The 206,102-nt window shown below is 43.6% G+C and overlaps 2 protein-coding genes across 7 annotated transcripts; one reads left to right on the forward strand and one right to left on the reverse strand.

Annotated features, from left to right (window-relative positions):
• The first annotated feature begins 17,061 nt into the window (after positions 1–17,061).
• LOC105029863 (zinc finger MIZ domain-containing protein 1) lies at positions 17,062–184,103 on the forward strand. 6 transcript variants are annotated; one of them, XM_020046824.3, is made up of 24 exons: positions 17,062–17,230; positions 61,241–61,368; positions 114,660–114,773; positions 129,761–129,874; positions 135,592–135,697; positions 153,599–153,634; positions 170,131–170,269; positions 171,749–171,863; positions 172,293–172,492; positions 172,757–172,961; positions 173,234–173,509; positions 173,981–174,181; positions 174,367–174,441; positions 175,225–175,393; positions 176,025–176,166; positions 176,445–176,523; positions 177,143–177,274; positions 177,780–177,885; positions 178,048–178,276; positions 178,567–178,635; positions 179,322–179,557; positions 179,931–180,097; positions 180,420–180,686; positions 180,868–184,103. In XM_020046824.3, exons 3-24 carry the CDS (start codon positions 114,705–114,707, stop codon positions 180,973–180,975), a joined length of 3,240 nt encoding a protein of 1,079 aa, XP_019902383.2. In that variant the 5' UTR covers positions 17,062–17,230; positions 61,241–61,368; positions 114,660–114,704; the 3' UTR covers positions 180,976–184,103. The 6 variants fall into 6 exon arrangements, with proteins under 6 accessions (XP_019902383.2, XP_019902387.2, XP_010901721.2 ...); XM_020046828.3 differs by having other exon boundaries at positions 174,370–174,441; XM_020046825.3 differs by lacking the exon at positions 17,062–17,230 and adding an exon at positions 30,744–30,762.
• Positions 184,104–196,963: 12,860 nt separating this feature from the next.
• LOC105029865 (oocyte zinc finger protein XlCOF6-like) lies at positions 196,964–203,474 on the reverse strand. The gene is made up of 2 exons (XM_010903424.3): positions 203,118–203,474; positions 196,964–198,461 (listed from the first exon to the last, which is right to left on the reverse strand). Exons 1-2 carry the CDS (start codon positions 203,281–203,283, stop codon positions 197,041–197,043), a joined length of 1,587 nt encoding a protein of 528 aa, XP_010901726.2. The 5' UTR covers positions 203,284–203,474; the 3' UTR covers positions 196,964–197,040.
• Between the last annotated feature and the right edge of the window lie 2,628 nt (positions 203,475–206,102).

Here is a 206,102-nt window from a genome sequence, read left to right on the forward strand (position 1 = left end):
TATGGATTCATTATATTATACATAACGATATCATGTGGATTTATTATATTATACATCATGATAGCATGTGGATTAATTATACTATACAGCATGATCATATGGATTATTACACTAAACGTCATAATATCACACTGACAGAGGTGTTAACCGATTATATCACCTGGACACACAAACAGGAACGTGAAATAACGCACACACACACATCAAGGCACTCCTTAAGTGACTGAGTCACCACCAAAGGATGTGTAAATAGTCCTTAACTCATGTTCGCTAAATCAGCTGTTAGTCTTACATCAGTGTGACCGTTTATATTACTAACGGCCTTTAATACATGGCATTGCTATATTCCTGCCCCGTCAACGGTTTAATGCACGTAAAAGCCATGTGCAAACACAAGACCAACCTAATGGATTATCGGCTTTAAGGGAATCCTTTTGTTTCATTCCCTCGGAAAAGAATTACTCAGGAGTCTGTTTACACTGACACGGATAATGACAAGCACATATTTGAGTTCTGGGAGGGGGAGATGGGTTTTGGTGGAAGCGACATAACGTTGTGGGCTGTTTGAAGAAGCTTTCACTACAAAATGCGCGCATAATATTTAAGCCGTGGATATCGTCACCTAACGATTGATATCACACCGGTATTATTGTTATAGACTGAATTGCATTTGATATTACACAGGTAAGACTGTTGTGGGAAGTGTGGATTTGTTAATATTGAAGAGCAATAAATCATGTTGAGCGTTAACGTGAGACTAGCATGGTGTATTCAAAACATCACTCCACCTGAAAACAAAATCCATAACTGTCAGTGATGTGTAGCAGTCGTATCCTTTAGATCAGGGTCTACCGCATCCATCCCCTGGGACGCCCGTTCAACCAAAATGTGTAGCCGTGACAACAGTAGAGGCTAAATGCCAACGGAGTATTTTTGTTCGCACCGTTTATAGCGCTCAACAGAAAAAAGTCATTTTTGTGGGAGCTTTACTTTTTCTCACAGAGGCGACCAGCGATCAGACCCAGCAATTTCCCACTTCTGCAGCTCTTAGAGGGACTTTGGTGAACCACGGCTTCAGAGCACTTCAATTGAACTCTGGACCTCGAAGTCGTTTCTGCTGCTTTGTCTCTCTGTAAGCCTGTAATCAGAGGTGATTTATAGAGCTAGTAGACTACAACGGGGTTTGTAATAAATGATCAGGTGAAACACGAGGCCAACGGGCGGCAGACCTAATTGTAGGGTAGGCGTTGAAGAACTCTGCAGTAAAGGTTGTGTTTTTTATATATCTGTTACACTCATATGACATGGAATTTCTAGGCTGCCTGCCACCACTTTATAACCCAGGAAACTAAAGGCTTCACACCGAACACTGCAGTGGTCTGTACTAATAAAGTAATTATATATCACATTATAACCGGTACACCTTTAAATAGATATTAACCCTACGTTATTAGAGTGCCGGGATCATACTATGTTAGAGAGAGGATCTGGGGGAGAGAACAGAGGGTTAGCAGATCATGTTAGACTTTGTAATTCCCTCTGAAGCTGGTTATGGGCATTCAGTGAAGTAGGTGCTTTAGCGGCCTGGGCCCGGTGTAGAATAAGGGAAACTTCAAAATACTTATTGTTATTACACATTATTATTCATATTTAATAAATTATACACACCTAAATTAATTAATGGAATACACTGTAACGCTTTGAACTTTGTTTATTTCACTGTAATACATTTGATAATATCATAATTTGATTTCCAAAGCAATACACATCCATTCTGAGTAGCCGCTTGGTAACCCTCCTGTCCTGAGCCCCTAAGACACCCCCTCCCTTGTGCCTTGCTTTTCATCTGAATCTGGTCTGGTCAATCTCTGGTCAAAAGTAGTGCACTGGCTAGATTAAAGGCACCATTAAGGACGCAAAAGGGATTTTCATGGATTTCCATGTGACGGCATTGAAGTATGTTAATGTCTTCAGTGTACTTACCCACAATGCAGTGAGGTAATTGAACTGAGCCGGCTTCACATTAAATGTACAATCATATATGCTGTACCATTAGGTTAGCGCTTCTATCCAAAGCACGGCCTTTCATGCCTGGGTGTATTTGACTCCAGCGTTGCCCCTGGTATCAAGCCTCCAACCTGGCACCCCACGTGCCCTAGACAGCTCCAGCGGTCAGGACGCTGCAGGGGGAGATGGAGAGCGTGTCGAAAGCCTATGGGTGGGTGGTGCTTTAGGGTGAAGTACCTTCCTGAAACATTGTGTTACATACACACTGTCCCCCCCTCCCTTTCCATCCCTCCCCCCACGAGTCTCCCACCCCCTGTTATCTGCCTTTTGTGTTATTGTGGTCAGTTCACCAGCTGATTCCCTACACCATTGATCTGCCTCCCCCACAATGGACAGAGGCTGACAACCCAAATCAAACCCTATTCCCTCCATGCCAACCTAGGGTGCCTGGGCCATATTAGCATCCTACACAGGGAATAGGGCGTCATCCAGGACACAGATAGAGTTTAACAAGATAGATTTTATATGTATTATCTGATGGGACTCCTCCTCCTTAAGAGGATATGGATTTTCTGCCATTGGGTTGAGAGGAGTAAGGAGGATTTATAGACTTGGTTTTGAATGCTATGCTGAGGCGGGGCAGAGGAGCTCTCATTGTGTTGCAGGAGCCACCTTGTGTAGCCTGCTAACAAGGACAACAGACAATTTGTTGCGGTGTTCCTCCGACCTCCGACCCATTGCGTCCTGTTGACTTAGAACACCCATGGAGGTGATGTTGAGAAAATATAAATGACATTCAAAATTAGTTAAAATCTGTAAAATAGAGTGAACTGATTCAGGAAGATGTGGACATTCATTCCAAGTGCTAAAATAATTGGATTTTCAAAAGGTCTGCAATGTCTGGAATCATGTGTAACACAGACACATCTCTGTGACAGGAGTCATGTGTAACAGACACATCTCTGTGACAGGAGTCATGTGTAACAGACACATCTCTGTGACAGGAGTCATGTGTAACAGACACATCTCTGTGACAGGAGTCATGTGTAACAGACACATCTCTGTGACAGGAGTCATGTGTAACAGACACATCTCTGTGACAGGAGTCATGTGTAAGAGACACATCTCTTTGACAGGAGTCATGTGTAAGAGACACATCTCTTTGACAGGAGTCATGTGTAAGAGACACATCTCTGTGAAAGGAGTCATTTGTAACAGACACATCTCTGTGACAGGAGTCATGTGTAACAGACACATCTCTGTGACAGGAGTCATGTGTAACAGACACATCTCTGTGACAGGAGTCATGTGTAACAGACACATCTCTGTGAAAGGAGTCATGTGTAAGAGACACATCTCTGTGAAAGGAGTCATGTGTAACAGATACATCTCTGTGACAGGAGTCATGTGTAAGAGACACATCTCTGTGAAAGGAGTCATGTGTAACAGATACATCTCTGTGACAGGAGTCATGTGTAACAGACACATCTCTGTATTAATGTCGGAGTGTAAAAACATTCATTGTGACCTCCCGTTTCTTTTTGTTTGTAGGTCAATGCCAATACATTCATCTCAGTTGGGCTCCTTTGTTGTATTCACCTTCCCTTATTTATGATGAGGATTGTGTGCTTGTTGGTAGAAAGTCGTATAGCCTAAGGACAAGACAGATCTTTGTATGGACAATAATGTGAGCCTTGTTTCCTGTTATTTAAGCACAGAAGAGCCAGTTTTATAATTTACATATCTATCTATTGTTATTATTATTAAAATGAATTGAAAAAGTATAATGTACCTTATGTGAGGGTGTTGTTACATTTATAAAGCATAAAGCATTGGGTGGCTTTGTTTAACCAGGTGTGTTCACAGTCTGTGAGTGTGTCACTCTGTGTGTGTTTGTGTGTCAGTGTGTGTGTGTCAGTTTGTGTGTTTGTTGGTAACTGTTAGTTTCCTTTTCAATATGTCTGTCAGACGCAGGCGGGTGGCTGGTGTTTGTGCTGCTTGTTGCCCAGCAACACGTACTAAACATGGCGGAGAGATTTCTTAGTGTAAGTCTGTCTGCCTGCCTGCCTGCCTGCCTGCCTGCCTGTCTGCCTGTCTGTCTGCCTGTCTGTCTGCTTGCTAATGGTTAACTAAGGTCTACTGCTCTGCTGCCCTCCATGGGGCTACAAAAGCTGTTGCACTTTCCACTGAAATAGAGTGGAATGGCATGTCAGTCCATTCTGTGTTCTATTCCTAGGCAGTCTACATTCCATGCATTCTAATGTATCAATTATGTTACATTGTATTCTGGTACAGGTCTGTGGTTTCACCAAACAAGGTAAATCTATGTTCCATTTTGGTCACTCAGATTTCAAATGTATGAACACTTTCTCCTTTTGTATATGATTAATTATATATGTTCTCTAATTAATTGTACATGTAATCTAAATAAATTATCCATAATTATTTCATGCAAAACCTTTGTAGATTATTTACACGCTACACAATAAGTAGAGTGCTGCATTTCAATGTGGTGATCACTTATACCACACACAAATGTGTCTTGATCGATCCATCGAGGGAAACCACTCAAGCGTCCTTTGACGATGAAACAGCTAACCGTAAACATCAGACACCTATCCGTGACAGAGAGATAAGCCCACTTCTCTGAGATAAGGAGTAAGTAGCTCCTTCACATGCCTCTGTACTGCCATTCCCCAGGAAGAGCTTCCTTTGACCAGAACCCACTTGGGTTTGGGAGACCAGGATCACATTGGCAGAGGCTTTGAACTGTTAAGAGCTTAATAGTTAAGAACTATACCAAGGCGCCCGTGTCCTGTTACGCGTTCCAGAAAACCCTGAACCGCATCCACTGTTCTTACTGAAAGGGTGGTTCCATGGATGTCGTGATGAGGGCATTTCTTGCTATTCCGTGCCAAACTACAAGGCAATTTGCTGTAGTATTTTAATTAGCCGGAGCCTTGAAAGGTCTTAATAATTAAACTCATTGCAGTTCATTTTCATTGCCGAAAATCATTACAGTGCTGTCGAGTAGCCATCCCGAGCCTCAGATCAGGCAAAACACTTCCAAATCACACTACTAGGAATATAATTGACTTCTCCCTCGGCCTCTAGAGTAACATGGGAATAATAGGGCTGGGAAAAGCTAGTTAACTTCCTGTCAGGTAATTAATGAAAGGAAAACACAAAACAACTCAGTGTAAACCCTCTCTGCAAGTGAAAAGGAGCGAGGTGTCTATGCTGGAGTTGTTACTTTAAGTCATTTTCGTAAATAGAACACCTACTACAGGTTGCCTGTCAGGCATTGTGCTGACTCAGTCCGGACCTTCTGGAGCATGAAAGAACATTCTGGAACTAGAATCCGAGAGCATGACGCAGCACTCTAAAACTGGAACCAAGGGGAGCGTTTAGCCAGACAGATTGTTTGCTACGTTCCAGAATGCTGTGCTTTATGATACGTTTCTCCACATTGGCCAATATGTGACCCATGTCATCAAAAACCACTTGCGATCAGACTTGGAATTCCAGAGGTTTGTTACATATCTATTAGGCATATATAAACAACATAGTACAAATCCAGGCAAAAATGGAAGGGTCACAAAATCTTTGTTATTAAGAAAACTTACCTCTTTAAATTAGGGTTTCGCAATATTACATATAATCTGAGCGACAATTTAACACAGCATATGAGTGTTGGGTGAAGGTGGTGTTGCTAAGAGTGGGGAGGCGGTCTGGCCATGGGGTTAATGAGTGTTTTGTGGTGTTTTTCTCATGCTTGTGTAAAAAATGTAAGTAGTTCTGCAGTACTTTGGAAACCTATGTGTGCAGTACATTGCTGTGTCAAGTTATCATCTGCTGCTTTAGGCCAACATGGTTAGATGGCTGTATATATTATAACGCAGAGAGACTGACACAGAAAGTATTTAGGGCCCTTCAGGGCATTTTATGATGGGATGTAGTGCAGGAGGGGGAAATCAAACCACAAACTGCACTCCTGGAGTGGCTGCGTCTTCTGTCCAGGGGCAAGACTGGTCCTTCTGGATGCCTATGGAAAGCTCCAGAAACTTCCAGCTTTCAGCTGACAATTAAATCAATAGTAAATTACTGGTCATAACTATTAATTTGTGTAATGCAAATTATTTGTGTCTCTCTTTCCTTTAAAAATAATATATGTATTTTCGAATAAAATTTACTGAATCAATTAAACGTGTTTTATCCTGTTGATAGTGATTTTATTTTTTATGGGTGTAACCTTGAGATATTACTTGTTATTTACTGTCTTGTTATTTGATGTGGCCACCATCCTAACAAGTAAATTTTATGGAATGAGGAAGAGTATTTTATTTGGTTACTATTTGCTAACCCTATTTTCAGATTGTTTCCACTAAAGCAAGAACACTAGTGAGTTTTCAAAGCACAGTCATTGTTCTTTTACATAAAAGACGTCAAATGTATACATCCTCCACAGTGGACATCAAGACTTTTTTGTGTTGCTCACCGGTTTTATGCAAAACTGTAGGAGACTGGTCCCAGACTGAGGCAGAGAGAATTTTGCTCAGAATAGTTGAGGGACATTCAGACAGACGTGTCAGGGATGAGGAGCCAGACGTGTCAGGGATGAGGAGCCAGACGTGTCAGGGATGAGAAGCCAGACGTGTCAGGGATGAGGAGCCAGACGTGTCAGGGATGAGGAGCCAGATGTGTCAGCGATGAGGAGCCAGACGTGTCAGGGATGAGGAGCCAGACGTGTCAGGGATGAGGAGCCAGACGTGTCAGGGATGAGGAGCCAGACGTGTCAGCGATGAGGAGCCAGACGTGTCAGGGATGAGGAGCCAGACGTGTCAGGGATGAGGAGCCAGACATGTCAGGGATGAGGAGCCAGACGTGTCAGGGATGAGGAGCCAGACGTGTCAGGGATGAGGAGCCAGGGGCCGTGAATGTGGCATAGTAGGATAAAAGCTTGGATGATGGGCATCAGATGAGGAAGAGCCAGATGAAGTACAAGATAAAGTGACTCATTTAGTATGGGCCAGAAGTGTCACATGGCATTCAGATTTTTTGAATTTCATACAATAATGATATATGAATAGAGTGATAAACTTTTAATAACATAAAATGCTTCACTGTACTGTATTTTAAGGTTCACATTTGTGTTTGAGGAATACAAAATTAATTTAACAACTAAAATTAGTTGTTGTCAAAACACGGCGTCTGGCATGGCTGTCTGCAACTTCTCCTTTTGGTCTTGACCCCGGTGTTGTCAGCCATACTCAAGGTTCTGAAAGACTTCTATTAGAATCTTTTGGTCAGCTCCCGGGTTGGATTTTGTGGGACAACTTGTCTTTTGTAATATATTTGTTATGCACTAAATAGTAAAGTAATTTAAAAGAAAATGTATATTTCAAAAGACATTTCTTACTGGGTCTTGGTGCATATGAATAATGTCCTGTGTCCTTCTTAAAATATATTTATCATCTGTATCTACCATGTATTCAACAAAATGACATATTTACTTAAGTAATTTATAAGGTTTTTGGATTTTGAGATATAGCTCCTATGACTGAGAAGCAAACATGTTACCTCCTGCACACTTTTCTCTCTCTCCCTTTCTCGGTTCCTTCCTCTCTCTTTCTCCCTCTCTGTCTTTAATTCTATACTCTACCCCCCCCCCCCATTGCCTGAGGGAACAGTTGGCTTTCTGAATGCGCTTCCTCCTTTATGAGCACATATTGATTGCTTTGCCTCTATCCAAAGTAAACCAGCATGGGGGCAAGGCAGCCTGATTTAGCTGCTATTGCTGTCTCTCTCTCTCTCTCTCTCTCTCACACACACACACACACACACACGCATGCTCCCTTGTTGAGCAGATTAAAAAAAGAGAGGGAAAAGCAGAGGAAGCAAGAAATCCTACAGGGGTCCTTTCACCTTCTAGAAGATGTCCCATGGTAGCCCCCCGACACCCCCTCCCAAATACACACACGTCTGCTTCTTCCCTCCACCTTCATTCATCCATACCTCTCTATTTCTTTCCCTGTCCTCTTCCTCTCTACACCTCCCACTCCATCTCTCTTTGCTTTCATTTCCCTCTCCATCGTCTCCTTCCCTCTATCAACCTTTCTCCTCTCTGTCTCCTTTCCTCCCGCTATGTCTTATTTGGTTCTCTCCCAGCGTCTCTCCTCTAATGAGAATGAATGGTGCTGTAATAGATGTCTCTCAGGTCAGATCATAGATACATCACACTGTTAGTCCACTGACCGACCTCCCTCCAAAGGGTCCTAACCACTGTTCTTCCGGTTATCTTAACAAGGTGACACTTCAGTGACACTCCTCCTATACATTTCCTGGATTGGTTGAATCTTAACTCCTCCTATACATTTCCTGTATTGGTTGAATCTTAACTCCTCCTACACATTTTCTGGATCGGTTGAATCTTAACTCCTCCTACACATTCACTAGACTGGTTGAATCTTAACTCCTCCTACAAATTTTTTGGATTGGTTGAATCTTAACTCCTCCTACACATTTACTGGACTGGTTGAATCTTAACTCCTCCTACACATTTTCTGGATTGGTTGAATCTGAACTCCTCCTTCACAATTCCTGGATTGGTGGAATCTTAACTTCCCCTACACATTTTCTGGATTGGTTAAATCTTAACTCGTCCTATACATTTCCTGGATTGGTTGAATCTTAACTCCTGCTACACATTTCCAGGATTGGTTGAATCTTAACTCCTGCTACAAATTTTCTGGACTGGTTGAATCTTAACTCCTCCTACACATTTCCAGGATTGGTTGAATCTTAACTCCTGCTACAAATGTTCTGGATTGGTTGAATCTTAACTCCTCCTACACATTTCCAGGATTGGTTGAATCTTAACTCCTGCTACAAATGTTCTGGATTGGTTGAATCTTAACTCCTCCTACACATTTCCAGGATTGGTTGAATCTTAACTCCTGCTACAAATGTTCTGGATTGGTTGAATTTTAACTCATCCTACACATTTTCTGGATTGGTTGAATCTTAACTCCTCCTACACATTTTATACTACCATAGCTTTATCTACAACCCCAGTTCTAAAACAGTTGGGATACTCAGTAAAATGTAAATAAAAACATAATGCGATGTGCAGATAATTTAAACCCTATATTCAATAGAAAATAGTATAAAAATAGTATTGACTACTATCAAATGTTAAAACTGTGACATATATTGAAAAATATATGCCCACTTTGAATTTGATGCCAGCAACACCTTTCAAAAAAGTTGGGACAGAGATAGCCTAGAATGGCACTAGGCCCGGGAAATACCTATATGATTTTTCATGCATTAATTTCTCAAAACACGTTAACCCAATCAAATTCATGGCAATGGGCTAACGCCTCAAAACATGTTAACCCAATTAAATGAATGGTTCACCACTCCGTGAAAGACTGCATAAAAAAATGGTGCAACAATTTACATATTACTTCTTTTGGGATCTCATCATACATAACATAATTACAAGATTTCGAGAATTTGGAGAAATCTCTGTATGCAAGGGACAAGGCCGAAAACAATATTGGATGGCTGTGATCTTCAGGCCCTCAGACGGCACTGCATTAAAAACAGGCATGATTCTGTAGTGGACATCACTGCATGGGCTCAGGAACACTTCCAAATTCCATTGTCTGTGAACACAGTACGTCACTGCATCCACAAATGTAAGTTAAAACTACCATGCAAAGAAGAAACCAGATATACAGTAAACAAGATCCAGAAATGCTGCCGTCTTCTCTGGGCATCAGTTCATTTAAGGACTGAGGCAAAGTGGAAAATGGTCCTGTAGACTGAAGAAACCAACATTTAAAATCATTTTTGGGAATCATGGACACTGAGTCCTCCAGACTACAGAGGAGAGGGACCATGCAGCTTGTTATCAACGCACAGTTCTAAAGTCAGCATCCATGATGGTATGCGGGCGCATTAGTACACATGGCATAGGTGACTTGGGCATATGTGAAGGCACGTTTAATGCTGAACAATATAGATTTGGAGCAAGATACACCGATCAGCCATAACATAATGACCACTGACACGTGAAGTGAATAACACTGATAATCTCATTACCATGGCACCTGTCAGTGGGTGGGACATATTAGGCTGAACATTCAGTCCTCAAAGTTGATGTGTTAGAAGGAAGAAAAATGGGCAAGCGTAAGGATCTGAGGGACTTTGACAAGGGCCAAATGTCTGATGGCAAGATGACTGGGTCAGAGCATCTACAAAACTGCCGCACTTGTGGGATGTACCCGTCTGTCTGCAGTGGCCAGTACCTATCAAAAGTGGTCCAAGGAAGAAAAAGTAGTGAACCGGCGACAGGGTCATGGGCGGCCAAAGCTCACTGATGCATGTGGGGGGGCGAATGCTGTCCCTTGTTGTCTGATCCAACAGACAATCTACTGTAGCTTAAATTGCTGAAGAAGTTAATGCTGGTACTGATAGAAAGGTGTCAGACACACAATGCATCTCAGTTTGTTGCATATGGGGCTGCGTAGCCACAGACCAGTCAGGGTGCCCATGCTGACCCCTGTCCACTGCCGAAAGCACTTACAATGGGCACGTGACCATCAGAACTTGACCATGGAGCAATGGAAGAAGGTGGCTGGTCTGATGAATCACATTTCCTTTTACATCATGTGGATGGCTGGGCGCATGTGCATTGCTTACCTGGAGAACACATGGCACCAGGATGCACTATGGGAAGGAGGCAAGCCGGTGGAGGCAGTGTGATGCTTTGGGCAATGTTCTGCTGGGAAACCTTGGGTCCAGCCATTAATGTGGATATTACTTTGACACGTACCACCTACCTAAGCATTGTTGCTGACCATGTGCACCCTTTCATGGCAATGGTATTCCCTGATGGCCTTGGCCTCATTCAGCAGGATAATGTGCCCTGCAACAAAGAAAAACTGGTTCAGGAATGGTTTGAGGAACACAACAACAAGTTCAAGGTGTTGACTTGGCCTCCAAATTCCCCAGATCTCAATCCAATCGAGCATCTGTAGGATGTGCTGGACAAACAAGTGCTATCCATGGAGTCCCCACCTCACAACTTACAGGACTTAAAGGATCTGCTGCTAACGTCTTGGTGCCAGATACCACAGCACACCTTCAGAGGTCTAGTGGAGTCCATGCCTCGACGGGTCAGGGCTGTTTTGGCGGCAAAAGTCCATCCGGGTGCATAACTGGCCATTGCATTTGGTTTTTATTTGCATTTTAGGGAGCGTCACAACTTTTTTGGAAACAGAGTTATAGATTAATTAAATGTTTGGACAGATATGCATTGGAGATGGTATGGGATTAATTGGTGAACATTTTAATTGTCATATGTTACTTTCCCGAGGTTATGCGGTACAATGTCCTGACTGGTGGAGTATGCCTACTGAGGCCACTGAGACAATGTCTATCTAAGTGTGTATTGGTGTGGAATGACCAGTTACATATGAAGTCTGGTCCAGCTCTACGAATAAACAATATCTGAAAAGCAACTTAAAACATTCACACTGGTACTAAAACACTTTTACTATCACCAGCAAAAGCATTTGTTCAACGAGGAGCGCCATGTTAGTTACCAGGTAAACAACGTTGTCAGTGAGATCATACTCCTTCCGGGTCAGCGGCCTGGCCAAAACAATGCATCCGCTTGTGTTTTGCCTTAAGGTGAAGCAACAGTTTCCTGTTAATAGCCTAAATCAGATATTGTATTTACATTTCATGTCAAACTATCTCAGTATAAAGACGGCCTTGATCGTTGTTGAAAGACCACATCTTGCCCTCCTCCTCCCTCTTGTCTTCGTTGCCTCGCTCCCTCCACATCTCTCTCTTTGTCACTCCTTCTTTCACGCTCTCTGGACCTTTGGACTCACCACACAGGAGCAGCTGGTACCAACCACAGCCCAAGCATGTGTCAGGTGTATGGCTTTGTGTGTGTGTGTGTGTGTGTGTGTGTACTTAACGTGTGGTTCTTCATTAACCCAGATGGGAACTGTAAAGAAAACATAAAACTCTCCTTCTCCCTCTCCTCTCTCTCCTCCCCCTCACCCCTTCTTTCCCCTCCTACCCCTCCCTATCCTCCTATCCACTCCTCTCTGCACACCTCTCCTACTCTTTGTCTCTCCTTCTCTATGTCCTCCTTAACTTTATAATACTTAATCAGAGAGCTTATATTTGAATTTGGGGTTGGTTAGCTGGAAGAGTTGATGAAAAATTAAAATAATATTTAATTTACTTTAACATTTTGTGAAGTCAAAAGTCAACTTAATTGGGGCAAATTATATTTTGAATCATATATTATTTACGCTATTTGGTTGACTGCAAAGGGTTATCGGATGTGGAGAACACGTCAATGCCAGAGGCCATTTGAATCTTCTAAAAAAGCTGTAGTGTGTTATTAATTCACTCACAGGAATGAAATGCCAAACTGATGGTAGAATGCATAAACAGATGGATAAGTACACTTTCCAAGAAGACAAAGCCTTCTACAGAATAGCCTACATGAGTATCAGTGTAACTTCTACAGTGTCTAGCTCATAGCACCTGTTTTAGTCATCCAGACATTATACACAATCTGAGACCAGCGGATGTTTCCCCATCCATCATAAAGACAACCATCTGGAGCTTTGTGATGACGAGGAGTGAATATGTGTTAGGGGATAGGCAAACACAAATAAAAATCAAAGTTTTACCAAAATGTTACTTAAAGTCAAGGAGGTCACAAAGAGGTCCCAAGATTGCTTCTTCCTGATCATGAAGTACACCCACCATACGTTCCATAAATAATTGAGATGGGTAGATCTTTGAGGGACTATGGTAAAGGATGTTGTGATGGGGTGCAGAGATGGGTAGATGTTTGAGGGACTATGGTAAAGGATGTCTTGATGGGGTGCAGAGATGGGTAGATGTTTGAGGGACTATGGTAAAGGATGTCATGATGGGGTGCAGAGATGGGTAGATGGGTTGCATTTTCAGTTTTGTTGTTTCTATTTAGTTGCAGCATGTCAAGTCCACCATGCCAGTCAGGATGGTCCATTATCACATGACTGACAAAGATAAGATTTAAGAGCTGTGGGCCCACTGTCTTAGGGAGTTTTTTCTTAGCCACTGAAATTCAACACTGCTGTTGTTTGCTCCTTGGGGTTTAAGGCCGGGTGTTTCTGTAAAGCACTTTGTGACAACTGCTGTTGTAAAAAGGGCTTTATAAATACATTTGACTGGTTGATTGATTGTTCAGGTTGATAAAGGCCCACTGTCCAGGTTGATAAAGGCCCACTGTTCAGGTTGATGAAGGCCCACTCTTCAGATTAATAAGGGCCCACTGTTCAGGTTGATAAAGGCCCACTGTTCAGATTGATAAAGGCCCACTCTTCAGATTAATAAGGGCCCACTGTCCAGGTTGATAAAGGCCCACTGTTCAGATTGATAAAGGCCCACTCTTCAGATTAATAAGGGCCCACTGTCCAGATTGATAAAGGCCCACTGTCCAGATTGATAAAGGCCCACTGTTCAGATTGATAAAGGCTCACTGTTCAAGTTGATAAAGGCTCACTGTTCAGGTTGATAAAGGCCCAGTGTTCTGGTTGATAAAGGCCCACTGTTCAGATTGATAAAGGCTCACTGTTCAGGTTGATAAAGGCTCACTGTTCAGATTGATAAAGGCCCACTCTTCAGATTAATAAGGGCCCACTGTCCAGATTGATAAAGGCCCACTGTCCAGATTGATAAAGGCCCACTGTTCAGATTGATAAAGGCTCACTGTTCAAGTTGATAAAGGCTCACTGTTCAGGTTGATAAAGGCCCAGTGTTCTGGTTGATAAAGGCCCACTGTTCAGATTGATAAAGGCTCACTGTTCAGGTTGATAAAGGCTCACTGTTCAGGTTGATAAAGGCCCAGTGTTCTGGTTGATAAAGGCCCACTGTTCAGGTTGATAAAGGCTCACTGTTCAGGTTGATAAAGGCCCACTATTCAGGTTGATAAAGGCCCACTGTTCAGGTTGATAAAGGCTCACTGTTCAGGTTGATAAAGGCTCACTGTTCAGGTTGATAAAGACCCAGTGTTCAGGTTGATAAAGGCCCACTATTCAGGTTGATAAAGGCTCACTGTTCAGGTTGTTATTGGCCCCTATTCAGGTTGATAAAGGCCCACTGTTCAGGTTGATAAATGCCCACTGTTCAGGTTGATAAAGGCCCACTGTTCAGGTTGATAAAGGCCCAGTGTTCTGGTTGATAAAGGCCCACTGTTCAGGTTGATAAATGCCCACTGTTCAGGTTGTTATTGGCCCCTATTCAGGTTGATAAAGGCCCACTATTCAGGTTGATAAAGGCCCACTATTCAGGTGTGTAAAGGCCCACTGTTCAGGTTGATAAAGGCTCACTGTATAGGTTGATAAAGGCCCACTGTATAGGTTGATAAAGGCCCACTGTTCAGGTTGATAAAGGCTCACTGTATAGGTTGATAAAGGCCCACTGTATAGGTTGATAAAGGCCCACTGTTCAGGTTGATAAAAGCCCAGTGTTCAGGTTGATAAAGTCTTAGATGGACTCATAGACTGTAAAAAAAATGGACGACGCCCCTTCGCTCTTTTCCATTGGTGAAAACTGAAGCCGCCAGTGTCCCGATATGGCGCTGACATCTTGGACTTGCGTCTGCGCAGATAGCGATCTTGGGACCAGTTCTGCGCAGTAGTTATGCGCAGTAGCGAGCAGGAAGTAAAGCCGTAAAGCTGCGAAATCAACGGCCCCACCCCTGTGCCCCGCCCTCACTCTCCCTCGCAGAATGCGCATACCGTAATCAATCGCAAGCACACGCTGCACTGATTTGGAAGTGGAGTCCTGCTCCTGTGAACTCTGTCTGCTCCGTTCCACTCCAACCTCATTAAAATAAGGTAAATACAAGTAGCCTACCAACCACACATTTAAACAGAGTTCAATCAAGTCCAAGTACAGTACAACCTTTGCTTGTTAAACCTAGACGATGTGTTATAGCCTTACTTACATCATGTTTAACCTTAATTTAGAATAGGCCTAATAAAAAAATAATTGGTAACTTCTAGCTAATGATCACCTGCTAGCTATTAACATGGCTATTAACGAGGCTTGTTGTCTTTTAGCTAACGTTAGCTAGCCCATTACATTTATTTACTAATTAAATAGATTATAAATGTAACTTACCGAAAAAAATTCAAAGATCGATTGGAAATGCCAGATCGGTTAGCACAATCTACTGCAGAACAACCCATTATGTCCGTGTGAAATTATATCAATTATAGAAATTTAGAGATTAAATTTAAAGCTCCAATCTCCTTAGTCCTACGAAGATCGCGAAAAAAGCCTGTTGCCGCTTCAGTGGCTCCTCGGCTCAGATAGCTGTCAATCACAGCTGTGAATCACGACGTCACACCACCGTTTTTAGAGCATTAAATAACTAACTAAAAACAAACTTATTTTAAAAACAAACTCTTGAATTTACATTAGCGTGATACAAACTACAGTAAATGACAACTTCGGAAAAAAGATATTTGAAGGGTAATTTAATTGTTTAGTTGGTCTCGTGTCCCATTGAATAACATGGGGAGGCGGGGTTTATGACCTATACTGGGACCACTCACCAGGGGGCGATCGAGACGTTTTGGCTTCACTTTTCAGGGCTTGTGTGGCACGCTTGGATGGACTAGACACCAGGTTATGCCCCTCCCCCAAACAGACCATTATTAGTGACTAGACACCCAGGTTATGCCCCTCCCCAAACAGACCATTATTAGTGACTAGACACCCAGGTTATGCCCCTCCCCCTAACAAACCATTATAAGTGACTAGACACCCAGGTTATGCCCCTCCCCCTAACAGACCATTATAATGGACTAGACATCCAGGTTATACCCCTCCCCCTAACAGATCATTTTAACGGACTGGACATCAGGTTATGCCCCTCCCCCAAACAGACCATTATAAGTGACTAGACACCCAGGTTATGCCCCTCCCCCTAAAAAACTATTATAATGGACTAGAAACCCAGGTTATGCAACATTGTAAAACATTTTAAAATCAAAGCTATTTAGAGGGCATACCTTTTTGAAAATATTACGAAAGCTAAATATAAAACAAAACAATAAAATGGTACAATTATTTACCATGATGTACTTTTCTTGCCCCATTTATTAAAAATAATGTGCTTCTCCAATATTGGAATAGATGTTACGGTATAATTGAATCAAATCGCTTCTGACAAGCTGTGCTTCTACCCAGGAAGCAACTGAAGCAGGTTAAATGCTATAGTGAAGACTTGAAGGTTGGCAGTGTTGTGCACTGTGTAGGCTAAACTTGATCCTGCCTTCCAAATGTCACACTATACCCTACAATAGTGCACTGCTTTTGGCTTTTTACCAGAGCCCGATTAGCCCTATGGCCTAGGGCACTATAGGGTGCCATTTGGGACGACAAATAAAATCTGGATGCCGCCTGCTGCCTGGCACACACAGGCATAGTTCCTTGACGTCATCACTCAACCCAACCTGCCGCTGCTCCGCTCCGCTCCGCTCCGCTCCGGCTCCGCTCCAGCTCTCAAACATGTCTTTGTTATTCAGAGCTTTCCATCGGAGACTGGGTAACCGCAAAACACGGCACATGGAGTCAATCCAAAATCCACCAAACGGATACTGGATTATAATGACAGTAATAATATTAACAATAAGCAGTTTGACTTAAACTACCGGCAAGCAAAATAATAGTTTATAGAACTGATTCTTCACAAACACAATTAGTTATCATCCTAATAATTTATAATTTGGCTTTAAGAACGAAATATATGTAGTGTAATTATGCCATAATTTAGACGAATTAAATTACACGGTACGATAGCCCATAGCATAGCCGTAAATGTTCCTGGCGACATTCAGGTTGAGTCCATTCCAGTATGTTCTCTAATGGCTCTTCGCTGTAAATCCGCGACACATTTTGTTCCTAACCACCAAGCATGGCCCTTTGGTAATAGAATAGCCAATGTAATTTGACACTTCAACTTACTGTGCTCTCTCTCACAGTTGATTCAGTTACTCACCCACTGACGTTGAGCCCGTTCTCAGTGGCAAGACTGACGAGAGAGAGGGGATGATATTTAAAAAACAAGACTCAGAAAATCATTAAAGAGGACTTTCTCCGATCCGTTTCGCCACTCGGTTTAAACCTGGTAAGTTAAGTTACGTGATTGTTCCGTTTGCCCGTATCTGTCGCGTTGGGCACCTTTCGCTCCGGAGGGTTTTGTGTTTCTACTGGGTTCGTTGGGCTTGTGTGCCCACAACGGATTGACCACTTCAAACAACATTAGGGAGCTTGTCGCGTAATCAACGCTACGGTTGATTCTGCATGTCCCTTTTAGGAGATATAGACGGATTGTCGGGTCGTTGACAGGTTGTGCATTTGTCAGTAATGCGAAAGCGGCTTGCTGCGCTTGTCCTCACCGCGGCTGGTCTGTTGCATTGTGTTGTAGCTTTTGGTGGTGTAGAGCGAATCAAGAACCCTGCGATCGGTCCAAAGTGTGTGTTTGTTTGTGTGTGTGTGTGTATGTTTGTATGTTTGTGTGTGTGTGTGTGTGTGTGTGTGTGTGTGTGTGTGTGTGTGTCAGAGAGAGGGAGAGACATGCATGCAAAGGTTTAGAGAGGTGGATGGTGTCTTGTTGTTAACTTTTAGGAGATCGTGTCGGTGTAGTGAAAGACACATGGTGTTGTCTCAGTATTGCAACCGTTTCTTCTTTGTCATTCATAAAATCTGCTTTACACTTAAACGTGCATCATTAACAACAACTGGAAGAGCGTTCTGTGTGATTTACTACAACCTGCTGTTTTGTGCCATAACAATGAATAGGCCCATGCTTCATTTTTCGCGTTTAGTACATATATACACTGTAATACTTTGTAATTGGCTACGTTTATTACTACTTTAGAAGTATTTTATCAAACCGATAGGGATTGTTTTTCTTGGTGCTATTCCATTGTTGATAGTTTTGGGTTTAACAAGTTGACTCCCTGAATTCCTGCCTGGATCAGAACCCCAGTGAGGATTGACTGTGGGCCACACACACCCACTCACACAGACAGACACACACACACACACACACACACACAGACAGACACACACACACACACACACACACAGACGAGAAAGAGAGCGAGAACTAGGTTTCCTTTCATAGCTGCCTGTACATCTGTCCAGGAAGCAAAAGAACAGCCATGTGGAAAAGAAATAAGCCAGACACAGCACCCTAGCAGCTCTGCTTTCTAACCATTGTCAGAGAGAAAGAGTTTTGAAAAGAAGGTCTAGCTTGAGAGACATTTAGAAAGTACTCTATTGTTATTAAAAAGTAAATACTATTCAGATGAATGTAATTGTTTCTAGCTGCCTCTATAGTTTTCTGCTTTGGCTCTGAACTATGTTTTGGGAGTGTCTTGATTTTGTTTGTGATTTATAGATGGAATCACCAGGGTTTCATGTTTTGCAACCCTCCACTCGGTTAAAGGTTTGTAATTGCTCACTCTAGTGCAGCTTCAAATTGTACTTGGCTACTCACTTGTCTGTCAGAGGGCTAAGCATGATGTGGTCAGCTAGGATCACAGTACACAGGATTCCTGTAACCGAAGAGTCTGTCCGCCCCCGTCCATGTTTTTCTGGACTGAGGGAAACATGAGGTGGCCGTGGTGATTCCCATAGGCCATTGTAGGAAACGGGGACTCCTGCGTGCATTCTGGGAAGGTTTGCACGCACTTCCAGATTTCGAGTAGTAAGTGATGGTGCAGAGAGGTGAGCAGGGGAGTCCCATGTAGCTCTGTTGTTAGAGCATGCTGCTAGCAACGCCAGAGGTTCTGGGTTTGATTCCCACGGGGAACCAGGTAGGAAATGCACTCAGTACTGTAAGTCCCCAGGGCGTGAGGGGTAAGCCATGATCTGGCCCCGGGGTAGAACCGTGAAGAACCGTTCTGCAGGTGATACGGTGAGGTGTTGCCAGGAGATCCAGACTCAGGCGTCAGGGAGCTGGAGATGAGAAGGGACTCCAGGATTGACGTATAATGGTCATTAGCGGCTGCTTCATCCAACTTCTACACCTCTGAAATGTTCCTGTTTGATTAACTTAAGATCAGTCCTGTAGAACACCCACCCCCGAAAAGCATGCTTTAAACTAAAACAAGGGTGTGGTTGTGGACTACTAAAGCACTGGGAATGACTGTATACGATGACTGCTCATGTTTTCTACTGTGTGATGCCAAAGAAAATAATAAAAATGCTGCCAAATCATGTACTGGTGCCACAGACCTACTGTCAGTGACACCAGGGAAACATTTGTCTCTGAAGTCCTGAGCATTGGGAGAAAACACACATTCAGCTGGTTCTTAGGTCTGGTCTGAGGGGTTTCCATGTCCCTGTGTCGCCCTCTCTCCTGTGGCCCATTCGTGGTCCCTGTCTGCTACCAAACATGTCCGTCACCTCTTTGGCTTTAGTCAATACCTTTTGCCCGCCAGTGTTTCCTCACAAGACAGTCAGAAGCAGATAGACTTATTACCTCACAAACCAGTCACATGTCAGATAGACTGCTGTTGTTTTTGTTGTTGCCGTTATTGTTCATGCAGTTTAATGTGGCAAAGCCTAGATACTTTATAGAACCTGTGGAAAAAGCATTGATTGAATGTCTATGACCTGATGTCTGATCAGAATCTGGTTCTAAATTTCTTCTCAGTTCTCCTCCACTCTCTCCCCCTCCCCCCTCAAACCCCTCCTCCTTCAGCACCTCTTGAGGGCCCCCAGGTTGAGCCAGTGAATTACCATGGGCCAGACACACAGAGAGAGAGAGAGAGAGAGAGAGAGAGACAGACCCTAGCATGCTGACCTCTCCCTATTCAAGCTGAGGATGTAGAAACACCAGCCGTCAAACAAAAGACACATTGAAACTGAGATCTGCAACACGTGCTACTGGACCACTTATTAACCATGTCTCTCTGCCTCTCTGTAGCTACTCCTACTATCACAGGGAAAGTGTTCTCCTCTTTACCCAGGGAAAGTGTTCTCCTCTTTACCCAGGGAAAGTGTTCTCCTCTTTACCCAGGGAAAGTGTTCTCCTCTTTAACCAGGGAAAGTGTTCTCCTCTTTACCCAGGGATATGATTCTCCTACCTAATTTGTATTTTAGCCCCAGTGTTAGATAATGCAGCTTGACTGTCCACTATCTTGTATATTGAGTTATTACATTGTATCATTATTACAATTATGACATTTTTTCTTTTGATTCCTTTCCAAATATCATTACATTCATATTGATACCCCAAACATTTCCATTATGCATTATATCACCCTAAATTTAAGAAATACAAGTCTTCATGCATCACCCTAACTTTAAGAAATTCACATCTCTCTTTTCTCCTTTCTTCTGTCTCTCTCCCCATCTCACTCTCACCTGTGGTGGGCTGTTGGAAGCTGGTGGTGTCAGAGCCACATGGGAAATAAATCTGCTCTAAGGTCAGAGAGGGTGTAGAAGAGGCCTCCATTCTCGGCCTGGCAGCCTGGGTCAGTGTCCGCCAGGCAAACAGCACCTCTTGTCAGGCTAGCACATAATTGATACCTCTGGAGTACCTGTGGGAGTGTGCCAGTATATGCTGTCCTCTGTTATAGCTGCTAGGGTGTTGAGTGCTTTGGAACAGCTAAGTATAATCAATAGGCTGGCAGTAATTGACATGAAGCTCCCTTTGCCTCTGTGGTTCGACTGTAATCATTGAAGTGACAACATTGTTGCCTCATTGCTTCTTAAAGAGGTTTTCCTCTAAGATGTTTTAGTTTGGACTGAGAGAGTAAATCTTCCCAGTCGAAGGACGCAGGAGCTGTTTTCGCCCTCGTATTTCCTCAGTTGAATTATTACTTTCCCTTCTCTGCGCTCTACTGATGTAGCAGGACTCTCCATATCCCCTTTCTTCTCTCGCTTGCAGTGCAATTTGCATGTTAGATGTTCATTTATTCGCAGTGTGCCGTTAAGTGGCTGCTGAACAGGTCATAAAGCACTGGAGTTCTTCACAGATTCCCCTGATAACAGCGCAAGGTCTGCATCCCAAATTATACCCCATTCACTTATGTTGTGCACTCTGTCTGACAAGGTCCCAATGGGCTCTGCTCAAAAGTAGTGCACCATATAAGGGATATGGTGCCATTTGGGACGTGGTTTCCAATCGAGGGCAGAAGAATGGTTTTAGTTTACTTTAATGGAGCTGAATTTGAAGCCAATATACGATGTGTTGGGCGAAGTTGTGGTGTAGTTGAGTTTTAGAGCTCTGAAATGTGAAAGGTTTTCATTTAGTTGAGTTCTAGAGCTCTGGTGCGTGATGAGTTTCACTGTAGTCCTATTTTAGAGCTCAGATATGTGCCCAGTTTTAATTTAGTCAGGTTTTAGAGCTCTGATATTTGCTGAGCTTTAGTGTAGTTGGGTATCAGAGCTCTGATATTTGCTGAGCTTTAGTGTAGTTAGGCATCAGAGCTCTGATATTTGCGGAGCTTTAGTGTAGTTAGGTATCAGAGCTCTGATATGTGCTTTATTTTTTTTATTTGTATTTTTTAAAACATCATAAATGACAGCATGAATCTTTGTTTGTTTTGTCAATGAAAAGTTCACTGCAAATGAAATGTTCTTTTAATATTTCTACTCCAAGACGCTGTCTGGAGGAAGGTTATTGGGAGGTTTGGTGTAGGTTGCTTTCTAGTGATCCTGTCTTGACTCTGTAGGTCTGTTATGGGCCGGGGTGAATCAGTGCTCTGGGATGGTCTGCTATTTTCACTGAGCAAGAAGAATGTGGGAGCGGGCCGGCCCTGCTTTTAGTTTGGAGGAAGTACAAGACAATCTGTCTGCAGAAGTATAACAATCTGTGCCACACAATAATATTTTTGTTATGCTTGGCAGATATCAGATATCAATCATGTATTGTAGGCTGTCGATTCAGAGTTTCGTAACCATGAATTAGTGTTGTGTTATCACCATTGTGTTATAAGATCCATATCCCGGTATTTAGTTAGTGCACTTAAATAATTTAAATACACTTAAGGAAATAATTAAAAGCAAAACAACAACTGTTTACCAGCTGCATTAGGTTATTGATGTGTTTATGTCAGGAATGTTGTCCCCAGGCTTCTGCTAATACAGAGGTTTTCAGAATGTACATGCTCGCTCTCGAGCAGGAAATCACAAGCGACACATTTTAAAAACACAAAGACATTGAAATGAAGTGTTTTGCTCTGGCATTTTCAGCCAACATTCATCTTGTACACGAACCAAACCCGTCCTCAGTCCAGTCGGGGGATCCACTGGACCGGTGGCTCGGTTCTCAGAACTGGCTTCACAACACGGAGGAGCAAGTGCCTCACAGATTGGGTTCACAAGGCCGTAGTGCTCGCCTATAGCCTGTCACAACCCCTCTATCCCAATTGGAGTCTACTAACGCCATTTGTAATGCTTCCCCATACCACACCAAGACCTGTAGCTGGATACAGATACCGCTATCAGAACAACCTGGCATCACAGCCAGCCGGCATGGCCATAACTGTCAGGGCCACTGTTGACTGGTAATACTGAGGTTCTGTTTCCAGAACAGGGAGGGAGAGTGAGAACTGGACTGAGAGAGGGAGAGGAGAGGGAGAGAGTGTGTTTTTGTGTGAGTTAAACGAGTAGCATGTGTGTGTTGGAGAGAGAGCCGAGGGAGAGAGTTGAGAGGTGGTTGGGGGGGCGCCAGACCACCGAACATTTAATCACATTATAGTGTTTAACAGCCACTCAGGGCTTTCTGGGTTACAGACGGGTACTGGAGGGACACGATACATAGTGACAGACAGGCAGATGGACAGGAGCTAGGTTAGGCAATAAGGACGTTGACAACTGGGCCCGAGAGCAGACAGGGAGGGAATATCTTCCAGGGTTTGTTGATTTAAAATCTTCCTGGATTTCCTAGAACTGGATATGTTTCTGTCAGCATAAGGATCGGCGGTTGCTGTTCATATTGACATAATGTAGTCCACATACCGTTTAGAGATATCGGCAGAATGTAGCTTACTGTAAAATGTAGAAGGCAGAACACGGCTTACTCAGGACTTTTCCAAATGTGTTGTGAGTGTTGAAAATATTATCACCCATCCAAAAATACACGAAAGCACTTTGTGTGTCGGAGAGAGCCGAGAGCGAGGTCCATTGGATCTAAACCCATACCGGTTGACTACTCTGCTGAGGATCTTTAAGATCTTTTTGGGAGCACTTTTTGGCTCTAATCTGCTTTAATCTAATCTATCCCTTTCTGATAGACTGTGAATGATGGGACGTCATAGAAAGCAGGAGTTACAGTCTCCACACTGGAGATATCTCCTGTCAAAGCCTCTTGGGAGAATGTGAGTGACCTCTGTGACCTCGGTCCTCAGTTAGGCTGAATAAGGCTAGGCTGACCTCTGACCTGCTCTCTCTTGTCTCACCTATTTCTCCCTCTCTGTATCTTTCTTTGTGTCTCTTTTTCTGAGAGGTGGGAGGGCAATGTTTCCTGCTTATTGTAATAACAGTGGCAGCCCGCAATTGTGATGCGCCGCCACAAAAAAAAAGTAATATTTTTATGAAATAAAATGTTTTTCCCCCAAGCTGAGTGCAGTTTACCATCGTGCAGAATTTACTATCGCACCATCATCAGAGCAACAATGTCCTGCACCTGACGTTCAGAGTATCAAACTAGTGACTGATGTCAGAGAAGCATAACTGCCTGTGTCTGTGCACGTGCACGTTTGTGTTGAACTGTCAGTAAGTGGCTGTGACATTGATATAAAGAAGATAGCCTTCGTCTGAGCGACAACTAAAGGTAAGAAACACGCTCGCTAACCAACTGTCAAAACTCGATAGCTGGCTACAGTGTGTTAGCGTCCTGCTGGAAACATTAGAGATTCGGCAGCAACAATACAATAAGACTTTCTGTATTTTATCCCAAAATGAAACTCTGCGTGAAACGTTATTGACATTTGTCAGCAACAATACAACTTCTGATTTTTTTTATTTTGGCTTCAAAATAAAAGTCTGTGGTGTGTCTACACAGTATGTATTGTTTACATCTTGAAAGGAAAAACTTTATATAAAGGAGAAATGGTTAGAGCTTTAGTAAGTTATTTAGACAACATTTCTAATATATGAAAAACTATTTCAATTGTTAATTTACTTGTCCTCATTATATTTTGAGAGGGATTGTGTTATAAATCCAACCTGCACCCACCCCCCCTTCCCCCACACTGTTGGGGAAAAAAGTAGGGGAAACACTGGAGGGGTTTAACTCAATCTAGTCAGTGAGGACACCCGGCATTGTGGCTGAAATAACCCAAATCTCTAAATAATGTTTACCTTGGTGGGCATGTCTTAGTTGGGCAGGCTTACATACACCCAGTGTGATTTGTACGCATTGATCTGTATTTATGAAGCTTGGCAATATTATGAACAGTCAGTTGCTACTTTATATAAAAAAGTTAATGTTGTTAACCATTGCAGCAAAAATGGGAGTATCTATGGCAAAAGCTAGATAGCTACTGTTGCTAAGTAATTAGCTGCCAGCTAACACTGTTATGAGTTTTCACCAAGCCCACCTGCTTCCTGCCTCCGGCTGCTGTATTGATTTGCGTTGTGAAACAACATTCTGATCTTTGCTTAAGATGTCATAATGCTAACTTTCATTGGGTTAACAGATGGACTGAGTCGTTGGTCTGGGACAGTGCTACTGCTTGCTCTGAGTGTCATCTGTCCCACAGAGAGGGTTTTTTAATGCCAGTCACAGACTCATGAATGTTTGATCTGACACCCTGTAAGAAAAACCACATTATGTCACAATGCAGTGTTCCCCATCTCTTGGGCCTAAGTGAAGGCCTTTGAATTATAAATTAAATCCAACTTTTCCGAAGTCGTCTTCTATGGTGATTATGAATTAAACAGCAGTCCGTTGGATGCCAGAAAGCTTGACTACAGAAGTGTAGTTTTAGACCACATCCTTGTGTGTATAACTAGGACATCTGGGATGTGTTCAGATGGACGACCACATCCATGTGTGTAAAACTAGGACGTCTGCGATGTTTTCATATGGACGACCATATCCATGTGTGTAAAACTAGGACATCTGGGATGTGTTCAGATGGACGACCACATCATCTAGTTGTATATAATAATAAGATGAATTGTCACCAAGAATGGCCCAATGGCGATAGGGTGAACCATTACCAGAGATGCCAGATCCAATTGGAACAGGGCGTTTATGTATCTCCCCTCACTCAGAGGGAATGTGTAGCGTGGGAGATACCAACACACATCTCCCTCTTCGGCGCTGGTTCGAGGGAGGGTTTTAGGAGAGGGAGAGATATTAACACTCAGGCACACCTCAGGTGAGTAATGAAGGGGTTTCTGTTCAAGTGAAGGTATTAAATCCGGCAGGGCCCCGCGGGGGCCTGTAGCTCATTGTTCTCTGACAGGCCAAATTAACTGGGATTTACTAATACACATTACACAGCCACGGAATGAGTCCAGCCGCACCGAGCTCTCACCCCTGTAGGCTACCTTCTCCAACTATCATCCCATTACCTCCTGCAACTCTCTCTCCAGAATATTTAGAAGAAGAAAGGGCCTCTGGGTGATCTGTTACTTCAGCAATGTACTGTATAGCCTCTCATCTAGCACATCGCTCTGAATTAAGTGATAGAGAATCACACAGTTAGGGCTCTAAATGACAACAGGAAGCATCTGGTAGAGAGGGCTCTAAATGAAAACAGCATCTAGTACAGGAGGGCTCTAAATGAAAACAGCATCTAGTACAGGAGGGCTCTAAATGAAAACAGCATCTAGTACAGGAGGGCTCTAAATGAAAACAGCATCTAGTACAGGAGGGCTCTAAATGAAAACAGCATCTAGTACAGGAGGGCTCTAAATGAAAACAGCATCTAGTACAGGAGGGCTCTAAATGAAAACAGCATCTAGTACAGGAGGGCTCTAAATGAAAACAGCATCTAGTACAGGAGGGCTCTAAATGAAAACAGCATCTAGTACAGGAGGGCTCTAAATGAAAACAGCATCTAGTACAGGAGGGCTCTAAATGAAAACAGCATCTAGTACAGGAGGGCTCTAAATGAAAACAGCATCTAGTACAGGAGGGCTCTAAATGAAAACAGCATCTAGTACAGGAGGGCTCTAAATGAAAACAGCATCTAGTACAGGAGGGCTCTAAATGAAAACAGAGCGTCTGGTAGAGGAGGGTTCTAAATGAAAACAGAGCGTCTGGTAGAGGAGGGCTCTAAATGAAAACAGCATCTAGTACAGGAGGGCTCTAAATGAAAACAGCATCTAGTACAGGAGGGCTCTAAATGAAAACAGAGCGTCTGGTAGAGGAGGGTTCTAAATGAAAACAGAGCGTCTGGTAGAGGAGGGCTCTAAATGAAAACTACGGGCCTTCCCCAAGAACACGTTATTTAATAGTTTGACTTCAGTTTTATTTTTATGTATTTGAATATCACCTGTTTCCCTTTGGCATGTAGTCATTATGCTGAAGTTTGAATGTGTCCCTCATTTCAGACACAGTGTTCATTTGAGTGTAGGCTGTGGTTAGGTGATATTTGCAATATGTTTGCAGGTAAAGTTTAGGAGAAATGTTAATCTAGATTTTAACCATTTGCTATCGATTCATGGTGAAGCTGTTTGATGAAGGATGTTTGAATTCAGGAAACCAGAACTTTTAAGAAGATCCAACAAAAAAGATGGGAGCAATTCTTGCATATTAGCAGGTACAGAAGAGCAGAAATCACAGACCACTAGCAGGTCACCGAGGAAAGGACAGTGGAGGAGAGGAGGTTAGAGGAGGAGGAGAGGAGTGGACAGTAGAGGAGGGGAGGAGGTTGGAGGTGGGGAGGAGAGGACAATGGAGGAGAGGAGGATAGAGGAGGGGAGGACAGTGGAGGAGGAGAGGAGTGGACAGGAGAGGAGAGGAGGTTGGAGGAGGGGAGTTTGGAGGAGAGGAGGGGATGATCGAGGAGAGGATTATTGCCTCAGCTCTCATGGTTTCTTTATTGTCTTGTCATTTAACAGATGCTCCTATCCAGAGCAACTCACAGGAGCAGTTGGGGTTAACAGTCTTGTTCAAGGACAAAATGGAGATTTGACCTTGGGACCTTTTGGTTGGGGGTCACATTCTGGCACTGCTAGGGATAGAAATCAACAGAAAATAATATAACCACATACACAGGTGGGGAGGAGTGGCGAGGAGGGGAGGAAAAGACGGGTGGAGGAAATAGAGAGGGGAGGCTGGAAGAACAAGGGGGGTGGGGTGCTGGAGGATAAGTGGGGGGGGGCTGGGGGAAAGGGGGGGGCTGAGGATGGGGCTGGGGGAAGTGGGGGGACTGGAAGAAAAGTGTCATGCAGTCACATGCAGCACCACCCTGTAGTCTGAAGCTTTTCACCAGTGCAGAGATTTAAAATAACTGCTCTGTAAACACAGTCTTTCCACTTCCTTATGGACCCCCCTGTCCGGAGGCCAGCCTGTCTCAGCTCAACTTCTGCTTATCAAAACATGAACTGATTTCACTGGCGTTTTCAAGCTGGGGTCACACAACTAGTACTGCCACTGAGGACTAGCCATTGATTAATGTGGTGTACTGTATAGAACTCATTTTATTACTAATAATGCTGCTACTATTACCAGCAGCAACAACATTATAGTAACAATAATGTCACCAGAAGGTTATGCTGGTATAGTGGAGCAAAAAAGAAAACATAACGTTGGCATAATGGTGTCAAAATGTTACGTTGGCATAATAGTGTCTCAATATTACGTTGGCATGATGGTTTCACAACATAACATTGGCATAATGGTGTCTGAATGTTACATTGGCATAATGATGTCACAATGTTAATGTCACTGTACTTTGACAATTAATCAGACACACAGACACACACACACACACACACATCTTGGCAAATGGTGTATGTTCAAACAGTGCCCAAAGCTTCAGAATATGTTGATGGCAGAGTGGATGCTATTTTTGACCATCTGCTCTAAAAGGAGGACGTATGAGTCAGAGTGCGTGAGTGCGTGCGTGCGTGCGTACATGTTTTTATCCTCCCAGGGTCTAGCACCACATCTACTGTTTGAACATCCTCTAAACACACAAGTGGACCCCAGAGGTGGAGATACTTAAATAGTACATGCCATCTCGCATTCTCTCACATCTTTTGATGGCAGGCAAAAAAGAAACACTGACCAGGAACAGAAAGTTGAGAGAAAAATAAAACAAACATACTTTTTTCTCGGCCTTGTTCTTCACTCAGTGATATCCTAGTTCTGACCTCGATTGACTGATCTCCTATTCCGGTTTACTTAGTGATCTCCTGATCTCCTGATCTTCTTCTTTGTTTACCCATCTTCTGGCATGATGCTGGGTCCATAACCATGTGAGACTGGACCAGATGTGAATTTGTATGTACCAGTTGGATGCATTCTTGTGCTTTGAACTTGTTGTGAAATCCAGATTGGCTAATGGTCATTCCTTATTCCTGGCGGCCTAGTCTGGTGTCAACATGTTATCCATGTCTCTGTCCATCACCACTGCCCTCTACTGGGAAGACATTTCCCCAAACTGGAGATTAAACCGATAATGGAGAATTCTCCAATTGCACTTAATCAGTCCCATCTGGTGACGTCGCAGAGGCCTAGTCAGTCCGAGGCTGCATATACGTCTGCGCTACGCAGAAAGGCATTTTGATATTGCTGAATTTAGATGCAAATTTAGATGTGTGGACTCTAGTTGTTTACATGTAAAATACCGTTTTTTGTTTTGTTTTGTTTGTCCTTGCCTGCTGGTGGTTTTATTCCGTAAACATTTGGAACCAAGATTAGTACCTAAACCGAATGGGTCAAATTGGCCAATAAAGATTCATGTGGGTGTGGTCTTGCACTTAATTGAGTTAAGAATATTCATGTTGTAACACAATTTGATACTGTGTTGCAACCACTGTCAAACCTTTGCTTAAGAGAAGCTTTAGTCATGGTTCAGAAGAGAAAATAAACCTGATTACTAGGGCTGGGCGATATGGCAAAAAAAAGTCTGACAGCATTGCCATGTGTTATTGAATTGCATCACACAAGTAAACAAATAAAAGTACACAGATCGGAGATCATCTCTACAAACAAATCTGACACTTTCACACAGTAACAGTAAACACCTCAGCACTTTAATTACTGTCGGTATGTCCAGGACAAGGTGACCTTTAGCAATATCTTTGCTTCTATTTTGGCAACCAAGTTTTTTGTACAGTGAATGGATGCAAATATGTTGACAAACCTCATCGTGACAAGGTTTACACAGGTATCAGAATGTTGAGATGGGGTAAGGCTTAACAAAGGCAGACAAAACAAAGACCTTATTTTAAGTGGATCTAGAAAACCCCTGTGGAGGAAATGAATGGCGGAATCACGCGAAGGTTCTCACTGCCAGGTTTTATCGGGATTATGACTCTTACTATTTCAGTGAATTTGATGTTGATGTGTCGAAGGCAAAGTTTGTTCAGTTGAGCCGACCACAAACTGTCACTATCACAGGAATACCTCACATTAGGGGATCACCTGTTGCTGTGACTCGTCACTTATGCCAGGTTATTCCTGGGGTCTTAACTGCCTGAATCTATTAGTGATTGTATGAAATATTGAAAAACACTGAACAATATTTACCCTTTTATGTTTCAGGCTTCCTCTCTATTACAATGTTAATTTAGCCTATTTAAACACTAATGCATTTTTTGGTTTTTAACTGTTAAAGCTGTCCCATAATAATTTGGATCAGACTTTCCTAACCTATATAGAACAGTTTGTAAAGAACCGAACACAGCACTCTCATTGTTTTCACAATAGTCGAACAATGCCATTCCCTGGCAAAACCAAGTTACTTCTTTATGCTAGCGACAGTAAGCCAGGCTAGCTGCAGCTGGTGCCTTGAGAATGAACCAGCCCATTGGCTTTCAGTCACGGTTCATCAGCTGTCAAATAGTGTGTGCTGGCTAGATTTTAGCACACCACAACTAGCATTAACTGCTAATGCTAACCATGCAACCCCACATCAGATAAAGTAGCTCGCTAATAAGGGCTTGCCACTTTAAAGCAACACCGCTAACCGCTACCTAACACATCCTTAACGGTTTATCTAGCCCTGCTTTGTTGACTTGGCGCTGGGTTTAATCTTGATGAGTAAATTGAACAGGCAGCATATTACTGGAGGCTGCGGAGCATGGCGTCTCCCCTTTGTGTTTGGACTGGCAGGCAGGGGAGGACTGTGGAGGAGGGGGGAGGTAGGAGGGAGGAGCAGGGGAGATAAAGAGGGGAGGGAGGAGGATGTGGTGGTGGGGGGGTTGGGTCACGTGAGGGACTTGTAATTATGTTTAGGTTAGGATCCTTTCAATCTGTCACAGTAAATTTATTTGACTCGTCCCGTTGTCGAACATTAGAGGATTAAAGCCCTTGTTATGAGCTCAAAAGACCAAGGAAGGAGGGAGAGATAGAGAGCGCAGACGATAAAGGGGTAATGGGGAAAGGGAGGAGAGGTAGGGGGGAGGAGAGGGCGGGGGGAGGAGAGGACTACTTTGTTTGTCTTCATGGTTATTGTGTTTGTTTTGGACAAGCTGGCTGTGAAGAGCCTCTGCATCATACAGTATGTCTTGGTAGGTGGTTTTCACTTATACATATTAATGTGTAGCGGGAATGAGACTCTGAGTTAGTGATGTCACAGTACAGCGTTTCCTTGAGCAGTTCTCCCACTCTCCCTTCTTCAAAGGAACGGGCAACCTTCCAAGAGTCGGCAGGAAGAAGGCTTCAGAAAAATGTTTCACTGTTGAATCTCAGGAACTTTTAGGTTTTTTTGTGACCATTTCTTGGATCAAAGTATGTGTTGTGAGAATAGCTGTGCTCCTGTGACAGCAAAGCGAGTTCACACCACAGTTTTAAACCTCAATTTTTTTTTTTTATTCACTTTAGTCTGAATATATATATATTTGAAACTTTCTTACAGTACATCTTAATTTACTGGATGTCTATTTGACAAGACAGCTATTTGTTAGCACTAATAAAAAATGACATGAACACTTCATTTGATCCAGGTGGAAATTATTATTTTCGCTTTACCTTGTGCTGGGTGTGTCCTTTTTACCCACTCTAAACAGGTACTCAGTTTATGTCAGTAGAGACTTTCGTTAGATACACTTTTGTTAGAAAGTCCTGACTCCTGGTGTTTAAAATGACCTTTTTATGTTACACACATGGGGAATGGCTTCAGGGAAACCACAATCTCAACCAAGTGTTTAACTTCTCCTTTTGTGTTGTATTTGTACTGCAGAGAAACCACCACTGGCTTTGTTTTCCACCAAGGAATGCCGCGTTGCTCCTAAATGGCGCCCTGTTCCCGGTGTAGTGCACTACATCTGACCAGAGCTGATTGGGAAGGGCCCCAAGTAGGGAATAGGGTGCCATTTGGGACTCAACCGCTGATCGCTGCTCTGTTTTTAATAACCCATCTGCATTATGGATTCGGCATACCATGTTTTTTAATGAGTGGCAAAATATTAATTATTTGTGCGATTCCTTTGTCCGCTGATGGTGAATGTTTTGCAGTGTTCATATTAAGGGCCCACAGAGTAAACAGGGTTTGGGCGGAAAACGCTAATAAGTGAGATTTATTTCTTGTTGGTAGGTAAGACAGGTGACGTGTGGTAATGAATGCAGATGGGATCCTCGTGGGTATGTCTGGCTGTATGGAGTTCAATTATTTATGAGTCTTAATCGTGATTCAGTATTGCCAGGTGAACCTTTTAGTTTACAAAGTCATGAAACGAACAGTATCCTGTATGTTCTTGGAAGGATGTAAGCCGTTTCCTATAGATGGATGGTGATTGTTGGCTGCGGTCAGAAGTAGTGGTTAATAAATCGCCTGAAAAGCTTTTACAAACCGTTTGGTCAACATTGGTCAACAACTCCTTACATTTCTAAATGTTACTAAGATTGTTGTTTACACATTTATATTCCCTTAAGTGTCCTCTGCTGTGTGCCAATTTTCCTGTTTTTCTGGTAATAATGCAGGTCAGTAAACATTTATGCCACAATTTATATAATGGACTGCAAAATGACTTGACTGGTGATTGGGGAGTGGTTGATAAATGCGGGAGCGATGTGAAATGGAAACGGAACTTAAGAAACAGTTCAAACGTGTTGGGAGACCTGGACCCGGTCACTTGGCCTGGTCCAAATATGAATCCAATGTGTGGATCATGTCAGAACCAACTGAAGGGCCCCGACACGTTCCTGACATGTCTGACTGTTTCTGCAAGGTAAGCAGCATGTAGAACAGCTTCCCTAAGAAGTATTGGGCCGCATCCAAAATGGCACCATATTGCCCTCCCAGTACAATTCTTTTGATCACGGCCCATAGGGTAGTGAGCAAAAGAAGTGCACTATACAAGGAATAGGGAATCATTTGGGATGTGCTGTACAGTAACAGCTCGCTGGCTGCTAAATTAAAAATGTTTCATTCTGACACTTCTTCAATGCACTCAGCAAAATGGATTTGATACACTTAGTCTGTTTGGCAAATTGACCAGATTGTGCAGTGGCAACATCTATTCAATAAGCATCAATTTTAACTAATGGAGTGTCGGGCCAAAATGAGGTGGAATCGTATCGTGTTAGCTGATGTAATGTTGTGGCAAAATGAGGTGGAATTGTATCCTGTTAGCTGATGTAATGTTTGGGCCAAAATGACGTGGAATCGTCTCGTGTTCGCTAATGTAAGGTTTGCCCATAACATTTCCCTTGATAAGCCCTAGATCCGCGTTTCCCAAACTAGGGGTTGCAACCCTGAACTGGGTTACCTGAATTAGGCTCATAAGGGAAAAACTGAAATAATCAATAATGTCTGTAGCTGAAAAATTTGGTAGCTGATGCATTGGAAATAAACTGATAATTTTGTTTTCTACCTACAAATGTGGCACTATGCTTCAAACAGTCTTACGCTGATATATGACAAAACCAACACTTAACGATAAAACTTGCACAAGGTTTACCATCATCAATCTTCTTTTCTACACAAAATATTTTTAATGATAGCCTGATGATCTCCTCAACTCCCTGATAACATTCTGGTGCTCTTCAGTCTCTTTCATTTGTCCTTCCTAATTAAAGTAGTCCTTAGTACTGTCAGACATTTTGGTAAAACACAGTCAGTAAAAAGACTGATCGTTATTCACTATTGGCCCAGAAGATTCCCTGAAATAGATGATACTGTCTTGTTGAACGGTCAGCTGGTGTTGATCAGTACCATGTAACGATATAAGGTCAGTTCCCCAGCAGCATAATCCCGTATCTAGGCTCCCTTTGTTTCCACATCAGCAGGCAGCCAGACTAAACAGTGAACTGACATTTAGATTTAGCTTCTGTAGAGTATACAGATTAAGTTGTGCAGAGCTACGTTCCAGGGATGGTCATTTGTCATCCTAATATTGAATCAAGCTAAACAGACACACAACATTCAATCACTTAAAATAACTTGACTATCATGTTGAATATTGCTCTAAGTGAAAGGTCAGCTAGCAATGGATGTAGTCCCAGAAGCAGAGTGCACCCAGATAATTCACTGTCTATGTAAATGAACCCATACTCTTGGAATGATTTGGACTGGACCCATGGGCCCGCTCAAACCTAGGGAGCTGTGTAAGGAATAGGGTGCCATTTGGAACGATCACCTAGTGCAATAAGTATAGCAATATTGTTTTTAACGAGTGGAATACAATTGTCATTAGCGAATGTAATAATATGGTAATCAAGTGTAATAATATTTTGTTTAGTGAGTGTAATGATATTGTGTTTAGTGAGTGTAATGATATTGTCATTAGTGAGTGTAATGATATTGTCATTAGTGAGTGTAATGATATTGTCATTAGTGAGTGTAATGATATTGTCATTAGTGAGTGTAATGATATTGTCATTAGTGAGTGTAATGATATTGTCATCAGTGAGTGTTATGATATTGTCATCAGTGAGTGTTATGATATTGTCATCAGTGAGTGTTATGATATTGTCATCAGTGAGTGTTATGATATTGTCATCAGTGAGTGTGATGATATTGTCATCAGTGAGTGTGATGATATTGTCATCAGTGAGTGTGATGATATTGTCATCAGTGAGTGTGATGATATTGTCATCTGTGAGTGTGATGATATTGTCATTATCACAGTACTAATATTGTCTGACTGCAGCAGATGAATGACTGACAGCTCCAGTGGTGATTGGTTGCCCTAAAGGGAAGTACAACTGTGTTCCAAACAGCTGCCTATTCCCTACAATAGTGGTTTACTTTTGTCCATTTGGGAGAGAGCCAAGGGCTGTCTTTAGCTGGGCCTGGCTGGTCCAAAGGGCACTGGTCCACTCTGCTGGGGAAAAATTGAGGGGTCTGTGCAAACATGGGGTGTGTCCAAAATCACACCCTCTTCTCAACAGGCCCAGATCAACAGTAGGACACTAGAAAGGGAACGAAGTGTTGTTTGTACCGCAGGCGGAGCCCTCAGCAGGGAACTGGCATGCCTGGCAGACCAACCAGCTTCTCGTGAGGCGGGGGTGTGGCTCTGTGATTGGTAACGGTGGCACACAATACAACCCCTCATTTAATTCTGCAGCCAGTCGGCCAGTCAGCCAGTCGGCCAGTCGGTCAGTCGGCCAGTCGGCCACCCAACCAGGCAGTCCGTTGTCGACAGGGAGTAGGGTCGCACTAGAAGGTGTGTGTGTGCGTGTACAACATGTTCCCCTGGGACAGAGACACAGCTGAGGAGAGACCAGACACAGTGTTCCCCTGGGACAGAGACACAGCTGAGGAGAGACCAGACACAGTGTTCCCCTGGGACAGAGACATAGCTGAGGAGAGACCAGACACAGTGTTCCCCTGGGAAAGAGACACAGCTGGGGAGAGACCAGACATTGTTCCCCTGGGACAGAGACACAGCTGGGGAGAGACCTGACACAGTGTTCCCCTGGGACAGAGACACAGCTGGGGAGAGACCTGACACAGTGTTCCCCTGGGACAGAGACATAGCTGGGGAGAAACCAGACACAGTGTTCCCCTGGGACAGAGACATAGCTGAGGAGAGACCAGACACAGTGTTCCCCTGGGACAGAGACATAGCTGGGGTGAGACCAGACACAGTGTTCCCCTGGGACAGAGACATAGCTGGAGAGAGACCAGACATTGTTCCCCCTGGGACAGAGACACAGCTGGGGAGAGACCAGACACAGTGTTCCCCTGGGACAGAGACACAGCTGGGGAGAGACCAGACATTGTTCCCCTGGGACAGAGACACAGCTGAGGAGAGACCAGACACAGTGTTCTCCTGGGACAGAGACACAGCTGGGGAGAGACCAGACAGTGTTCCCCTGGTACAGAGACACAGCTGGGGAGAGACCAGACACAGTGTTCCCCTGGGACAGAGACACAGCTGGGGAGAGACCAGACATTGTTCCCCTGGGACAGAGACATAGCTGGGGAGAGACCAGACACATTGTTCCCCTGGGACAGAGACACAGCTGGGGAGAGACCAGACACAGTGTTCCCCTGGGACAGAGACACAGCTGAGGAGAGACCAGACACAGACTCAGTGTTCTCTATGTCTCTCTCTTTCTGTTCCCTTTATTTAAATTCTCTCTTTCTTCAATCTCTATTCTCTGTTATTTATCTCTCGGTCTGTTTTTCTTTCTTTCTCTGCCTCTTTCTCTCACACTCCCTGTCTCTCTGTCTCATGTCCCCTCCCTTTGTTTTCTCAATCTATTGACATAGCGTGTTGGTGTGTGTGTTGGTGTGTGTGTTGGTGTGTGTGTTGGTGTGTGTTGGTGTGTGTGTGTGTGTTACAGGACAACATGCATTAGTGAGTACTCTTTAACGTCACAGGGCAGATGTTTAAGGTCAATATTGATCCTGTTCTCTCATTTTTGTGTATGTACGTGGTGTGTGTGTGTGTGTGTGTGTGTGTGTGTGTGTGTGTGTGTGTGTGTGTGTGTATACTGTGTATCGAAATACACATACATATAGTATATTTAAGCAATATGACCAAAATACCACTGTTAACAGCCTATGAGACATCTGTAAAACCTTGGCAAACAATATCTCTGAATGCTTCACAGTAAATATGACCAATACGAGTTTAGTCTGTTTCGATTCTGTCTTCCTATTTGCATGGCTGGATGTTTTTGTCTCTGTGTGGCACCCAGGGAGTCCTCTTCATGTGGGGTCATCTCCGTGGGATCCCCTGTGACACTACACTTAGAACACACACTGTGTGCATCCAGAAACAGCACCTCATGGCCCCCGTTACCTAATGGTTCCTGGTTGAGTAGTGCGCTTTGAAAGGAGCCGAATGCAGTTCTGTCAAGGTGTCTGGATCTGGGATGTGTCCTAAATGACAACCTTTCTTTGGATAGTGCACCCTTCTCCTAATCCATTATGCTTGGAGGCAGTATGCACTACAGGGACTAGGGCGATTTGGGGGGCACACTACGTTCTGTGGAGGTAAATGTTTAGAGAGCAAACGGTAGCTCAATTAAGGGAACACGAGAAAATAAATGTTTTTTTTCCTTCTGGGAATGGAGCCTAAACGTCAGATCTTTGTACTGCATTATGGGTACTGTTTCCCTTTGGTTCAGATCGGGAGAGGCTCAACAAAGGATTGTTTCCACCTAGGAGACAGCTGACATTAGTTGCTCGGTCGCCCTGTCCACGTAGTCGGAGCTGTGGTGCCAAAGGTGCGTGTTGAACACGGCTACTGCTGTCCGCCTCATTTAGCCGTCCGACTACTGAATATTCATGATCTTCCTCGCCGGTGTCATCCAGCCATCATCCAGTAATGGATACTATCTAATAGCCACCAGCACACAGGCACACACACACACACACACACACACACACACACACATATACACCTAAAGGATTATTAGGAACACCTGTTCAATTTCTCATTAATGCAATTATCTAATCAACCAATCACATGGCAGTTGCTTCAATGCATTTAGGGGTGTGGTCCTGGTCAAGACAATCTCCTGAACTCCAAACTGAATGTCAGAATGGGAAAGAAAGGTGATTTAAGCAATTTTGAGCGTGGCATGGTTGTTGGTGCCAGACGGGCCGGTCTGAGTATTTCACAATCTGGTCAGTTACTGGGATTTTCACGCACAACCATTTCTAGGGTATACAAAGAATGGTGTGAAAAGGGAAAAACATCCAGTATGCGGCAGTCCTGTGGGCGAAAATGCCTTGTTGATGCTAGAGGTCAGAGGAGAATGGGCCGACTGATTCAAGCTGATAGAAGAGCAACTTTGACTGAAATAACCACTCGTTACAACCGAGGTATGCAGCAAAGCATTTGTGAAGCCACAACACGCACAACCTTGAGGCGGATGGGCTACAACAGCAGAAGACCCCACCGGGTACCACTCATCTCCACTACAAATAGGAAAAAGAGGCTACAATTTGCACAAGCTCACCAAAATTGGACAGTTGAAGACTGAAAGAATGTTGCCTGGTCTGATGAGTCTCGATTTCTGTTGAGACATTCAGATGGTAGAGTCAGAATTTGGCGTAAACAGAATGAGAACATGGATCCATCATGCCTTGTTACCACTGTGCAGGCTGCTGGTGGTGGTGTAATGGTGTGGGGGATGTTTTCTTGGCACACTTTAGGCCCCTTAGTGCCAATTGGGCATGGTTTAAATGCCACGGCCTAACTGAGCATTGTTTCTGACCATGTCCATCCCTTTATGACCACCATGTACCCATCCTCTGATGGCTTCTTCCAGCAGGATAATGCACCATGTCACAAAGCTCGAATCATTTCAAATTGGTTTCTTGAACATGACAATGAGTTCACTGTACTGAAATGGCCCCCACAGTCACCAGATCTCAACCCAATAGAGCATCTTTGGGATGTGGTGGAACGGGAGCTTCGTGCCCTGGATGTGCATCCCACAAATCTCCATCAACTGCAAGATGCTATCCTATCTTTATGGGCCAACATTTCTAAAGAATGCTTTCAGCACCTTGTTGAATCAATGCCACGTAGAATTAAGGCAGTTCGGAAGGCGAAAGGGGGTCAAACACAGTATTAGTATGGGGTTCCTAATAATCCTTTAGGTGAGTGTATATACATACATACATACACACACATACCCAGACACATACAGTTGTGCTCAAAAGTTTGCATACCCTTGTAAAATTGGTAATATATGTATCATTTGTAAAGAAAACATGAGTGAGCCGGCAACACGTCTTTCAACTGTAGGTCATAACAGAATGGCACAATCATAAAACAAAACATGGCAACAAAGAAGAAAATTAATTGACCCCTGTTCAAAATTCTGCATACCCGTAGTTCTTTATACTGTGTATTGCCCCCTTAAGCATCAATGACAGTATGCAGTCTTTTATAATAGTTGTCTATGAGGCCCTGAATTCTTGCAAATTGTCTGCCAGTATTTTCTGATAACATGCTGCATTCATCTTGCCATACATTTTCACAAGATTCCCCGTGCCGTTAAGGTTCACACCCCCCCCAAAACATCAGTGAGCCAACACCATGCTTCACAGTGGGGATGGTATTCTGTTTGCTATAGGCCTTGTTGACCAATCTCTAAACATAGTGCTTATGGTTGTGGCCATAAAGCTCTATTTTGGTCTCGTCACTCCAAATGACAGTGTGCCAGAAGCTGTGAGGCGTGTCAAGGTAACCGAGCTTTTTTGTGGCATTGGCGCATTAAAGTCTTCTTCCGGCAGCTTGATCATGCAGCAAATTTTTATTCAAGTATCGTCGTATTGTGCTCCTTGAAACAACCACACTGTCTTTTTCCAGAGCAGTCTGTATTTCTCCTGAGGTTATCTGTGGGTTTTTCATTGTATCCTGAGCACCTTTTCTGGAAGTTTTGGGTGAAATATTTCTTGGTCTACCTGACCTTGTCTTGTATGGAGAGATCCCTGAATTTTCCACTTCTTAATAAGTGATTGAACAGTACTGACTGGCATTTGCAAGGAGGATATCTAAAAAAATACCTTGTTACGCAGGTCTTTTGACAGTTCTTCTCTGCTCCCCATGGCTCAGTATCTAGCCTGCTCAGTGCATCCACATGAGAGCTAACAAACTCATTGACTATTTATACACAGACACTAATTGCAATTTAAAAAGCCACAGTTGTGGGAAATTCACCTTTAATTGCCATATTACTTGTGTGTGTCACCTTGTGTGTCTGTAAGAAGGCCAAACATTCAAGGGTATGTACACTTTTGATCAGGGCCATTTGGGGGATTTCTGTTATCATTATGATTTAAAAAGGAGCCAAAAAACCTAGTAATAATAAATGGCTTTATATGATCACTATCCTTAAATAAAAGATGCTCACATTCTATGTCAAGAATTCGTAGGTCAGCTATATCTTTTTGAGGAGAAATAGTCTAGTCTAACCCCACGTTCAGCAGTCCTCCTCCGGACACCACCTCCGGACACCTCCTCTGGGAGGTCGCTCTCCCTTTTCTCTCCCCTCGGCATCCAGAACATTCCCTTGGCAGCGGACTACTCTTGACCAGAGCCTGTAGGGGCACAGGGTCTTGTCAGAAGTAGTGTACTGATCAGTCTGCAGGGGACCATTTGGGATCTGGACATGCTCACTCCTCGCCCTCCTGAGAGGAAAACCATCCCAAATTCCTGGTACGTTACACAGAGCTTTCTGAGAGGCCCACATGGTTGTTTGGCTTGGCCTGCACGGGTGGGACTGGAGTTTGGCAACGCAAAGCTTTGGAAGACCTGGGGGCGGGGGGTGGGCCTGTGTCATATGATGTGTGTGTGTGTGTGTGTGTGTGTGACTGTGAATTACGTTGCGCTAAACTCCCTCTCTTAGCAGGGCAGCAGTGTTGCAGGGGTACCACGCTGTCATAGCGTTCTTATGAAATTTAATGTGAAACCCTCAGGTCCAGTCTCACCGCGTTCCAGATTGGATCTATACAGCTGGGGCCCATCCCTGGTTTTGGGGACCCAGAAACTCAGTTTTTTGTCAAATCAGATTCCAAAATGACTAAAAACATGACGACAGCTTCAAGAAAGTTTATTCCATGTAAAAAAATCATATTTATAAAAATAATGCTACATATAATCCAAATTATCAGGGATGCTATAAACACTTAGCATCCATGACGTTTCCTGACGGCTGTGACAATGGCTTTGAATAACCAGGCTGAGGGTTTCCTCCCTGGATCTACCCGGTCATTGGCCATGTCTTGTTTTGAAGTGTTGAAAAATTGTCGGAATAGAAATTTAGGAACCCCCTCTTTTTCCAGTTTTTTAAAACTGCTTTTGACCCGCAATTAAACTGATATACATGCTGTACCAGAGGAGCATTTGTCTCCTCGGCACCCCAGGTTGGGTAAACACAGTGCAGTTTTCCTTTGAGGTGGACTGGCTTCAAGTTAAACATGGCCAGTTCAGGCATCTTCAAAGTGGACCTCGGCCAAATCTTTCTTCGCCATATTTTTTGCAGAGCAGGGCAAGGATTTTGGAGCGATGCTGCGTCACGGCTTAAATGAATCTGTCGGAATCACTGCTGTGCTGGCCGCCTGGTTCAGTGTGCTGGCCGCCTGGTTCAGTGTGCTGGCCGCCTGGTTCAGTGTGCTGGCTGGCTGATACTGTCAACACGTCTGTCTTGATTAATAATGTTGCAATGAATAAGAGAGGACAGGGGCTGACAGCAGAGTGCCTCGGGGCTCACTCCAGGTTAAACCCATATACATGAGGCTTTTGCTGACGCGTGCATGTACACACACACACACACACACACACACACACACACACACACCCCCAGCGGAGGAATTGAAAGGCCTGTGTAGACTGCTGTCAGAAGATGTGGCATCCCTGGTTGATTACTATTGATTGGCGGATGAATTGGCCTCTTGAATAGAGGTTGGTTCAAATAATCCCCTCATTCTCGTCTTCCTAATTGTGTGTGTGTGTGTGTGTGTGTGTGTGTGTGTGTGTGTGTGATATTGTCCTCCGTTATCTCTTCTCCTGGATATTGGAGAAAATGGTTTAAAAGTCTGCCTCCCAAATGGAACCGTTTACCCTATTTGGTTCACCCTATTGGACCTGGGTGAAGTAGTGAACTACGTAGGGGATAGCTTGGCATTTGGGATGCAAAAGGCTTTGTGGATGACTACTGCAGAACAACCTAACATCACGCTGCCGAACGTTCCCACTGGGAAAATGGAGTTCGGGTCGCCTTACTGCAAACAGAGGTCGTTGAGTTTCCTACGGGGTTAGCAATGGCCAACAGGTGTCTCAGTTTTAACTTAAGATGTCCCAAATGGCATCATATTCCCTGTAATAAGTGCACTACTTTTAGCCAAAGTCATATGGGCCCTGTGCTAACGTGCACTAAATAGGGAATAAGGTGTCATTTGAGAAGTAGTAGCGAAGGATGTCCCTCCTTACCCCCTGACTACGGCTGTTCGTCTTTACCCCCTGACTACGGCTGTTCGTCTTTACCCCCTGACCACGGCTGTTCCTGATTATAGCTTTACCCCCTGACTACGGCTGTTCGTCTTTACCCCCTGACTACGGCTGTTCATCTTTATCCTGACTACGGCTGTTCGTCTTTATCCTGACCACGGCTGTTCGTCTTTACCCCCTGACTACGGCTGTTCGTCTTTACCCCCTGACTACGGCTGTTCGTCTTTACCCCCTGACTACGGCTGTTCGTCTTTACCCCCTGACTACGGCTGTTCGTCTTTACCCCCTGACCACGGCTGTTCATCTTTATCCTGACCACGGCTGTTCGTCTTTATCCTGACCACGGCTGTTCGTCTTTACCCCCTGACTACGGCTGTTCGTCTTTACCCCCTGACTACGGCTGTTCGTCTTTACCCCCTGACTACGGCTGTTCGTCTTTACCCCCTGACCACGGCTGTTCGTCTTTACCCCCTGACCACGGCTGTTCCTGATTATAGCTTTACCCCCTGACCACGGCTGTTCGTCTTTACCCCCTGACCACGGCTGTTCGTCTTTACCCCCTGACCACGGCTGTTCCTGATTATAGCTCTACCCCCTGAATACGGCTGTTTGTCTTAATCCCCTGACCACGGCTGTTCCTTATTATAGCTTTACCCCCTGACTAAAGCTGTTTGTCTTTATCCCCTGACTACGGCTGTTCCTTATTATAGCTTTACCTCCTGACTAAAGCTGTTTGTCTTTATCCCCTGACTACGGCTGTTCCTTATTATAGCTTTACCCCCTGACTAAAGCTGTTCGTCACTACTCCCTGACTATGGCTGTTCCTCAATACCTCAATGACTGTGTCTGTTTCTCTTACTATATGGTCAGGCTCATTTTTAGGCACTAGGTGAGTGCTCAGATGACGGAGCATTTAGGAGTCCTTTCAGATGAGTCCCAACTAGCAATCATAGCGTTCATGTTCTCAACAGTAAACACAATGTAGAAGTGGAGTGAAATCACCCTTCCTTGTTGATTTTTATCTTTTTATCTATCTTTATCTTATTGACTCATAGGTTGCGATTAGCGTCAAGCAATTTATTTGTTCTGTACTTGATGAAACAAATGGAAAGAAGAGTATAAAGTCCCTGGCTGTAAAGGGTCCCTGGCTGTAAAGGGTATCTTCCTGTAATAGTCTCTGGCAATACAGAGTCACTGTCTGTAACAGGTCTTTGACTTTAAGAGGTTTTGGCTGTCAAGGGTCTCTGGCTGTAATGAGTCTCTGGCTATAAACAGATCTTTTACTTCAAAGTGTTTTGGCTGTAAATGGTACTCTGGCTATAAAGAGTCCATGTCTGTAAAGAGTCTTTGGCTGTTAAGGGTTTCTGGCTGTAAAGCGTTTTTAACTGTAAAGAATCTTTGGCTGTAAAGGGTCCCTGGCTGTAAAGCCCCTCCTCCACCCCACTGACTGCCTGTCTGCTGCCCAACCATGCCTGACACTCTGACGGCTGGCCTGGCTATCTGTCCACCTGCCTCTTTCCAGGAGAGGGTAATGATGAAATGGAAAAGTTCCAGTGCAGTGAACAGTCACACGCAGCAAGGTAATTGGAGACTGCCACCGAAGGACTTGCTGCACAGCTTTCAATTCCACTCCAGGGAGAGAAAGGGACAGAGAGGGAGAGTGAGGTGGAGAATAGAGTACAAAGAGAAAGAAGGAAGAAAGAAAGAGGAGAGAGAAAGAGCAGTGTTTGGGAGAATAGAAAGAGGAGGGGAGAGATAAGAAAAAGAGGGGGGGTATGGGGGAGAGGGGGGTAGAAGAGAGGGAGAGAAAAAGAAAGAAAAGAGGAGAAAGACCACAGTGTTTAATTATGTTCGCTGTCAGCTGAAGGCACACAGCAGTGGGAGGCAAATGGAAGTGTATTTCTGAAAACAAGCTTAAGGAGAAAGCACTGGTTCGTGTTAAGTACACACATAATTATTCGTTTTTTCTCATATGAGATGTGTGGTTATTATAGTAGTGTTTTTAGAGGAGGGCATTTAAACTCTGCCTTTCATCACTAGTGTTTTCAAAACACTGAGGGAGAAGAAGTGTTAGCAAGAATCAACTAGTAGTGAAACCTAGGACCTGCCATACCCACACTTCATTTATGAGACTAGAATGGGAATGGGACCTATCGGATGGTTGCCTATTTGCATGAATACCCATGTTAATCATGTTGAAAGTGGGAATTTAGAGGGTCGTATTAACTCATCAAATTAAGAGTGTGGGTGGGGTGTAATCTTTATATCTTTGTTCACTCTCTCCTCCCACTTCAGATTTGATTTGAGACTTGAGGATTGGAGTGTTTTCAATGGAAATCACATGAATGTTTGATAAGAGAAGCTTCTGAAGGCGTAAATTATACAGCAGAGCACTTCCTGTGTCGGTTTTCCAAATAGTACCCGATTCACTAGATAGTGCCCTGTTCTTGACCGGGGCACTGAGTACAATTAGTGCACTATTTGGGCAATAGGGCAGAATTTGGGATGCAAAGGTACTTCCAGTGCGGCATATGAAGGGACCAGAGATTTCAGTATCCCGTGAACTTCCCTCACATCGGTCCTGTCAGAGGAACTCGCCCTGTGGTTTAACTAGTTCATCTAAGTGGATTCATATTTAACAAATAAGCCACCAGACATACGTTCTTCCTTCATTATATAATTTTTGTGTTCCCTGTCTCTCTGTCTTTCTCTCTCTCTCTCTCTCTCTCTCTCTCTCTCTCTCTCTCTCTCTCTGTCTTACTACCTCTTTCTCTTCTTGTCTCTCTTCTTCACCTCCCCTCCCTTCCAGATTGATCACTTCTGCCCTTCCTACAAACAGTTCTCCAATTCATCATGTCTTTGAGGCTTAAAGGGCAAGAGGTTCTGAAACATACAAGATGGGAGGAAGAGGGAAAAAAGAGTAATGTGACTGGAGGATTGTTTTTCTGTTGAAACGGTTCTTCTGGTGCTTCTCCTGTTACTGGCCTGTCAAGACCCATGTCATCCTGACATTGTTCACTACTGTGTGTGTGTGTGTGTGTGTGTGTGTGTGTGTGTGTGTGTGTGTGGAACAGACATCAACCCAAACTGTTGATTTCTATGCACACGGAACAGTTGCTCTATAGTCCAAGGAACACCACAGAAACACTGCTCTTTAGCCCCAGAACCACCTTGTCAAGTTAGCAAAAACGTTTTGTGAAAACATCACCCCATGTCATCAGTTTCCCGGTGACTGTTCTGATAAGAGGAGAGGATTGTGGGAAAGTTGTGTCTATTTGTCTCTCTCACTCTCGTTTTCCAGAGAAGTCTGACATTTGTTTGTTTTTTCCCCCTCCAAATATTTGTTTTCCTGTTCCTTCTGTTGTAGCATAGTGATGAGAGGCAGGCAGGCAGGCATCAATCAGGATCTGGCAGAAATACTCCAATCAGTTACAGAACACATTTTCATCTATGGCTGAGAGATATGGGTAACCCTTACCAACCCATAAAATAGGACAAACAACTTTGAGATTCTGCCTGCCACATTTATGCAAAGGAGTCCCCAGACTATAATGCAAACCTAGAAAAAAATTACTAGTGACATATAATAATGATAATAACTAAACTAATTCTATACCTACTAATGATGAGAACTGTTACATTTAACGATCCCCAAAAAGAAAGCATTTTTTTAACCTTCAATTACAAGTTCAATGTTCTTCAGAGAGATGAATCTTCTCAGCCAGCTGGTCTTTGGGCTTCTGTTCACAAACATAAACAGACCCACAGAGCCCCAGGAGAACAATACAGACAGACTCAACCAAATCATTAAAAAACACAGAGGAACTATTTGACACTGTTCTTCGGCAGTGATGTCATCGAGGTGAATGGATGCTTTAATCTAAGCTATGTGAAGATAGATTTTTAGTTTCCACTGCTAGTTTCCACTTAGGTACATTATTGGTTGTTATTTATGCTTTCTATATTTCTCAGTTGTTACTATGTAGATGTGTGCCAAGAATTTCATTGTGCAGGATGAAGCTCTGTTTTTCGGTGCGCTTGATAAATAAAATTCAAACTTTCAATATCGACTTCTGCCTGCTCGTTTGCCTGCTTGTGGATCTTGAGTTAATTAAATTCTACCTGGTCTGCAATTGGGACAATACCTCTGCCTCTCCCGAGTTGTATTGTGGGAGAATACGACTGCATCAATGGATCAACATTGCCAACGAGACATATCCATTTTTTTGCAAGAAACATTTTAATACAGAGGATCGTGAACCCCCCTTCACTTATAGGAATAAAGGCAAATGTAATTCCATCAAGTTACCCAGTTCAACCTGAGGAGACAAGACAGATTGTAAGTAATACTTCTGATTGCTATGTTATAATACACAAAGTAACATTGCCTGCGGATATTCTGGGCAAGGGTTGGGGATTAATGAGTTCACCATCGTTGAGGTGACTGTGTCAGAAGTGAATATCAAAGACAATATAGGTAACTTGCTTTCTAGCTAGCAAAAACTAACTTTTGTTTACTGTGTATACACTAACTCTTGAACAAATGCGTGGATTGATACAATTGTGAACAAAACTGACCGGTAAACACTTGAAATGAGACTTATATCACAAAAATTTAAACTTTATTTTGAGGAATACAACATTGTCATGTTGTTTGTGGTAAAGAACACCACTTGTCTTAGTTTGGAGTGATTTAGAGCTGTTTTCCGCTTGCGATGCAGCTTTGTGATACGGTTTCCATTCATGTATTTGTGCAATGCTAATAATGCAAACTGAGACAGAGCTGAGTCATGGATTGTTTTAAAAAAGGAATATCTCTGGACAGATGAGAGAAAGGTGGAGTTGTTTGACCGTGATGCCTTACTCACATATCTGGCATAAAAGAAACACTGCCTTTGATCAGAAGATCCTTCATACCAACCGTAAAGCGTGGAGGCAGTGGCGTTTTGGTCTGGGGCTGCTTTGCTGCTTCAGGGCCTCATTATGAATTACACGTTACAGAAGACTGTGAGGAGAATTTGAAACCAGCTATCAAAAACCTAAAGCTGAGCCAAACATTGATCTTGGCTTCAGGACAATGATATAAAACACAGAATGTCTTAAAAAGAAGAAATTGAGGGTTATGGAATGTCAAAGCCCAGATCTCAAACATATTAAAATGTTGAGGAAGGATTTGAAGTGGGCCATGAATGCAAGAAAGCCCTCAAACATGACACAGTTGAAGCAGTTCTCTAAAGAAGAGGGGGCAAATCATTGTCAAGAAATGACTCTGAAGTATTTCAGCCAAAGGGGGAACACCAGTAATTGAAGCTAGGGGTGTACTTACTTTTTAGTTACAACTTAGAACAAACACAACTATCCTTTCCTCCAATTCTTCCAATTACACTGCATCTCTCCCTTTCTGTCTCTCTCTAAGCAAGCAATGTGCCCCATGTAACTGTAATCATTAAATGCTCTCACTTTAGGCATGATTACTACTGAATCATTAATTCAATAGGTTTCTACACAGGAGCTTATTAGAACCACACAGAAATTCTATCTCTCTCTCATTTATTCACTAACTAATTTACACACACACACACAAACATTCTGACTCTTTACGTGACACTACAACTACCATTATTACAACTATCATTAGCTGTCTCCTTACACCTACCATTATTACAACTATTATTAGCTGTCTCTTTACACTACACCTACCATTATTACAACTATCGTTAGCTGTCTCTTTACACCTACCATTATTACAACTATTGTTCGCTGTCTCTTTACACTTACCATTGTTACAACTAACGTTCGCTGTCTCTTTACACCTACCATTGTTACAACTATCGTTCGCTGTCTCTTTACACCTACCATTGTTACAACTATCGTTAGCTGTCTCTTTACACCTACCATTGTTACAACTATTGTTAGATGTCTCTTTACACTACACCTACCATTATTACAACTATCGTTCGCTGTCTCTTTACACCTACCATTGTTACAACTAACGTTCGCTGTCTCTTTACACCTACCATTGTTACAACTATCGTTCGCTGTCTCTTTACACCTACCATTGTTACAACTATTGTTAGCTGTCTCTTTACACTACACCTACCATTATTACAACTATCGTTAGCTGTCTCTTTACACCTACCATTGTTACAACTATTGTTAGCTGTCTCTTTACACTACACCTACCATTATTACAACTATCGTTAACTATCTGTTTACATGACATTACAACCACCATTATTATAACAATCGTTAGCTATCTCTTTTGCTGTCCCACCACTGACACTACAACTACCATTATCTCTTTCAAGAGGGGACCAGGCACACCCCCCATTATTCAAGCCTAGTAGTCGGGGCGCAGTTTAATTATAATCATCTACAATTAATGTAATCCTTAATTTGTCCTTGATTGATGCCGGTTGGATAAGAACATATGGCTCCGGTGCTCTTTAACGACATGCTGTGCCGGTTCACAGGGAGTTCTGCTTCGCTACGCTGCCAGACACACATCTCTCTGCCACACAATGTTCTTTCGGCTCCTCCGACACCTCCTAAACAGCTCCCTATTCTGTATACAGTGAAATATGGGCCTGTGGTCAAAGGTAGTGCACTATGTAGGATGTAGTCTTCCATTTGGGACCCACCCATGAAAAAGCTGCTGATGAGAATCACCTGAGAATCACGTACACACACACACACACACACACACACCACCTCTCAAGGCGAATTGAGGTAGATTGTCACTGCTGCTATTAAGACTAATGTTGTTGGGCGTTGATGGGCAAAGTTAGCTGAATTCATGACCCAAGTGAGCGGCTGGGCCTGAGCTAGCGGGAAGATTGGGCCTGAGCTAGCGGGAAGATTGTTTCCACTTGTGTGTTTTTCTGCTGATGCCTTTTATTTTATTCTTCCAGCTGGGTGACACTGACATAGAAAGGGGGAGGCGGGAAGAGAGAGAGCAGCAGGGGGGATAAGGGAGAACAAGGGGGAAGAGAGAGAGGGCGAGAGAGAGAGGGGGCCATAGAGAGTGTCTGAAATATTGATTTGTATTATCCCCAGTGAAAGGATATAGAGGCGTCATAAATGTTGCTAGAGCCACTGCAGTACCAGACAAGGCGCTATCTTTAAGATGGGAACTAAGCAGAATAAGCGTCATGGAATTCTGTACATTGCATAAAGTTTTCCCCTACAAATAGTTTTTTAAATAAACAATCGATGATGAGTAGATTTGAGTCCATCCAACATCATTTTTGCTCGTTTTTGATTCTCCCTCCTCCACACCCCTCCCCCCTCTGTTTATACTATGCTTAATCAATGGCTCCAGGAGCTTAAAGAGTCTGGAGCCGTCCTCTGACCACATGGGCAGCATAAGGCGATTTCCTGGAGATCACAGAAAGATGCTTTCACGTTTCCCCTTTCTCTACTCTGCCGCTGAAGAGTGGGGCCTGTCTTAATGCATTGTAATGGTTGACCATTATTTACGCGGAGGATAAACACAGGGCTGGTGTGGAATTGATGCAGCGATCCACTCTGACCCATCAGGGCATTAAGACAGAGAGAGAGGACGATCGGGCAGGAGGTCGCTGGCGCTTGGTTGGCGGGATTTTGGTTTGTGTCCCCAAACGGTGTAGCCCTTCTCCGCAGAGACCTTTTGACCAAGGAGGAGTTTGAACTCACAGACAGTTGTTTACCTAGTAACTAACACAGCGCTCTCTGTCCAACAAGTGCTTTTACTGGTAGATAGAATTGTTTTGGGGAGTTGTTTTTTTGCTTACCAAAGCCAATAGTTTTTTTTCCTGATTCTGTTCATGGAACTGGAAGGACTTACAGAACCAGACTCCCTATATTACTGTTCATTCCAGTCCAGTACACGTTGAGTAAGACATCGTCATTAGAATTTAGTAGTGGGAGAGAATCTCTGTCGGAGTAGTGTCCCGTATAATCCCGAAAGGTGATGTGCAACAATTGACATTTTCACCCGTTTACAATGTAAATATTTACAAATCTTGAAGCAAATCAGGTAACAAGTCTTGTTGATCTAAATAATCGTAGTGTAAAAATGCTTTTGCGTTCATAGAGGGGCCTCCTCATAACCACCTCTTCAAAAGAGGAGAACAGGAGAAGGAGAGGAAAAAGGGGAGGAGAAAAGGGAAGAGGCTGAGGCGGAGAAGGAGAAAGAGAAGAATGAGGAATAAAAGGAGGTGCAGAGGGAGGAGGGGGGATGTGGTGGAGGTTAATGAAACTGTTAATGTGTGTTCATTACATCTATCACTCATTCCCTCCTCCACACCAGAGCAGGAGCTTAATTGAAAGTCGTTAACACTCAGATGACATACACTGCCTAGCGCGCGCACATTGTTTTCTCTCTCTGGCAGTTTGCTTGGGGCAGATTGGTGTTAAAATGTGTCTGAGTATTGTGTTGAGGTAGGTTGAAATATGGGTTTTTGTGTTGATGGAAAGCACTATGTTGCTGCATAAATGTTTGCTCACTCACTGCAAGCATGCATGGTTTCTGTCAGCAGAGATGAGTGGAGGAATGCTAGTGTATGCAGAGCGGGACCGCTCCCCAACGACATGGAGAAGGATCAGAAAGACCGGGGCTTCTCTAATCATTCGGACATTGGTCTGATTCAGAAAGTCAGGTCGTGACAAGTGTTAATGGGGGCATGCTTTTCTGTCACATCAAGATGAAATGGGCACTAGGATCAGGAAAGTTCTAGAATGCTTTCAGACTCCAGGGGGTCACGATAGGGTCATCATCGACCAGTAGTGTCTGTGTCAAACGAAAAGCCACAAGACAGACATCATAGCACAAAAAAGCTGTCCCTACAAAAACAATTTTGGAAAAGAAAAGGCATTATTTGAGAATAATACTGTCAGTTGGGTTGTTCCATGTACCATTTTCTTGGATTCATGTTGGAAAATCTTTTAATGCAATATATTTTTGTAAGCTTGTGTATGAAGATCTTTATCAGTTAATTTCTTCTGAAGTTTATTGTTCTTGTGCCTAATACCGGCATAGTAAGGGAACAGCTCATTGCAATTAAAGGAACACATATACTGTGATATATACCATTAAACTTTTTAAATATACCATGATACACCAATCAGCCATAACATTATGACCACTGACAGGTGAAGTGAATAACACTGATACACCCATCAGCCATAACATTATGACCACTGACAGGTGAAGTGAATAACACTGATACACCCATCAGCCATAACATTATGACCACTGACAGGTGAAGTGAATAACACTGATACACCCATCAGCCATAACATTATGACCACTGACAGGTGAAGTGAATAACACTGATACACCCATCAGCCATAACATTATGACCACTGACAGGTGAAGTGAATAACACTGATACACCCATCAGCCATAACATTATGACCACTGACAGGTGAAGTGAAAAATGGGCACGAGTAAGGATCTGTGTGTCTTTGACAAGGGCCAAATTGTGACAGCTAGATGACTGGATCAGAGCACCCCCAAAACTGCAGCCCTTGTGGGGTGTTCCCGGTCTGTAGTGGTCAGTACCTATCAAAAGTGGTCCAAGGAAAAGTGGTGAACCGGCGACAGGGTCATGAGCAGCCAAGGCTCATTGATGCACGTGGGGAGTGAAGGCTGGCCCGTGTGGTCCGATCAAACTGTAGCTCAAATTGCTGAAAAAGTGAATGCTGGTACTGATTGAAAGGTGTCAGAACACACAGTGCATCACAGTTTGTTGCGTATGGGGCTGCGTAGCCGCAGACCAGTCAGGGTGCCCATGCTGACCCCTGTCCACTACCGAAAGCACCTACAATGGGTTTGTGAGCATGAGAACTGGACCATGGAGCAATGGAAGAAGGTGGTCTGGTCGTTTCCTTTTACATCATGTGGATGGCCAGGTCTGTGTGCGTCGTTTACCTGGAGAACACATGGCACCAGGATGCACTATGGGAAGAAGGCAAGCCGGCGAAGGCAGTGTGATGCTTTGGGCAATGTTCAGCTGGGAAACCTTGGGTCCTGCTATTCATGTGAATGTTACTTTGACATGTACCACCTACCTAAGCATTGTTGCAGACCATGTGCACCCTTTCATGGCAACGGTATTCCCTGATGGCATTGGCCTCTCAGCAGGATAATGTGTCCTGCCACAAAGCAAAAGTGGTTCAGAAATGGTTTGAGGAACACAACAAGGTGTTGACTTGGCCTCCAAATTCCCCAGATCTCAATCCAAACAAGTCCGATCCATGGAGGCCCCACCTCACAACTTACAGGACTTAAAGGATCTGCTGCTAATCCAAAAAAGTGTGAGGAACAGAAGTGTTCAATTTGCAGTGGTCTCTTAATTTTAACCCTTTTGTTCCTCACTCAAAATCTTACTTTTCCACTTTTTTGGAAAGGAAAGAAAAAGGTGCAGTGGTCTCTCTATTTTTTCCTGTATCATCCATCATTCTAAATATACTGTGATATGTATCGTTGATTATTCTAAATATACTGTGATGTGTACAGTTACCATCCATAATTTCTAATATACCGTGATATATATCGTCGATCATTCTAAATATACTGTGATGTGTACAGTTACAAACCATAATTCTAAATATACCGTGATACAGTGGTGTCGTTAGACCTGGGCGTCCGTGGCTATAGCCCCGGAACCTTTATGAATAGCCCCAGATCTCAAATTGACCAAAATAATGTAATAATACAAAAATATCCCATGATCTATTCATCTATAAATCCGATCTCGCATTATGTCAATGTAGACGTGTAGGCCCCTAGCGTGCACATCTTCCGCATGTACATTAAAAACGCTGTACTTTATGTCCAGGGCGGGGTGGTTGTTTGGGCTAAGCCCTGAATGTATTGTGATCCTAGCGACGCCTCTGCTGCGATATATATATAATCGATCATTCTAAATATACCGTGATGTGTACAGTTACCATCCATAATTCTAAATATACCATGATGTTATTTAGGGCGTATTGTCTGGCTCCACATGGCGCTAATACCTTCGTACAGACCGACTAGGCACTAGTCAAATGACATCACAGAGCAGCCTGTGTCTCTGTGTGTGTGTGTGTGTGTGTGTGTGTGTGTGTGTGTGTGTGTGTGTGTGTGTGTGTGTGTGTGTGTGTGTGTGTGTGTGTGTGTGTGTGTGTGTGTGTGTGTGTGTGTGTGTGTGTGTGTGTGTGTGTGTGTGTGTGTGTGTGTGTGTGTGTGTGTGTGTGTGTGTGTGTGTGTGTGTGCGCGCGCGCGTGCTTGTCCTCACCTTTTCTTTATTCAGTTAACTGCACTTTTCTGGCATCGCAATTGTCAGAATAAAACATCTGCACTTCAGGGTTTGAACCTGCAGTTCTTCCCCCCCCCCCCCCACATTTCCTTGTTTGTCAGCGTGCTTTGCAGGTATACATAACTTTTATGACTAGTGGGAGGGGCAGCTCTCCCTCCCATAATGCATTGCTTCTAGATGGTTGAAATCCTATTTTCAGTCTCCCTTGCCTCAATCACCAGAATTTTTTTTATCTCTTTTCCTGTAGTAATGTTCTCTTCCCTCCCTCCATCCCTCCCATATTTTCATCTGTTCATGGGAGGAGATTGGGTGGAAAGGAAAAGAGACGAGGCTGGAAAGTTGAAACTGAAAATGTAGGTCTTTAGCTGTTAACTGAGCCTGTGACAGATCATGGCTCATTACATTCACCTCTTTATTGTAATTGACTCAGGATGAGCTTTCTCATCATCTCATACACTGTCTCTCGCTCTGTCTTTCTTCACCCCCTCTCAATCTGTTCTTATACTTCTCTCCATCCGTTTCCCTTTTTTATTCTATCTCTTCGTTACCTGTCAACGACAATAAAAAAATATTCCTGATTCTGTTTATGGAGTGGGAAGTTCTTCAGAAGCAGAATACCTATCGCCACTCATTCCACTCCTATCAACATGGAGAGAGAGATCCTCTTTAGACCTCAGCGGCCGCGGGTTGTATCTGTTCCGAAAAAGTGTCCCAAGTTACCGCGGAACATCTGGTTGAATCTGGTTGAACCTGCTGGACTTGAGTGTAGGTACATCCGATGTTGTGATTAGAATTTAAAGCTGTTGCACCAAGTGTGTCAGAATTTATTGTAATATGTCTATAATGCACCAAACACTAGAGTAATATATAACAATCTAAACCCCCCCCCCCCCCCCCCCCCCCCCAAAAAAAAATGTGCTGGGTCTCAGGAGGGTTGACTAATCGATCCATTTTATTTTTGTCCGACCAGCTATTGGATTGTTGAATTCTAAACAAACTGCACATTAGTCATTTTCTGCGCGAACAAACAGCGATTTTTTTTTCCTATAATATAATGTTACTGTTGTTTTGTTCAACTAAGATCAGAGAAACGTTGGCTAAATTGACAACAAAATGAAGGCAAAACATCTCCACATAATCAAGCAAATCGCAGCAATGGAGAATAGTGTACGTTCAGAAAAATATGTAGTTACCTGATCATAGCTCAAACATGTCTACAGTACGCTTGAGCAGCTAAAACTGATCTGATGTTTTAATCCTTAATATAATTGATGCAACTGTTCTTTACTCCTCTTTACTCTATTGCCATTACATTCATGTTCACAGTAGCGGAGGACTTTTTTAATAGAAATGCATACAATGCATTTCAATGCATACATGATGTCATCTGACACTCTCATTGGGGAGGACCCCCAGACCCTCTTCATTTGTGTCCCCCAGGTTTGGGGCCGCTGGCAAGGGGTCCCTTATTTTTCCACATTGAAGGTGGCAACCCTAATCTAACCCTAATCTAACCCCACAGCATGATATGTTGTTGACTTGCACAGCTGCATTTGGTTCATTCAGTATGAGTCTCACACAACTAGCTAGTGTTAGTGGTTATGCAATTGTGCTCATAAGTTTGCATACCCTGGCAGAAATTGTGCAATTTTGGCATTAATTGTGAAAATCTGATCATGCATTTATTTATTTATTTAAGGATAGTGATAATATGAAGCCATTTATTATCACATAGTTGTTTGGCTCCCTTTTAAATCGTAATGATACCAGAAATCACCCAAATGACCCTGATCAGAAGACATACCCTTGAATGTTTGGCCTTGTTACAAACACAAAATGTGACACAAATAGGTTAAAATGGCAATTCAAGGGTTATTACCTAAACCTGTGGCTTTTTAAATTGCAATTAGTGTCGAAAAAGGTGAAGGTTCTGGAGTGGCCATCACAGTCTCCTGACCTTAATATCATCGAGCCACTCTGGGGAGATCTCAAACGTGCGGTTCATGCAAGACGACCAAAGACTTTGCATGACCTGGAAGCATTTTACCAAGACGAATGCGCAGCTATACCGCCTGCAAGAATTCGGGGCCTCATAGACAACTATTACAAAAGACTGCACACTATCATTGATGCTAAAAGGGGCAATACACAGTATTAAGAACTAAGGGTATGCAGACTTTTGAACAGGGGTCAGCTCAGATTTTTCTTTATTAACATGTTTTGTTTTATGATTGTGCTATTCTGTCATAACCTACAGTTGAATGTGAATCCCATAAGAAATAAAATAATTGTGTTTTGCCTGCTCACCCATATTTTCTTTAAAAATATTGCATATATTACCAATTCTCCAAGGGTATGCAAACTTTTGAACTGTAATTGCTTATTGACAGTAGTAAATGGAGGTTGACATCAGGCATTCTCAAAGCAAAGTTTATATTTTTGAATACAAGGATACTGCTTCATGTAATTACTCATTTGAATTCATGGGTATTTAATAAATACAAAGTATTTTGTACAATCATACGTTATGTCACACAAAGACATGGTTCATGACCAAAATATATAATTATAATAATAAAAGCAATATTAATAACTATACAGTATATTTTTTGTTACAGTCTCCTCTCTGAGAAATAGTCCTTAGTTCCTGATGACTTGGAGACAAATTATTTTAGGAATTCAATGACGGGCCATAATTTGGTATTAGTGGCAAAGAGGATGGTCGTTAAAACACGTTGCTGATAAAAGAAGGACAGAGAAGCAAGGTAATGTCACATGATTGATGGATCTTTTTTTGTGCAATTAAGTAACAGTATCAAATCAATGGTAAGAAAACTGAGATTCAGTTAGTGTAGAAGTCAGCAAAGATCACTACAGTATAGTTCATGCCTTTAGTCAATTTAACACTGAATATTAGGCAATGTCATTCTAAAAATACTGCAAAGGAACTGAAGTGTTCACCTATTTCCTTGAGGTTTAGTGTGAGGGACATTGAAGGACATTGTGACACAAGTTACAGTAGGAGGGAAACAAAGAGAAATACAAACACATTATATTAAGGGTTAATCCTGATAAAAAGATTTCCAATATTCCAGTTTGTTTAAAACTTAGGGCATCTTGGGAACCCTTCTCAAATAACCTGTGAAAGCCAGAAGCGCACTAAATGTTGTGCAGTAGATTCCAGAGATAGTAGAATTCTATCTCTGGATGTGTGATCGAAGGTTGGCGTAGCGACCAATACTTGCCAAATAAAAAGTACATACACTTCTGACAAACTAAAGATGTTGGTGAACCATGATGTTGGTGTACTATTACTCTGTACTTATAAACATTCTGAGGACTAACACATGCATACAGTTTTCCTTTTGTAACAACTAAAGTTTGCACGATGTGCAAGACTTATACTAAATGAAAAGAATGCACCTCTGCAAGTCAACAACATACCATTATCTAGTCTGTCGCGCGGTGGGGTTAGATACCTGGCTTCATTACTTCAGTTAAGCTACAGTAGCCTACTAGCTGGCTAGCTAGCCAACCAGATGTAGGCTGACATAACTAACTGTGCTTAAGTTAATTGCTTGAAGTCGATAACACACTCGGCGTTGTATTACCCATTGGTGATGCAGCCATTTGCGGAAAATATTGTTATACAAATAAACGTTATACTCACATTTCAGGAAAAACGTGTCCTAGCTACCTATAGACTTCAATCTACCAGGATCCAGTCCGGATCTTCCATAAGTCCAACCAAGCCAGCCCTCTGAAACCACACACACTTCTACCGAAGGAAAATATCTCAGAAATGTGTGAATATAAAATTCAGATTTGTAAATGTTAAGCAACAGTTGGAAATATTTTACAGATTTGTGTTTTATTTGCCAAATATATTTTTATATTTTCACATTTTATTTATTTGTGAAACATGTTTACATATTTACAGATAATGGTTTTATTTACAAAATATTTTTTCACATTTACAAATCCTATTTTTATTTGTGATTTGTGATCAATATACCCGCAGATTTTCTATATATATTTACGAATAGAGACACATCTAACTCCATGAACTTAAGTAATTTTGTTATGTGAACTTGCAGTTATCAATGAGGTAGCGTGCACCGCATATCCAATACTGCCCGTCTGTCGGAAATGTATCAAGTTTCTGTAAGTGCACAAGCATATCGCTAGATTTTCTTGCAATTGACGGCCACAATCCTTTGTGGTACTTTTCGAACATGCAGGTGTAAATTCAAACACTATGGAAATGATTATGCAAACCAAGATAAGTCTATCTGGCATATTATTCTCTTACAAAAGAAAGTAAACAAGCCCTTGTTGTTCTCAAATGCAGTTATAGCCAGGGAGTGCTGGCAGGCTGGTTGAGTGGCTGGTTGGGTGGCTGGTTAGAGGGTTGTTTGGGGGACAAGGCTGCCGGCTGTCTCTAGAGAATAGCTGCCATAGCGTCCTAGCAGAGTGCCATCATATTCAGGTGTCCCTGTCTCTCCTGTTGTAAATGGTATGCTCATGTGGTAGTCCCATCATGTCCTGATGTCCCTGTCTCTCCTGTTGTAAATGGTATGCTCATGCAGTAGTCCCATCATGTCCTGATGTCCCTGTCTCTCCTGTTGTAAATGGTATGCTCATGCAGTAGTCCCATCATGTCCTGATGTCCCTGTCTCTCCTGGTGTGAATGGTATGCTCATGTGGTAGACCCATCATGTCCTGATGTCCCTGTCTCTCCTGGTGTGAATGGTATGCTCATGCAGTAGTCCCATCATGTCCTGATGTCCCTGTCTCTCCTGGTGTGAATGGTATGCTCATGTGGTAGACCCATCATGTCCTGATGTCCCTGTCTCTCCTGTTGTGAATGGTATGCTCATGCAGTAGTCCCATCATGTCCTGATGTCCCTGTCTCTCCTGTTGTAAATGGTATGCTCATGCAGTAGTCCCATCATGTCCTGATGTCTCTGTCTGTCCTGTTGTAAATGGTATGCTCATGCAGTAGTCCCATCATGTCCTGATGTCTCTGTCTGTCCTGTTGTAAATGGTATGATCATGCAGTAGTCCCATCATGTCCTGATGTCTCTGTCTGTCCTGGTGTGAATGGTATGGTCATGCAGTAGTCCCATCAGACATTCATTCCTTTAATTAAGTACCAACACACAGTGTTATTATGTCAGAAATATTAGCAGTTTGCAGGCAGTTGATCAATTACTGCTTGTGGTTTCATTCTCTTACTCCGTCTGTGGCAGGGCATCTGAGCTCAATATCTACCCCCCCCCCCCCACTCTGTCCACCTCTTCCTTTCCCCCTTTCCCGGTCCCTCTCTCTTTGTGCTGTAGAACTGTGTTATTGTACTTAAACAAATCAATTATGTTGCAGTTGAGCTTTTTCTCTCCTCTTTGCTTCCTTCGCCGTGTCATTACAGTTTGCAGTGCAGAGACCATTGATTCTTCACAGCCCTGCCGAAGCGGTTGATGAATAGCGGAGAGAGCAGCAGCTATCTTAAAGGAGAGCAGCACTCCCCCCCCACCCCACCCTCTAGGGCTGGGTGATGTCTGGAATGACCTGTCCAAACATCGTTCAAAGAAGCTTCTCTTTAATTATTTTTGGAAAGGGGGCGCTGTCATGAAAAAAAAAAGTTGTCTGGCTCAGTGGCAAAGAAAAGCAGGGCTTTGAAAAGGAGCGTTTGTGTATTTTTATGCCTTTTATAGAATGGTGTGAATAATGTTTATTGTAATAATTTTTTGTTTTGTGTTATTGTTTGTGTATTTTCTATAAATGCATTACTTGCAAATTGAACTCATTTTGTAAGGCGACTCCGGCATCTACTCTTCTTTCGTGTTTTGTTCCCCATTAATTGTAAGCAGGCTACTTCTTGCAGAAAATATTAGACTTGTTTTAGCATTTCAATTCATTATTAAAGTTACATTTATTGCAACTGTTATTGGTATTCAGTATAGTTATTTTGGTTAGCAGGAAAGATTTTTCAAAATGGAAAATGTTACCCTTATTCACTGGTAGGTCAAGACGGGGGAGTCCAGTCCTGCAGGTCAAAAAGGCAAATTCAAATCAAATGGAGATTGAAGAGACAAAGCGAAGTTAAATGGGAGAGTAGTCTCAATGACAACAGCTGAGCTTTAATCCTCATGGGGAAAATATATAAATCTTACAATTTGTGCTGGTTTTGTTTTTTATAAGTGTAACTACCACATATTTGTCAAACATGTAGGCCGGTCAAACTACTGAGGAGGCACTTTGATGTAGGCTGCGGCATATTCTGAGGAGGCCATTTGATGGAGTCAGAGGCAAATACTGAGGAAGCCATTTGATGGAGTCCGAGGCAAATACTGAGGAGGCCATTTGATGGAGTCCGAGGCAAATACTGAGGAAGCCATTTGATGGAGTCCGAGGCAAATACAGAGGAGGCCATTTGATGTAGGCTGCGGCAAATACTGAGGAGACCATTTTTGATGTAGCCAGAGGCAAATACTAAGGAGGCAATTTGATGTAGGCTGAGGCAAATACTGAGGAGGCCATTTGATGGAGCCAGAAGCAAATACAGAGGAGGCCATTTGATGTAGGCTGAGGCAAATACTGAGGAGACCATTTTTGATGTAGGCTGAGGCAAATACTGAGGAGGCCATTTGATGTAGGCTGAGGCAAATACTGAGGAGGCCATTTGATGGAGCCAGAAGCAAATACAGAGGAGGCCATTTGATGTAGGCTGAGGCAAATACTGAGGAGACCATTTTTGATGTAGGCTGAGGCAAATACTGAGGAGGCCATTTGATGTAGGCTGAGGCAAATACTGAGGAGGCCATTTGATGTAGGCTGAGGCAAATACTGAGGAGGCCATTTGATGGAGTCAGAGGCAAATACTGAGGAAGCCATTTGATGGAGTCCGAGGCAAATACTGAGGAGGCCATTTGATGGAGCCAGAAGCAAATACAGAGGAGGCCATTTGATGTAGGCTGAGGCAAATACTGAGGAGGCCATTTGATGGAGTCAGAGGCAAATACAGAGGAGGCCATTTGATGTAGGCTGTGGCAAATACCGAGGAGACCATTTTTGATGTAGGCTGAGGCAAATACTGAGGAGGCCATTTGATGTAGGCAGAGGCAAATACTGAGGAGGCCATTTGATGTAGGCTGAGGCAAATACTGAGGAGGCCATTTGATGGAGTCAGAGGCAAATACTGAGGAAGCCATTTGATGGAGTCCGAGGCAAATACTGAGGAGGCCATTTGATGGAGTCCGAGGCAAATACAGAGGAGGCCATTTGATGTAGGCTGTGGCAAATACCGAGGAGACCATTTTTGATGTAGCCAGAGGCAAATACTGAGGAGGCCATTTGATGTAGGCGGAACCAAATACTGAGGAGGCCATTTGGCATGTTGCCCTTCTGGTTGCTGCCGGATTCCAAAATGCATCGCAGTCAAATATGATGTCATGATGTCATCACCATCGATCATGGCTGTCAATCATCGCTTGCACACACACACACACACACACACACACGCTTGCTTGCACACACACACACGCTTGCACACACCCAACCATTTGCCCCCATCTTTAATCCCCATTGAGCCTCCTCCACTTTTCCTCTTTTCAGAACACTGCAGCGCTCCTAACGGGGTATCGACATGCTTCCTGAAATTTCCCAACAACAAGGGAGGGATGCTAAAGAAAAAGATAATGTAGTGGAGGGAGGGACTGGCGTCGACCACTGACTGAGAAATGATACCGGCCTCTATGTCCTGAATTAGCCTTGCGCTGTTAACTAAAGCTACGTTGAGAGGGATGACAGAGTGTGTGTCTGGAATGGCTACACCCCATGCTGTGTTTGTCGGTAGAAGGCTGACTGCCTGATGAATATGATATTTCCAAAGAGGATACTGTTTGGCGATAACTGCCTGCTGACAACACACATCAACCCACCGGTCAGAGTCGGTCTAGCAGGGGAACTGGGAAGGAGTCTCTCCGTGCAGTGAAGACATCCATAATTAAACCACCCCATGACCACACAAAGAGTCAAACCTTTGTGCTGTGGTCAGGAAGGGTTAGCAGTGCCAGTTTTGTCTATAGAGGGGAGTTTGTTTTATGGATAGATGAATGTTTGGGCGAGTTGACAAATGGATGAATGATTTGATGAATAAATGGATGGAAGGATGAATGGGTCAGTGATTAGATGAAAAGGTGGATGAACTAATTCAGTGACACGGTGGTCCAAATGTAATAATATGTTGTAATAACATCAAGTCATAATTGTAAAGGTGAAGAGCTGAGTGTTTCTAATGTTGGACTCCTAAACCCAGCGCCTCCTCTCCTGTGTTCCTGCAGGGGCAGCAGAGCTGAGCTACGGAGCCTGCCTGGAGGATCCCAACCTGACATGTGACAGGGAGGGGGGGGGTCAGAGGTGGAGGCTGGCAGATCCAACGAGAACAAACCAGGATTTACAGTCAACACCAGTGAGTCCCATTCCCCATAGACTGACTACAGGTCTGGGCTGGTTTCAAATCCACCCTGCCTGAAACTGATCAAGGACATTGTTTTGCTTGGCGTCAGTACTGTGTGAGTAGAGCAGCACAGTTGGCGTCAGTACTGTGTGAGTAGAGCAGCACAGTTGGCGTCAGTACTGTGTGAGTAGAGCAGCACAGTTGGTGTCAGTACTGTGTGAGTAGAGCAGCACAGTTGGTGTCAGTACTGTGTGAGTGGACCAATACAGTTGGCGTCAGTACTGTGTGAGTAGACCAGTACAGTTGGTGTCAGTACTGTGTGAGTGGACCACTACAGTTGGCGTCAGTACTGTGTGAGTGGACCACTACAGCTGGCGTCAGTACTGTGTGACTGGACCAGTACAGTTGGCGTCAGTACTGTGTGACTGGACCAGTACAGTTGGCGTCAGTACTGTGTGAGTAGAGCAGTACAGTTGGCGTCAGTACTGTGTGAGTGGACCAGTACAGTTGGCGTCAGTACTGTGTGAGTGGACCAGTACAGTTGGCGCCAGTACTGTGTGAGTGGACCAGTACAGTTGGCATCAGTACTGTGTGAGTGGACCAGTACAGTTGGCGTCAGTACTGTGTGACTGGACCAGTACAGTTGGCGTCAGTACTGTGTGACTGGACCAGTACAGTTGGTGTCAGTACTGTGTGAGTGGACCAGTACAGTTTCTAACCAGAAAACTACCACTCAATCGCATTCATTTTCTGGAATAATTCCTGGTTCTTAATTCGGTTTCTTAAAGACCTCATTCTAAAGGACTTTTCTAGAAGATGTCATGATTCTTGAGGAAACGTTCCAGCTGGTGGCAGGAAGACAACCGTGTAGTCTGTAGAGGTAGGGAGGAATTGAATTCAGTTTATACATTTCTGTTATTCAGTGTTTACTTCATGTTTTAGGAATCACGCCATGCAGTCACACAAATGTGCATACAAACGTACACAAAACACACACACAGATTGGAGTGGTTAATGCTGACGAGGGCAGTATGAATGCTTCATATATATGGTGGTCTACCCTGAACACAAGCAAGTGAATCAGCCCCTGTGCTTAGAGAGGGGCCATGTCCTGGCCGACAGACAGACAGTACAGAGAGACAGACCGAAAGCTCAGTAGTGGCGTCACTTCTGTTTGTCTGTCTGTTTCTCCGTTTATATTTAGTGTCCAACCAGAGACTGAATGTAACGACAGACCCTGTGGACAGTATCCCAGATGCTAGCTAATGATGTGGATATAAAGAAAACATATTTGGAGGTTTTCATTTACATTTGAGATGGTAATGATAAAGATTTGGAAAATGCTAAATGCACAGTGACTGTTTCTTCCTCCTGAGGGGAACTCATGATTGTATTGTGCATGTTATGTCGCTCTTTGAATCTGTCCAAAATTACACCCTATTCTGTTTGTAGTGCACTAATTTCAACCAGGCCAATAGGGTGCAAGGGAACAGCCTGTTATTTGGGATTTGCATTGTTTTGCTACTAGGAGGCCTAAGCCTAATGAATTATTGGTTTCTTCTGTCGTGACGTGACGGAAACCAAATCCTGGGCAGACATTCTCCTAAATGAAAAACAGAAAAAGAAAATAAACATGTCCTTCCTATCACTGGTCCTCCCCTCTCTCCCTGTCTCCCTGTCTCTTGTCCCCCTCCCTCTGTCTCCCTGTCTCTGGTCCCCCTCCCTCTGTCTCCCTGTCTCTGGTCCCCCTCCCTCTCTCCCTGTCTCCCTGTCTCTGGTCCCCCTCCCTCTCTCCCTGTCTCTGGTCCCCCTCCCTCTGTCTCCCTGTCTCTGGTCCCCCTCCCTCTCTCTCCCTCTGTCTCCCTGTCTCCCTGTCTCTGGTCCCCCTCCCTCTCTCTCTCCCTGTCTCTGGTCCCCCTCCATCTGTCTCCCTCTCTCTCCCTGTCTCCCTTTCTTTTTCTGGAACTGTCAGTTCATAGTACTACTCCTAGTTAGAAAACTAGGATTGAGATATATCAATTTAGTGTTTGTTGCAATTTAACCACTCTAGTTTTTACTCAGAAATAAGACTCTAAACAGTTCAATATACTTCTGCTCAACATCATTTTCATTTATTATGTTGGATTCATTCTGACTGTTTTCATGAAGTGCTACAGGCGATGTTGTTGCACTTGACTCGCAAGGGGACAAAAAGTATCAGTGTCATTTTGTCCCTGTTCTTCAAGCAATGGCGTTCACATGGCAACAGTTGGGTCTACCAAGCAAGAAAGTTATTCTGGAGAGTTAAATCCCAGAAAAAAAACATTTGGGAAACATTTGCTGATATTTGTTTTCATATTATTCAGATATTTATTTTCTTGTTATTTGGTTGCAAAGTGTAGTCTACTTTGGCCTGTTTAACTTAGTAAATCATGGGCTGCTGCCATCTTTCCACAAGCTGCCTTAGGCTGAAGCTATAATATCCTATTCCCTTTTCAGTTAAATATACCTTTTATTTGTCTGTACATTTGGCCCATAACGTAATCTTAGTGAATCACTGACACATCTTCACATGCAGGGTTCCCCGTTTACCCTTTGAGATGTGGTAGTAAGGTGGTATGTACTTCCCAAATGGCACACTATTCCACATACGACCTGGTTGAAAGTAGTGTACTAGATAGAGAATAGGTTGGCTTTTGGGATGCAGTTGTAGTCTTTATTTCCTGTGAGAATAGCAGATAACGTGCCAGAGAGAGAGAGAGAGAGACAGAGAAGAGGAGGGTGAGCCAGACAGAGGGAAGGGGATGGTGAGACACATGGAGACAGAGAATGAGAGTCAGGGAAAGAGGGTGATGTTGGGGTGGATGTGAAGGTCGCAGGTCAGTTTCTCAGTGTTTTTGGGATGGAGGCAGAGGTCAGACATCAGTCTCTCACGGTGGTGTTGGGATGGAAGTGAAGGTCAGTGTCTCATGGTGATGTTGGGATGATTCTTGAGGTCAGAGGTCACTGTCTCAGAGTGATGTTGGGATGAAACCAGAGGTCAGCCAGAGACCAACTGCAGCGTCTGGGTTTCTCTGAACCAGTGGTTCTCAAAACTGCTGTAGAAAAAGTCAATGTGACCTGTGAAATAAGGTTTTAATACAATGTGACATCATGAAGTTCTTCATCCTGTGCAACATGGAGCTGAGAGGACCTCAGAGGTGATTCATTGTACATCTGTTCAACTCAGTACTGCATTTCCCCCATTGGTATGTTAACCTAAATTCACTGTTTAATCTTTCACCTCCTTCATTCCTGTCTATATACCATTGTCTCTGTATATTTATCTGTTTTGATTTTATAACCAAGAAAGAAGTGTAACAAAGACAATTAAGATAAAAGTAATACTGATTAAATTAATAAATACTCCCTTTTGTGACACTGTGATACTAAAACCTGATGTCTAACTCATGCTAGCCCCCTTTCACTTTTGATCACGTTCCTTTTGCATTTAGTAGAGGGTCTTGCGTGCTTCATGAGCCAGCAGGTCAACTGGAACATGTAACATGTGTTTAGAACACTCTGGATTGAGAGAGATGCTGCTGACTTACAGTGTGAATAAGGTGTAGAACTCAGGCTGGGTTTCTGCTGCACGGCAGGCTAATCCATTGGAAAGTTAGTTACGTATAGGTACCTTTCTCAGCTTACAGCCTCATTACTGGGACCATGTTATAGCAGATCCTAGATTTAATCGTGCAAATGAAGAGCCCTGTTAGGGTCTTATCTCTATTTGAGGAGCACCTATCTAGATATTGATACAAGCCAGCAAAGCAGTATTGTTATTTTGGGGCTGATAATGATGACTAGTTCCTCTGTCGATCCCATTTACAGCAGCTGTTTGGTATGTTGCTCGGCTGTGCTGCACCTCACTGGAATGGAATGGCAATGATAGTCACTGAGTTCATGGTACTGAGAACCCAGCTCATACATACTCAGAGGAGCTTAACAGGCAGGTGGTAGCCGAGGAGTCGGGCAGAGGAGAGGGAGAGAAGAGGAAAGCGGTGCTTTAGGACAAAAACTGATCTGCTTTGATTCTTCCAACCCTGCACTCCCTCCTGTCCTCCTCCAACCTTGCACTCCCTCCTCTCCTCCTCCAACCCTGTACCCCCTCCTCTCCTCCTCCAACCCTGCACTCCCTCCTCTCCTCCTCCAACCCTGCACTCCCTCCTGTCCTCCTCCAACCCTGCACTCCCTCCTGTCCTCCTCCAACCCTGTACCCCCTCATGTCCTCCTCCAACCCTGCACTCCCTCCTCTCCTCCTCCAACCCTGTACCCCCTCCTCTCCTCCTCCAAGCCTGCACTCCTGCCTGTCCTCCTCCAACCCTGTACCCCCTCCTGTCCTCCTCCAACCCTGCACTCCCTCCTGTCCTCCTCCAACCCTGCACTCCCTCCTGTCCTCCTCCAACCCTGCACTCCCTCCTGTCCTCCTCCAACCCTGTACCCCCTCCTCTCCTCCTCCAACCCTGCACTCCCTCCTCTCCTCCTCCAACCCTGTACTCCCTCTTATGCACCTCCACACCCGCACCACCTCCTCTAACCCTGTACCTCCTCTAATCTTGCCCTCATGCCACCTCTCTCTCCTTACTGCCCTCCCTGTTCCCTTCTCCCCCCACCCAGGCATGGACACCAGAATGTGAGTTATTTCCAGCCCTCAGCTATCTGCCTGGGTCTGTTGACAGAACAGTGTACCAAACGCGAAGGGACAGCCTCATTGCTCCGGTGAACAGTTGCTCTCTTTTTTTTATTTTATTTTTAAAGAGAGAGTGAGAGATTTGCCCTCCCTCTCTCACTGGAAGACAAAAAGAAAATGTTTTCCTCACGGAGGGAGGGAGAACAAGTTTGAGGAGAAAAGGAAAGAGAGTGAAGCAATATTTTGACTGCTTCACATGTATTGTCATCCATCCAGGTCTGTTGGTTGGGGGTTGGTGCAAGGCATCTTAAATCGAACGCCTTGGATTTTATATTAACTATCTTATTGGATTTGAGAAGCAGCAAAACAATACAAATGTGCTTTATAATCCATGCAGTTTCATTTCAAAACCTTTTTCCAAAACTTGGCTAACATGACAGCCCTGTTCTAGAATAACTGGTCACATGACTACAGCCCTGTTCTAGAATGTCTGGTCACTTGACTGCAGTCCTGTTCTAGACTGACTGGTCACATGACTACAGCCCTGTTCTAGAATGTCTTTGTCACATGACTACAGACCTGTTCTAGAATGTCTGGTCACATGACTACAGCCCTGTTCTAGAATGTCTGGTCACATGACTACAGCCCTGTTCTAGACTGCAGTCCTGTTCTAGACTGACTGGTCACATGACTACAGCCCTGTTATAGACTACAGTCCTCTTCATCCCCACAATGTGCACTATAATCATCCATAGGGCTCTGGGTAGAAGTAGTGCAGTAAACAGGGAAAAGGGTGCCATTTGGGGCAAAGCTGTGGTCTGTGACAGCTGGCTCCTCCCTCTTAAACACTGGGACGGGAAGTGAAGGGAGAGACTGTGACCTTGTATATTATCCTAGCACTCCACAAAGGCTTGACTCACTACAAGTCAACGTGAAGCTGTTAAGCCTTAGTCATTTCTGTCTTTGTCCTTGACAGAGAGGATGTCTGTAGTGCCTTTTCTCTGGCTCCTATTCTGCCTTAGCTAACTTAGCTTCACGATGGACTCAGAAATCTCACCCGTCAAGTAGATTTTTTCATCTAACACACTTCTGGTTATGTATAATAGATATGTGTAACTAGAAATTGTAGTTAGCTGATATTCATTAGCGCTAATTGTTTTGTTACTTTGTTATTGCATTTTTTTTTACAATGGTTATAGACCATTGTCAAATGTAGTGCAGAGATGAACCCTGGAAATCAGATGGATTTTAGATATTCAGGAGTTGACATTTAAACAAAAACCTCCTTTTATTGTAAAATTTTTCCACACAAAATGTTGTCTGGTCTAGCTTTGGTTTGACCATGTGGCCTTTTGTTGCCCCTTTTCTCAGACAAACGGACAGATAGACATACAGACAGACAAAACCTTGTTTTATAACAGCAAAAAGGCCAATAACCAAACACAGACACACACAATAACCTCTCAGTCTCTTTCTCTCTGTCTGTGCTTGGTTCTACTAATTGCTGTTGGATATTAGAACAAGGTCTTCTCTGACACGGACCTTCCTTTAGCCAATCAAACCAGATGTGTGTAATAGGCAGAGATAGACGCTCAGAGGGAACAGAACCGCTCTTGATTAAGGATTCAGCTCTTTCTCTCTCTCTGGCCGCGCCACGGCATCCCGTTTAACAGCCGCTGTAATGACTGGTAGGGCAACCAGATTAATCCTCATCCACAGATGACTCTGTGTGCTTCTGTTGCCTAATCAGTACCCTATTACATTTGCCGCGCACTACTTACCAACCCGATAGTGAACAGGGTCCCTGCCATTTGGGAGTGCCCCTATTCCTCTCCTCTCCTGCTGTCTTTTCGCCTCCTTTCCTCTCTCGAGGATGGCTGCAGTTTACAGGGTCCCTGCCATTTGGGAGTGCCCCTATTCCTCTCCTCTCCTGCTGTCTTTTCGCCTCCTTTCCTCTCTCGAGGATGGCTGCAGTTTACAGGGTCCCTGCCATTTGGGAGTGCCCCTATTCCTCTCCTCTCCTGCTGTCTTTTCGCCTCCTTTCCTCTCTCTCGAGGATGGCTGCAGTTTACAGGGTCCCTGCCATTTGGGAGGTAGCAGGGAAGGGTTGAATGCATCTCCACTTTTCTCTCCTGTCCCTCATTCCCTCTGTCTCCCTCTACATACTCCTGTTCCTCTCATCTTCCTCTCTTTTTCTCTCTCAGGGATGGTCGCAGTATTCGTTTTTGCTTTTGAAATCAATGCGTGTTTGTGTCAGCTGACACACAGAGTATTGTAGAATCAGTGTTTGTCTTTTGGGACCCCGTGTCGATCTTCCTCCCACAGACGTCATCAATGAAATGCCTTGTGTATTTGGTTGTGTGTGTCTGGCTGTGTGTATACGGTTTTGTGTGTGTTATGTTTGTTAATGTGAGTGAGGCACATTGGGGGTTCTCTCAAGTTTGTTATTGCTGAACATGAGGAACTAGCAGTATACAGTCTTACACAAACTACCAGGAGACAGTATAAGACAAACTAGCAGTATACAGTCTTACACAAACTACCAGGAGACAGTATAAGACAAACTAGCATTATACAGTATTACACAAACTACCAGTAGACAGTTTTAGATGAACTAGCTTTATACAGTATTAGATGAAGAAGCAGTTTACGGAATTCAACTATCAGTATACAGTATAAGAAGATTAAATATTTATGTAGGATGGAAAAAGTGAGGAGGAATACCTCAGAGATTTTGCTTTTAAACTTAGGCATACTTTCCTGCAATGTTTACCATATGTTAATAGAGGATAGGATGTTAGGATATTATGACATTTTACAGGATATTATGAACGTGTGCTGGGTGTTAGGAACGTGTGCTGGGTGTTAGGAACGTGTGCTGGGTGTTAGGAACGTGTGCTGGGTGTTAGGAACGTGTGCTGGGTGTTAGGAACGTGTGCTGGGTGTTAGGAACGTGTGCTGGGTGTTATGAACACGTGCTGGGTGTTATGAACACGTGCTGGGTGTTATGAACACGTGCTGGGTGTTATGAACACGTGCAGGGTGTTATGAACACGTGCTGGGTGTTATGAACACGTACAGGGTGTTATGAACACGTGCAGGGTGTTTTGAACACGTGCAGGGTGTTTTGAACACGTGCAGGGTGTTTTGAACACGTGCAGGGTGTTTTGAACACGTGCAGGGTGTTTTGAACACGTGCAGGGTGTTTTGAACACGTACAGGGTGTTTTGAACACGTACAGGGTGTTTTGAACACGTACAGGGTGTTTTGAACACGTACAGGGTGTTTTGAACACGTACAGGGTGTTTTGAACACGTACAGGGTGTTATGAACACGTACAGGGTGTTATGAACACGTACAGGGTGTTATGAACATGTATAGGATGGCAGCTTAAGGAAACATCTAGATTGCCTCCCTCCTGACAATTTTTTTTCTAGTGCCCTAATTTCATCAAAGGTTAATACTGCTCTGAGTGACAGGGAATAGGGTCCCATTTGTAACACAAATTAAGGCCTAATCACATTAATGTGAGTTATCCTGCTGACATTAACTCATATACATGATATGTTGTTATAGTCTATAGAACTCCTATACATGATATGTTGTTATAGTCTATAGAACTCCTATACATGATATGTTGTTATAGTCTACAGAACTCCTATACATGATATGTTGTTATAGTCTACAGAACTCCTAGACATGATATGTTGTTATAGTCTACAGAACTCCTAGACATGATATGTTGTTATAGTCTACAGAACTCCTAGACATGATATGATGTTATAGTCTACAGAACTCCTAGACATGATATGATGTTATAGTCTACAGAACTCCTATACATGATATGTTGTTATAGTCTATAGAACTCCTATACATAATATGTTGTTATAGTCTACAGAACTCCTATACATGAAATGTTGTTATAGTCTACAGAACTCCTATACATGATATGTTGTTATAGTCTATAGAACTCCTATACATGATATGTTGTTATAGTCTACAGAACTCCTATACATGATATGTTGTTATAGTCTACAGATCTCCTATACATGATATGTTGTTATAGTCTATAGAACTCCTATACATGATATGTTGTTATAGTCTATAGAACTCCTATACATGATATCATGTTATTGTCTACAGAACTCCAATAATCCCGATTTCACCTGTACCAGGCAGTAACTCTTTGAAATTGTAGAACTTATTTTTTCAGTATAATAGAATGTTTTAGCCTACAAGGGAAATGTGGCTCAACGTACAGAAAGGACAGAAAATGTTAGCATTAGTAGTCTACGCATGAATGTCAAAAGTAAATATGGCCGTAGCTTATCACACACAGATCCGGGTACACACCTTGAGGAAAGCTGCAGTTTTTATTTGGTGTTAGATTATCCAAAGCCCGCTTGCTGTTTTCAAATACGCAGAGGCAGCTACAGCCAAGTTCCAAGCGTAATAAATCTTCCAGTGACATTTTATTAACAGTCAAATGCGGACAAGCCTCAAATTGAATGTGTTAGCACCACAGCAATGGGGAATTGTGGCCTTTTATGTTCATAACTCTATCAGACCACACTCAGGTTATTTACGTAGCCATCATCCTGGGTCCCATGTCTAGTTTTTCTGGAAGCAAATCTAGGAAGTTAAATGGCCGATCCACATTCAATTACACTGAACAAAATTATAAACGCAACACTTTTGTTTTTGCCCCCATTTATCACAAAAGGCCTATTTCTCTCAAATATTGTTCACAAATCTGTCTAAATCTGTGTTAGTGAGCACCTCTTCTTTGCCGAGATAATCCATCCACCTCACAGGTGTGGCATATCGTGATTAGACAGCATGATTATTGCACAGGTGTGCCTTAGGCTGGCCACAATAAAAGGCCACTCTAAAATGTGGAGTTCCATCACACAGCACAATGCCACAGATGTGGCAAGTTTTGAGGGACTGTGCAATTGGCATGCAGATTGCAGGAATGTCCACCAGAGCTGTTGCCCGTGAATTTAGTGTTCATCTACCATAAGCCATCTCAAAAGGCGTTTCAGAGAATTTGGCAGTACATCCAACCGGCCTCACAGCCGCAGGCCAGTGCACTGTAAAAGGGTTGCAGTGTCAATTAGGACATGGAATATCTGACTGTCCTGGTACTTCCTGTAGGTTTACCACACACACACACACACACACACACACACACTCTCTAGAGACTTTAATTCAACACTAGGTAGGATGCAGCAACTCAAATTGACCGACGATGGCTGTAGTGAGAGTGCCTAGGGCTTTCCCTGACCAAGATCTTTTTTGATATTTTTTTTTGTTGGTATTTTACTTACAGAAATTTAATTACAGAAAATGTTTCTGTTTCCATTGACACGGGCCAGCGCCAGTCGGTCAGTAGGTCATGGCCGAGGGGCCCGGCTCTCACTTGGTGCCAAGCCCCGGACTTCAGGACTTAGGGCGGGGTTTGCGGGTTGGCGCATTACGTGCTGTGAACACGCGGCATGTTGTGCTATTCGAATAGCGATTTGTTGCTTATAATTTGTTTGTAGTCTTTAGGCTTCTCATAATGGTTTAAATCCCATCTAACAGCAAATCCCTGATAAAATAAAGCAACAATACAGGGAAGCAAAACTCACAATGGAAAGAGTTGGAACGACTGAATGTGGTAAAATGCCATTGACTCAATAGAAAAACAGAGCGCTGAGACCGAGACGTTGCCTGTAGAACCTATACAACACAAAATTACCTCAGAATTCTCCCTAATCCTTCTATTAAAGGTAGATAGTATTGAGAAAATAAATAATGAATACACTGGCTTAGAGTTGCAGTGTCACGAGTGTAGGTGGCTAACATCCTAGCTAACATCCTGCAGCTAGCTAACATCCTAAAACAGAATTAATACTTCACTCCTGCAGCTAGCTAACACCCTTAAACTGAATTAATGCGTCACTCCTGGCAGCTAGCTAACACCCTACAACTGAATTTGTCCATCTGTCCCGCATATGGCCTCAGGTTTGGGTGTTCTGAATTACTATAACGAGAAGGAAGAGTGAATATCTTCTGTTTCTGTCACTCTAATTCTTCTCTCATTCCCCTGGGCAGAGACAGTGTGGATGTGCATTTTAACTCAGGACAGCATAGGAACACAGCTGGGTCTGTAAACGATTAGGCAAGGTGTTAGTTAATCCTTCACCTCCGGTGTGAAGAGTACTAACAAGCATTTCTCTAATGTCCAGTGCAGGGCTGGCTAACCACACTCGCACAAACACACCCACGGGCACACCACACATTAACAAACTACCGGGTGCCATTAGCTCTTGTGTAAAGGTTCATCTGTTGGCCTGGCTACTTGGCATTGTGTCTGTGCGTTCAATCCATATCCCATTAAACCCTTTAAAATGTTTTTTAAAACAGGTTCATCTAATTGGTACAGAGTGGCATTGCAGAGAGACATATTTAATGAATACATTGTTACCGGGGGCGTTCCAAACTGCATCATTTTCTGTATATAGGGCACTGGTTTTGACCTGGGCCCTATGGGGCTGTTCATATAGGATACTATTTGGGACACAACACTTTTGCTTTGACACACTTGCACACTTAACAGCAGGTGATTGCTGTTAATAAAACACCCAATTGTTTATGTACTATTACACACATTTTGAATAATAAACGTGTGGTAGCTAGGTAGGGAATAGCACGGCAACACTGAATATCGGCCTTTTTGACAGACTCATGAACAGTCGTGCTGTTGTCTCCTTGGTCCTGTTCGATTGCCATCTCAGCCAGTTCTATGGTGTTGATTCAATAGTGGGCCATGCACTGTTTGCTGGCTTGGATTATCACATTGCATGCATCCCAAATGACCACTCGTAGCCTATGTAGTACACTACTTTAGACTGGGGCTCATGGGGTTCTCGTCAGAGTTGTGCCCTGTCTACTGAGTAGGGTTCTGGTTGGAGTGCTGGGCGATGTAGGTCATACTAAGGGAAGAGTCAATTTCCTGTAATATCGTAATCCCCTTTTGTTCAGCTTCACACGCATGCAAACACACAGATACAAATGCGCACACACAGATCTCTGGTCTTAGTCCGGCTACGTTGGTCTAAGGTTTATTGGAGGTCAAATGTTTTTGTTTCATAGGTTGATTGATACATTTGCATGCCTTTATCTCCTCCCTGTTATATTCCTTTAGTCTGTCACAAGCTCATTGTTTTATGACAAGTATTGCTAACGTGTGTTTTCAAATTGATGAGTAGAATTGTTTTGGACATGGTTGCCATGGATATCGTTGTCATGCCAATCAGCGGCTCACCTGTATAGATCCCGATTCAAACCCAGATTTGGTAAAGGCTCAGAGAAGGAGTCCAGATCTAGGATCAGGATAGATTATTGGATCAGTTGTTCCCAACTTTTTTCCACCAGGACCCCTATTTGATACATTTCACACAAGAAATAACACTGCTATCAACCTATTCATTTCATGAGTTGTCTTTTCTTTTTGAGGGGGCAACATCGTGGCTGGTCCTAACAACGGTGAAATGTATTCACCAGAAATTGAGTGCGTACACAAGCGCATCCTAATGAAGAATTTCTGTCTAATGGAAAAGCTTTTCCCTCCTCCACTTATGTCATTAAGTCATGTGATCGTCTTTACTCAAACGATAGCAGACACAGGCTGGCCTAATCCCACCATCATTTCCTGTTTGCTAACAGTTTTCAAAATTTCTGTTCAAGCGAGAAAGCAAACACGGAATAGTTTTAGAGAATCATTGTGCAATCTAAATAGCTGTAATAGTGAGTATAGTGAGTGAGCTTTGAGGGGAGAGTTGGTTTTAAAGGGAACAGTTTTTTCTGTAATTCATCTAATTTCCACGAGGTGGGAACAATTAAGGGATATCTCCTTGAAGTTTGCATTGTGAATGAGGTTTTCATAACAAGGCCTATTATTATAATATGATTAAAATAATACATATGATTACTCATGACATCCACTTTGAAATAAATGAAACAGGGCAATTCAAGAGGGTACTACAAAAACATGACATTGTACTATAACATTATAAATCACACAATTAATTATTAGGTTTTCTCAAAAATATTATGAGATTAATTTGTTTTCAATTAACTGTTTTGAATTAATAAAGAAGTTAATTTGTTTTGTCAGTATATAGTATAGACTTTAGACTAGTCTTGGTTGCATCTCTTCAAAATCTGGCCCTGGGGGGTGGACCGATTTGGAGGAATTTCCTCACTTTTGGGCCAATTTAAATAGATTTGATGGCCTTGCCATTTTCATCTCCTGTGTATGTAACTGCTATCTTTCAATGGGGCAGTTTCTTTTTCAAATAATATGGAAAGACACTGGAATAGATTCACTTTGCGGAAGTTGGATAACAGCAAGTCTGTTAGCTTTGCACATCCGTATATATTTTGTCCCAATTTGTATTCAGCAGATTTCATTCACAAGAAATTTCATGTTTTCACTCACCAAGCCATTCTTCTGTGAACCAGTGCTACTGAATTCTATCACTTTCTGATTGTGGCTGGGATTAGTATTCACTTCCCTTGTAAATGATCATAATAAAAGGTGAAGCTTTGGAACCATACACGTTAGAGTAGTTGGGACAATGTTTTGTTTATTAAATTGGCATATCATTATTAATATAACTTAATGTATAGGCACGGCCGTAGCTACATATGAGGTACCCAAGGTTCGAACCTCTGTAAAAAAGCAACAAACAAATGAAAAAACACAATTATTTAAATATTTTCCTTCAAGTTTTTAAATGTCCCAGAGCTATGATTTACATTGATATCAACTGTAGCTATATAGTTCTGTGGTGATGCTCATTTTGAAAGTTTAGTTTTTGCATAGCAGCCACAGTTCCTGACAGATTCCTCTTGCTTTTTTGTAGTCACATAATGTACTGTATCTAGCAAGCTAACATTAATGTTAGCCAAAGACCCGGTCTGCAATTTGATCATGATTCAAGGCAGCCTTGAAAAAATTATTTGATAGTATTTGATACACTGCCAATGTTGCAGGTTTTCCCACTTACAAAGCATGTAGTTGTCTGTAATTTTTATCATAGGTACTGTTCAACTGTGAGTGATGGAATCTAAAACAAAAATACAGAATCACATTGTATGATTTTTTAAGTAATTAATTTGCATTTTATTGCATGACATAAGTATTTGATACATCAGAAAAACTTAATATTTGGTACAGAAACCTTTGTTTGCAATTACAGAGATCATATGTTTCCTGTAGTTCTTGACCTGGTTTGCACACACTGGATTTTGGCCCACTCCTCCACACAGACCTTCTCCAGATCCTTCAGGTTTCGGGGCTGTCGCTGGGCAATACAGACATTCAGCTCCCTCCAAAAATGTTCTATTGGGTTCAGGTCTGGAGACTAGCTAGGCCACTCCAGGACCTTGAGATGCTTCTTACGGAGCCACTCCTTAGTTGCCCTGGCTGTGTGTTTCGGGTCGTTGTCATGCTGGAAGACCCAGCCACGACCCATCTTCAATGCTCTTATTGAGGGAAGGAGGTTTTTGGCCAAGATCTCGCCATACATGGCCCCATCCATCCTCCCCTCAATACGGTGCAGTCGTCCTGTCCCCTTTGCAGAAAAGCATCCCCAAAGAATGATGTTTCCACCTCGATGCTTCACAGTTGGGATGGTGTTCTTGGGGTTGTACTCATCTTTCTTCTTCCACAAAACACGGTGAGTGGAGTTTTGGCCAACAAGCTCTATTTTTGTCTCATCAGACCACATGACCTTCTCCCATTCCTCCTCTGGATCATCCAGATGGTCATTGGCAAACTTCAGATGGGCCGGGACATGCTTGAGCAGGGGGACCTTGCGTGTGCTGCAGGATTTTAATCCATGACGGTGTAGTGTGTTACTAATAGTTTTCTACGAGACTGTGGTCCCAGCTCTCTTCAGGTCATTGACCAGGTCCAGCCATGTAGTTCTGGGTTGATCCCTCATCTTCCTCATGATCATTGATCCCCCACAAGGTGAGATCTTGCATGGAGCCCCAGACCGAGGGAGATTGACCGTCATCTTGGACTTCTTCCATTTTCTAATAATTGTGCCAACAGTTGTTGCCTACTCACCAAGCTGCTTGCCTATTGTCCTATAGCCCATCCCAGCCTTGTGCAGGTCTACACTTTTATCCCTGATGTCCTTACACAGCTCTCTGGTCTTGGCCATTGTGGAGAGGCTGGAGTCTGTTTGATTGAATGTGTGGACAGGTGTTTTTTATACAGGTAATGAGTTCAAACAGTTGCAGTTAATACAGGTAATGAGTGGAGAACAGGAGGGCTTCTTAAAGAAAAACTAACAGGTCTGTGAGAGCCGGAATTCTTACTGGTTGGTAGGTTATCAAATACACATAGTCAAGCAATAAAATACAAATTTATTATAAAAAAATCGTACAATGTGATCTTGAGGATTTTTGTTTTATATTCCGTCTCTCACATTTGAAGTGTAAGGAGGAAAATCTGCAAAATCGGCAGTGTATCAAATACTTGTTCTCCCCACTGTAACTGTCTTCTGTTTTTTCTGCCATTAGTGGAAACCTTTTTTTTCAGTTTGTTACCAAAGTTCACCAAAATGTATATTTTATTGGTGAACCTAGTGATTTTGTAATGTGACGCTAAAATAAGATCTACTGTAATCTAAAGCCAAAAACACACCCAAGGTGAGGGTCAACTGCATTATTATCAAAAAACTGTTATATAGATCTGTGCTGTTGGTAAAGAACAACATTTATTTTTTTCTAGTTATAACATAGCCAATAGTTTTCCAAAATAGAAGCAGGTAAGTAAATTTTCTTCAAGATTCAACTGAAAATAATAGCCTATATGTTATATGACGTTCACATGGCATATAGAAGAGCATGTTGTGTTGGGAAGTGCTTCAAATTATTTTTCCACAAAGACCTACTAAAGTCTCCTGCTCATACGTGATTTCCAACACGCTCAGTAGCCATGCACAATTAGTGTTGGCAGTGTCAAACTATCCACACCAAGTGCCTTTTTTACAGAGTTATATTTCATCATTTTAGAGGTAAATGTGGAAACTGACTTTTTTCTGTCAGTGGATCTGCTCATTTGAACATAGCTGCATGCTACAATGTTAAAAGAAGTTCAGTAATGAGAGAGAATAGCAGGACAGATGTAAGAGACAGGTATAACGCAGACGGTCACAGAGGCTGGACGAGAGAAACAGACCGTGAGAACACAGACTGTTGCATAGAGGCTGAAGCAGGAGGAACAGACAGGGAGAACAGACTGTTGCATAGAGGCTGAAGCAGGAGGAACAGACAGGGAGCACAGACTGTTGCATAGAGGCTGAAGCAGGAGGAACAGACAGGGAGAACAGACTGTTGCAGGGAGGCTGAAGCAGGAGGAACAGACAGGGAGAACAGACTGTTGCAGAGAGGCTGAAGCAGGGGGAACAGACAGGGAGAACAGACTGTTGCGGGGAGGCTGAAGCAGGAGGAACAGACAGGGAGAACAGACTGTTGCAGAGAGACCTGGGGTAGGGGGAACAGACAAGGAGAACACAGACTGTGTGTGTAGCAGCAGCTAAGTTAAGGTATATTACAGGTTTCTATATTTAACTGATAATAGCTTAGGTAATTTAAGCTTCATGTTCTTCATATCACAATGTATAGTTCTTGAAGTGTACAGTAAATTTCTTAAATTTAAAAAAAGTTTGGATCTCACTAAAACTTGGGTATAGGTTTATAGGTCAAAACCCTGGATGGGCCTGGGTATAGGTTTATAGGTCAAAACCCTGGATGGGCCTGGGTATAGGTTTATAGGTCAACACCCTGGATGGGCCTGGGTGTAGGTTTATAGGTCAACACCCTGGATGGGCCTGGGTATAGGTTTATAGGTCAACACCCTGGATGGGCCTGGGTGTAGGTTTATAGGTCAACACCCTGGATGGGCCTAGGTATAGGTTTATAGGTCAACACCCTGGATGGGCCTGGGTATAGGTTTATAGGTCAACACCCTGGATGGGCCTGGGTATAGGTTTATAGGTCAACACCCTGGATGGGCCTGGGTATAGGTTTATAGGTTTTCACGAAAATGTTCCTCAGACACAAAAAAGTGTAGATTCACTGGCATAAAATTAGCTCCTAAAAAAGGAATGAACAATAGAGATTTGTGGAGGTGATGTATTAGTAATCATGGATAACAAGACCAATTTAACAACGAATGGCGCTGTTCTCACCCTGTCAGTTTAGTAAGGCAAAGTGAATGATGTCCCAGTCTGTGGCTGCCCACTCACACCTTTCCATCTAGGATAAACTGCAGGCATATTTCCAGCTGGCTTCTTTGCTCCTGCTTACCAGTAATACACATGACCTGATAGTAGATCAGCGTTCTGTGTATGAGAGGATAAAAAAATAATAAACTGTTCCTAGATCAGCGCTCCTCCTCAGACACTATAAGAATAGCCCTGTATAGACCCTCTGAGGAGGATGTGGACCGATTTAGGATGAAGACCTGATCATTCATGTCCAGCATGTTCATGTCCAGCATGTTCATGTTCATGTCCAGCATGTTCATGTCCAGCATGTTCATGTCCAGCATGTTCATGTTCATGTCCAGCATGTTCATGTTCATGTCCAGCATGTTCATGTCCAGCATGTTCATGTCCAGCATGTTCATATTCATGTCCAGCATGTTCATGTTCATGTCCAGCATGTTCATGTTCATGTCCAGCATGTTCATGTTCATGTCCAGCATGTTCATGTTCATGTCCTGCATGTTCATGTTCATGTCCTGCATGTTCATATTCATGTCCTGCATGTTCATGTTCATGTCCTGCATGTTCATGTTCATGTCCAGCATGTTCATGTTCATGTCCAGCATGTTCATGTTCATGTCCTGCATGTTCATATTCATGTCCTGCATGTTCATATTCATGTCCTGCATGTTCATATTCATGTCCTGCATGTTCATATTCATGTCCAGCATGTTCATATTCATGTCCAGCATGTTCATATTCAAGTCCAGCATGTTCATGTTCATGTCCAGCATGTTCATGTTCATGTCCTGCATGTTCATATTCATGTCCTGCATGTTCATATTCATGTCCTGCATGTTCATATTCATGTCCTGCATGAATATGTTTGTATTCAGGTCCTGTGTTCATATACCCGCTATGTTTATATTCAGGTCCAGTGTATTCAAATACCCGATATATTTGTATTCAGGTCCTGTGTATTCAAATACCCGATATGTTTTTATTCAGGTCCAGTGTGTTCATATACCCGATATGTTTGTATTCAGGTCCAGTGTGTTCATATACCCGATTATGTTTGTATTCAGGTCCAGTGTGTTCATATACCCAATTATGTTTGTATTCAGGTCCAGTGTGTTCATATACCCAATTATGTTTGTATTCAGGTCCAGTGTGTTCATATACCCGATATGTTTGTATTCAGGCCCAGTGTGTTCATATACCCGATTATGTTTATATTCAGGTCCAGTGTATTCATATACCCGATTATGTTTGTATTCAGGTCCAGTGTGTTCATATACCCGATATGTTTGTATTCAGGCCCTGTCGCTGTATGTCTCTAACCTGGCAACACGTTTAAGACAGGCTGTCAGTTTTAGAAAAAGAGGAAGTGGGGGAGGGGAAGAGAGAGAGAGAGACCTTTTTACAAAAGTCATTACGCTGGCTCAGTGTTCCCTGGAGGACTGGTGCTCTCAGCTCAAGAGCTGGCCACACAGACACACGCACATTCACACACAAAAACACACAAGGATCGTGTCAGAAATGTGGAAGCCTTAAGCCGGGCAGCTGAGTGTGAGCTGGGCCTGACACGCATGCCAACATAGGGAATGTACACTCCCCTCGTGTCCACCCTTCATTAAATCATCCCCCCCTCCTGTCCATGGACCCATCTGCCTGCTGCCCATCACCATTTACCCTGGCCAGTCCGCCCTACAGAACCAACACGCATACGTTTACTTGTGCGCTTACATACATTTACACGTCAACTAACATGCATGTACTTGAGCTAACATGTACACTTGAGTTTATATACATTTACACGTGAGCTTATATACATTTGTGTGTTAGCATACATTCATGTACATGTCAGCTTACGTATGTGTCCTGTGAGCTGACGCGCGCGCGCGTCCTGTGAGCTGACAGGGAAATATTCCTCTATTTGTGTAACCTAGGATGTGATCCCAGGTTGAAATGCTGCTTCAGTGTATTCACTCACATATCACATAACACTGCCCCCAGTGGCTTTCTAAGGAATGACAAAGCACGTTCCTATTTCCAGGCTGAACAGGCGTATGCAGATGGACTTTCCATTGAGCAGGAGCCGGTCTTGCCATAGAACAACAGAGGGAGGGGCCCTGGTTAGGAGGTGAAGCTGTTCTTTTTAAGAGAGTTGCCCTGTTCTGAAAACAGACACAGAGTCCCTCTCCATCTGTCTGTGTGATAGCATGGTAGACACACACACACGTGCACACACACATGCACACACATCCTGCCGTGTGGTGGTTCTGTTGCCTGGAGGGGGAGAGTGAGGGGGGAGTGAGGGGAATGGCTGGCGTAGCTGTAAATAGCCACACTGTATTAAGAGCAGGAATGCAGCAGACAGGACAGAAGTCTGTGTCTTTCTCTCCCTCCCCCCTTAATCTCTTTCTCTCCTTCTACCTCCCTCTCTCACATCTTTCTCTCCATTCTCTCTTTGTTTCCCCGTCCCTCCCCCCTCTTGCTCTTTTTTCTCTGTTTCTCCCTGCGTCTCTCTTCTCTTTCTCTCCATCTGTCTCATGCCCTTTCTCTCTCTCCCTCTTTTTCTCCCTCACTTTATTGCTCTCCCTCTTTCTTTGTTTTCCCATCCCTCTTTCTCTCTCTCTCTCCCACTCGGTCTTCCTCACCTCCTCTTCCACTGAACACAGCAGCTAGCCTTGTGAGATTGGCGTTTGCTGGCACTATCCGTTCCTTGGAAAGAGAGGATGAACCGGGCAGACATGAGAGAGGAGAGGGAAGGAGAGAATGAACCGGGCAGACATGAGAGAGGAGAGGGAAAGAGAGGAGTTAGGCTGGGAGACAGCCAGCCAGAGAGAGAGAGGGAGAGACAAAGGTCTGAGGAAGTCAGTCAGTCAGTCAGTCAGTCGGTCTGCTGTGCCTGTGTCCAGGTGATCCACTCCGAGGACCTCTACACAAACCCCTCCTTAAGTCACCAGGGATTAAAGCTCCTGCTAAACAGAATATATTATATATAATGTTATTTGTAGATTTTAAATGTCTCCTTCCCGTTTGTGTGTGTGTGTGTGTGTGTGTGTGTGTGTGTGTGTGTGTGTGTGTGTGTGTGTGTGTGTGCATGCTCAGAAGTAGGTCATTGATTTGGAACTTGGACAGTGATTATGTGCCCTAGAAATGGGCTATAATATGTGTCCCTCTCCCCCTTTTATCTCTCTTTCTCGCTGTCTTTCTCTCTATCTTTTTTATCCTTTTCTTTCCCTTTCTCTCTTTTTCAGCATTTCACTAATGACATACTGACAGCGTCATACCTTCTCTCCAAACAAATCCTCCAATCAGAATGATACTTTGTTATTATGCTGATGAGAGTGTATTTGGAGTAATGCAATTATTATTGCTGATGAGAATGTGGAACCATTGTGGAGTAATGTAATGTCTGAGTTTAGATGATGATTTGATAATCTGGTTGGACAGTGGTTATTGAAATGATTATCTTCCAGGAACAGAATTGTCCCTGTCATGTCACATCCCTAACCAACATCACAGTTGTGTCTATATTTACCTAGTAGTCATTTACAATGAGTACATTCTTTTTTGAAACGGGTGGATCAGACAAGGATTTTAATTGATTTTCGACGTTCCTGCATCTCTTAGCAACCCTAGTCCTTTTGTTTAAATTCCTAGACTCTGGCCTTGGTGTTTTATCTGAGAAGCATTTCCACCAATATTGTAAATATTCATAGTATTCATATCCTTTGAGCAAGCCAAGACAGATAATCCCTTTCTGACTTCTAACTAGATGTATGCCTTATATTGTCGCACATAAATGATACCCTATACCCTTTCCAGTGTGCTACCCTTTCCAGTGTGCTACCCTTTCCAGTGTGCTACCCTTTCCAGTGTGCTACAGGAGCTTAGGAGTGACCGCTGAAGTAGTGTAGGGAGTAGAGCATATTTGGGATTCAGAAACATGCCAGTTAGTTTCATCGCTTCATCCAAGAGTTTAAATCTTCTGTTTCATAGCTGGAATTAAGCCCCCCCCCCAACCCCCGTCCTCAGTGAAGGTTTATTAGATCTCTGGTGGCGATACGCTAACATCTTCTCTCGCTTTTTACTCACCATTCAGGCTGTGTCACTGGTATTCTGCTGTATGATTGGTGCATACTGTGTGTCATCAGTATTCTGCTGTATGATTGGTGCCGGCTGTGTGTCACCATTATTCTGCATTATGATTGGTGCAGGCTGTGCATTGAAACTTCTGTGAGAACATGGACAAACATGGATATTTTTATTTTAAAATGGCATCCTTGTTTTGACCTGGTCACCAGAACGAATAAGGCAGTTAAATTGAAAGGCCCACCAAGTTGACTACATTGAAATGGCCTATGTCCATGCTAGAATTACCATATGGCAGCTTCAGGTGTCTAACCCACTCTATGGTGTTCCAACAGTTGTTGACTTTCTGACTGGTCTAGTGGAAGGGTCAAGAGGTCATATGTTGTACTTCCTGTCCTGGTGTTGTTATGTCTGGCAGAGCTTTCTGAGTAAACATCGGAAACATGATCATGTTAGAGGACCACACACACATTTTCAAGTCAAGTCGTATCCACTACAAACACGAAAGCAATTTGTTTGTGAAAATGGGCTATACCCACCATATTCCCAGACAGTATTCCTTATATTATCTCACATTCCCAGACAGTATTCCTTATATTATCTCACATTCCCAGACAGTATTCCTTATATTATCTCACATTCCCAGATAGTATTCCTTATTTTATCTCACATTCCCAGACAGTATTCCTTATATTATCTCACATTCCCAGACAGTATTCCTTATATTATCTCATATTCCCAGACAGTATTCCTTATATTATCTCACATTCCCAGACAGTATTCCTTATATTATCTCACATTCCCAGACAGTATTCCTAATATTATCTCACATTCCCAGACAGTATTCCTTATATTATCTCACATTCCCAGACAGTATTCCTTATATTATCTCACATTCCCAGACAGTATTCCTTATATTATCTCACATTCCCAGATAGTATTCCTTATTTTATCTCACATTCCCAGACAGTATTCCTTATATAATCTCACATTCCCAGACAGTATTCCTTATATTATCTCACATTCCCAGACAGTATTCCTTATATTATCTCACATTCCCAGACAGTATTCCTTATATTATCTCATATTCCCAGATATTATTCTAATATCTCATATTCCCAGACAGTATTCCTTTATGTTATCTCATATTCCCAGACAGTTGTGCCCTTTATTATCTCATATTTTAGACAGGATTCCGTTAGTTCATATTCTCTGACAGTATTCACTTATATTATTTCTTATTCCCAGAGAGTATTCCCTCAGCTCATATTCCCAGACAGTATTCACCTTATGTACATGTTTAACCTATGCAATAACAATATTTAACCAATGCAGTAACAATATATATTTAACCAATGCAGCAACAATATATATTTAACCAATGCAGCAACAATATATATTTAACCAATGCAGCAACAATATATAATTTACCAATGCAGCAACAATATATATTTAACCAAAGCAGCAACAATATATATTTAACCAATGCAGCAACAATATATATTTAACCAAAGCAGCAACAATATATATTTAACCAATGCATTAACAATATATGTATTACCAATGCAGTAACAATATATATTAAAACAATGCAGTAACAATATATATTAAAACAATGCAGTACAGATATATGTTTAACCAATGCTCTACTGATATGTTTGCACAAATACTGCGATGTGCTCTGAAACTGATACCAGGCAAATATGCTGAAGGCATCTGAGTAGACTGTTTGCATATCATCCCAGGTTTGCATGGAGCGATACCAAAATGAAAAGCCAGCATGTTGCCAAAATCTCAATCCCTCTGTTCACATCATGTAATGTGACCGCCGGGGCATTTTCCATTGGTTAATGCCCAAAACCGTACCACCAACCAGAACACAGTAAAACCTTGTATCACATGTGACATCAGGCTCAGCAGCTGCAGGCAGGGCAAGCATGGGGGAGGAACTGGGTAGGGGGGAGGGAGAGGAGTGTGTGTGTGTGTCTGTGTGTGTGTGAGAGAGAGAACAATTGACCAGAAGCGACACAGGAAAGCGAGGTGACCTGATTGCTCAGCTGGCCAGGAGCAGGGCGGGAAGCAGCTGGAGAGGCCTGTGTCTGGTACCCCCAGTCTGCCACGGGGCTGGTACCCCCAGTCTGCCACGGGGCTGGTACCCCCAGTCTGCCACGGGGCTGGTACCCCCAGTCTGCCACGGGGCTGGTACCCCCAGTCTGCCACGGGGCTGGTACCCCCAGTCTGCCACGGGGCTGGTACCCCCAGTCTGCCACGGGGCTGGTACCCCCAGTCTGCCACGGGGCTGGTACCCCCAGTCTGCCACGGGGCTGGTACCCCCAGTCTGCCACGGGGCTGGTACCCCCAGTGTTTCTGCTGTGTGTTCCTGTCCCCAGGGCCAACCCCCCGCCCTCCGTCCTCCGCTGTGTAGATGTAGACATTGGCGGGCTGGATTGAGTAGCTCCGGCCACCGAGCCATGCTACGCTCCATACGGTCACCGTTCGCTACTTTGGAAACAGAACAATCAGCCGTCACATGACCACAAGTCAGCTGGTTCTGGTCCGCAGCCTAGAATGGCCGCCATGCAGCCTGGAATGGCCGCCATGCAGCCTGGAATGGCCGCCATGCAGCCTGGAATGGCCGCCATGCAGCCTGGAATGGCCGCCATGCAGCGTGGATTGGCCGCCATGCAGCGTGGATTGGCCGCCATGCAGCGTGGATTGGCCGCCATGCAGCGTGGATTGGCCGCCATGCAGCATGGATTGGCTGCCATGCAGCCTAGAATGGCCGCCATGCAGCCTAGAATGGCCGCCATGCAGCGCAGAGTTTTCATTGTGTCTTAGCTATACGATACAGGGGATTGGTGCTGTGTATTAGATGGGGAACATTTGTAGTTTAGTTTTCTATTCTGTATGGGGGAACAGGGATTATTATTATTATTATTGCTGCTGTGTATTAGATGGAGAACAAGGATTATTTGAAGTGGTGCCATGGTGAGGTTTGATGTCGCCGGTTTTGTTTTCTTTGTTGTTTCCGAACTGAAGCCAGACAAGCTATGTTAGGGAACCTGTGAACAATCCATCAGCCCAGTATTTCCTACACAACAACCTGTCGTGGAGCACCTCTCACAGCTCCAGTGGTGCGTAATGTAATTAATTCTAATAGCAATCATCTTAACAGCTTTTCAGATCAAATACCCAGGAGCCCTCCTAACAAAATAATCCATTCCCCTGAAAAACAAACATTCTATAATACCCCCCTCTCTCTCTTCACCCTCTTTCACATCTTTTTTTTTTATCTCATCCCTCTTTAGTTTTTCCATTTCTTCTATCTCTCTTAAATATCCCCCATGCTTTTATTTATTTTCTTAATTTTAAAGTGTATTATTATTGAAAAGATTTTTAGGCAGGTTTGGTTTAATGGTTTCATATACACAGTGCTTTGCCAAAGTTTATTTTGAATTACAAATGCTACATTGTCTTTCTTTCTTTGTGATACTTTATTGTAAAAATTGTAAAAAAAAAAATGTAAGGTGACAATAGTTTTATGTTGGGAAATATTTGTAAGAAAAATGTGAAACCAACTGTTATATTTGTCCTATTTTACTTGAGAAAGGCGTTATACTTGGGAACTGGGAACTTGTTCTTCAAGAGGACTTCAGGAATATGAAGAACGTGATCACAGACAGAGGGTCAGGCCCGCGCTGCCAGAGGGTCAGGCCCGCGCTGCCAGAGGGTCAGGCCCGCGCTGCCAGAGGGTCAGGCCCGCGCTGCCAGAGGGTCAGGCCCGCGCTGCCAGAGGGTCAGGCCCGCGCTGCCAGAGGGTCAGGCCAGCACAGTGATCCTGGTAGAATTAGGATTAACTGCCTTGCTCAGTTTGTCGGCATGGGGAATTTGTCCGGTAACCTTTAGGTTAACCTTTTTTACCCAGCAAACACACTTGGGAAATTATTGAATCATATTATATAGCTATGCTCTCAGGTGAGTGGTCTAATTAGTCTGGCTTTTAGATTACATTATGTTAATTTACATACATGAAACACATGGCAACAAATCTTAATGTGGTAATTTTTACATATAAAACACATAGCAACAAATCACTGTAGGGCTGTCAGTCTGCCTATATAATACTATTCAAATTGCATTCCTTATAATTTTTTATATTGGAGTCGAATATTAATCCTCAAATTTAGCTCATCAACTTATTGTCATTTAGACATCAATAGCAACCACAGCGAGCTAGCCAACGTGGAGGGCACTGACTGGTGGCAAGCTAACTCAGCGAGCTAGCCAACATGGAGGGCACTGACTGGTGGCAAGCTAACTCAGCGAGCTAGCCAATGTGGAGGGCACTGACTGGTGGCATGCTAACTCAGCAAGCTAGCCAACGTGGAGGGCACTGACTGGTGGCAAGCTAACTTAGCGAGCTAGCCAATGTGGAGGGCCCTGACTGGTGGCATGCTAACTTAGCGAGCTAGCCAACGTGGAGGGCACTGACTGGTGGCAAGCTAACTCAGCGAGCTAGCCAACGTGGAGGGCACTGACTGGTGGCAAGCTAACTTTGAGAATACTATACAAACATACATGAACACCAAGCTAGCTAGTTTACTATCATATATATCATAATTATTATAATATTTCATGTAATGTCATCTATCCAGCTTGATTGTAATTTCTTTCTTTAAAATTAGAAAGCCCGCTTATCACAGTAACACTAACATAGCTAGACAACATCATGTACCCCTTGGCTCCATTCTCTCCATTCTCTAACACAGATGAGCTGACATCTTTATATTATTTATTTAAATAGTTTTGGTTTATATATAGTTTTTTTTATTATTCCTGATAAGGGAGAATAGTAATTCATATCTATAAAATAAAATGGTCTCAAATAAAGTAAATTGCAGGCGGGCGGAGTTGCTCACACACACGAAGTGTAACATGAACGTGGTGTTCAGTATGCTAACAGGGGTGTGGTTTAGGCCTGACTGGCTAAACGTTGTGTTGGACACAAACTCAACGCTACAGAGGAACAGCCCTCAGCCTCATTCTCTGAAAGCACCACCTTCTACCTTCACTAAGCGGAGGCGTGTGAGGGTTTAAATGGGGGCGTGTCAGGGTTTAAATTGGGTGGGGTTAGGTCTCATGTGGAAGAAATATCACAGATGTTGGCCGGCATGAGCTGCTCTTCTCTATCACAAATGTCAGGCTGTTCTCTCTGTAGTGCACTTTGTCGTCACTTATAGGTAGTTCACTACTTTTGACCAGACCCTTATGGGTAGTGCACTAATTTAGGCCAGACACATTTGGGTAGTACACTACTTTAGGTCTCTGTGTGTATTTTGCCACAGTTATATGTGTGTGTGGCCAATGTCACTGTTGCATGAGAGATGAAAAGGCTTGGTGAAAACCTTCTCAATGAAACGTTAGTTACTATAGTAGACTATTTGCCTTCCTGTCGGAGTGATGTCATCATGATTGTTTTGCATCAATCCAGTGGCCATTTGTTTAGCAAATTCTGGAATCACTTGAGTGCCAAGGGACTGTGGACTAAACACCTCTTCCTAGTGAGTGTTTGAATAAAAGGACATGTACAACCCAAAAAGTTATTACATCTTAAGGTCAATTTTTCTGTAATATTGAGAACTTATTTTTACTTTTTTTTCATCCGTTTTTGTTAAAATGACATTCTCAGCCAGAAAACATGCCCAAACCAGGAAGAATCATCAATGTAATAAGGCAGAAATATATAGGATATACAATTCTATTTTATAAAACTCTGTTTTCTTTTTTCTCTCTAACTCTGTTTCTTTTTTCTCAACAACTTTGTTCCTCTTTCTTTTTTCTCCCTTCTTCTTCCACAAATCGGTCCAGATTTTGGTTTCAAACAACCAAAGAATACTGCCTTAACCTTATCAGAGTGGGAACTGCAGGCTTATAGAGATGCTCTCTGGTGATAGAGGGGCAAGAAGTGGCAGTGTCTTTTATTATTTGGACTTTTCTATTTCCCAGGGGTCATTTGCCTGCTTGCTGCCTGCTTGCTGCCTGCTTGCTGCCTGCTTGCTGCCTGCTTGCTGCCTGCTTGCTGCCTGCTTGATTGGTTTAGTTAGTGTCTATGACGCTATAAGAAGATAATGTTTGTTTCCTGTTGCATCTTAGTGTCTAGTGTGTTTTTCTGTGTGTCTATGTGTCTGTGTTTGTCAGTCAGTGTGTCTGTTTCCCAGGGTTATGCAGCAACCAAGCCCAGAGGATGTTTAATGACCTTCTTGTGTTATTTAAACAGAATTCACTTGAAGACATTCTCTTGTGTTAGGAAGCTGAGATGACTAGTACCGTTTAGTCACTTTTAGATCAACTTCTGAGTTAAGGATCATGTTAAAGGTCACCAGTGAGTGTTTCTGCCCTTATCCTGATGTAATTCCAACTCTACAGAGTTAAATCAAATTCCGATTCCAAAATACAGACTAAGGCAGCTAATACATTCTGTTGAATTTAATTTGGGAAGTTTTAATCGCGTCCTTGTGAAAAAGAAGAATAAAAAACCAAACAGCACTTTGCTGGTGTAGTCAGCGCCATGATCTGACAGCTACATGGAGCCCTGTTCACAGTGTTGAAGCCCCGTTCACATTATTGAAGCCCCGTTCACATTGTTGAAGCCCCGTTCACATTGTTGAAGCCCCGTTCACATTGTTGAAGCCCCGTTCACATTGTTGAAGCCCTGTTTACATTGTTGAAGCCCCGTTTACATTGTTGGAGCCCCGTTCACAGGGTTGGAGCCCCGTTCACAGGGTTGGAGCCCCGTTCACAGGGTTGGAGCCCCGTTCACAGGGTTGGAGCCCCGTTCACAGGGTTGGAGCCCCGTTCACAGGGTTGGAGCCCCGTTCACAGGGTTGGAGCCCCGTTCACTGTTCACATTTTGATTTTTGTTTCTATTCAGCAGTGCTGGGGTGTGAATGGTTATGCCTCCCCCCGGGTAGGGCCACAGTGTCACCGGACCCCCCCGTCTCAGTTTCCAAGGTGTTACGCTGCTATATTATTGTGCTGGGGGACATGAGGGATGTACTACTAACTTTTCTCAGTTTCCTCCAATTTTAAATTTTAGAAGGAGATGAGGTCCTGGTCCACACCTGCGGATTACCTGGTTTGGGGGGACCGTTGCTGTTCCTGTCCTTGTCCACCTGGTCATACTTCTGACCTAGTCTAAAATCAAATATACTCTGGATTTAGCCAAGAGAAATTTATTTATTATTCCAATTGGACTCTTAATATCTCACCCGGCACAGCCAGAAGAGGACTGGTCACCCCTCTGAGCCTGGGTCCTCTCTAGGTTTCTTCTTCCTTGGGGTTTAAGGCCGGGTGTTTCTGTAAAAGCACTTTGTGACAACTGCTGTTGTAAAAAGCGCTTTATAAATAAATTTTGATTGATTGATTGATTATGTTCAGCAGGGTCCTTGTATAATTGATAAGGTTCAGTAAGGTTGTGGTGCGAATCATTATCTTAAGTAAGGTTGTGGTGTTATTGATTATGTTCAGCAGGGCTATGGTGTTAATGGTTATGTTCAGCAGGGCAATGGTGTTATTGATTATGTTCAGCAAGGTTGTGGTGTTATTGTTCATGTTCAGCAGGGCTATTGTGTGATTGATTATGTTCAGCAGGGCTGTGGGGTGATTGGTTATGTTCAGCAGGGCTGTGGGGTGATTGGTTATGTTCAGCAGGGCTGTGGGGTGATTGGTTATGTTCAGCAGGGCTGTGGGGTGATTGGTTATGTTCAGCAGGGCTGTGGGGTGATTGGTTATGTTCAGCAGGGCTGTGGGGTGATTGGTTATGTTCAGCAGGGCTGTGGGGTGATTGGTTATGTTCAGCAGGGTGGGGGTATGTCTGAAACCCTCTCTCTCTCATCTCTAACCCTCGCTAATTCTCTTTCTTTTTCTACCCCCTTTTTTCTACCTCAATGGAATTCAGTCTTTCTTACCCCCTCTTTACCCTCTCCCCTCTCTTGCTCTCTCGTGTTTTCTCTTTCTTTCAGCTCTCCCTTTCTCCCTCCCTTCCCCCGACAGGAACTGGCCAATTTCCTGAACTTGATACGCCATTTGCTGGACTCTGGGAGAAACATCTGAGGGAAGAGCTCAGAAAATTCTCAGAAGTTTAAAAGCTTAATGACGCTGGGTCAATGCACTTTAACATCTTACAGGTGTGGCAGTTTTCTTCATTCTTGAACCACCTAAAAAGGAGAAAAGTGTGCCGCTCAAGGAGGTGGAAGTATTTCAGGGGAGACAAAGAAACACAGAGAGAGAAAGAACGCTGGGTAGTTTTCTGGGTAGTTCTTCAAAAGTTTGTTCTTTTTCTTCTGTGTTCAAAATGGCTTTCATTCTCTTTGAAGATAATCTATCAAAATAATCCCATAGTTAACCTAGCTCAGGGTGTGTTGACTACAACTTATTTTCCTCCCAAGTTAAATCAGCTACTGCATTTGCCTACTCTCAATCTTTAAGCCACCATAGAGATTTCCCATTATGAAGTCTGTGAGGGACATTAACTACTGACGGATAAATGCAATTTTAATGTAATCAACTGGGTGGGACATGACTCCAACCGAGAGACAGACACACTGAATGAGACAGACAGAGGAACAGACACACTGAATGAGACACGCAGAGGAACAGACACACTGAAAAAGACACGCAGAGGAACAGACACACTGAAAAAGACACGCAGAGGAACAGACACACTGAATGAGACATGCAGAGTAACAGACACACTGAATGAGACACGCAGAGGAACAGACACACTGAAAAAGACACGCAGAGGAACAGACACACAGAATGAGACACGCAGAGGAACAGACACACTGAATGAGACATGCAGAGTAACAGACACACTGAATGAGACAGACAGAGTAACAGACACACTGAAAAAGACACGCAGAGGAACAGACACACAGAATGAGACACGCAGAGGAACAGACACACTGAATGAGACACGCAGAGGAACAGACACACTGAAAAAGACACGCAGAGAAACAGACACACTGAAAAAGACATGCAGAGAAACAGACACACTGAAAAAGACATGCAGAGAAACAGACACACTGAAAAAGACATGCAGAGAAACAGACACACTGAAAAAGACACGCCAAGAAACAGACACACTGAAAAAGACATACAGAGAAACAGACACACGGAAAGAGACATACAGAGAAACAGACACACAGAATGAGACAGACAGAGTAACAGACACACGGAATGAGACATGCAGTGACCGACACGCAGAGGAACAGACACACTGAAAAAGACACGCAGAGGAACAGACACACTGAAAAAGACACGCAGAGGAACAGACACACTGAAAAAGACATACAGAGAAACAGACACACGGAAAGAGACATACAGAGAAACAGACACACAGAATGAGACAGACAGAGTAACAGACACACGGAATGAGACATGCAGTGACCGACACGCAGAGGAACAGACACACTGAAAAAGACACGCCAAGAAACAGACACACTGAAAAAGACATACAGAGAAACAGACACACTGAAAAAGACATGCAGAGAAACAGACACACTGAAAAAGACACGCCAAGAAACAGACACACTGAAAAAGACATACAGAGAAACAGACACACGGAAAGAGACATACAGAGAAACAGACACACAGAATGAGACAGACAGAGTAACAGACACACGGAATGAGACATGCAGTGACCGACACGCAGAGGAACAGACACACTGAAAAAGACACGCCAAGAAACAGACACACTGAAAAAGACATACAGAGAAACAGACACACGGAAAGAGAAATACAGAGAAACAGACACACAGAATGAGACAGACAGAGTAACAGACACACGGAATGAGACACGCAGAGAAACAGACACACGGAATGAGACATACAGAGAAACAGACACACGGAATGAGACATACAGAGAAACAGACACACGGAATGAGACACGCAGAGAAACACACACACTGAAAAAGACACGCAGAGAAACAGACACACGGAAAGAGACACGCAGAGAAACAGACACACTGAACAAGACATGCAGAGAAACAGACACACGGAAAGAGACACGCAGAGAAACAGACACACTGAATGAGACATACAGAGAGTGTGACAGAGATAGGAAGAAAGCAGGTCAGATACATCAGTTCTTTATTTTCTCCTAGACTTCCATTGTTCATGGTTGTTTTCATTGATGCATTGATCCATGACATTTTTCCTCCTCTGCTCGTTTCTCATTAGAAATACGTATTTTGACAGAAGACAGCCTTGTTCCCCTGTCGTCTGTATTCTGTGTGGTAGATTGTGTATCAGATCATTTCAGTCTTCCTATCTCACACATTCATCAGAATCAATTCTGTGTGTATTTGGTCTTTATGCTGCATTGAGGCAGAGAGATTGGTATCCTTAGTGTTGATACAAAGGCAAGGCTATGAAAGTCAAACATGGCCCGTCCACTGTACCCAGCTACTAAAGAACCTGCTATCCAGCTACAAAAGAACCTGGTACCCAGCTACTGAAGAACCTGGTACCCAGCTATTCCCCACAACTCACACAGACCCACAAATAATCAGAAAACAACTCAAATATTGTTCACCTGTCTGTTAGGCGTAATATCACACTATGTATTCACAGCAACAAAACTTGTCTGTCAGTCAATCCAATTTATTTATAAAGCCCTTTTTACATCAGCATTTGTCACAAAGTGCTTTTACAAAACCCCCAGCCTGAAACCCCAAGGAGCAAGACTGGCAGCTGGAATCGTCAGGTATCGTTTTGATCTGCAACCCAGCCAGGAGAACTTTGGACAGCGGCAGCAATGAGCCTTTAGAGTCTGGTACTCCTCAGGTGTGGGCCAAGACCTCATGTCCTCCTAAGAGACAAGGAAAATGTAGAGAGTGAATTCCTTAGGTTTACAAGGATTTACAGTGGAAAAGGAGAACTGACCCTACTCCCCCAGCACAATAATACAGCAGGAACCCCTGTCTCAGCAACATAGTAAAAACCCGTGGCTGAGGCAGGGGGGTCCAGTGACGCTGTGGCTCTATCGGGGGGAGGCCCCAGACAGCGCCCGACACACAGGAAGTCAACCCTTTCACATCAACCAATTGCAATCACCGTGGAATCAGTGCCCTGTATTGCCAGCAGAAGGAGCAACAGCAACAAGCCTGTGACTCCGCTCCCGAATGGCATTGGAGAGAGGGCATCCCAGTGGTGACGAGAGCCCACCTGGAAAGACAGCAATTATCAAGCCTTTCAGTTCACCTTCACACCCCTGGGCCAGATAGCACTTAATCAGAGACCATGCTGAAGAGATGAGTCTTTGTAGCCAGTGTAAAGAGGCTAGTACTGGAGTAATGTGTTCCTTTTTTTTGTTCTAGTTAGGATTCTAGCAGCCGAGTTCAGCACTTAAGAAGTTTATTTATTGATTCATCAGGGTAACCGTAAAGAAGCATTACAGTTATCTAGTCTAGAAGTGACAAGTATGGATTTGTTTTTCTGCATCAGTTTTTGATAGAAAGTTTCAGAAGATGGAAAAAAAGCAGCTCTTGTGATGTATTTTCTATGTTCATCAAAGGAGAGGTCAAGGTGGAGATTAATGCTGAAGTTTCTTGCAGTTTTTTGGGATACGTCCATACAACCATCGTAGTTCACTGTAAGATCTGCTAACAAAACTCTTTGTTTCTTGGGTCCGCATGCTTCCAAAGTAGCAGATTTTGGGGCTTCTCCGTGTTTCATTGAAATATACAACTGTGTGTCATCAGCATAACAGTGAAAGTTGACATTGTGATTCCTGATGACATCACCCAGAGGCAGCATATATAGTGAAAACAATAATGGGCCCTAAACATACCTTTGATTTGTCAGAGGACATGCCATCCACACATACAAACTGATATCTTTTAGATCAATACGATTTAGGAACCTTTGTCTGTGGCCGTTAGAAGGTTTTCATAAATGTTATTTGGCATTCTGTTGTTGTGAAACAGTTTTCTTAGATTTTTTAGAGGAACGGGAGGTTCGATATTGGTCTAAAATTGTTTAATATATCTGGATCCCGATTGGATTTTTTCAGAAGAGGCTTCATTTCCACAATTTTTAGTGTGTTTGGTACACATCCGGAGGAAAGGGAGCAATTAATTACGTTCTTTGGCTGACCTAGCACAGGAAGTAGCTCCTTGAGTAGTTTTGTTGGAATTGGGTCTATTTTGTGGGTTTAGAACCAATTTAGTGAACTTGTTGTGTGATACAGGGTCAAAACATTCAAGTGTGCTGTTACTATGAGAGAAGGGCGGCCGTTGGCGCACAAGCAGACCTTCGTAAATATTACTGATATCTCTCTTTCCATTCATAATTTAACTTTTGTTCATATGTTTGTAAATATTACTGATATCTCCCTTTCCATCCATTCTTTAACTTTTGTTCATATGATTGTTTTTTTAACTTGCTTTATGTTGTCTGCCTGCCCGTCTGTCTGCCTGCCTGTCTGTCTGTCTGTCTGCCTGCCCGTCTGTCTGCCTGCCCGTCTGTCTGCCGCCCGTCTGTCTGCCTGCCCGTCTGTCTGCCTACATTAAAATAACCCCCATTCATTCACTCTTCATAGCCACCCACAATCTGGTTTGAGGAGGAACATACACAACCACACACATGCAGAGACACACACACACACACACACACACACACACAAAGCAGTTCACAAACACACACACACAAAACAGTTCAACAACACACACACGTACATACAGTAGACAATCATGCATACAATACAAGCTTACTCATACTTCACACCAAATCAAGGATAGCATCTTTTGTTAAATTACCCAGGAAATTGTTTTTGCTGTGCTTTGATAACACAGGTGTTTATGGTAATATCCTCTGAATGAAACTATAAAACCCATTAAGCTGTTAAGAGATGAGATGAAGAGGGTCTCTCCCCCTCCTTCTATTGCTCCTCAGCTCTGCAGATGTCCTGCCTTCTTCCAGTCTTCCTTTCTTCCAGTCTTCCCTTCTTCCAGTGCTTAATAGAAACAGTTGCTGATTGTCCTTCTGGGTTTCAGTACTGTTTAATACGTATCTGGTCATTGTACGCAGGCTTCTGGAAATGTGTTCTGGGATAGTGGGCCACTGGTTGTAAAAGTGGTGCTGTTAAGCCGAAATAGGTCCCTAAAAATAGTGTACTTTTTCATGCATGTGTTGTTTTTGTGCCACGTTCCATCAAATCCACATGCTTTCAAACTATGAATTTCAGAGCTACCTGAGGATAGTGATTCTACTTACGGATTATTCACATATAAACGACCTAATACACATCCGCACCAACATGGTGGGTTTAAAACTAAAAATACTGCATCTTTAACTAAGCAGTCAGTAAGGTGCTCTCTATCATCTGCTTATTGTCCTGGATCCTGACTAAGCAGTCAGTAAGGTGCTCTCTACCATCTGCTTATTGTCCTTGATCCTGACTAAGCAGTCAGTAAGGTGCTCTCTACCATCTGCTTATTGTCCTTGATCCTGACTAAGCAGTCAGTAAGGTGCTCTCTACCATCTGCTTATTGTCCTTGATCCTGACTAAGCAGTCAGTAAGGTGCTCTCTACCATCTGCTTATTGTCCTTGATCCTGACTAAGCAGTCAGTAAGGTGCTCTCTACCATCTGCTTATTGTCCTTGATCCTGACTAAGCAGTCAGTAAGGTGCTCTCTACCATCTGCTTATTGTCCTTGATCCTGACTAAGCAGTCAGTAAGGTGCTCTCTACCATCTGCTTATTGTCCTTGATCCTGACTAAGCAGTCAGTAAGGTGCTCTCTATCATCTGCTTATTGTCCTTGATCCTGACTAAGCAGTCAGTAAGGTGCTCTCTACCATCTGCTTATTGTCCTTGATCCTGACTAAGCAGTCAGTAAGGTGCTCTCTACCATCTGCTTATTGTCCTTGATCCTGACTAAGCAGTCAGTAAGGTGCTCTCTACCATCTGCTTATTGTCCTGGATCCTGACTAAGCAGTCAGTAAGGTGCTCTCTACCATCTGCTTATTGTCCTTGATCCTGACTAAGCAGTCAGTAAGGTGCTCTCTATCATCTGCTTATTGTCCTTGATCCTGACTAAGCAGTCAGTAAGGTGCTCTCTACCATCTGCTTATTGTCCTTGATCCTGACTAAGCAGAGGGCTAGCTATTGTCATTGTTTTTATGTTCTTGTTGTGGTCGCTTCTAAAATCCCTCCAGTCTCCCGTCACTGTTTTCCTCATCCACCTAGAGTTGACCTCTGACCTCTTTTGGACTATTGAGGAGGAAAATCATTGACAGGTCTCACCTGGTGAGTTGTCTACCAATCACAGAACATGCAGTCTCTCTCATTCACTCATTTACTGCCCATCCCTCCATCTCTTTCCATCTCTTCTTCTGTCTCTCTCCATTTGTCTCTCTCCCTCTCTCGCCATCTGTCCCTCTTTCTCCGTCACTGTCTTTCTCCCTCTTTCCGTGTCTCTTTCCCTCCGTCTCTCTCTTCTCTCTCCCTGAGGGGTGAAGGGGGAAGCAGTGGTCACAAAGTACAGTATTCATCGCTATTCCCTCAGTCTCCATATCCTTCTAATATATGTGTGCCTATGTTCGCTTGTGTGTGTGTGTGTGTGTGTGTGTGTGTTTAGCCAGGCTCCCCTTTCCTGGACCACTAGAGACACCAAGGTGTGTTTAAAGCCATTGCTTATCAGTTCAACCTGCTGGTTCATTGCCAGCCTGCAGTCTGGCCTGTTTAGTCCTCTGTCAGATAAAGGTAATGTAGAAAGCAGCTCCTTATGAACTATGTTACATCCATGATTATGACATTATCAGTGATGTCTGGATTCACTGCTGTTGTGATTGGCTCCGAGCCTTTCACGGTGGATGTGTCTTTAAGAAGCATGTTGTTTCCAGGGTTACACAACAACAATCGTCATAATCATAATTACTACTGATCCTAATACAGTCCCCTGCCTAGGCCAGTGAGGGGATCTGAACCAATCATTGAACCACTGTAGGATTTTATTTATTTTTGCTTGTGTACGTACTGAGTGTGCAGATACGGATATACACACAAACACTTACACACACGCATATACACACAAACACATACACACACGCATATACACACAAACACTTACACACACGCATATACACACAAACACTTACACACACGCATATACACACAAACACATACACACACGCATATACACACAAACACATACACATACGGATATACACACAAACACATACACACGCATATACACACAAACACATACACACACGCATATACACACAAACACTTACACACACGCATATACACACAAACACTTACACACACGCATAAACACCCAAACACATACACACCCAGTCACATACACACCCAGTCACATACACACTGTGGCACTGAGGCGTCGTACTCTGTTGTAGCAACACACACACTATGAACGGGTGGGTGGAACCCTCGTGGTTCTTTTTAAGGTTACTGACCGGCTGGTTGACCGGCTGGTTGACCGGCTGGTTGACTGTTGTATAATCTGGAAGAGACATCAACCTTTGACTGGGAAATCTTTCTTTCAAGATAAACGCTTGTTGTTAGCAACAGGTGACTGCACCAACAGCATAACAAATCTACAAAAACTGTATGGGACACTTTGTTTGGATTGTCAATCTATATTTACTTCATAGACAGTTTACAGACTATTTACTAACTCAGTAACATTTCAATGAATTATCTACTGACACTAACCCCAACCTTAATCCTCGTACTCATCCCTAAACCTAACCCTTACATTAACACAAATTCTGATCCTAACCCAAATGTTTGGGTTGTAAACATTTCCTTTTTCGTTGATGGTTGCACTATGAACATATTCATACAAAGTTTATTTGCCTTTAAGGCTGTTCATAAAGCTGGTGTTCAGTCTGAGTTTTTCTCTGTGAGGTGTCTTATACTCTTCTCTCTCTCCCTCTCTGATCTTTTTACCTCTCTTTCTTCCTTCTGTCATTCTCACTCCCTCTTGTTGTTTAGATAGAGAAACGAGACTGAGATGTTTGGTTTCTGGTTTCCAAGTCATTGTTTCCACTAGACACAGAGATACACACAGATACACAAAGACACACACACACACATACACCGACAAACACACAGAGACACACGCACACAGGCATTCACACAGAGACACGCACACAGGCATTCACACAGAGACACGCACACAGGCATTCACACAGAGACACACGCACACAGGCATTCACACAGAAACACACGCACACAGGCATTCACACAGAGACACACGCACACAGGCATTCACACAGAGACACGCACACAGGCATTCACACAGAGACACGCACACAGGCATTCACACAGAGACACACGCACACAGGCATTCACACAGAGAGACACGCACACAGGCATACACACAGAGACACGCACACAGGCATTCACACAGAGACACACGCACACAGGCATTCACACAGAGACACACGCACACAGGCATTCACACAGAGACACGCACACAGGCATTCACACAGAGACACGCACACAGGCATTCACACAGAGACACGCACACAGGCATACACACACGCACACAGGCATTCACACAGAGACACGCACACAGGCATTCACACAGAGACACGCACACAGGCATACACACAGAGACACGCACACAGGCATTCACACAGAGACACCCACACAGGCATTCACACAGAGACACGCACACAGGCATTCACACAGAGACACACTCACACAGGCAGTCACACAGAGACACACTCACACAGGCAGTCACACAGAGACACGCACACAGGCATACACACACAGACACACTCACACAGGCATTCACACAGAGACACGCACACAGGCATACAAACACAGACACAGGCATACACACAGAGACATGTATATTTGTCTCTTTGCAGTAGTACATACCATAAGTGTTTGGGCAGTGACCTCAGTTGTCTTGTTTAGGCTCTGCACTCGCATTACATTCGATAAGAAACAATTACTTAAAGGTAAACTACAGACTGTCAGCTTCAATTTGAAGTTTTGTACGTCCATGAACTCTGAACGGAGTAAGAATTACAGCTGCTTTTATCCAATGTTTCATATATTGTAGTCTGACAAATGAATGTTATATTGAATAACTTCATCATATTTACTACCTGTTTGCAAACCCTTTGCATTCAGTGGCTGTCTGAAGCGTGGGGCCCGTGAACGCTGGGTATCTTCCCTGTTGATGCTCTACCAGGCTTATAGTGGGTATCTTCCCTGTTGATGCTCTACCAGGCTTATAGTGGGTATCTTCCCTGTTGATGCTCTACCAGGCTTATAGTGGGTATCTTCCCTGTTGATGCTCTACCAGGCTTATAGTGGGTATCTTCCCTGTTGATGCTCTACCAGGCTTATAGTGGGTATCTTCCCTGTTGATGCTCTACCAGGCTTATAGTGGGTATCTTCCCTGTTGATGCTCTACCAGGCTTATAGTGGGTATCTTCCCTGGTGATGCTCTACCAGGCTTATAGTGGGTATCTTCCCTGTTGATGCTCTACCAGGCTTATAGTGGGTATCTTCCCTGGTGATGCTCTACCAGGCTTATAGTGGGTATCTTCCCTGTTGATGCTCTACCAGGCTTATAGTGGGTATCTTCCCTGGTGATGCTCTACCTGGCCTGTACTGGTTATCTTCCTGTTTATCTTTATCATTTGAGATCTGCTGTTATAGCATTATCACTCATTACATGGTAATGATGTTTAGGACAACTTGTTGTACGGGAAATGGCAGGTCTCTATATACACACGCAGAGATGGAGACTACATGATCATTTTCAGTTGAACTGTTTATACAACAGCAGGATGTAGAATCCTGTTAACAGAGCTGGCTCTATTTGGGCGTGTGTGTGTACATTTTGTGTTGCTTGGCGGTTGAAGTAGCCCATCCCGAAACATTGATACGCCACCAAAAAACTGGGCTGTTTCTGGGTCTTTTCCAAGTCAAGCAAATTGTACCCCGTTTCCTTTGCAGAAGCGTGAATGTTAGTTATAACACAACCAATCGTTTTCTCAGATCATTTAAGCTCCACTCAGACGTCTGTATCCCATTGATTTTGTCATAATATATTTGAGTGTGTTAGCTCTGAGGATTACTCCTTCTCCAGGCTGTATCTGAAGATGTGTTGAAATGATTGGGCTGTGATAATGCTGTAATGGTGATATGGTATTGAGGTGATGGGGCTGTGATAATGCTTTAATGTTGATATGATAGTGATTTGGTAGGGCTGTGATTATGCTGCTATGGTGATATGAAAGTGATGTGGCGGGGGTGTGATAATGCTGTAATGTTGATATGATAGTGATGTGGCGGGGGTGTGATAATGCTGTAATGGTGATATGATAGTGATGTGGCGGGGTGTGATAATGCAGTAATGGTGATATGATAGTGATGTGGTGGGGCTGTGATAATGCAGTAATGGTGATATGATAGTGATGTGGTGGGGCTGTAATGGTGATATGGTATTTAAGTGATGGGGCTGTGATAATGCTGTTATGGTGATATGGTATTGAGGTGGTCGGGCTGTGATAATGCTGTAATGGTGACATGAGAGTGATGTGTTGGGATTGTTCTAGTGATGGGATAATGATATAATGGTGATATGATGTGGTGGGGCTGTGATAAGGCTGCAAAAGTGATAATGATCTACCTCTCTCTTCCCCCGCTTTCTCTGTAATATCCCTCCATCTCTCTGTCTTCCTCTCTTGGTCTCGCTCTCTACTCCATCTCTTTTTTTTCTCAGTGTTTTGCTTTGTCTCTCGCTTTATAACTAATCTAAATGGAAAGCACATTTTCTTTATTATTTGCCTCTAGTCTAGTGAATGAATGTAGTTGCCATGGTTACAGACATTTGAAGGGAAGGAGCGAAGGAGGTAGAGAGAGAGAGAGAGGGAGCGAGTGAGACAGAAAGAGAGAGTGAGAGAGAGGGAAAAAGAAAAAGGGATAGGGTGGAAGAGGGGAGAGTAAGAGAGGGAGAGTTGACTAGGCGAAGAGCAAGAGAGAGGAGTAAAAGGAGATGGTGAGAGAGAGGGAGGGGATGTAAAGGAGAAAGAGTGAGAGAGGAAAAGGAGAACAGGAAGAGGATTAGAAGTACAAAGTGTATATCAGCTTATAATGGAGAGACATGAGAGGTGTGTGTTTGTGTGTGTGTTTGTGACACATCTGTAATGTAACAGTCTCTTAAGCTGTAATACCAATGCCCCCACTGCCCTGTATTATGGCCATATTTGGGCATTGTCCTAACCTGAACAAACAAAACATAGTTTTTTGTGTGAAGACACTTTAATATGACAACTGTTAATTCTTGTTTGATGGGTAAGTCACACCACCCCTGAAATCAGCGGATATAATAAAACAAAAGACAAATCAACATAAAGCCACAGCATTGAAAGCAAAACTGGTGAAAATACATAGTAGATTATTTTAAAATAGGCTTGAAAATTTAAAGTATGTTCTACAGCAGTGTCAAACTGTGACAACAATCTGAATAAAATCTTATTTCAGGTTCTGGACAGAGATGATAAAAGCACTCTTTTGAACTACATTCTTGTATTAGGACATTATATATGTATTAGGGCTTGAATATATTGGAAGCTATCCTTTACCATGAACAATGTTTCCGTCACCTTACAGCTGAGAATGACCGCCCTTCTAACTAATATATACAGTCATGTGTAAGATCTTGCAGTTAAGATATGGAGCTAGTGTCTAGAGCCATAGGTTAGCGCCTAGAGCAGTAGGTTAGCGCCTAGAGCAGTAGGTTAGCGCCTAGAGCAGTAGGTTAGCGCCTAGAGCAGTAGGTTAGCGCCTAGAGCAGTAGGTTAGCGCCTAGAGCAGTAGGTTAGCGTCTACAGCAGTAGGTTAGGGTCTACAGCAGTAGGTTAGGGTCTACAGCAGTAGGTTAGGGTCTACAGCAGTAGGTTAGGGTCTACAGCAGTAGGTTAGGGTCTACAGCAGTAGGTTAGCGTCTAGAGCAGTAGGTTAGCGTCTAGAGCAGTAGGTTAGCGTCTAGAGCAGTAGGTTAGCGTCTAGAGCAGTAGGTTAGCGTCTAGAGCAGTAGGTTAGGGTCTACAGCAGTAGGTTAGGGTCTACAGCAGTAGGTTAGCGTCTAGAGCAGTAGGTTAGCGTCTAGAGCAGTAGGTTAGCGTCTACAGCAGTAGGTTAGCGTCTAGAGCAGTAGGTTAGGGTCTAGAGCAGTAGGTTAGGGTCTACAGCAGTAGGTTAGGGTCTACAGCAGTAGGTTAGCATCTAGAGCAGTAGGTTAGCGTCTAGAGCATGCCATATGATGTGTTTTTTTTCTGTGCCCGTCACTCAAACGATTTGGATCCAGGTGATCAGAACCAGTTGATTTACCCGCAGGCATGTGATTGTTGATCCCCTTGGGTGAACTAGTGACTATAAACTAAAAAGACAGAAAAGAGCAGTGGCGTTTCACTTGATTTAATCTTCACACTGACTAGATGTGGGTTATATAAATGTGAATGTCAGGTATTAAGGCCTGTGGGCAAATTAGTCATTGAACCTTGTGATGAGGTATTATTTCTAGACACATGTTCACACATCCACACACACTCACTCGCATAGCACAGTAGGAATGAAAGACAAGGTGCCTTTTGGCTCATGAGGAGAGAAAGAGAGAGAGATGAAGGAAGAGAGAGAGCGAGGGAGGGACAGACAGAAGGAGAGGGAGGGCTGAAGAGAGCGAGAGAGGTGATTGGAGAGAGAGAGCAACACATTGGATGGAGAGAGGGATGAGAGGAGAGGAGAGGAGAGGAGAGGAGAGGAGAGGGATGCGAGGCATGGAAGGAGTGAGTGAGAGAAAAGAGAGGTGGAGGGAGGGTTAGAAATAATAATAGAGGAAGTGGTCGCTAGGGATCCTTCTCTCCTCTGTCACTCATGTCACATAGTAATTGGTTTACCTGATACAACACACACACACACACACACACATTATGCTGGAGATCTGCTGGGCTAAACTAAATTACCACATGACGGACATAACCCACCTTCCTAAGTACACTGCTGACCTCCACCAGAGTCTGTTTTTGCTTGGTTTCATCAACACACACACTTTCTGACAGACTGTGAGAAAGAGACGTGTAACTTGTATTTATCGACACAGGATTTTTGAATAGAATAACTTTTTCTATTCCTGTTAATTAATCATTTTAATTAATTTAGTGACATAATCTCTGCTTTCATCTAAATTGGGCAGTCAGCTCTGTTTGTATGTGCGTCGTAACCGCATCAGTGTCCAGTAAATGTGTCTTTCCAGATGTCAAGTGACTTATAGATGGTCAGTGTGTAGCTTATATCGCCATGGCAACCATAAGAGAGCATGTTTTTTTAAATCACATTCACTGCTGATCAAAGTACTCCTGACTCCCCCTCTTTGGATGTTAATGAAGACTTGCGTACATATTTGCTCTTTTTAGAAAGCATTCAATAGTCAAAGGGACTCAAAACTGACTTGGAGTGTCTCTTTATCAGTGGAATACATAAATGGTTCTGATTTATATAATACACTGTAAAAGCTTACAAACGGGTTCTTCAACCTATTTTTGTGTGGGGAGGGAGTCAGACAATCAGGTCCTGAAAGTAATTTTCATGAAACTGGGTGGCAGTTAAAACTTACTGGAGGGTAGATCTCCAGGAACAGGGTGGTGTGTAGCGTCCGGGTGGTGTGTAACGTCCGGGGGGGGTGTAACGTCCGGGGGGTGTGTAACGTCCGGGGGGTGTGTAGCGTCCGGGTGGTGTGTAGCGTCCGGGTGGTGTGTAGCGTCCGGGTGGTGTGTAGCGTCCGGGTGGTGTGTTGCGTCCGGGTGGTGTGTAACGTCCGGGTGGTGTGTAACGTCCGGGGGGTGTGTAACGTCCGGGTGGTGTGTAACGTCCGGGTGGTGTGTAGCGTCCGGGTGGTGTGTTGCGTCCGGGTGGTGTGTAGCGTCCGGGTGGTGTGGGTCAATTGGCTCTGAAGTAGTTTTAATACTCCACTGTAGGACCAAACACTGCATAGAGGCAGAGGAGTAGAGTAAAGGAGAGAAGAGGGGAAGGGAGGAAAGGACAGCAGGATGACGGAGCTAGGTTGTAGCCTGTCTGTCTGCTCTCAGGAATTCCTCCCATGCCTCTGCGTCCCCCTACGTCTTGATAAGGAAGATTTGTGGTGTTAGATTTACGATGGCCTCCTCAGCTTGACCTTTAAATCAGTCCCTTCCCACACACACTCCCCGCCTCACCCACCTCCCTCCCCCCTGCAGTGACTCCACCTCACCTGCTTCCCCCTACAATGGTCGCAGTAATGGTTTCAAGGGGGGTGTCATTAGCTTCTGCCAAACAACCTGGGGTTCACACAAACACTGCAGATTGTGTAAACATTCACCCCCCCGGGACTAAAACCTGAAACTTAAAATTGATTTCATTGGGATATTCTGTCACTGGCTGGTACATAATGTTGATGTAAAAACACATTTATCATCTTTTTTTAATGAACTACTAACTGATAAGCCCTGATTGCATCAGTTTTCAGTACCTTTGCAATAACATACTTCAGTAAGACGTGGTGCATCCAGTTTCCTTCAGTCACATAATGAGCTGGATAATGGCACCAGTGTGAAATTAGATTCACAATCCCAGGTTAAATCCACCTGTCTCTGGAATGCCTCAGCATGGCTTATCCAGCTGCCACACTATGAAGACCTGGGAGCTTTTAAAAGGTCCGGGATAAAGCTCTGATAGGCACTCGTCTGTGTCAGGCTATATTGAAATGTGCCAAACTTTGAACATCTCCCAGATTGTGGTTCCATACAATATTGTAACATTTAAGATTTTGTAACAAACTACCGTTACAGCGTTCTGTAACTGGCCACAGGCAGCTGTTAGCGGGCATGTGCAGAGGTGAGGCTCAACCTGTCCAGAGCACATGCCCCTTGGCTAACTAGTACCCTCTCCAGTTGGCATGTGCCCTTCTGCCCAGGTGATGTACATGGCTCACGCCGACGGGCATGCGTCGTAACGTCTTTCCTTTCCGCACGTCACTCTCTTCGACGGGCGTGTGGTGTCTGTCTTTTTTCGCGCGTCACTCTCCCACAACTCCGCCCACTTTTTCAGATTCAGCGCATGCCCCTCGGTAGGTCTGTGCACGGCACTGGCTGTTGCGGCGTTCTGTGAAAGGCCACAGTCCAGCCGTCACAGTGTTCTGTTGTAGGCTGCAGTCAAGGGACACTTTAGTAGTGTTCCTCTCAGCCTTCTTTGAATTCCTTTCCATGTATCTTGCTGCTCTGCTGTCACTTCTCCCTGACGCATCATCCATCTCCCTGGCTCTCATCCCATCTTTATCTCTATTACTCTCTTTCACCTATCATTCTTTCTCTGTGTCCCCATCAATGTATTTTGCCCATTCACTTCCTATCACACATCACTCTATCCCCTATCATTCTCTCTATCCACTATCACTCACTTTATCCCCAATCACTGCGTCCCATATCACTCTCTCACACCACTTTCTCTTTCACTTTTTCACATCACTTTCTCTATCCCCAATCACTCTCTCTGTCTCCTATCACTATCCCACATCACTCTCTCTGTCCCCAATTACTCTCTCATCCCCTATCACTCTATCACTAATCACTCTCTCTATCCCCAATCACTCTCTCTATCCCCAATCACTCTCTCTATCCCCAATCACTCTCTCTATCCCCAATCACTCTCTCTATCCCCAATCACTCTCTCAATCCCCAATCACTCTCTCTATCCCCAATCACTGTGTCCAATATCACTCTCTCACACATCACTTTCGCTTTCACTTTTTCACATCACTTTCTCTATCCCCATCAATCTCTCTATCCCCTATCACACATCACTCTCTCTGTCCCCAATCAATCTCTCCATCCCATATCACTCTCTCTGTCCCTAATCACTCTCTCTGTCCCTAATCACTCTCTCTGTCCCTAATCACTCTCTCTGTCCCTAATCACTCTCTCTATCCCTAATCACTCTGGTTTTTCACTATTACTCTTTCCCACATCACTCCCTCTACCCCACATCCCTCTCTATTTATTCACTATCACTCTCTCCACCCACCATCACGCTCTTTATCCCTAATCACTTTATCCCATATCATTGTATCCCACAGTACTCTCTCAATCCCCTATCATTCTCTCTATCCACTATCACTCACTTTATCCCCAATCACTGTATCCCGTATCATTCTACCTATCCCCAATCACTCCATCCCCCATCTCTCTCTACCCCACTATCACTCTGGTTTTTCACTATCACTCTCTCTATCCCACATCCCTCTCTGTATATTCATTATCACTCTATATCCCGCACTACCTGAGGCATGGTCCAGGGACTCGTCTCCTCCTATGGTTTAACAGGCCTGGTAGACCTGAGGCATGGTCCAGGGACTCGTCTCCTCCTATGGTTTAACAGGCCTGGTAGACCTGAGGCATGGTCCAGGGACTCGTCTCCTCCTATAGTTTAACAGGCCTGGTAGACCTGAGGCATGGTCCAGGGACTCGTCTCCTCCTATAGTTTAACAGGCCTGGTAGACCTGAGGCATGGTCCAGGGACTCGTCTCCTCCTATGGTTTAACAGGCCTGGTAGACCTGAGGCATGGTCCAGGGACTCGTCTCCTCCTATGGTTTAACAGGCCTGGTAGACCTGAGGCATGGTCCAGGGACTCGTCTCCTCCTATAGTTTAACAGGCCTGGTAGACCTGAGGCATGGTCCAGGGACTCGTCTCCTCCTATGGTTTAACAGGCCTGGTAGACCTGAGGCATGGTCCAGGGACTCGTCTCCTCCTATGGTTTAACAGGCCTGGTAGACCTGAGGCATGGTCCAGGGACTCGTCTCCTCCTATGGACACTAGGAAGGTTAGCGAGCATTCCTTAGATTCCAAGGAATCCTTAGCATACGTTTCAGACTGACCCTTGTCCCTTGTCACATTAACGTATTCAACATGAACGTTTGTGACTTAAGGCAGGACTGACTGACCTTTAACCCCCTGGCACGGTGATGAAGCAGTGTAAAACTAGTCCGCTACAAAGATTCAATTAGTTTCCACTTTGTTGTAATTAAACAAATACATTACAACAAAATGCAGTTATCTAACCAGAACTGCAAATAGAAGACAGGAAATGTGCAAGTATTTACAAGTATTAAATAAATGTACATTACAAGTGGAATGTATAGACGTGCAATGAAGGCAAAATCCAATGTCAATACTAAAGTGCAATTAAGGCAAATAGAGGAGGGCAGAGAATATACAAGTATTAAGTATAGTGTATGTTACAAGTGAGATAATAGTTGTGTGGGTTCAAATGACAATTCTAAATCGCATTGTAGATTTGCAATCGAGGCAAATTGAAGGAGTAAGGTAGCATGTGCAACCGGGTTGCAGAGATAGCAGCAATGAGGTCCCCGAGGTAGACATGCGTATGCAACAATGTAAAAATGCAAGCATGATGGCAATTCAATATGTGCAAAGATGCAAATGTAATGTGCAAGGTGCATGTGCAACTGAAATGCAGGGATAGCAGCAGTGAGGTTCTCGAGGTAAACGTACCTGTAACAACTGAAAACTACCATTATCAGACTTTGCAAGGCAGTGTCAGAGTAGTACAAAGGGAGTAGTGCATTAGGGTCCCTGAGAGGCGGGGTGGGTATGGTTTGTGATTGGTCACAGAGTTAAGTAGAGTTACAGTAGATTGAAAGAAACTGTTCCCACACCAGCAGGCTCAGGAACAAAGACTTGTACTGCCTGACTGATGGTAGGAGGGAAAACAGTTTGTGGGATGGATGTGAATGGATGGTCCCGTGGGCCCTACTCAGACACTGCTTGCGCTGGAGGTCTGCGATGGCTGGGAGCTGGGTACCCCTGATGTGCTGGGCGGTTTTCAACACCCATTGCAGGGCCTTCCAATCGGCAACAGAGCAACCACACTGTGGCACAGTTAGTCAGAATGCTGTGTACAGGAACGCAGTCGTGGGTGAAGAGGGAGTACAGGAGGGTGCTCAGCACACATCCTTGTGGAACACCAGTGTTCAGGATCAGGGTGCAGGAGGTGAAGTTGTCTAACCTGACAGACTGGGGACTTTTGGTTAGGAAGTCCAAAGTCCAGTTGCAGAGAGAAAGGCTGATCCCCAGGTCATGGAGTTTGTTGACCAGCCTAGACAGGATGATCGTGTTGAATGCTGAGCTGACGTCTATGAACAGCATTCTAAAAGGTGTTGGTTTTGTCTAGGTGGGTCTGGGCAGAGTTTAAACCTGTGGAGATGGTGTCCTCTATTGACCTGTTCGACTGGTAGGCAAACTGGTAGGGGTCCAGTGCTGGGTGGAGGTATGACTTAAGGTTGGCCAGGACCAGTCTTTTGAAGCATTCATGATCGCGGGGTTGAGTATGAGGGAAGTCATTCAAGCTAGACACAGTTGACGGCTTCGGCACTGGCGCAATGGTTGCGGTCTTGAAGCAACATTGCTGGTGAAGATGTTGATGTAATCCAGAATGGAGGAAGCTCCTCAGGCCAAAAGTAGAGAACTTCAGACCTTCTATGTTCCAGGATGTGATCGTTAAAACCTTGCCCTGTGTGGTTTTTGCTTTGGATCTGGTTTAGGTGGGCACCATTAGGTGGATGAAATGTTGGGGTCATCTACCAAAGTAGGATTAAGGAGGTGGCCTGCCACTCCCCCCCGTCTCTCTTTCTCCCTCTCTCTCTCTCTCTCTCTCTCTCTCTCTCTCTTGCTGCTCATCTCTTTCTCTCTCTTTCTATCCCTGTCCACCCCCTCTCCTCCATTTTGTTCTTCCCTCCTTGTAATCATTCTGAGTGCTGCAAGCTAACATTAGATCACCAGTCAGTCAATGAGGATCACTATTAAGTCCTTTATGATCTAATTCACCTCCAACAGTCTGAGAACAATCACCTTGAGCCACACAGCGTGTCCCCCTCCTAAACAGCAATCTACTCTACTCAACCTCTGGTTAACAGTAGTGTATTAGAACAATAGACCTCTGGTTAACAGTAGTGCACTAGAACAATAGACCTCTGGTTAACAGTAGTGCACTAGAACAATAGACCTCTGGTTAACAGTAGTGCACTAGAACTATAGACCTCTGGTTAACAGTAGTGCACTAGAACAATACACCGCTGGTTAACAGTAGTGCACTAGAACAATAGACCTCTGGTTAACAGTAGTGCACTAGAACAATAGACCTCTGGTTAACAGTAGTGCACTAGAACTATAGACCTCTGGTTAACAGTAGTGCACTAGAACAATACACCGCTGGTTAACAGTAGTGCACTAGAACAATAGACAGCTGGTTAACAGTAGTGCACTAGAACAATAGACCTCTGGTTAACAGTAGTGCACTAGAACAATAGACCGCTGGTTAACAGTAGTGCACTAGAACAATAGACCGCTGGTTAACAGTAGTGTATTAGAACCAGAATAGGGTGCTATTCTGGTGCTTCAGTGTGTCAGAGAGGTGTGCAGTTTTCAACTATTTTCTGCTCAGACCTCATGCTACTTTAATGATGTCAGCACTTCAGACCTTCGATTAGTGTGTGTGTGTGTGTGTGTGTGTGGGTGTGTTTCGCACAGGCTTTGTTTGTTGTGTGTTCTAGATCAGGAAGGGGCTGATTGTGCATTTATTGGGGCAGGTGAGAAGGTGTGTGGTCGGGATAGTGGCCTCCTCTTGTGTCCTCTCCGTTCCTCCCTTCTTCGTCCCCCCAACCCCACAGCAGGCTTGTGGATGTGTGGTGTGTGCGTTGCAGTCTTCTGTGCCTTGTAGCGAGCAGCTTGTCTCCCTTAATGATCCTCCATACTCTGGCGCCTGGAGGATCCTGATTGTTTTGATACGCCGACCATTTAAATACATTACATCTGTTTACCACTAGTCTCTCCTCTGTCTCCTTCTATCTCTATCTATCCCTCCCTCTGTCTCTCTCCTCTTTCTCTTTCTGTCTCTATCTCTCCCTCCCTCTGTCTCTTTCCTCTTTCTCCTTCTGTCTCTATCTCTCCCTCCTTCTGTCTCTCTCCTCTTTCTCCTTCTGTCTCTATCTCTCCCTCCCTCTCTCTTTCTCCTTCTGTCTCTATCTCTCCCTCCCTCTCTCTTTCTCCTTCTGTCTCTATTGCTCCCTCCCTCTCACTTTCTCCTTCTGTCTCTATCTCTCCCTCCCTCTCTTTCTCCTTCTGTCTCTATCTCTCCCTCCCTCTGTCTTTCTCCTTCTGTCTCTATCTCTCCCTCCCTCTGTCTTTTTCCTTCTGTCTCTATCTCTCCCTCCCGCTGTCTTTCTCCTTCTGTCTCTATCTCTCCCTCCCTCTCTTTCTCCTTCTGTCTCTATCTCTCCCTCCCTCTCTCTTTCTCCTTCTGTCTCTGTCCATCCAACTATCTCCTCTTTCTCACTTTGTGTATGTCTCCTTACCTCCCTGCCTTCCTCCCTCTTCCCCCCTCCCCATTTCTCCCTCTTTCACTCTCTCTTTCTCTCTTTCTCTCTGTCTCTCTCTCTCTCGCTCTCTCTGTGACAACCTCATTCGGAAGCTGTGTGAAAGCTGCTAGGCTACGTGATCCATTTGTTCTGCTGTGATGACTCAATAAAGATAATGATTGTCGTTCCTTTGTCCCCTTTCAGAGGGGTAAGGAGCTGTGCAGTTCAACCCTCTAAATGAGATCTTCTTTGGGATGCAGCACTGATGTTTGTTCTGAACTGTAGTTTATTGAATCAGATAATATGTACAGTCCAAAAATACCCACTTTGAGATGCCAGTGTTTAGACTGTGTTTTAGGATTGAGTTTGGACAGTTGTAATATGGGTTTCTGTGGATATTTCTTCATGAACATGTAGAGTGAACGAATGGAAACTGTATACAGAAAAGTGATTCTCCTCAATTGCGAATGTACGGTTTTGTGGTTTCACATCTTGTTCTTCAGCTACGTTTAGTTAGAGACTTTCACTCTCTGTATCACTAGTGTCTGGGTTGTCTTTATTCTGAGCTTACTGTTGAAGCAATCTGAGTGATTTCACCTTCAGACATTAGCATGCACCGGTCTGAAGGGGAATTCTCTAGCTGGCTAATCCCCAGTGTTAGGATATTTAAAAGACCCAATCCTTAATTCACTTCCTTGTGAAATTAAATCAGAAAATGACTTTCATAATACTCTGACATGGCAGAGAGGGACACTCCCAGTCTAGGGGGTCTGTGAGCATGTTGAAATACACCGCTTCAAAAGATAGCCACATGCTCATCTGTCGTTGGGCCATGGAAAAGGACAGCCAGTCATGCAAAAGACCCCTGATTTGAGACAGTTCATCATCTCTCTGTTGTCCACCAACTAAGACGGACTGTAACACTCATCTTCGTTCTGTTCTGAGCGTGGTAAGGAATCGTAACGGCATTTTGACTGAGGGACTTCCTTCACATGTTCTGTTTGTCATGTATTGCCTGATTTTCCCTTAAATTATGACTAAATAACACAATTCTTAAAAACCCAAATTGAGTATTTGATCTGATCAAGGACAGCTAGCAATATCCAAGCAGATGTGTTCACCGAAAGTAATGACACAAACAAAAAACCCAAACAAACAGAGGAACACAATAAGGGTAACAATGTAGAGATAGACAGGAACATAAATAATGATAATGATCTACAAGATGGATAACAAAGGGAAGATAATGTAGGGCCTTCTTCATAACCACGTGTTTCAGTATCTCTACAACTGTATCCTGATGTCAATCTTTAATTTACCACTCGTTAGTTCTACAGCTAATAACTTCATTAAGTCAAGTGAACGACAGAACGTTGAATTAGTCTCACGGCTTTTAAAGCAAGTGTCAGATTATACCCTATTCCATTACGTTCCTTTTATAGTGCAGTATTTTAGACAAGGGTCCCAAATTATGAACTTTAAAGGAAATAGGGAGCCATTTGGGACACACAATCTTGTGTGTTATGAACTCTGCTTGGGAGAGGCATGGCCTCTCCGCGGTCTGCTGTCTGGGAGTCTTAATCAGAGCACCCTGATCTGAGTAACTCACTGTAACTGATCTGAGTAACTCACTGTAACTGATCTGAGTAACTCACTGTAACTGATCTGAGTAACTCACTGTAACTGATCTGAGTAACTCACTGTAACTGATCTGGGTAACTCACTGTAACTGATCTGAGTAACTCACTGTAACTGATCTGAGTAACTCACTGTAACTGATATGGGTAACTCAGTGTGACTGCTCTGGGTAACTCAGTGTGACTGCTCTGGGTAACTCAGTGTGACTGCTCTGGGTAACTCAGTGTGACTGCTCTGAGTAAATCACTGTGACTGCTCTGAGTAAATCAGTGTGACTGCTCTGGGTAACTCAGTGTGACTGCTCTGGGTAACTCAGTGTGACTGCTCTGGGTAACGTAGTGTGACTACTCTGGGTAACTCAGTGTGACTGCTCTGGGTAACTCAGTGTGACTGCTCTGGGTAACGTAGTGTGACTACTCTGGGTAACTCAGTGTGACTACTCTGGGTAACTCAGTGTGACTGCTCTGGGTAACTCAGTGTGACTGCTCTGGGTAACTCAGTGTGACTGCTCTGGGTAACTCAGTGTGACTGCTCTGAGTAAATCACTGTGACTGCTCTGAGTAAATCAGTGTGACTGCTCTGGGTAACTCAGTGTGACTGCTCTGGGTAACTCAGTGTGACTGCTCTGGGTAACTCAGTGTGACTGCTCTGAGTAAATCACTGTGACTGCTCTGAGTAAATCAGTGTGACTGCTCTGGGTAACTCAGTGTGACTGCTCTGGGTAACGTAGTGTGACTACTCTGGGTAACTCAGTGTGACTGCTCTGGGTAACTCAGTGTGACTGCTCTGGGTAACTCAGTGTGACTGCTCTGGGTAAATCACTGTGACTGCTCTGAACACCCCCTGTCCCTGAACACCCCTCTATTTGTCATGAAACCTTAAATCACCCATAAAGTGTTTTATTGTTAATTTCTGTGGTCCCTAATTCTTGGAGAAGATGCTCTAGCTGGCCCTCAGGAGAATGGGTGAGGTAGAGGGTCCAGTAGGTAGCGCTAACAGCTCTTTATGTGTCCATATTAACCACAGTATCTGAATCCAGACGCAGCCCTGAGCTAAGGAAGCGTTATCAGTATGGTCAGCACGCTCTCCAAACATCTCCTCTCATGTTGTAGTAGCAAGCAGAGCCCATCCCACGGAGTCCCTCAGTCTCAACAGCACTTTGTTCTGGGGTTTCACTGTCTGACGGTAATGGAGAGAGAGAAGTAGGGCGAGAGGGAGAGACAGAGAGGAGGAGAGTGGGCAGAGATATCTGCCTTTTGAACGTCTCGTACAGTGCTGTAATGGAAATGAGAGACTGAGTGAGACAGGCAGAGATGGGGTGTGACGGGGGGTCGACTCACACAGCCAGAGAGATACAAACAGAGCAGGAAGTAGATGGTGAGATAAAATGATGAAGATGAAGAGAGGGAGATAAAGCCAAAGAGAAGGACGGAGGATGAAGATGGAGGGAGATGTGTCTTCTTATGCTCAGTTGGCCGTGTTCTCATTAATTCACTGGGCTGTATTCAACCCTGCAGGTCTCTGAGTTATGGCCGGAGCTCTGAGTGGGATATCTGTCTGACGTTGAACGCTCCATTAAATCACTTCCCCGCAGCACAATTGATAACCTTTAATGTTCGGAGCTAATACTTCTAACTTCTGATAATGTTATGTGGCGTGTCGGATCAAGGGCCTGTTGTTCGCGCGAGCCCTTTCCTTCCACGAAGAATGATTCAGCTACACACGCGCAGCATTTCCATAAGCGCCGCCGAAATCAATATTGTGTGCTTGACGGGTTGTGGATGTGTGTGTGTGTTTGTTGGTGTGTGTCACCACGGTTCTGTCAGTCTGACAGACAGTGGTAGGCCACTGGAGCTTGTTAGGGGTGTCAGAGAGGCTGGAGTGTTGTTCTCTGAGCTCTACGAGGTGCATGTCACCTGCCAAATCAATATCCCCTCTCTCTCTCGCTCTCTCTCTCTCTTTCGCCTGCCTGGATGCTCCCTTTGGCACTCAGACACACACACACACACACAGGCATGCTCACACACACAAAAATGCACATAGGTATATCGACAGAAACACATAAGCAGACACAAATGTACCAAATGTATTCAGCTGTGTACTAAATTGTGCACACACACACACACACACACACACACACTGCAGTAACATTCCCTGTAACCGTGTTTTGTTCTCTTGCAGATGGTTTAATGGAAGCCAGATAAAGACCACAGAGGCCCAGTCAACATGAACTCTATTCCGTCAATGGACAGACACATACAGCAAACCAATGACCGGCTGTTATGTATCAAACAGGTGAGTTTCTGTTCAACTCTGCACAGCTGATGATGGCTGGTGGATTTTGAATGCCAGCTGAAGAGACAGATGTGCACGCCTTTTAAAATGTTAAAACTTTGCATGACACAACTAGGGCCCAGCCCTTCGGGCCATTCATCTGGTCCATTGTTTGGTCAGTAGGCTGTTGGTCAGCCAACGTTTCTTTAACTAAGCAGTTCCAAATGAATCACCAGTTTGATTTGCACCGGACACATGACTGATCCATTTCCTCACAGAGCGAATCTGAATGTGTCCCATTCTGAAAACGGAGGAGTCGGCTGGGACTGCTGACCGTAACAGGATTTTACACGTCATTCATATTTGAATAGACTCAATGCATTTACCCGAAAATTCAGTGATCCTCCAAAGCCACATCCTCTCTCTCTTTCGGTTTGTGGGGAAAAGTGTGTGTGGTTGCGTTGGTGGAGAAAAATATTGTATTGTTTTTTCTTCAGTGTTTTTGCAGTAATATTTCCCGAAAATCACATATCATATACTTTCAGTACTGGTGGAATTACAGTGGTTCATAGTGTTACTGAGCCCCAAGTGTTGTGATTGGAGTGGAGTTCCTTTCCCACCTGGCCTGACATAGTGTTCCTTTCCCACCTGGCCTGACATAGTGTTCCTTTCCCACCTGGCCTGACATAGTGTTCCTTTCCCACCTGGCCTGACATAGTGTTCCTTTCCCACCTGGCCTGACATAGTGTTCCTTTCCCACCTGGGTTGACATAGTGTTCCTTTCCCACCTGGCCTGACATAGTGTTCCTTTCCCACCTGGCCTGACATAGTGTTCCTTTCCCACCTGGCCTGACATAGTGTTCCTTTCCCACCTGGCCTGACATAGTGTTCCTTTCCCACCTGGGTTGACATAGTGTTCCTTTCCCACCTGGCCTGACATAGTGTTCCTTTCCCACCTGGCCTGACATAGTGTTCCTTTCCCACCTGGCCTGACATAGTGTTCCTTTCCCACCTGGCTTGACATAGTGTTCCTTTCCCACCTGGGTTGACATAGTGTTCCTTTCCCACCTGGGTTGACATAGTGTTCCTTTCCCACCTGGGTTGACATAGTGTTCCTTTCCCACCTGGGTTGACATAGTGTTCCTTTCCCACCTGGCCTGACATAGTGTTCCTTTCCCACCTGGCCTGACATAGTGTTCCTTTCCCACCTGGGTTGACATAGTGTTCCTTTCCCACCTGGCCTGACATAGTGTTCCTTTCCCACCTGGCCTGACATAGTGTTCCTTTCCCACCTGGCCTGACATAGTGTTCCTTTCCCACCTGGCCTGACATAGTGTTCCTTTCCCACCTGGCCTGACATAGTGTTCCTTTCCCACCTGGCCTGACATAGTGTTCCTTTCCCACCTGGGTTGACATAGTGTTCCTTTCCCACCTGGGTTGACATAGTGTTCCTTTCCCACCTGGGTTGACATAGTGTTCCTTTCCCACCTGGCCTGACATAGTGTTCCTTTCCCACCTGGCCTGACATAGTGTTCCTTTCCCACCTGGCTTGACATAGTGTTCCTTTCCCACCTGGGTTGACATAGTGTTCCTTTCCCACCTGGGTTGACATAGTGTTCCTTTCCCACCTGGCCTGACATAGTGTTCCTTTCCCACCTGGCCTGACATAGTGTTCCTTTCCCACCTGGCCTGACATAGTGTTCCTTTCCCACCTGGCCTGACATAGTGTTCCTTTCCCACCTGGCCTGACATAGTGTTCCTTTCCCACCTGGCCTGACATAGTGTTCCTTTCCCACCTGGCCTGACATAGTGTTCCTTTCCCACCTGGCCTGACATAGTGTTCCTTTCCCACCTGGGTTGACATAGTGTTCCTTTCCCACCTGGCCTGACATAGTGTTCCTTTCCCACCTGGCCTGACATAGTGTTCCTTTCCCACCTGGCCTGACATAGTGTTCCTTTCCCACCTGGCCTGACATAGTGTTCCTTTCCCACCTGGCCTGACATAGTGTTCCTTTCCCACCTGGGTTGACATAGTGTTCCTTTCCCACCTGGGTTGACATAGTGTTCCTTTCCCACCTGGCCTGACATAGTGTTCCTTTCCCACCTGGCCTGACATAGTGTTCCTTTCCCACCTGGCCTGACATAGTGTTCCTTTCCCACCTGGGTTGACATAGTGTTCCTTTCCCACCTGGCCTGACATAGTGTTCCTTTCCCACCTGGCCTGACATAGTGTTCCTTTCCCACCTGGCCTGACATAGTGTTCCTTTCCCACCTGGCCTGACATAGTGTTCCTTTCCCACCTGGCCTGACATAGTGTTCCTTTCCCACCTGGCCTGACATAGTGTTCCTTTCCCACCTGGGTTGACATAGTGTTCCTTTCCCACCTGGGTTGACATAGTGTTCCTTTCCCACCTGGGTTGACATAGTGTTCCTTTCCCACCTGGCCTGACATAGTGTTCCTTTCCCACCTGGCCTGACATAGTGTTCCTTTCCCACCTGGCTTGACATAGTGTTCCTTTCCCACCTGGGTTGACATAGTGTTCCTTTCCCACCTGGGTTGACATAGTGTTCCTTTCCCACCTGGCCTGACATAGTGTTCCTTTCCCACCTGGCCTGACATAGTGTTCCTTTCCCACCTGGCCTGACATAGTGTTCCTTTCCCACCTGGCCTGACATAGTGTTCCTTTCCCACCTGGCCTGACATAGTGTTCCTTTCCCACCTGGCCTGACATAGTGTTCCTTTCCCACCTGGCCTGACATAGTGTTCCTTTCCCACCTGGGTTGACATAGTGTTCCTTTCCCACCTGGCCTGACATAGTGTTCCTTTCCCACCTGGCCTGACATAGTGTTCCTTTCCCACCTGGCCTGACATAGTGTTCCTTTCCCACCTGGCCTGACATAGTGTTCCTTTCCCACCTGGCCTGACATAGTGTTCCTTTCCCACCTGGGTTGACATAGTGTTCCTTTCCCACCTGGGTTGACATAGTGTTCCTTTCCCACCTGGCCTGACATAGTGTTCCTTTCCCACCTGGCCTGACATAGTGTTCCTTTCCCACCTGGCCTGACATAGTGTTCCTTTCCCACCTGGCTTGACATAGTGTTCCTTTCCCACCTGGCCTGACATAGTGTTCCTTTCCCACCTGGGTTGACATAGTGTTCCTTTTCCACCTGGCCTGACATAGTGTTCCTTTCCCACCTGGGTTGACATAGTGTTCCTTTTCCACCTGGGTTGACATAGTGTTCCTTTTCCACCTGGGTTGACATAGTTGTTGAAATAAAAGAAATAATAATGAAGAAATAATTGTCCTTTTCCAGCTGCAACGAATCAACACACAAATCAACACTTGATTCAACCAGGAGTCAATGAACAATTAATTAACTAAAGTCAGTGATTGACCCGCGCTGATGCTCACTATCACTCCCGGAGACCGGTTGTCATATGATATTCCTGTTCTGGAAGAACATCTATATTGCAGGAATCTGGTGTGATTCCCTTGGTAATAAATGGTTCAGAAAGCAACCAGCGGTCAAAGCAACCAGTGAGAACCAGCTAACTCCAAGAGGCTTACACACACTCACACAAATACACACACACACAAACACACTCACATTCTTATATACACACCCACTCTCACATACACACCCACACACACACACACACACCCAATCACACTAGACTAAGCGTGTGCCATTCAGATTCAGCTATTCTCCTCCTCTCATCAACGAGACAATGATCATCAGGGGAAATCAGAACAATTAACTCACTATCTCCTTTTCCTGTCTCTCTCTTTCTCTCTCAATCTCTCTCTCATTCCATCTGCCCTCCTCTCTCATCTCCAGAATGTAGAATACCCAAGTCATTAAAATAATGAAGGAAATATTGTAAATCAGTCCAGCTGTTTGCTATAATTGAAAGTGTGCATCTTGAAACCATTAGCTATGCTTCTTTGTCAATCCTGCTAAGAATATAAATGAGCCATCCCTTTCTCAGTTGTTGTCTAGTTTATCATAACACAAGAAATGTGTCTATTTGTGTGTGAAAAACAGGCTGACAGAGCAACACATTGATGATGAATGACTGGTGACTTCAGTAGTAATTGATGGGACATGATGTCGTGATGCTGAGTTGTTTGGCTCAGTTGGTGGATCATTGGTAGGCTGTAATGAATGACTGGTGACTTCAGTGGTAATTGATGGGACATGATGTCGTGATGCTGAGTTGTTTGGCTCGGTTGGTGGACAATTGGTAGGCTGTAATGAATGACTGGTGACTTCAGTGGTATTTGATGGGACATGATGTTGTGATGCTGAGTTGTTTGGCTCAGTTGGTGGATCATTGGTAGGCTGTAATGAATGACTGGTGACTTCAGTGGTATTTGATGGGACATGATGTCGTGATGCTGAGTTGTTTGGCTCAGTTGGTGGATCATTGGTTGGCTGTAATGAATGACTGGTGACTTCAGTGGTATTTGATGGGACATGATGTCCTGATGCTGAGTTGTTTGGCTCAGTTGGTGGATCATTGGTAGGCTGTAATGAATGACTGGTGACTTCAGTGGTATTTGATGGGACATGATGTCGTGATGCTGAGTTGTTTGGCTCAGTTGGTGGATCATTGGTTGGCTGTAATGAATGACTGGTGACTTCAGTGGTATTCGATGGGACATGATGTCGTGATGCTGAGTTGTTTGGCTCAGTTGGTGGATCATTGGTAGGCTGTTGCAGTAGGGTTGAAGTTGGGTGTGATCACCACCGCGGCCGCTCTTATGTAAAATCTATGCAGACATTCCTCACTTAGTCACTGTGGATTCCAAGCATCTGCTGAATGCTGTGTGAAGTGTTGGTGAGCTGCCTCTCAAGTTAAACAAGCCCTATGTTCTTCGTGGTTGGAGTGGTGTTTGTGGAGATCAAATTCATCCAGCTCACATTTTTCTTCACTTGTGTAACAGTAGTGTATAATAGAAAACATACTTTTATGATCCGTGAAAATACTTTCTGGTAATTATTCTCATGCGTTCCCTGTTTCTCTGCCTGCCTGTCTGCGTAGAATCTAGTCCTAGAAAATCCACAATTCTGAAGGGCTTTTTCTGGCAGGACAGTTATTTTCTACCCGTAAGGGAGACCCTTATCTTTCAGCCTGTACAGTGGATGATGACAGTCTCCAGTAGATACACCTGCAGATATACACATGCACGTCTGTACACACACACACACACACACACACACACACACACACACACACACACATACACATACATACAAACTCTCTCAACACACACCGAGTCTTTGGTAGAAAATCTTTACCATTTACTCTCCACAGGACCACTTCTTCAAACTGTAAATGTCAATATTGGAAACTGTACTTCTGCTAAGTCTTCCCTAGTCTACTACACTTGTTAGCGAAGTCTGGCCCTGTTTTAGAATATCCACCATATTTGTCTGTTTAATCTTGAAAATCTGTGTGATGCCTCTTATAGTTTCTACTTATATTATACTCTGTAAACAAGCAACTGTAATATAAATGTTTACAATATGTTTTTGATTAGCATTCATGTTAATATGAATCCAAATCAATTCGGTTCTGGTGTCAACAAACCGGGTATCGGCTTTCTCTGGACTTCTTTGTTCTTGGGCTATGTAGACTAGGCTTTGGTTGAAAATCAGTGTTAAATTAAAACATCTCTATTTCTAATCAGTGAACATATCTAGGTCAATATGACACCAGTATTGACAATTTTAATGTGTTTAAAGGGAAACAACTAACTTGGCATAACCTTTTTGGGGCATTACTGAGAACCATTGGATTAAAACAAGTATAGCTACACTCCTAAACTAAATCTATTTAAAGGTGCAACGTTTTCTATGAAATGTGAAAAAACTCTAAGACATTTTTTATGAGTATACACAATAGGTTATTTTCAGCATGATCATCCCTCTTTTTCCCAAAATCACTTGTCGTGTTTGTCCGCAACAACTGTATTTCTGTCTTATCTCACCTTAGAACCCAGTTCCAATCTAAGTAAAAAATTATGTCTATTTAGTGGTAGCAGCTAGATCTGTTCTCTTGGCCAATACCGTCTCAAAGGTGAAGCATTCTTGGCAGGTACTGGGAGTCTGGTCAGAATGGAGGGAAGGCTGAATGGAGCAAAATACAGATAGATCCTTGAAGTAAACCAGAGGAAGAACAGACTTTAAATATTTGTGAGGCGACCTGAAGATGGCAGTGCTCCCCATCCAAAATGCCAAAATCCAGGGGTACGAAGCTGGTAGAGGCATATCGAAGAAGACATGAATCATTGACTGCTGCCCAAAGCACTTGTACAAAGTTCTCAATAAAGGGTCTGAATAGTTATGTGCATGAAATCTTTCAATTTTTTATTTTCAATAAATTGGCACAGATTTTCTAAAAACATAAATATGATTTGTCATTATGGTCGGAATTCTTTGTGAAGGCAATGTACAGAATATAGACCAACTCTTAGTGTAGGGTGCATGTATTTCCATGCTTAGTGTAGGGTGCATATATTTCCATGCTTAGTGTAGGGTGCATATATTTCCATGCTTAGTGTAGGGTGCATATATTTCCATGCTTAGTGTAGGGTGCATATATTTCCATGCTTAGTGTAGGGTGCATATATTTCCATGCTTAGTGTAGGGTGCATATATTTCCATGCTTAGTGTAGGGTGCATATATTTCCATGCTTAGTGTAGGGTGCATATATTTCCATGCTTAGTGTAGGGTGCATATATTTCCATGCTTAGTGTAGGGTGCATATATTTCCATGCTTAGTGTAGGGTGCATATATTTCCATGCTTAGTGTAGGGTGCATATATTTCCATGCTTAGTGTAGGGTGCATATATTTCCATGCTTAGTGTAGGGTGCATATATTTCCATGCTTAGTGTAGGGTGCATATATTTCCATGCTTAGTGTAGGGTGCATATATTTCCATGCTTAGTGTAGGGTGCATATATTTCCATGCTTAGTGTAGGGTGCATATATTTCCATGCTTAGTGTAGGGTGCATATATTTCCATGCTTAGTGTAGGGTGCATATATTTCCATGCTTAGTGTAGGCACTATGTAATCCCATGGTAATCAAACCCACAACCCTGTTAAAGCACCATGCTCCCTAAACTGAACTTCATAGAACAGTGTATACTGTAATTTAGAGAATATATATATATATTATATAGTCAAATATTAGCAGATATTGTCTACAGCCTGCTATATAAACACATACAGGTACTTTAGAGCCTATGGTGTATACTACAGAAATAGATTTTTGGTTTTCAGCCTAATATATAAATATATACATTAGAGCCTATGTAAATGAATCCATATAGCTTTGATCCTGCTACATGAACCGATATAGTTTAGAGATTACTATGTAACATATTGTTTAGACCCATTGCTCAAATTGATATAACTAATAGCTGAGGCTTTCTTATCTCATATCGATTAAACCCTTAATGCAGGCTTTGCTGACAGTCAATCATTAGACTAGTTGGATAGTAATAAGTCAATAATTCTGTCTGAATGGTGGCTACATCTTCTGGACTTGGGTAAGACTGTACCCCCTCAGTCTTTCTCAGTCTCTCTGTGTTCGCTGGGAGACTGTCCCCCCTCAGTCTTTCTCAGTCTCTCTGTGTTCGCTGGGAGACTGTCCCCCCTCAGTCTTTCTCAGTCTCTCTGTGTTCGCTGGGAGACCGTCCCCCCTCAGTCTTTCTCAGTCTCTCTGTGTTCGCTGGGAGACCGTCCCCCCTCAGTCTTTCTCAGTCTCTCTGTGTTCGCTGGGAGACCGTCCCCCCTCAGTCTTTCTCAGTCTCTCTGTGTTCGCTGGGAGACCGTCCCCCCTCAGTCTTTCTCAGTCTCTCTGTGTTCGCTGGGAGACCGTCCCCCCTCAGTCTTTGTCAGTTTCTGCTTGTCTGGATGGTGGACAGGTGTCAGTGTATATTTTGTCCCAGTGTGGGGGGCAGGGGGCGGAGGGGTGGTGGGAATCTCTCTTGGCTGCTAGTTAGATTTGATTGGTGGGTTTTGGCTGGAGAAGGGGCAACATCTGCGGTGTGGCACTGCCAAGCGAGTGCCGCGTGACACCAGCCGCAGACACTCTGGTGGGACCAATTGTTCCGAGTGCAAAGAACAGTAATCACTCCAAGCCGCAGTGGTTTTTTCCCCTACATAACGTATCCCTCTGAATGATCCCTGCGATTCCTAGGGTGTGTGTGTGTGTGTGTGTGTGTGTGTGTGTGTGTCTCCATTTCAGAACAATCTCCCCTCTCTCCGTTTCTCAGTCTCCTCCATCCTCCCTTAGTACCACTGATTGGGTGTGTTTAGCTTCCACTCTCATCTATATTTAGCATCTCAATGTGAGTTTCTCCAGTGCAGACTCTATCCACCAAGAATATTCACAGGCTCTCAAAGCCCCCAACCCACGCACACACACACACACACACACACACACACACAGAAGCCACTCACACCCCACACACTCATACCCCACTCCTCCTATACTCTGAACAAAGATTTACCCTGCAGGGAATGGTCTTAGACTGCACATGAAATATACAAGACTGGTTTCATCCAGCACTTGTCATATGCAGCCTTTGTAAGACGACATGAAAGCTGCCTAGTCAAATGCTGCTCTCTACTGCCCCCTACAGCGTATCCAGGGAACGTCGCTCAGACTATATTGTCTGATTCGCTTACTATCCCTGAAACAAAAGCCGGTCTGGATTCAAATGCTGTTCAAAATCACACAAAACACTTCTGCTGTGCTCCGCTGAGCCTCCCCGGTATGGCGCTAAAATAAACCACGACGCCAACTAAAATCGATCTCACATTCCAGGCACGAGCCAGAGCAGGGGCATCAGAGGGAGTCTGAATAGTGTTTGGACCCAGATGTGTGGAGGAGGTGGAATCAAAGGCAGACAGAGAGAGTAAGAGAGAGAGGGTGCATGTCAAGATGCCAGCCTCTCCTGTAAACACGGGCAGCTCCTTCGGATGGCTTTGATGCTACGGAGCGGCTGGCCATGTGCTTCTTATGTAACCCAGAACGACACAGAGGCTCGTACATAATCTCAAACAGAGCGACGACACATTGTCAGAGAGGCTGGAGTCTTTTCTTATTGATTTATGTTCCTTTACCCCACCCAGGAAATGACGTGGAGACTGACTGTGTTACTGGGCTGTCTGACCCAATGAGTGAGTGAGAGGTTGAGTGACTAAGCAACTGACTGGATGGTTGAACGACAGACCGACTGGCTGACCAATTGGCTGAGTGACTTGCTGACCAATGGTCTGGCTGGCTGAATGGCTGACCGGCTGGCTGGCTGGCCTGTCTGCTGAATGACTTAATGGTTGGTTGTCTGACCAAACGGCTGACTGGCTGAATGACTGACCGACAGGCTGGCTGGCTCGCTGACCGATTGGCTGGCTGAATGACTGACCAGTCAACTTACTGACCAAGTTACTGACCAAGCTTTGTGAAGGCCTTAACTGACTTAATGAGAGTCCCAAACAACCCAAATGACCTGCTAATTCCTCTAAGGAAGTGTTTGACCTGTGCTCACCGGCCAAGAAGAGTGCATTGCGTAGGGAATAGGGTGTGAATCGGGAGGTGACACTTGCCAGTACCAGAGGAATAACTGGGTGGAGTCAGCCAGGGTGATTACACACACACACACACTGGGTGGCTGGTGCTACAGGGTAATCGGAGGAATGCAGTGCTCCTTGCATGAGATGGTTTCCTCTCAGTGGGAGGATGATGATGGTGATAATGTAAGAGATGGTTTCCTCTCAGTGGGATGATGATGATAATAGTAATGATGATGGTGGTGGTGGTGATGATAATGTAAGAGATGGTTTCCTCTCAGTGGGGGGATGATGGTGATAATGAAAGAGATGGTTTCCTCACAGTGGGGGGATGATGGTGATAATGTAAGAGATGGTTTCCTCTCAGTGGGGGGGATGATGATGATGGTGATAATGTAAGAGAAGGTTTCCTCTCAGTGAGACGATGATGGTTTTGGTGGTGGTGGTGGTGATAATGTAAGAGATGATGGTTTTGGTGGTGGTGGTGATAATGTAAGAGATGATGGTTTTGGTGGTGGTGGTGGTGATAATGTAAGAGATGATGGTTTTGGTGGTGGTGGTGGTGATAATGTAAGAGATGATGGTTTTGGTGGTGGTGGTGGTGGTGGTGATAATGTAAGAGATGATGGTTTTGGTGGTGGTGGTGGTGGTGATAATGTAAGAGATGATGGTTTTGGTGGTGGTGGTGGTGGTGGTGATAATGTAAGAGATGATGGTTTTGGTGGTGGATTTGGCGATGGTGGGGGTGATAATGCCTGGTCTATGGAGACAGACAGACAGTTGTTACTGCTGCATTAACGCACAAGTCCTCACGGCACATGTTACAAATGACTAAAATGAAACAACAAAAGGAGTATCTGACCAATCAGGCCTTATTTTCCCTCAAATCAAGATGAATGTAAACAAGACAATTGACACACCACACTCAGACACATAACTCAATGTATGACAGTCATCAATCCCGTCCCCACCTCAGATTATAAGGGTAGAGAAACATTGACATCAACAGGTTATTATCAGTGTTAACGGTGTTCAGCAGAAAACCAGACTCAACATGACATCATGATTAAAACATGTCCCCCAAAGTCCATTGAACAATCAAACCCCCCTGGTCCGTATCATGATCCATGCGACAATATCAAACAAACGACGTATGCATATCCAGTTGTACCTGTGACAGATTCTACCTTTAAAATAGGGAAAACCTCTACCTTTGACAGGGACCACCTATAATAGGGAAAGATTCACTGTCCAAACATACCATGATAGCCATCATAATGTAGATCATTAAGCATCATCACAAATACGCTGAAGTCCAATACTGGGATTGTCATCGTACAGAGTTTCCCACCTGTCTTGCGAGAAACAAACCTTCATACATATGAAATCACCATATCGGTTCATTTAGGAAAATCTTAGATTGTAAGGAAAGAAGTTAGTTTCCAATCAAGTGTCCTTTAGTTTTTGTCTTCAGTTTTCTTTGTCTTGCATCAGTGATAAAAGTTCCAAAATCTGTTGTTCTCATTATCTAGGCACATGCACTTCCTATGAAACGTACATTCATATTGTAATTGTTAATGCTCAGATTCCACACTACCATCACTTCTTTTGTTATTTATTTGACATTTCTTCCTGGCATGCGATAAAGTTTGACTGTCTGAAAGCTTTGGTATATGAATCTTTTGCACTTGAATGTAAACATTACGATATCATTGTTTTATTACTTCCTCCTTTTGTTCTAACTTGTTTGGAGTTGTTGTTCACACAAGTTTCCAGCGTAAGCCAAAAAGCATCAGAATCAGAGTTTTATTGCCAAGTAAGTTTCACAACAAATAAGGAATTTGTTATGGCCCGTTAGTGCAACAAATTATACAAAAGTACAGTAGACTGAACTATGTGTTTATAAATGCTAAAAATATGTAAGTGCAAGATTTGTCCAGTCGAGGGTTGTGTGTGTATATGGGGAGGGGTTATAGATTTGTCCAGTTGAGGGTTGTGTGTGTATCTGGGGAGGGGTTATAGATTTGTCCAGTTGAGGGTTGTGTGTGTATGTGGGGGGTGGGTTATTGTCAGTTTGCTTCCGGGGGCATGTTCATGAGACCTACTGCTGTAGGAAAGGAACTTATTGTGGCGGGAGGTTTTGGTCCTGATAGATCTCAACCTTCTGCCAGAGAGTTCTGAATAGTCCATTTCCAGGGTGAGAGGGATCCGCCCCAATCATTCCCGCTCACCTCTGTGTCCTGCAGGTGTGCAGGTCGTGTAGAGACAGCAGATTGCAGCCCATCACCCTCTCTGCAGAGCGGATGATGAAATGCACCATCATAGTCTTTGGCAGGTTGAACATTTTCAGCTGCTGCAGGAAGTACATCCTCTGCTGAGCTTTCTTTGTAAGAGAGGTGATGTTCAGCTCCCACTTCAGGTTCTGGGCGATGGTGGTGCCCAGGAAGCGAATGGACTCCACAGAGTTGACTGGGGAGCCACCCAGGGTGATGAGGGAAAGGGCAGCCGGGCTTCTCTTGAAGTCCACTATCATCTCCACTGTTTTTTACTTCCAAGTTGTTCTGACTGCACCAGGACATCAGATGGTCAATATTCGACCTGTAGGTGGACTCGGCTCCATCAGAAATAAGTCAGATGAGTGTGATGTCATGCGCAAACTTCAGGAGCTTGACAGAGTGGTGACTGGAGGTGCAGCTGTTGGTGTAACGTTGAATGCGTAACTGAAGTCCACAAACAGGATTCTGGTGTAGGTTCCAGGGGAGTCCAGATGCTGGAGGATGAAGTGAAGAGCCATGTTGACCAAATCATCCACAAACCTGTTGGCTCTGTAGGGAAGCTGAAGTGGGTGTAGTAGAGGGTTGGTGATGGTCTTGAGGTGGGACAGCACAAGGCGCTCAAATGACTTCATAACCACAGAGGTCAGGGAGACGTGTGTGTTAAGTCCTTAAGTCCTGTGATCCTTGACTTCTTGGGGACTGGGGATGATGGTGGAGGATTTGAAGAGAGCAGGAATGCAGCATGTGTCCAATGAGGTGTTAGAAATGTCCTTAAACACAGAAGAAAGCTGATCTGCACTGTGCTTTGGAGGGGATGGGGAGACACCGTCAGGCCCTGCTGCTTTTCGGGGGTTCTGTCTCTTGAATAGCGTCCCCCTCCAGGATTGAAATTTCCATTGTAGTGCCAGGGGTGGGGATGATTGAGATGGATGAATGTGAATGGGCCCCAGTGGTGGGGGGTTGGGGTTGATGGCTGGACACATGGGGAGAAAGTAGTGAGAAAGAAGTGTTCAGGACTGCCTCTTTGTCTCTCAAATCTGCAGTAGAACTCATTGGACAGTATTTAAATAATCGCCCAGAAATCAAAGGCACTACAATAAACTGTCCCGTGAGATTTTCTATGTGTAATATATATGTATTGCTTTTAATACATTTAAGTGATTTTGTGTCTCGTTTCCACTGTTGCCAAACACTGGCGTTTTACCTTAAAGTCCAGGCTGTCTTCTGTTTCCATTGACACGGGCCAGCGCCAGTCGGTCAGTAGGTCATGGCCGAGGGGCCCGGCTCTCACTTGGTGCCAAGCCCCGGACTTCAGGACTTAGGGCGGGGTTTGCGGGTTGGCGCATTACGTGCTGTGAACACGCGGCATGTTGTGCTATTCGAATAGCGATTTGTTGCTTATAATTTGTTTGTAGTCTTTAGGCTTCTCATAATGGTTTAAATCCCATCTAACAGCAAATCCCTGATAAAATAAAGCAACAATACAGGGAAGCAAAACTCACAATGGAAAGAGTTGGAACGACTGAATGTGGTACGATGCCATTGACTCAGTATGAGGAGGTACGATGCCATTGACTCAGTATGAGGAGGTACGATGCCATTGACTCAGTATGAGGTGGTACGATGCCATTGACTCAGTATGAGGAGGTACGATGCCATTGACCCAGTATGAGGAGGTACGATGCCATTGACTCAGTATGAGGTGGTACGATGCCATTGACTCAGTATGAGGTGGTACGATGCCATTGACTCAGTATGAGGTGGTACGATGCCATTGACTCAGTATGAGGTGGTACGATGCCATTGACTCAGTATGAGGTGGTACGATGCCATTGACTCAGTATGAGGTGGTACGATGCCATTGACTCAGTATGAGGTGGTACGATGCCATTGACTCAGTATGAGGTGGTCCGATGCCATTGACTCAGTATGAGGTGGTCCGATGCCATTGACTCAGTATGAGGTGGTCCGATGCCATTGACTCAGTATGAGGTGGTACGATGCCATTGACTCAGTATGAGGTGGTACGATGGCATTGACTCAGTATGAGGTGGTATGACGCCATTGACTCAATATGAGGTGGTACGATGCCATTGACCCAGTAGAAAGACGGACCGCTGAAACCAAGACGTTGCCTGTAGAACCTATAACAACACAAAATTACCTCAGTATTCTCCCTAATCCTTCTATTGAAGTACTTATTATATCTATCCTTCTATACAAAATTCTTATTAAACTAAATAATGAATACACTGGCTTACAGTTGCAGTGTCACTAGTGTAGGTGGAGAAGGAGCCGGTCGCAGGAGTTTGAGGAAGAAATTAGTTTTATTACTCAAGTTCAAACGCCATATAATAAACATACATGGCATGGTGTTATTGATTTTATTTTACTATCAGAAAAATATCGCCTTTTATTTTTTATAACCGGAAAACCAAATCGTGTTGATAGTTTACCCCTGCCTCCCCACCTGAGCCCCTCAAGTCCTTGGTATTAAATGTACAGCTGAAACTGGAACGTTTAGCACCAACATTAACCGGTGTAGCCCTGGTACCATGGTAAAGTGAGTACTGTGAGGCAGGTTAGCCAGCTATAAAAGGGCTTGTAGTCGTGCCTGGCAATACCTGCTCCCAGTCCACACATAATAAGAGCATGGAGCTGGGCAGCCTATGATAGTGACTTCCTATGTTCGTCTGGGAGGAGTCAACCTTCGACAAAGACTAGAAACTTTGGTCTGGTTTGGTCTCAACTGTAGGGATGTGTGGTAACACATCGTATCAGCATCAACAGATTGATTAATGATGCTTGTGAGTGTGGGAGAGGTTTGTGATAAATTACTGCAAGAAATTTTTTTTTGGTGTCTATTTCTTTCTTAAATAGGTTGCTATCATTTGTCCACAGCGTTACAGTGAAGTAAACGTATCCATGCTTCTATATATGTGAGAGAAAAAGAGTCAACTTTCCAGGGTGTGTGCTTAGTTTTTCACATGACTGTATCTGTGGTGGGTAAATGTAACACTGATAATCTAATGCCTCCTCACCGCCTAACCCAAGTGCCAGCATGTTTGTTTTGGTGATCTGTGTGGGTTATTTGGCCCCTAATAACCCCTCTCTGTCTGTGCTTTCATTTCTTCCACAGCACTTACAGAATCCAACCAATTTCCAAACGGCCGCCACAGAGCTGCTGGACTGGTGCGGTGACCCCCGGGCCTTTCAACGACCCTTTGAGCAAAGCCTGATGGGATGTCTAACGGTAAGATATTCAACGCCAGCAATGCTGCACTCTTGCTGTTCATGCGTGTTTGTGCCTGTTTGTGTGTGTGTGTGTGTGCGTTTGTGTGTAGTGCCCTCTCCTTGTTACTACAACAAAGTTAAACACTTAGATACCCAGACCCATATCCTTGCTTGAGCATTAAGCATAAAAAAGGACACTGAGATTAGTGTTTCTCTGGAGAGAGAGAATCAACACTCAAGGCTCGGTTGTTGTGACACTGGGCCGAAACACTTCCAGCACTGTGTATTCCTGTGTTGGGCCAAACCTGCACTATATCTGAACACTAATCATCACTCCAAACTAATTATTTCTGGAACACAAGTTATACAAGCAGCTTAATGATGCAAATCATTACTTACAAACAATACTTGAGAAGATGGTCAGTGTTCAACCAGTCAACGTATTAGAACTCATTCAAACACTGGTTGCAGTCTTCAATACTCAATATTCAATCTTGTCTAGTAGATTTACCGTCTAGTAAATCTAGTTGATATAGTCAGGTTATTATCAACATCACAACAAATATTACAAGAGGAACAGAGTTTGTGTTAACTATGCTCACTAGAAATTGAGCAGTTACTGGGGCTGTGACTATAATTAGATCTCTCACTACAACTGGAGCACTAGCTGTCACTGGAGCTGTCACTGTAACTGGATCTCTCACTATAACTGGAGCTTTTACTGGAACTGGTGCTGTCACTGGAACTGGAGCTTGTCAATGCAACTGGAGTACTCATTGTAATTGGAGCACTCACTGGAAGTGGAGCACTCACTGGCAGTGGAGCACTCACTGGAAGTGGAGCCATTACGGTTTAACTCCATTTGGATATGCAGGATGAAAGGCCTCTCATGGCACCTTCTTCCCTTTATATTCCCATTAATAAAACAGATGAAACATTCCCCAGGCCCATAATGTTCTGGTCAAACAGTATACACTGCATTGGAACTAAACGTCTCATTGAAAATGCCTCACTATTCCACCATCTGATTTGGTCTTCAAGGTCAAAGGTTATTAGTGCAAAATCAGTGACCATTAAAGCTTTCTGGAACAGTTGTGGTTGGCAGGTCTCTAATTGGAGGCTCCACATGTTTAAAACTATATATCACCTGTGTAAACCTCAACGTGAGGGTGTTTAGGATATTTCAAGGCAATATACAGAGCGTGGAGAGATTTCAGCATATTGTATTGAGAACGGCTAAATAAACCAGAGACTGTGTTTGCAGCACAAAGCATCCAATGCTCTTAAACTAATAAAGCTCTTAAGCTTTTAATTCCTTCTCAGAACACTAAGAGCATTTGACCATTTGATTAATGGAGTGGTATCCCTTGATATTTTATATCGGTGTTTTGTTTTTGCTTCGCCTAAAATCCTTTGAGTCAAAATAATTGAAATCTATAGTGGTTAGTCTAACATAGTCTAATTTGTATTCTGGACTTATTACTAAAGGTAGGATTTTTTTTAAATAGTCAGAAAGTGTTGAAGTCATTATAGAAGTATACAAAGTCAAATTAGCAATATAAACTTTGTTCTGTTTTCTCTTCATGTAATTACAATGAATCACATTTCATAGTCCGTAATGCTCAGATAGTCCCTAACCCTCACATATTCCTTAATGCTCAGATAGTCCCTGACCCTCACATATTCCTTAATGCTCAGATAGTCCCTGACCCTCACATATTCCTTAATGCTCAGATAGTCCCTGACCCTCACATATTCCTTAATGCTCAGATAGTCCCTGACCCTCACATATTCCTTAATGCTCAGATAGTCCCTGACCCTCACATATTCCTTAATGCTCAGATAGTCCCTGACCCTCACATATTCCTTAATGCTCAGATAGTCCCTGACCCTCACATATTCCTTAATGCTCAGATAGTCCCTGACCCTCACATAGTCCTTAATGCTCAGATAGTCCCTGACCCTCACATAGTCCCTGACCCTCAGATAGTCCTTAATGCTCAGATAGTCCCTGACCCTCACATAGTCCCTAACCCTCACATATTCCTTAATGCTCAGATAGTCCCTGACCCTCACATATTCCTTAATTCTCAGATAGTCCCTAACCCTCACATATTCCTTAATGCTCAGATAGTCCCTGACCCTCACATATTCCTTAATGCTCAGATAGTCCCTGACCCTCACATAGTCCTTAATGCTCAGATAGTCCCTGACCCTCACATAGTCCCTAACCCTCACATATTCCTTAATGCTCAGATAGTCCCTGACCCTCACATAGTCCTTAATGCTCAGATAGTCCCTGACCCTCACATAGTCCTTAATGCTCAGATAGTCCCTGACCCTCACATAGTCCTTAATGCTCAGATAGTCCCTGACCCTCACATAGTCCTTAATGCTCAGATAGTCCCTGACCCTCACATAATCTGTGAACCTTAGATTAAAAAAATAATATTAATATATGTTAAGGGATCGTGCTTCTCAGTCTGTACAGTCTATTGATGTGAATTGACACAACTAGACCATAAAAAAACATTCTCACTGGTGAGTCGATTCCCGTAAGAGCACTGTGCCTGTAACTGAAAGGTTGCCGGTTTGAATCCCACAGCTCACAAGTTCATCTGCCAATTCGCCCTTGAGCAAGGCACTTTACCCAAACCATTCTCCGAAGGTGTCTCAGAGAGAGGTGGAAAAGTCCGTTTCCATCCATTTAACACCCTGCCCTGTCTGGGACAATTAAGTAACAGAATGCAAGTAAAGTAAAATGGTGTGAAGGGTTTTAATTCAGTAACTGTGTCTGCATGCCAAACGGCAGCTTTTCCCTACAAAATGTCTGTTGTCCTGATCAGAAGTAGTGCACTATATAGGGAATAGGTCGTGATTTAGGATGCAGGTCAGAAGAACGCTGTCTGAAGTGTCCTGCGGCAGGGACATTCTGCTGCTGGTATAATCAGTTTAATGACCGCCCTGCTCCGATTGGCCGACTCAAATTGTGTCCTGCAGCGAAACTCAAGGCTTTTCCAGGATAGGGAAGCAGTCTTTCTGGTTTACGGGTTTTTCTGTGCAGCAGAGTAGCCTAAACTTCAAATGGCATCCTATTCCCTTTGTAGTGTGCTACTTTAGATGAGTGCCCTGAGCCGTGGCAGGGCCATGTATAGGGAGTAGGTTGCTATATGGACTCGCATTGCTCTAAATCAATGTATTGAGATCCTCTGACAGCTCTGGATGTGGTTGATCAGATCCCCAACCGCTGTAGTTTAATCTACTTACATACTTTACTGCCCGGTCAGGGGTCAGGGGTCGTGGTGTCCCTAGTAGTCCAGAACGATCTGTCTGAGAAGTTACGCCGGATCTGGCCTGGATATGGTGGTATGATCTCTAGGTCTGTATTCAAATACGTCGCAAGTAGTAGTACTGATTCTAGAAGTAGGATCTAAATCTACAAATTAAAGTGCCTCTTAGCTTAGAATGATGCTACCTCATATACAATGAAGAACAACTGTTATCAGTTGAGAGCCGTCCAAAAATATTGTTTTTGGAATCTTTGTAGCTACAAAACCACAAAAATGTTTCTGACTCTGGTGTGCAATTACATGACTCTGGAATTAGAACTAGGTGCTTGACAGTTTGCCTCAGACTGCAATTACCAGTTAGGAAAACATTTTCTTTGTGCCATGTTTAGATTTTAATTAGACAATGCACACTCATCTGTCATCCTTATAATGGGGCTTCTATAAATAAGGCTAAAGAGATGCATGTACAGTGATCTACCATCATTTCTAGGGTCACGCCTAGACTATACTTCAGGGAGATGAAAGTTTTTGTGCAGAAAGGGCGAGACCTAGCCCTTCTGAGAAAAGAACACCAGGAGGTAGTCTTAAACTTCCCTGTTGGGTGCCAGAGACATTCAAGATAGAATGATGGTGAGATCGAGATTAAAGAGAGAGCGATGGAGAAAGACTAAAACGAAGCCCTCTTTCTTATCTAACCCGCCCACGGTGCAGTACAGGAAACACTGTGTCATTTTGGATACACCCTTACGTCTGCAGAGGAAACAGGGTGTCATTTTGGATACACCCTTACGTCTGCAGAGGAAACAGGGTGTCATTTTGGATACACCCTTTCCGTCTGCAGAGGAAACAGGGTGTCATTTTGGATACACCCTTATGTCTGCAGAGGAAACAGGGTGTCATTTTGGATACACCCTTATGTCTGCATTGGAAACAGGGTGTCATTTTGGATACACCCTTACGTCTGCAGAGGAAACAGGGTGTCATTTTGGATACACCCTTACGTCTGCAGAGGAAACAGGGTGTCATTTTGGATACACCCTTATGTCTGCAGAGGAAACAGGGTGTCATTTTGGATACACCCTTATGTCTGCAGAGGAAACAGGGTGTCATTTTGGATACACCCTTACGTCTTCAGAGGAAACAGGGTGTCATTTTGGATACACCCTTTCCGTCTTCAGAGGAAACAGGGTGTCATTTTGGATACACCCTTTCCGTCTTCAGAGGAAACAGGGTGTCATTTTGGATACACCCTTTCCGTCTGCAGAGGAAACAGGGTGTCATTTTGGATACACCCTTATGTCTGCAGAGGAAACAGGGTGTCATTTTGGATACACCCTTTCCATCTGCAGAGGAAACAGGGTGTCATTTTGGATACACCCTTACGTCTGCAGAGGAAACAGGGTGTCATTTTGGTTACACCCTTGCGTCTGCAGAGGAAACAGGGTGTCATTTTGGATACACCCTTACGTCTGCAGAGGAAACAGGGTGTCATTTTGGATACACCCTTATGTCTTCAGAGGAAACAGGGTGTCATTTTGGATACACCCTTTCCGTCTTCAGAGGAAACAGGGTGTCATTTTGGTTACACCCTTATGTCTGCAGAGGTATGTTTCTGGACACTTTAATGTGTTTCAGATCAAAGGTGGAAGGGATTGGCGGAGGCAGATAATGGTGTGGGTGAAAGCAGTGGCTGTCACTTACACAGTGATTTACCACGGCTGCTTTGGCCTGTTGCTGTGCCTTGGGCTTTCTCTTAGTGGACACCAAAGCTCTGTAGTCTCCCTGTCTCTCTTTTTCCCTCCTTCCCTCTCTCTTTTAATCTTGCGCCGTCTCTCTTTGTCTCTCTCCCAAAGTCTGTAGACTTGCTTCTGGATTTACGAACAACACAATGAACCTATTCAGAACCTATTCAGCTACCCCCTTTTACCTGTTCTGTCAAAGGCCACATTACCGCTCTCACTATGCTTCACACAGCAGACAGGTAGAATAAGACTGTGTTAACATGGGTTTTATACTCATGCATTAGGCCAGCACGGGGTCAATGGGAGTCCAAGCATTATCTGTTAGTTGTGTTGCTTCCTCTCACTCTTAAACGCATAGCCTGGATTCAAGTCAACGTCTTGAGTACACTCTGTCATGTTTTTGCTAATAAGCTGTGCTAGCTAACGTTGCCATGACACTGCATACATGTGTAATTAGGGATTTATTTTGAAGGGATATTTTGTGTGTATCTTCATAATGTCATATTCTTTTAGTCAGTAGGATCAGTTTCAGTAGGATCAGTTTCAGTTGGATGTGTATTGTATTTTTGCTGTTCTTTGCTGACCACAACTCTGCCCCTGCCAGCATTTTGTCTACACAGCCTCGCTCAGTGTTCTTCTCCTCCCTTTTCTTGATGTTTTTCAGTCTCTTTACCAGCCTGTTGTCTGTGTTTATCTCTGTCTAGGTGGTGAGTCGAGTGGCAGCGCAACAGGGATTTGACCTGGACTTGGGCTACAGGGTCCTGGCGGTGTGTGCTGCCAACAGAGACAAGTTCACCCCTAAATCAGCAGGTAAGACCAGGCCGTCCTGAACCGGGTCATTAGGCCACAGTGACTCTGTTCACATCCACATCTACTGGGAACCTGTCTGGCCTTAGTCACATCCACATCTACTGGGAACCTGTCTGGCCTTAGTCACATCCACATCTACTGGGAACCTGTCTGGCCTTAGTCACATCCACATCTACTGGGAACCTGTCTGGCCTTAGTCACGTCCACATCTACTGGGAACCTGTCTGGCCTTAGTCACATCCACATCTACTGGGAACCTGTCTGGCCTTAGTCACATCCACATCTACTAGGGAGCTGTCTGACCTTAGTCACCTCCACATCTACTAGGGAGCTGTCTGACCTTAGTCACATCCACATCTACTGGGAACCTGTCTGGCCTTAGTCACATCCACATCTACTAGGGAGCTGTCTGACCTTAGTCACATCCACATCTACTAGGGAGCTGTCTGACCTTAGTCACATCCACATATACTAGAAACCTGTCTTACCTTAGTCACATTCACTAGGGACCAATCTGACCTTAGTCACATCCACTAGGGACCAGTCTGACCTTAGTCACAGCCACATATACTAGAAACCTGTCTTACCTTAGTCCCATCCACTAGGGACCAGTCTGACCTTAGTCACATCCACTAGGATCCTGTCTGGTTTGCCTGTCTGCTTTAAATCTGATGCTATTTGCTGTATTGGGAAGGCGTGGTCAGTATCTGAGTACTCTAGTAGTACAAGATATAAGACCAGACCAAATTACATGAAGTGCAAATATTAACAGACTCCATATTGAAGAATGTGTGGATTTTCCCATCCAATTAATCTCCTGATCCACCATAGGAGAGAGTCTGTTTTCTTTCCCTCAGGACACTATTTAACTCCATATCAACTCTCACTTCATAAAATAATGGAATATCAACCATTGACTACATGTTGGAATCATTTTCTGCTACAGTAGTTATTTGCAAAGCAGTAGAATGAGATGGAGAGATAACGACAGAGACTTTGAGAGAGAGAGAAACCAGCCCAGTGATTTTCCCATACTACTATTTCATGTCAAATTAGTGTATGGACATGCATATATATATTATGTACCATTGAATTCAGACTGAAACACTCACCAACACAATCTGTGATGACATATTTGTCCACTCGTATTCAAAACACTGCAGAGGTTATTTTACGCCATGCATTTGCTGACCTTCTCTACCATAATAAAGCTGCATTGTTAAGCAGCACAAAAGAGAGGAGAGACCAAGAGAGAGAGAGACGAAGGGAGAGACCACACTAATAGAAATATGACATCCAGAACAGACATCTCCATTCCAGTGTACTATGTGATGTGTCTTTGTCCCTTCCCTTCCATTCTATTATTTCCGTGGCCACGTTGTAGCATCCAGGGAGAGACAGAGAGCTGAGAAAGGCCATTCTTAGAGATGCTATATACTAGTACAGTCTAGGTTAGACGGCTCTATTAGCCTAAGAGCAGTTTTAGGGTAGACATCTCCAAACCAGTCGTCACTTCAGCCTCCCTCTTGACCCAGTTAACTGGGTGGGATTTTCATTGGCTGGTTGTCCCTGAGGACCGTGTTGGAGTTAGGTCAAACCTAGTCTCGCGAGGCCACATCTTCACTCTCGTCTGGCCTCCTTGAAGGTCTGGAAACTTGCCCATTAAAAAAAATCTATTGGATGTTAGTTTTCAAATAAGCCTCCACTCACAGGCTTGTTGAAGGCGGGCTTAGCGTGGTTTCACTATTGCTTTGAACTGGATAGAACACATTTCATGAAAGTTTTAAGTTCCTACCTAAATTGCAACATGTCTGAAAAGCAAAGATGGAGGAAAAACCTCATTCTGTTTTGGAAGAACTGTGCTCTATTCATAAGATCAAGTCAATAAAGCCGTTACAACTTCTCTGCTTAAATGCTGTTCTGAAAATAAATGATGTTTTGGCGTGCCTTCCTACAGGCCATTGTAAAAGTTTAATTTATCAAGCATGGCCGACAGTATTGGAAGTGAAAACGGATAGGTCGATGATGCTAGTGGTTACTCTTCGGATTTAGATGATCGGGGATCAGTTTCGTGTTCTGAACGCAAAAGGAATTGCTGTAGCATACACAGGTCAAAACTGGGGGTCGAGACTGCCACACCACCTCTTTTCGTTCAGTTTAGTATTTGCCTTTTCGCCTCACAAAGCGCTAATTCTTTCTACCTCATCCATACTTATTTTACATTTTAGCAGAAGTCTGTGACAGGAGCCTCATTCCACTTTAGAAAACCATCCATTCAGCATAACCGGTCCTGTTACTGTCTATCTTCTAACGTGAGTGTGTACTCCGGTCGCAATAACGACAATTTACCTGGGAAAAGGTTGTTTCTCAAAGACTGATATGGTTTTCCACAAATGCGACATACTCCACAGATTTCAGTGGGGTTTTATTTTTTGCGATTTTGCTGATCTTCACGTAGCTAGCTACTGTTGCACTGAAGGCATTATTCTCATGAGTACCTGTTTAAGCGCCCCTCAAGCAATGGATTAGACTGGGTTAATGTGTTTTGAGGCGTTAGCCCAAGCAATTAATTTGATTGGGTTAATGTGTTTTGAGACGTTACTGACAAAAAAGCGACATTCTAGGCCTGTTTTAAGAGGCTAGGTCAAACCAGGTCATCAGGGATGATTTCGCTTGAAGCCCCACCCGAGTAAATAACTCAAAATAGCCGGTGCCTTCAATGGCGGTGTCCATGCAATCATAGACTGCATCATGGGAAATACTGTGGGATGCGTCCTCTAACCTACTCTGTGGTAATTACCTGACTGGACATCCCCATCGAAGTTAATGTTCAGTGAACTGGCTTCATTCAGTTTAGTGGATCTTGTATTCCTTTGGCCACACACTGAGAGTGGGATAAAGAGAGACAGGCTCTTGAGCGGTCTCTCAGACCTGGGCCCCAGGGCCCGTCTGCCTGCCTAGAGAAAGACTTCCAGCTGGGCTGTTGCTGAGCGACAGAGAAAGGGAGTTAATCAGATGACAGGGCCGTGATGGCGGCAACTTGTCGGCGTGGCAACGGGTCGGCCATCCGACACCAAACACAGACATGTCTAGTGTAATCCTCTCCACATCCTCCTCCTCCCGCTCTACCTCCTCTTTCTCCCTCTGTAACTCTTCCTCCACTCCTCCACAACCTCCTCCTTCCCTAATCTCTTACAGAGAACAGATCAACAGAGAAATGCCATCTTAGCGAAGAGATTGCAGGGATAGGAAGAAACAGAGGAGATGGAGAGGAGAGAAAAATAGGAAGAGCTTAGAGAGATTGAAGAGAGGACAGATTTAATTTAATACAGTGTTCTCTGCATAATGTTGTTTTAACAGTAATTTATTTAGCTCTGTCTGCCAGGCTTCCTGGACTTCATCCAGTCCTTAAAGAGGCTCCCTTACACACACACGCGCACACACACACATCTAAAGAGGCAGTGACTACACCCCACACATTAGAGACACAATGAGTCATGCAACTACAGTGACACCGATTCAAGTTTAGAATGTTTACTTTTTTTTTGTGATTTACCAGATACATACTGTATCAAACTTCCTGCATGGTTCATCATTGGGTCTCCTACTACTGGTCAGTGAAGACCCTGAGATCTCTTAGGTGCCCTTACGGTGCCTGTCATTAAACTCGGATATAATCACAATAACCATATAATAACATAAAATACTTAACAGAATCGTATGAATGAGCTTATTTGGGATGATTTTACACCAAATAATTGGTATTCTGAAAGGGTAGGGAGTCTATTTTTTATGATTAAATATTAATAAATGTCCAACATGTTGAAACATGGTATGTTGTTGAATTGTTTTAACTGGAAAATGTAATACCTGGTGCATGTTCTTCATCAGAACTCGACTTTCCTTTTCACCATGAATAAAATTTGAGGGAAAATGACATGAGCAGTGAAAAAAGGGAAAGTGAATCTGAGTGAGTCTAAGAAATCATAGCCAGTTGCATGGTTGTTGCTGCTGGTTGTCTGAATGTGCGGTTAACTGTTTCTTCACCAAATCATCCAGTCTGAGTTGGGGCATATTGGTAAAAAGGATGTGCTCAAACATGGCACAGCGCTCAAACAGTCTTGCCTCAACCAGGCTGACTGACCCAGTGTCTGTTCTTGGGTAGCTGATCTCATGGAGGATGTGTCATGGCTTGAACAGAGCAGAGAACAGGCCAGTTGTTGTTGAAGCTGCATGCTCATTTTCAGGTGGGCCGTAGAGCCGCCGAGTGGAACTGGTGGTTGCTGTTCTCTGGGGTGGGGCCAGAGTAGAGACCAGGGGGAGGAGGATCCATCAGACCAGTAGAGACCAGGGGGAGGAGGATCCATCAGACCAGTAGAGACCAGGGGGAGGAGGATCCATCAGACCAGTAGAGACCAGGGGGAAGAGGATCCATCAGACCAGTAGGGACCAGGGGAAGGAGGATCCATCAGACCAGTAGGGACCAGGGGGAGGAGGATCCATCAGACCAGTAGAGACCAGGGGGAGGAGGATCCATCAGACCAGTAGAGACCAGGGGGAGGAGGATCCATCAGACCAGTAGAGACCAGGGGGAAGAGAATCCATCAGACCAGTAGGGACCAGGGGAAGGAGGATCCATCAGACCAGTAGGGACCAGGGGGAGGAGGATCCATCAGACCAGTAGAGACCAGGGGGAGGAGGATCCATCAGACCAGTAGGGACCAGGGGGAGGAGGATCCATCAGACCAGTAGAGACCAGGGGGAGGAGGATCCATCAGACCAGTAGAGACCAGGGGGAGGAGGATCCATCAGACCAGTAGAGACCAGGGGGAGGAGGATCCATCAGACCAGTAGAGACCAGGGGGAGGAGGATCCATCAGACCAGTAGGGACCAGGGGGAGGAGGATCCATCAAACCAGTAGAGACCAGGGGGAGGAGGATCCATCAGACCAGTAGAGACCAGGGGGAGGAGGATCCATCAGACCAGTAGAGACCAGGGGGAGGAGGATCCATCAGACCAGTAGAGACCAGGGGGAGGAGGATCCATCAGACCAGTAGAGACCAGGGGGAGGAGGATCCATCAGACCAGTAGAGACCAGGGGGAGGAGGATCCATCAGACCAGTAGAGACCAGGGGGAGGAGGATCCATCAGACCAGTAGAGACCAGGGGGAGGAGGATCCATCAGACCAGTAGAGACCAGGGGGAAGAGGATCCATCAGACCAGTAGAGACCAGGGGGAGGAGGATCCATCAGACCAGTAGGGACCAGGGGGAGGAGGATCCATCAGACCAGTAGAGACCAGGGGGAGGAGGATCCATCAGACCAGTAGAGACCAGGGGAAGGAGGATCCATCAGACCAGTAAAGACTAGGAGGAGAAGAGGATCTATGAGACCAGTAAAGACTAGGAGAAAAGGAGGATCCAGCAGACCAGTAAAGACTAGGAGAAGAGGTGGATCTATTAGACCAGTTGTGATTTCTTTATGAATAGTTTGTTTAATCTATTGGTCTTTCATGGCGTGATTTGAATCCCAAATGGCACCATATTCCCTATTCACTGGACTATTGACAAGGCTTGCTCAGCTCCAGTTCAAGTAGCTCACTAGAGTAGAATAGGGTGACATTTGGAATGTATACTTTCCTAGTACAGCACAAAGCGTATCGCAGCCTCTGTTCTGCTTGTAATCTTATACACAGCTGCTTTCAAGGGACCAGACAGAGGATCAGTCATTCCCTCTGTTGAGGAAATACAGCAGGGGTGTGGCCCAAATCACACCCTGTCCTTACTTATCAACGAAACCTGCCCAGGGCTGTAGAAATAATAATGCACTACATTGTGTAGGGAATAGTGAGCCATTTGGGAGAGATCCAGTCAGCTGCACCCCTGGATAGATACATTTACCGGGCTTATGTTGGGTATCTCCACATGGCGTCCAAGCAGTTTACCACATCAGAATCACCGGTAAGGAATGGGGTGCCAATCTGGGGCCTGGTGGAAAGTAGTGCGCTGGATACGGATTTGGATGCCTTTTCAGATGAGGGCCTGGTCTCTGTCCGTGTCAGGCTACGTTATAATTCACAGACCATGGGGGTTCTATCTCATCAGCAAGGAAAATAACACTTGTTATCACACCAGACCACCCCTGTTCTGGCTCAGGGGAATGGTACAGTCCGGTACGAATGTTTAGACAAAACGCTTGATCATGATTCTCCCTCCATCTGGGTCAGAGTGGCACATTCCAAATTGCTGTGCTTCAGTGAGCACTTGGAATTCCTCTGTTTTAGAGGGGGAGAGGGAGGGCATGTTTTAGAGGCCGACAGGCAGTTGATACTTAAATACCCTTTTTGTTATTTTGATTTTTTTTCTTTGTTGACTGAAAATCTGCACTTAATGTATTTTGAAGAAATCCAATTCGCACAGCTTATCTTTATGTTCCCATGGCCTTTTTCATTGAATGCCACATTCCCATGTGTTGTCATTGTTCCTCCAAGACATCCAAAATAACCTTTTCTTTTCTATCATATATCTTTCTCTTTACCTTGCTCACTCCCTTTCCCTCTCTCTCTTTCTCTACATCCTTTTTCTCTCCTTATCTTTCTTTATCTCGTTTGTCCCCTTCTTTCTGTGTTTCCTTCTCTCCCTCTTCGTCTATCTTTCCTTCTCTCTCTCTCTCTCTCTCTGGATAGCACTAGTACTGTGTTAGGTCCTTTGTTGCCTTATTGTGTTGTTTCAACAACAGATTTTAAGGTGTGAGTTAGAAGCTGCAAGTGGGTTTCCAGGTTTCAGAAAACCAGCCCAAGCATGAATAGTGCAGGAGGTGGTTTTTGATGGAATGTTAAATGTTTTGTGTCTCTCTTTGTACAACAGAGATTTTTTAAAACCTGCCTTATCAGTCAGCCCGTTCACTTCTTTAGGATCATCACAACTCGTTCTTCTCAGGTACCAAAGTGTTATGACAATATTACCCACGGGATATCCCTGATATTGAATTAAACATGAGTGAGATTACAATATTAGCTGTTTTTCATATATGATCTTAGTTTGTCCAAAGGTCTGTTTAACCTGGTCTTTCTAGTTTTCATCCTAGATCTCTAATTGAGACCAGGAACACCAGGGAAGGGCAGTAATCTACCTGGTAGGAACAAAAACCAGCAGACCCTCCGAGGTCAGAGTGGAATGGTGTTACTCCATGTACATCTCATGTCCTTAGACTTGCCGTTCTCGAGATGTGTGTTTCAAAGAATAAAATAAATCATATGAATATTGCTTTTGGAAAAATCAGCCACCTCAGATGATTCAGCTTAACAAAGTATTAAATCTGGGGGACAAAGGAATCTATCAATGCAATTGATGAGTTATCTGTTCTTCTGCTTCATGCTGAAAGTTGAAAGTCTGTTACAGTTTCAGCCCAAGTAATTTTTTTACATTGCTTCGTTCATTTCTGACAGTGAGAAACCTCCCCACAACATGAAGCTGCCCCTGCCATGCTTTACAGTAGGATGTGTGTCATTTGGGTGATTTGCCACCTTTGGTGTACAGCAAACCTAACTCTTTTTTGTTGTTTTTTTATACTCTTTGCGAAAAAGTTCCGTTTCTTTTGCCGCATGGCTGCCTCTGAGCGTTTATGCTTCAAATCTGATTCTGGACTGGCTTTCTGGATTGGCTTTCTGGATTGGCTTCCAGGAGTAATGGCTTCCTGTTCGTCTCCCCACCATACTGGCAAGATACAGTGGGGAGAACAAGTATTTGATATACTGCCGATTTTGCAGTTTTCTTTTTCATAGGTACTCTTCATCTGTGAGTGACGGAATCTAAAACAAAAATCCAGAAAATCACATTGTATGATTTTTAAGGAATTAATTAGCATTTTATTGCAAGTATTTGATATACCAGAAAAGCAGAACATAATATTTGCTATAGAAACCTATGTTTGCAATTACAGAGATCATACGTTTCCTGTAGTTCTTGACCAGGTTTGCACACACAGGGATTTTGGCCCACTCCTCCATACAGACCTTCTCCAGATCCTTCAGGTTTCGGGGCTGTCGCTGGGCAATACGGACTTTCAGCTCCCTCCAAAGATTTTCTATTGGGTTCAGGTCTGGAGACTGGCTTGGCCACTCCAGGACCTTGAGATGCTTCTTACGGAGCCACTCCTTAGTTGCCCTGGCTGTGTCTTTCAGGTCGTTGTCATGCTGGAAGACCCGGCCACGACCCATCAGTCGTCCTGTCCCTATTGCAGAAAACCATCCCCAAAGAATGATGTTTCCTCCTCCATGCTTCACGGTTCTTGGGGTTGTACTCATCCTTCTTCTTCCTCCAAACACGGCAGGTGGAATTTAGACCAAAAAGCTCTATTTTTGTCTCATCAGACCACATGACCTTCTCCCATTCCTCCTCTGTATCATCCAGATGGTCATTGGCAAACTTCAGACGGGCCTGGACATGCGCTGGGTTGAGCAGGGGGACCTTGCGTGTGCTGCAGGATTGTAATCCATGAAGGCGTAGTGTGTTACTAATGTTTTAGGTGCAGTTAATACAGGTAATGAGTGGAGAACAGGAGGTCATCTTAAAGAAAAACTAACAGGTCTGTGAGAGCCGGAATTCTTACTGGTTGGTAGGTGATCAAATACTTATGTCATGCAATAAAATGCAAATTAATTATTTAAAAATCATACAATGTGATTTTCTGGTTTTTAAAATGACAGACCACTACATGCTTTGTAAGTGGGAAAACCTGCAAATTCGGCAGTGTATCAAATACTTGTTCTCCCCACTGCATATGGAGTTTTTGGAATATTGTTGTTATATGCAGACTTGACCGGTCTTGGCCATAAAAGACTGTAGCTCTGTCAAAGTTGCCATTAGCCCCTTCGTAGCCTCTCTGACCAGTCTCCTAATTGCTCGGTCATCCAGTTTGGAGGGACGGCATGATGTAGGCTAGGTCTTGGTGGTGCCATATACCATTCACTTGGTAATAATCATCTTGACCCATGCTACAAGGTATATTGGAGGCCATCAAAAAGTTTGACCCCATCCCCTAAACTGTTTTTTCCCACAACTTTGTCTCTGAGTTTTTCTCGAAAGCACCTTGGTGCTCAAGGCTGACAGTTTGGACTACCCCACAGAGAGAACATGTATAAACTACAGAATTTATTTATTTGCTGAATTAATTCATGTGAATCTTTACAAATGAACACAGGTGTAATTTTAAAAGTGATTGGTTGCTCTAGTTAAGAGTGGTGTGGTGACTCAATTCTGATATTTTAGTTTTGTATTTTAATATACTGATTCATTTCACAACAATAAAACAAATCCCTTTAAGAATGTGGAGGATGATATGAAGATAAGTGGGAAAATTCCACATTTAATGAAACCTCTGAGGCACTTACAAGGCAATGTAGACTTTCCCTCACTATATCTTCCTGGTTAAATCCCCTCCCCTCACTATATCCTCCTGGTTAAATCCCTCCCCCTCACTATATCTTCCTGGTTAAATCCCCTCCCCTCACTATATCCTCCTGGTTAAATCCCTCCCCCTCACTATATCTTCCTGGTTAAATCCCCTCCCCTCACTATATCCTCCTGGTTAAATCCCTCCCCCTCACTATATCCTCCTGGTTAAATCCCCTCCCCTCACTATATCCTCCTGGTTAAATCCCCTCCCCTCACTATATCCTCCTGGTGTCTAGTTGGCTCTCCTGTCCGGCGTGTTGCCATCAAGGGGTGAAATAGTCTTGTTGAATAGCAGTAAGTGAGAGGATCATATCCACACAAGCCTGAAGGGGTGTCATACTCTGTGAATAGTACTCTATCCCTCTGCCATAGCCAAGCTGCTCATTCCACTCTGGGTCTGCATGGGGTTAAGGACAGTTCAGCTGTGGCTTCTCCTAAATAGAAAATTACATGGGATGTCTGAAAACATTGTTGGTGGCCTAAACCCATATTTGAGCGTCAGAGAGTTGGATGGAGTTCAAGACTGTCTCTGAGAACTGGAGATCTATCTCAGGGTGAATGCAATGGGAAACTAATTTGAGACTGGTGGTCAGGATTTTGACAGTGAAGCCCTTTATCCACTTTTCAAAGGTCAGCTTAACTTGTACATATATCTGTGTCTTTCTCGTGTTCAGTATGAAGCAAAACATTATATTTTCTCAGAAATACAGAGATAGAATGCCCCCGGAAAATGTAGATCTTTCCACTCTCTCCAATTTTTGTGGGTTTTTTTGTGTGTGTTTTTTTTTGTGTTGTTTTTTTTTTTGTGGGGGTTTTATTTTAGCAAATATTTTTTGCTTTAATCTACAAAAAAAAAAAGAAAAACATGTTTTTAGCATTTTTTGCCATTTTAAAGAATAATAAACATCAGAATTATTTTCATGTAAATTTTTTATGTTTTTATACCCCTTTGCTATGGCACTCCAAATTGAGCTCAGGTGTATCCTGTGTGCTTTGATAATCCAATGCTTTGAGATGTTTCTAGAACTTTATTGGAGTCCGCCTAGAGAGAAAGGGAAGGTGTTTGAAGACGTTCCGAAGGCACTGCATCTCTCTGTGTCTAGTATGAAGAAAGTTTGTTTTGTGAACCAGTTTTAACTTGTACTGTACATAAACGTCCCATCTTTGCACTAATGCTATTTAGCAATTGAGCTAACACTATTTCCAATTTCTAATAATTTTTTTATCCACAACCTAATCTGACTGTGGAGAAGATAAAAGACACTCTCTGAGAATATCCCAAACTATACCTTTAAGTCTGAGATATTAAAACAAGGCCTAAATCTCGTTATACAATCACAGAAAATTCTCAAACACGTTCTAATCCAATTTACTTGATAAATAAGATCACAGACAATTAATCAGGTTTCACTTTCAAACTGATGTTGCTGACGCATTTTATTTCTGCAACAAAAGATTTTCTGCAACAAAAGTCCTATTGTGAGGAAATAGTTCCTCATCTTTAGTGAAGGCTGTAAATCAACATGTCTACTGTTGGGACTTTCTCTGTCTCTCTGTCTGTCCCTGTCTGTCAGTCTCTGTTGTCTGTCTGTCCCTGTCTGTCAGTCTCTGTTGTCTGTCCCTGTCTGTCTGTCCCTGTCTGTCTCCCAGCCATACAGGAGGTCAATATTTCAGGTCAGCCATGATCAATAACTTCTAATATAGGACTGTAAATCAGCGTCATGCTCTCGTCTCAGCTGGTCTTCCAGGAGGTGCCTGGGGACGTGAGACATGGTGGTTCCACCTACAGGATGGTTGGACACCTTCATTCCTCTCTTTATTCCCTTTTTCTTTCCTAGATTTTCCTTCCTTTTTTCTCTTCCTCTCTCTAAATTCAATTTCGATTACATTTTATGACTTCATTGGCATGGGAAAACATTGTTTACATTACCAAAGCAAGTAGAAAATAACATTATTAACAATAATATTAAAACCTACAATAAATAACAGAAGTCAAAACAAAGTGAATCAAACAAGTCAATTTTTTAAGTAGATATGACATATTTTTATATTATTCTCTCTCTTCCTCACTTCTAACCTTCCTACTGCTGATGATGGAGTTAATTATGTTTGTGGTCAATGTCCATCTTGAAATTCATGCAAATCTGGAAGTGAACCAATTCACGGGCACAGTCTCAATTCAGTCAGTCAGCTTTAGGTACACAGGACTCCATGGGCCATGTGGCTTCATTGCTCAGACTTCATCCAAATAGCCGAAAGGTGTGATTTATTGTGATGCTGAGTGAAAGCAGGAGGTGGCCAATCAGAGGTGGGGCTCTCCTCTGATTGCGTTTACGCGCCTCTGTTGTGTAAACATGTAGTCAAACCATGCCCGGTGATCATTCTGCTGGTGTTGAGAGACCAAGCTCACCACCCCTCCCCCCTGATGACCATGTCTGGCCCAGGGAGCTCACCCTGCCCCCACTCCGCCCCCACTCCGCCCCCACTCCGCATATCAGGAAGTCAGCCTTCATCCCAAATGGCTCCCTACTCTCAGTCTAGTGCACTGCCCCTGGCCGGGGCGCTGGTTGACAGTAGTGCCTGGGGGATGTAGAACTATACAAGGCGTCTGGTTCTCTGTCCCCTGCCTGTGCCTCCTCTACCCAGAGTCCTCCCCGGCCACTAATTAGGATAACTAGTTCTCTGGATTAGGTCAGTGGCGTGAAGCGCCCGGCTGATGAGAAGGGTCTGAAATCACGGCTCATTCCACCCATCCAGGAGCACTGCCTTGCCCTTCAATCGAGCCGGAGTGCTGCTCCCTGTCTGTAACCAACGCCGCTGCTTGGAGTGAATTGATTGAGGCTTCCTTTTTCTTCCTGACTCTGGACCCGGGCCAGGATACAGGCTGGCTAGCACATTAGGCACCACCCCACTTCCAAGTTTGAAATGTGAGCTGCCTGCCTGCGTTTCTCTCCCTCGTGTCTCTCCCTCCTGGCGATGTGTCTGTGCCTGCTTCTGTGTGATGTGTGTATTGGGAGAGCGAGCGATGGATCACTAGACAGGAAGAGAGAGGACACATCAATAACGGCAGCTGCAGCACACTACTGAGGTGAGGAGATAAAGCATTTGGTTTTTCTCTCCCCCTCTCCCCCTCTTTCACTGCCCCCCTCTCTTTCCTTTCCTCCTCTTAACCATTTAGCAGCAGTTTCCTCTCTGTCCTTAACCCCTGAGCAGCAACAGAAAAGCCGGGTCCTTGTTTATGAGGCAGGGAAGTCAGAGACATTTAACGTCAAGCTTGGCTGTTTCTTCTTTCTCTCCCTCTGATCCAAACGTGTGTGTGTGTGTGTGTGTGTGTGTGAGAGTGCATTTTGTCTTCTCTGCTGGCTCTATGAACAAAGTTCCCTTCTTTTAAAGGCTTAACCCTCCTGTTCTCTCTCGCTATTGTCTGAGTGTTCAGATGGAGAGAGAGAGAGAGTAAAGCATGAGAGGACCTAGAGAGAGGGAGAGAGTGTGGAGAGAATGACGGAGGGCAGATAGAGAGTGTGAGTGAGACAGAGAGAGGAGGAGAGGAGCCTGTGGCAAGAGGACAGCAGTAGCCCATTAGCCATGACTCTGTGACACACACACACATACACACACATCCTATCGGTGTTAGACACAAACACACATACACACACATACACACACATACATACATATCCTAACTGTGATTGACACAAACACACATACATCCACACACATATACATACATATACATCCTATCTGTGCTTTCTCCTGTGAAACCAAGAGAACCACTGAATAGTTGATGTGTATTGTGCAGTGACTTGCAAGGCAGAGGAGTGGGGAGGGAGGGAGAGGAGAGGAGGGGAGAGGGGGAGAGGGACGGGAGGGAGAGGAGAGGGAGGGAAACTGAACAGAGCCCTGAGACATGCAGGGGGAGTGAGGGAAGGATGAGAGAGGGATGAGAGAGGGATGAGGGAGAGTGTCAGGAAGCTCAAAGACATACTGGCTGGCTTGAATAGGGCACTGAGTTGTTGAGCATAGCCTCTAGTAGTGCCCCTATTTTCTGCTGCCCCTGGTCAAAGGTAGTGTACTAGGGAGGGAATAGGATGCCATTTGGGCCTGGGTGGCTGGTGAAGTGGACTGCTGTGAATGGCAGCGAGTGTGAAGCTGTGAAAAGGAGCAGAAGAGGTGACAGCCCTTTAGAGGGCCGTTTAAGGGGTGTCTTTGTGGGGGTACATTCACTGACGTGGCAGGGGGTTGGAAGGGGAGGCGTCATGGGCATTATTGTACCCTTTGGGGAGGGAGGGTGATCAAGCGTTTTTTTTTCCTTCATTGTACCCTGGGGGTACATGCCTTCCAAATGGCCCCCCGTGGGGCAGTTAAGAGACGGGATGCCGTAAAGCAGTCGTTTGTTCCAGTAGGACCGGTATACTGTATAACCACGCCGCCGCTTCACGTGGTTGACTGTTTGTTCCAGTAGGACCGGTATACTGTATAACCACGCCGCCGCTTCACGTGGTTGATCGTTTGTTCCTATAGGACCGGTATACTGTATAACCACGCCGCCGCTTCACGTGGTTGACCGTTTGTTCCAGTAGGACCGGTATACTGTATAACCACGCCGCCGCTTCACGTGGTTGACCGTATGTTCCAGTAGGATCGGTACACCGTATAACCACGCCGCCGCTTCACGTGGTTGACCGTATTTTAGACAACGTTTTCTGCCAAACTCTTAGCGGTTAGCAGTCGGTCAGTTCGGCACAGCCTGACCAAAACCTGTTCAGATTGTTTCTCTGGCCTTATGGTTTCTCCTGTGATCGCTGTGCTTCATTTTGTTACTTGGTGATTTACGGGGACAGTGCGCTTTGAATATTGCTTGTTATAAATGATCCAGTTTTAGTTTTAGCAGTCTAGTTTCTCCTGCTGTCACAGGGCTGACTGTTGCGTTAGGAGATAGCAACGTCTTTTAAAATTGTATTTCCACTTGCTTTGTCAATGTAAATAAATCCCATGAAATTCCCTTTCAGTTGAATTGATCTGAAGTAAATAACAGCTTGGTGGGTATAGTGACAAGATATTATCAACCTCAACCATTTACTCTGAATCAGTTCCATGTTGTCTCTCTCACTGTTGTGAACTGTAGGTCCTTCCATATCGGGACAGGCAGGCAGGCAAGCAGACAGGCAGGCAGACAGGCAGTCAAAATATGTCCTTTTATTATGATGTAGTCTAGCCACTCCTTCTAATCCACTGTAACAAGGGTAGCTACTTCAAACGTAATCACACGATTAGCTTTGAGCTCTCAGCCCACCAACCGCTAGTAGCTAATATCTTCATTACGGCTTTTGGGAATTATTCAGCAATTTTCCCTCTGTTGCACCTCTGTCTCTCCCACTCCCTCCATCTATTTACTCTTCTCTTGCTCTCCATCTCTCTCTCATAAGCCCCCAACATGCTTAGACAAGAGGAACATTTTGCAACAGACAGTCCCTGTCTTCTACACTGACTGCCGACTGACTGACTGATTGACTGACTGACTGGTTTTAGTTGTGAAATCACACGTCGTCTTTGTCCGGTGTTCAGAGTAAATCCAGATCTCATTACTAAATCATCAGACTATAACAGGAGTTATCAGCTTCATGTGTAAAACCCAACCCTGTTGCATTTCTGCAGCCTGACTGATGCAATAAGTTTCCACCAGCAATGCTACACGCTGTTTAAGGGATTCACAGGACCGGGTGGCTTTGCCCTTGTTTCTGTACAGTTGTATTCTCTCATCTAGTCTGTGACAGCACACTGACACATGGAAGGATGAGAGGCACATGAAAGCGACAGCAGGCACCACACTTCAGTGGCTTCATATCCCTGTGTATCTGTCTGACTGGAAATCCAGCGTAGAAAACCACTCCACTCAGAGAAATCTACAGTGAAGTAGGTGAGAGAGAAACAGAGGGAATTAGCCACTCCACTCAGGTAGAGAGGAAGACAGGAGAGTGAGGGAGGAAGGAGAGGGAGGGAGGGAGGGAGGGAGCACAGAGACAGAGAGATTTAGCCAAAGACAGGAAGTGGCTGAGGGTTGAGAGGAAGTTGAGGAGGGCCTTCAAGATGTTTTAAATTGAACCCTTATGTTTTAATCAGAACCTGGCGAAGACTAAATGAACAGCCACTTGCATCTTTGATGGTTCTGCTTAGTCTTTGATTATTCTTCTTAGTCTTTGATGGTTCTGTTTAGTCTCTGATGGTTCTGCTTAGTCTTTGTTTTAACTGTTTGGATGTTCCATACACTGGACATTCTTGTGTCAATTTTGACAGCATGTGCAAGTGAACCATAGTTAATCAAAGAATCCCAGACTGTCTGTCTAAAAAGGATTGACATTTAAAATGATATTTGTTTGTAGGAAACATTTCGTGCATTTGTTAATACAGAACAGATTTTTGCCATGCGGCTGAGAGGATATTTTCTCGTTTTTAAAAAAGTTTATTTTATACTGTAATTTAATCAGGTGTGTCAGTTTACAGTGGGGCAAAAAAGTATTTAATCAGCCACCAATTGTGCAAGTTCTCCCACTTAAAAAGATGAGAGAGGCCTGTAATTTTCATCATATGTACACTTCAACTATGTGAGACAAAATGAGAAAAAAATATCCCGAAAATCACATTTATTGGTAAATTCCTCTGTAAAATATGTTTTTGGTCTCCTACAAAAAAGCAAGATTTCTGGCTCTCACAGACCTGTAACTTCTTCTTTAAGAGGTTCCTCTGTCCTCCACTCGTTACCTGTATTAATGGCACCTGTTTGAACTTGTTATCAGCATAAAAGACACCTGTCCACAACCTCAAACAGTCACACTCCAAACTCCACTATGGCCAAGACCAAAGAGCTGTCAAAGGACACGAGAAACAAAATTGTAGACCTCCTCCAGGCTGGGAAGACTGAATTTGCAATAGGTAATTTTTAGAAAATTTTAAGAAATTGGAAGACATACAAGACCACTGATTATTTCCCTCGATCTGGGGCTCCACGCAAGATCTCACCCTGTGGGGTCAAAATGATCACGGGGGGACCTAGTGAATGACCTGTAGTGAGCTGGGACCAAAGTAACAAAGACTACCATCAGTAACACACTACGTCGCCAGGGACTCAAATCCTGCAGTGCCAGATGTGTCCCCCTGCTTAAGCCAGTACATGTCCAGGCCCCTTTGAGGTTTGCTAGAGAGCATTTGGATGGTCCAGAAGAGGATTGGGAGAATGTCATATGGTCAGATGAAACCAAAATAGAACTTTTTGGTAAAAACTCAACTCGTCGTGTTTGGAGGAGAAAGAATGCTGAGTTGCATCCAAAGAACACCATACCTACTGTGAAGCATGGGGATGGAAACATCATGCTTTGGGGCTGTTTTTCTACAAAGGGACCAGGACGACTGATCCGTGTAAAGGAAAGAATGAATGGGGCCATATATCGTGAGATTTTGAGTGAAAACCTCCTTCCATCAGCAAGGGCATTGAAGATGAAACATGGCTGGGTCTTTCAGCAGGACAATGATCCCAAACACATCGCCCGGGCAACGAAGGAGTGGCTTCGTAAGAAGCATTTCAAGGTCCTGGAGTGGCCTAGCCAGTCACCAGATCTCCACCCCATAGAAAATCTTTGGAGGGAGTTGAAAGTCTGTGTTGCCCAGCGACAGCCCCAAAACAGCACTGCTCTAGAGGAGATCTGCATGGAGGAATGGGCCAAAATACCAGCAACAGTGTGTGAAAACCTTGTGAAGACTTACAGAAAACATTTGACCTCTGTCATTGCCAACAAAAGGTATATAACAAAGTATTGAGATTAACTTTTGTTATAGACCAAATACTTATTTTCCACCATAAATTCATAAAAAATTGATTTTCTTTTCTCATTTTGTCTCTCATAGTTGAAGTGTACCAATGATGAAAATTGTATTTTATACTGTAATTTAACTAGGGATGTCAGTTGTGAACCAATTGTGATTTTCAACAATGACCTGGAGAGATCATTGAATAAACAAGCAATTACCCAGATTCAGCAGGTGTATTGATCAGATGGCAGAATCAGCAGGTGTATTGATCAGATGGCAGATTCAGCAGGTGTACTGATCAGATGGCAGATTTTTTATTTTAATTTTTTTAAGAAGAAGCGAGGACTCTTTTGCTAATTGTTCCAGGCATTAAAACAGACCTAGTTATGACACGCTAATATGAGATCTGAGTAAGAATGTCCCCCTAGCAGTCACAGTGGTAAAACCCCTACATCTGGCCCAGTTATAGCGGTTCTACTGAGCACTTCATCCATTCAGATCAGTGGGCCGCCTATCAGAAATGTTGGGATCCCTTTTGCATTACAAGTAAAAACTTTTTGTGATGTTTGTGTTAATGTCAAATGCGTGCGTGCGTGCGTGTGTGCACGCACCTCTCCTGAACATTATATTTGACCCCAACAGAGACCAACAGCTGCAGAGGATGTCTATCAGACTCAGGTACTCATGCTGTATCAGTGTGCCGCGATTGTTCTTTACGCCAAACGTCATGTAGTCATCGAATCAATGGATCAGTCAATCATTCCCATCGCAGTTTGGCTCTCAAATGGTTCCCCTCTCAAAATACAGCACTACGGGCCGTGTTTACACCGGCAGCCCGGTTCTGACCTTTCATCCGCTCATTGGCCTTTCGACCAATTACATCGCACCTCTCCAAATCAGGTTCCTGAGTCGAAAGACCAATGTGAAAATGTGTTGATTTGAAATAAGTTTACTAATACCAGCGCTGGGCTGCCTGTGTTGGGGAACAGGGATCCATTTTGGACACAGTCTTTGTTGTCTGTTTGTGCTAGAGGACCAGACGTACACAAAATGGTCTGTTGCATCCAGTGTGGCTATTTGATTAGGCGTTAGCAAGGTTCTGAAGGCTGTCATTGGCTGCCGAAGTGTTTTTGTCTGTGACAGCATGGTTGTTTGCACACTGTTTTGTCATTTTGTTGTTGTAATGGAACATATGAACCAGCTGGTTGATTTACATTCCTTCATATTTATTTTTCCATAGGTGGTGTTTTCAAGTAGATGTGTGTTTTGCAGTGTTTGGGGATTATGATAGTTGTCAATGTTTTCTTCAAACCGTCCTTCAGAAGGAGTAGTGCTAATGACGTCTCCTGACGTTAACCGGAGGAGCTGGCGTTAATGGCCCCATCCCAGAGGAGTACCCGTTCATCAAGCTGCCTCCGGCCAAAGAAAGCTGCTGTTCCTGGGGCCGGGTTTTGGTTTGAGACCTGGTTTACGTACCGGGTCAGAGGTAGAGCAGTCCAGTTACACTGTCTCTGTCTTAGTCAAAGTGAACATATCTGGGATTAGGGAATCAGGTCGCAGCTGTTTTTAGCCAGTGGGACTTACTCGTTGACTAGGAATGACTGAGTGCAGGCTACACACAGACTCATGCACGCACATCTTAAAGGATTCCACTTCACTCATGAAAGAGTGGACACACATTTATTTGCTTGGCTTCGCGTCTGTGAAACATACCTCCAGACAGTGAAGGCCATAGACTCTGTCCTTATTTGAAGCTGCTGTTCAGGAAAGCTTTTAATTCTCTCATCGTATCCTCTGGGGACAACTGTATTGTTTTGGGGATTTTGTAAAGGGGGCCTAATTAAGTTTTTTTTCTCCTCAAGATTTTTACCATCAAATGAACAAAATCAGTTTTTCAAGATTTAATTGAGGTTTTAGCTTGTTAGTATGCAAGACTTTGGTGAAAATTATTGACACAATAGCATTTCAATGTGCTGCTCCCCTTTGCACGAAGGTGAAATGTTTTGACCACTGACATAACAGGTGTATGGTTGCCGTGGAGAAGCACAGTTCATGTCTGTGAGCGTTCTATTGGTCCTGAAGAGACCAAGCCGCTGCACTGAATTCAGAAATAAATGAGGAAGGACCAGCATGTTGGATTGGTATCATTGGGTTCCCACTGAATATTTTTAAGTAACAACATAGCCACTGGGAGATGCTTCGATCAGGGGTGCTGGTGACAGCTGAGAGGGGCGCAGTGTTGAACAGCTCCCCGACAGACAAACCACGTGCCTCAGTAGCAGACAAAAGCTAACAGTGTCTACGAATCTCGTCAGGGTGTGCTAAATCTGCCATGGGGGGGCCAAGTGGTGCTAGGTCTGTGTTAGGGGGGCTAAGTGGTGCTAGGTCTGTGATGGGGGGCTAAGGGGTGCTGCATTGGGGGCGCTGCTGTAATGTCATGAGCAGTGTTACTCAGCTATGGCATCACTAGGAGTAACACTGCTCATGACATCACTAGGAGTAACATTGCTCATGACATCACTAGGAGTAACAATGCTCATGACATCACTAGGAGTAACAATTCTCATGACATCACTAGGAGTAACATTGGTCATGACATCACTAGGAGTAACAATGGTCATGACATCACTAGGAGTAACAATGCTCATGACATCACTAGGAGTAACAATGGTCATGACATCACTAGGAGTAACAATGCTCATGACATCACTAGGAGTAACATTGGTCATGACATCACTAGGAGTAACAATGCTCATGACATCACTAGGAGTAACAATGCTCATGACATCACTAGGAGTAACAATGCTCATGACATCACTAGGAGTAACAATGCTCATGACATTACAGTCCTGGGAGTCATTGAACTGGTTGACTTGCTTTAGCTACCAGATGTGGTTCACCTAATTACTAACTCTGGAGTGTGCAGACCTCTCCTCATTAGTTATTTTTGTATTAATTCTAGACATTATGTATAATTTTCCAATTAGCCTTTCATTTGCAAAATGTAAAGTCAGTTCTTTATACTGGTTGGGATCCAATTGAATCCTTTCTGAGATCTTGAGGCAGTGAAATGTGAGCCCTGTGAACAAGGTGTGATGTTTTAAACTATCAGCCAACTCTTTTTAACATGGAGGTCTCATTGTTAACAGCCTCATTCTAGGTTTTGACTTAGAAAGGGAGCCAGGATGATCTTAGTCCTGTGTGTGTGTGTGTGTGTGTGTGTGCTGGCTGCTAAAGGAGTTGTGTTTTCGTTCTGACCCTGTGCCCACTGTGAGAGTGTCACAGGTGTTTCTGCTACCAGCATGTGTGTGTGTCACCCTGCTGCTTGTTCATTACCAATCATCCCTGGGGAATACACACATATACACACACATTGACACAAATATATCACACACACCCATACCAAACACCCACACACCTATACCAAACACACACACACCCATACCAAACACACACACCCACACACCCATACCAAACACACACACACCCACACACCCATACCAAACACACACACACCCACACACCCATACCAAACACACACACACCCATACCAAACACACACACACCCATACCAAACACACACACACCCATACCAAACACACACGCACCCATACCAAACACACACACCCACGCACCCATACCAAACACACACACCCACGCACCCATACCAAACACACACACCCACGCACCCATACCAAACACACACACCCACACACCCATAGCAAACACACACACACACACACCCATACCAAACACACACACCCACACACCCATAGCAAACACACACACACCCATGCCAAACACACACACACACACACCCATGCCAAATGCATACACACACACCAATTCCAAACACACACAAAAATACAAAACACACTGTTACTCGTGATAGATATATGGTGTTCTGTTACTCTGGGTAACACATTGGTGTTATGTTACTCTGGGTAACACATTGGTGTTCTGTTACTCTGGGTAACACATTGGTGTTCTGTTACTCTGGGTAACACATTGGTGTTATGTTACTCTGGGTAACACATTGGTGTTCTGTTTCTATGGGTAACACATTGGTGTTCTGTTTCTATGGGTAACACATTGGTGTTCTGTTTCTATGGGTAACACATTGGTGTTCTGTTACTATGGGTAACACATTGGTGTTCTGTTACTATGGGTAACACATTGGTGTTCTGTTACTCGTAGGAAAATGGTGGTACTTGGGTGTGTTCTGTTACTCTATTATTGATTTTCTCAGTCTGTTTATTTTACCTGCCTTGTTGAATTAAGAAATAAATATTCAGTCGCCAAATATGGATGAATTAAGATAGAAAGATGTAACATACGTTTGGAGGTGTTTTGCTGTAGACCAGCTTTATCTTAGGGAAAGATGTGCATTAACTGATTAAAGATTGTATTTAGGTTGGAGGGATTTGTTTAGGATTTGGCATAAGGAATTAAGGGTCAGCAGGGGGTTAACATGGTATAGATGTTGCATGTTCCCTCAAGCAAACTCATTGGGTTGTTTATAAGAAGCAGACTTAAGAGTACATATGCCAGCAGAGATTGTTTCTCCAAGCTGTGGCCTAGTTCTGGGTTAAGTGGTTACCGTGAGGTTAAGCAGACTTGCAAATTACTACGTTCAGTGTTGGAAGTGTGTGTAATCGGAGAGCAGGGTTAGATCAGTGTGATATGCTGCTTACACAGGATTGGAGGATGTATGGAGGCGTTTTAATCGGAATGTATTTGGTGTGTAAACATAAATTGAACATATTTGAACATCTCATCTGTGACGTATTCTGGTTCCCTGGTATTGAATTCTTGGTTTCATTGTTGTGTATCAGTCATACTAATAACAGTGGTGTTAGCTATAGCTCTCGTCATGCACATTCAGATAGGACGGCCTTTTGATGGAGAGAGAACGGGGGAGAGAGTGGAATGGAGGGAGGGTGGGTGGACGGGGGAGCAGTGACTAGCTCCGAGGCTGTTGACGTAGCAACATAAAGAAAACAGGATGTCAAAACGACAACCCAGATAGTCTAAACCCGCCTCAGCATGTGCTCCCCCCACCCCCTCCCTGAGTGCCTCCTGCCCCCACCCCCTCCCTGAGTGCCTCCTGCCCCCACCCCCTCCCTGAGTGCCTCCTGCCCCCACCCCCTCCCTGAGTGCCTCCTGCCCTCACACGGACACATATGCTCCTGGAGGCACTAATACCTCCTGGTGACTGGCTCTCTCCCCCTCTTCACCAGGCGACCAGATGCACATGGCATACCATGTTTCCACACGCACACGTGCACACGTGTACACACACACACCATGTCCAGCAGGACAGAAGGGTAGGGGGCTGTGTTTCAGCACTGGTGTGTAACTGGACCACAGCGGAGCAGCTCTGGAATGGGCTGTAAAACCTCCCCAGCAAGTCTGATTCCCAATGCAGACAACGACCTGCAGAGGAATCCTATATCACAGCTTGGCCAGAGGGTGAGGGATGGAGAGGGTGAGAGGGTGAGGGATGGAGAGGGTGAGAGGGTGAGGGATGGAGAGGGTGAGGGATGGAGAGGGTGAGGGATGGAGAGGGTGAGGGATGGAGAGATAGACAAAGAGGGAGAGAGAGACAGAGAGAGTTGTAGGCTATATCAACACGGGGGTATCACCCCACACACACACACACACACGTGTTGATATAGCCTACACACACACACACACACCCCCATACAGATATAGCCTACATACAACCCCCGTGCTGATAATCGTGAAAAAAATACAAAAACATAGTTTGCTGCGTTGAATCCATCTTGAATAAATCCATTACAAAACTTAAAAGGCTACTCTGTTTCAACCACTACCTCTCTGCACTTCTTTTGTCAGCTGAACTTGAGGAACAGCTAGTTCTACAGTGGCGAGTTGTGGTCTTGATAAACCAACATTCTAGTGTCCTCGTGCATCCCCATGAATCCTCGTGCATCCCCATGAATCCTCGTGCATCCCCATGAATCCTCGTGCATCCCCATGAATCCTCGTGCATCCCTGTGCATCTTCATGCATCCCCATGAATCCTCGTGCATCTCCGTGAATGTTCATGCATCCCCGTGAATCTTCATGCATCCCCGTGAATCCTCGTGCATCTCCGTGAATGTTCATGCATCTCCGTGAATGTTCATGCATCCCCGTGAATCCTCATGCATCCCCGTGAATCCTCATGGCATAGTGTTTAGTTACTTTTTACCCAGATCAGAGCTGTTCTAGCTATCGCTGCGCTATTAGAAGTGAAAAAAGACAGAAAGATATGATTTGAGATTAGCACAAACTGCTAACGTGTACAATCAGGCTGTGCTGACCGGGGGACTTTGATGGGGAGGGCAACCACTCCAACAACCTGGGTGAATCTGGACAGTTGTATCTACATCTGATGACAATCTGAACCTGTCAGGAAAGGACATGTCGCTGTTATATTTTTTGCATGCAGACTCTCTACAAGAGTCCGTTTCTGCCTGCCGCCTGGATGTTTTGGGAAAATGAATAAAGATAAATTGATAGAGGCTCACGTTTCCTCATGTTACTGAAGATCCATTTGCATTGGGAGTATTCAGTGAGCAAAATGTTGTCATTGGCGAACAAAACCATTCTGAGTGTACAGGTACATTAGGATCCCGCCAAGAAAACCTACAGTAAATGATTCCCAGCTTTGGTTTACCAGATGTTTATGTCCCTACTGCTTGTTGGAAGTAGCTTACACAGCTGCTAACACCTCAAACATGTTGACCCATCTATGTTGACATCACCCCAGAATCACCTTTGTCTCCCCAATGTATTCAAGCAGCACTTACCATCAAACTATTTGGGCTAAAGAAATGACAAACGCATGTCTGCCTGCCTGTCTGTCTCTGTCTGTCTGCCTGCCTGTCTCTGTCTGTCTGCCTGCCTGTCTCTGTCTGTCTGTCTCTGTCCGTCTATCGTCTGTCTGTCATCTGCAGTGTTGGGTATAATGCGTTACATTAGTCCGATTACTAGCCAGACTTTTTAAATGTAACGAGTGATGTAACGCGTTAGTTGTTTAATTTAAGTAACCCCTTACTAGTTATTTTTCAAATAAATAAAGCGTTGCTCAATTTCCCTCAGTGCAACCTACGTATCTGTACGTAGCATTACTTTTTCTCTAGTAGCAAGTGTCAACAAAGGACGCAAAGATGGCAGCACCAGCTCTCACTGATACAGGTCATGATACAACAACCAAGCCACTCGCTCAGCTCTCATTCATTTAAAACGATACGTAGCATTGACTAGCGATTTGTGCAGCGGAAGGCTGAGCTCGGATGAACTTTGATTCTGGCTTGGGAAGCAGTTTACTATTTCGACTGCATCGTTATTACTGCATCATTATTACTGCATCGTTATTACTACATCGTTATCGCATTACAACCAATCACGCGGTTGCTGTTATGTTTTGCTGGGATCAACTTGCCAGTTGGGAACTTGCTTGTTAGACAACCAAAAGTGGATCCTAAATCATCCTCCATTATTTCCAGGCAAACGATTGTTTAATCTGAATGAACACCTAGTTGCCACTTCAGAGCTACAGTATATTAACAACAAATGATTAAGGAAGGCACTTAAATAAAGGTAATTGAACAGCGGGGCTTGTTTGGGATTCACTAGAGTACGCTTTCATTACCTTAATAAACGTTATGTAGCCCACATTGTATTTGTGTATGGGAGGTGTTAATAGTGGTTTAATAGTGGTCATTTATATGAGCAGAGAAACATTTTCTTTTGTCAACTATAGTTTATAGTAAATTAACATCTGAATACATATTCTGTTTCTAAACGCGATTTTTCAGGAATAATTTCAAAACAGTTTTGCTAATTATTCATCTCTGAATAAAGTCATGAAACATTAATGGGTTATGCACATTATTGCGAAGAGATTTCAAATTGCTGTTTTCTTTTTGAGAAGGTACAGTATCAGTTTATTAGTGTACAAATCGGCTGTTATTTTTGTTCCTCTTTTTTTGCCAGAATGGATCTATCTAGTATTGAAGTCTGCACATACATATAGTAAGCCTGGCCTGACAATACAAAATAATGTATTGATTTAAGAGATTCTTGATTAAAGAATATTATTATTTGGCATTATGGTATATGATCCCTTGAGATAATAGAATTGGTCACTCTTGCTGTTGAATGATTGATAAAGTTATATGCTGCTGAGTAACACTGACTATTTAAGTAACGAAGCTAATGCATGTAACTAATTAACGTATCTAGGTACTTTATGGGAACTCAGTCAGCCTCAAAACATTCCACATTCTTTGTTATCAACCAGTGCAGATGCCTATTTACGACCAAAAATGTGGTTTAGATAGAAAATAGTAACACAAGGAATGCATACACAGCAATAAGAATAACAATACATAAAAAATATAAACCCTTTCCAACAAAGTGGTGGTGCTACGTAAAATGTATGCAATGATGTGCAAGTCATCTAAACTCAATAGAACATATTACAAAGACAACATATCAAATGTTGAAACTGAGACATTTTATTGTTTCTTGAAAAATATATGCCCACTTTGAATTTGATGCCAGCAACACATTTCAAAAAAGTTGGGACAAAGGCACAGAAATACTGGAAAAGTTCAGGTCTGTAACATGAATTGAGTATTAAAAGATCATTCCAGGGAGGATGGGCCTGTCAGAAGAGAGGATGTGGAGGGGTTCACCTTGTGAAATACTGCGCGGGCAAATAGTGCCATATTTCAAGAATAACGCTTATCAACATAAAATTGCAGATAGTTTGGGGATCTCAGCATCTATGGTACATGATATCATTCAAAGATTTAGAGAATCCCGAGAAATCTGTGTATGCAAGGGACAAGGCCGAAAACCAATACTGGATGGCCGTGATCTTCAGACCCCGAACTGTTGAGCAGCTGAAATCCTTTATCAAGCAAGAATGGGAAAAACATTTTACTTTCAAAACTGGGGAGTGAAGGCTGGTCCATGTGGTCCGATCCAACAGACGAGCTACTGTAGCTCAAATTGCTGAAAACGTAAATGCTGGTACTGATAGAAAGGTGTCAGAACACACAGTGCATCACCTGGATTGCCGGGTGTGCCACATGGCACCAGGATGCACTATGGGAAGGAGGCAAGCCGGCGGAGGCAGTGTGATGCTTTGGGCAATGTTCTGCTGGGAAACCTTGGGTCCTGCCATTCATGTTACTTTGACATGTAGCACCTATCTGAGCATTGTTGCAGACCATGTGCACCCTTTCATGGCAACGGTATTCCCTGATGGCATTGGCCTCTTTCATCAGGATAATGTGCCCTGCCACAAAGCAAAAATGGTTCAGAATTGGTTTGAGGAATACAACAATGAGTTCAAGGTGTTGATTTGGCCTCCAAATTCCCCAGATCTCAATCCAATCGTGCATCTGTGGGATGTGCTGGACAAACAAGTCCGATCCATGGAGGCCCCACCTTGCAACTTACAGGACTTAAAGGATCTGCTGCTAACATCTTGGTACCAGATACCACAGCACACCTTCAGAGGTCTAGTGGAGTCCATGCCTTGACAGGTCAGGGCTGTTATGGCGGCAAAAGGGGGACCTACACAAAATTAGGCAGGTGGTCATAATGTTATGGATGATCGGTGTGTGTATATATATATATATATATATGTATGTGTAGGTAGGTAGGTAGGTTGGTATAGGTATAGATAGATACTGCCCCTTAAATTAAGAGAATCTTTCACGCTGCATTTTACACACACAAAAACATACGCACAAACATACATATACACAAACGTATATACATACATACACACCACACATACATACATACATACACACAAACATATACACATACAGACAGAAGATTGTTTTCCAACCCAGTCATTTCCCTCATATTATCAAATTAGCATCAGTGAATAATTAGTGGCATCTGGTCTTAGACAAAGATGGAAGGATGAAGGGATGAAGGGATGGAGGGAGAGAGGGAGGGAGGAATGGAGGGAGGGAGGAATGGAGGGAGGGAGGGAGGGATGGAGAGAGAGAGGGATGGAGGGAGGGAGGGAGTCAATGGCACAGTAGCCGGACAGTGTCCGTGTCCGGGAAACAAAACAGTTTTCCAATGTGTTGTGAAGTTCAAAGCAGTGCCCTACCAAGGGAATAGTCTGGGACACGTCCAGTGCCCTACCAAGGGAATAGTCTGGGACACGTCCAGTGCCCTACCAAGGAAATAGTCTGGGACGCGTCCAGTGCCCTACCAAGGAAATAGTCTGGGACGCGTCCAGTGCCCTACCAAGGAAATAGTCTGGGACGTGTCCAGTGCCCTACCAAGGGAATAGTCTGGGACGCGTCCAGTGCCCTACCAAGGGAATAGTCTGGGATGCTTCCAGTGCCCTACCAAGGGAATAGTCTGGGACGCGTCCAGTGCCCTACCAAGGGAATAGTCTGGGACGTGTCCAGAGAACACTGGAGAGATGATTGATGACACTCAGCCCTGCCAAAGCACTGCTGGTCCACACTACCACACTCAGAATGGTTTGGCAAGCTGCCTAGGTAACTAACGGCAAGCAAAATGCCATCATCACATCGCTCAATCAGCTGGTACCCAAACGGGCCCTGGGCGTGGCTTATGAAAGGCCTGGCTTTAAGTTGCATAGAATTTCCCCCACCACTTCAGTCATTTCTGTTCGGTTCTGTTGTGATCACTTGTTAAAGTTGAACAATTTGGTGATTTTAATGAGGTTGACTAAGACATTTAACTTTCAATTAGAATCAACGCAAATCAAAGTTAATTAAGATATTTGCCACAATTGCTATAGGTAAACAGCAAGGTTCATGTTATTAATAGAAAATATATAGGATTAACATTATTTATTTTTTAATTTTCATTAGCAGTATTCAAACCAGCTTAACATGATGAATAAGAATTATGTTTACACTAGCAGGTGGCCAAATATTATTATTTGAAAGCCACAAATAGTAAGCCACTCTGCTCCAATCGGATAAGGCTTCTACTTCAACCCATCAAGAAAGAGTTCTGGCTTTCCTTCAAAGCCTTTCCAGATGACCCCTCTAGACTTTAGAACCCCAACATGTTCTCACTGGAACTTGGAATACCATTTGGTTTGCATTCCACATCCGACAACATGACATTACAGCGGACCAGGAACCGTCAAACAGAATGTGGATCTTGTGAGAGTCTGAGTGTGAACATGAAGGCAGTGCGTAGACTCTGAGATGGTTTCAGTTACTTGGGAGACCAACGACACCACAGAAGTCTTGTTCTCAACCCCCCCCCCCCCCCCCCCCCCCCCCCCCCTTTCCACCGCAGGGTCAGGTTAAGAGTAAAAGATACACTCGGTGGTGAGAAATGTGAGTTAAGTGTTTGGGTTTAAGATTAGGACAATTGGATTTAGGGTTAGATGCTAGTGAAAATACATTTTGAATTTTAATATCCCCACAAGGATAGTAAGATTTGTGTGCATCATGTGTTTGTGTGTGTGTGTGTGGTGAGTATATGGTTAGGGAATAGGGAACATGGATTTCTGGGTCAGGGTTGGGTAGAAAAACAAAAGTGTCTGTGTGTGTCTGTGTGTGTGTGTGTGTGTGTGTACACATGAGATGTGTAGAAGAGTGGACATGTGTTTGGACAGTGAGTCAGTGTGTGTGATATTTGGAAGAGATACTCATGAAGCAGTCCTCTTCTGTCTGTCTGTCTGTCTGTCTACCAACATTCCTTCCTGTCTTTGTTTGTGTCTGACAGAGACTGAAGACAGGGATGGAGAGAGAGACAGGAATGAAGTGTTAGACAGGGATGGAGAGACAGACAGACAGACACAGACAGGGATGGAAAGGAGATCGAGATGAAGACAGAAATGATGGAGGGAGCAGGTGTCTGCTAGATAGAGAGAGGGAGGGATGAAGAAATGATGGAGGGAGCAGGTGTCTGCTAGATAGACAGAGGGAGGGAAGGAGGGGGTGTGTTGACTCACAAGAGGTCTGGGCATCTGCCAAACCTGCTGTCTCTCCAAGTCTCCAGCCAAAACCAGAGAGAAAGAAAGAGAAGACCTCCTTATGATGTCTTCCTGTCCCATTTTCACCCTACAGATTTAGGCCCTATCGCCTCTGTTTTGGTTTGTCCAATTCCCTTAATTACACTGGCTGTTGAATTTCAGAAGACATTTTGTCTGCTGGGAGGAATTTATCTGCAATGTTTTTCTAACTCACTGCTAGCTCCCTTTTACAAGTGGAGAGAGCACAGAGAGAGAGACCAGGAGAGAGAGAGAACATTGAACAACTGTCAGACAGGCTGCTCATGTCATTCATCATGTCTCTCTGGGGCTTTATAACAGGGAGAGAGAAGCATTTACTTTTCATACCTTTATTTTACTAGGCAAACCAATTAAAAAGAACCAATTCTTATTTACAATGACAGCCTGGCAAAATGGCGACTGAGAATGTGGGGCCAGGATAAATATTATGTTTTAGGACAGGCAAACAATATATACAGAAAAACACAACAACACCACAAATACAACAGCAAAGAAACATGACCCCACCACAATACAACATTAAGAGACCTCCCACAATAGTAACAACACAATTTGGAAGAACAATAAGAGGAAAACAACATAACATGGTAGAACCATAGCATGAGAACAACACAACAGGACCATAAAATGAAAACAACATTGCATGATGGCATAGTAGAAACATAACATGGTTGAACCATTATAGTAAAATTAAACAACATGGTACACATATAACGACAAAAACACAACTTTAAAACAACACAGGAATATGCTAGCAACACAGAATGACAGCAACATACTGGGGAGAGTATTGGGGAGAGGGAGTTTGAGGGAGCGAGAGACGGAGAGTGGAGGGAGGAGAGATGAAGGTGTTATCAGGGTGTTGGTAGAACCACCCATCTAGTCCCTGTAGACATTTCACTGCCCTTTACTTACCATCTATGTCCTCCTCTGCTCTCCCCACTCCTCTGTCCTCCTCTGCTCTCCTCCTCTGCTCTCTCCACTCCTCTGTCCTCCTCTGCTCTCCTCCTTTGCCCTCTCCACTCCTCTGTCCTACACTGCTCTCCTCCTCTGCTCTCCCCACTCCTCTGTCCTCCTCTGCTCTCCTCCTTTGCCCTCTCCACTCCTCTGTCCTACACTGCTCTCCTCCTCTGCTCTCCCCACTCCTCTGTCCTCCTCTGCTCTCCTCCTTTGCTCTCCCCACTCCTCTGTCCTCCTCTGCTCTCCTCCTTTGCTCTCTCCACTCCTCTGTCCTCCTCTGCTCTCCTCCTCTGCTCTGTTAGTTAAAGACAGAATTAGAGTGATTAAGCATGATACTTTTCAGGTTGAGATGAAATATGTTGTCGTAGTGGAAGTGTCCAGCGTGTTCTGTGACTGACAGTGCAACGAACTGAATTGTTTGAATTATTCTGACTAGCGTGTCACCTGACTGGGTCAGCAGGGCGTCTCTGGGTCAGCGTGTCACCCGACTGGGTCAGCGGGTCGTCTCTGGGTCAGCGTGTCACCTGACTGGGTCAGCAGGTCGTCTCTGGGTCAGCGGGTCACCTGACTGGGTCAGCAGGTCGTCTCTGGGTCAGCGGGTCATCTTAGGGTCAGCGGGTCATCTCTGGGTCTCCTTTAAAAACTAGGGTTAGGGTTAGGGTTAGGGTTAGGGTTTGTCAATGGACTACCCTTTAAACAGACTAGGCTCAATGGACCACCCCTTTAAACAGACTAGGCACAATGGACCACCCCTTTAAACAGACTAGGCTCAATGGACCGCCCCTTTAAACAGACTAGGCTCAATGGACCGCCCCTTTAAACAGACTAGGCTCAATGGACCGCCCCTTTAAACAGACTAGGCTCAATGGACCACCCCTTTAAACAGACTAGGCTCAATGGACCAGCTCTTTAAACAGACTAGGCTCAATGGACCGTCGTTTTGAAGAGGTAGTGATTTTGTGTGGCAATAAGCTCTTATCTATTGGTGAGGTAGAAAATGTCCCCTTTAAGTGGTAGGGCTTGATGCTTGTCCCTGACCCTCCTCTGTTTCTCTTTCTCTCCTATGGGTCTCCCTCACTCTCTGTCCACATTGCTCAGACACTATATTGCGGTACAGCTCAGACACTATATTGGTCCCCCTTCTGTTGTAAAGGGGATGCAGTGTTACTCCTCAGGGGTCTGGGGTGGTGTGATTTGGGGGTAACTGGTGGGCACATGTTTGTCAACAGTGGAGAGGTGTTGGTTAGCCTGTTCAGCCTGTTGTAGGAGCACAGTAATGAAGGTCTAATTGAGCTGTACCACATTGGCTGGCAGCCAGGGAGTCTCCATCACTCCCCCACCAGTTTAAACAGCACAAGCTAAATAGGCTGTCAAACGTACCTTTATTTACATCGTTAACCCTTTTAACTTTGCCTTGTTCAGTAACGTTGTCACAGTGGGTTGTTGTGTTGTCATGTTGGCACAGTGGGTTGTTGTGTTGTCATGTTGTCACAGTGGGTTGTTGTGTTGTCATGTTGTCACTCTGTGTTTTTGTTTTGTCATGTTGTCACAGTGGGTTGTTGTGTTGTCATGTTGTCACAGTGGGTTGTTGTGTTGTCATGTTGTCACTGTGTGTTTTTGTTTTGTCATGTTGTCACAGTGGGTTGTTGTGTTGTTGTGTTGTCATGTTGTCACTGTGTGTTTTTGTTTTGTCATGTTGTCACAGTGGGTTGTTGTGTTGTCATGTTGTCACAGTGGGTTGTTGTGAAGTCATGTTGTCACAGTGGGTTGTTGTGTTGTCATGTTGTCACTGTGTGTTTTTGTTTTGTCATGTTGTCACAGTGGGTTGTTGTGAAGTCATGTTGTCACAGTGGGTTGTTGTGTTGTCATGTTGTCACTGTGTGTTTTTGTTTTGTCATGTTGTCACAGTGGGTTGTTGTGTTGTCATGTTGTCACTCTGTGTTTTTGTTTTGTCATGTTGTCACAGTGGGTTGTTGTGTTGTCACTGTGTGTTTTTGTTTTGTCATGTTGTCACAGTGGGTTGTTGTGTAGTCATGTTGTCACTGTGTGTTTTTGTTTTGTCATGTTGTCACAGTGGGTTGTTGCGTTGTCAACGTGGGTTGTTGTGTTGTCACTGTGTGTTTTTGTTTTCTCATGTTGTCACAGTGGGTTGTTGTGTAGTCATTTTGTCACCGTGTGTTTTTGTCTTGTTGTCACAGTGGGTTGTTATGTCATCATGTTGTTGAGTTGTCATGGTGAGTTGTTGTGGTGTTGTGTTGTCACATCATGTTGTCTCATTATGTTGTGTTGGTATGTTGTCTAATTATGTTGTTGTGTTGTCACATTATTTTGTGTTGCTATGTGTTTCAGTTATGTTAACCCATCCTAGTCATAACACAGCCCTGACTGATCTTAGCCCTATCTGAGCTGTAACCTAGCCCTAAACCATTCAGCCCTAACCTAGCCATAATCCATCCTAGCCCTAATTTAGCCCTATTCCAGCCTAGCCCTAATCCAGCTCTAGCCCAGTACTAAACCAGCCCAAAACCCATCCTTTGAAGGAATAGTGCGCTCTTCTCCCAGCCTCTGCCTTGCCAGAGTGGAATAGAATGGGGAAGCTCCTGGCCCTGTCTATACATGCCTGTCTGTATTTCAGCCCTTATCTTTACACAGAGGCAGGCTGATGTGCTCTGTGTTCTAATGAAAGGAAACTGCCTTTTGGGGCCACAAGCTAACACTCTCCATCTCTCTTCCCTCTCTCCCTCTAACCATCTGTCTCCCGCTGTCTCTCCCTCTTTCTTTCTCCCTCCCTCCCTCCCTCCTTTCAGCAGGCTTGCTGAGGACGTATGTGTTTGTGTGCATGTCAATAGCCCTTATTATTTTGATAATTCTTTTTCTCTCTGTGTGTGTCTGTGTGTGTGTCCTCATCTTCAACTTGTCTTGTTTATGACGGAAGCCTTTTGTTTGTTCCTCCCGTAAGGTCCATTAACCTGCTGCTATCCTTTCTCATGCTCCCTCTGTCTCTCTGTTCCTCATCTCTCTTCCACACCCTTGCTCACTTTCTACTTCTCTTTCTCTTCTATCATTCTCTCTCTTGCAAAATGTTTCTCCAAATTCAAATCAAAAGGCTTTATTGTCATGGGAAGTGTTGCCACATAGACTGCCAGAGCAAACATTTAGACTCATATTCAATGACTAATGAAACAGATTACGGTGGGAACAATGGTAATACTCAGAGTAAAAACAATAAATAGATCTCTCTCTTTCTGCCTGTCTCTTCACACATCAGCCGTTGTGCGCGCGCACACACACACACACACTCTGTTTCATCCCGCTCATTGTAAAAGCAGCGTGGCTGTGAATCCCAGAAGGAGGTGGCTGCCCCCTCTCCTTGGCTTTGATTGGGTCCCCGTCCCCTTTCTGTGTAGCACTGATGGGTCGCCTAGCCAGCCGGGACACAGAATGACAGGGAGTTGGCGCTCTGCTAAAGATGCACTGCAGATGAAAATCACATGATTTCATCAAACACTTTCAGTTACCTAACCAGCGAGCGGTAGACGGACGGGTGGGGGGGCTAGGCGGCAGTGAATGGGCGCTGGTGATCTGTGACCCCACAGCGGACCCTAGTGGCCGAGGACAGAAGTGACACTGGATTTGGTTGCCCGGTTTTATACATTTACTGAACCAGTCAAATGTCTGGACACGCTTACCTATTCACTTGAATGTAAAACCGCGTTCACACCACTCGCTAGTTTTCAATGGGTTTGGGAGTTAAGAAGAAGCGCGGCTGTGAGGCTTTCATTAGAGTGATGCGCCGTTTTAATTGGAGCGAGGCAATGGGACTCCCATCTTTTTCCCAAGCACACCTGTTAACGAAAAACCAAGGATGTCAATCCAAAAGAAAGATGTGGGACATGTGCCTTTCATAGAGTATTTACGACATCTGCTGGTCAGCGGTTAAAATGGGGCGTCAGAGCGATAGCTCACGATACGGCCTCCAGAAGGTCTGTTACATTTCAGTCTGTGTTGCTGGTTTTACTTTGCTCAGATGCTTCTTCCATTGTTGTCCATATTATGTCTGTCTCTATATGCTTTTAACACAGACAAAGTGTGGCATTTAAAAAGCTTCCTGATCCTGTCCTGATGTCTCTCTCTCCGCCGCCCCCCCTCCTCCTTCCTCCAGCCCTGCTGTCATCGTGGTGTGAGGAGCTGGGTCGACTTCTCCTTCTCCGTCACCAGAAGAACCGACAGAACGAGTCTCCACAGGGGAAGGTCCCCATGCAACCACCCATCAACTCCATGAAACCCCCCCTTTCGCATGGGTCAGTAACCTCACACACACACTGTACACTAAACACCCCCCTCTCACATGGGTGAGTAACCTCACACACACACTGTACACTAAACCCCCCCTCTCACATGGGTGAGTAACCTCACACACACACTGTACACTAAACACCCCCCTCTCACATGGGTGAGTAACCTCACACACACACTGTACACTAAACCCCCCCTCTCACATGGGTGAGTAACCTCACACACACACTGTACACTAAACACCCCCCTCTCACATGGGTGAGTAACCTCACACACACACTGTACACTAAACCCCCCCTCTCACATGGGTGAGTAACCTCACACACACACTGTACACTAAACACCCCCCTCTCACATGGGTGAGTAACCTCACACACACACTGTACACTAAACCCCCCCTCTCACATGGGTGAGTAACCTCACACACACACTGTACACTAAACACCCCCCTCTCACATGGGTGAGTAACCTCACACACACACTGTACACTAAACACCATGTCAGTGTTCATATCCCGGGTAAATGCAGTGTTTTGAATTACAGCCTGCTTTACAGTTTACTAAAAGTCAATAATTAATTATATTTCTAGAATCTCAACAGTTCAGTTGTTTTGATATCTAACGCAACAGGACATTGCATTGTCAATATTATGTGGAGAAATCTGATTTTGCAGCCCTACAGTATACTTTACAACCAAGCTATAACTAATTTAAACATTCAGATAACCTTACTTAAGGTGGAAATTCAGATGACTTTACTTAAGGTGGAAATTCAGATGACCTTACTTAAGGTGGAAATTCAGATGACCTTACTTAAGGTGGAAATTCAGATGACCTTACTTAAGGTGGAAATTCAGATGACTTTACTTGAACTGTAGGTTATTGCCATAGTGTACCCATATGCCATCTGAACTTTAAATATGCTGATGAATTTACGATACTGATTTGGAGTATGAAAAATATGAATATTACTCAGTACAATACATTAATCCTTTGTATAAAAAATTTGAATGATTGCAAGTCCAGTAAAAGACACTAATGTTACTTTTAGGTTGACAAGTTGTATTTTAGGGTTTCGTATTTAAGACTCGTTGGCAGCTGACATGAAATACAGAGAGTGGCATGTAAACTGAAGAGTCTGGTGCCCATGTTGTGTCTGAAGTCTACTCATATGTGTATTAGACATGATGTGTGGTAGTGTTCATGCATCTCATCTTGTTGAAAACAATGAACGAAACTTGCATACTTTTACTGAGTGAAATGCCAATATTTTATAATGAACGTACTTTCATCAGGGTGGTTTACTTTGTAAATCACTCTGGGCTGGAACAGAGGCTTTTAATTTTTGTTTCCTATATTTCACTGTCCGATAGTCACACCTCTGTTTGGGTGTGCACCAGTTTATACTCTTGAACTCTGATCAGCTTCCTACTGGCTCTGAAGTAATGTTTAAAAAAAATTGTATGCGTGTGTTTGTGTCTGCAGTGATGGGTCTTTTCCCTACGATTCGGTACCATGGCAACAGAACACCAACCAGCCGCCAGGTTCCCTCTCCGTAGTAACCACCGTATGGGGTGTCACCAACACCTCACAGAGCCAGGTGAGATTTCCCAGCATTCTTAGCTTGAAGCGGCTCATTCAACAGGAGAGTGCCTTCATCAGTGTGATAAGTCCTTCATCAGTGTGATAAGTCCTTCATCAGTGTGATAAGTCCTTCATCAGTGTGATAAGCCCTTCATCAGTGTGATAAGCCCTTCATCAGTGTGATAAGCCCTTCGTCAGTGTGATAAGCCCTTCGTCAGTGTGATAAGCCCTTCATCAGTGTGATAAGCCCTTCATCAGTGTGATAAGCCCTTCATCAGTGTGATAAGCCCTTCATCAGTGTGATAAGACCTTCATCAGTGTAATAAGCCCTTCATCAGTGTGATAAGACCTTCATCAGTGTAATAAGCCCTTCATCAGTGTGATAAGACCTTCATCAGTGTGATAAGTCATTCATCAGGGTAATCTATGTTCGTCTCTCCACTAGGTGTTGGGGAACCACATGGCCAACAGCGGGAACCCAATGGGTCAGGGTGGCATGCATGGAAACAACCCGGGGATGAACTCCCCCCAGTACCCCGGGCAGCACCAGCAGTTCCCCAACAAGAGCCAACAGAACCAGGCCTACATGCAGCAGGGGATGTATGGCCGGCAGGGCTACCCCGGTGCTGGGGGCTTCACAGCGAGGTGAGCCGTCCGCTTTGCAATAAAAAAAGGGTATGACATTGAAAAAACACACGTTTTCCATTTATGCCCTGCCCGAAAAACCCAACCTCCTACTACATTTGGGGGGAGGGGCTTGTTTTGGAACGCGCCGATGTCACACCAGTGTTTCGTAACTGAAAGAAGTGGGCCTGGCACCCCCGTAGTAGGCATTAGTTGATCTGGATCCATTAGCTACTTCCTGGGGTCCCCGTAAAAAACATCACCTCATGTCTTCATGTCTCACAGTTACCCAGGAGGTCCCAACTCTGGTCCCGGCGGCATGGGAATGCCGCCCCATTCCCGCCCCCCTGGCGACTTCAGCCAACCCGCCGCCGCTGCTGCCGCTGCTGCTGTCGCCGCCGCCGCCGCCACGGCAACCGCCACTGCCACAGCAACAGTTGCGGCTATGCAGCAGGACACGCAGAACAAGGACATGAACCAATACGGACCGGTACACTGCTTCCGCCATGCATGCACCCCACGGCCAACTGCACCACACACTGCACTGCATACAACACAGCACCGCACACTGCACACAACACTGCACCGCACACTTCACTGCACCACACGCTGCACACAACACACGTGTGTTCAAGCAGCAAATCATGCATGATTCCCTCTGATCTTAACACACTAGCCTTAGATTATGTTTCGTTCATTGCTTGTCACGGACTTAAACCTTTCAAATGGCTGATACACGGGTCCCCTGGCCTCCTCTTCCAGATGAGTTCGTCGTTTCAGATGGGGCCCAACCAGGCATACCAGAGCCAGTTCATGAACCAGGGGCCAGTCGGCCCCCGAGGCCCTCAACCACTGCCAGGGAACATGGGCCCTGGCCCGGGAATGAACCCTTCCCCCATGGGGATGAACCAGCCCAGGGCCCAAGGGATGGGGCCCTTTGGAGGCCACGGGGGCCAAAGGATACCCCCACAGGGATACCCCGGAGCCAGGCCTCAGGCCATGGGCATGCAGGGTATGAAGAGACCCTACCCTGGGGAGGTGAGTGGAAAAATAACACATTTTACTGTAGATTTCCAGAAGTTCTATACATGGGGCATTTTCTGTGAGGCATTTATTTCAACATCTTAATTATTGCCCTAATAGTGGAGGTATTGTATTTGTTATAAATTATTTAGTATAATTAATAAATAATGTGTATTTAATAAATTAATAAATAAATGCATGAATGAATTACAATCGACTTTGATTCCATAACGTGACTCATTACTAATATTAGTTTCTCCTGGTGTCCCAAACATGTCCCAAAGTAACTGCCACTTTATTACGTTTTAATCATGTTCTTATTGTAATGTAGTATTATTGTAATTAGTTCTTAGCTATGTATCAGTACTTTTTATTAGCTTTTGTTGTTGTTCTATTTGTCTATAGTCATTTATTAGTATTTCTTCTTATTTAAAGGTCATTGTACAGTAATGATTTTCTTTTCACCCCGGGTTCCCACCAATCCAGTCGAACTACGGAGGGCAGCAGTATGGCCCAGGACCCACCGGTCAGGCCTTCCTCCAGCAGCAGGGCCAGTACCCCAACCACCCCCAAAACCCCTCCAGGCCACTCCCATCCCCCAACTACCCAGGACAGAGGATGCCCGGTGGGCAGCAGATTCAGGGCCAGTACCCCCCTTCTGGAGGTCCCATGGGACAGTACTACAAGGTGAGACTGCAGCCTTAGCTAGCTTGGGTAGTTGCGCAGTTATCCACTAACTGTGGCTGTGGATAACAGCACAGTGCAGTTTAATGCTTGTTGGGTACTGCTAACTGCACAGGGCAGTTTAATGCTTGTTGGGTACTGCTAACAGCACAGTGCAGTTCAATGTTTGGTTCTGGGCTCTTTTGCAGCAGGAGCCTTTCAACGGTCAAGGTAACAACTTCCCTGTGAGTGGATACCAGTACGGCCAAGTCAATATGAATGGGGTACGTTTTACTATGACTTCACCAAGACACCTCCCCAGGAATGTTATAATGTACATTATACACTATGCATGTCCATTGTTCTATTATGAAACACAATGTAGGAAGTGTTGGAGGTGTGGGTGGTGGTGTGGGTGGTGGCGTGGGTGGTGGTGGTAGTGTGGGTGGTGGCGTGGGTGGTGGTGGTAGTGTGGGTGGTGGTGGTAGTGTGGGTGGTGGTGTGGGTGGTGGTGGTAGTGTGGGTGGCGTGGGTGGTGTGGGTAGTGTGGGTGGTGGTGGTAGTGTGGGTGGTGTGGGTGGTGGTGGTGGTGTGGGTGGTGGTGGTGGTGTGGGTGGTGGTGGTAGTGTGGGTGGTGGTGGTAGTGTGGGTGGTGTGGGTGGTGGTGGTAGTGTGGGTGGCGTGGGTGGTGTGGGTAGTGTGGGTGGTGGTGGTAGTGTGGGTGGTGTGGGTGGTGGTGTGGGTGGTGGTGGTGGTGTGGGTGGTGGTGGTAGTGTGGGTGGTGTGGGTGGTGTGGGTAGTGTGGGTGGTGGTGTGGGTAGTGTGGGTGGTGGTGGTGGTGTGGGTGGTGTGGGTGGTGGTGGTAGTGTGGGTGGTGTGGGTGGTGGTGTGGGTGGAGGTGGTGGTGTGGGTAGTGTGGGTGGTGTGGGTGGTGTGGTTGGTGTGGGTAGTGTGGGTGGTGTGGGTGGTGGTGGTGGTGTGGGTGGTGGTGATAGTTTATGGACGTACGTTTGTACTGACATGTACATGTTATGAGCTGATTATGTTTTTTGTGTTCCTCCTTGTAGCCTCCTCGCCAGATGGGTAACTACCCACATTCCCCAGTACCCGGGAACCCGACCCCTCCCATGACCCCCGGAAGTAGCATTCCTCCCTACCTCTCGCCCAATCAGGACGTCAAGCCCCCGTTCCCCCCTGACATGAAACCAAATATCACCCCTCTTCCTCCTCCTCCAGGTCAGTTTCTCACTCACCATCTCACTCTCTCTCTCACACACACACACCTCCGTGACTGTCTCTCACTCACCATCTCACTCTCTCTCACACACACACACACCTCCATGACTGTCTCTCACTAACTGTCTCACTCTCTCTCACACACACACACACCTCCATGACTGTCTCTCACTAACTGTCTCACTCTCTCACACACACACACACACACACACCTCCATTACTGTCTCTCACTAACTGTCTCACTCTCTCACACACACACACACACCTCCATGACTGTCTCTAACTAACTGTCTCACTCTCTCACACACACACACACCTCCATGACTGTCTCTCACTAACTGTCTCACTCTCTCACACACACACACACACCTCCAGGTCGGTTTTATACTGTCACGACAGAGGAGTTCCCATCACAACAACCTTAATGCTTCCTGCTGATACTGTCCTTCTGATATTAGCATTTGATAAAAAGTACAAATGCATACAAACGTCTGTGTATCTTCAGTTTATCACTAAACTCTTATCAACACTAGTGAATAAGTGCAGCATCACAAACCAACCTTTAATATAAGAGGATATCCAACCCACTCTCTCCTTCCTACTTATTCTGACCTTCCTTCTCCTCGTCCAGCCAATCCCAATGAGGAACTCCGCCTGACTTTCCCCGTCCGGGACGGGGTGGTCCTGGAGCCGTTTAGGCTGGAGCACAACCTGGCCGTCAGCAACCACGTCTTCCACCTTCGCCCATCCGTCCATCAGACCCTGATGTGGAGGTCAGTTAGAAGAGCGCCCCCCCCACCCAAACCGACTTAGTGCTCCATGTTTCTTGTAATCACTGACCAGGTCTGACTGCATTGTAAAGTAGGATGCTGTGAAAAGGACCTATGACTTTTAAGAACAGCGGTATTACTGTATAATTTAGGACTCTAAGGTTTTACTATTTTGCCATAGGAGGTATGGTTGCTGAAAATCACAGTGGGTTCTCAGTCATTAACTGGTAAATTAATGGTGGGGGAATGAGGAGCTGACTGAGTTCTGTCTCCCTCTCCAGGTCCGATCTGGAACTGCAGTTCAAGTGCTACCACCACGAGGACCGGCAGATGAACACCAACTGGCCAGCCTCGGTCCAGGTCAGCAAGAGCACAAAAGCACACACAGGGACAAACACAATGTTCAAATCCATAATGGTGATTGGCTGATAACCATGGTTTATGAGTCTGTATACCACGGGCATGACATCACATTGCTTTTAACTGTGGTAATTATGTTGGTAACAAGATTATAATAGCAATAATGTTTTTGGCCAATATACCACTGCTAAGAGCTGTGTCTAGTTATTATTATTAATTATTATTATTGAGCTTCTATAGCACTTTTCATATAATGCTAAAAACAAACAATACATAATGTCCTTCAAAGAGTGTCTGGTCAGGGCTTGAGTGGAGCGAGACAGTAAGATCATGGTAGATGATGGTGAGCGATGATTGCTATGTTGTAGGGGATAGATCTGAAAAAACAGCCTTTTCTGTGTGGCATCGTAAAGCCCACCGCATAGTTCAGAATAGCAGCCTATTCTGTAATCACCAAGAGTCCTCTTTGCATTGCTGGACAACACCTCAAATAATTTCCATAGAAACTGGCCGCCTATTGAGACTAAAAGCTGGTACTCTTTAAAGACTGTGTCCAATTAGCTGGCTTTACATGCCAATATACACTCACACACAGACAAACTGTCCCTTCCTCTGACAGGTCAGTGTGAATGCAACACCTCTCACCATTGAGCGTGGCGACAACAAAACGTCCCATAAGCCCCTGCACCTGAAACATGTCTGCCAACCAGGGAGAAACACTATCCAGATTACAGTGACTGCCTGCTGCTGTGTAAGTACAGACCTGATACTGCTAATGCTGATGATGGTGATGACTGTGATTATGGTGATGACTGTGGTGATGATGGTAATGACTGTGATAATGGTGATGACTGTGATTATGGTGATGACTGTGATGATGACTGTGGTGATGGTGATGACTGTGATGGTGATGACTGTGATGATGGTGATAACTGTGATGAGGATGATGGTGGAGGTGGTGATGGTGATGATTGTGAGAGTTGGAGTGGGTGATGGTGGAGTTGGTGATGGTGGAGTTGGTGATGGTGGAGTTGGTGATGGTGGAGTTGGTGGTGGAGGTGGTGATAGTGAATATGGTGATGGTGGAGATGGTGATGGTGGAGATGGTGATGGTGGAGATGGAGATGGTGATGGTGGAGGTGGTGAATTGGAGGAGGTGATGGTGGAGATGATGATGGTGGAAGTGGTGATGATGGAGATGATGGTGGAGGTGGAGGTTGGGATGATGATGGTGATTTTTGTCCTCTTCTTTGCAGTCGCACCTGTTTGTCCTGCAGCTGGTCCATCGACCCTCTGTACGCTCCGTCCTGCAAGGCTTACTGAAGAAGAGGCTACTGCCCGCTGAACACTGTATCACCAAAGGTATACCACTCCCTTTCCTCTTCTTCATCTCATTTCCAGGAGGTCTGGCTCCGATCCTGGCTGGCCTTCTCTCCTTCTGATCAGTAGATGTCCTCCCACCATTCAAACCATGCTTGTTCTCTAATCTCAGAGACGGTCCTGACTTTCTCTGTCCCTCGACAGTTAAGAGGAACTTCCACAGCGTAGCAGCATCCTCTGGTAACGCCCCGCTGAACGGAGAGGACGGCGTGGAGCAGACCGCCATCAAGGTTTCCCTCAAATGCCCCATCACCTTCAGGCGGATCCAGCTGCCAGCCAGAGGCCACGACTGCAAACATGTGCAGTGCTTCGACTTGGAGTCGTACCTGCAGCTGAACTGTGAGAGAGGAACATGGCGATGTCCAGTATGCAAGTAAGTTGTTACCGCAGCTCAACTTTAGGCACCTTTCTGAAACTGTCATTTTTACTTTCATTTGAATAAACATTAGATTACAATATATTAGATTAGATACAACTTTGACATTGAACAGTTCGAGTACAGTACCACGAAACGCAGTTGGCATCTAACCAGCAACATTCCTGCAAAACTATGTTTGTTCAAGTAATTTTTTATGCTTTACCTAAAATCAAAGGTTATACAAAGACCCTAGTGGTTCCCTACATTTAGTAATTTTAATAAATGATCGTCTTTCTTCTCCACAGTAAAACGGCGTTACTAGAAGGGCTGGAGGTAGACCAGTACATGTGGGGAATTCTGAATGCCATCCAAAAGTAAGTTACCATCTAAATCAGTCACCAAAAGGGCTGTCATGATTAAATGTAACTTCCTGGATAAAAAAAAGAATACAAAACGAATATAGTAGCCATAGTTTCAGTGCCCGTCAAAGACTTCTGTAAAGCACAAAAGAGCATCTGTGTCAATCAATCAAATGTATCAATCAAATGTATTTATAAAGCCCTTTTTACATCAGCAGTTGTCACAAGGTGCTTTGACAAAACACCCAGCCTTAAACCCCAAGGAGCAAACAACAGTAGTGTTTGAATTTCAGTGGCTAGGAAAAACTCCCTAAGAAGGCTAGAAAAGAAACATAGAGAGGAGCCCTGCTCAGAGGGGTGACCAGTCCTCTTCTGGCTGTGCCGAGTGAAAATATTGAGAGTCCAATTGTAATAATTAATAAATGCATGTGGACTGAGTCCATTTAAACTTAGTCCAGGTCGGAAGCATGACCAGATGGACAAGGACAGGGACAACACGGGGGAGGAGGTGTCAGCACAGTGGCAGGGGGAGGTGTCAGCACAGTGGCAGGGGGAGGTGTCAGCACAGTGGCAGGGGGAGGTGTCAGCACAGTGGCACCTGAAATCGTCAGGTGTTGTCTTGATCTGCAACACAACCAGGAGGACTTTGGGTGTCCTGGGTTTCCGATCTCATTTCTGTGTCTCTCAATTCTCTCAATCAGTTCGGAGTTTGAGGAGGTGACCATAGACCCGACATGTAGCTGGAGGCCTGTGGCGATCAAGTCAGACATTCACATCAAGGAGGACCCAGATGGGCCCATGGCCAAGAGATTCAAGACCATGAGTCCGTCTCAGATGATAATGCCCAACGTGGTGGATATGATTGCCCAGCTGGGCCCGGGGCCCTCACCCTACCCTCCCCAACAGGGGGGTAACCAAGGCGAATATGGCAACCAAGGTGTGTAATATACTCTCTTCCTGAATTCTCTTAGAGACGGAAGAAGCGCGGCCTGTAGACAAGTCTTTAAAATATATTTTAGTGGAAAAAAGGTCAAGCCTAATTTATGTATGTTCACTGTCACTTCTTATTTGTTTAAAATGTTGTTGTTTCTTTTGTTGCGAAGCAAACTAATAATCACGGATGACTCGTGTGCTTCTGTCAACACATACAAAGACAGTAAAACATCAGATTTAAAGAAGAATATATGGTCAAAATGTACAAGACAGTAACTGTGATCTGTTTGCACATATGTTTTATTCGTAAGGCAGGAGATTGACACACAGGTCACAGATGAAAAGTGCTCAAGTTGTGTTTTTAATTCTGTCACCAGGCAACAGTTACCAGAGCCACGGGGGGGGGTTCGACTTCCCCCACGGAAACCCGGGTGGTACGACCATGAATGACTTCATGCATGGCCCCGCCCTGTCACACCCACCAGACATGCCCAGCAGCCTGATGGCTCAGGACAAGCCTCTCTCACACGGCATGTCCGACTCGGTACGTTTCCATGGCGTCAGGATTACCATGTTACATGTGGGATGCGCTGAACGTTGTATGTAATCTTGTGGTTTGTATTGTTTTATTGAGTTGTGTTTTAGCAACGTGTACATTATGTTAGCTGAAGGTTCGATTGGGCTGTCCCACTGTGTGCATCTGTCCTGTTTATCATCAGCTCAACGCTGCTCTTTTCTCTCAATCTGTTCATCTCTCTCTCCCTCCATCTCTCTCTCTCTCTCTCTCTCTCTCTCTCTGTCTCTCTCTCTCTCGCTCTCTGTTTCTCTCTCTCTCTCTGTTTCTCTCTCCTCCTCTCTGTTCTCAGTTACCTCATCCTGCCAGCGCTGACCAGTCACACAGCTCGTTACAGCAGAGGTTGCACGTCCCATCTCACCCCGGTAGCCAATCAGGTCAGCAGTTGCATCACAGTGGGCCTCCTCAGCCCTCACGACAGCAGGCTCCTCCCCCACAGCAACAACAGCCCGGCCCTAACAACCATCCACAGCACGGAGACCCCTTCAACCCGTCAAACAGCTTAGAAGGTGCCGGAGGTGGGCAGGGACTCTCGGATATGCCCGAACCATCCTTGGATGTAAGTGAGACAGACAAATCATAATGTCACACCTAATAAACTTTCTTAGGGAATTGGGTGCCAACCCGTGTAGATTCTACATTCATGAGGGATGCATTGCTTTGTGCAGATTTTTATTCCCTCAGATGTTGACTCTTGGTTTCCATGTGACCTGTACTAAACAGTTTGTTGTCCCCTCTAGCTTCTTCCAGAGCTGACAAACCCTGATGAGCTCTTATCATACCTGGACCCCCCTGACCTTCCGAGCAGTGGCAACGACGACCTTCTCTCGCTCTTCGAGAACAACTGACTCTGATTCTGATCAGCTCAGAAAGAAAAGACTCTTATAGGACTGCCTGGATTTGACCTATAAACTCTGGCCTAAGACTGAGACCATGACCTTTCTCGCTCCAGTACTTGACAAACACAAAGATGCACTCCCCTTCTCCTTTTCCTCTTGTACAGTTTTCATCCAGCAGACTGACTGACTGAAAGATGTTTTAAAACTCAGACACGTGAGGTCATAGCAGCGCCCTCATGTGGCATACTGTTGAACTGTAACTGTGCAGCTATCTATGTGATGTTCAGTTTTTTTTTTATGTCACACGTGTTTTTGTGCACAATTAGGAAAGTGTCGATGCATTTTATTCTTATGTTATTTCCTTTCAAAGTACAAAACTAATTCATTTTATATACTGTATATGTATATGTATGGAGAAAAAAAAGAATTTAAAAAAATGTCCCAGCCTACCTGGCCAGCGTGTAATACCCACATTGTTATTTCAGCTAATGACAGTCCTCCTGGCATTACAGCTTCTGTTGTCCCTGACATTGCCATGGCTACTGTTCCTGCCTAGTTACCATGTTGCACTACCTGTCTGTCTCCCAGCAGTCGTACATTATGTTAAAGCACAAGACATTATGGCAACAAAAAAATCAACAAGGATGCATGGATCTCTAAAGGGAAAAACCATGGATGGGTCCAGGTCCTGGCTTCATTTAAACAATTGTTTGACTCCCCTTGAGACCTCTAGAGTTAGCCAGATAATTATAATTTTGGACAAAAATGGTGCAGCCGGTTTGTTGTATGCCAAATTTAACGGATGGCTAGTCCACCCCTAGCGTCTGGCCACTTTTGAATTTGGTCAAGCGAGTCTACAACATGGATACCTTGAATTAGGCATTAGTCAAACACCCAGTTTGAGAAACACATTATTATACGTTGTAGTAACTATATCTGGTTTCTATATTTCTTGTTGATTGATTGATTTGTCGTTAATAGTAAAGAAGGTGGACATGAGGGAATGATGAGGGTTATTAAGGTTGGGGTCAATTCCAACTAAAGTCAGTCAAATAAACTACAATAAGGTTCAGTCAAAATGACCATATATTTTCAGTTACATCTCAATAAGCCGAAAAGAAAGAAATGTTTTAGACCTCCAGGTGACTACATTCTTATCTGGCTTGGTCTGGATCAAGATAGCTAATTCTCCTATTGACAATCCTTTCTTACTATCCAGGTAGGACTCCATCAAGCTAGGTACTTCTCCCATCAGTTCTCATCTCACTATCAGGACAGGCCTGTATCAAACCACTTAGTTCTTCCACAAATGTTCCTCTTTTCTCTGCAAGCACCTTGTGTTCATTGTCTTCCCATTGGCTCAGTTGTGTGTCCTGGTTGGATTCTGTACGGTTTTAGTGTAGAAAGTGCATTTGTGCCAAGCTAAGGAGATGTTCTCCAAGTGGTAAAGACCGTGTGGGTCAAGAAATGGCCGCTCTGCCCAGTCTGATGTGTTACTGTAAAGGGGACCGGGCTGTTATAACAGCTTTCTGTTTCAATTCTATTTCATTTCATTGAAGGGATTGTGCTGTTATCGACAAACACTGAGTATTTGCTGATGCTTTTTTGGCTGCGACTTGTAACTGTTCATCAACCAATGGGAAAATGCTTATCATCACCAAAGTTAGAAGGATGGAGATGCAAGAGGTGTGTGTGTGTGTACTTGTGCGCGTACTCTTAAGCTGGGAGGTAATCATTAGTTCAAAGATTTGAAGGAGAACATGCTTGGATCCTCCTTCACTGCTGTGTTATCCATCTTGTTTTCAACAGAGACAGTATTGGACTGAAATATTATGCCACATTTGTTGTCAAGTTCACTTTACGACAAGTGCTGTTGAGTATGCAAATGTATTATTTTTTAAGAAAGCCCTATTGTAAATATCTTTGTGAATATTTTTCTATCATCTTTGATAATTATTTGTCATAGTTTTCTTAGTTGGTTAAAGTCTAACTGACCCACAACGTCTCTGAAACCCATAACTGACTGAGCTTGCGTCCCAAATGGCACTCTATACCATTTATAGTGCCCTACCTAGGTGCCCTGGTCAAAACTAGTGCTCTGGAAATGGATCAGACTCCTATTTGGGTTTCAGGTTTTCTCCTCTCACATTGGGTGAACCTATCCAGTGTCTTGTTGTAAGCTATACTGCAGGTCTCTAGTTAGCCATCATCCACTTTAATTAACTTAGTACACATGGTTAGAATCAACCACACTCACAAATATTGTACTGTATTCAGTCTTTTTGTCATAGGATGTGGTCCAAATGGCACTCCATTCCCCTTTATAGTGCACTACCTTTGACCAGGGTTCCTGGTCAGAAGTGATCTCTGTAGGGAATAGACCACCTTCTAGGGTGTACCATTAGTCCCCCAAGTTTTTCATCTTTGCCATCTGTCCAGATTTTTAATGGCCATTTATAGATTAAGTTAGAATCATGTGTCCAGTCTGATAAAACAATATTCACAGATATTTTGTGCTCAAACGTCGTAGAATAAAATTCATATAGATGTTGTCTATTCAAGAAGTAATATTCAAATTTTTAGGTGAGTAAAGACAAATATGACTTCAAAAGCTTTCATAGCGATCAGCTGTCTTTCGATGTAATTAGAGAACTATGTGAATATCATAATTGTTGCTAATTATTGTCAATATACAAGTGGTATTTTAAAGATATATCACAGCCTTATGTTAAAGAAATGTGTATGATAGTCTTTTTATTTTTGTTATGAAAAATCTGGCTTTTTTTTAAAGCTTATGACCATTTACATTTTGTATCTCATTTTAAATGTTTTATTATTTTTTGGTAAATTATTTTGTATCCATTTTTCTTTTCTTGTTGTAAATGTAAGAATAGAAATATAACTTCACTTAACTCTAGCATCGATCTGATTAAAACATTCTGATTGTTGTAAGCATAGTCTAACATCTTAAATGTCATTCTCCAGTAATAGGTTTTCTTTTTGAGAGAGGAATATTATTGGATGTTGATAGAATAACAGATGTCAATGTGGTACTGTCAGTTAGCGTGGGGACAACAAGTATTTGATACACTGCCGATTTTGCAGGTTTTCCCACTTACAAAGCATGTAGAAGTCTGTCATTTTCATCATAGGTACTCTTCAACTGTGAGTGACGGAAAAATCCCATTGTATGATTGTTAAGTAATACATTTGCATTTTATTGCATGAAATAAGTATTTGATACATTGGATGTGTGTTTCGGGTCATTGCTGGAAGATCCAGCCACGACCCATCTTCAATGCTCTTACTGAGGGAAGGAGGTTGTTGGCCAAGATCTCGTGATACATGGCCCTATCCATACTCCCCTCAATACGGTCCAGTCGTCCTGTCCCCTTTGCAGAAAAGCATTCCAAAATAATGTTTCCACCTCCATGCTTCATGGTTGGGATGGCGTTCTTGGGGTTGTACTCATCCTTCTTCTTCCTCCAAACACGGCGAGTGGAGTTCAGACCAAAAAGGTCTATTTTTGTCTCATCAGACCACATGACCTTCTCCCATTCCTCCTCTGGATCATCCAGATGGTCATTGGCAAACTTCAGACGGGCCTGGACATGCGCAGGCTTGAGCAGGGGGACCTTGCGTGCACTGCAGGATTTGAATCCATGACGGTGTAGTTTGTTACTAATGGTTTTCTTTGAGACTGTGGTCCCAACTCTCTTCAGGTCATTGACCAGTTCCTGCCGTGTAGTTCTGGGCTGATCCCTCACCTTCCTCATGATCATTGATGCCCCATGAGGTGAGATCTTGCATGGAGCCCCAGACCGAGGGAGATTGATCGTCATCTTGAACTTCTTCCATTTTCTAATAATTGCGCCAACAGTTGTTACCTTCTCACCAAGCTGCTTGCCTATTGTCCTGTAGCCCATCCCAGCCTTGTACAGGTCTACAATTTTATACCTGATGTCCTAACACAGCTCTCTGGTCTTGGCCATTGTGGAGAGGTTGGAGTCTGTTTGATTGAGTGTGTGGACAAGTGTCTTTTATACAGGTAACGAGTTCAAACAGGTGCAGCTAATACAGGTAATGAGTGGAGGGCTTCTTAAAGAAGAACTAACAGGTCTGTGAGAGCCGGAATTCTTACTGGTTGGTAGGTGATCAAATACTTATGTCATGCAATAAAATGCTAATTAATGATTTAAAAATCATACAATGTTTTATATTCCGTCTCTCACAGTTGAAGTGTATCTATGATAAAAATTACAGTCCTCTACATGCTTTGTAAGTCGGAAAACCTGCAAAATCGGCAGTGTATCAAATACTCGTTCTCCCCACTGAATATCATGAAATCAACTGATCAACGTTTTGACAAAGGCAGTGTCACAGAGCTACTTGTTTGTTATTGATATATGAATTTAAACTGGTATAATGATCACCTGACGATACTTAGTTTTGGTTCAGGGTGTAATGTCCATGTAACATAATGGATCAGAGCTAGAAGAAACATATCCTTTTACATTTTGCATATATATTTAAATATGAACAGCTTTGACATGGGCATACCAAATCTGTAATTGCACAGTCAACTTTAAGTATACAGTCTTTCAGTAGGAAATACAGACATTAAAAGTAGAAACAGGAGTTGTATAGAGGAGAGGCTTAGGAAGGCCCTGTAAGGCTAGGTCATCGTGGGTAGCTGTTGCCCCTAGGACAGGCCTGTATATATGTACATTAATAGAGAGATTTGTGATGAACAAAAACATATTCATTTACCCTGGGAATGTGCAGATTAATATTAAAAAGCTTGCAACCCCTCTTTTGGAAGAAGAAATGGCTGACTATGGAAAATAAAAACATGTTAGTTAGTGTCTGCTGGTCTGTAGAGAAATCTCTTTTTGGCATTTTTGTTCCGCTTCTCTGTAGTATACTTTTACCTTTTTTGTCACTTAGGGGGACTGGGACAGATATGTTTGACCTACATGTTAATATTTAGCATAAGTGTTCTAGTCTATCACCTGTGTATCTGAGGTGCTACTTTAAAAAGATTGAAGAATATAAGCTGGACAAATGTCTTGGAGGGAAAACAGATTGTAACCAAATCCATAATTTGTAAACATTTTTGATATCTTGATTTGATGGAAGGATGAAAAAAAATGAAAAGGTACAATCTAAGGTGATTCATGCAAAATGTGTCCATTTGTCTTTATGCTTGTACATTGTATGTACAATCATTTCATATTCTAAAACTGGTCAGAAAAATAAAGAAATTATTAGTGATTTTTAGTGTTGCTGAATTATTGTATGTAGTTAGATGTGACAAGCTAATATTTATCTAATAAATATGTATTCAGAAGATACCGGTATGGCACTGTTTTTTTATTTTTTATTCTGAATTGTAATCTGCGTCAAATCGATGCTGAGTCCTACTCTGTGGCAGTGTTTGAGTGAGAGCATAAAAACCGTGATGTATCATTGGTAAAATGTTACACACTGGCTACATTCCAAACACAAAGTAGACTTTTGGCCTAATGCCGTTCAATTACATTTAACAGAATTTTGCTAATTAGCTAGCCACCTCACAAGGAGTCCGACCAAAGTGGTTAGAGTCTGATATATTAATGTTAATTAAATTTGAAACCAACAGCGTTAGACACGTGACTACAGTTAGCATTGAATTGTGGGTGATATCAAACCTGGTAAGTGAACGAACTTGTTCACTTTTTCCCTCAAGCTAAATGAATGGCAGAGGGGGCAGCCATTGGAAACTGACCAGGGCTTGACAGTCCAACTGCACCCTGGTTCTGTCTATAGATGTTTTATACAGGACATCTAACAGAATGAAATACAATATAATCACAAAAGGAGACCCTGGAAACAAACCCTGTTCAGTTATCCTACCAGATGTTTCTGTTGCCATGCTGACTGTCAGTGTTTATCCCTTGTATTTGCTAGCCAACTCTATGGCTAACACAGACAGTAGCCAACATATTTACAGAAAAACACCAAAGTAGCCGAATTTGCATTTGTTTACAGCGGTTTTTCTAGTACAATTCAATTAACCATTTGTCTTAAATTATTGCACACCATGTTTTTTTCTTTGGTCAGCCTGTTCAGAGTTGGTGTATTGATACTTCAACATCACAGACTAGGTAACTTCATGATTAGCCTATGACAGTGTGGTTATCAAGAAATTGTAGCCAATCAGATTGTGGACATCTCAGAATTTCATGTGTACTATTTAAATAGTTGTAAGGAAACTTAAGCACGTTAAAATAGACCTCCTTGTTTCATATGTTAGTCCACTTATAATACACCATTGGAAATAGCATTTTAGTACATTTTAAGTTTAAGGAAGGAGGATGGCAGACACAGACCAGTTTTCTGAAGTTTTTAAAATTATCCATCCAAATTTCAGTCAACCTGCCTAGCTCAAAATGGATGTTGAAGAAAATGTGTCTGTTTATGGAGGTCCTCTAGAATTTATTTTGGCCCCACCAGGGTGTCAAAATGTTTTTTTAAATCCATACAGTATTACAAACTACATAAAACCATGTGGTTTTGTTTCTAAATACTGCTGGAATTTTAATCCTGAGCCAATTTATAATCAAAGGGGAGGGGGCATCTTACCCCGCAAGTAGAACAAAATGCCCCACATTTTATGAAGTAACAATAAATCTCAACTGTAGCTATTTATTTTCCTTTATAGTTTGTCACCATCAAGCATGAATAAAGGTCAGTTTTTCCAATATTTCTTTAATCTGAGTGTCGGTGGTTTTGCAGGAACATCCCTGTCATTGATGCTCACAGTATATATTTTGATCCTGGTTCAATTCCCCTTTCTGACCTTCCAGTTGTTGTCTCTCACAAATATTTATCCACTCTGTACTTTTATAGTTGTCACACAACTATATATCCCCTTTGTTATACCATGAATCTCAATATATTTAAGAGAATAATTGTATTACGTCACATGTTTATATACATGGACGTGACCTACATAAAAAAAGAAACGAGGAAAACCTAATTCAGCCGGCCCACAATAGAAAGTGATGCCCTCTCGAGATTTGAACCCGGTCACCCACGTAGATGGCTGTGTCATTAACCACTAAACCACTTTAGCATTTTAACGACTAATTGGCCATTCCTGAATGATATTGATACAGTTAAACTGACTAACGTTTCTTACTAAGTTTACTTCCAATACAAATATCGTCTATGAACTATATGGCGTTTGCCACTGGCCGTTTTAACAGCGCATTAGCCAGTAATAGGCTTTAACAGAATCTACTAACTTACTGGAATATTCATAGGAATTGAGCAATTGCTAGCAAGTGTGCCAAAGCTATTTCCTTTCATGGCATAAGAACTTATTTTTTTCTTTCATGGCATAACAACGTTCTTTTTTCTTTCATTCGTGAATGACATTGAAACAATTATCAATAAAGGTTACAAAAACTAACTTTTTTCATCAAGTGAAAAGACGAGAGAATCGTGGAATCTACCAGAAATAGTTTTAATACTGTACAACCATAAACAGTTTTATTGCGGCCCACAAATAAAATGTATAAATGTCATTGCTCTCAATAGATTCGAAGTTAGGGCTACCACGTGAGAGGCACTGTCTTTAACCACTACACCCTGCATTACGTTTCAACTGTGGGTAGACTCCATTGAGCATTGTGTTAAACTGACTGACGTTTCTTCCACCATAGTCTATGAACTTTATCGCTTTTGCCACTGGCCGTTTTAACAGCTTATCAACCAGCAATAGGCTTACTAGTATCTACTAACTTCCTAAGAATAATCATAAGAATTGAGCAATTGCTAGCGAGACTGAAAATGAACATTTACATGCCAGAAACAGTCGCAATATAATCTTAAACTGTTTTATTTCAGGCTTACTATAAGTAGACACTGAAAGTTTTAGCCAGCAAAGTTTTCGTCTATACGGAATAATTAATAATGCGAACTTCACATTTCCTGTGAGGAAATATGAACTCAGTACCTATAGTCTACGCTATTTAACAGCAGGGTCTCAGTCACTCAGTCAGTGATAATCGCTCTTCTTCGCCGGCTCCTTTTACGTGGTCTGGCAAAAATACACAGGCCTAACAACATCAAGTGAGCCATCAGCCCGCAACTATTGACTAAGATAAATGCTGTAATCACTACATAATTGGGAGGTGATAATAGCGGTGCTACGGTAGTGGTTCCAATATATAAAGCAGGGAAACATATTTCTTTTGTAAACGAGAGAAATATGTTGTTTCTAAACGCGATTTCTGTGAATAATTTCAAAACAGATTCTGTCAGAAGCCTATTCTTCTCAGAATAACATTAAAAGAATGTCATTTTATACCATTTGTGTTGGTGACCTGAACGTAAGGGTGACATTTTGGGCCAACACGCCCACAAGCGTCCCCTTCCGGAGGCAGCGGAGGCTTGTAGATGAAACACAGACCTCATTTGAAGCGATTCGAAAATCTCTTACAGGGAAACGTTAATGGTAAAACGCGAAACAAACTGGTTTCACATTTTGCCACTAGGTTTCAATTGGGATTATGATGAGTTGACTATTGCAGCAGCTGCATTCAAAACGTGGGACAGTTGTTTGTGACGTAACAACAAAGGTTTCATTCAGTAACACGTGATATTTCGACACCCGGCGTAACGTGACCAGAAGTAATAGTGATTTTATGTCATTGTGCCGTTTTGGCGGGTATCGCCATTTTTATTAATCTACAAATAAAATGGTGCAAACGAACAAATACGCTTTTTGGTGCGTAGCAAAACAGTTATATCTTACCGAATGTATCTGAGTTGCTTATGTTGGAGGAGCAATAGGTGGAAACAAGCCGAGTTTGAACAAGTTGCAGTTGCCCTGGCAAGAGGACGCGAAACCGCCCAAAGTAAGTAGCGTAGCTAGTTAAGTTAGCAACTCGTTGGCTAGCTAACATGACCTATATAATAACTGGGGATAAAGTCGTTTGTTTACTATTAATTGCTTTGAGAAACAACATAACTATGCATAAGCCATTTTGAATGCTAGTTAAACTTCCTTTACTAGCCACAGAAACCACATTGTTTAAATGATATTAGCTTTTTTTTTTTTACCGCTATCGACGCTAGTTTTCGATCTACAGATTTTCGTTTCTGTACTAGAAACTGTCACCCTGTATTATCGGCCCCTTCTAGCGGTTGGAGGACTAAATCCTGTAAAACTCAAAATGTAAATGCCCCGGAAAACAAAAATGTAACATTTATGCTAACCCCGGTACTTGTAGTTTAAAACATGTTTGTAATAGTAAGCCGTAAATCCGGACAGCGGTGGCCAAGTATTTTTATTGGTACGTCGCTTATTAAACTGGCATAAATCAATGTTTTTCCAAAATAATTTCATCAGTGCTATTCGATGACAAGCTAGTTAACATTTGTGTGCCACCAGTAATCACAAGACATTGATGAGGATAAAATGAATACACTATAAAATTACATTTAAATCTGCTGTTGAGAACTGCTGTTGAGTATGCCCGTAATTGATTGATAGTTCGACTACAACCATATACTCGGTTCAGTCGCTCTGACCAACAATAACTGCTTCATCTCATAATGATTACTTTTGCTTTGTGATCTAGTTAGCAACCTACACAACGCATCCATGTACTATAGGTCAAACAAAACGTAACTTACACTGAATCATTGAATACCGTTAAATCAAATTGTCTTTGTTTCTATGCATCCTTGTTCCATTTTATGTATTGGCGTCAACGTTCATGTCTGCTAACAATAACAGTTCTGCCTGATTATGATCATTAGGCCTCAATAAGAATTGGATCACATTCACCTTGCTGTCCGAATCAGCTGTTGTATTTATTCCTGTAGACAATCGTTTAGGCTGTCTGAACTCTGAATAGTTAGGGTTGTGACTCTTGTGATTTACCTTGGTGGTTGTTGACCACCAACCACACGCACTTCTACTGTCATGTATACAGAAATGTATTTACGAATAACTCAATCTGTTATAATGACAGGGTAACATGACAGAACAAACTGATTTTGTCTGTACTATGCATGTATTTACTTATCAAGGTAATGATTTTATGGAAATAAATCACTTATTCTATTATGTCAGTGTTGATTTTCATGAAAGCAATAAGGTATTGTGTGCCTGTGCTGTGTCATTAATACATGCATGGTTGATATGGGCTCCTGTCGGGCAGCCCAATTTGCACCATTCACCTTTGACTATTTTGACTATACATCCTTGGGTCTTTTCCTTAATGCTCAAAACACAATTAATTAATGCACTAAACAGTTTACACTAATGATGGCCATAAGAGGCTTTATTACCGTTCTACTAGCAGCAGGATATTATGCTCATGATTTCCTTTTTAAAAATAAAAGCCATAATTGAAATATATAAGGCAATATACAGTAGTTAGCAATCTAGTCTGTACATTTTGTTTAATTTCTGTTCCAATATTGTTTGTTCTTTTTTACAGACTTTATTGCGGTATACATTTCAATGATTGCTTTTATTGTGATAAAGAAAATCTGAGTGCTGCCAGCATTATATCCTTCTGCTAAAATAATGCTAATGAAGCCCTGTTACTTTACTGTACAGATGCATGGATAAGTCATTTCCTTTGTTGTTTGTCTGTGGAGGAAGGTGAAGGGGTTGGAGGTGTTTAACGGTGTCCAGCCTCAGTTCTGGGCTTGTATGAGGATTTCAGGTACACCATGTGATCCCCTTCCGGTCATGTTTTTGGGGAATTCAATTGAGCTATTGGGCAGGACATTTCCTAAATGCAGTTTAAATCCTATAGTGTCAAGGCATTCTGTTGAATATAAATGCCTTGTTTATGATCACCTGTGTATGGCCCAGTACAGCATTTTCTTGTATTCTACTGCTGGCAGAAATTAGATTTTTCACAAGAAGCAGATCAACAGCCTCAAGCTGTTTTTTGTATTCCCATAAGTTGTTACTCAATCAGTTATGTCTTAAAAGTAACACCATAGCAATGTATATTGAATAAAGATTTAAAAACAATGTGTTGTGCAAAATTAATGACAAATAATGGATGCCTTGATTGTGCAATTAATCATTTGGATGAAAAGTTTGAGTTTTTTTTGTCAATGTTACTGGGATTGCCACAACATTTGTTGGAGGCTGCATGTAAGTAATACCTGGATAGCGTTTACTTGACCAAGTTTGCCAGTCTGTAACACATTCGATAAAAATAAAGTGAGTACATTGAACCCAGTAGTGTATCAGGGATTGATGTTTGGTGGGAGCACCTGGTCATTTGTTTTACCATTAAATAAGGAACTTGAAGATATGAATTCGCATCTGGGTCTACTTCAATTTTCAAAGTAAATTTCCACCTCAATCAGGTAATAGACATGCATGTATATAGTTGTCTGTGACTATTCCAGAACTGTATTGTAATTAAATTGGTAAAAGAGGGCCTTCATGAGCTGATAAAATTAGAAAGGAAAAAGTGCATTAGGTACTACAAAACCTTTCTGTGAAAGGTTCCTCTGACATTTTTCCTAACACTGATCTCCCTCGCTGTGACATTTTGGGACACATCATAAAAACGTACAACCACAAGAATTCCAGGGTTACATAAAAAAAAGGCAGTTAAATATCTGGGAATGTTTGTCCAGAAGAATGGTAAGTGTTAAAGCCAATATTGAGTGCATCTTTTGTGAAAGGTTATGTTCAACAGCTTGCTTGAAAGAGAGGTTTTCACTTGCTCTTAGGGGTTTCGGGCTGGGTGTTTTGTGAAAGCTCTTTGTGACAGCTGCTAAACTATAAAGGGCTTCATAAATACATTTCATTGATGTAACCGTATTTGGGAGAATTCAACTGACAAACTGTGATTGTTTTTCCAGCTTTATCTTTAGGTATGTTCCTTAAGGTAATTAAAACTGTCAACCAAACTCTCTTAAATTACATTCATCAATGGAGGAAGGGTCCTTTTAAAGATATGAAGAGGGGGGTTTGAATGGTATTGATTTAAATGCAATCTACTGAATGCTAATAAGTTAACTTTTATAGTGCTTTTAATTGTAGAAAATAATCACAAAGCACTTAAAAAGGCAAAATAAAGTAAACCGACTGTGATAGTGTATCGGCGAATGACAGATATTTTGCATGTTGGACCTGGCCATTGCTTGTTTGAAGAGAAATGATCTTGCTGAGTAAATCTTAAATTTAAATATGGTGCAGATAGATCATGTACAATCTTTCCTAATGCAGAGATTATGCACAATCCCCCTGCTATGGAGATCAGTACAGACCTTCTTCAATACAGAGAGCTAGAGATTTCCTTTTCAGAGATCAGTACAGACCTTCTGCAATACAGAGGGCTAGATATGTTGATTTTGGAGGTCAGTACAGACCTGTTTAACAGAGAGCTAGAGATGTCCCTTTTTGGAGGTCAATACAGACATGCAGTACACACCTGCAATACAGAGAGCTAGAGATTTCCTTTTTGGAGGTCAGTACAGACCTGTTTAAAAGAGAGCTGGAGATGTTGATTTTGTAGCTCAGTACAGACCTTCTGCAATAAAGAAAGGTGGAGATGTTGATTTTGTAGCTCAGTACAGACCTTCTGCAGTACAGAGATCTAGAGAGTTCCTTTTTGGAGGTCAGTACAGACCAGCAATATAGAGAGCTGGACATGTTCTTTTTGGAGGTCAGTAAAGACCTGTTTAAAAGGGAGCTAGAGATGTTCCTTTTGGAGGTCAGTACAGACCTTCTGCAATACAGAGATCTAGAGAGTTCCTTTTCTGATGTCAGTACAGACCTTCTGTTTAACAGTCAGTACAGACCTTCTGCAATACAGAGAGCTGGAGATGTTGATTTTGGAAGTCAGTACAGATGTCCAATACAGAGAGCTTGAGATGTAGATTTTAAAGATCACTACAAACCTTAAACATTACAGCGTATTCGCTATTTAATTTAATCCACTGCTAATTGACGGAAGGATTTTGATTGCTGCCACCAGCAGTAGAGATGTAGATTTTTCGAGATCAGTACAGACCTGTTTAAAAGAGAGCTAGAGATGTTCTTTTCGGAGGTCAATACAGACATTCTGCTTTTCAAAGACCTAAAGATGACATTCTCTCATGATACAGAAAGAACACACAGTGCCACTTTTACGGAGGTCATTACAGACCTTCAACAATTAAGAAAGCTAGAGATGTTCTTTCTGGAGGTCAGTACAGACCTTATGCAATACAGAGAGCTAGAGACGTTCTTTTTGGAGATCAGTACAGACCCTCTACTTTTCAAAGACGTAGAGATGCCCTTTTTGGAGGACAGTACAGACCTTCTGTTTAAAAGAAAGCTAGAGATGTCCTTTTTGAAGGTCAGTACAGACGTCCAGTACAGAGAGCTTGAGATGTATATTTTATAGGTCAGTACAGTCCTTAAACATTGCAGCGGATTCGCTATTTCCTTTCTTGGGGTCAGTATAGACCTTATAGTATCTTGCGATTATGTGCGTCAAATTTAATCCACTGCTAATTGACAGAAGAATATTTATTGCTGCCACTGGCAGTTGCTTGTTTGAAGAGATATGATCCTGGTGAGTAAATGATGGTGAGTTCTTGTGAAAATATTTGTATTCCATTTTTGTTGCAGATAGATCATGGACATTCTCATAATGCAGAGAAAACACACACAGTACCACTTTTATGGAGGTCAGTACAGACCTTCAACAATTAAGAGAGCTAGAGATGTTCTTTCTGGAGTTCAGTACAAATCTTCTGCAATACAGAGAGCTAGATATTTCCATGTTGGAGGTCAGTACAGACCATCTGCAATACAGAGAGCTGAAATTTTGATTTTGGAGGTCAGTACAGACCCTCTGCTTTTCAAAGGCCTTGAGCTGCCCTTTTTGGAAGTCAGTACAGCCCTACTGCAATACAGAGCGCTGGACATGTTCTTTTTAGAAGTTCAGTACAGACCTTCTGCAATACAGAGTGCTAGATATGTCTATTTTAATGTATTTTCTTCTAACAATACTCTGAGTGTTTGGGAATTGAGGAGACAAATTGCTGTATTTTTGAAAGTGAAATGTATTCCCATTCTTGCTTGATATAGGATTGTAGCTGCTCAACAGTTCGGGATCTCCTTTGTTGTACTTTTTGTTTCATAATGCCAAATGTTTTCAATTGGTGACAGGTCTGGACTGCAGGCAGGCCAGTTTAGCACCCAGATTATTTTACTACGGAGCCATGCTGTTGTGATGTTTGTAACCCCTTCTAGACGGCAAAACTGTATTCATACTACTATCCCTAAACATAATACTATAGACTTCAACCACAAACACAGATTTACCATATAGTTAACCAATATTTTAATGGCGCACTCAAATTATTTGTTTATGCAACCAGGTTATTGTAAGGTTTTTATTTTTCCCCCTCAAGTGTTTCAGTTTGTTTTTCAATTGAATTGTTCACATTATAGGTCACAGGGGTGTGTAGACTTTTTATAACCACTGGATGTAAGTTAGCCTACAACATTTTTGATTGATCATAAATCGGATATAACATCTAGCCTTATAATATAGCCAGTCTTTTCTAGTGATCTGAATGTTCATTTATTAAAAATGAAAAACAATAAGTAAACAATTAAACAATGAGTAGGCTAGTATTACTTATGCATTTAACCAGTCAGCAATGTTTTGCCAAGCTATCTCACTCTCCTGGTCATTTGCGGCAGTATTTGCGGCAGTATTACATTACCAAGGGTTTGTAGGAGACTTGGTGGGGCCAGACGCGCCTCTGTTGAATACACTTCCTCAACAGACATTTCTCATTACACTACAGTGATACCAGGAGACAGGCCATTACACAAGGAGAGCTGGACAGGGCCATAGAAGTGCATCATCTGCTCTTTTGTTCGAGGAGGAACAGGAGGAGTACTGCTGGGGCCCTACAAAATGACCTCCAGCAGCGTACTGGTGTGCATGATTCTGTCCAAACTCTCATGTTTCTGAGTCAAACACTCATTTAGAAACAAATTAAATTATTGTAATTTAGACATTCATTCGATTGATGGTTGTGTCGCCTGTTCATTTCAGCCGATAGGTCTGTTTTTCACAACACAAAAACTATAAAAAAATAAATAAATAAAGCCTACATTCTAAACATTCTAATCACAAATTTTAAGCAATGTACTTCCGGATCACACATTTTTGGCTACAGAGAAGTCCCGATATATATACATTGAAAATGAACAGTTCGGTCTAAAAGGATGGAAAATGTGCATATATATCGATATATTTTTCATACAAATAATTTGTAAGAAATTGAGATATTATGGGATATATTTATGTATAAATATTGTTTAAAACAATGTTTTGTGGGTATGTTCAACCATGTCCTTCCAAAAAATTGTGTGTGAGGTTTGAATACATCTGCGAGCAAAATGAGGTTTTGTTTTTAACAACTATTTATCAAAATAAAAACTGAATAACATCTTCAAAGGACCACTTGTACATCAACAATTATTTGCAGAAATGATGATATTTACACAGTTAATTACAATACAAATCTGTATTATTGTCCATTCTTGGATTATATTCTACAACCTTTCAGTACAAATATTTGAAATATAATTTAATGTAATATATTCATTGACTCTCTGGACTGATACCAGGGATGCAGAACTTGGGAGGCCGAGGCTGTGTAATAAATAGCATCCTATTCCCTACAGAGTTCACTTTTGACACATTTGACCTATGGGCTTTAATGCACAAGTTTTTGACAAGAGACCTAAAGTATATGGGTGAAGAACTGTATGTCAACAGTATTGAGGAATGACCTACACCAGTTTTCTGCACGTTAAGACGCCTAATGAAGGGGAACACAGTGCCACATTTAAAAAATGTGTTGATGTGCCTCCCTAACCAAATGCAGAAAATATACTGGACAATACTGCTAGAACGTTCTGCCATCATACAAAATTCCAGAAGTACAGTCATTGTAATAACATACATTTTATTGGAAAGTGTTTAAAATCACCTTCTGCCTGAAGCTTTTCCAGGTAACATATCTAAATTATTTTTCTCCTGTGTGAATAAATTCATGCTGCTTTAGGGACCGGCTGCAACCGAATGTTTTCCCACAATCTCCACAGCTAAATGATTTATTTTCTGTGTGAGTCCGTTCATGCCGCTTTAGGGTCCGGGGGCGATTGAATGTTTTCCCACAACCTCCACAGCTAAAAGGTTTCTTTACTTTGTGAATCAGTTCATGCCGCCTTAGGGTCTGCTTGCGATTGAAGCTTTTTCCACATTCACCACAGCAAAATGGTTTCTCTCCTGTGTGAATCAGCTTGTGCCTTCTTAGGTCCCTCTTCTGGCCAAAACATTTACTACAATCACTACAGCTGAAAGGTTTCTCTCCTGTGTGGATCCGTTCATGGCACTTTAGGATATGCCTGAAATGAAATGTTTTTTCACAGTAACCACAGCAAAATGGTTTCTCTTTAGTGTGAGTCAATTTATGCCGCTTAAGGGTCTGCATCACACTGAAGGTTTTCTCACAGTCACTACAGCTAAATGATTTCTCTCCTGTGTGAGTCAGTTTGTGCATTTCTAGGTTCCCCTTCTCACCAAAGCTTTTCCCACAGTCACAACAGTTAAAAGGTTTCTCTCTTGTATGAGTCAGTTTGTGCATTTCTAGGTTCCCCTTTTCAGTGAATCTTTTCTCACAGTCACCACAGCTATATGGTTTCTCTCCAGTGTGAGTCCTCATGTGTCTGGACAGAACTCCATTGAATTTAAAGGTCTTGCCACAAACAGGGCAGGTGCAGGATTTCTCCACATGACAGAGTTGAACATGGGCCCTCAGTTTACAGGTGGAGTCGTAGCATTTCTTGCAGTAGCTACATTCACTGGGTCTTTTGGAGAAAGTCACATGATTCTTTAGGTTAGCTTTCAGTTTAAATGTTTCACCACAGTCACGGCAGTGGTGAGTAGTTTTAGATGAGGTTCTGGGTTTGGAACAACGTTTATGCACTGGTGGGCTGCGATCCACTGGTGGGCTGTTGTAAAATTCAACTGTATCGCTGCTTACAGCTGAGTTGTGGTTGGAGTCATTGGTTTGACTTGGAGAACCATAGGCAATACTGAGACCCGTTAGGTGGGTGACAGTGTCAAAATGTGGGATGTCTGCTGGTTTAGAGTCACTCTCTCTGTTCTCCACAATCTGGGTTTGGGAACGAATCAAGGACCCAAGTGGGTCCTCCTGATCACATTCACTTTTCACACAGGTAGAGGTGAATATGGTGTCTTTGGTGTGAAAGACCTCGTGATGCTGCTCTTCCTCCTGACTGGTGCGGAGTTCCTCCTGTTCCTCTTTAATCTGTGTGGGCTCTGGGTTCTCCTGCCCCGGACTGGGGTTCCACTCCTGCTCACAGGGCTGCTGCTCAGGGGGAACCTCCTCTTCAGAGACACTGAGTGAGAACTGCAGGGAGTCTGGAGAAAAGGAGATGATGAGCAGAGTTGACCTATACAGCAAACAAACATGCTTGAGTGCTAAATGCCAATTCAATATGCTTTCTGTGACACAAACAACATTTTAATCACAGGTGTCAATTACTTCAACAATTTACTTAACCTAGCACACTACATATTCACAGGTAATAGCTTAATTTTGTAAATCAACCTCAGGAAACAACAAGAAACACTTGTTGGAGTTGAGGCAGTGTTAGATGTAGGACCCAACCCCAGTCCTGCCCCGCCCAGAGTGAATATGGACCCAGTGATCAGATGTAATCTGGGACACCTGTGGGTATAATGGGCTTGGGTGGTGTTAGGAGGACTCTGGTTGAGATGACGACTGAAAAGCTAAAGTGAAGTAAATGCTTATTCCAATGGCATATCCCTGCTGGGCATATTAGTGATAATGAATCCCTATCCATGACAGTGGTTTCATTCAAATGTCCTGCACTTGAATCAGATTAAGGATCTATAGGTGCCTCTCAAATATTGAATAGATCAAATATCCAGTATCTCAAAATATTAGAATAGAATTTAGAATACAGAAATGTGGACCTGAGGGCAGCAAACCAGTGGGCAGCAAACCAGTTACCAGTTGTTTTGGCACTGTGGACAGGTGCCAAGTCCTGCAGGATAAGGAAATCAGCATCTCCATAAAGCTTGTCAGCAGATGGAAGCATGAAGTGCTCTAAAACTTCCTGGTAAACGGCTGCATTGACTCTGGACATGATAGAACACAGTGGACCAACACCAGCAGATGACATGGCAACCCAAATCATCACTGACTATGGAAACTTCATACTGGACTTCAAACACCCTGGATTCTGTGCCTCTCCACTCTTCCTGCAGACTCTGGGACCTTGATTTCCAAATGAAATGCAACATTTACTTTCATCTGAAGAGAGGACTTTGGACACTTCTGACATTCTCTGGTTCAGGAGTGGCTTGACACTAGGACACTTGTAGCCCATTTCCTGGACATGTCTGTGCATGGCGGCTCTTGATGCACTGACTCCAGCCTCAATCCACTCCTTGTGAAGCACCCCCAAGTTCTTGAATCGGCTTTGCTTGTCAGTCCTTTCAAGGCTGTGGTCATCCTTTTGCTTGTGCACCTTTACCTACCACACTTTTGCCTTCCAGTCAACTTTCCATGAATATCAATCAATCAATCAAATGTATTTATAAAGCCCTTTTTACAACAGCAGTTGTCACAAAGTGCTTTTCAGAGACACCCGGCCTTAAACCCCAAGGAGCAAACATCAGTAGTGTTGAATTTCAGTGACTAGGAAAAACTCCCTAAGAAGGCTGAATTTTAAGATGAAACCTAGAGAGGACCCAGGCTCAGAGGGGTGACCAGTCCTCTTCTGGCTGTGCCGGGTGAGATATTAAGAGTCCAATTGGAATAATTAATACATTTATCTGGGCTAAATCCAGAGTCTATTTAAAATTAGACTAGGTCAGAAGTATGACCATATGGACAAGGACAGCAACGGGCCCCCCAAACCAGGTACTCTGCAGGTGTGGACCAGGACCTCATGTCCTCCTAAAATGTGAATATGCTTTGATACAGCACTCTCAACAGCTAGCCCTTTCAGCAATGACCTTCTGTGGCTTATCCTCCTCGTGGGTGTCAATGAGTGTCTTCTGGACAAGTCAGCAGTCTTCCCCCTGATTGTGGTTGTGTGTACTGAAGGCTCAGGGAGTTAAATAGCTGATTAGAGCTCTTCTCAGGTTGACATTTCTGCATTGTACATTTTTTATTCTCATATTTTGAGGTACTGGATTTTTTATTTCCATGAGCTGTAAGTCATAATCTTCAAGATTGAAACAAAAATGGCTTGAAATGTTTCGCTTTGATTAATGCATCTAGAATGTATGAAGGTGTCACTATTTGATTTGAATTACAAGGGGGGGGGTGTTCCATGATATTACATTTTTTTGAGATGCACACGTAATTGAAGTTGTTCTGTTGTTCTGTCTTTTGAGCAGGGCAAGGAGCAGACAGCAAGAGTAGAAATGTATTGAGATACATTAATTTGTTAAAATGACAGACAGCCTTGCAGATTCTACTTACAATTGATAGCCATATTCCATACCTTAGACGTGTTCTTCAGAGAACCAATACTGCCGGAATATACAATGCCCAAAAAAAATGAAGGGAACACTCAAATCATACAATGGAAAACAATATCAACCGATTTAGGGCTGGATTCAAACTCTAAGTAAACAATTGAAATCACAGGCTTTTCCAACTTGCGTGAATTTCATCAGGGCAACTTATAATGTGACTCAGTAGTGTGTATGGCCCCCACGTGCTTGTCTGGACTCCTGACAACATCTGGGCATGCTCCTCATGAGACGACGGATGGTGTCCTGGGGGATCTCCCAGACATGGGAGGGCATCAGTGAGCTCCTGGAGAGTCTGTGGCACTACTTGGTGGCATCAGATGCACCGATACATAACATCCAATGGGTTCTCAATTGGGGGGAAAAATGCTTTGTCCGATGGCAATTCTAAATGTAGAAAGGGGCTAATTGAATATGCAACTGAAATACAGGGATAGCAGCGAGTCTGAGTGTGGTTCCCGAGATAGACACCGAACTGTAACGTCTGAAAACTTCCATTTGCAAGGCAGTGTTTGAGTAGTACAAAGGGAGTAGTGCAACAAGGTCCCTGAAAGGTGAAGGAGGGGTATGGTTAGTGATGGGTCTCAGAGTTCAGCAGGGTTACAGTAGATGAAACCTGAGCCTGCTGGTGTGGGAACGAAGAGACCTGTGCTGCCTGCCTGAGTGTAGGAGGGCAAACAGTTTCTGGGATGGATGTCAAGGGTCCTAGATGATCCTGCGCCCTGTACAGACATCACTTGCGCTGGAAGTCTACGATGGCTGGGAGTTGGGCACGAGTGATGTGCTGGGCGGTTTTCCCCACCCGTTGCAGGGCCTTACGGTCGCCCACGAAGCATCTGCCAAAAGCATACTGTGGCAAAGTTAGAATGCTCTCGATTGTGCAGAGGTAAACGTTCACAAGGATCTTGGAGGACAGGCGAGCTTTCTTCAGCCTCTTCAAAAGGTACAGGCCCTGCTGCTCCTTTTAAACCAGGGCTGATGTCTTCAGGGTACAGGAGAGGTCCTCAGAGATGTGGACACCCAGGAATTTGAAGCTGGACACGCTCCACCTCAGTGCCATCGATGAGAACCACTGTGGTGTTGTCTGCAAACTTGACTATATTTACAAATATATTCACTTAATTCCGTTTTGACAATGCTTTTTGGAAATTAGATGCATAACTTATTCACAAATTGACAGTTTCCGGTTTGAATAACACACACATTTTGGCCCAAGACTAGGAAAATTCCAAGGCATGCAACATCGCAAACATGATGCACCTGTAAAGGGGAACGCGTATTGCTGTATGTCTTTGCATCATAGGCACATGTTCATTGGAAATTACTGAACTTCCGTTGTTACGCATAGGTATGACGGATTTGGTCTGGTCAAGGCTTTAGGCAACAAAAGGTGAACATTCTAAAAGGGGGTGGTGACTTTCTATACCCAAGGCACATAGTATAAATATATTCTAAAGTACAAGTAATTAAACGTTAGTTTCGTTCGAAATTAGTCCTAGTCCAAACGTACACGGATATTTTTAAAACGAGGGGTTTTCTATGCGTTTTGGCCTTTCGTCCACATGTAAACTGCGTTTTAGGTCATTGAAAACGGACCATTTGAAAAACTTCTTTCCAGGTTGGAGATATTTACAAACTTCGTTTTGGCTTGAAACGTCAGTGTGCATGGTTTTCTCCTTTATTTACATGAGGCGATTTTGTGTAATGGAAGACGTAGCCAAAATGGTGCAGGTTTTAATCTTGCTAAACACATAAATGTACTGAGGCGTTAGAATGTGCAACGGAGGCCATTGCTACACCCAACACTGGCACCGTTGTTTAGCCTACCAGAATTGGTAATAACGTTTTTCAGACTTTTGATTGGCCAACATGGCTTTAAGGATATGGTCATATCGTCGCCTGTAGGTTTGGCATGATATTTGACAGCGTGTTTTTGCGTTCATGTGAACTGAGATATTTAAAAATTATTTAATAAACAGTGACTGTATGGATTTTTTAAAAGAACGATTGAGAAAAATCCCGTGTACGTGTGGACTAGGCCTTAGTTATCTAGAAATAAGCGCACGTGGAGATGGGGTAAAATGTTATCAAGTCTTGGAACAACGGAAAAAGGTACCCACATGTTGTACCTGCCATTTCAGGACAAACATTTGCATTTGGGATATAAACCTGATAAAGTAGCACCCCATTGGCGGAGCCAGACCAGTGTTAAATCCCAAAGAATAAGCCTAGCGCCCCCATTGGCAACCCCAAGACTTATTCAGGAACGCATCGACACACGCCAGTTGAGCCGACTGTATGGCCAACTAAAGTGTGTAGTCACACTTCACACACGTCGTTACACGCGAGAGGAAAATGTTGGATGTGCCAACATAGGAAATAAACAGTTGCCTGATTTCCTCATATTAAGGCTGTCGGTCTACACTTCAAGCTTATATTATATTATCGTGTTGTGTCACTATACAAATACATTCACTCTTGTATCTAGTTGCTGTACATACGAACCCGTTTCACATCGTTTTATGCCTGGTGTCATTCGCATCAGCCTCCGTAGCCGATCATTTTCCTCCTGGTACTCCAGTAGGGTTTTCTCAACTGCCTCGGAAATCTCCAATGCAGCGGCAGTTAAACGCTCATTTACGAACACACGAAATGATTGTAATTTAGACATAGTAAGTCGACTGAAAGGCTGGTAGCCAATTCGGTTCGGCCAGTTGGTCTGTCTTTACTGCACAGAAATGCAACTGCTAGCTGCAGTTCTAACTATAAACCACTCATTTATCAGCTTCAACATAAAAAAACACTTCCGGGTAAATTTTTTTGGGAAAGTTTCAAAATAAAAGAGATTAACGTATTAACATTGACAGCAATTAATATTTGATCATATTTGAGAGTAATTTCAATAAGAAGTGGGTAATAAAACACGTTCCAGGGTCAAAAATCTGACGATGCAAATGACTGAATATGGAATACATATTGCCTCATAGCTCAAAAAATATTGTATGTGCCACAGAGAAAGCAATGTAGGACATGTTCAGGAAAGTGTGTAGAGTAAGATAAACTTGTCTAATCATGGGGAATGGTGTGCTACATCTAGCAACACAATATTTGCCACACCCTCTTAGCACCCAATGCAAAACACTATAACAGACTGTACATGGGATATATATTTCCCAATACAGAAAAAAACTATTCTATACATCTCGGTGAATGTACAGTATTGTAGAAAATGATCAGGAGACACTATAGAGTGATTATATGCTTAAAAATCAAGGGGCACTATGTATTTGCAATGGTTACTGGCATTTTGGATTTAATGTGAGAGGTACAGTGGATTTGAAATGTCTACACACCCCTGTTAAAATGCCAGGTTCTTGTGATGTAAAAGAATGAGACAAAGATAAATCATGTCAGAAACCTTTCCACCTTTAATGGAACCTATAACGTGAACAATTCAATTGAATAACAAACTGAAATCTTTGAGGGAAAAAAATTAAAAAACTCACAGTAACCTGGTTGCATAAGTGTGCACACCCTTAAACTAATACTTTGTTAAAGCACCTTTTGATTTTATTACACCGCTCAGTGTTTTTGGGTAGGAGTCTTTGCAAAAGCACTCCAAATCTGTCAGATTGCGAGGACATCTGTGCACAACCCTTTTCAGATCACCCCACAGCTGTTCAATTGGATTCAGGTCTGGGCTCTGGCTGGGCAGATTCCAAAACGTTAATCTTCTTCTGGAGGAGCCATGCTTTTGTGGATTTGGATGTGTGCTTTGTGTCGTTGAACTTCATCTTCAGCTTTCAAACGGACGCCTGAAGGTTTTGTGCCAAAATTGCCTAGTATTTGGAACTGTTCATAATTTCCTCCACCCTGACTAAGGCCCTGGTTCCAGCTGAAGAAAAACAGCCCCAAAGCATGATCCTCCCACCACCATGCTTCACTGTGTGTATGGTGTTCTTAGGGTGATGTGCACTGTTGATTTTGTGCCAAACAAACCTTTTGGAATTATGGCCAGAAATTTCAACCTTGGTTTCATCAGACTATAACATATTTTCCCACGTGCTTTTGGGGGTATTGATGTTTGTTTTTGCAAACTTAAGCCGGGCTTGGATGTTTTTCTTTATAAAAAAAGGCTTCCGTCTTGCCACCCTACCCCATAGCCCATTCATATGAAGAATATGGGAGATTGTTGTCACATGTAGCACACAGCCAGTACTTTCCAGAAACCCTGCAGTGTTACGATCCACCCCAGGAGATTTATTTACTTTAATGTGATCAATAGCCTCAATCATTTCCTTTAAAGAGATGAGAATGTCACAAAGATCTTGATCAAAGTAGAAAATAGAGGCCAGTTAGTCAAGTGAATTGAAAAATAGCACTTCAGATTCATTGAAATACATAGACATATACAAATTCCTGTAAACATTGGCACAAAAGTTCATAATAACACTAGGATCATCTGTGGTAGTATAATTTCCTTTTAACTGTTGAATAGTATTATTTTTAGAGGGAGATTTCTCAAGTCTAAAAAATAGGCTGAATTCTCCAACCACTTTTTCCTTGATCTGACAAAGGCCCACTCTGCCCTGACCTTATACATATCATCCAGTTTATTTAGTAAATCTAAAATATCAACGTTATCTGTTTCAGATAGATTATTAAGTGGTCTCTGGAAGTATGAGGTAATTTGGAATATCACTTTTTTCCTCAATCCTTCTAGTCTTCACAATGTCACTGCTATATTATCTCATATGTTTGGCAATTTCAAATTTTAAGCGTTCCCAGTTTAATCTATAGAGTTTCATTCTCTGCTTTATTCCAGAAGTGAACAATAAAATCATTGATATCAGATTTTATTGTTTTTTGTTATTTGTTATGGAGTAATTAAGTTTCCTGAAAAGATTATTACTTCATGGAAATAAAGTAACATTCAGCTGAATAGGTTTATGGTCTGTTGGGGGGTGTCAATAATTGGTTATTTTTGGTGTGGTTCGACCGGGATCCACCGATTAGCGTCATGCTGGCAACATTAGAGATTCGGTAGCAACAATAAGACTTCCAGTTTTCGGATTTTGCCTTCAAAATAAAAGTTGACGGTAAAACCCGATATTAATGATACTGAATTAATCTATTTTGCCGCTTTGCTTAGTGTATATTATAAAGATACAGATAATAAAATGAATATATCTACATATTTAAAAATATAAACTAAAGTTTGCTGTTTTAATACAACTTCACATAAGATAAATAATATTCTAAGGTGGAGCACATTGAGAAAACTAATTTCATGTTTTAGAAATAAATTGATAAATCCTTTATAATGTAATTCTTGTTGATTTGCTGGTGTTCAGTAGTTATATATGGTCTCTTTGCCCTAAATCCAGTAACACTATACCTTCCACCTCCTCCCCCATTGCAACACATTATAATATACTGTAGACGTGATACATATTGCATCATACTGAAAAAACAATTCTATACGAAGTA

The sequence above is a fragment of the Esox lucius genome, chromosome 5, assembly GCF_011004845.1.
Source record: "Esox lucius isolate fEsoLuc1 chromosome 5, fEsoLuc1.pri, whole genome shotgun sequence".
Taxonomy (NCBI): domain Eukaryota; kingdom Metazoa; phylum Chordata; class Actinopteri; order Esociformes; family Esocidae; genus Esox; species Esox lucius.

Bases quoted from the DNA above. Each gene is read 5' to 3' on its own strand.
- LOC105029865 (XM_010903424.3), bottom strand. From the start codon at position 203,283: ATGTCTAAATTACAATCATTTCGTGTGTTCGTAAATGAGCGTTTAACT. The intron at 198,462-203,117 runs GTTCGTATGTAC...CCTTTTCTCCAG, and splicing joins CATAAAACGATGTGAAACGG to ACTCCCTGCAGTTCTCACTC.
- LOC105029863 (XM_020046824.3), top strand. From the start codon at position 114,705: ATGAACTCTATTCCGTCAATGGACAGACACATACAGCAAACCAATGAC. The intron at 172,962-173,233 runs GTACACTGCTTC...CTCCTCTTCCAG, and splicing joins ACATGAACCAATACGGACCG to ATGAGTTCGTCGTTTCAGAT. The intron at 175,394-176,024 runs GTCAGTTTCTCA...CTCCTCGTCCAG, and splicing joins CCCTCTTCCTCCTCCTCCAG to CCAATCCCAATGAGGAACTC.